This window comes from Salminus brasiliensis, chromosome 16 (genome assembly GCF_030463535.1).
Source record: "Salminus brasiliensis chromosome 16, fSalBra1.hap2, whole genome shotgun sequence".
Taxonomy (NCBI): Eukaryota; Metazoa; Chordata; class Actinopteri; order Characiformes; family Bryconidae; genus Salminus; species Salminus brasiliensis.
Genome location: NC_132893.1, coordinates 9,385,378 through 9,606,264, shown reverse-complemented (window position 1 = coordinate 9,606,264; position 220,887 = coordinate 9,385,378). Strand labels below are relative to the sequence as shown.

The 220,887-nt window shown below is 38.8% G+C and overlaps 12 protein-coding genes across 20 annotated transcripts; 8 read left to right on the top strand and 4 right to left on the bottom strand.

Moving 5' to 3' along the window:
- Positions 1–5,992: 5,992 nt before the first annotated feature.
- Positions 5,993–7,626, top strand: cldn5b (claudin 5b). The gene has a single exon (XM_072658299.1). It carries the CDS (start codon positions 6,203–6,205, stop codon positions 6,845–6,847), a length of 645 nt encoding a protein of 214 aa, XP_072514400.1. The 5' UTR covers positions 5,993–6,202; the 3' UTR covers positions 6,848–7,626.
- acads (acyl-CoA dehydrogenase short chain) lies at positions 7,466–14,445 on the bottom strand. Its single transcript, XM_072658298.1, has 10 exons — positions 14,397–14,445; positions 13,376–13,539; positions 13,094–13,243; positions 11,986–12,097; positions 11,018–11,169; positions 10,513–10,683; positions 10,147–10,284; positions 9,578–9,673; positions 9,365–9,421; positions 7,466–9,276 (listed from the first exon to the last, which is right to left on the bottom strand). Exons 1-10 carry the CDS (start codon positions 14,422–14,424, stop codon positions 9,124–9,126), a joined length of 1,221 nt encoding a protein of 406 aa, XP_072514399.1. The 5' UTR covers positions 14,425–14,445; the 3' UTR covers positions 7,466–9,123.
- Positions 14,446–15,020: 575 nt separating this feature from the next.
- Positions 15,021–16,590, bottom strand: crybb1 (crystallin, beta B1). Its single transcript, XM_072658238.1, has 5 exons — positions 16,468–16,590; positions 16,096–16,214; positions 15,762–15,894; positions 15,445–15,587; positions 15,021–15,198 (listed from the first exon to the last, which is right to left on the bottom strand). Exons 1-5 carry the CDS (start codon positions 16,588–16,590, stop codon positions 15,021–15,023), a joined length of 696 nt encoding a protein of 231 aa, XP_072514339.1.
- A 2,831-nt stretch (positions 16,591–19,421) lies between these two features.
- Positions 19,422–22,241, top strand: cryba4 (crystallin, beta A4). Its single transcript, XM_072658239.1, has 6 exons — positions 19,422–19,425; positions 19,909–19,952; positions 20,148–20,266; positions 21,418–21,559; positions 21,783–21,925; positions 22,094–22,241. The coding sequence occupies exons 2-6, from the start codon at positions 19,914–19,916 to the stop codon at positions 22,239–22,241; spliced, it is 591 nt and encodes a 196-aa protein (XP_072514340.1). The 5' UTR covers positions 19,422–19,425; positions 19,909–19,913.
- Positions 22,242–23,594: 1,353 nt separating this feature from the next.
- Positions 23,595–68,412, top strand: grk3 (G protein-coupled receptor kinase 3). 2 transcript variants are annotated; one of them, XM_072658692.1, is made up of 21 exons: positions 23,595–26,100; positions 36,303–36,379; positions 46,506–46,579; positions 46,832–46,933; positions 47,345–47,419; positions 48,769–48,830; positions 48,913–48,964; positions 49,103–49,194; positions 49,310–49,409; positions 49,991–50,069; positions 50,451–50,581; positions 52,216–52,310; positions 54,327–54,434; positions 54,927–54,993; positions 56,071–56,171; positions 56,432–56,498; positions 56,614–56,709; positions 57,228–57,390; positions 61,288–61,424; positions 63,733–63,846; positions 64,591–68,412. In XM_072658692.1, the coding sequence occupies exons 1-21, from the start codon at positions 25,988–25,990 to the stop codon at positions 64,750–64,752; spliced, it is 2,067 nt and encodes a 688-aa protein (XP_072514793.1). In that variant the 5' UTR covers positions 23,595–25,987; the 3' UTR covers positions 64,753–68,412. The 2 variants fall into 2 exon arrangements, with proteins under 2 accessions (XP_072514793.1, XP_072514794.1); XM_072658693.1 differs by lacking the exons at positions 23,595–26,100; positions 36,303–36,379 and adding an exon at positions 40,405–40,408 and having other exon boundaries at positions 46,505–46,579.
- On the top strand, positions 66,574–123,552 carry LOC140537243 (unconventional myosin-XVIIIb-like). Its single transcript, XM_072659569.1, has 44 exons — positions 66,574–66,578; positions 66,720–66,861; positions 70,333–70,440; positions 76,885–77,028; positions 77,660–78,085; positions 79,078–79,138; positions 79,447–79,559; positions 79,657–79,824; positions 80,194–80,401; positions 83,480–83,622; positions 83,995–84,095; positions 85,351–85,414; positions 85,800–85,944; positions 86,082–86,252; positions 86,336–86,426; positions 87,564–87,756; positions 87,878–87,958; positions 88,080–88,200; positions 89,079–89,226; positions 89,686–89,869; positions 94,145–94,295; positions 94,974–95,083; positions 95,253–95,318; positions 95,422–95,550; positions 96,518–96,661; positions 96,963–97,052; positions 97,359–97,478; positions 103,465–103,570; positions 104,119–104,243; positions 104,664–104,818; positions 104,981–105,104; positions 106,314–106,514; positions 108,544–108,654; positions 109,198–109,302; positions 112,138–112,299; positions 113,187–113,300; positions 113,379–113,495; positions 113,933–114,016; positions 114,264–114,401; positions 115,912–116,097; positions 117,891–118,024; positions 119,277–119,318; positions 121,878–122,030; positions 122,176–123,552. Exons 1-44 carry the CDS (start codon positions 66,574–66,576, stop codon positions 123,068–123,070), a joined length of 6,579 nt encoding a protein of 2,192 aa, XP_072515670.1. The 3' UTR covers positions 123,071–123,552.
- A 6-nt stretch (positions 123,553–123,558) lies between these two features.
- On the bottom strand, positions 123,559–133,400 carry npm2b (nucleophosmin/nucleoplasmin, 2b). 3 transcript variants are annotated; one of them, XM_072659275.1, is made up of 11 exons: positions 132,984–133,400; positions 128,285–129,114; positions 127,417–127,480; positions 125,540–125,606; positions 125,379–125,461; positions 125,179–125,298; positions 125,008–125,101; positions 124,807–124,931; positions 124,693–124,724; positions 124,566–124,602; positions 123,559–124,302 (listed from the first exon to the last, which is right to left on the bottom strand). In XM_072659275.1, exons 4-11 carry the CDS (start codon positions 125,574–125,576, stop codon positions 124,261–124,263), a joined length of 570 nt encoding a protein of 189 aa, XP_072515376.1. In that variant the 5' UTR covers positions 125,577–125,606; positions 127,417–127,480; positions 128,285–129,114; positions 132,984–133,400; the 3' UTR covers positions 123,559–124,260. The 3 variants fall into 3 exon arrangements, with proteins under 3 accessions (XP_072515376.1, XP_072515375.1, XP_072515377.1); XM_072659274.1 differs by having other exon boundaries at positions 127,417–129,114; XM_072659276.1 differs by lacking the exon at positions 128,285–129,114.
- Positions 132,857–165,111, top strand: sez6l (seizure related 6 homolog (mouse)-like). Of its 3 annotated transcripts, XM_072659271.1 has the most exons (17): positions 132,858–133,152; positions 148,428–148,880; positions 151,828–151,967; positions 155,096–155,291; positions 155,649–155,834; positions 156,192–156,363; positions 156,474–156,643; positions 156,852–157,046; positions 158,330–158,468; positions 159,028–159,224; positions 160,128–160,322; positions 162,426–162,617; positions 162,760–162,954; positions 163,048–163,083; positions 163,319–163,433; positions 163,673–163,778; positions 164,340–165,111. In XM_072659271.1, exons 1-17 carry the CDS (start codon positions 133,080–133,082, stop codon positions 164,367–164,369), a joined length of 2,790 nt encoding a protein of 929 aa, XP_072515372.1. In that variant the 5' UTR covers positions 132,858–133,079; the 3' UTR covers positions 164,370–165,111. The 3 variants fall into 3 exon arrangements, with proteins under 3 accessions (XP_072515373.1, XP_072515372.1, XP_072515374.1); XM_072659272.1 differs by lacking the exon at positions 163,048–163,083 and having other exon boundaries at positions 132,857–133,152; XM_072659273.1 differs by lacking the exon at positions 148,428–148,880.
- A 188-nt stretch (positions 165,112–165,299) lies between these two features.
- Positions 165,300–171,155, top strand: tpst2 (tyrosylprotein sulfotransferase 2). Of its 2 annotated transcripts, XM_072658542.1 has the most exons (6): positions 165,300–165,458; positions 166,522–167,071; positions 169,374–169,691; positions 170,293–170,491; positions 170,626–170,680; positions 170,789–171,155. In XM_072658542.1, exons 2-6 carry the CDS (start codon positions 166,575–166,577, stop codon positions 170,818–170,820), a joined length of 1,101 nt encoding a protein of 366 aa, XP_072514643.1. In that variant the 5' UTR covers positions 165,300–165,458; positions 166,522–166,574; the 3' UTR covers positions 170,821–171,155. The 2 variants fall into 2 exon arrangements, with proteins under 2 accessions (XP_072514643.1, XP_072514642.1); XM_072658541.1 differs by lacking the exons at positions 170,626–170,680; positions 170,789–171,155 and having other exon boundaries at positions 170,293–170,619.
- Positions 171,156–173,018: 1,863 nt separating this feature from the next.
- ubc (ubiquitin C) lies at positions 173,019–174,785 on the top strand. The gene is made up of 2 exons (XM_072659305.1): positions 173,019–173,128; positions 173,769–174,785. The coding sequence occupies exon 2, from the start codon at positions 173,776–173,778 to the stop codon at positions 174,691–174,693; it is 918 nt and encodes a 305-aa protein (XP_072515406.1). The 5' UTR covers positions 173,019–173,128; positions 173,769–173,775; the 3' UTR covers positions 174,694–174,785.
- Positions 174,786–179,365: 4,580 nt separating this feature from the next.
- scarb1 (scavenger receptor class B, member 1) lies at positions 179,366–192,709 on the top strand. Of its 3 annotated transcripts, XM_072659303.1 has the most exons (13): positions 179,366–179,709; positions 180,120–180,280; positions 183,387–183,528; positions 183,775–183,978; positions 184,173–184,268; positions 184,364–184,479; positions 184,909–185,075; positions 185,323–185,441; positions 188,449–188,522; positions 188,605–188,656; positions 188,944–189,090; positions 190,921–190,990; positions 192,530–192,618. In XM_072659303.1, exons 1-13 carry the CDS (start codon positions 179,596–179,598, stop codon positions 192,538–192,540), a joined length of 1,473 nt encoding a protein of 490 aa, XP_072515404.1. In that variant the 5' UTR covers positions 179,366–179,595; the 3' UTR covers positions 192,541–192,618. The 3 variants fall into 3 exon arrangements, with proteins under 3 accessions (XP_072515404.1, XP_072515403.1, XP_072515402.1); XM_072659302.1 differs by lacking the exon at positions 190,921–190,990 and having other exon boundaries at positions 192,530–192,709; XM_072659301.1 differs by lacking the exons at positions 190,921–190,990; positions 192,530–192,618 and adding an exon at positions 191,048–191,380.
- Positions 192,710–200,151: 7,442 nt separating this feature from the next.
- On the bottom strand, positions 200,152–207,422 carry tacr1b (tachykinin receptor 1b). The gene is made up of 5 exons (XM_072658633.1): positions 206,976–207,422; positions 204,326–204,520; positions 202,357–202,507; positions 200,670–200,866; positions 200,152–200,461 (listed from the first exon to the last, which is right to left on the bottom strand). Exons 1-5 carry the CDS (start codon positions 207,380–207,382, stop codon positions 200,173–200,175), a joined length of 1,239 nt encoding a protein of 412 aa, XP_072514734.1. The 5' UTR covers positions 207,383–207,422; the 3' UTR covers positions 200,152–200,172.
- Positions 207,423–220,887: the final 13,465 nt, after the last annotated feature.

Genomic DNA, 220,887 nt, shown 5'->3' with positions numbered 1-220,887 from the left:
GTGAGCAAGCCAACAGCGTCAGTGATGAGGAAAAACTCCCTCAAAGCTGGAGGAAGAAACCTGCTGGTCGGACTGCTAGGTGGCAGCTGGTCTGACGCAGATAGAGGGGACCATTTACTCGGAGAAGGTATAGAGACAGAGTTAGTTCTGAGAGGATTTTATAGAGAGCAGAGAATGTTGAACAGTATCAGAGAGTGCTAGCCTTTTCAACCTAGATTTATACAGGGTGGGCCATTTATATGGATACACCTAAATAAAATGGGAATGGTTGGTGATATTAACTTCCTGTTTGTGGCACATTAGTATTTGGGAGGGGGAAAACTTTTCAAGATGGGTGGTGACCATGGCAGCCATTTTCAAGTTGGCCATTTTGGATCCAACTTTAGTTTTTTTCAATGGGAAGAGGGTCATGTGACACATCAGACTTTTGAGAATTGAGAATTTCACAAGAAAAACAATGGTGTGCTTGGTTTTAACGTAACTTTATTCGTTCATGAGTTATTTACAAGCTTCTCTTTGTTTACAGCCATTGACATGTCGCAGAGGTTAACACGTGAGGAGCGGATAGAAATTGTGTTGATGTCTGGTGAATGCAGTACCTGGGTCATTGCAGCAGATTTCAATGCAAGACACCCTACGAGACCACCTATCTCCCATGCTACAGTTTGCAAACTGCTTGCCAAGTTTCGTGAAACTGGTTCAGTGTTGGATTTGCCAAAATGTGGATGCATGAAAACTGTCCCTATTGAAGAAACGTCAGTGGCTGTCCTAGCTTTATTCAGCAAGAGCCCACAGCATAGCACTCGCCGCATGTCACTGGAGTGGTTGGTGTGGTGTGGTGTGGTTGGTGTGGCGCAACAGATAACACCAGTCTGCCAGTGATCTGCCACATCATCAGGGTCACCATGTGGGAGACTAGAGTTCGGTTCCCCGTCTGGGTGACTATGCAGCGCTACACCAATAAGAGTCCTAGGGCAAGACTCCTAACACTACATTGGCCCACCTCTGTAATACGAGTAACCTTGTAAGTGAGAGTGGCATCAGTCGAACATCCCTTCGGCAGATATTAGCTACTCACAAATGGCACCCTTACAAAGTCCAGCTGCTGCAGCATCTCAACGAGGATGACTCAAATCGGCGCACTGAATTTGCAGAATGGGCAAAACCAAAATTGGAACAGGACCCTCAGTTTAACATTTTGTTCAGTGATGAGGCAAACTTTTATGTGAACGGTGAAGTTAACAAACAAAACCACTGCTATTGGTCTGACACTAACCCACATTGGATAGATCCCTCCAAGACTGTTGGAACACAAAAATTGATGGTATGATGTGGTATATGAGGTACAAAGATAGTGGGGCCATTCTTCATCAATGGAAACCTCAAGGCCACTTGATATTTAAAATTGCTACATGATGATGTTTTTCCCTCTTTATGCACTGAAGCTGGCACATTCCCTGAGTTTTTCCAGCAAGATGGTGCACCACCACATTATGGGTATCAGGTCCGAGCATTCCTAGATGAGTTTCTTCTGCGGTGTTGCTATCAGTGTGTGAAGAGTGGGAGAAGAGGGTTGCATTGACAATCCAACACAACGGGAAGCATTTTGAACACATTTTTAAGTGGTCAGAAACTTGTAAATAACTCATTAAAACCAAGCACACCATTGTTTTTCTTGTAAAATTCTAAATAAGTTTGATGTGTCACATGACCCTCTTCCCATTGAAAAACTAAAGTTGGATCCAAAATGGCCAACTTGAAAATGCCCGCCATGGTCACCACCCATCTTGGAAAGTTTTCCACCTCCCATATACTAATGTGCCATAAACAGGAAATTAATATAACCAACCATTCCCATTTTATTTAGGTGTATCCATATAAATGGCCCACCCTGTAGATTGAGACTGTGTCTGCGTCCCGAACATTATCTGGAAGGTTATTCCAGAGTTGGGGGGCTTTATAAGCAAAGGCTCTTCCCCCTGCTGAATTTTGGGAACTACTAAGAAGCCAACAGTCCTGAGATCTATTCTTTATAGGTTAGAATATGTAATATAATACACTGCTCAAAAAAATAAAGGGAACACTTAAACAACACAATATAACTCCAAGTAAATCAAACTTCTGTGAAATCAAACTGTTCACTTAGGAAGCAACACTGATTGACAATCAATTTCACTTGCTGTTGTGCAAATAGAATAGACAACAGGTGGAAATTATTGGCAATTAGCAAGACACACTCAATAAAGGAGTGGTTCTGCAGGTGGGGACCACAGACCACTTCTCAGTACCTACGCTTTCTAGATGATGTTTTGATTAATTTTGAATGTTGGTTGTGCTTTCACACTCGTGGCAGCATGAGACAGACTCTACAACCCACACAAGTGGCTCAGGTAGTGCAGCTCATCCAGGATGGCACATCAATGCAAGCCGTGGCAAGAAGGTTTGCTGTATTTGTCAGCGTCGTGTCCAGAGGCTGGAGGCGCTACCAGGAGACAGGCCAGTACACCAGGAGATGTGGAGGCCAGAGGTAGCCTTAGGTACCAAGATGAGATCCTCAGACCCCTTGTGAGACCATATGCTGGTGCGGTTGGCCCTGGGTTCCTCCTAATGCAGGAAAATGCTAGACCTCATGTGGCTGGAGTGTGTCAGCAGTTCCTGCAAGATGAAGGCATTGAAGCTATGGACTGGCCCGCCCGTTCCCCAGACTTGAATCCGATTGAGCACATCTGGGACATCATGTCTCGCTCCATCCACCAACATCACGTTGCACCACAGACTGTCCAGGAGTTGGCGGATGCTTTAGTCCAGGTCTGGAAGGAAATCCCTCAGGAGACCATCCACCACCTCATCAGGAGCATGTCCAGGCATTGTAGGGAGGTCATACAGGCACCTCCCTACAACACACAGTACTGAGCCTCATGTTGATTTGTTTTAAGGACCTTACATCAAAGTTGGATCAGCCTGTAGTGTGTTTTTCTACTTTATGTGTGACTCCTATCAGCACTTCATTGGCTCCCAGTTAAATTCCGTATCGAATACAAAATTCTTCTATTAACATATAAGGCCCTACATGGCCTCGCTCCTGAGTACCTGCAGGATCTTATAGTATATTACGAACCATCACGACTACGTAGATCTCAGGGTGCTGGCCTCTTACTCGTTCCCAAAATTCAGAAAACCTCAGCAGGGGGAAGAGCCTTTTCTTATAAAGCCCCAGCTCTGGAATAACCTTCCAGATAATGTTCGGGACTCAGACACAGTCTCAATCTTTAAATCTAAGCTGAAAACTTATATGTTTAGTTTAGCTTTTGGTAATTAATGTTTCTTAGATAAGGGCTGCAGGTCTAGGGGAATTGTAGTACACTGAGATGCTGGAGCTGTCGTCTCGCTGCTTACACGCGATCACTCAGGTTTGTTGACGGTGGAGCAGATAGATGCTGGTGTTCTCAGGGTACGCCCGTGTCCGTGTTACCTTCTGGCTCTCTCCTTTTATTTATGCTGTGATAATCACACCTGCCGGAGTCGTCAGACATACCCAGATGCTGATTCTCAACATTCTCTGCACTCCATAAAATTCCTCTTAGAACTAACTTTTCTCTTTTTACCTTCTTCGAGTAAATGGCCACCCAGCCCGACCTGCTGGAAGATTGCCCGCTGAGATCCCCTCTACCTGCATCTAACCAGCTGCCACCTACCATTGCTCACCCGCCTGCCGCTGCTGCCTGTTTGGTGGCCGTGCTAAAACCTAGATGGACTCGTGCCTGTCTGACACTATTAATATCACCACTTTATATTAATATCAACTTTCTGTTGTATCTGCTTTGGTAATTTTTATCATTAATGTTTAAATAGTCTGGCCAGAGGAGGATGGGTCCCCCTTGTGAGTCTTGGTTCCTCCCAAGGTTTCTTCCTCCAGCTCTGAGGGAGTTTTTCCTTGCCACTGTCGCCGTTGGCTTGCTCACGGGGGTCTTTGACCCTTCATGTTATTTCTTCTTTCTTCTCTGTCTCTGTCCTTTATTAAGTTTATGGAGTGGTCTGCTGGGGCAGTAGCATCTCGACGGCAGATAAGAAGAGATTGGACAAACTCATAAAGAGGGCCGGCTCTGTCCTGGGGTGCTTCTTAGACCCAGTGCAGGTGGTGGGAGACAGGAGGATGACAGCCAAGCTGGCATCCATGCTGGAGAACAGCTCCCACCCCATGCATGAGACTCTGGCAGCACTGGGCAGCTCCTTTAGCGACAGGCTGCTTCACCCCAAGTGTGTGAAGGAGCGGTATCGCAGGTCCTTCCTTCCTGCTGCCGTCAGACTGCACAACCAGCACTGCTCCCAGCGGACCACATACACACACACTTAACTACACACACATGTTCATGTTCAGGGAATACTATGTGCAATACCCCCCCCCCCCCCCATGTGCAATTAAGAGTCTTTTGCTGTAAATAATATTGTTATTGCTCTTTTAATTTTTAATTCTTATTTATATTATGTATATAGTGTAAATTATTTATCCAAATTTTTATAACTGAGTGTCTTGCTATCCCTTTCTGCTGTTACACTGGGAATTTCCCCACTGCGGGACTAATAAAGGACTATCTTATCTTATCTTAAAGCTGCTTTGTGACGACAACAGTTGTAAAAAGCGCTATACAAATAAATTTGACTTGACTTGACTTGACTTGACTTGACTCCAAATCCAGGCCTCCATTGGTTAATAAATTTGAATTCCATTGATAATTTTTGTGTGATTTTGTTGTCAGAACATTCAGCTTTGTACAGTATTCAATAAGAATATTTCATTCATTCAGATCTAGGATGTGTTATTTGAGTGTTTCCTTTATTTTTTTGAACAGGGTATATGTATATGTATATATGTATGTGCATGATATGTATAATATGTAATAAGATAATTTTTAACCGTTAGACCAGGAATAATTGAAGCATCAGCCAAGTCTAACAGTCTAAGTCTGTTTATTTCTAGTATCTTTTGGACCTAAAAGGAGAACCTAGTTTTGTCACTGTTAAGAAGAAGGAAGTTATGTGACATCCAGAGTTTTATATCCGTTACACAGTCCTCCATTTTCTTTCATCTAAGTTTATCTTCAGATTTGGCTGATATATGGAGCTGTGTGTCATCTGCATAACAGTTTGTCACAGGAGCATTGCGGTATTAAAGGATATGAGACTTTAGAATAAGCAAAGGTCTAACATTAAAACATAATGCAAGGGATGAGATGTAAACCATCAATAAGAAACAAAAAAAGTAAAACATTTTAACCAAAGAAACTCTAAATTTATTTGGATATTATACTTATTTGAATATTATTTCAACCCCTTTAACTCTTGATTAGTTTATGAAAGGGTTACAAAGAATACGTTCCACTATAGGAAACCTTTTGCTTCTGTCTTTTTTTTCTCAAGGAGAAAGAATGGCAGGAAAGACTGTTAAATTGAGTGTGCATTGTCTTCCTCACGTGCGGGGGAGGGAGTGGGGGGGTGGGGTGGGGGTCTGAAAACGGGTGGAGAAAAAATAAACAACACTCTCAGTCCACACAGTTCCATTTGTGTTCGTCCAAACTCAAGATTCAAAGTAGCTCTATTACCATGAATGTAAATAAAACAATATTGCCAAAGTATTACAATGACAACAAAAAATTGTAAATAAAGCTAATATTTTTTGTACATTTTTGTTTATTTTCAAATATATACATAAATAACGTGACATGACATAAAATTTCATGATGAATGGGCCAATAGAACTTCCATTGAAAGTTAAAAAGTTTTTTTTTCCTTTCCCTACAAATTTGCTATTTAAAAAAAAAACAACAGTATTACTGTAAATAGGGAACGGTCACATATGGTGAGGTAGGTGTGGGGAAGGGCGGAGCTCGGGTACCCCTCTCTGAAAACAAAACTTCTTATTGGCCAGCGGGAGACGCACAGCAATCTGATTGGCTCCAAATTGAGGCTCTTTGTTTGATCTTCTGTATTAAGTGCCAGGGCCCGCGTGTGTTGTCAAAATTAATGTATTTGGACGTGCACGCGAAGGGAGAACACTCTATCGATCTGCAACGGTGAAGTCGTCGCGTGATGTAGAAGGTTGTAGTTGAGGAACAGCTCGCACTTGTTTGACACTCTCAGACTTCTCACTGACCAATCGCAGAGCTGCTTATCGATTACAGGAGGCGATCCGAGCGCACGGACGATGTCGGGGTGCCTCGAGATTCTCGGGATGAGTTTGACCGTGGGTGGAACGCTGCTGGTGATGGTGGCTTGCGGTCTGCCCACCTGGAAGGTGTCCGCGCACATCGAAGGAAACATCGTGGTGGCGCAGAGCTTCTGGGACGGGCTGTGGATGTCGTGTGCGGTGCAGAGCACAGGTCAGATCCAGTGCAAGCTGCACGACTCGGTTCTGGCGCTCTCCGCGGACCTGCAGACGGCGCGCGCGCTTACCGTGATCGCGGCCGTGCTGGGCGCACTGGGCGCAGCGGTCACGGTATCCGGTGCGCGTTGCACCAACTGCGTGCGCACACCGTCAACCAAGGCGCGTGCTGTCATGTCCGGTGGCGCGCTGTGCGTGGCAGCGGGCCTCTTCGTGCTCGTGCCTGTCTGCTGGATGGCCAACAACATCATCTCGGACTTCTACAACCCGCAGGTCCCGCACTCCAACAAGCGCGAGATCGGCTCCGCGCTATACATCGGCTGGGCGGCGGCGGCGCTACTGCTAATCGCGGGAGCAGGGCTCTGCTGTTCGGGGCTGCAGGACGGCAAGGCGGCGCAAGCGGTCAAGTACCCGATCGGTAAGAGCCCCGTGCACAGCGGGGAGTACGATAAAAGGAACTACGTGTGAGAATTACGTGCGACTCTGCAATCTCTTTAGTGCAGGTCAAACCGCAGCATAAGTGTTACAGATCCATTTGAAAGAGACTAAAACAAAAAGAATTGGAAATATATACACGGGTAAACTTATAGTTTTCTTATTTTAGGGCGCACTGTCCTCATGTTAAGTTTTGTTAAGTGCAAAACTTCCTCAAATAAGTAAAAGTGAATACAACTATGACTTAACACAAGCCGTGATGTTTTATAATCAAATTCACATGACTTCTGAAATGTCCAACCTTAGATCAGAATAGTATCCCAAACAAGGAGCACCCAGTGTAAAAATGTTCCATAGGCTGATTCCTTCTGTATTTAGTTTAGCATTTGATCAAGGATGTTTTGTATATTCTACATTTTTTGATGTTCTTTTTTTCAGTGGTTTGTGATTATGAATACACAGTATTTAGGTGGCCGGCAGTTAGGGAGTTAGGTTGAGCTGGGGTTGGGGGGGGGGCTAATATGTCTTGTGTTTTTTCCTCTATACACCAGCGCACTAATTGCACACAGCCTGTACTGTGACTGTCTGGACCTGCTTTGTGAATACCACCCATTGTTTCACCACAACACTTGACTGTGTAGAGGCTGACCATTCAAAACTACTGACAATGTTTTAATAAGCTACGCATACTCATTGTACATTAGAGTTCATACATTCTCCATTGTCTTTCACATTGAAAATGTGTGTACTTTGGCTTCTTTACCTATGCATCTTTGGATAAACATTTTTGTAATAAAATACTCTAAAACAAATGTGTCTTCTTGTTACCAGCAGCATTCTATCTACGGAACTGAAAAAGAAATTGTAGAGGAAAATGCCCATACACCTCTAATGACCCTAAAGCAGAACAGTTGACTCCATTGTGCTCATATAAATAATATAACACACACACATATATATACATTGAAATGGTCATGCCTTCTATGAGGAAGCTAAAGCACCATCAACAAACTACTAATTTTAAATGATGGTTTTGACTAACTTTATACATACTTACAAACATATACTAAACATACAAACATATACTGTACATACAGTGGCATGCTAGGTTTGGGCATGCCAGTCAAAACTTCTGTCACTGAATAGAAGAAAAAAAGTCAAACGTTTTAAGCAACATTAGTGTTTTAGTTTTGTACAACTGTAGAGTAAAAAATAAAAAGGAGCATCAGGCATGTTTGGACACCCCAGGATATTTGAGCTGTCAGAGAACTTTTACCAAAATTTCAAAGGTCTGAAACTTTCTCAAGAGAACTGCTCAGAGAATAGCTAGTAAGGCACATGAAGCAGACAATGAAATATAAAATAGCCTGGCCAGAATGAGAAAAAACATGCAGAATTCCAGGATAAGAAAACCTCTCCAACTGTTAAGCGTGGGTGTGAAAGGATCATAAATTGGACCACATGGACCAGACAATTCTAGAAGCAAACATCACACCAGCTATAAAAAAAGCTGAAATCATCTAGTGTAAAGCTATCCCATAAGAGTAGAAGCTGTTAGTAAAGAAGAGAGAGATCAAATCTCTGTTTCCTATTTTTTTACAGCCTCTTCCAAGCTCAGTTCCACAACTACCAGTTGTAATTCTGACAATGTCTTTATTGTTACAAAACGTTTAACAACAGTGATATGATGGCACAATCTGAATGACACATGGAGTTTCTATATAATAACCAGCTGCCAAAAACAAAATAATAAAGTGATTTACAAAGAGAAACAAAAGACTTTTTAGATTTTTTCCATTGTACTCATGAAACCAATAAAGGTGTCAAATGTTTCTTTGGAGTAAATGTAAAAGAAGAAGTGCTCCTTAAGGAACCTTCTAATGGATGTTTCTTTGAAGGACAACTCAGTTAATGAGATATGTGAGTGTTAAAGAACCTCCCCTGTGACAGTTCTACACTAATTAAATACTTTCCATACATACAAGCTAAAAACATTTCAGTAACATTTTTTTTACAAGTGTAGTATCCTCTAAGGTAATTGTCTTTCCAGCACTGATAAAGGCAAAATGCTCAGGCACTCTGCTGTACTCTTGTGGCAAGAATAGAAATTTCAACTCAAACAGTGTCGAACAGTGGCTCCTCTTCCTGCACTTGGACAGTTGACCACACAGCCGAGGTAAATCTTCCAGGGTTAAAAAGACCTTGTGGTTTTTCACATAGGCAAGCAAAACTGCTTCTCATTTGTACATTTCAGGCACTACAACGAGAAGGTTGATGTCAGCAGTACATGTCAGCAATTCCCTCCGCATCTACTGCTGATATTCCTTCAAAACCTGATTAGCAATGACTAGTCTCTGAATTTCGCTGGTTCCCTCATAGATCTCAGTGATGCGGGCATCACGATAGTGTCTTTCAGCAGGCATGTCCGTTACATAACCCATTCCCCCCAACACCTGAATGGCCTTCATAATAAAAAAAGGATAATGATTACTTATTAATACTTTCTTTTACAATTATCTAGCCATTTGAGTGTGGAGATGAAGTTCTTACCTGGTGGGAAACAAATGTTGCTGCCTCAGATGCAGCTAGCTTGGCCATCGCAGCCTCCTGAGAGGAATAAAAGAGGAATAATGATAATGCATGCTTTACTTTTTCATATACACTCATAGTCAGCTATATAATAGGCAGTATGTACAGTATAAGATAAAAAAGAAAAGATGAAAGATATAAAGATATATAGGAAGATATAATAGAATTACTAGCCTTGGAGAAGGTTTTTTTTGCATCTCGTAACAGTGCAGCTTTCCAAGTGAGAAGACGAGCACTCTCTAGTGCCACAGCCATGTCTGCCAATTTAAACTGAAGTAGAGATTACTATTAGAATTAGGATATCATATTCATTTTATTTCAATAATTAAATGTTGTTTTGCCTTTGTTTTTTTACTTGTAGATGTCTGTACACATATATGTGCAGGCATATTTAAACTGGTTGTGACTTGTCATCCTGTACCATGAATTAATCAAAAGTAGAGTAATTTTTTGTTGTTTATTGCTCTGGAAACGTGGCCACTAAATGGCCACAATATCACAACTACTACATTTAATAGAAATGTAGTTAAAATTTCATACAATCAATTATTAAATGCACTTTAGAAGTATTTTTTAAGTCCATTACTTTCAATGATTTTTTCCTTTAATTTGTGTTTGTTCTGTTCTATATACAGATAAGGACACATGGATATTAATGTGGATATCAGACAAATATTAGAGAAAAGATGGAGAACTTTAACATCTTTAATACTTCTAAAATCACGTAAGAACTTGCAATGCACCTGTATGGCTTGCATCTTTGCAATCGGTGCTCCGAAAGCTGTCCTTTTGTGAGCATAATCAGCTGCACAGTCAAGAGCTGCTTGTGCAATACCAAGAGCCTGGGAAGCAATACCAATTCGACCACTGTCCAGAGTTTGCTGTTAAACAAACAGATTACAGATCAATTAACAGTAGGTCCAGTTACCACAACATGTACACATAAAAAGTGATGACCCTGGCATACTCACTTTTGCTATTTTATCAATTAATTGCAATGAATTTTCGAATGGCCAATCACAAAGATAGTTGATATGTGAAGAAGAGAATTGAGGATTGGGAACCCTCAATTCAGTCCAGAAAACATTGTTCGTAAGACTCAAGCTCACCATGGCAATCTTGAAGCCCATCCCTCGCTGGCCCAATAAATTGTCTAGAGGGATGCGGCAGTCCTCCAAAATCAGATTTGCTGTGGAGGAGGCTCGAATCCCCAACTTATCTTCTTTCTTTCCCAGAGACAAGCCTGAATGAGGCATGGGCACCAGGAATGCACTAATTCCCTGGTAATAAAAAAGAAATGCATTAAAAATATTAACCGTATGAATATAATCTTTTTTGTTTTAATTTGTTTGTCTTACTTGCATGTAAGTTCCAACAGTTTTAAATTTAGTCACTTTCACTTATTCTTTGTATAACAGTGACTGCTGATCTAATATCTGCTGCCATTTTGCATATAGTTATGTTAGTCTAAGTGTAAAATGCACAGAATCTAATCTGATCTATTCATTTTTATTGAAAGAGAATCAGGATTAAAGTAAAAAAAACATAACTTACAAGCTCTTAGGATGTGCTGAAATTAAGCTAAAAATTATATTAAACAGGGGATGTATCAACCTTGTGTTTCAGACTCTTGTCTGTTGTGGCAAACACAACAGTAGCTGATGCATCCAAGCAGTTGGTGATCCATGCCTTGGTGCCATTCAGCACCCATTCATCCCCATCCTGGCATGCCATTGTGGAAGCAGCACCTGCATCACTCCCATTGCCTTTCAGCAGAAGAGAAGAACAAACAGAATAATGATCATTGAATAGTCAGAGATCTCTTGAATTTGAGGTGCTAATCTTCAATTAGTCTTTCATTCAGTTCATTATTTTAACATGTTGTATTAACTTTGTTTTTAGGCTTAAACTACACATGGTAAAATACATACATGAACACTGTCACCTAATCAGTGGCACTCCTAAAGTTTAATTTGGGCTCAGCCTAAATCCCTGGCCAACACCAGATACGCTTACAAGCACTTTTATGAGGATCACTTCTCAACACGCTCAGATTCTGGTCCACGTTGACATGACTGCATCCCATAATTTCATGCTCCATAATTTCATTTTCCCTTTCATGCTCCACATCTTCTATTCTACCACAAGTGTCAAAGGTGCACTACTGGATTCAGATCCAGTGACTGGGAAGACCACTAAAGAACACTGAGCTCAATGTCATGTTCATGGCAAACCGGTTTAAGACACCATTGTTTTGTGACATAGTGAGCATGTTGTGTGAAAATCTGAAAATCAGCATTTCTAAAAATAAAATCAGCCCATCGGGCACCAAAAATCATTGAGGTCATATTTTGATGCATTAATGCATTCTGATGGTTAATGTGAATGATCACACGATCGGCCGATTGCATAATTGTAAGAATGAATAGGTGTACAGGTGTTCCTCATTGAGTGTATATTATTCTAAATACAAACAAACAAACAGTGCTATGCATCGGAAAGTTGAAGAACAGATTTGTTTTAATGTAGCATCCTATGAAGGTGCCATGTTGAAGGTAAATGTGCTGATGTACTTGATGTACCTGGTTCACTTAAGGCAAAGCACCCTACTTTTTCCCCAGTGGTAAAGGGAGGTATCCACTGCTTTTTTTGTTCCTCAGTGCCAAACTTCAGAATCGGGCCCAGGTATAATGACTAAAACACATACAATGAATACAAATAAACAATTAGGTTATATAAAAAAATCTCTTCAAATGCCTCAAACAGGTTGTTTGGAAATGTATAAGGCAGTATGTTGTTGATTTGCTTATATTAGACTATATATTAGTCCGCATGATATCAAGAAACTGGTGCATGCTTTTGTTTTGTCACAAATTGACCACTGTAACTCGCAGTTTACTGGGCTGTCAAAAAGAGTAATCGATAATTTGCTGCTCATACAGAATGCTGGGTGTAACAGTTGCAAAGTGGTTAATTCTATGCTTTTTCTGTGTCTTATTTTCTCTAGGGGGCTAACTGCACAGATATCTTTAGAGCATTTTTAGAGTGTTATTTGTCTTTGACTGTTCCTTTCTTGCCAGTAGTGGTTACAAGATATTTGGTAAAATTGCCAGAGCTCATCTTCCACACCAATGGTCTGACCTAGAGTAGAGAATATGCTTTAGTGGTTATTGAGTGTTGCTCAATAATATTTATTTAAATATGTGTGCATTTGTCATATGTGATTAATAATACATATGTGATTAAATCAAATAATAAAATCAAATGTATTGAATCATTATTCACATGTATTTGTATGTAGTCGCAATTGCTATTTGCACATGCCTTCTATGTTTTTAGAACTCAGAATGTTTAAGCTCAGCCTAGAATGAATATTATAGATATAAACATTATATAACTACACTCAATCTTAGAGTGTTATTTTACTTTGACTGTTCTTTTCCTTTCGTGTTTATCACTAGCATGACCTTGATGCTTAGGAAAAGAAGAATGCTTTTGGACTGTAGTCTCTGTATGTTCTGTAAGTATCTGTAAGTCTTTTTTTGAGATCCTGCACAGCTAGTTTGTTTAAAATACCAAAAGTTAATACAAGAAGAATAGTGCTGAGGCAGCCCTTAATTTATATGCACCAAAAATGACTTACCGATTTAGATTACACAAGCAAAATCAGTGTTTGTGAAACTGACTTACATTATTGACACTGGCGATGACCCCAGTGGAAGCACAACCTCTGCTAAGTTCCTCAATAGCCAAGCTATAGGCAAGATAATCCATTCCAGCTCCCCCAAGGCTCTCTGGTACCTCTACGGCCATCACACCCATTGCTCCAAGTTCCTGAATCTGCAAAATTGCTTCAATCTAAATTTAGAATTTCAAAACTTTCACAACACATTAATTCATTGACAGCATTCTCAATTAAAAAAACATAATCTATTTTGAAGAAAAACTGAATGAAGGTTTTATGTTCTTTACCTGCTTGGCTGGAAATGTGTGACTTTTGTCCAGCTGTCCAGCAATTGGTACAAGTTCCTTGTCTGCATAGTCCCGACATGTCTGTCTCAGCATCTGATGAAGCTCAGGTAATTCTGCCAGCTGAGTCAAGCTGCGAGCACCACAACCCAAAGCTATGCCCAGGGCTGAAAGAAAAAAAGATTATGAAGTCATTCATTGATCATGAAGTAATTTATGGAAAGATGGAGATACATCAGAAAGTATATAAGTTACTTAATTGGAGTGTATTTCTTTATTTTAAAAAATAGTATTAAGTAAGATTTACTGGATTAATGCAATATGAAGTAAACTGATGTACTGAAGTGTGAATGTTTTCGGTAAGTTCCCAAGCAAACACTTAGTATCTATTGGGATTTTTACAGGGATTTCTTGTTATTTGACCCTGTCACTACTTTGTCACAACCTCCTAGAACTTATTTAAATAACGTTGACACAACCTTCTGATAAACTACATTTCAACATGGCAGCGTTGTAAAACATACAGAGCACTCATGATACACGCTGTGGTCACCAAAACAATATGTTGTCCCAACGTTGACCAGCTAACCATATTGGCCGAGTACTCTGGGCATACGCAGTGGTTACAGGAAAGTAGGTGAAAGGTGAAAATCAGTGGGAGAACCTTAACAAGTCCTAACGTTCAAAGTTCACTAAAACTACAACAGACGTATTATGGGGAAACACTGAAAACACTACATGTTAACTGAAGAGAGGTATTTATCCTATAATTTACAGAGTAAACTGGTGAACAGGAATCACATCTCTGCCTTTCTTGTCTTTTGGGGTTGTGCAAAAATAGCAAATTGTCACTGCGTTTAAACCAGGCGAAGGAGAACTGTGTGTTAATGTAATCGATTAATTTAGGTTACGTTATAAAACTGTGCAGTTATGCAGTGGCTTTTGGTTAGCAGTAGACTAGGCTAAATTATGATGTGATTAACAGCCAAAAATAAAATAAAAAACTAACAATTTATTTACTGACCTTTTCGAGCTTTAATAAGTGCTGTCATGTTCGAGCCTTCCTTCTTCGTTGTTCATTCAGGACCACATAGCAATCTTACTGCCATCTACTGGAGATATCAGTCTTGCACTCTGCTGCAGGCTGGTCAGTCAGTCTGTGCATAAGACAGATTTGAATTTACAATGCTGAGGTGAGTAGCAGATTCCAAAGGTTAGAGATTAGTTGTTCACATTTGTGTAAATGCTAGTGATAAATTGATTGCAACAGTGATGCAAACCTTTGCCTAATACTGAATCATGATATTGGTTGTTTTTATTCAGTTGTTCATATTTGCAGGATACAAAGTGATGCTGTCCAAAATGTGTATATTCTTCTGCGTAAATTAAGGGGGGAAATAAAAAAGTGACTGACAGAAATGTGCCCACAAGAATGAAAAAACTATAATTTAAAGAAAATAAAACACAGCTTAAAAAGTCAATTTTCCAAAACATGTTTATTATTGGCATCATAAAAAGAGAGTCAGATGTCCGGTACAATTTATATCAATCTATTCTCAGGGAGAATCAGAGGGAGGGTTTGGGAGAGGGGATAAAAAGCGCCATGAGAGGGCTAGATTTTCAGCCACAGGCCTATAAGAGAACTATTTCACTGTTTGGCAGCAGTCAGGGTGAAGCAGCCGCGCTGGTGGAACTGCATGTCCCTCACACGGCGCATGGACTGAATCTGAGGCTGGAAGGCACAAAACTCGTTGTAGTGTCTGTAATCGCCGCACTCAAACAGATACTGGTAGCCTCTGTAACCAGGGTACTGGTATCCCACCCAACTAGACAAGCAAAGAGACAGAATGTTAGTAATTACATATCAACATTTTTAGATTTGCAGTTATTGCTGTGGACTTGTGAGGAGTAAAAAACATTAAGTCATTTGGTAGTGGATTGCAAATAGAGAACCTTATTCTCATACATTTTTCATGATTTTTTTATAAAGATTTTTTGAGGTATATTCTTCTCAAAGAATGGTTCTGTCTTCTATTTTCGAATCCACGACTGATATTAGATTTGATACTCACGCTCCGCCAGGGACTCTCACGCTGCCCACTCTGTCGCAGAAACCGTGCGCCCACAGGGTAGGGACATCATCCTCCTGGATCTCCATCTTGTTGCCCTGGAAGTCAGACAGCTCGTACAGGCAAATCTTGTGCTCCATGGGGTCCTGTATTATGGGACAGAAAAAACAAAGCAAAGAGATGAATTCTTGAGATTTAGGGCTAAAATAAGAACATTTCTACATGGGTCTTGGGCCTGGAGGAAGTTTTTATAAACACTCCAACATACATCTTTTGCTACCTTAATTTTAGAGCATGGTACTACACCAGTTAACTCTTACCATGCGGATGGGCCTGAGGGACATGAGACAGTCACTGCGGTAGCTGTTTGACCAGGTATCCCAGCGAGGATACTCTCCCTTCTCCAGGATGAACATCTCCCCACGGAAGTTAGTCTGCTCGAAGGCAACAAAGCTGAAAAGAAGGAGATGCAGAAATTGGCATGGAATGCCATCAGGTGGCCAGGGTGAAGAGAGAAGACAGGAGAAATAATGACATGAGTACTCATCTAGCTAAGTAGGGATTAAGCATGTCTTCAACTAAATGAATTCTGCTATTAATATAGATATCCAAGAGTGGCTTTATAAATAGGAAGTCTAACAGTCAGTAACTTACGGGCCGCACTCCACAATGATACTGCGGACTCTGTCCATACCACGGTCACAAACGTTCATGCACTCATTCTGGACCTCCATCATCCTGCCCTGGAAGTTCTCTTGGTCAAACAGCATGATCTGGAGGAAATTCAAAGGTGTAATGAAATGATTAAGGACAGCCTGCAGCTATTTAATACACAAAAGAGCAAACCCCAAAGTATAGTTGGACTGTTTCACAATTGTTCTGGATTCAATTGTACATGAAGAGATGATATTCAACTTGCCTCACTAGTTTTACCCCGGGATACAGTAGTATATTGAAATCCTTACCACAGTGAGACAATAATTCCATCTAAAGAGGTGGCAGAAGCGTTTAAGCCGAAGCACTTACCCTGTAGTTACCCATGGCGGGATCTCCGGTCTTGGTGGCCTTGCTGGAGGCAGCAGGGGCAGGAGTGCCCTTGTCCTTGGCATCAGTGCCCTGGTTGGAAGTGGACTTGGCGGTCTGAGACATGGCGATGGGGTTCAAGAGTGTCTGTGGGAAAGAGCAAAGGTTGGGAAAGGCCATGAGACTTACTCAATGGATATACTCTAAACATCCATAGTGGGCCAAAATGTAGGAGAGGGTAGATCCATGTAAAAACCCAGTTAATGTTAATGGGGTTGGAATTAGTCATAATAGGATTTGGATGCTATATTTCAAATGGTAAATTCCATTTCCTAAATACAAAAAAGAGATCCTGAGCAGCTAAATTATTTTTAGTTTCCATGAGGTATGATTGCCCTCAAAACCAATGCACAGAGTGACTGGACCTCTAAATGGAGAATGGGAAAAGTGCCCTTTTTGCTGGATCCAGTTTGAATGCATATGCATTTGCTGGATGCTTACCTGCTTGAGTACAGCTGTGCAGTGCGGAGTTGGCTGGCTCGTGCTGCCCCATCAGTCCTGTGCCTCATCTTTTATACCCTGGCAAGGGGAGTATGGAGGGGCTTGGCATACAATAGAAACACCCCTGTCATCAGAGTTGGTTTGTGCTAAAGCCATAGGGCCATCCCATTGCCCAGAAAGCTCACCCCTGTTGCTGGTAAGCATTTTACTGTCAATTGAAAGCCCTGACAGTGGCAATTTCTCCTGCAGGGTGGTGCTGTACACCACAGGCAGCCTATGGACGAGTGGAATGCATGGGCCATAGGTCAGGTTATACTAATCCTCTTCCCTGTGAGGTCTCCCTGTTGCCTGAAGTTCGATGAGGAATTCTGGCAAAGTTTTTGATCCTAAAGGGGTTCACATCTGAAAAGGAAAATATTAAGAAGTTAATGCATTTAAGAACTATGGAGAAAATTTGAAACATTTAAAGGCAAAAAAGCAATACAGTTATTCTGTTATACTATTTAAAGCAGTTGTTATGTATATCTTATTCACAGGTTCAGAAAAATGCATGGTTTCATCTGAACTACATATACATATATATCAGTATAATAATAGCAATATTGCACTTTGTGTAGAGTTATAGAGTTGCCAGATCTTAAACACCAAGCAATAGAAAAATTGCATTGAAAAGGAAACATTACATTTCTCTCATGACGAATGGACCAATAGAAGTAAACTGAGACAGAAACAAACTGAGACAATTAATGCAACTCTTATCGCATAAATGCAGTGATTGCAACACAGTGGAAAGGCCATTCATGTTTTCATTTCCCTAGGTAGCTCAGTTGTTCCCCTCCACATACTGTAGGCAAGATCAGCATATGTTCACATGAAATGGGAAGTCTCAGATGGAAAGATTTACAAAGAGTTGAGAAGTAAAGCTGATTATAAACAATAAACAAAGTATTCACTTTTTAAACTTAAAATGCTTTACAATAAGTAAAAAAATAGTTTCTTATTACTGCTAATGCAGTAACAGCAATATTGAATATTAAATTTGAATTAAAGATGAATGGAGTTCCACAGATTAGAAGCATGCATGCAAAAGTTGACCCCGGTCAAAATTCAGTTTGCGTGAAAAGTTCAGTGAGTAGAAAATAAACTGATCTCCAAATGACATGAAGTTAAAGATAAAACATTACTTTTAAGCAAGAGGGTTTTGTTTTTATGTTGTACAATTTTAGAGTGAAAAAAAGAGGAGGGCTTCTCTGTCCTTAATAAGCTTTATAGAGCTATGGCTTGTTTATAATCATGGATAGGCCAGGGGATGCAAATGTTAAAGCTTCATAAAATGTTTTGACTCCTCAAATCTTGTCGGAGGCTATAAGAAGATAGCAAAACATTTTCAGGTTTCCTCAGTTCATAATGTAATTAAGAAAACCTTTCAAGAGAACTGTTACACTGTTAAACTGGTACTGGTAGGATTGCTATACAGACATATCCGAACCCCTGCTTGACTACAAAAGACCTGTAGACTAACGGAAGATGTATCTGACTCTGAAATGATGGTGCATTATTCTACTGTGCAGCAACACCTGCACAAATATGACCTTCATTGAGGAGACAAGACTTATTGCGTAAATGCAGTGATTGCAGCACCGTGGGAAGGTTATTTATGTTTTCATTTCCCTAGGTAGCTCAGTTGAACTGATTTCAGCTTTTTGGCATAAACAATGATAGTGACAAAGGAAGTATTTCATAAAGCGACATAGCAGTTTTGTTGTTGTTGCTTACTGTATTTTTCATGCATGTTACTGAACTAGTGAAAATTATTGTCCTAATAGCTCCATGAATAAAATATAATTGATTACTCTCATAAATTTCCATTTGCTGTCTTGGGAATTGTGCCAAATCCCTGTGGATGTGCAAACTGGAAAAGGGCAAATGCTTCTTTTAGTAGAGTTTAATTAAGATTAATAATAATTTTGTCATTCACTTGATGTTGCATGATGCTTGTGTTACATCATGGTGAGTGTACAGTGACCTCCCCTCACTCAGACATCGTTCTCACTCGTGCATTTGTGCAGATGTTCACAGAGCAACACCAAGCGTGGCCCAACCATCGTAGTGCTTGCAGGGCACCAAAGATGGCACATGGGGAACACCTCAGCTCCACCTTCTCATGCTCTGCATCCCCATGTCATTCACACGGACCTTTATGGGACGGGACAGTCACACAACATGTATGAATCCTGTGTCCTGTCTACCATGGAGACTCCAGTGTGGACATAGTGTGGTGTTTGCACTTCTGCTCTATAGATTTAACCCCGCCATTGTCAGACACACAATGCTTGGGCCCCTCCCTTGCTGCTGATCCAGAGTTTTTAGCTGGGCCTTTTGCCAGGGGAGGCTTTAAAAGGGTAGACACGCGTGCCAGGTTTCACTCTCATCAGGACGTCCCAAGGGCATCGAAGCGAGGTGAGTTCTTCTCTGCTCTCCCCTTGGCTCCCCTCCCCAGGTCCACAGCCCATCTCTTTCCCCACTTCCTTCATATGCATGCGGTGTGAAGCCAGCCCAGTGGCCTGGCAAGAATTGAATGAGGGGCAGAATCTAATGCCTTTAAGCTCACTGTGATTGGAAGTAGTCTGGATCGGACAACTTGGCTAAACTTACCAAAAAAACTTGTATTTACAAAGGTATATGATGTTTTACACACAGGCCTAATTTAGCTGGCCACACAACCAAGGGATTTAAAATGATTGAATGGTAATTGTATGTGATTGCTATTCACAGCAGGGAGTTTTATGTATAAATACAGTTGCATATAATGTTATAAAACATTTTATGTCTTTATGTATTTTTCATTGGTGTTTTTAATATCATGTCAAGTATATCTTAGCATAAGAAAAGTGATTTAGAGCTACTCTGTTTACATAAAAAATATTTGTTGTTTTGCTGCAGCCAAGATGTCTCATCATTGTACCAAGTTCTCAGGCCACTGGAAGGTATGCTTGATAATGTATCTCATGACAATATAATGTTGTTTTGTAGACTCAGAAATAGGCCACATTAAGGTTATTCCTTGAGGTGTTGAGATTATTGTACATGTTATTGTGATGTAGTGGTAAATACTTTATGATACTCACTTTAGTTAATACAAGACAAAAAGAACATCAAGGTGACCAACCTCTGTCTTCCAGATCATCGTGTACGATGAGGAGTGCTTCCAGGGTCGCCATCATGAGTTCACCTCCGAGTGTTGCAATGTTATGGAGTTCGGTTTTGAGAGTGTTCGCTCACTGAGGGTAGAGAGTGGAGCGTAAGTGAATACCACTGTGTCATGCCAGCATGAGCATTTTTTTTATTTTATTTTTGAGTTCAGCCAGTGGTTATTTAGTAGAATATCTGTGCCTTCACAGTGATTGTCTAACCTCTTAAACTGTAGCTTAATTATTCAGTAACGATAAAAGTACCACGTAAGTAAGACATTTTGGAAATTCAGGTCTCAGAAACCTGAGGGCCACACCTCTGCAGAGAACAATGATTTCCCTCCTCTAACATACCACATTTAACGCATGAAGATTAAGTTATTAAGATGACAAGTTAGTTAAATGTTAGAATGCTAAACTCTGCAGTTTTGTGATCTTTTACTGGACTGTGAAACCCCTGATGTGGCTACCTTTTTTATATGTAGTGCTTTCTCTGCTCCAGCACACTTTCAGCAGGGAAAATCACTGTGTTGTGGTGTATTTCTAAAGGATGAGGAGGGAATAATCTGTGGTGTAGTCGCAGTTCTCCATGTCGTAGACTTGGGTTCAGTTCTTTGCTCAAGCAGGCATGTTTTACTATACATGTTAGAATTGGCAAGACTTTTAATACTGAATTTGCTTACTTCCGTAATTTGATTAAATTGTAAGTCATGCCTGCCAAATGTCATAAAGGTAAATTAGGAATTAAAATGTAGGCCTTATGTCAGGACCTTGTGGTTTTAAGCAGTATTATGCAAGAACTGATTTTTTTGCCCCTGAGCTCCCCCTGAAGTCAGATATTTATGCTGGTATCCACTCCGAAAGAACCATCAAATTTGGTAATATTACAGTAATATTACAAGACTTTACTCATATGACAAATATGACTTCAGCAGTGCACAGTTCTGGCAAATATCGTTCTGCGGTTAGCAGTGCGCCAAGCCTAGAAGGCCAAGATGCTTATCTCTCTCGATATGCTTTGAATGTAAATGCTACACAGTGCTGCTTTAAAAGGTTACGGTTAAACATTTGGGGTGTAAAGCACAAATCTTGGCCCATGTACCCAAAACAAAAATGAGTTAAATATATCCAGATGTGTATATGTATAATGTGTGGTGGCAGTTTTAGCACAAGTGTATTACAAACATTATCCAGTTTCATAATACTGATGGCTTTTCCTCTGGCCGATGCTTCTCTGTCTAACAATGGTCCTGTTCCATAGGTGGGTGGGCTATGAGCATCCCTCTTTTCAGGGCCAGCAGTTTGTGCTGGAGCGTGGAGAGTACCCTCAGTGTGATGCCTTTGGAGGAAGCAATGCCTACCACATTGAGAGAATGACCTCCTTTAGGCCTATCTCATGCGCTGTAAGTTTTCAAAGTTTGATATGCTTTCAAATTTGCAAGCTACATAAAACAAATGTGTGTGAAATTCCAAACTGCTTACTCTTTTGATCCTCTTTTTAAATCTTCTTGTTCTAAAGGGCCCATAAACGTAAATAGGCATTATTTTTTAATTAAAAACTGTAATAACCTGTTGCAAGGTAGTGTTTATTAGGCTCAACACAAGAATACATTTCTAACACCACAGAACCACAGGGAGTGCAGGATGACCATCTATGAGAGGGAGAACTACCTGGGTCGTAAGGGAGAACTCAGCGATGACTACCCCTCACTGCAGGGCATGGGATGGTGTAACAACGAAGTGGGCTCCATGCGCCTTCACTCTGGAGCGTAAGAATTAATTCCAATGACTTTATCTTCTATACATTTTTTATCTTTCTCTACACCTCACTTGCAACCACTAAACTGCTTTCTTATAAAGAGTGTTAGGGGTGATTTAAATATTCATAAGATATTTATTTATTTATTTTTGCATCTTTTATATTTATATGTCCACAGGTTTGTCTGTTACCAGTACCCTGGCTACCGTGGCTGGCAGTACATCATGGAGTGTGACCGCCATGGTGGGGAGTACAAACACTTCAGGGAGTTTGGCTCTCACTGTCAGACTCCTCAGATCCAGTCCATCCGCCGTATCCAGCAGTAACTCAGCTCTTCCACTTACCCCTCTCATCCTCCTATTGCCCAGTGCTAAATAAACTGTCTTTCTTTAACTTCACTGACCTCTTGGTATCTGTTAACTTCTGTTGCTCTATCTATAATTGCTCTAAACCTGAATTTACACAGCTATGTTTTATCTACATAATAGATAAAAGATATAATATTACATTTTATAAATAAATAAAACACGTCTAGAGTACAGAAAATATCCACATATATAGTCTATAGTCTATCAGCATGTAATGTTCTTTAGACCTGCAGACTCTACTAAGTGATTTTTTAAATCTTGATGTATACAAATTTGATGTAGACAAATTTTTGCAAATACAAAATTGTTTTATTTCTTATCCAAAATCAGTAAACCTAAACGTGTCACCTGAAATTTTTAGTAATATGTTAAACAAAAAGATGGGGGGGGGGGGTCCCAACATACCCTGAATATAATGCACCACCACTACTATATCTTTTAATAGGATTTAATTATTCAGGCGTCTGGGTTTCCCATCATCACCACTGTGTGTAAGTTTGTTTTCAGAAAGAGAATATTTTTGCTCACACTAACGGTTCAATTATAGTTATAATTAGAAAATCGAAATTCCACTCCTTTAAAGTTGACTTGCGTTCACTGTCCAACAGAGGGAGCCACGTAGGCAAACTGCATCACTGCGGTTTAAAAAGCACATGCCTTAGAGGGGTTTACAGAAATAATACGTAAAAGCGCCATACAACGTGTTCATAAAGAAAAAGTTGATTCACAATTGATTCAGGGCTTAGGTCTATATGGGACGTCACCTAAAACATAACACTGGAGCAGGTTGCAAAGCACAAACATCATAATACAATATATATATTTAAATATATATTGTGTGAATTTCCCCACTGCGGGACTAATAAAGGACTATCTTATCTTATCTTATATATATATATATATATATATATGCAAAGAGTGCATAATTAAATAAATTGTATACTGTGGTGTGACGTGTTCAGAATTTTCTGGCAAAAGTATGCTCTATGCTATACAAGTATAAGTATAATATGCAGTTTAATAAGTATGTATACAGGCATGACAACGTATCATTGCAAAATCATTGCGAGATAGATAAGGACTGTCAAGTAGTTTGTTGTGTGTAGTATTGTATCATTATTCACATGTAAGAGTGGGATTAGCGCGTCAGATTAATGCCATTCATTTCAATAAAAAATATTGCGTTTGTTTTTTTTTATATAATGAGGGTTTCTCAGACTAATATGGCGCTGTTAGACTTCCACTCTCCACCCGACGGTGCTCCAGTGCCGTGTTTTGTAGAGCGTTAGCGCGGAGAGGAAGTGCAGCTCCCCGCACAGCGACCTGTCTGCAGGCAGCAGTCTGGAGTCCACTTCACAGCGAGCGGAGTCGAGAGGCTGGCGAGGTCCTTCAGAGATGACATATTAAGGGTTTTAGATATTTGCTGAGGAGGAGGAGACCAGATATTAAGGGCCAGCTTGTTCGTCCTGGAGACTTGATTACAATCGGACTAATTTGGAGGGATTTTTGTAAACTATGTCTGACGACTGTGAGCAGTTTGGAGACTGTTTCACCACCCGAACGCGGATGCGTTGAGCTAACGACAGAGTTGGGGGTTTCGTCAAGATGAGAAGCAAGAATACCGAGGACTTATTTTACTGTTGATGAACGTACAGTGAAGACTGGATGTCTCGCAACACAAGCGGTTACGTCGACACGGCTTTTAACCTAATGCTTTAAGGGGTCAACAACGAAGGCTTAAGTGTTTAGTTTAGTTAGTTAGCCACCAGCTAAGTGGCGGGTGTCGTTTTCCGATAGCCAGCTTAGCGCGTTAGCCACGAAAATGAAGTTCCGCAAGAGTTAGCTAGCTTTTAGATTTAGAGAACTCAGAAGTTAGCTTGGCTACTGCAGTCCTCGTTTTTATAACAACACCAGTTTTACGTGTGTAATTGAACAGTTCAGTGTCGACCTACAACATGTGGGACCACTTTTAACACACGTTTCTCAGGACTTCAACAGAAACATGCATAGCATGCTAACTGGCTAATTTCCTTTTTAGGCGCCCCCTCCTCCCCTCCCCCTCATCAGGTAGTCATATTGAAATAACATAAAACGATAGCGATAGTTGGCACGATTTACCATTCAGTAAAAGGGCATTATATAGCTATATATATATATATATATATATATATATATATATATATATATATATATATAGGAGAGAGAATATATGTGTGTGTGTATATATAGAGATAGATAGATAGACATACATATATTTTTATATATATATATATATATATATATATACACACACACACACACGGGTATATAGCTATAATACTTAAGAGTGGTGTGATCTAGCAGATGCATGAGGAGGGCTTAGGACTGTAGCTAGGTTTAGCCACAGCTGTGTAGTTTTTTTCTTTTTTTTTTTTTTACTGTTTCTTCGACAGGCGTTGAGCTTTATATTTAGCGTATACACAATCAGACAGTTTGCACGATATTGTAATCGTTAGTTTTCCTTCAGGGGATCGACTGTTCGTCGGTGGACAGTCAGTCGGTCGTAACAACACCCTTTTTTGCTAAGAAAATGGAGAAGCTCTGGCTTGACAAAGCTGCTGGATCGATCAATTTGTAAAAGTTGCAGGTTAAAAGATTAACTTACTATCTCTAAATGCATTAGAGTAGAGGTCGTTAAACCAGCTTTGTTTTGCCAGCTTTGCGAAGCAGGATATATTTAGCTAGGTGGCTTGTTAACCTGATCGCGTCACATCGACTTAATAGCCATTATTTGTCTTTCCAGAGATGTCTGAGCCCACATAAAACCAACATTTTCTTCGTGTTGGGTTGGGGAACAATTTTATGGGAAAGCGAAAAACAATAGCTAGTTCACGAGTTTGTCCGAACGGTCAAATCTGACGCCTTCTGTCTTCGAATTAATTGGAAATTTCCTCAAAATATCAGCGCCAGTCGCCTTTTTTCATATGTATATATATATATATGTTGTCAGTTCTCACAGTAAGCTGGTTTGCTCTTAATTGGTCATTTTAACGCAGATTTAAGCTTGTATTTCAGTATAGCTACAAATCTGCATTTAGTCTACATCTATTCTGGTCTATAGTAACCTACGTTGTTTTTGTGCAGATTCTGTTCTGTAAGAGGCGGGCGTTGGAAGTGACTCCAGTTTATATCGGAGTTGTACAGGCTAGCCACATTAGCTCGTTAGCTAACAGTATTTTTATGTGTGAATATACGTTCGTTCCCTCAGCTCGGTTTTGACAGTCATAACCAGCAGGTGGGTTCTCGCCAAAAAAAAAAAAAAACACCTCACGAAAAGGGGGTGGGGGGCTAAGGAAAATACTAATCAATATTGCTCCCATCATATCCAGCTGCGATTGTTTTGGAATAGTTGCCCTGGTTCATCCTACGATTTGTTTTTTTTACCTCTTAAAAGAAAAAAAAAAAAAAAAAACGAGAACCTGCCGACGCCGTTCCCCGTTTTCTCTCCTCGAGTCTTGTTTGATCTGTCACAATGGCTGTTTTTTGAGATTGGAAAGCGGATACGAAAGGAAACGACAGGTTCGACTGGATGCTCTCTCTGGACTCCCGCATTGCCGCTTCCTCAGAGCTCTTTTGCTGTTGATTCCGACGCCGTATCATATCTGATCCCCCTCATACCTCCTCGCGTCTGGTTCTGTATTGATTCGGTCGACCCGGGGTTGAAGATGGCGGACCTAGAAGCAGTTCTCGCCGATGTCAGCTATTTGATGGCGATGGAGAAGAGTAAATCTACTCCAGCGGCCCGGGCGAGTAAGAAAATCATCCTTCCCGAACCCAGGTAACCAAGATGAAGCAAACCTCTACCCACCATTAACACTTTCGCATCTTCTCTTCTGTTACAGCTTTACAGTGCCTGTTAGTTAGCATTGTATGGCAGCATGGTTTTGTATTGGTCATGGTCATGACTTTTAAGTAAGAATGCAAAATTGCATTTTTTTCAAGCACAAAGCACAATGAATCGATCATTGAACCCCTTTCTCTTACCTCGGTACATTTTCATTGCTGCCTGAACATACTAAAGCTCAAACCGAAGCAGAGGCCTAATGCACGTTATGTCAGTGAATGGCGACAAGAACCTCTGTCCATCCTTGTTGATCATTGTGCACAGTTATATCTAACATTTGTCACAAATATCTTAAAGAGAGATTATAAGAGCCGTGTTTATTGTAAACGGTGACGTTTTCCATCAATTAAACACCTGTAGATCTTTCTTCAGATTAAGATCTTGTGCAGACCAATTGACAAATTTGCTTTTGCAGTAACAAGGTACCCCAAAGGTTCTCACCTCAATACTGTGTAGTGGTTCACAGATAAATGTATGTTGTCCCATAGTGGCAGAACACAGCTTTATACTTTAAAGTAACATTCATTTTTTGCTCTTCATTTTCATTTTAAATTATTCTAGGCAAACAGTGATTCATTTCTCCTTACTTGCAAGCCTCAAGCATTGGGAGTGAATGTGAGACCAGTGTTTGGTTAGAACGCTGCTGTGCACTTTGAAAGGAAGTGGTTAAAACATCACATTCACTGCATGCTAGGCATGGCAGTCTGTCTCATCAATGATGGAGAATGCATTATGGTACAAGACAGTAGTGATATCATTTGGTTCTGAGGAAGTATGATGTAAAACAATATAATGAACCGAAGTGTTATATAACATTGCTTAATTCAGTTGATTAAATAAGCTGCTTTAGTTTTAATTTTACCTTCAAGTTTTTTCAGTTCTTTGCATTGTATACCAAATGAAACTTACTGTACATGCTAATAAGAACATTCTATGGTTATGTCTATTGGCAATGGGTAGTCAGAATAAGCTGTGGTACATCAGTCAAGTCAGTGACTGCAGTTAGGCCATTATGGGCTTTATAGTTTAGAGGTTCCAGCATTGAAATGAGCTTCAATTAAAATAACATTTTAACCCAGTAGTGTTTTAAACACTACTTAGAATAATGGTTGATGATACAGTTGCTCAGCAAGAACTGCTGTTACAGATTTGTTTTTGTGTTTTCAGTGTTTAAGTGTAAGCATGCAGATGTTTATGTACAGCATACATGCTGTATCATTGCTGTTATAAGAAGCTTGTCATACATTTTAAGATTGAAGAATCCATTCTTTATTACTCAATTCTGTCAGTTAACGTTATATTCTAATTTGTGTTCAACTTGTTGCTTTCAGCCTTAAGAATCAGTAGGGGTCTTTGCTTTTGGCTTATATGCGTTTCTTTGGCCAGCAGCATGAACTAGCCTCAAGAGCATAATTAAGAATAGGAATGTTAATTAAGCTACTATCTGTCGGTCATTGGTTATACCACAGACAGGGTCTGATACATAACAGTGTATACTTATATACTAGTGCTAGCAAGGCCTGTCCTACCTCCACTGCAGTCTAGATTTTGGGACACACCTGTGGATTTCCTCTTTACTGTACAAAGCCACATCCCCATGTACTGTTCCTCCTCTAGCACATCCAGTGAGAGTATTGGACATTAATAAACAAAATCAATACCCGCCCATTTTTTTTCACATAGTATTAAGTAACTTTTGTAATACAGTAAATGTGTACTTATGTAATTGCACATGGAGTTGGTCAAAAAGGTAAATATTGACAATGTCCACATGTCCTTTCCCACCTTTAGCTTAAAACAATTTAAAGCTATTTTACTTTCTCTTATAAGTCAACAGCAACATAAAACCTGCTACCGTCTTTAAATACACAAAATATATATAATAGAGCAGGTGATCCATTTTCACATACCGAACAGGTAAAATTTGACTGAGGCAGCTGAAATGAAACAAAACAATACTAACTAATACTTTACGAACTAATAAACAGTAAAACAATAATAATGCTGGTATAATTTAATACATTTCTGACAAAGCACTGTATACCTGTATCTTATTCTTGCAGACTAATGTCTGAGAGTGCCATGGATTTTGTTGCTCAACATGGCCAAGTACTGCCTGTGAAAAAGGGGCATTTAAATGACATGCAAAACAACTCACCACAAACCCGTTGTGTTGTGAGGCATGTAGAAGAAGGCAATTCTCATAGCAAGGCTACAAAAAATGCAAATGCAAATGCAACAAAGTGGTGCACCTGTCTGAAATGAGAGGTGACGCGACAGATATAATTTACTAGTAAATAAACTGGGAAAGACAACCCCTGAAATAACATTTAAAGATGTAATGCCAAACTTTACTTTTTTCAATTTAGCAACTATTATACTGCTTCGTATTGTCTCAGCATGCACAACAGGCAGCGTCTTGCAAACTTTTTTCCCTGTCAGACTAGTTGAAACAAGTGCACATAAATGAATACATGGATGTGCAGATAGCCAATGGGAACCAAATAGTTGTAGCAAGAATAATGTGTAATAGATGTCAGGTCTTCCATGTACATCTGTGAGTGATGATTTTGAGGCAGAAGACTACCTTTACACAGAATCCAAGAAACAAATGCTCATCTGGGGAGGAAATACACAGCAACATACTCTGGGCATTGCCATATTAACCTATGTGAGGTTGACCTAGATAAAAGTTTAGTTCTCCACCTGATTAAATTTTGTAAATTAAAAAAAAAAATGTTTGAAGTAGTTGGTTGTCATTTCTGAATAATATTTAAAAAATAATAGTGTGCTTGCTAGCTAGCTCCCTAGAGCAGACTTTAAGTCCAACATTGCTGAGTGGATCACATCTGGCATCTGGAAACCTAAGTTTGGGAAAAAATGTATTTTTGATTGGAAATAGCTACAGTTTAAAAAATGTAAATGCTCTCCTTCACTGCTTAACTCTGACATTCAGAAAGTGGCAGCAGGTGTTTTAGAGCTGGGCAAAAAACTGAGATTTGATCCTATTTTATATAATGTTTTTTTGTTATATGATGTATGTGATGTTTGTCATTATTTCATTAGTTTTTCAAAAACCTAAATAATTGATTTTTTTTTTTATGGCGCAGATGTCCGAAGCGATCCAGGCATGTTTGGATGTCTATTTTAAGCACGATCCAGTTCGTATGCTGCGTTTTTACTGCCACACCACTGTGTTCTAACAGTGCCCTCTGGTGTCCTAGACCCCATAAATGGCCATTATTCACATTCTACAGCAGGGAGGAAAGTTCTCAGAAGAAAACAAAACAATTTATATGTCTGCAGTGTAGAACTCTTTTACAGTGGAACATGAAAATGATCTTGTGTTCTAATGTTTTCCACAGTGGGCATGTAAAATTGGAGCATGCATCCGTATGTCTTTATGTCCATATGAGTTTTTTTTGTTTGTTTGTGCCTTGAAAGTTATGTGGGGAGGTAAAGTGCTGTACTGTGCACCTTTCTAATTGTGATTTGGACCAGGTTTGAGCATGCCACCTCACACGTCTCTAGGTTTTTGATCCTTAGAAAATATTGATACTTGAAAATGACATTGCTTAACCTGTTTGGTGGCAGCATTACTGTATTTGTCTTCTGTCTACATAGTTGTACATTCATCTTGAGAAGACATTTTTGCCAAGTTAAAAACTAGGAAAGGTTTGTGGCTGGAAATGCCATTTAAGTCTGTAGCGGCTTGTAATCAATTGATTTTTTTTTTTTATGATTGTATTCTGTGGCCATTATACTGTGTGGAGGAAAATAGTCAAAAAAGGACTAATTGTGAAAAGTTATATGGCTCTCTGCCAACATATATAGTCCACATAAGTCAGATTTCTTGTCTGTGAGGTGTGTAGGCCACATTTTATTTGTGCCTCTAAAAGTCCAGTCAGAATGTAGTCTTAGTTTTTTGTTTGTTTTTTTTGTTTTTTGTTTTAACCATTTTTAGATTGTGTGTTTAATGTAACCTTGAATACATTAAGTTTAGTATGACCATGCACTTTCCTCTTGCTTCTGAGCCCTCCACAGCACAGGGTCATCAGTTCCACAGCCCCTTGTGTTCTTTCAACAAAACATTACTACTACACACACACACACACACACACACACACACACACACACACACACACTGTGCGGCAAAGAAGTATTTAGTCCCAGAAATCACATTGTAGGATTTTTAAAGAATTTATTTGTAAATAATGGTGGAAAATAAGTGAACAGAAGTATTTTGTAACATAACCTTTGTTGGCAATGACAGAGGTCAAACGTTTCCTGTGAGTCTTCACCAGGTTTGCACGCACTGTAGCTGGTATTTTGGCCCTTTCCTCCATGCAGATCTCCTCTAGAGCAGTGATATTTTGGGGCTGTCGCTGGGCAACACGGACTTTCAACTCCCTCCGCAAATTTTCTATGGGGTTGAGGTCTGGAGACTGGCTAGGCCACGCCAGGACCTTAAAATGCTTTTTACAGAGCCACTCCTTTGTTGCCCGAGCGGTGTGTTTGGGATCATTGTAATGCTGGAAGACCCAGCCACGTTCCGTCTTCAATGCTCTCATTAATGGAAGGAGGTTTTGGCTTAAAATCTCACAATGCATGGCCTCGTTCATTCTTCCCTTAACACGGATCAGTCGTTCTGTCCCCTTTGCAGAAAAACAGCCCCAATGCATGATGCTTCCACCCCCATTCTTAACAGTAGGTGTGGTGTTCTTTGGATGCAACTCAGCATTCTTCTTCCTCCAAACATGACGAGTTGACCTTTTACCAAAAAGTTTTGTTTTATTTTGGTTTCACCTGACCACATGATATTGTCCCAATCCTCTTCTGGATCATCCATATGCTCTCTGGCAAACTTTAGACGGGCTGGACATATACTGGCTTAAGCAGGGGGACATGCCTGGCACTGCAGGATTTGAGTCCCTCTCGGCGTAGTATGTCACTGATGGTAGCCTTTGTTACTTTGGTCCCAGCTCTCTGCAGGTCATTCATCAGGTCCCTCCGTGTAGTTCTGGGATTTTTTGTTCACCGTTCATGATCATTTTGACCCCGCGGGCTGAGATCTTCCGTGGGGCCCCAGATCGAGAGAGATTATCAGTGGTCTTCCATTTTCTTACAATTGCTCCCACAGTTGATTTCTTCACACCAACCTGCTTGTCTATTGTAGATTCACTCTTCCCAGCCTGGTGCAGGTCTACAATTTTCTTCCTGGTGTCCTTTGACAGCTCTTTGATCTTGGCCATGGTTAGGTTTGGAGTTTGACTGTTTGAGGCTGTGGACAGGTGTCTTTTATACAGAAAATGAGGTCAAACAGGTGCCATTAATACAGGTAACAAGTGGAGGACAGGCGAGCTTCTTAAAGAAGAAGTTACAGGTCTGTGAGAGCCAGATAACTTGCTTGTTTGTGGGTGACCAAATACTTATTTTCCACTATAATTTACAAAACAATTATTTAAAAAATCCTACAATGTGATTTCATAGTTGAAGTGTACCTATGATTAAAATTACAGACCTCTCTTATCATTGTAAGTAGGAGAACTTGCACAATCAGTGACTGACTAAATACCTTTTGCCCCACTGCGTAGGATACATGAAGAGCCATGTACTGTGTGTTTGTGAGATACGTTATTTGATTTCTGGACTACTTTGTCATTTTGTTAGGAAAAAGTTAACTTTTGCTGAAACAGCACTCATTGAGAACACAATGTACTAAAAAAACAGCATTACTCAAAAAGATTGTTAAATGTGTTGCACTTTATTTTTTTCAAATAGTCAATTAATCTAACAATTAGTGTTAAAGGGTTTACAGTTAAACATAAATTTTCAAAAACGAGATTAAATAATTAAAAAAAAAGAAATAATCATGGTATTTGAAAATGACATTGCTTAACCGGTTTGGTGGCAGCATTACTGTTCCGTCTACATAGTTGTACATGAGATTTTAGCATTGGCAAACGCATTTCTGACAAGAAACCTTAAAGTTTCTTGTCAAAAGGAAATTTGTATTTGGTGCACTTTTTTTATTATTGAATTTATTGTTTCTTAAAAGCTGAGAAAGGTTTGTGGCTGGAAATGTCATTTAAGTCTAGTGGCTTTTAATCAGTTGATTTTATTTTTATGATTGTATTCTTTGGCCATTATACTGTGTGGAATATATATATCCTTTCTTTAATGTGTTTTGTTCTTGATTGTTTTTTGATAAATAGTTGGTCATTGATGCCAAGAACATTTCATTTAAGTTCAAGGGCCTTCTTGCGATTTGTGCATTTCAGTCAGTAATTTTCTGATAGAAATTTTGCAGTGCATCTCTTAAGTTAAATAAAGTGTTTGGAGACAGTCTTTTAAGAAATTAAACTGTTGAGAAAAGGGGTGGGCAATAACAAAAGGAATGTTGTTATCTCTAAGCAGAGTGTATGCAGAGTTGTAGAGCTAGCGCAGCTCTGCTACATTCTCATCGGGTGAAGACTAAACCCGCTGGCAGAGAGGTGAGATTTTAACGGCAGGATTGGAAGTGTTTGAGGGGCTTGGAGTAGTTGCTGGTATTGTTTGAGAGTGAAATGAGTAGAAGAGACTGGTGATTGTTAGTCATGTGGGAATAAGGGAAGGAAGGCAAAGGAGGAGCATTGAAAGTGCGTGGAAAGAAATGAATTGTGGGAGGACAGTTGCAAAGTAGAAAGGATTTAATGAGGCGGACCTGAGGCAAAAGGGATACAGGTTTGCTGTCCAAAGGAAAATGCATTCCACATATAAACACTTTGACTTATGCTGATTTGTGTGAAGTCATGTCTGCGACTGAGCCAGAACTCTCTAGAGAAGACAAGTGTTTTTCTTTGTATTAATTGTATTCAAGTTATGAATGTATCTGCATTGAAACATACTTTTGTCCAAGCTAAGCTACATGCCTATATGCCTGCCGTAATAATTACGTTATCGACTTGTCGTGCGATAAATGGACGTGTCCACGATAAGTTTAGCAGACGCCGATAACAGCCAATTGGTTTTCGCGTGAGTTTGTTTACATTAGAAAAAAACGCAGATTTCTGCAAGGCGCGCGGTGCAGCTCTCTCGCCGGCTCCCTATCTAAGGCGAAGACATGTCTGGGCCAGACAGCGACATCTATCGGTTAGGAAACGCGTGCGTTGCACACAGAGGAGGCAGACGCAGGTGGAGGCGTGTTAGCTGGCGAACATATTCGAGGCTAGTAGGATCCAGAAAGAAAGTTTGGAGAAGTAATTCAAGATGGACTTGGTTTCAAAGCCACATTGCACTGCTCCAGTGTGGGAACACTTGGGCTTTAAGCCAAATGAGCGCGGAGAGCCCATCAGCTTTAACGAGGCAGTATGTCGTCTTTGTCTAAATACCGTGGCAACAAAAGGTGGTAATACAACTAACCAAAGAGCCCATTTAAAGCACAACCATCCAGTTCAATTTACCGAGCTGGAAACAAAGAACCCGGTTGGAGAGGGGGCGTCCAAGCAGGTGACCATCACGGATGCCTTTGCTCGACAGTGTAAATATATAAGTGATAGCGTAAAATGGCGCACGTTTACAAATAGTGTAACTCACTATATAGCCAAAGAGATGCTGCCGTTAAATATGGTGGAAAAAACAGCATTCAAAAACATGCTGAAAACGTTTGACAGGCAGTACGAATTGCCAAAGAAAACATACAACTCTCAAACTGCCATTCCAGCTTTATATAATGAAGTGAAAGACAGCATTCTGAAGGAGATAAAAGACATCGCATTTTACTCTGCATATTACAATATTATCATTTATCGCGATAATTTAGGAGACGATTAATCGTCCAGAAAATTTTGTTATCGTGACGGGCCTACATGCCTATATTGTATACATCCAGTTATGATAAAATTCTGCACTTCTTGCTAGAAGTACTTAATGAAACCAATCAAAATATGCAGTAATGAAACATTTGTGATGAAGTAAATGTTACTCTAAATGTCAATCAGCTTTGATTAAAAAAAAAAAAAAAAACGTGGGCTGCTCGAGAAGGATGCAAGCAATGTTTGGTAAAGCTGTTTGACATCCTGATGAACATAAAGAGTAAAGTATGATTAGAGCTTGTCTGACTGGAAGTGTAGCAAGTAATTTAAGCTCTCCTTTAACCACACAGCAAACCATATATTAAAAAAACAAAAAAAACAATGTTGTACTGGGACTATTGTGCACTAGTTTTTTTAGACATTAGTTTTTTTTAGACATAGATGCAGAATTTGCTGACCATGCAGTACAATGAGACAATACAACATAACTGGAAAAAGTAAATAATACAATAAAAATAGTAACTAAATTAAAATAGACTAAGGAAAAGTAAAGCAGTTACTGCTAATGGCTAAACCAAGGCTAAAAACAGATGTTTCAGTGCTGCACAAGAGCAGCTGAGAAAGGTAAAGCTTCTTTAATGATTGAAAACGAGCCACAAGTGGTACTCGGTACTCATTGCTGCTGCATTTCATAAATTTATTTTAATATATATTTTAATTTAAGTTATTCTTTCTGTCAATGTAGCCCTTAACTACTCATCTGTTGTGGAAACCTCATGATGGTGATTAATATATTTATATATTTTTTATGTGCAGCACTACTTATATACAGTCCATACTCTATGTCTATTCTACTTATACTATGTTGTTTTTTGAAATCGAAGCCTGTAGGATGCAACCAGATAAAGAATTTGAACAGTGCCATTTGCTCATAATGGCCTCTCTGTTTATAAGATGCATTTTGGTGCCCTATCTTGCCTTATCTTTTATTTTGGAGGCAGGAGTCTTGTCAGAGCATGGTATATCCACATTTTAGACATCTGACTTTGAGGAACCTTTACAATATAGCTAAATAGTATTATAAATTTTTCATAGTTGTGGTTGATACTGAATACTTAAACATTTCATAATGAAATAGTTGTGGTTGTGGTTGCCTACCTCAAGAAAAGAAAGCATTAATCTGCCAAATTACTTTCACATTAAAAATGTAACAGATAGCACATAGAAAACTGGAAATTCCACTTGTAATTAGTCCAGCTTCCCTTCATATTTATAGAAGGAATGTCTGCTTCTTTTCATAAATTGTTAAGCCTTGTATTTAGAATGTCTTGAGCTCACTTGGGCTAAGGAGGCAGCCCCTCCTTTTTACCTGCATCCTCCGTTTACCTAATTCTTAGTAGGTATGTGGCTGGGTGATAATGAACCCTTGGAGGGGGTGCTAATTGATTCATTCTACTAAACTTGGTGCTCATTAACACCCTGTCCCAGGGCAGATCAGTAGTGCCCTCCACTGGGAGGAAATCTGAAAAACACACTAAAGGCTGATCCAACTTTGATGTAATGTCCTTAAAACGATAACGTCAAAATGAGGCTCAGTAATGTGTGTGGCCTCCACGTGCCGGTTTCTAACCATTTGTTCAGGCACATGCACATTTGTGGCCTGTTGGAGGTCATTTTGCAGGGCTCTGGCAGTGCTCCTCCTTGCATAAAGGCAGAGGAAGCGGTCCTGCTGCTGGGTTGTTGCCCTCCTACGGCCTTCTCCACGTCTCCTGGTGTACTGACAGACACAGCAAACCTTCTTGCCACAGCTCGCATTGATGTCCCATCCTGGATGAGCTGCACTACCTGAGCCACTTGTGTGGGTTGTAGAGTCCGTCTCATGCTACCACGAGTGTGAAAGCACCACCAACATTCAAAAGTAATCAAAACATCAGTCAGAAAGCATAGGTACTGAGAAGTGGTCTGTGGTCCCCACCTGCAGAACCATTAATGTATTGAGTGTGTCTTGCTAATTGCCAATAATTTCCACCTGTTGTCTATTCCATTTGCACAAAAGCATGTGAAATTGATCATCAATCAGTGTTGCTGAGTGGACAGTTTGATTTCACAAGTTTGATTTACTTGGAGTTATATTGTGTTGTTTAAGTGTTTATTATTTTGAGCAGTGTGTGTGTGTATATATTTAAAATATTTGAAACATTTATAAATATTTGTCCCTTTCTGTATCTGGAGGCAGGAATTTGACGGTCAAGTATCTGATTCTGATTGCTCTGTGACATAATTTTGAAACAAATCTCTTTTTTTGCAACACCTTTTGAACAACTTCTGTTTTCCTTTTACCAGTATTCGGAGTGTAATGCAGAAGTATCTGGAAGAGAGAGATGAGCTCACTTTTGACAAAATCTTCAACCAGAGAATTGGTAAGTTTGAATGAATTTTGTATTTCTGTTTGTAATAGTTTAACTATTATTCCGCTATCAGGATCTCAACTATCAGGATCTCAAAATCAGGATCAGGCAGACACAAAAATGCACCCAAGACTAATTTAAAACTAATACATATCGGATTGCTTAAACCCCTTCAGGAGGTTGTCTGAGATGCATTTGAGCAACATGTTCAATAGCAGTGTAAACAAGACTCTTTTAACAACCGAAACCACTCCCAGTACCTCATGTACTGTAACACCTGTAATGGCTGCACAGTGAGCGAACTTCTGTATTCCATTTTACACATTTGATGCATTTGACTACCAACTGTAAATACATGTGGTCTTATCTGGATACAAATATGAATTCTAGATACTAGTCACATGAATGGACCAGGTGTAAACAGGCTCATAGTGATAAAAAAAAACAAATTAGTTGGGATTGAACCAGATAAATAATTTGTGGGGGAAAAAACCCACAATCATGTGCAATGTAAAGCTGAGTCATCAAAGTACACTACTTATGAAATGTATATAAATGTATCCATCACCAAAAGAGCCTTTTACTCAGACATTCTTTGGTCTTTGACAGCTTTCTCATTGCAATTCTCTATTTAGTCACCTAAACTGTGAAAAACCTTGGCATAGTGTCTGTGGAATATTTCCAGTCAAGATGCATTTATATTGTTTTATAGTTGTATGGAGATTGCAACTAAAGCACTACACTTCCTCTTCCACAAATTAGTTTGAAAGAAAGAAAAAAGTAATTGAGGAAAGCTGTAACACTAAATGTATCATGGGAACCCTCCAGCCCTGCAGGCTTTGATTAACTGTACTTATTTCTAGGTCTGAAGTCCCCAATGAGATTCAGCTTCAGTGAACTGCTCTCTTCCTTACACACATTCGTCCATAGTTTTGACAATTATGTGTCCCATTGTGTTATTTAAAATACTTAAAACATTTTTTTGTCCCTTCAACATACAATTTCTAGTAGTAGGATGAAGGGTCCCACCCCATTTAGTATTTAACATATCATTTTGTGATTGAAAACTACTTGCATTGACCGTATTGGGCCCTCCTGCTCAAAATGTCTGTTATTGTGAATAGTTACGTGAGTATAAGATAACCTTATCTCCAAACTTTTGCAGGAAGAAAGGGCTCAAACTCTCCAAACAAGAAATGAAAGACTGGCTGCTATAAAAAAAAAAATTAAAAAAAAGATTTACAAGCTGTGATGCTACGTACTGACCATGTGACATGCTTTTCCTTTAATCTTGATTTAAAAGTTCTCTTGTTTAAAATAAAAGAAATGTAGAAATGCATCATCAAATCAAAACATTTTTTACTCCCTTTTCATTATTAACAGCTATTTTGTGCTGCAGTTAATACAGACAGCTTACTACAGAGACATAAAATGACTGAAAGGTCTACTTTAAAGAGGTGACTTACCTTTAGCATCTTCCTGTATTAAGGGAGGGAACTGCTTTCATACCATGTCTAGCAGTGTTTTCTCCCCTCTCATGTAGCAACCAGGGTTGATCACAGCTAGTGCCTGTTGAGTATGGATTGCACTGTAGTTATGTTATAAAACCTAGTTTTTCTGAAGATTGACTTTCACATTGTATATGAAATAAGCAATAAATTTTGCGTTTAACATTTTATTAGTTCAGTGCTTATTTCTTAGTCGATGCTAATTCAAATGTTAACTGAGTCATCTATGCACAGAGGCAAGAAGCAGGAGAGCATACTTTTAGCTTCAGTGTTTCATGCACCTCAATTTGAATAACAAATTGTGAGATTTGCCTGTGACGAATGAAAACCAATAAATATGCTGTACTTGTTTTCAATTTTATGTGAAGGCTTTGGACTTTTAGATCCATTTTAAACAAACCTTTGCAAAACATGCCAATGTGGCGAATATAAAACTAATCCATCCAAATTCTAGACCACAAAATCTTTAAAAGTAGTACAGAAATAAAAAAAAATGGTGCACTCACACTTTCAGTAATCATTACAAATATGCTGAACTGTTGATACAGAGGGATGAAGAAGAAAGGGTGGGGTTGTATATGGGTTTGTTTAACAAATGACAAATAACATTCTTACAAATCTTACAAATAATTAAATAATTAAATTCAAGAAGGTAAACTGTTTATGTTCATTACATCTAAAGTTATGCATCTCCTTTTTTTGTTTACTTTTGACCGGTATGACATTTGGTGCATTAAAATAACTAGTTCAGATCGCACATTCATAATTATGGCAAAGACTGCTGACTTGACAGGTGTCCAGAAGACTATTATTGACATCCTCCGCAGGGATGGAATGCTTGCTGTTTGCGTGCTGTATCAAAACATATTTATGGAAGAGCAAAATGTGGTAGGAAAATGTGCACAAGCAACAGGGGTGACTGTAGCCTTGAGAGGATTGTCAAGAAAAGTAAATTCAAGAACTTGGACTAAGGCTGGTGTCGGTCCTTCAAGAACCATCTTCAGGAAATGGGCTACAACTGCTGCATTCCTAATATCAAGCCACTGAACCAGGGACGAAGACAAAGTGTCTTACCTGGGCTAAAGTGTGTGTGCGTGCGTGTATAAATCTGGCACAAGCTACAGTGGTCAGCAGGTGTCTGCTCCAAAAATCAGCATGCCATGTTTGACTGCTATGGATAGGGCCCATGCAATAAGGCAACTTCAAGCTGCTGTTCTGCAAAACCAAGTTGTGGCGTTGTCTGGAGTGAGCCCTAGTACCATCTCTTAATTGAAGACCAAGTTCCATATAACAGGGAATGAGTGGGCGTCCCAGGCAGACAACACCGCAAGAAGATGGTTTCTTCAACCAGTCAGCACTGCTGACTTCTACAGAATTGCAGTCAAGGTTTGCAGGATGATATAGTGACTGCTCTCTGCCCAGACAATCCGGAACAGACTGAATGCAGCCAATCTCCAGTCTCATCGGAATGCCATGGAGGCCTTCCATGACTGCCCTTCAGACATGTTTGCGTTGGTGTCTGCAATGTGTGTGTGCACTGAAACCAGAACATGGGGAAGAACGTTATGTTGAGCGATATGTCCAGAATTAAGACCACTAGCTATGTGGTGACGCTAGATGATGCTCAGGAATATTTTTTCCTTTTGTGGACTTTTGATAGTTTTGTGGAGAGACAATAATTATTTCAGTTTATTATTATTTCATTTGATTTGATTTATCACTGCCTTGTCATTAACAATGGTATACATATGTCTAAAATAAAAAATGATACAAGAACACTATTATGCAAGTGTGATTTTTATATATCCACAGTGGGGGGAAAAAAGTATTTAGTCAGTCACCAATTGTGCAAGTTCTCCCACTTAAAAAGATTAGAGAGGCCTGTAATTGACCTCATAGGTAGACCTCAACTATCAAAAATCACATTTGTCTGATTTTTAAAGAATTTATTTGCAGATAATGGTGGAAAATAAGTATTTGGTCAATAACAAAAGTTCTTCTCAATACTTTGTTATATAACCTTTGTTGGCAATGACAGAGGTCAAACGTTTTCTGTAAGTCTTCACAAGGTTGGCACACACCGTTGCTGGTATGTTGGCCCATTCCTCCATGCAGATCTCCTCTAGAGCAGTGATGTTTTGGGGCTGTCGGCGGGCAACATGGACTTTCAGCTCTATGGGGTTTTCTATGGGGTTGAGATCTGGAGACTGGCTAGGCCACTCCAGGACCTTGAAATGCTTCTTACGAAGCCACTCCTTTGTTGATTGAGGGAGATTAGCAGTGGTCTTGTAGGTCTCCCATTTTCTGATTATTGCTCCCACAGTAGATTTCTTCACATCAAGCTGCTTGCCTATTGCAGATTCACTCTTCCCAGCCTGGTGCAGATCTACAATTTTGTTTCTGGTGTCCTTCGACAGCTCTTTGGTCTTCACCATAGTGGAGTTTGGAGTGTGACTGTTTGAGGTTGTGGGCAGGTGTCTGTTAACAAGTTCAAACAGGTGCCATAAGTGGAGGACAGAGAAGCCAGAGAATTTTTTTTTTCAGTATATTTACATTTGATGTTAACCTTTTTAAATGTTTTAAAAATTGTTGTTTTACTGGGCTGGCTAGCTGTAATATTTAGATGCAGCAGTGTGTATCTCTTTCAGTCTCTCACTTTTTCTGTTACTTTTTATCCTCCTAACCCACCTTAACCTCCCTGCTTACTCATGATGTCAGAACGTAGTTGCAAAATAGCCATAGCCAACAACTATGCTTACATTAAACTTTAGTTTAGAATATAATATAGGAAACTGTATGGCAGTTCCCTACTATAATGCATATTTTTAAGCTAATGTTTATATATTTATAGATTTGTTAATTTTTCATTCTGTTCTGTTAAATACATTTGTTTTGATAAATGCACATTTGCTTTTATAAAATGCTTACTTGGGCAGCAGTAAGGGTTTTGGTGATGCATAACACTGCTGTAAAGGTGAATTAGTGAAAAGGGACACTTGGATCAGCCTTGTAATCATTCTCTGACCCCTGACTAAGGAAATACTCTTACTCCAGTAAACATCACTTATTGGTCACATTCAGACAACAGACTAAGGCAGCTAACTCCACCTGTACAGAGAGATCAGCAGTAAGACGAGGAGTCACTTGGAGGAGCAGCCGTACTCCATAACTCCTCACTTGCTTGCTCTTCCTCTCACTTTTCCTGTTCCTCATCTACTCTCTGTGCTCCAGCCACCCCTCCTCCTCCTCCTCCTCCTCCTGTCTCACTCACATATCTTTCTCCTTCCATCTGGAAGTTCTGGAATGGATGTTGGAGAGTTTTGTGTTGCTTGGCAACGGTGGTTGCCATGGGAACCCAGAAGAAATCCCTTGCTGCCCGGGAAAATGAAATTAATTAAAACACTAATTAAAAAAAAGGCTGAAAAAGATCCAAAATCTAACAAACATAGCTATGATGCTGGTCTCATAATTACATGTAGCATTCCTTTCACTTAAAGAAGGCATTATGTGTGTATTTTATGTTGACCATTAATGATTTGGGCTGCACTCCAAGGATGCATTTTACTACTGTTTGGCCTGAGTTTGTGCTAGTGTGTTTGCAATTACATACATCTGTTTGTGCAATTACATACATGCATATGCCTGTATATGCTGGTTAATTGACAGTTATTTGATTGACCAAACACTCTTAATTGGGCTAGGATTGGGAGGCTCAATTTGACCAGTCAGTGCCTGCTCTTGCTCTCATGTGTCTCTCACTCACTCGTGCACACACACGTGTGCAGACCCTGTCCAACCCCCTTTTGTCCTTTATTGTGCCTTCATGTAGACTAGAGGCAGTTATATAAACATCATTGGGAGCAAACACCCTCGCTTGCAGCTTTGAAGCACTGTTCTTTGCTTCCCCTAGCAGCCTGAATCTCTGGGCGGGACTTAGAAGAGCCAGTCAGGCTAGTAGACAAGACCCAGGCTTGATATTTTAAAGGGGAAGCAGGGGGTTGGAGAATCATGTTCAAGTGACACCATTTGGACCTGATCCTTGTAAACATTTAGAATGACCCTTATGAGAAGGAGCAGCAACAAACTTTTCATTGCACAATCCACGTCTCCTACCAGTCAGTCCTGTACTTTTGTCCGTTTGTCCCCACTGCTCACTTGTGGTTTTGCGGTCACACTGTATTTTGCTCAGTTTATGTCTAGTTATGGGACCTATGTCTCCCACCACTTTGCATTTACAAATGTGTGAATACAGTTGAAACTTTTCATTTCCAGTCTGGATGCCCTTTGGGTTTGAGATTTGTTCTTTGGTCATCCTGTGAACAGCTACTGATTCTGCAGAGCTTGGTTGCCACTCAGCAATGTAGCATGTGCCTGTTTCACAACACCTATTAGACTGATTCATCGCATGAGCAACAGCACACTGCAACAGTAACTCTGGTGCTGAGCATTTGTTACATTTTCTGATATGTCTGGACAAGAGAATGGGCACTGGAGTTCTAAAAATCATAAGATGCTCACCATTTAAAGTCTCTTCTCTCCTGTGTCTCGAACTTTGTATAGTCTCTCTCTTGTGCGCGCTCTCTTTCGCTTACACACACATGCATACTCTCAGTATCAATCTCCTTGAGCTGGCTGTAACTGTGAAACCATGCAAGGGGAAGTGTGTGTGTGTGTGTGTGTGTGTGTGTGTGTGTGTGTGTGTGTGTGTGTGTGTGTGTGTGTGTGTGTGTGTGTGTGTGTGTGTCGGAGTAAAGCGGAGAGGGAGGGATTGTGTGGGCAGGAGTGATGAAAATCAGGACTAAAATAAACTGACACCGTTTGCTGAGACTGCCTTATGTGTGCACACTCATGTTTTGAGTTGTGTCCTCCCTTCTGTGTTACTGTGTCCTTTCATGAAACAGTCGCCTATGTCATGTTAAACAATGATATCTTAACCTTATACCTCATGTGTAGACACTCAACTTTTTTCTGTGTAGTAAACATTTTCCTCTCTTAAAGGCAGCAGGCTATAGGGTAATTTAGTTGCTCGTTATGCGCATGTTCTCATTGACTGCGTAGGTGGTGCTTTCTTAGGTTTATAGGGTTGTGCGTTCTCACTTGCATTCTTGCATTGATTGCATGTAGTGCAGATGGTAAAACTGAGATGTAATATTCTTGTAATATATAGTGAACCCACAGTGTGTCGATGAAATAACTGTGTCACATGTCGGCAGGAAGCACTGTAAACATGCAGGTGGATTTTACACGTTCATTTAATTCACTTGGTGTAAGTTTTAGGGAAGAAAAGCTAATAAATTCACAACTGGTGCATCCCTTGTAACCGGGATCATAGTTTGCCTTGTATTTCCTGATTAATGAAACACTTCAGTTAAACAAGTATGTTGTGGTTTTAGTTTTGGAGATACAAGTCTTTTACCTAGCAATGTCAGTGTGTAATATGTACATTATATGGCTCATTCAAAAATTCTTTGAAAACCGAGGCTACAAAAAAGGAGTTAGCCCACCCTGTTTAGTAATAGCCTGTCCAGTTCTAGACAGACTTTTCATTAGAATTTGTAATGTTACTGTGAGAATTTGATTGCATTCAACCACAACAGCATTTCTGAGGTTGGATACTAATGCTTAGTTCCATTACTTTAAATGTCTAGTGCAATAAAAAGGTATAACATGATTCATCTTCATTGACTTGAAGATGCAAAGTTGGAAGACTCTTTCACATCGTTGAACCCGAACCATCTAATCAAGAGAAGGATGGATAATTTGGAACATTCTGAGGAGGATTAAGGTTAATCCTTTTAAGGCAGTGATGTAAGCTTTTTTTTTTCTTCTTTTTTTTTATTCCTTAATGAAACTCACATGACTCTATTATACACAGAACTGTTTCTGAAGTGAAAGAAATTACTGAATTTGTCAAAGCATTATTAGCAGTATTAGTAATTAGTAGCATTTTTTCAGTTTTATTTTAGTTTTGGGATTCCCTTCTTAATGATGCCTCCTGATTTATCATCAGGTGTGTCATGGTGAGTTTCGTTTTGGTTATGCTTGGCATTGCTTGAACAATATTTATTGGATGACATGAACATTTTATTAGACCTCTAAGAACGTGTTCCTGAAGTCACAAGCCCAATTATGCATTTTTTTTTTATTATTATTATATATTTTTTTTTTTACACCCACCACCCTCAAATAATCTGCCTACAATATGATGGTTACTGTAAACATGTCAGCTCTATGTAGAGTAGTGGCCCGGAAGTGGAAAAACTTCAGCAAGGATAGACTTCAGCCTGAGAGGAGATGCGTTCAAGAGAGATAACAAAGAAGGGAAAGAGCGGAGCAGGGAAGATATGGTTTAACATAGAGAACGTGCAACAGATACTTTCAATACGTCTTTAAATTTATTGTGACTTAGTAATTGTATTCACTCAATATTAAGTGCAGATGTAATTGTTTAACGCATGTTTCATAATGAAAGTGCTGTCTTTTGTTTAATTAAATTTTCTTGACAATTACTTAAATCCACACAATGTTAAATGTTGACAGATATATAATTGAAAAAAGTTGCATAGTTTTTAGTCATCAGAATTGCATGTATGTGATTTAAGGCTTTAATAGAACACCAAATGAGAATCTGCATTGTAAGACAATTGTGACAAATTGGGTATTTTTTTGTGTGTATGGGTAGCTGTGTTGTCAATGTTTGAACACAAGCTGTTGAGGCACCTTTCATTTCTTTCTTGAGAGAACTAGTAGGAAAATGGGCTTTTTAACCAAGTAATACCAATGTATGGAGAAAAGAAAAAAAAACATAGGCTACTAGAGAAGTTATCCAACTCATTGTTAGCCTTAAACTAAATACAACAGAAGGACCAGGCCAGTGACTGAGAACACCCCCTCTTCAGGTACTAGTGTATATGCAAGTTGTTATCCATGGGTATTACAACACAAATGGTGACTGTGGTTGTCTTGTCTTTACATCCATGTCTGTAAATGATATTTAGATGAGGAAGAAAGCATGGATTGGTCATTAAATAGTAAGGGGTAAATGTGGGTTTTGACTGCTCTGTAGGATTTTTTGTGTGCGTGTGTGCATGTGTTTATCTCCTGTGAGATTATTCCACAGTGATCCAATTAGTGCTGGAGTTACCCACCTATTTTAACAGCGGAAATCAGCTTGTGCTAATACCACAGGTATCATACTTTGCAACAGGGCAGGGAAGCACTCCTCCGCTTTTAATTTCTGGTACAGTGGACCTGTCATGCTTGCTACTAATCCCAGCCACAGTCACATCGAAGCCCTCTTCCTCCTTTTAACTAACAAGATTGCTGAGACCCATAAGTTATATCCGTATGCACTATACATACTGTGATATCCTTGGATGACCACTTGACATATTGTGATCTGTGCTTTTTAAGAATTGCGCTGCTTTTAGAATTTCTGCATATGAAAGGCCAATTCGGCAGTCATATTTGCAGCAGTATTCTAGCTGTTGTATTTCCCTTTTCTGTACCATCCTGCCAAGTGAGGCCCATTATTGTTGCTATGGGAACAATGAGGCTCATCTTTGCTGGCTGTTTTGATCCTTCTTTCTCTCCCAACCCCTGTCCTCTCGTAAGCAAAAGCAGCACGTCACTTTTAAGAGCTTGTGACTTCTGCAAATGTTACACTCGAGCAAACAGTTGGCAGTTGGTCTGGAGTGCCGTTAAAGCGCTGTGGTCAGGACTGTAAGGAAGAGAATGGGCCAGCCTTTAGCAGGAACTGGTGAAGTGAAAGGTTAAGCCAGCTGCCTGATGAGGGATTTGCTGAAATAGATGAGTGGTGTCTCTCTTCTGAATAAGGGTGTAATCCTCTCAACAGTGTCTAATCTGTGGCTGTGTAGATTTTGGTGCCATTATTGTTGTCCTCCTTCGTTAATTTACAGTGCTTATCAGTTGTCCTCTGTCCATACCCTCATACTGAATATGGGTGGAGTACAGAAAGGGAAAATCTCATGCCATTATGTAACTTTAAATAAAACACTTGGAATTTTTACAGACCTGAGTGATTGAACTTATAGTAATCAAAAAACAGACTGGGGAAACTCCTAAAAAGACTAAAGATAATGTAGTCTCCGGAACACCAGGTAACTGTTGTCTGACGTTCCCTGAGTGGTCAACACCGGTAGTGTGTTTTTTGTTTTTTTTTGTTTTTTTTGCGGGGGGTGGGGGGTCACAGCGGTTGGGGCTGTGTAGTCGCAATGTTCAATGTAGCAATGTTCATAATAATCAACTGCAATGTGTTTTTTTTTTTTTTGTTGGTGTGGGTTTTTGTACTTTTTTTTTTTCCTTCCTTTTTTGTGGTTAGTCTGCATAGAATTCCATGTGTGTTTTGCTGTTTGGTTGGACTTTACATTGGCTACTTCCTCTGTCCTCACCAATGTGAGCATATTTGTGTTTGCTTTGGCATAACTGACGTCATTGGTTTATTGGTAGTTGATAACTAAATACTGTTATTCATTAAAGGTAAAGACCAGTATGACCTTTTATGTTTAGGGGAGTGTTATGCAATTTCATATTGTCTATAGCTGTTCAAAGCTGAAATGTTTGTCATTGTCTTTTGTCAATTCATTTATATATATATTTTTTATTATTAGGCTTTCTTCTATTCAAGGATTTCTGTATGAACGAGATTGATGAGGCAGTCCCACAGCTGAAGTTTTATGAAGAGGTAAGAAAAGCTTTGAATTTCTTACTTCAGATGCAAGTGCAGAGTCTCGCTTTCTTAGGAGTCTGATATCCTTTGCCCATTTAACCATTCACCCAGCTACTGTATTCTGCTCACCACACTATCATTGTTTTGAAAAGAACACAGCCCGATAGGTGGTGTTTTATCCACCACTAGGAAGTTGTCAAGTATGTATCAGATTAAAGAGCATGTGATTGTATTTCAGATTACTGCAATCTCATTTTGTCTTCTCAGATTAAAGAGTACGAGAAACTGGATTCAGAGGAAGAGAGGCTAAGTCGCAGCCGGCAGATTTACGATGGCTACATTATGAAGGAGCTCCTATCGTGTTCTCATGTGAGAATACATCACATTCCATTAAAAATAAATCAGTACTCATGCTGATGCATGTAATTTTGTTTTTCTGGTGCTGTGTTGCTTTAAGCCAATGAACCTTTCTTGCCCACTTAATCAGCCCAGGCACCATTTAAATTTAGTCTTTTTTCTAGACCTCCAGGCATGCGCTCAATTATTGACCCTACTTGGCATCCACTCTTCCTCAAAGGAAATAAAATGAAAGAATACTGAATGCACCAACACAATGGCACAAGGACCCTTCAAGTCACACAGATTATATTACTGTATCACATATTTGGATCATAAAACAGTAGTTCAGTGAAAGAAGGCATGGTGAATAAATGGTAGGTGCCTTGTGTTTACTCTAAATGCTTCTTGCTCTAGGTTTGACAGTGTTTGTATGTCTTGCAGCCTTTCTCTAAGAAAGCAGTGGACCATGTCCAGTCGCACCTTGCCAAGAAACAGGTGCCTCCATCCCTCTTTCAGGTAAGAGACTTTCTATTCTGTGCATGTAGGATCCGACATTCTAAACAGATTAGATTACAAAGTTATGTAAATAGTTTTGTACTGTATATTGTTAAACCCCCTAAGGGTATTTTCTCTTAAATTATCTTAAAATATCATTTTAAAATTATCTTAAAAATATAAATATTTAATCTCTGCTGTCACTACAGTGGGACCCCACAGTACCTAGAGCCCTCCGACCCTAAAGTCAGATTTTAGACATTCGTAATGTTTCCTGTGAAAGCCCAGATGGAAGTTGCACACTATGAGATTTAAGAGGTTCAGTGGAAAGGGTGGGCTCTACATATTCAGCAAATGTTTAAACAGTTTTTTATGTATTATCTGTATTGTCACAAAGATATTAATAGAAACACAGCACATTTTACTCCAGAGGGTTAAAATACTACCATCCAGAATGACCGACCTACCTGACCATATAGCTCCCTTCCTTTAAAACTCAAGCAGTCAAATAACTTGGTGTGAGCTCATTAGCCTCCTCCTCATTCATGAATGAGCCATTCAGAGCTCATTTAGAACCAAGAAAAGGCACATAGTTCACTATGGCTGGTAAAACTGGGCATTTCCATGTTAATTTCCTTTCTAACCTGGTGTAATTTAAGAGTAACTTAATATCTTCCCAAATTAATATAAAAGAATGAAATATCTATCTGTTTTCTGCCATTATTGTTCATATTAACAAACAAACTCTTGGCTGCTGTACTGTGTGCTGTTCGTAGTTTGCTGCATCACATTTACAGCAAAGCTCCATGCTTAATGGTGCCACACGGCACTGTGCTACAGCAAACCTAAGGATTGGAAGTGCATTAAAAATGTCTGGATTGCCCCCGATCTCAAGTCACTGGATCAGCCCGGGACACCCCTACTATTGTATATGCATACAGTTGTGGTTAGAAGTTTACATACTCATTATTGACACGAATGTCATGGAAATGTTGGACTTTCAGGAATTTCTTTTGACTATTATAATGTTTATTTGCTGCTAAATTAACAAATAATACATAAAGCTGTATTGTGAAGTGTGCGTAAAAGTGACATTTTTGTTTTTTAGTCAAGGTTTCATTTACATAGACAAAGCCAGCTTTGTCTTCCTTTGATATGTTTGCCAGGACATAATAGAGAAATACCGCTCACTAGTCATGTTAATTATGACATTGGGCATTCCATCCTTAATCATTAAATTTTAAAGTGCTTTTGCACAGAATGCAGGGGTACTAACCTGGTATAATCAGGATTGTGGCTTGCTTCATAAGCCAATATCCAAGGCATAATACATGGATTGCTCATATGATGTGTTCGTTTTCTCTCCTTAGCCATACATTGTGGAAATTTGTGACAGTCTGCGGGGGAAGATCTTTCAGAAGTTTATAGAAAGGTATGGCTTTTGTGATACCTAGATTTCCTGTTACCTTATCGTGAGTTTGTCTAACATTCCAACCTGTTTCTCTTCCATACAGTGATAAGTTCACTCGTTTCTGCCAGTGGAAGAATGTCGAATTAAATATTCATGTAAGTGTAGTCTTATGTGTCAGTTCAGTAAGTTTATACAGGTTAATTAATGAATGCATTTATGTCTGGACCTAACACCACAGTTTGAACCAAGTTTTATCTGTATTTCGTATTAACAGACCCTTTGTATTCTTTTAGTTAACCATGAATGATTTCAGCGTTCATCGAATCATTGGTAGAGGGGGGTTTGGGGAAGTGTATGGCTGCAGGAAAGCAGACACAGGGAAAATGTGAGTACGCGAAATGAACCTTGAATGAGGAAAAACTTTTTAAAGACGTGGAAAAAGCTTAAAGAAAATGGATTATAGATTTTTATACTTGGGTGCACTGCTTTATGTCTGTCAGGTATGCCATGAAGTGTTTGGATAAGAAGCGGATTAAGATGAAGCAGGGTGAGACCCTGGCACTCAATGAGAGAATCATGCTGTCATTGGTCAGCACAGGGGTAAGTGACGTGTTTACAGATATGATCTCCTGGAGTACGACTACACGCCTTACTTTTAAGATTCTCCCTCTTGTGTTGGAGTGTACAGCTTACATTTTACATGTTTGCTCTTTAGTATTAGGCTGCTTGTTTGGAGCAGTATAACATAGTGGAGCATATTGGGATACTCAACATGGAGGTTAATAACCACTTGATTTTCTTTGCTTTTTGGGCTGAACAATATAAAAATAATGCGTTGTGATATTTATTACTATAACCATGGATAGGGTACAAAAGGTACATTCAGCAATATACCTCCCATTATAGTGAGTGTATATTTAGTGATCACTTGAGATGACTTGCATTATTTATTACAGTTGAAGTTTTTGAGTGTGTCAAGACTCAGGGGTTGCTCATTTGCATTATGTGATGTGTGCTATAACATGGACCTCCCAGCAATGCTTGGTTCTAACACAGCAATTGTATTACTAAAGCTAAATTTAAAAATCTCAGTTATGACCATCATGAACCTTTTGGTTATGAAAGCTTGAATCTTGTCTTTTCTGTCACTTTTTTGTCTCTCTTGCTCTTTCTTTCTCCAGGACTGTCCATTTATTGTGTGTATGACCTATGCCTTCCACACCCCTGATAAGCTGTGTTTCATCCTGGATTTGATGAATGGTAAGAACTGACCCATCTTCCTCTCTGCTCCTTGTCTCATGTCCAGAACTGCTCTGCTCCTTAGATCCCGCTAACCAGGACTCTTCTTTCCAATAGGATTACAATAATAAAAGCACAAATGTTGGGCCTTCATGCAGGCTTGTCCAGAGGCGGTGCTTAGTTTTTGCATTTACTCCTGTTTTAATTCTAATTCCCTGTTTTGTGGTGTATAGACTGTGCTTAGTCAAGTAGGATTCATCATAAAGATGCCTGCCATTGCATTTCTTTAATATTTGCACAGGCATCTTCTCTATCTACCGGTCTGTTAGTGAATACAGCGCAAATTTAGTGTTGCTTCCAGAAAGGTTAAAACTATGCTGAAAATATCAACTGGTGTTTTAGGTGGAGACCTTCACTACCATCTCTCCCAGCATGGAGTCTTTAGTGAGAAGGAAATGCGCTTCTATGCAGCAGAGATTATCCTGGGCTTGGAGCACATGCATAATCGATTTGTTGTCTACAGAGACCTCAAGGTAATGGCAACCTTTTCTAGAGCTTTCAGTTGTCTTTGTGTGCTTGCCCTAATATTGCTTGTGCTGAATAATTCTTCTACCAGGTATGTAGTATCGCATGGTATGTGAGTTGTATTTTTTTGCTTAAAAGCAAGACTCTTTTGGTGTACTGTATTGTATATACTGAAATGTTGGGCGACATTCTTTCTGTATCGCGTGGTTTATTGTCATAGAAGACAATTTCAGAAGACCTTATTTTGGTGCACTGTTGTCCAGCTCTTTGTTTTGATGGTCGACAATGTGGGTGTTTAAACACAAAGTATGAGTGTTGCATACACAAATCATAGAATTTCTGGTAAGCAAAGTAAGTAAGTAAGAGCATGTCAGTTGAGGCTTAATTAAGACAAATAAACATAGTTCAGCACAGTTTAGCAATGATTTTTAGTATATTGTCATCATTGGTTTGGCTTCAAAACTGTATAATTCTCTACAAATCAACAATTGCAGAAATCACAAAAATGTTACCATCATAGGCCATTCTGCTTCTACCTGGTGTTTGGGTTTTGTTTTGTGTGTTTTATTTTTTGTGATTTTGATTAAGGCTAGGGCTGAGACACAACACTTCAATCAACTAGGTTTTGTATAAACATAGTAAATATAGATTTACAATAGAGGACTAAACTCTGTTTAAAAGTTTGTTTGTTTCTTTTAAATAAAAACCCTTGATAAATCATCCTCACTATGACTTTTAATGTGTTTTAACCATCACGAGGCAGAGGCCTTGTATTTGTTGTGTTATCTGTGTGATCAGAGATGCTAAAGGACTTTTCGGTATTCCCTAAAGAATTTGCATTCCCTCATACAGTTCAGTTCTTTCCATGAACACATCATCTCGTAGATTCTCCCAGTTTAGGATTGTTCACATAAAAGCTGCTACTATGAATGAACTTCATATAAGACGAAGAACATAAGTGTGTGTATAAAGAAACAAAATATGTATTATATATATTATTTGATAACCTAAAGCAAGTGGTGTAATTGTAAATTAATGTTTCATTAATTAATAATGTGATGTATTGCTTTCCACAAAAGTGTAACTGCTCTAGGGTGTTGCTAAAATGGACACAATTTAGCATTCAAGAGTAAATTGAGAACATTTTTGTTAAAAGCACATGCAAAATATTCAAGTAATATAACTAGTTCGGCACCCGCAGATGTTGGTGTAGCTTAACTATAAGTGGAACAAATGACACAAAATGCTTAATGCATCATATTGCAACATTTGAGATTCTGATCTAATTTCCCTGAAAGCCATATTCCTCATGGCAATGCATCAACCATAAAAACCACACCCCTTCAAATTAGTGTTACATTAGGTAGATGCACAAAGACATTTTAGAAAATGGGGAAGTTCAAAATCTAAACAATGCTTAAAAAATAACTGCATTGCAAACAGAACCATACATCAGGTATGCCACCATTATGCAGCTTTAGTTATCAGTGAGAAGCCTGTGCTCTGTGGCCTGCGTGTTTAAGGATGCTCAGAATTGTCTTGTGTTGGGGTTACTCTAGAGGCAGAGCTTTTCTGTTTTTCTTCAGTCTGTGTTCTGGTCTCCTATATCATCTTATCTCTTTTTTTCCCTTTTCCTCCTCAGCCTGCCAACATCCTCTTAGATGAGCATGGCCATGTCCGCATCTCTGACTTGGGTTTGGCATGCGATTTCTCCAAGAAGAAACCCCACGCCAGTGTGTAAGTGCTCTAAAATGACTATTTAGTGATTGTTGAAAACATGCATATAAATTGTTTAGACACATTATACACTATTAATGGAAGGGTTGCTCAGTTGATTAATTTAGCCAGTCATAGTTAATTTTTTTTTGTTTTTGATTATGGAATTTACAAAAGATAAAATGCATTAAAATGCCCACATTTCCTTTTCAATAGACAGTGTGTGGTAATTTCAAATGTATTTATTTTAAACAGATTTACAGACTGTATCTAAAGGACAAGGTTTAATTTTGGGTCCAGTTTTATTTTTATTTATAAAAATCAAGCTGCAAAGTGGATGTCAGACATCAGACTTCAGCTGTTTAATGTATGTGGTGGGGAAAGGTGTATAGTAAAGGTGTATGATATTGACAAAATTATATCTCAATATTTTCTGGGATTCTGCTGATCACGATAATCAGACTGTACTTTTCATCCTTCTAAATGTGTTTGTAAAAGTCTTGTATTGTTCTAGTTTGATTATTTCCTTAAAACTGAAGTTTTTTGGTTAAAAATACAAAAAAACAGTGCAAGTGTTACTGACATTACAGTACACTTTTTCCTCTTAAAATTGTTATTTAATACGAATGTACTATATTTATATTACATTATATTTATATTTCATGTTATTTATTGTCTTTTTCAAGGTTTTGTCATTTTTACTCTATGTATGTTTAAACTTCAACAAATTCAAGATCTAATTCACTTAAACTGCAAATTATGTGACTGCACTGTTTCCTATAGATATGCAGGTAGGTATGCAGGGGTCACACTTTCTGGCGGCAGCGCATTTACACTTCCACAAGAAACAGTGCAGTCACATAATCTGATAATGGCTGTCTGTCAGAATATGTGCCTGCACACAAGTAGAAATCTCAGAAACTATCCACTGAGGTGACAGAATTCGACGGTCGCCAATTACGGTCCAACAAGTCCTTGACTGGTTTCAGTTTTTAATAATCTTCATATTCAGCACAGTGGTTACTTCGCAGATTGTGAAATAAGTTTGTTGTCGAGTTGTCTTCAATTGCAACCGATTTTCAGCGTGGTTTGCAGAAGGCAGTCTTTTGAGAAAGCAAAACCACCTCCAAGCTTGTGAGGACGAGCCAGGTCTAGCAACTAAATCTAACGGTGCAAACTGGCAGGGTGTTGGTGCTTGTGTTTTTGTCTCCTAGTGCAGTTTTATTTCTTTAATTTTTAACCTCCGTATTCTACGGGCAGAACACTAGCTTTTTTTGCGGTGAACTTGTAGGCTATGCTAGAGTGCTGCGTGTACTCCGTGCACATGCGCAGTAGTCTGTCCTGTCAGGCTAACAGACACAGTGAATATGTGAACTCTTAAGGCGTGTTTTTGAGTGGTTTCCGCAAAGTGAATGACATACTTGATTATGTCTGCTCGCACATCGTTAAAACAACAATTAAGATATTATTGTAAATGATGCATATAAAATAATATTATTAATAATATTATTAATTGAATATTATTCAATGAAATAAATTGTGGGAGTTCCAGTGGATTTGTGCAAGGTGCTGAGAATTTTTTTGCTGAGAGGTTTTACTGCTGTCACAATCCACCATTTAGCTGTAATACCCTGCAGGAGAAACTAAAGCTAAGTTCATTGGTGCCACTCAGTGATTTTAAACTTTTAATTTCTAACCTCCATTCTGCTGGTAACTGTTTTACTGTAATTGTACTTTTTTTCTTTTCATAATTCCTTCATTTTGTTTACTTATGTTCTCATTTTTATTTTAGTTGCATTTACTATAACATTTTTAAATCTTAATTTGATTATTTTATTACTTACCTTAATTTTGGTTTGTATTTGCACTTGTTATTTAATGTGGTCCAAGTTATTTAATTATTTGGCATCAGCTCATGATGGTTCAAGGTGTATTGTTTAGAACAAAACAAAGTTGACTTGTGCATCAGGTGTTTGCTGACATCATCTGCCCCAGGGGAATGTGTGGTGTAAGCGATAACTGTTGCTGCTTTTGTAGGGGTACTCATGGCTACATGGCACCGGAGGTTCTGCAGAAAGGGACAGCATACGACAGCAGTGCAGACTGGTTCTCTCTGGGCTGTATGCTTTTTAAACTTCTGCGAGGGTAAGTGCCTCACTAGCAACCCAGTCATCAATACTTTAGTATGATTTGGGTCATGGGTCTCTGTCTCTGTCTCTCGGAGTCGCCTGTTTGATGTTGAGAGTAAAGTTTAAATGTCAGGGGTCTCTACACAGGAGGTCCTCTCATAGACATCACAGAGGAAAGTGAGAGTGGATGGAGGAGGGGTGGAGGCTGTTGAAACCAGCCAAAGCAGTGGTTGCTAGGCTGGGAGGCAGGGGAGTGAGAGTTGCATGCAGTGGGGGAGGAGGCTGACGTGTGTCTTCATTGAGGGAGAGTGTGCGTGCGTGTTTAAGCACTTCAAAGCAGTGTGAGACTGCACAGGTCTGAACTGAAAGGTGTGTGTGTGTGTGTGTGTGTGTGTGTGTGTGTGTGTGAGAGAGAAACCGGGCAATAAGCTGCTGTTCATTGCTGTATCTAGTGGTCTTTAACTGCCAACAATCAGCTGTGTGTTCAACATGGCTCCTCTCGTTTCAGGCACAGTCCATTCCGGCAGCACAAGACCAAAGATAAACATGAGATTGACCGCATGACACTTACTATGGTAAGCCAATTTTTTATTTTTTTTATCCTCAGACTCCCATTCATCCATCCAATTTACGTCAATGAGCCTAAACATTAAGACCAATATGCTGATGGTCATCTGTGTATCACCAAAACTGCTCATTCTACAGGTCCCCATAGCTGCCTGGTACCAAGGCTGCTTCTTCTGTGTCTTAATGTTTTGGCTCATTTCTTTGTATCTGCCTACAAGCATGCAGTGGATTAAAGATTAAAAACACCAAGCTTGGAGCCTTCTTTGGAAAAAAAGTTAGCATATTCTTATTGCAAAGTATGCTTATGTCTTTTATAAACAGCAAAAAGAGAAACTGCCAGTGGATTTCCATCCTTGATTTACATTTGCAGTTTGATTGTAACAGTCCCTGTTAGTTGAGCTGTACTGAACTGCACTGGACCCAATTTGTACATACCCTACTCTTAATTGGGCAAGACAACAAGTTCAAGACAAGCGCAGGGAGAAATGTAATAATCCCACTTGGAAAAAATTGCACAGGTTGATTGAAGATGTCCGATTCCTGGTTAACTAAAAAAAATTTTTCTAATTTTAAGGTGTACATACCATAAGTGACCATGTTGTTCACTAACGTTTTGTTAACCTTCAGCAGTTAATCACTGTTTTTGGTTGAAATGTTGGGATGGAATTTCTACAACAAGGATTGTCCCACTAGTGTTAGTCTTACCAAGCTGAAGTATATTACTTCTGAAATACAATCAAATCATATCAAGTTCATCAAATTATCAAATTCTAGACAATCAAGGTTTCCATTTATGAACAAGGATTTGTGATTAGTTAAAATGTAGATGATGCTTTGTAAAAGTTAGTTCAATTGTAATTTATTGTAATTTATTTTTAAATAGTGTAATTTTACTGACTTTAGTATCACTTGCTTTAACTTGCTTGTTAACTACTTTTTGCTTAATAACTACTGTAACAAGTTGTGTCTGGAATAAAACATCAATTTTGATTTTCATTGTGATTTACATAACTATAATACTGACTTCTAATGAATAGCATAATTAGCCCTAGGGTAACTCATCTGATGCTTTTCTCTCCTTTCAGAACGTGGAGTTGCCAGATTCCTTCTCCCCAGAACTTAAGTCTCTGTTAGAAGGACTGTTGCAAAGAGATGTGACAAAGAGGTTGGGTTGCCAGGGTCGTGGGTAAGTGTGATTTCACTGCTTAGAAGATATTTATCAAACAAATATTTTAGCCAAGGGAGGTATGTTTTGCCTTACTTACTTTAAAGCCTTGTATTTTATGGTATACATATCGTTCACTGAAGCACTGACATCTGGTGGTTAGAGGTGGCCATGACTGTTTTTGTTCGTGTTTATAATTGGTTTGGTTATTGTTGATGTTGTTGTTGTTGTTCCTTTCATTGCACTTATTATTCTTTCTACTTACTCAATGCACCCTGTAGGGCTCCAGAGGTGAAAGAACATCTGTTCTTCAAAGGAATCGACTGGCAGCAGGTTTATCTCCAGAAAGTAAGACCAGATATCTGCAGTAGATATTTAGTTGTATGCCTCTGCAAGCATTACATAATCTATTTTGTCCTTGTTTACATTTTCCTGAGCTGACTGTCTTGTTTCTTGGTTGTAGTACTCTCCGCCACTGATCCCTCCCCGGGGAGAAGTCAACGCTGCTGATGCCTTTGACATTGGATCTTTTGATGAGGAGGACACCAAAGGAATAAAGGTTTAAAAAAAACAAAAAAAAAACAACATGTAAAAGTACTTTAAATGACCCTCTCAGTTGCACTGTTCATTAATGGCTACCTGTTTGCTCAAAACTAGATCTTACTGCTACAGTTCAGTAACTCTTCAAGCATGTGGCCCACCTGGTATACCTTGTAGTGTCCACAAGGTTCTTGGCTCAGGAAGAGGACCTCGAAATGTCAACTTGTGTTCTATGCTTTTCTCCAGCCAAATGAAAGTCCCTAGTGTAATAAAAGTGACGTGTCACCCTTTGCAAGAGGTTATAGGTGATGCATGTATGACCAGATGTGTGCTCTTATATCTCTGACTGTCTAGATATCTCAGCAACTCAATTGTTTGTTTTTTTCCCCATATGCTTTTTGTAGCTTTTATATGTTGCTACAAATGAGGTGTTAAAACAGTACACAATCACTTTTGTTTTTTTCTCTATCACTCCCCCACACTCTTTATTTCTCACTCTCTAGCGCCTTCACCTTTGTGTGCCTTTGTTTGTTTCAGCTGCTGGACAGTGATCAGGAGCTATACAAGAACTTTCCCCTGGTGATCTCTGAGCGCTGGCAGCAAGAAGTGGCTGAGACTGTGTACGAGGCAGTCAACAGCGATACAGATAAGAATGAGGCACGCAAGCGGGCCAAGAACAAGCAGCAAGGCCACGAGGAAGGTGAGGTCCTCATGCTGCCACTAATGCTTGCTGGCCTGCAGACACAGTCCTTCAAATGAGAAGTATTTAGCAACAGCCAAATTAGTCAAGTCAAATCTATTTGTATAGCGCTTTTTACAACTGTAGGTTGTCACAAAGCAGCTTTACATAATCAGTAATTAGTAAAAGACAGAGACAAAAAAAGAAATAATGTAAGAACACATGAAGGATCCAAGACCCCCCCAGTGAGCAAGCCAACGGCGACAGGGGCGGGGAAAAACTCCCTCATAGCTGGAGGAAGAAACCTTGGGAGGAACCAAGACTCACAAATAGTGACCCATCCTCCTCTGGTCAGAACTATTTAAACAGTATTGATAAAAGTTTCCAAACCATCTATATAACATAGTTAAGAGTCCATTTAGGTTTTAACATGTTCATTAGACAGGTAGCAGTGGTAGGAGGGTGTGCCGCTGGTCTGGCATGGGTGGTGGTGGGTGGGGGGCCTGCTGGTCGGACTGGTAGGTGGCAGCTGGTCTGACACAGGTAGAGTGGACCTCCAGCGGGCAGTCTTCCAGCAGTCTGATAGTTTATTTCTAATGTCTTTTGGACCTGAAAGGAGAACCTTGGTTTTGTCACTGTTAAGAAGAAGGAAGTTATGTGACATCCAGAGTTTTATATTCTTTACACAGTCCTCCATTTTCTTTAATCTAAATTTATCGTCATGTTTGGCTGATTATATATAAATGATTTCAGTACCTCTGAGTATTAAATAAAAAATGTGACACTTAATTCCAAATACCCACATACTCATTCTCCTTAGTGTCAATGAGTCCGAAAACGTGCTTGTTCCAAAATTTAGACAGGTGATTGGCTGTAAAGCTTCATAATATTAAAGGTCTATCAAACAAAATGAAGTAGAGAGAGAGAGAGAGATCCTCAAGCATCAGTCAAGCACTAGAGCAATGGGTCCTTTCTGGAAATAAAAAAAATAAGTGGGAGCTTAAGGCCCTCCTTTTAGAGCTGCTACACTTGCTCAAGAAAGTCAACTATATTGACTCTAAAATGGTCATTGTAAGTTTTGTATTGTGGTGTTTGCCCCGGCATGTACTGCAAATACTGCAAAAATAATGTGCCTTTTGTTGGTTACTGCTGTAAAGATATTGTTTGCCATAAATTGGACCAACTGAAAAAATAGTCGACAGATTAATGAATTATAAAAAAAAAAACTCATTAGCATTTGTCACAGTTGAGTTTATAAAGATGAATATGTGTTCATACCTCGCTTTAAAAATGAACTAAGAGCCTGGGTTTTGAGCCCAGAATCTGCAAATGAGCATTTTTCCAGTGGTCCACAACAGTTCTTATGTGAACACAAGGACTTCCTCAATTTATTATTCTGCATGCAGATGTACAAAAGTTTGGGCCTCCCAGTGCATAATGCATATTTTGCTGTTTTGGATCCCCTTTGGCAAGGATCACAGCTTGTAAACACTGTTTGTAGCAGCTAAGAGCCTTTTTAGTTGTCCTTTGCACCAAAGGGATTCTAGTTTTGTGAGGTTCTTGGGTCTTCTTCCTGTACTGCTCTTTAGAGGTCTGTCCATGATGTTTAAATCAGGGACCTGTGCGAGTTATGACAAAATCTTCAGCTAGCACATTTTTAGGATCATTATCCTACTGTAGAAGACATTCTCAATTTATGTTTAGCTTTTATACAGATGATGTAATGTTTGCTTTCAGAATTTACATTTAATGGAATCCATTCTTACTAGCTGTGGGCTGATTTTTACTTTAGCTTAGTTCACACAAATGGCTACAGATCTAGATTGCTTAGAATGATGTTTCTCATGACACATACTTTTGAATGTACAGTGGGGGGCAAAAGCATTTAGTCAATCACCAATTGTGCAAGTTCTCCCACTTAAAAAGATGAGAGGCCTGTAATTGACATCATAGGTAGACCTCAACTATGAGACACAAAATGAGGGGGAAAAAAAATCAGAAAATGACATTGTCTGATTTTTAAAGAATTTATTTGCAAATAATGGTGGAAAATAAGTATTTGATCAATAACAAAAGTTCATCTCAATACTTTGTTATATATCCTTTGTTGGCAATGACAGAGGTCAAACGTTTTCTGTAAGTCTTCACAAGGTTGGCTGACACCGTTGCTGGTATGTTGGATCATTCCTCCATGCAGATCTCCTCTAGAGCAGTGATGTTTTGGGGCTGTCGGCGGGCAACACCCTTGCTGATGGAAGGAGGTTTGCACTCAAAATCTCACAATACCTGGCCCCATTCATTCTTTCATGTACACGGACCAGTCGTCCTAGTCCCTTTGCAGAGAAACAGCCCCAAAGCATGATGTTGCCACCCCCATGCTTCACAATTGGTATGGTGTTCTTTGGATGCAACTCAGCATTCACTGTCCTCCAAACACAACGAGTTGTGTTTGTACCAAACAGTTCTACTTTGGTTTCATCTGACCATAAGACATTCTCCCAATACTCTTCCGGAACATCCAAATGCTCTCTAGCAAACTTCAGACGCGCCTGGATATGTACTGGCTTAAGCAGGGGAACACGTTTGGCACTGCAAGATCTGAGTCCCTGGCGGCGTAGTGTGTTACTGATGGTAGCCTTTGTAACGTTGGTCCCAGCTTTCTGCAGGTCTGTCACTAGGTCCCCCTGTGTGGTTCTGCCATTTTTGCTCACCGTTCTTGTGATCATTTTGACCCCACGGGCTGAGATCTTGCGTGGAGCCCCTGATCGAGGGAGATTAGCAGTGGTCTTGTAGGTCTCTCATTTTCTGATTATTGCTCCCACAGTAGATTTCTTCACACTAAGCTGCTTGCCTATTGCAGATTTAGTCTTCCCAGCCTGGTGCAGGTCTACAACTTTGTTTCTGGTGTCCTTCGACAGCTCTTTGGTCTTCACCATAGTGGAGTTTGGAGTGTGACTGTTTGAGGTTGTGGGCAGGTGTATTTTATACTGTTAACAAGTTCAAACAGGTGCCATTAATACAGGTAATGAGTGGAGGACAGAGAAGCCTCTTAAAGAAGTTACAGGTCTGTGACAGCCAGAAATCGTGCTTGTTTGTAGGTGACCAAATACTTATTTTCCACCATTATTTGCAAATAAATTCTTTAAAAATCAGACAATGTGATTTTCAGAATTTTTTTTCTCATTTTGTCTCTCATAGTTGAGGTCTACCTATGATGTCAATTACAGGCCTCTCTCATTTTTTCAAGTGTTATTATTATATATATTATAATTATATATAATATATATATATCGTTTATATATATATATATATATATATATATATATATATATATATATATATATATATATATATATATATATATATATATATACAAATCGTCATAGGTTCATGCAAGTCAAACAGCTAAGAGCTACACTTAAGTGTCATCATCAGGCCAGTTGAGATCCCTTCACTTACCTGATCAGATCACACGTTCTTTCCACATGTGGTGTTTGTATGACTTGTGGAGTCAGTTTGCCAATGCTTTATTGTGGAGGGAAAAAAGTGCTAGCAAGAAAAATGAGGCAAATGACATTTAAATGAAAGTTTTATTCTGAAATGTATTTCAGTAATTCAAAACACTTATCACTACATTATGTGCAATTTATTATTTTAAGTTTATATTGAGTATATACACCGATCAGACAAAAAAACACTGATTGGTCAAGTGAAAAAAACATTGATTACCTTTATCTATAGGGGCATCAGTTAGGGTATAGGATATATTAGCCAGCATTTTTGTTGCAAGGTCCATGTTTCCTGTCCGCGATCAAATGACTGGCGTTTGGCGCTCCTAGTGTTAATGTCTATGTATTTTTTTTTATTTATATGTTATTATATGTTGACAAATAATTAAGCCTTTGTGTTTTTTGTTAGATTACGCATTGGGCAAAGACTGTATCATGCACGGCTACATGCTGAAGCTAGGAAACCCATTCCTGACTCAGTGGCAACGCAGATACTTCTATTTGTTTCCCAACCGTGTAGAATGGAGAGGAGAAGGCGAGTCTAGGGTAAGTCTATGAGCTTTTGTGCACTTTTCTATGTCTGTGTAGATGCATCTGTGCATCGGGGAGAGCTCATAAATCTCAGAGAATGAATGTTACCTGTCTGTCCTCACTCTGTAGGATCTTTGGATTAAAACCTTTAAAAAACATGGACTGAAGGTAAGATGGTGCTGTATCATGCCTCCTCTCCCTTGCCACTGCTCTGTATTTCTTTACTGTGCCTTGGTACAAGTAGAGAGAATGATTGAAATGTTTTGAAATAAGGCAAGGAGGCGGGGCATCACAGTGCTGTAGAGGTTAGTATAAACCAGAAGTGCTTTGGCTTGCATAGATGTTGACCACCACAATTCCTGTAGGTTTCCTTTTTTTGCTGAAGACCTGTGGAAATAGCCTTGATTTAGAATTTAGAATCTTGCGTTTTACTTGACATTGCTGTCTTCTCCAGTACACCCAGCATTTTCCCTCCGGAAGAAATGCATTTGAACCCAGTACTCAGCCCACTATTGAGAAGTAGGTAACTGTAAGTTCCTATGGGCCTGTGGGTTTCAGTTGTGATCTGTAACTAAAAAATTCAGGATTTCACCAGCTACCTGGATTTAGTTCCTCTCTTATCGGCAAGGAGAAAAGCCACTTCCTGTGTGTTTGCAGGCACGGCTCGCTGGGTAGGAGCAGAGGGTTAGATCAGCCAGATTTCAGTGATTTCATGAGAAACGTGTTGTACAGGCTTGACTACTTATCAGTTTACTTTTCATTTTGTCGGCATATAGGGAATATTGCTTGTTTTGTGTGTGCGTACACATGCATGTTTTTCAGGTCCTGTTTATAGTAGTCAATGTGTTTGAGAAGGCTTAATGATACCCAGTGTTTGTGCAAAAGTGGACGATTGAGTCCTGTCTTGGAAGATACTGGATACTCCACCTCTTCCTTTTACTTACACATGAGATGAGCTTGCAGGTGTGCTTTTACCACCGTGGATCTTATTGGATATGGTTGTTATAGAAGATATAAAGCAGCCCCCAAGAAATTTTTCATAAGAGTAACCAGATGTGGGACCACACCACAACCAAAAGCCATAACTGTATTTCAAGAATTATATTATGCTGTTGTATATAAACTCTCAATATGAAAGTTGAGGAATTGCATAATATACTTTATTTTGCTATTTACAGTTAATCGTACTAATTATCTGATGTGCATAGATTAACGCTGTACATTTACTGTATCGTATCTGTATATTGTTGCTGTCCAATAAAAAACATCTCCAAAATGGTGACTTTACAGGAGAAGGCACAAATGTGTTTAACTTTGAATGGAAGTTAAAGTAAAATAGTTTATTCAAGGTGATTTAGAGCATTTCTATTGTTCATTTCCTCCAGAATTATCTACGCAGTGTACATAGCCGCTACAGGGTTCAAACGATGGAGAAAACTAAGAACAGACAAAAATTAAGATGCGTGTTTGTAATGGACAGCAGCATGTTAGGTGATATGCTTATTAGGTGATTCATTGTTCTTCACGTAGGCTAGTTATCCTATTCCTTTGTAAGGAATAAAATATCTGCCTCATACATGGTGTAATCTCCAATATGTGCTGTGCATCTGACTTTATCCATCATATTCTTCAACCTGACGCACTTCAAATTATTGGTACATGTCTGTATGTTAGCGAGATTATTTGCCCATTTTGAAATGTTTGGTCCCTTGGTCTGCGTAAGTTTTCATCTTTCGCAGACTGCCTTTGTTGCGTAATTCCATACTTCACTTTGTGCGTTTACTTTTTCCAACGAGACAGCAAACTAGAGTCCTCTAACTCCCTGGTTTTTCCTTCAGAGAAAGAAAGCAGAGGCACACACTGCCCCCCTGTGGAACATTGACACCACTTGTGGAAATGCTGATCTTGTTTAAAACAGTCATGGCAGGGGTAGGGGCCGGACGGTGAATGCTGTCGGCTGCCTGCATTTGTTATTTTGACTGCGCTCCTGACAGTAATGCAACATTGCATATACAGTTTTAGTGGGTCTAATGTGATGGTTGATTTTCAACTAGAAGGAAGCTGGAACAACTGGAAGCTCTGAGTTTGGTACATGCAGTGTGGGGGGGGATAAACAAACTCTTGTAGCTTCAAGTCCAAAGAAAAAGCACATGACTATGTAATATGACAATCACACAATATTTTGTAAAAAGATGCTGAACATCAGGAAATTGTTAAGGAGAGCGGAATATTGCTATAGTAAACTACTCTAAAATGTGTAAGTGATTTAAAATAGATGTGTGAAGGTGAAGCTTGCTTAAGTTCAGGTCTTTATTCCCCATAGCAAAATCTGTTGACAATGGAGCAGATAGTGACTGTGGAGGAGACGCAGATCAAGGACAAGAAATGCATTCTGCTGAGGATCAAGGGAGGAAAACAGTTTGTCCTGCAGTGTGAGGTAGGTTTGCTTCCTCCTGCGTGTTGCATCATAGGCCTGTTTTCTACTGCAGGGCCGAACAGTCCTAAGCACAGACGGTAACTGTTCAGTAGCCTTTTCTATACAGATACGGCTTGTCTGAGCCTGGTTTTGTCAGCACGGTTAGCTTTTAGCAGCATTATAAGTGCCCGGATCTCTCAGCGGAAACTAGCATTCCCATTTTTTTAAAAACTGTAAATTATTTGCTTAACTGCATGCCAAAGTCATTACACTCTTGTAACAACTCATTTAGTTAGTTTCAAACAGACTTACTACATCTATAAAATGGACACCTTGGCATTGTTTGAGAAGAGTGTGATTTATGCCTGCAGATTACACAATGCTAACGGATGAATTATGGCTTCGGTTAGATAACATTAGGTAGCTATTTGAGCCTTGTAATTGTAGTGCAAGACTAGAACGAAACTGTCACAGAATTATTACGGGATGCCGTGAACTTCCTGGACCTGATTTAGCAACATAGCGAATGGAAAAAGAACCCTTAACCAGTCTAACAGGTCTGGCACAAACAGCAAAGTGCAACCATTTGGCCCTGCTGTGGAAAAAAGGCCATAGTGTCCTCACCTTTCTCTTTCCTCTCATGTTGCCATGTTCATGATGCTTTCAGTGTTATCAGGAGCAATTATCTTATTAAAAAATAAATAAATACATAAATGACTAGCATTTTATTGAGTTGTTGCTTGTCCTCCTTTGCTTGCCTCTCAGAGCGACCCCGAATTTGTACAGTGGAAGAAGGAGCTCAACGAGGCATTCACTGAGGCCCAGAAGCTACTGCGTCGTGCTCCCAAAGTCATCGGCAAAGGCCGAGCTGGTGTGGTGGAACTTTCCAAACCACCACTTACACACCGTAACAGTAATGGCCTGTGAACCACCCACACCTCCACCATTCTCCACTGCTTACCCCCCTACCCCTTGAACACAAATTTTCTCTCTCGCTTTTTCTTTCTCTCTCTCATGGGCACACATGGACTTTGGTGTCTGCTCCTACAATCACATATGTCCTGTGTCTACCCCCCCCCCACCTCACCCGCAGTGCCCATTTAAACATCTAAACCTCTGGAGCGTTCTGCTGGACCACTCCCCTATCGTTAGTTCTTTCCTTTTCTTTTCTCACCCCCTCCTTCCCTCAAACACATGGACATACTTGCAACTTGACACGCTGGGGTGACTGGCACTCCAAAACATCAAAGGACCAGTGATGATGTCAGTGCTGATCTAGCATATGTTGATTAGTATGAACACTCAAATGGAGCAGACTGAGACTTTCTGCCTTTTTCACAGACTTTGTCTCTTCTTCCCCCTAGACCCCCATCTCCCCCTTTGCACCTGTGAAGCTCCTCCTCCTCAACCATGGTTGTTCTCCCTGTCACATGAGACCCCCATACCCACCGCCCCCACCCCACTTCTTTCCCCAGGCAGGACCTGGCATTAGCTGTCCTGCAGCCAGGCACCCATGTACATATACCTGAAGTGTAATGCTATGGGGAGCTGATTCCTGTGTCTAAGCCATTATTCCTTCTGCTGTGAATGTGTGGGCAGGACTTGGCGTATTTGGAATGTCATGACGTTTTCTGTGTTAAGATGCAGATAGTGAGTCCCTATATGTATGATAGTGGGCAGCATGTTGTGTGGCAGTATTGTTACCTCGACAGTGGAAGCTGGCTGGAACATCTTTTCGTCTTCAGAACTTATCCAGAGTTCAATGAAATTAGAGCCGCGCGAAATATGGCGATCTGGTCAAATGAAAGTATGTTGTTTATTTTGTCCTGTCCTGGCCTTTTTATTGTTTTTGGGTTTGTTTTTATTTCATTAATGGACAAGGGGCTATCTTATTGATTGGCTCATTAGTTAAAGATACACTGTCTGACCTGTTCTGTCAATATTGCTGACTCACAGCATGATTAAATAGAGCCAGTCTTAGAGGTTTTGTTTTTTACAAATGTACCACAATAATGTATACAATTAGTGTACTTAATATGCCTCGTGTCTCTAATGGTTGAGACTGGTTGAGAGGAGCATTCAGTGTTGCACTCTTTGATATATGATTCGGGGAGTGTAATTCTGGTACTTCACCCAAGAGACCAAATTGTGCGTGTGTGTGTGTATGTGTGTGTATGTGTGTGTATGTGTGTGTTTCCCATACAAGTGTCAGCAGGAAACATTCATTTTACACCCCATCCCCCCCTTTTAAGAAAGATATCGCTGCTTGGATATGATGAATGAGATGGCCACGCCCCTTCCCATACTGCCCAAACCTTTTCCAAACCCTACACGTCTTTTACTGAAGTGCTAAAAGTGCCAACAGGAAGAAAAAAAAAAAACTTAAGACACCTGAGGATTCTTCACACCAAGCCTGCTCAACTCTGGGCTACACCACAGATATCAGAATGGAACTAAATATAGTGGCTCGAGGGCTGGATCATGAGGTGAGAGCAACCCCGGCTCCATTTCTGAACCCACAAGGACCAACACAAAGACCTTAAAGAGAGGTTCTGATGGACAAAAGCTTGGCGATTTAGTCCAGAAACCACTTGAATAAGTGAGTCCTAGTCTAACTGTACATAAGAAGCAACCCTTTCTCTGTGCATTTACAGTATACTCTTCTTGAAAATGTTTGCATATATGGGGAATTATGTCTGCCTGTCTGTGTTTCCGTCCCTTTGTCTTGGCTTAGAGGATAGGGAGGGTATGGGGTGGGTTTGGTTTGGTTTGACCGCTTTCAGTCAGTCAGTGTGCATACCTCAGGATGACCCATACATCAGAGTGGAAGGCCAGCAAAAAGGATTGGCTTATCTTATAATGAGGTGCACTGAGTTATCTGTGTCTCCCCACAGAAATCTCTGTGACATACCCTGCATGTGTCAAATCAGTGTTGCCATCATCCATCCGCAGGCAGACAGACTGTTAATCAAAGACAGAAGTGTTTGTGTTAGTGTCCTGCACCTAGTGAGGAAATTCACACAGGCGTTTAAGAAGGTGAGCTACTTATGTAGAGAAATGAATTTAAACCATTTGTTGTAATGTTTGATTTCAGTATAGTTTTAATTTTTATATTGTTTTGAATGTGACAGAATGCAGATTTCTATAGATTACTTATTTTTAAACCTTTTTTTTTGTTAGTTTTTGTTTTGTTTTAACTGGCAGAAAAAAGCACATCAAAAGGCATAAAAGGCAGTTTTTAAAAGCAATTTTAGTTTTCTAGTTTTTTTTTTTTCTTTTCTTCTTCTTTGTATATTTCAGGTTTTTCCATGCAGTAATTTTGTAAAAAATGGTTCTCGTCCATGCGTTTCTAAAAGTATGATTGATTTGCATGTGACCCTCATCGCTGAAAAATTTTGCAGGGTTTGGAATTTATCTTTTTTGTAGCCTTTAAGTGTCAGGGAGGTGCCATCCTTGAGGTTGATGTTTTACAGCCTAACAGGGGTCTTATTTTGAAACCAAAATAGTTTGGGTGTTTGAATTATCTCTGCACTTTTTCACCAACAGACTTCCCTAGCTGACAGTGTGCCAAACAGCTGTAGTAGAAGATCGTCCTGAACCAATGAAACTGCTACTGCACAACCCTTACTGACCACAGTCTACCCTTGCCATTCCTGCATCTTAAGGCCAAAATTGGTACGTTTATTTAGTGAACAAGGGTATCTTGAGGAAGGGTACAAAATTGTGACCAAATTTAGGTGAGAGAGAGTCTCCGCAGTTGCTTACAGACTAAAAAGTGACTAGCCTTTCAGCATCCAGCAGTCACTGGTACCTATATAGAAATTTGTGTTAAGCGGTTCTCAAAAACAGTGGCACCTCCACCATCCCAAATATTCACATTTTATTCAGGGCTTTTATATTATATTTTAATAGTAGGTTGTCATTCACCATGTTGATGTTTGCTTCTTTTAAATACTTTTGTCTGTCCATACAGGTGAATTTGTTAACAGAGATTTCAAAATAATTACAATAAGAGGACAGTAAATAGGAAAAAAACGAATACAATTTAAGTAAATATGTATATGAAATGACAAATGAGTTGTGTTTATTTAAAAGACACAATGTAGAAACAAACGAAACAAGACTTGGGATGGGATTGGGTTCAATGTGAGTAAAATATTTGTGGTGAAGAATCAGCTCAGATCTTGCACATAAGTTTAGATAGTGTACCTACGAGTTAGATTATTTTTGTCTGTTTAATACAAGATTCTCTTGTTCTTTTCATATTTATTGTCTGGTTGGGGAGATAGCCCCTCTGTGCGAAGAATCCATGTATTTGGGTTTTGCTAGAGCACGGAGCTGTAGAAGATTCCGGTTTACAGTCACCAGAACGTTTTTGTTTGTTTTTTTGTTTGTTTGTTTTTTGTGCCGCAAACAAAACGCAAATACTACTGTTTGGGGGTATTACAGCTAAGATTATTATTATTATTATTATTATTATTATTGATGAAGATAATGAATGAATATTTTTCCTTTCCAGAAAAGCTAGGAATATGTGTTGGACTGCTCATTAAAACAGTTCAGAAATAAAAGCCCCTCTTTCGTGTTGCCTTGTGTCTTGTCATCATGCTTTTAGTGCTGGGTTTCCTCAGTTCACAATGTAATTTAAGACATGGCTTTTAACAGAAGCGATGGAGATCAAGTTTGAAGTCTGGAAAAGAACTACTCATAGGATTACTAGAACCCATCAGGATGGTTAATGGACTGTGTGTTACTGCACTTTTCATCAGAAGAAATCCTTTTCTTATATGAGCATCAGGAGTCAAATAAACATCTGAACGAGTCTGATTAACATGTTACTTAAATTTTGGGATTATCAAATTTCTAAACCCACTGTTGGTGCTATATTGTCAATGTTGAACTGTAATTCTTCAGAAAGTTATGACAAGGTTATCTGACTCCTGTGAAAGAGAATGACCCCAAGACCCTTTGGAAATGTAACCTCGTTTTAATATTGATTTATGTTAAATGTGAAATCCCATGGAATTCTGCGGAAGTACCAATAGGTAGTTGTGATTCCATGTGGCAGTGTTCTATAATAATGAGGGTGTGACATCCTTTTTGAGACGAAATAAACAGAACCACTTTTTGACAAGTTGTGGCAACATTGTAAGAAAAAAAGACATTACAATGTTGTGTGCATGTTTGGTTGTAAGCTTTATGATTTGCATTAATAGTCCCTAAACAATGTCACAGAAACTGTTTAGTTTTGAAAATATATTCCTAGTATCAATACTGACTCAAGCACCATATTCTCATATTATATAATTATGTTTAAACAAAGCTTTGTGAAAAGAGGAAAGAATTACAACATTGAACTACTATATTTGCACTTTAAGCCACTCCTAAAGGACATGTTTTACACAAACTGAGATACAGAACAGTCACTTAACGTGAAAGAAGCATGTGGGCAGAGGCAGTAGAGTAGTACTAGACACAAGTAGTGTATTTTACACAAATGTTCAGCATTATGCAGTTTTCGCAAGCGTCCTTCCCGTTCCACCAAAGGTTAATAGTGCAGTTAGCAGCGGAGCAGCAAAAGAGATGCTATGTTCCCTAATCCAGTCAGTGGAGCATCATAATGGTTTTGGAGCTGCTACTTTAAGGTGAAAATGCTACGTACTGTTGGTTTACTCAAGAGTCATGACTGCACACAGCAGCTACAGACCCAAAGCAGTGCAAGAATTTAGTGAAAGTAATAGTGTCTCCTCACAGTCTAAAGTCCTGCTCTCTCCATATACTTTACATTTGGAGAAGCGATGGCACTGCTGAGTCATGAAAAAATTCTCTCTCACTCACACCCTTAAACACAACCCCTCCCCTGTCTTCTAAGGGGTCTGCTGGGTGTGAAGCTCCACCTCTAGCCTGCTCCTCACAGCTGAGGGTGTCTGTCACCTAAACATGTATGAAGCTCAGAGAACCTGAGGTTCAGTTGTGTTATAGTGGGTGCTCTGGGTTTGTGGTACCAGTGGATTAAGGTTCATTTAGAATCTTCACATTCTGCACAAACAGAAGCTTCTTAAATTGATTCATACATGTGAAGGACTCTGCTCTCTATTGTCCAGTTTTAATTGATATGGAATAAAAAAAATTGTGAACCGTGTATATATAGTTTTTTTTTTTTTTTTTTTTTTTTTTTATAATGAATTTTCTTTTCCCCTTTTGCCTCGCTCTTTCTTCTTCCCCCAAAGCGTTTTCCAAACAGGGTAGTATACCCCACCATTCCTGCTGGATATTTATAGCGAGGTCTTGTGTTAGCTCAGCTGCCTTGCTTATCTCTCTCTCTCTCTGTGTGTGTGTGTGTGTGTGTGTGTGTGTGTGTGTGTGTGTGTGTGTGTGTGTGTGTGTGTGTGTGTGTGTGTGTGTGTGTGTGTGTGTGTGTGTGTGTGTGTGTGTGCGTGTGTGTGTGCGCGTGTGTGTGCGCGCGCCCCCACTGATGTCTGGCTGTGCCACTCTATTTCAGACTAGCTGTGGCTCTCTGTGAGTGACAGTGAGACTGTGCTTCTTGTGCTTGGAGATTTATTTACTAATCAAAGACTTCAAATAAATTTACCAATCAAAGGAAGCCATCACAAGGTAGGTGTCCCAATCTTTAATTTCAAGTCAAATTTGACTCTCATATTTGTTTCTGCTTTACGGTTGAAAGGCTTTTACAGCGACCTTTCAGATTTATTTATAGTAGAGGTGGGCCCAGGCTAATACCAGAGTTGTTTTAATTGTGGCTGACCTGTAGCTTGTTTTGCACAATGATATGGTTTGAGCTTGATGTTGGGATCTGTTGTCTTGGCTCTTAAAATCAACACTAAATATTGCCTTTGTGGCAGCCAGACAGATTATTTGCAGGCTGTAGGTAGAACAGTTTGGAAGCTCTACAGCTTTACAGTTATACCAGGTCTCAAAGCTGGTTAAAGATGAAATCTGAGAGCAGAACGACTCAGATTCCAGCTCTTTGTTTTGTTGTCCTCTTTAATGTCACTGGTGACCGTATGGTTCTAGGAAATGTTCTGGCTAAGACATACTTCTCAACACTGTAGCGAGATAGCAGTACACAGAAGTTGTTTGCACAATCCAATGTGAATAGAATCCAATGTGATAAAAGTAATTAAATAAGATGAAAGGGAGCAATACATTTCAGTGCATTATCTTGCTATTACAGACATGATTACTCAAACACGCTGACCGAAGCTATTGAGAAGACACAGCAGAAAAATACAAAAAAACTAAATATTTCTTAGTAAAGTAGTAATGGCAGCTGTCAGTGCAGTTTGTAAGTCTGATTCAGACATCAGGTCAAGAGTACACTACTTTATATTACAGTTCATGGTTTGTCAGTGACACTAATTTCTAAAATAAAACTCAAGACCTCCCTGTAACTGTTTACTTAAGAAGCTGCTTAAACCCCATAGCAATTATGCTGTCACCAGGTAGTTATGTCTGTCATGTTTAGTACTCTTAAACTTATTGTTTGTGCCCCATAACTGGGATTAGTTATATAAGGCTGACTCTGTCATACGTTGGCAATGTTTAGGTACTGATACTGGTAATGTTTAATATATCAGTTTGATAATATCGGATGAAAAAATAATATGGTTATCTTACTGTCTGACTGATTATTAATCATCACCTGTACTTAATTTATTTAACTCAAATACCAGGAATTCTTAAATTATATAAATAATTTTGTAGTTTCCCAGAATTCTGAGATTTTGTTTGTTTCATTACATTTTTCTGCAGTCATAATCAAATGTGAACTTGGAAGCTCTTGACTTCCAAAATGTGTTTAGACAAATTTGGATTTTCTTTTTGTGTTTAATAAAGCTATTTGAGTTTGATATTGCTAAACACAGAAGGATATTTTAGTGTTATAAACACTAACAGTGAATGTCATGGACTTGCATTGCATCATTTCGCGTTTCAAATAAATGAATCTCTAACCAAACAACTAATGCAAAACCTTTTAGCAGTGAGGACTCTAAGCCATCTAAGCATTAGCACTTACATCAGGAAATTGCAGGGGTAACCAAGACCAAGGGGTAAACAACAAGCACAGTGTTAGAGCATTAGACCACTGAGCGCCCATTACACTCTCAGCACCCAATACGACTAGTGAATTATAATTTTTCCCTCCCACGCAGCTGGAGTTGCTTGAATGCTTTAAGGTGAATTCCCTGATGCCATGAATGTGGTGCTAGCTCCGCATTTATATATATATATATATATATATATATATATATATATATATATATATTTTTTTTTTTTTTTTTGGTTCTATGATTGTTATATGCTCAGATTTACTATATTCAGCCTGTGTAAGAAATATGTAATTGTCACATTAGCCGTTTCTATACAATAGAGGTGGTGAACTGAAGGCGCCAGGAGTTAAGAGAATTCCCTGTTTGAGCAGAAAAGTCACCAATCTGTTCTAGACTACCCATCTAGGACTGGAGTTCCCCACTACCATGTTTACAGATTGGCATATGAGCCTGAAACCACTAAATTCTCCAACTCTCGCACCACTCCTTGCTGTGCTTTAATAAACTCACATCTAGCCAATATTATTGACGACTCTTATTGGCTAGAATGTGCAAAGAATACTGTTCATTATTTCAACCAATACTGTTCATTATTTCAACGCAACTATTGCGCATACTTTTTTGTTGTACTTATGTTACACATTGGACAGAGTTACAACACAGCCTCAAAACAGCACAGGTATATATTTTAAGGTGGTGGATCACCTGAAAGGCAAGACATGCACAAGAAGTGTTATTAGGAAGTGTTATTAAAAACATGAAAAAACAGAATGTCATGCTGAATGTCACTTTTGTTAGCCAAGAACGGAAAGCTGAGGCTGCAGTGGACACGGGCTCAGCTGGACAGTTGAAGACTGGAGAAATGTAGCCTGGTCCTGGTTTTATACATGAACAGAAATCAGCATGAATCAATGGATCCAACCTGCCTTGGTGCTGTAATGGTGCTTTCTGGGTCCAATTTGAGCTTATAAGACCAATCAATCATTGCAAACGCTTAAATAAAATAAAAGCTTTACACAATCAGTAATTAGTAAAATTACTATAAAAAAAAGGTCAGGCTGGATCAGTAGGTGACCATTTACTTGGAGTAGGTAAAGAGTTAGTGCTGACTGGATTTATAGAGAGCAGAGAATGTTGAGAAGTATCTGGTCTGTCTATAACAGCCTAATTAAAAGGAGAGAGCCAGACGGTAACGCAGACACGGGAGTACCCTAAAACGCTAGCGTAGTGATCGCGCGCAAGCAGTGAGACGACAGCTCCAGCACCTGTATACTACAATTTCCAACATTAACATTAATTACTAAAAGCTAGTACTACACAGATGACTACTAAACAGATGAGTTTTCAGCCTCGATTTAAAGATTGAGACTTTGTCTAAGTTCCAAACATTACTGGAAGGTTATTCCAAAGTTGGGGGGCTTTATAAGAAAAGGCTCTTTCCCCTGCTGAGGTTTTCTGAATTTTGGAAACTACTAAGAAGCCAACACCCTGAGATCTAAGTATTGTTAATGGTTCATAAAATGTAATAAGATCTCGCAGGAGCAAGAACGAGCGTTAATAGAATAATTTTGTAGTCAGTACGGAATTTAACTGAGAGCCAGTGCAGTGCAGATAGAACTGAATTCATATGGAGAATTTTTCTAGTTTTAGTAAGGACCCTGGCTGCAGCAACTATTTGAAGTTATTTGAGGGTCCTGCTGGCACAACTTGACAATAATGCATTACAGTAATCTAGCCTTGAGGTATTAAAAACGGGTACTAAAAGGATAATTATTGTTCCTGACCATATCATGACCACAGTCCTTCTTATAGCTACTTCCACCATGACGATGGAAGTACCATTTCACAAAGCAAAAAAATGGTTTCATGGACATGACAATAAGTTCAGTGTTCTTTTGTCATCAGAACTGAATTCAAATTAACTCCTTAGGGATGTGGTAGAATGATAGATTTGCAGAGTGCTCCTGAAAAAATAATCAGGATAATATTCACAAATAAAGTGTTCTGTGAGAGTATATAACAGGCACAACCTTATCTTTATAAATGTTGAGCTCCCTCTTGGAGAACATTAGACAATTGTTCATGTTGTATATGCTGGTGCACATAAAAAACACAATCAACAGAACACAGATTGACCATATACAGAATCTTACTGTTATGTGATTTCTACAATTTTGTAAACTAAAAAAGAAATGAAACACATAATATATACAAAATAAATGCAATTATTTATAATAATTGAACTCTTAGTTGACCAAAGTTGACAACACTATGATTTGGCAACTAGTCAAGGGAATTTATTAATTGTTTCAATTCTTCTAACTTTACAGGCTTAAAATAAAAATTATTTTAAAATAATACACGGAGTGGGCTTATTAGTAACACCGGGGTACCAGGTACACATCTTATCTTTTTTTGTTTGTCACACAAATCTTGCTTGCTTGTGTGACTAATATTTCATTTTATTAGTGAAATATTCATGAACAACAGGTTCACTTAGATTTAGTTGGGCGTATTAGGGGATTTCCAATGTAACACAATGCAGATGAACAGTTGTGCCCATCAGTTAGAGAAACTCGCTGGAGAATATAATATATGTATTATAATAATGCAAATTAATATGCCTAAATATTAACAATTCATAAATATGGCAATCCATTAATTTGGCTTATTTTTATTAGATTTAAATATTAATTTAATGTACACCCCCATTCCTTCTGTCTGTCTCATTTTTTCTCCACTGGTAGGTCCACAGTGTCACTGTTTCTATTTCGCTGCACCTCTTCCTCGCTGCACCAAACCAACACATCCTGCTGAACTGTGTGCCCCACACTTCTTCCACCCTGTCCACCATGGCGCTGTCCTCACGCCTAAAGCTCTGGGAGCAGAAGGAAAGTGTTGGGCTGCTGCATGTTGCCTTAAGATTCTGCATGACCAGTAACGCTAACCATGTCTGCAGTTAATGCCTAATCTGTGTGACAGATGAACACATTTTTAAATGTCAGAAAGCAGAAACTTTTCCAGCAATCTTTGCAAATATTGCAAGTTGTAACCAACAACATTGTGGAGCAAAACAGCCATGTACACTATGTGTACATTTCTGTTTTAAACAATAAAATAATGAAGTGGGTTACTGTGTAAAGTATTTCTGTAATTGGTCTACAGTAAAACTGTCTTTATATGATGGATGCAGTTCATCAGAGCTCCACAACTACAATTTCCTTTAGCATTACATATCACATATGAAATTGCCCTGTTAGTTAAATCATTATAATTGAAGTCTGTTCTGCAATTCTGCATAAGTAGTATGAGTATGTATATCAAGTTTAAAACCAATTACATTTGCTTTATTATTTTTATCTTTACTAAGCTACAGAGAATTACACAAATTTAACAAAAACAAATTTTATTTTTGTATATTTATAAATTATATTCTATGAGAAAATTGCAATTAAGTGAAATACTGTCTGGGGGGGCATTAACAAAAGCAAAATGCTCAAAAATAGTTAATTTTCAATTTCATTTTCACTGGACATTTAAGACAGTGTCATATGCATCATTAAACTTTGACACTGGCAGGCCATCTACAGTAAATACTTTTCTCATTGCAGCATACAACATATCTTGTACTTGTTTCTAAATGAATCACTGCTAGTTGTGTTTGTTCATATGGAGTAATTAAAATTTATTGGCATGTTTTGGTCAAATAACAAGTTTTGCTGATTTGTGTGATAAATAAATAAAAATAATCACATTCTCTATATAGACACATCTACGCATTGTAAAACACAATGACTTCATTTTTCAATGGAACATATTGGGGAAAAATATAACATTAAAAGTGGTATGTACAAAGGTTATGGTTTTATTTTTGGTGGGTTTTCCCCTAAAATTCCAAACTCATCTAGAAATGTACAAATGAGCTTTAGCAAATGTTTAATGAGATACACTAACTATTTAAACCATTTATTTATGAAGTGTGTTCATGCCTGTAAAAATTCAACATAACATGAGAATAAATACTAGGATAGAAAGAGATACAGAACACTGTATATAATACACTAAAATACAGCGGAATTTCTTGGATTTGTTCCATTCCACCAGCAGCTCACCAATTCACTTGTGAAGGACAAATAGAAACACTAGATATTGTATAGTAATTTCAAATAATGGCATCCTCAAGGAGAAACCAGAAATGGTATAGCATACACACATGTAAAATCAGGCATTAATACATCTTATATCTAACTGTAGCAGTCAGGTAAGTTTGTGTGTAAATACATGTTTGCATGAACTATAAATTATTCAAGCCTATTAACACCAATTAATAATTTTTGTCAGGTTTTAAAAAATGCCTTATATAATAGTCCCATGTTGCTACAATTAGTCTCAATGAATAGATACTTATTTTTGGGGTACATGAGGTCAGAATGTCTTACACTGACCATTTTTTTTATTTTTGTACCTCTATATCCACTTTAGTAGTTTTAATAGCAGGGCCACATTGGTTGGCCAGTCTGACCACACTGGTCCACCAGTATGACCAGCTTGACCAGCTTTGCCGACTACCTAAACAGTTTGACCAGCTTGGTCTGATTGGTCATGCTGAAGGACCACGTAGTCCATCAAACTGAAATGAAAACATACACTATGCTAGTCAAGACCGGGTTAACCAGCAGGTTTACCAGTATATGGGGTGTTTTCAACCATGTTGACCATCAAAGATCACCTTAGACCATCTGAAAAAAGCTGCTCCAGAACTGGATTGTTTAGCAGAGATCTGATTTGATTTAATACAACACCAAGGATACCCAGTGGTGTGTAAAATGTTTATCAGCCTTGCAAATACCCAAAACACATAATTGTTCTCAGAAGCATTTGTAATATTTCAGCTTCAACATGTCAGGCTATGAAATAACAAATCTAAATGTTGTTTGAATGTTAAATTGTATGAGTTGCCTTTGACTGGAGCTCCTTTATTGTGCAGATAAAGGAGGAGAAGAAGCCAGCACCTGCCACTCAGCCACCCCCTCCTCTCTCTGTTGTACCTGGAGGATTCCTCAAGCAGCTGGTGAGAGAGACAGAGAAGGAGACACGTCAGAAAGAACCAGAGCTCAAGGAGGAGAAGGCGGTGAGAAGCTGCAATGAGAGATTTAATGCAGTTTTCATATAGATTCTTTGGGATATGTTCATTTTATGAAGACAATAGGACATACCCTTAGTTAGTTCGTTTGTACAGGCAAGGATCCAAACGAGTCAAACATGTTGCTCCCAGCATTAAAAACAAGAAGTAGGATATGGATATAAAATCATGTATCAGAATTACAGTAATTAAGGTGAAGAATCATTTTTTGTCAAATTTGATTCACCATACACTTTTGGAACCATAACGCAATTAATAACAGTGAGGTGAGTTTGTATAATGTACTTTGAATCAAAAAATATTATACAAGTGCTGTATACATGTGTAGTAACCCCCAATATGACACCTTTGATGGGTAGGACAAATTGTTAGAACAACTGCTATGGTTCAGTAGTCAGCATCTTGTCTGTATTAAAAGATGACTTCAGAAGAATGTGCTACACTGTGAGATACTGGCATGGATGTGCACAAGACTGAAGATCAAAGTTTAATATTGCAATTTTACTAAAGGTTATATACTCTCTATTTATTAGACTTTTAGAAAACTAATACAAAAACAAATGAATGCCTCTCTCTGTAAATGGAACTGCATGTGACCCACCTTGAATGATCCCCACAGCCCAGTAAACTGAGTGAAAACTTGGTGCAACAGTTCCTGCTCCCAGACCAGACACCGCCCATCCTGGAGGCAGAGATGGCCCTTCGAGCCGAGCAGTTGGTCAACGGGGAACGTGACCGCCATGCAGTAATGACCGAGAGAAAAACCTCCTCCCCAAGGAAAATGCTCACTCTTGACTCAAAAGAACAGAAAGGTGACTCCAACACCAGTCTGGAGGTCAACAGCCAGAAACAGGAGCTGCTCTCAAGCGGCTCAAACTTGACAAAGTCCCCAGAGGCGCCATCAGAGCAAGAGCAGTCAAAAGTGCAGTTAAAGACACAACAAGAGGTGAAAGCAGTTAAGGAAGAGGAACTTCGACAAGTAAGGCAAGAACCAGAAGGTCAGCTCACTGATAAGTCTGGAGCAGAGGAACCAAAGAAGCCTGTGGTAAGTTGTGTTGAGATTATATTAGTGCAGTGAGTTTTGAGGCCCAGTGCAAATCTTTTAATGGGCCCTGGAGTAACTGGATCCCTGGAGGCAGTACACCCATAGATTCTGTGATTGAGATCTGTGATTATTGTAAATCTTTGCAATAATCCAGTGGTTTCAAACTATGGTGGAGATCCTATTTGAATATTTTTGTTTTAATGCACCAACAAAGCTGATCCCACAAGCCTTATTAACAAGCTTTCTGGAGTTGAAGTGTCAAATCAGTGAAAACACATTAATATGCAGATGAAACTACATGATCAAGATTGGGATCCATTGAAATAAACAGATCTTTTCCATGCCTAATGACTGGGAGTCTGTGGGACTGGAAAATCCATGGGATTTGCTTTTTTGAATGGTATGGCATTTAAAAAAAACGAATTAAGGCATACAGGAATATTTACGAATGGTTGAGGTTATATTGTAAGTATATTTCTGTATGCCTTTTTAAGCCATATCATTTAGCATTTACATTTACAGCATTTAGCAGAAACTCTTATACAATAAAACCGCTGTTCACTCAAAAATATCCCTAGCTTGTTTCAGTTGGCTAGACTCCTAGATACCCCAAGTTTAGATACTGCCTAAAACAAGTCTATATGAATACTTAGATACGCAATGCTACACATATACATTGCCTCAATGTCACTCTTGAAAGAGATGGATCTTTAGTCAGGGTTTAAAGACAGCAAGCGACAGAGCAGCCCCCATAACAGTCTTGAAAGAAGCTGAGGGCTGATGTCTCACAGTGGTGATTTCCCTTTTCAAACACACCGACTAAATATGGAAATGAACTCCATTAGAAGTTAGAAACTAAACTTCTAGTGGTCACTAAACTATGTAAGACAGTAGCCATCAGGATTAAAATGGACAAATCCATGATATAATCTCGTTCTTTCTCTCTTCCTTTCTTCCTCTCTCTCTTTCTCTTGCTCTCTCTTACTCTGCAGAGAGATGTATGGTATGAAGCTGGTACCGTTTGGTACAGTCATAAAAATGGCTTCACCCTCGGTAAGTCCACGACATACAAATATCCAAACACACTCTCTGTCAGCAGAACTTTCTTAATTTCTTGGTGCTCTTTTAGTTACAATGTTTAGCATTTTCATGCAGAAAGACTCTATATTTTCATGCAGAAAGACATATTGCAGAAAGTTATTAGTGAGCATTGGCACTTTGAGAAAATTAGAGGAAAATATTTTGACCTCTACAAAAAGCCACAGGGCAGCCAAGAAGCCAACGAAGTTAAATTGAACAGCATATTCCAGAAAAAATAAGGCCTAAAATAAAAGCTACATTCCTAACATAATACCTCTCAGCCACTCAGCTGAAGCCAGATGAAGGCACCCCCGAGCTCCCTGATGGAATGGTGAGAGTTCGACTCCAAACGGATGGTTCTGTCCACAATGTCTCACAATATGAGATTGAAAAGGTAATCTTTAACAAAGAACAATAAACATTAATACATTAAACCTACATTGATGTTTTCAGTCTGTAAACTCGAATAATTGCTGGCTTGCTGTTTCCAGTTAAACCCATCAGAATTGGATCTATGTGAGGACTTAAGCAAGCTAGTGAGTGTGAATGAGTCAAGCATCCTGCACATCCTAACATCCCGAGCCAAAGCCCATATGCCCTTCACACACGCTGGGCCCAATCTGCTCGCTCTCTGGCCTCCTTTAGCAACATCTAACAAGGTATGACCTGGAACCTTCCCACCAGATGAGGGGCTTAGTTTCAATAAGTGGATGTTTTTACTTAAGGAATACTTCTCCAGCAACATATTATTTTTGTTAATTGTTTTTAATCTTTTTAATGGAATTAACACCTATGCATATAACAACTTGTATTATACAGTTTTAAATGAAAAGAACAAATGTTTGTCAACTATTCAATTGAAACGTTTTATAGATTTGCTTTTAATTTACTTGTGTCAAAGATGTTCTAAGTAACTACTGGAACCTTTGGCTTCTAGACTTCACAACGCAGGAACAGTTTAACTTCCAAGAAGCTACACTGATCTTTTTCAGTTTTTTATTCTCTCTGTCTTCCTCTCCTATAATTAGGCTCTGCGCACCCGTCGCTGGGGCACCTGGGAAGCGCCTGCCCCACTGCAGGTCCAGGTGCGAAGGGTCTATTTGTCTATGGTGGGCCAGAGGAAGGACCAGAGTGTGGTGGCTCTGGGCCGCAGTGGCACGGGGAAGACCACTTCCTGTCAGGCTTTTGCCCAAGAACTCCTCAAACAAGCAGGAACAGCAGGGAACAGCCTCACCTGTAAGTTCATTCTTCCAATTCCTGTCTCTGCTGCACATATCTCTAAAGTGAACTTATTTAAAGAGAACAAAGAATTGGACACCACAAAGAAAGGCCTTTCATAGCTGAGCCAGCCTGCAGAACATAGACAGTTTAGAAGTATTGGAAGTTGGAATAGGGTAATTATTTGTGATAATTATGAATTTGTGATGCAGAAGAATGTATTATATTCTATTCCTTATGATACATTAGGAATATTTGGCAAACAATTAATTTAGGTAAATGGCAAGTATTCACCTCAGTTTGTGATGATGCTTAATTTAAAACAATTTCTTCACAAGATCATTTTACAGCTTTAAACTATATAATACATTAAGTAATGTAGTGCCAGGTTCATAACAAGCAAATGGTTTGTGAAAAATATATATACACTGCTCAAAAAAATGGAACACTTAAACAATACAATATAACTCCAAGTAAATCAAACTTCTGTGAAATCAAACTGTCCACTTAGGAAGCAACACTGATTGACAATCAATTTCACATGCTGTTGTGCAAATGGAATAGACAACAGGTGGAAATTATTGGCAATTAGCAAGACACACTCAATAAAGGAGTGGTTCTGCAGGTGGGGACCACAGACCACTTCTCAGTACCTATGCTTTCTAGCTGATGTTTTGATCACTTTTGAATGTTGATGGTGTTTTCACACTCGTGGTAGCATGAGACGAACTCTACAACCCACACAAGTGGCTCAGGTAGTGCAGCTCATCCAGGATGGCACATCAATGCGAGCTGTAGCAAGAAGGTTTGCTGTGTCTGTCAGCATAGTGTCCAGAGGCTGGAGTCGCTACCAGGAGACAGGCCAGTACACCAGGAGACGTGGAGGAGGCCATAGGAGGGCAACAACCCAGCAGCAGGACCGCTACCTCCGCCTTTGTGCAAGGAGGAACAGGAGGAGCACTGCCAGAGCCCTGCAAAATGACCTCCAGCAGGCCACAAATGTGCATGTGTCTGCACAAACGGTTAGAAACCGACTCCATGAGGATGGTATGAGGGCCCAACACCGTGCAGGACGCTTGGCATTTGCCAGAGAACACCAGGATTGGCAAATTCGCCACTGGCCCTGTGCTTTTCACAGATGAATGCAGGTTCATACTGAGCACATGTGACAGACGTGACAGATTCTGGAGATGCCGTGGAGAGCGATCTGCTGCTTGCAACATCCTTAAGCATGACCGGTTTAGCAGTGGGTCAGTAATGGTGTGGGGTGGCAATTTTTTGGAGAGCCACACAGCTCTCCATGTGCTTGCCAGAGGTAGCCTGACTGCCATTAGGTACCGAGATGAGATCCTTAGATCCCTTGTGAGACCATATGCTGGTGCGGTTGGCCCTGGATTCCTCCTAATGCAGGACAATGCTAGACCTCATGTGGCTGGGGTGTGTCAGCAGTTCCTGCAAGATGAAGGCATTGAAGCTATGGACTGGCCCGCCCATTCCCCAGACCTGAATCCAATTGAGCACATCTGGGACATCATGTCTCGCTCCATCCACCAACGTCACGTTGCATCACAGACTGTCCAGGAGTTGGCGGATGCTTTAGTCCAGGTCTGGAAGGAGATCCCTCAGGAGACCATCCGCCACCTCATCAGGAGCATGCCCAGGCATTGTAGGGAGGTCATACAGGCACGTGGAGGCCACACACAATACTAAGCCTCATTTTGACTTGTTTTAAGGACATTACATAAAAGTTGGATCAGCCTGTAGCGTGTTTTTCCACTTTCATTTTGTGTGACTCCAAGCCTCCATTGGTTAATAAATTTGATTTCCATTGCTGATTTTGATATATATATATATATATTTCAAATTTATATACATAATATGAAAATCTAATATATATTATAATATACAGTGAGACACTGGGTGGGGTGGTGATATATATATATAGTGAGGTTTTGTGACATATATGTTTGGGAAATTCCTGTTTGCTTAAATTAAGCATTAAAGCAACAAGCATAATTGTAAAAGTGTGAAAGTGTTTCTCATTTATAACCTGGAATGTGTTCATGTGACAAAATAAACATTTTTCCTTTTTTATTTCTGTAAAATAAATAAATAAATTGCTCAGTCTAAAAAGAAATGACACATTAGCAAGAGATGGGTTTAGAACAGTGAGTCAACCAGGCACTACAATAAATTCGATAAAAATGTGTGAAGCTAGCTTGCTAGTTCATTAGATCATTCACAAACTACTTAACCTACACTGCTGATAACACAGACAACACTAATAAGATTTCTGTTAAGGTATAGCAAAAACCACTGAAGAGTGCAGATGTTTGTAAAGGAAAATGGAAAAGAGGTTTCACGACTGTCGCAAAAGCCTGTGGAATGGTTTGACTGTGTAATGCACACTCTACAGACGGCCTACAGACCCTACAGTATACATACTGTTATAATGTAGTCATTACAGCAACAACCTCTTTCTTTCACAGTGTGACATGTTTTGCACCACTGAATAGAACAAACCCCCAGCACAGTTGTCACCATGTGCACTGTGTGTATGTGTATGTATTCATGCCTATGTATTTAGTCAACTATGTTTAATTATATAACACTTTTAACCACAAAGCAGCTTTACAGAGATCAGGATTTAAGCCCCTAGTGACCAAAGCAGGGGGAAACTCCCTTAGATCAGGAGGAATAAACCTAGAGAGGATCCAAGACTCAGAGGAACATATTCTCTTCTAGTTGACACCAGAAAGCAAAACTTAAGAAAATTAAGAAAAAAGAAGCTAATAAAAATAGTTTATAGTTATAGTTATAGTTTATAGTTATAATACATAGTTGAATATTAGACAGATTAACCACTGAAAACCAGAGATTAGTTTAGTTGATCAGGAGAGAAAGAGGATTAGATATGTGATTTAAGTGTTATTATATAGAAAGAACTAAAATTAGCTAAAATCCAAAAAGTCAAATTTTTATAAATGTTACATTTTTTATAAATGTAATTGTTACTGTTATTGCCTTTGCTTCTGCTAACATGCACTGTGTGTGTGTGTGTGTGTGTGTGTGTGTGTGTGTGTGTGTGTGTTTCAGTGGAGCGATTACAGGCAGTATTCACTGTGTTGCGCTCTTTCGGTTGTGTGAGCTCTCCCCACAGTGAGGCCTCTACTAGATTTGCCATGGTGCTTTCTCTGGACTTCAACCACAAAGGCCTTGCAGCTGCAGGACACCTTCAGGTACCTACTTGTTTAGGGCTGAAAGGTATCGGGGGGAAAAGCCACAGACAATATAAAACGATTTTAAAAATCTACTCGGATAAACTATCCTCAAATGATGTGCATTATGTGCAAACACACACGATGTGTTTTGTTAGAGTAGTCTGTTTCATATTTCGTTCTCCTGAAAGGTAAATACTAAAAAGGGATTTTACAGAATTTTTTAGAAGAATACATTTCTTACTTTTCTCACTAATTTTTTAACATTTCTCTCTCTCTCTCTCTCTCTCTCTCTCTCTCTCTCTCTCTCTGCCTCTCCCTCTCCATCTCCATCTCCATCTCTCAACCCCCTTCACCCCATCCTCTGTTTGGTGATGTTTTTCTATCCGGAAGACCATGTTACTGGAAAGATGGCGGGTGTGTCGCAGGCCGGTGGGAGAGAGCAATTTCTTGGTTTTTTCCCAGATGCTTGCAGGCCTGAATACGGAGATGAGGTCAGAGGACGCTCTTGACATCTAAGAGCTGGTTTACTGAACATGCACTGAGTCTAACCAGTATCAGTCTAACTGATACTTCCACAAATGATATTTTGTGTTAAGTGCCTTTTTTGCTATTTGGGTTAATAACAAAAGATTGGTATATTTTTCAGAACTATTTTGTGGAACATTAGAAGTGAACCATGCCTACAGTATGCTTCTCTTTCTTGTGCAATTGTGAAACAAGAGCTGCAGCCAAATTTCTAATTCTAATAGAAGAATAGCCAGACACACAAACAACCAGCCTCAGACTATTGAAAATGGAGCAGGGTTCACATTGGTTTTCAAGAACTGATTTTTTTAAGATTAATAAAATATGTAGGGAGCAATTTGAAACATTTCATTAAAATGTGTGGCATTTTTCATTTCTCAATAGTTTCTCAATTTCTGTTTTTGGCCTAACATATACAGTTGTATTCAAAAGTCTGGGTACACTGCCCAAATTACACATATAATTTTAACAGTTTATGTTTGAGGACCTTAAAAACAGAATATATTTTGGCATGTGCAAAAGTTTGGACACCCTACAACATCAGTACTTAGTGACAACCCCTTTTACAGATCGTTCAGTTCAAGTCTTTAAAAAATATTAATTAAATTATTTAAAAAATATATATTTATTTTCAGATGCCAAAGCAGCTGCTTAGAGGAGAATATGTTTGTTGAGTGTTGGCACAAGGTTTAAAGAAAATTTGTTACACTCTGGAGCATCAGCTTTCATCATCTGAAAATACCTAATGACTCAACCTGCTTAACCAGTCTTAAAGAGCCAGTTAAGGACTAGCGAGTTGCTTTTATATGTTGAGTGAACTTTTTAATTCTGTTTCTTTGTAAGTTTAAACAAGTAATAGTGCCAGTCCTATAATAAAATATTACCTATATCTATGTTTGCATAGTTCTCCATTTCAAGCATATTATGTTTATGTATTTTCTGTTTAGAGGTTTTCTTGTCTCCATATGTTCCCATGCAAGCCTGAGACCCATTTTTCAAATGTCTAAGAGTAAACACTCATTATTTGTCCAATATCATTCCCTCCTGTTTTTGAGTGTTTATTTGGGGGTTGGATGTCCTTAAGGTCGAGCGACTTGGCAGACTGCCTGCACTTCTGAAAACCTCAAACTGAAACAAAAGCTCTAGTAAATTTGAAGGATAGAGACATTACTGATGTCATTTCCTTTTTTGTAATGTGTGGGTTTGTTCTGTCCATTCTAGGACGGAGTTACAGTTGCACCAGCTGCCTGAGAGCAACATGTTTGGCATCACTTGCCCTGTAAAGGTAAGACAGAAGAGGAAGGGATCTTTTTTTGATAAATATAGACTCAGTGTCTTATCTCACAGTAATGCTCTGCCCATTTACAAAACTTACCAGTGGTGTAACTGCCGGCAGTATGTGTGTGGAAATCACACTGGGCTCATAATACTGTTAATTCAGTAAACATTTTTACTGAATCTCATTTGGGATGAGATTGGCTGGTTAGGGCCTCATTTTTTGTTCATTTATTTATACATTTTTCATTGTGGCCCCATAATTTCCTGGTTATTACAATCCTATTTAGAAAACAATCTGAAGTAATTTGCAGTTGAGTTTGTGATAAAAAAGGTTTACATACTAACTAGGTTTATCTAAAGTTCTGAGTTGATTTTTATGTACCTGTCCACAGGTGGACGAGAAGCAGAGGGCTACTGTGGATTTTGGAAGACTTTTGGTGGCCATGAATACTCTTGAGTTTTCAGCTGATGAGCAGCGGGCCATTTGGCATGTTCTAGCTGGAATATACCACCTAGGCGTAGCTGGGGTGTGCAAAGGTGGGTCTTTGTGTTATTCAACTGTTTCAAAAACTGATTGGATTAAATGTTTAGGAAGAACATGTTTGCTAAAGCCAAAACCTTTAAAAGCTGACTCATCGTTCCTTCTGTCCTCTTTTTTTTTTCTACTGTTCCAGTGGGACGAAAGCAGTTTATGAATTTTGACAGTGCACAGGATGCCAGTAGAGTTCTGGGCTGTGAGGGAGAGGAGCTTCACACTTCCGTGTTTAAACATCACCTGCGGCAGTTGTTGCAAAAAGCCACAGGTGGTGCCAGAGAGCGTCACATGACTGATGAACAAGAAGAAGGTCAGAGTCATTGAATATAATAATCACGTAATGTTTATTATTCATGACTTTATGACTGTGTAATCTGTAAACATGTGTTTTAGGCCCTAAACTGAGTGCAGCTCAGTGTGTAGATGGCATGGCTTCTGGTCTTTATGAAGAACTGTTCACTGCCATTGTATCTCTCATTAACAGGTACAAGCACAGAACGCACACACACACACACATATGCAGGCACATAAATGGATACCCTTATCACACACACATGCTTTTCAGTCATGCACCGCATCACACTAAAATGTAAAGCTTTTCACAAATTTGTAACCACTTTTGATAACATTAAAGTGAATATTCAGTGAAAATTCAAATTTACATGGTTTTCCTTTTACCCCAGATCTACCCCAGTCTGTCTGTCAAGACATGCTTGACATTTGCAGTTTACTTCAGACATGCTCCTATTACTTGGCTACCAGATTAGATAAAAGTAAGAACTATTCTGCACTGCAAAAAATTATATATCTTAGCAAGTAAAACCCTCTTCAATCTAGTCTTAATGTCTGATCTTTCTTATTTTTAGATTGTTAAATATTGTAAAATATTATAGGATTATTTAACGAATGTCTAACTTATGTTTATGTATTTTAAATAATTTGTAAGTAATTTACTAAAAATATCTTAATCCAGTGGCAGTTAATGTTGCTTGTCTATCTTGACAATAGCTGAAATATCTATTATTTCTTGAATTAAGCTAAATTAGCTGCCAATAGAATGAGAACTTTTCTATAAATAAAATCTCCTATTAGTTAATTGATCTTATAATATTTTACATTCTTAAGATATCATTTGTTGCAGTATGAAGCACACTACCATCAGTGGTTTGTTCCACTAGCCTAAGCTGAACACTACTTTACTGAGTTGAAACCACATTTTTATACAGATTTCAGTCAAACATTTCCTTTTTAAAATCTCTTTTTGACTTTCCATTAGAGCCAGTGCTCCATATAGTTTACACAGGCATGCACTGAGTACTGAGCAGCACGCCTAATACAAGACTAACATAGTTGCAAGTTATTGAAGCTTACACTCCACCAGTTAGCACTGTAAACCTTCACACACTTGCTTGGTAACGTTATATAGGGAAACCTAGTAAAGAATGAAATCTGTCATGACTTAATTGGGGAGAAAATAAGTGCTGTTATGTAACATTAGCTAACTGATTGCACTAACAATTAAATAATTTAACCTAAAATAAGTTAATCAGCAATATTAAGTTAAATCATATGGTTTATAGCTTGTCTTGAGGACTGTCCTTTGCCTGATTTGTCTCCACAGAGCTCTGCGTTCTCAGCAGCTGACACTGGGCTCAGTAATCATTGTGGATACTCCAGGTCAGCGCAACCCCAGACACATTGGAGAGGACCGAGCAGCCGGCTTCTCCGAACTCTGTCACAACTACCTGCAGGAGCGACTGCTGGAGCACTGCTACACACACACCTTCACCAAGTCTCTAAACAGATACACACAGGTATAGGAGGTATAGGAAGGGCACTGCAATATGTGTGTGTGTGTGTGTGTATGTATGGCTGTATTTTCCTCCATACTCAAATACAGTATGGAAATGTAATACTTCTGCTGTTTGTATGTAGGAGCGTGTGTCTGTAGATTTTGAGACTCCCGAGAGCAGCCCCAGAGACGTGGTGAGCGCTATAGACCACCCTGGACTTCAGGTAACCCTGTAGCTTTCTCAGCATCATATTCTATTTAAATCGAATTCTAAGTTAAAAGAGAAGAGAGAGTATGGTATATGTATATGTGTGTATATGTGTGTGTCTGTATGTGTGGGTTTAGGTGCGGGGGCCAGAAGGTGACTCTCGTGGACTATTGTGGGTTTTAGATGAAGAAATGTCAACTCCTGGTTTTACTGAAAATGCTGTTCTAGAGAGGATATGCCAGTATTTCAGTGATACAGGTACTTAAGAAAATACTTAATTCAAATACTTACAAGGATGTCCACTATCACAATTTTACTTCCCTGGTGATTTTTTGTTTGTTTGATTGTTCATTTTGTCTCGTTAATGTTTTATGTGCAGTACTGTAAAGGCAATGTAGGCACCTAAGCACATATTTACTGTTTTTACTGTAAATTGGAACAGATGCAGGTAAACATAAATAAACAGTAAAAAGTAATAGAAAATTCAAATTTTGAACAAAGCAGTTGAAATCTTGTGAGCAAAGCTTGATTACAGATTTCTCTTGGATGCCTCACCTGATTTAATATTATTGAGCTGATTTACCAAACCAGATATAGGGCTCCAAAATGACTTTAAATAAAATCTTTTGACATTGACTATAATATATATTGTCGCTGTCCAATGAAAAATTATGTATCTCCAAAATGGTGATTTTACAATAGACAGCAACAATGTTTTTTAATGAATTTTGAATTGACTTTGATGTAAAATAAAAGTTAATTTCAAATAATTTAGAGCATTCCTATTGGTCCATTCATCCAGAATTATTCACCCACTGTACAGAGCAGCTACAGGGTTCAAATGATAGCAGGTGAAAAAAAACAAACAAACAAACAAACAAATAAAGAAAGAAAAGAAAACAAAAACCAAAACAAACAAAACAAATATATATATATATATATATATATATATATATATATATATATGATAGAAATTTCATATAATAATATACATTTACAAATCATAAAAAACAGGACGTGTAGTGATTGGAACAATATGGAGTGTGACAGGATGGAAAATATAGAAACAGCAATTTTCTTCAGAAAACATAATGTCTAACTTTTCTAAATTAACTTTTTTTTCTTTTTTTCTTTAGTGCGCCAGTGTGAGCAGCCTCTACAGTGTGAGATTGCTCATGTAATGGGCTCAGATCCAGTCCGCTATGACATGTCTGGCTGGTTTGGTCTGGTCCAAAACAACCCTTCTGCCCTCAATGCCATCTCTATACTACAGCATTCATCTGTGTATGAGCTTTCACACAACACTGTCCTATCACAAACTGTCTGTCTGTCTTTCTGACTGTTTGCCATTTTCAGTTTTCAAAGGATTGGATGTTAGTTTTTATTTTAACTTTATTCTCAGTGCTGCAAAGCTTTTACATTTTTAGAATGATCTGCGATTCTGTTAATTTACTCTATATATTTCCTTACAGTGTCACTCTTGGTATTTGAAATCTGTGAAGTCGAACAGTACTTATTCTTTTTAGAATTATTGTAAACATGGATCTGCCACAAAACAGGTTTTATATAATAGAAAATGTTTAAATTTCTGAACTTTTAAATGTAAATGAATGAATTTGTGTAATGATTAAAGCACAACATTGCACAGCAGTCATTACACACACTTTAAATAGATTTATATGAATGAATATATCACTGAATCAATCACGTATAATTATAATGTACTTTTTCTCTCCCTCTCAGTGGTGTGGTAAAGGCTTTGTTTGCTCCACTGGCATCAGTTCCCCCTCTATGTCGTGGTCTGGGAGGTGTTGAGGGGGGCTCTCAGCGCTCTCTTGAGCGGAGTGGGACGGTGCGGAAAACAATGAGTGGAGGAATGGCCGCTCTCAGGAGACACTCACTTTGCATCGCTATTAAACTGCAGGCGGTGAGGAGACAGACTATCTCTAACCCAGCTTTATCCACCATACAGTTCTGTTGGCACCGGATGTCTTATCTGCTTAGCCCATCACTAAAGCAGCAGCAAAAATGGCCATCTGTCGCATAACAATTTTATGAGATACATTATTCTGTCTATCTTTCCTCTCTGTTCTTTCTCACTCTGCTTCATCTTGTCTTCTCTCTCTCTCACTTTCTCTCTCTCTCTCGCTAATTTGATTAAATTCAATTCAATTGTGTGCCCTCACATTGAAGGTTTTTTCAAGAATTTATTTGTAAATGCTCAGTATTTTGTGACATAACATTTGTTGGCAATGACAGAGGTCAAACGTTTCCTGTAAGTCTTCACCAGGTTTGCACACACTGTATCTGGTATTTTGGCCCATTCCTCCATGCAGATCTCCTCTAGAGCAGTGATGTTTTGGGGCTGTCGCTGGACAACACAGACTCCCTTCACAAATTTTCTATGGGGTTGAGGTCTGGAGACTGGCTAGGCTACTCCAGGACCTTGAAATGCTTTTTACAGAGCCACTCCTTCGTTGCCCAAGGGGTGTGTTTGGGATCACTGTCATGCTGGAAGACCCAGCCACATTCCATCTTCAATGCTCTCACTGATGAAAGGAGGTTTCTTAAAATCTCACGATACATGGCCCTGTTCATTCTTCCCTTAACAAGGATCAGTCGTCCTGTCCCCTTTGCAGAAAAACAGCCCCATTCCACCCCCATGCTTCACAGTAGGTATGGTGTAATTGGCATGCAACTCAGCATTCTTCTTCCTCCAAACATGACAAGTTGAGTTTTTAACCGAAACGTTCTATTTTGGTTTCATTTGACCACATGATATTCTCCCAATCCTCTTCTGGATCATCCATATGCTCTCTGGCAAACTTCAGACAGGCTGGACATGTACTGGCTTAAGCAGGGGGACACACCTGGCACTGCAGAATTTGAGTCCCTCTGGGCCTTTGTTACTTTGGTCCCAGCTCTGTGCAGGTCCCTTCGTTTAGTTCTGGGATTTTTGTTTACCATTCTTATGATCATTTTGAGCCCACGGGATGAGATCTTGCGTGGTGCCCCAGATCGAGGGAGATTATCAATGGTCTTGTATGTCTTGCATTTTCTTACAATTGCTCCCACAGTTGATTTGTTGACCCAGTTGACCCAGCCTGGTGCAGTTCTACAATTTTCTTCCTGGTGTCCTTCGACAGCTCTTTGATCTTGGCCATGGTTAAGTTAGGAGTCTGACGGTTTTAAACTGTGGACAGGTGTCTTTTATACAGATAACAAGGTTAAACAGGTACCATTAATACAGGTAACAAGTGGAGGACAGGCGATCTTCTTACAGGTCTGTGAGAGACAGAAATCTTGTTTGTTTGTGAGTGACAAAATACTTAATTTCCACCATAATTTACCAAAAAATTCTTTAAACATTCTACAATGTGATTACCTGGATTTATTTTCATTTTTTCTCTCATGGTTAAAGTGTACCTATGATGAAAATTACAGACATCTCTCATCTTTAGTAGGAGAACTTCAATGGCTGACTAAATACTTTTTTGCCCCACTGTGTGTGTATATACAGTCATGCCCGAAAGTATTCATACCCCTGGCAAAGTTTGACTTAAATTTACTTTTATTTAACCAGAAGTTATATTTTTGCCTTGAAACGACACAGGCATCTCCCAGGAGATAACACGATGATGTACAAGAGGCATCATTGTGGGAAAAAGTATTTCTCAGCTTTTATACACATTTGAACAAAAAGTGGCATGTCCAAAATTATTCATACCCTTTGAAAACTGTCACAGTATATGGGAAAATCCAAAGTTCTATACCATTCCAAATAGTCCAAGCTGTTTTAAAGCATCCTAATTACCCTGATTCATTGGGAACAGCTGTTTTAATCAACTCAACAGGAGAAAAACAGCAGCTCTCTGCAGTTGGTTTGTGGACAGTCATGGCTAAGACAAAGGAGCTCACTAAGGACCTGCGGCTGTGCATTGTGGCCGCTCACAAGTCAGGAAAGGGCTATAAAGCCATATCAAAATGTTTTCAAGTTCCAGTGGCTGCAGTGCAAAGTATTATTAAAAAATACAAGAAGTTCCGCACTGTGGAAAATCTCAGAAGATGTGGTCGGAAGCCAAAAGTGACACCTGTGCTGGCCAGGAGAATAGTGAGAGAGGTGAAGAAAAATCCAAGGATCACCACCAAGGCCATCCTGGTGAATCTGGACTCTGCTGGTGGCGACATCTCAAGGCAGACAGTTCAACGGACACTGCACACTGCTGGGTTCCACGGACGCAGGCCAAGGAGGACACCACTTCTCCAGAAAAGGCACACAAAAGCCCGCTTGACCTTTGCAAATGCTCATCTGGACAAAGAAGAAGACTTCTGGTGTTCTGTTTTATGGTCAGATGAAACAAAAATTGAATTGTTTGGCCACAATGATGTGTGCACCATTTGGCGTAAAAAAGGAGAAGCCTTCAACCCTAAGAACACCATCCCCACTGTCAAACATGGTGGTGGGAACCTAATGTTTTGGGGGTGTTTTTCAGCCAATGGACCAGGGAACTTGATCGCAGTAAATGGCACCATGAAAAAAGAGCAATATATCAAGATTCTCAACAACAACATCAGGCAGTCTGCAGAGAAACTTGGCCTTGGGAACCGGTGGACATTTCAGCACGACAACGACCCAAAACACACAGCCAAAGTGGTGAAGAAATGGTTAGCAGACAAAAACATTAATGTTTTGCAGTGGCCCAGCCAGAGTCCTGACTTGAATCCAATCGAGAATCTGTGGAGGGAGCTAAAGATCAGGGTGATGGCAAGGAGACCCTCGAACCTCAAAGAGTTGGAGCTCATCACTAAAGATGAATGGGCAAAAATACCAGTGGAGACATGCAAAAAGCTGGTCAGCAATTACAGGAAGCGTTTGATTGCTGTAATAGCCAATAAAGGCTTTTCTATTAATTATTGAGAAGGGTATGAATAATTTTGGACATGCCACTTTTTGTTCAAATGTGTATAAAAGCTGAGAAATATTTTTTCCCACAATGATGCCTCTTGTACATCATCGTGTTATCTCCTGGGAGATGCCTGTGTCATTTCAAGACAAAAATATAACTTCTGGTTAAATAAAAGTAAATTTAAGTCAAACTTTGACAGGGGTATGAATACTTTCGGGCATGACTGTATATATATATATATATATATATATATATATACTGCTTGTTTTCAATGGAAACACACTTAAGATTATAAAATAAAGCAAATAAACAGGGCATGCAGACATTGTCAGAGTAAGAAATATTGATTTTAATGAAAATGATGACTCTGTATTTCAAATTTTGCCTTCATCAAAGAAGCCACCTTTTGCAGCAATTACAGCCTGGCAGACTAGGCATTCTAGCTGTCAACGTTTCGAGGTAATGTAACAGCTCAATAGGGTTCAGATCCGGAGACTGTGATGGCCACTCTATTACAGTCAGAACTCCTTATTTCTTAAATATTGCAGACACAATTTGGAGGTGTGTTTGGGATCATTATCCTGTTGTAGGATGAAATTGGCCCCAATCAAGCGCTGTCCATCACGCTGCCTTCACCATGCTTGACAGATGGCATTAAGCATTGGTCATGCATCTTTTCATTGGTCCTGCGCCTCAAACTTGGACTCATCTGTCCAATGTCTTTTCTCTTTGGCCCATCGCAGTCTTTTCTTTTTATTGGCCAGTGTGAGGTATGGCTTTTTCTTGGCAATTCTGCCATGAAGTCCAGCCTCCTGAAGTCGCCTCTGGACCGTTGATGCTCACACTAGTGTTTGACGGGTTCCATTTAGTGCAGCTGTCAGTTGACAGCCTGTGAGGCGTCTTTCTCTCAAACTGCACACTCAAAGATATTTATCTTCTTGCACAGTTGTGCATCGGGGCCTCCCCCTCCTTTTTCTGTCCTTGTTAGAGCCAGTTTGTGAAAATTTCTGATAATAGGACTAAATGCAAAATAAGGCTTTAATACAAACTTTTTATTCTTTAAAAATCATCTGGTACACTTGAATTAATTGTGAAATGGACAATATTGTTTGTGAATTGCATGAAAATGTTAAAGAAGGAAATTTGCAAGTGATCCTAAACCTGAGCGGTACTATATATATATATATATATATATATATATATATATATATATGTATATATATATATATATGTATATATATATCCTTCTCTCCCCTCTTTCTTTCTCTCTCTTTATCTCCTTCCCACCCCTCCAGGATGCCCTGGTGAATCTGATTCGTCGTGCTCAGCCCATGTTCCTCCAGTGTGTCAGTGCTAAGACAGATGGCGGTGGCTTTGATGTTCCGGCACTGCGTGTCCAGCTGCACTCTACCCACCTGCTATCTGCTCTACAGCTGTACCGCACAGGTCTCACAAACAAATACACACACACACTAGACTGCAGTGTCAAGGCATATTCCATATATACAGTCACCTCCAAATGTATTGGAACAGCAAAGCCAATTCATTAGTTTTAACACTATACACTGGAAACATTTGGCTTTGAGATTGTGAATATGTGTCTTCTTTGATCAGTGAATTGTGATGGGCTTTGATAACTCTTTTTCTTGGCAGTGCCTTTTGTTCAATGCTTGATTGAAACAATTTTAATGAATACATATTTCTGACATTGATATGTAATGTTCAATCATACATCAAACAGCCATTATATTAACACTAGACAACTGGGTCAGAGCATCTCCAAAACATCATGTCATGGGCACCTTATGGCTCATTAATGTCATTCACCTCACAATTTACAGGATCTGCTGCTAACATATTGGTGGCAGACACCACAGATCTTGTGGAGTCCATGCCACGAAGGTCAGATCTGTTGTGGCACACAAAGGGGACCTATTCAAAATTAGTATTAATGTTATGGTTAATTTGTGTATTGCTCAACATAAAAATTAAATATGTTTCTGCCTCCTATGTGACATATGTTTTAGTGATTAAATGAAAGATTTAACCACATTTCATGGCATGTCAAACTACATTACCCATAACTCGTAATCACAAAATTTGTGGCTACTGTGTCTTTCTTAGGCTACCCAGAGCATATGTCCCTGAGTGATTTCCGCTGCCGCTACCAGGCCCTGTCTCCTCCTGTGATGAAGCGCTACGGCTCTGTTTTCATCACACCGGATGAGAGAAAGGTTTGAAAGTCCTTTTATTCATCCTTTTTTTCTAAAAGTGATGTTATTCAAGTTGCTTTTTGTCAACTTGTGTTCAGTAACAGGTTATTGATTTGCCCTTATTGATTTGAAAGTTAGCAGCACAAAAGAACACTACATTCAGTGTGTCTCTGATTATCTTTGCTTTCAGGCAGTGGAAGAATTATTGATTGAACTAGATCTGGACAAGAAGAGCATTGTTTTGGGTGCAAGCAGGGTGAGAGTGTACATTAACACAAAAATGCCTAGAAGTGGTGGGGGTGGTCATTCCTTGATGTGTGTGCTTACGTTTGTTTGTGTGTGTGTGTGTGTGTGTGTAGGTGTTTATGAAATGTGGTGTGTTGAAGTATCTGGATGTGCAGAGGGATGGATTGGTCAGTTGTTGGCTGGTGCAGATGCAGGCTGCGTGTTTGGGGCATCTGGCCCGTCAGAGGTATCGCCGCATGAAGGTGAGGCCATTCCCACAAATACTTAAGCAGTGCATGCAAAGTTAAAGAGTTGAGTAGGTTAAGGGTTATTGTGAAGCAGCCTGGCTTAATTAATACTCCAGTCATTATTCAACTTAATCTATATCTGTCACATCTGTAGCATATTATGCATTTTTAAAAACAATTATTTCCCTATACTTAAAAAAGAACAGAAAAGCTGGTGACACATCTTTATTGGAAGCTCATGGAAATGTACCTTTTTTATTTTATATATTTTTTTGTTGCTCTTTAAAGGTGCCTTAGAAAGTTAAACTGTATTTATCTTGTCATTGTTGAATATTGAGAGTTCAGTAAATAGAAGAACATTGTTCAGCCAGAGTAGGGAAAAGGGCTGGTACAGGTTAGGCTAGGCCATACTACTGGGGGCTGTCACAGTAAAGTAAAACAGCCTGTAAAAGCCAGGCTTTTTGTAAGATTTGTCTCACAAGCCCACCCTAAAAAGCAAAACAGCATTTCTAATTCCCAAGGCAAAATGACAGAGCTTGTAAAACAGCATCTGGCCATTTTTTGCCAAAAAATGTCACACTTGCTATTTATACATCAAATCACAACTTTAATACCTTTAAAATTAAAACAAAACTGGTGACTGGTAAATTTGAGTGTTTATTAGCACTTTAATTCTAGCAACTCTATTTGTCAATTACAGAAGCAAACATTAGACACCAAACATGTAGGCTTTTTATACACAGTATTCATTTTACAGTATTTCTATTTTGTCCATATCATGCAGCCCTAATTAAGATAAATGCTGTAAATACAATGTTAGCCCTAATCTTATCTTATGCCAGGTCTGTTAGCCCACTATGCTAATACTCTGGGTTTTCAAAATGTAAAAACGCTTTTATTATGCATAGCTTTCTGAATGTTAATAGAGGATAGTTCTTGCTGTAAGTATCCTGAATAGCTTTTGTGACTGTTCTGAGATCAGGTGCAACAAATGGCTGTGAGCTGCATTCAGAGAAATCTGCGCGCTCTCGCTGCAGTGGCGAGCTGGAGCTGGTGGAAACTGCTGTGCAAAGTGCGTCCTCTACTGGACGTCAACAAGGATGCCCCCAGGATCCGAGCCAAGGAGGTGCTCAACTGTTTCCATATATTTTATTTATTTATTAAACCCTCAAGAATATTTAAAGGTTTTGGTAGGCATGTGAAATAACATAACCCCCATAATATTGACATAATACCATAAAGTATAAAAAAATACTATTTAATGAATTCAATTTAATTTTAAATAATTAAATATATGAACAGCAACAGCCTTTTAATAACATTCAATAAGAACGTTATTAAAAAAGAGACATTTCATAATTTTGGTCCTAAATTGCTCATTAAAAGTGTGATAAGTCACATAAAACTGTGTGTTAATGTGTTTGCAGGATGAAATCACTGCCCTCAGGAGACGTCTGGAGAAGTCTGAAAAAGAACGAAATGAACTGAGACAGACTGCAGACAACTTGGAGACTAAGGTGTGTGTGTACCTGTGCCTGTATGTACATTTGCATGTGGTTGTTGCAATGACTATGTGAAATGACAAATCTCTATCTGATATCTGACCCCCCCTCCCTGTGTTGAACTCTGTCTCTGACATGACTGATTAAATCCACTTAAATGAATCTCATAAAAAAGCCGCATTAACATAAGCTCAGATAAACTCATGAAGCTGTAATCCTGCTTATATCAGTGACACTGATAAATAAATGGCCCTCATGTTAAGACAGTGATGAATTACAGTAATGGTGAGGCTAATGCACTGTGTCCGTATGTATGTGCAGGTAACGGCTGTGGTGTCGGAGCTGAGTGATGAGCGATTTCGTGGCGAGGCCATGAGCCAAGCTTTAGACACAGAGAGAACAGAGCGACTTCGTTTAACCAAGGACAATAAGGAGCTACAGGTGCCCTACTCTAAACACTTCTTCACTTAACATATACTCTGTCTTTTATCAGCAACTTCAGGCCTTTTAAAAATGTTCACCCAAAAATGCTTGGCTGTAAGAAAGGAAAGCTAGCCAGGACCGTTTAGTTTTGCTTTCATTTGCATACTCTTTTCTGTCGCCAGAAACATTCCTTTAAAGTAGACCTATTTTACCATCTTTTCCCAATTTATTATAGTTCCATGATTTCTATAGAAGACAATCTGACAACTATAAACCCTGAAATTGTGTTAAATAATGTGTTTTCATACTGCAGTGGGTTTGCAATATTAGCATTAAGCTTGTGCCAGCAGTAGGGAATTTTGGATGGTGACATCTTCAGTTGGCAAAGCGAAGTCAAAACTAGCAAACAGAACCGAACCAAATATAAACCAGTGGTTTAAGCTTGGTGCAAAGCTAAAAACACAGGCAACAGACTGTTTTACTTTACCTAGACAAGATACTCCCCAGTTATTATAGTCGGTCACATTCAACTAACAAACTGGCTATTAGTGCTTCCGTCATGCCTGATCAGGCGTAGCAGTGAAAAACTAGGCAACACTTGCAGGGAATGGACGATGCAAGACTTTAAGTCAAAGGCAGGGTAACAAGATGTGGTATACAAACAAAATGGGATAAATCAAGGCAGCAGCAAAGTAAGGGACAAAACTAACAAACAATACAAACCTGACAACTCCGACTGGACTGCAACAAAACAAACCTGGGACTTGAAAGAGACTGGAGCTTGGGGGGGGGGCATAGGGGCAGAAAGAGAACTTAAAGCCACAAGCAACGTTTGGGTGCAAAATAGGGCAGGGATAATAACGATAACAAAACCACAAACAGGGCTTGGGTGTACAAAAACAGGTAGATAGCCAAAAAAACTAAAACAAAAATACAACACGAAGCAACGCTTCAGATACAGACAGGGAGAAAAAACTTCAAACAGCGATAAATAACAAAACCAAAGAGGCAGGGAAACAGGGGCAAACACAAGACTATGACAAACAGGGAAGTAAGGGCAAGGCACTAACAAAACACAGAACAAAAAACTATGCAGGCAGGTTTACCGAAGACCAAACGAAGCACAAGCAACATGGCACTGAAGGAATATCCTTAAACTGGCTATGGAAACCTCTGGACCCAGAAAGATTCAGCCAATTCACAATAGAGATTCCATGACTGCACAGAGCTTTTGTAGCCACAGTCCCAGGTGTTGTGCATGAGGTTACTGAGGGGAAAGCAGCTCTCCGGAATCCTGGCTCAAATGTATTTGTATAGCACTTTTTACAATTGTTGTTGTCACAAAGCAGCTTTATGCAATCAGTAATTTGTAAAAGACAGAAAAAAAAGAAAAATTAATAACAAAAATCTAAGACCCCCAGTGAGCAAGCCAACAGCAACATTGGCAAGGAAAACTCCCTCAGAGCTGGAGGAAGAAACCTTGGGAGGAACCAAGACTCACAAGGGGGACCCATCCTCCTCTGGTCAGAACTATTTATAAATTATTGATAAAAGTTACCAAACCATCTATACTGTTGTACTGCTCAGGTGTGCAATATTTTATATATCATAATACATCATAATATAATAATCATTGTGTTGTATTACTTCATATAGTCATGGCAGTGATGGCAAGAGTAATGAGAGTAATATAGTTAATATTGGGAATATTAATAGTGGCACATGGTTAAGAGTCCATTTAGGTTTTAACATGGTCATTAGGCAGGTAGCAAGGGTGTGCCTCTGGTCTGGCATGTGTGGTGGTGAGGGGGAGGGCCTGCTGGTCGGACTGGTAGGTGGCAGCTGGTCTGACACAGGTAGAGGGGACCTCAGCAGGCAGTCTTCCAACAGGTCGGGCTGGGTGACCATTTACTCAGAGAAGGTAAAGAGACACAGTTAGTTCTGAATGGATTTGTAGAGAGCAGAGAATGTTGAGCAGTATCAGAGTGTGTCTGACGACTCCGGCAGGTCTGACTATAACAGCCTAATTAAAAGGAGAAAGCCAGAAGGTAACACAGACACGGGGGCACAGGAAGAAGGACGTTATGTGACATCCAGAGTTTTATATTCTTTACGCAGTCCTCCATTTTCTTTCATCTAAATTTATCGTCAGGTTTGGCTGATTTGGCTGATGATATTGCCATGCCGGATCAGGCGTGGCAGTGAGAACACAGAGCACTTGCAGGGTTGGACGATGAAAGACTTTAATGATCAACACAAGTAATCACAGAAACGCGAACAGCCTAATCCGAGGTACAGCAATCTAAGGGTCATAAAGTGAAAATAAACAGAACTGGGAGGGCTCTGAACAGTAAAACAGGGAATACATTAACTGGGCAAACATGAAGGGGGTGAAGGGGCGGTGACAGGGGTACAATAAAAAGCAAAACTTATGAACATAAACTAAAAGCAGGGCCAAACAAAACAAAACCTTGAACTGAGAACTATGAAGCAAAGCTTCGGATCAAAACAAAACAGAACCTTGAACCGAGAACTACGAAGCAAAGCTTCGGATCAAAACAAAACAGAACCTTGAACCAAGAAGTACAAAGCAAAGCTTTGGATCAAAACAGAGAACGCTAGAAACAGTGACAACAAAACAGGACCTAAGTGACAGGGCAAAAAATAAATATAAAGCCCCAGTCCAAGGTGTTCGTTGTTAGTTTACTGAGGGAAGTCAGCTGCAAAGTGCATGCACAGATGGCTTCCTTATATGGGCATGGGGGCGGAGTCTGGGGATCGCCCCGGGGGAGAGCCAGATGATGCGGGCCTGATATATATAAAGCTGTGTGTCATCTGTAAAACAATGAAAATTAACGTCATGTCTGCTTATAACTGAGCCCAGTGGTAACATGTATAATGTAAATAATAGCGGTTCTAGAATAGATCCTTGCGAAAATCTTACTTTTGTGTAATTTGAAGAAAAATCTTTTATCTTTACAAACTGATAGCGTTCAGTTAGATGATTTGAACCATAAGATGATTTGAACCACAATAGGGCTGTTCCTGTGATTCCAACCATTTTCTCTAATCTAATAGAATAGTATGATCTATTGTATCAAAGGCTGCATTGAGGTCGAGTATGGCTAATAAAGATACGTAGCCCTGATCAGAGGCAAGAAGATCGTTTGTAATCTTTACTATGCCATGCTATGATTAGGTCTGAATCCAGATTGGAATTTCTCGTACATGTCATTTTTATTCAGGTATAAGCAAGAGTTGTTGGGCCACAGCTTCTTCTAGTATATTGGATATGTGTCTGTAATTAGACAATACACTAGGATCAAGATTTGGTTTCTTGATTAAAGGTTTTATGACCTAAGGGATGAATTTACTATTGTTAAAAGAGGTCTGATTATAATTGGGAGTATTTCTGAAAGGATAAATCTATAATAAAAGTGTATACTAGCTTTTCTGCAACCTGTAGAGATAAGGAATTTCTTAGGTTGGCAATGTTCCTAAAATGCATAAAGGCTGTTCTACTAATTTTAGCTATATGTTGCTCAAATGGATAGATCTGCATCTAATAGGACGCCAAGACTTTTAGCTGCTAGACCAGGAATAATGGAAGAATCAGCCAAGTCTAGCATTAAGTCTGGTTCTAGTTCTAGTGTCTTTTGGACCTAAAAGGAGAACCTCGGTTTTGTTACTGTTAAGAAGAAGGAAGTTATGTGACATCCAGAGTTTTATATCCTTTACACAGTTTCTTTAATCTAAATTTATCGTCAGGTTTGGCTGATATATTGTCATGCCATGTCTGATTATAATTGGAAGTATTTCTTTTAGTATTATTGAGGGACTTTGGTCAAGTGTACAGGTTGTACATTTTGCTAAGGAAACAATTTTTTTTTGTTCTGGCTGTGATCTGAGAAGAGAAGTGGGTAGAAGGCTTCCAGTTTTTGTTCTACAAGTTACGTTCTAAAGCAGTGACACCAGGTGATGGCCATGTTTTATTTATTAAGCAGGGTTGAACTTGTTGTCTAATGTTTTCTATTTTATTTTTAAAATAGTCCATAAAAACATTACTGGTTGGAATCTGGGGTTGAGTATCTGCCTGGCTTTTAGTAAATTTAGAAATCTCTCTAAAAAGTACTCTGAAATTGTTTTTGTATTTCTCGATCAGCGAGGCCAAATACGCTGAGCGTAAATCTTCTGTGAAATCAAACTGTCCACTTAGGAAGCAACACTGATTGAGAATCAATTTCACATGCTGTTGTGCAAATGGAATAGACAACAGGTGGAAATTATTGGCAATTAGCAAGACACACTCAATAAAGGAGTGGTTCTGCAGGTGGGGACCACAGACCACTTCTCAGTACCTATGCTTTCTGGCTGATGTTTTGATCACTTTTGAATGTTGGTGGTGCTTTCACACTCGTGGTAGCATGAGACGGACTCTACAACCCACACAAGTGGCTCAGGTAGTGCAGCTCATCCAGCATGGCACATCAATGCGAGCTGTGGCAAAAAGGTTTGCTGTGTCTTTCAGCATAGCTTCCAGAGGCTGAAGGCACTACCAGGAGCTGTCTCCTGGTAGTGCCTTCAGCCTCTGGACGCCAGTACACCAGGAGACGTGGAGGAGGCCATAGGAGGGCAACAACCCAGCAGCAGGACCGCTACCTCCGCCTTTGTGCAAGGAGGAACAGGAGGAGCACTGCCAGAGCCCTGCAAAATGACCTCCAGCAGGCCACAAATGTGCATGTGTCTGCACAAACGGTTAGAAACGGACTCCATGAGGATGGTATGAGGGCCCGACATCCACAGATGGGGGTTGTGCTCACAGCCCAACACCGTGCAGGACGCTTGGCATTTGCCAGAGAACACCAGGATTGGCAAATTCGCCACTGGCGCCCTGTGCTCTTCACAGATGAAGGCAGGTTCACACTAAGCACATGTGACAGACGTGACAGATTCTGGAGACACCGTGGAGAGCGATCTGCTACCTGCAACATCCTTCAGCATGACCGGTTTGGCAGTGGGTCAGTAATGGTGTGGGGTGGCATTTCTTTGGAGGGCCACACAGCCCTCCATGTGCTCGCTGCTGGAGTGTGTCAGCAGTTCCTGCAAGATAAAGGCATTGAATTTATGGACTGGCTCGTCCGTTCCCCAGACCTGAATCCGATTGAACACATCTGGGACATCATGTCTCACTCCATCCACCAACGTCACATTGCACCACAGACTGTCCAGGAGTTGGCGGGTGCTTTAGTCCAGGTCTGGGAGGAGATCCCTCAAGAGACCATCCGCCACCTCATCAGGAGCATGCCCAGGCGTTGTAGGGAGGTCATACATGCACATGGAGGCCACACACAATACTGAGCCTCATTTTGACTTGTTTTAAGGACATTACATCAAAGTTGGATCAGTCTGTAGTGTGTTTTTTTACTTTAATTTTGTGTGACTCTAAATCCAGGTCTCCATTGGTTAATAAATTTGATTTCCATTGATGATTTTTGTGTGATTTTGTTGTCAGCACATTCAACATTGTACAGAACAAAGTATTCAATGAGAATATTCATTCAGATCTAGGATGTATTATGTGAGTGTTCCCTTTATTTTTTTGAGCAGTGTATAGCCTTGAGCTTTTCTATCTGATGAAGCTCTAGACCGTGTAGTGATTTGTGCTGGTCTGTGCAGGAATCACCAGTTTCAGCTCTTAGTTTTGACTAAACACTAGTGAATCTAAAGTAAAATAATGGCACTTTCAGAAAGATAGTGGGTGGAGTTACTCAGATTGGAACGCTCTAATTCTAATGTTTAACCTCCTGTTTCCTGACCTAGGCATCTCACAAAAAAGCACAGAAAAAGAGTTATTTTTACATAATTTGTGCCCTTTAAAGGAAAAAATGTTGAGGTGTTGTTTATTTCTTTTACAGCACAATGAAAGCAAGTGAGATTTACATAAAATTGCATATGTACTTACACAGAGAGCAACTTCATCATGTGCTTGTGGTGTGTGTTATAGGCCCGATTGGATCAGAGTAAGGTCACTCTGGAGGCTTTAGAGAAACAGCTTGAGGAGGAGAAACAGAGAGCCAAGAGTAAAGAGGCTTTGGGTGGTGTGGCCACAGGTAACAGTACATTAAAATATTTCTGACTCAACAGATTTTACGTTTTGATCACTTATTACTGATTAGCTTTATCTTGTGACAAACATTCGTCATTCATCTATGCTAGAAAATTTAAGGAACAGTAAAAATGATGATAAAACATTTGGATGCACAATAACTGTATGTGTGTGTAAAGTAGGCTAATTAAATTGGCAATACACTACTTTAAAGTCTAAATGATCAAATAATTTTCCAAAAAAATCTAATTCCAATTCTAAATTTGAGTGTTTGACACAAAGTTGTCTAAGCCCTTATACTCTGCTTATGCTCTTGTAGTTGCCTTTATTTAAAACTTGATCTGTATGTATTTTTCTTGTGCATGCAGTGCATGAATAAATCACTGTGGCAGAAAACATGTATCTGTTCATATTGAGTAGGATAAATCAAATGCTATGCAGCACTTGGTTTTACACCTCTTGATACTCTTTATATTAAACCTATGTTGAAACAAAATAATTTATCTAAGAGGTATGGAAATGTCAAATGTTCAAATGCCAACATGTGTTCAGAGTGTGAGCTGCAGCTGCAATTGGAGTGTGCACTGACAGAGGTGGAGTTTCTGCGAAGGCGTCTGCGTCAGACCGAGGAGAGGCTGGAGGCTGAGAAAGAGGCGAGAGAACTTTTAGACATCAAGGTACAAAAGAGCACACTATGTTTTTATTTGGTCCACACACCTACACCAAAAAATACTTCAACACATGCCTGTGAATTATCTGTCAATAGTTTTAAAAAGCAACTAAAATATTTTTTTTTCATTCTGGCTTTTATTTATTTGTTTGTTTGTTTATTTGTTTGCTTATTTGGTTATTTATTCTATTTTCAATTTATGTATCTTATGTTTCTATGTATGTATTTCTATATGTATTTCTTACTTAATACTACTGTTTTAAATTAAACAGTTTTACTTTTCTACTTTTATCTGCTTTTTCCTATTTTATTGACATGATCATGTTGTTAATTTTATTTATCACAGGTTAGTTTTGTTTTGGAGGTTTTTTTTCCCATTTTTATCTGCTGCTACCTCTGGGTGGCGCCTCTTCCCCCCTTTCTGCAGGTCCTGGAGCTACAGTCCCAGATGGAACAGTCCAAGCGCTCGGTAACTGAGCTGAAACGCCACTGCAGGCGCGTGACCTCTGACCTGCAGGATGCCCGTGTTCTGATTGACAGTCTGCAAGCCCGAGCTCATGAGCTGGACAGGAAGCAGAGGAGGTCTGTTCTTTCTCCTTAACTAAAATGTCACATTAGCATAGAGTTGATAACCATTTATTATGGTACTCTGGCACGTCTCTAATATACCTTCAACCCTTTTCTCCTGTGTGTGTGTTTGGTGTGTGTCTGTGAATATTTGTATGTGTGTGTGTATGTATATAGATTTGACAGTGAGCTGACCCGTGCTCTTGAAGAAGCAGAAAGAGAGAGGGAGCAGAAGGACAAGGCCATCCAGGAGAGCACAGCTCTGGGGGGCGAGATCTTCTCTCTGCGCCGTACCCTGAAGGTAACAGCTCAGGGTCACTCCTCAGCCATATGGCATAACGCCTGTGCACTTGGTGTGTCCTTTGTTGGCAAGTTGTGTCCATAAGCTACATATTATATTCAACATTCAAGATTTAAAGTAATATTATGTAATAAGAATAGTCTTACTATCATTGCTACTCTCTGTCATGGCTTGCCTTGCTGCTAACTGCACTATGTAACTGTTGGTGAAATAGGCAAGAAAATGCTTGCGAGATCTGTGTAATGCTGCATAAGTCATATTTCTGTTAAGTCTACATGCTTCTTTCACTTTCAGTGACAGATCTGTATCTATCAGCTTGTTTCGAATGTGTGTATAGAGTGTGTCCTTTAGATAACTAAAGCTCAAAGCACAAATTCCATAAAAAGTCAATTTAAAGATCAAAATCAACAATTCTAGTGTTCCACACATTTTAAAGGAGACATTAAGTGTGGCTCCTTGTTCCCTATACGACAGTGAAGAGTATATGATCAAATAACATGTTAATTCAGTGGTGTAGCCAATAAAAGCCACAGTGATGAGCTCAACAGTGGCTGCAGTGCAGTATGGAAGAGAGAGATGTTTGACTTTTTAAGGTTGTTCATGCTGAGAGCAGGATTTAGCAATATGATCATGATTATATGCCTGCCAGACCAGTCATTACACAGCAAAGTTTTAATGCGCTAATGTAATTTAATGTTAAGGGTGGTTCATATTTACATGTTACAACACCTCTCCACTATATTTGAGGCTCATAACGGAGATTCAAATAGCATTACTCTTTTTGTTGGATGTTACATTTACATTTATATCGGAAGCCTGTATCTGAATGTTATTGGAGACTGTTAGATTACCTATAATCCCTTACTCAAGCATACAAGTGAGAACAGAAAAGGGTGCAGGTGGCCATAGAAGAACTGATGTAAATGACATTGCATCATTATTTTACAGTAGTGTCCATCAAAAAACTTTTGTAAATGAAATGTCAGCGGTGAAGTATGAAGGCTTTGAGCTGAAAATTCTGGTAACCTGTAGAGTCTAGAATAGAATAGACAGATAGTAGAGACATTTTGCAAGAAAGAATTAGTTAGTTTTAAACTCATACATATATACACATATGTAGACAGTAGAGCATATACAGGCAATATACAGGCTATTGCGATGGTTATAAAAATTCACTTTTTAAGTATTTGTAATTGTGTGTGTGTGTAGGAGAGTCAGGCAGAGGTGACCCACCTGCAGCAGCAGAAGGAGGAGTTGTGTACTCAAATTCGTGACTTGAGTGTTCCTTTGAACCTCAGCTCTGACTCTGTCTCTGAGCTGAAGAAACAACTTCGTGAACTCGACAGCAAAGAGAAGGAGCTCAACCAGGAGATCATCAGAATGACCGCCAAAATCCAACAGCAAGAGCAGGTACCACTGCTGACCCAGCAAAGAACCTCAGCAAAGATACAAAAACCGTGAAGGTGCTCTGTAAACCCTTAGAAGGCTGGTACCATAACTTGCAAGTATAAACGTAGGCACATCGCCTAATAAATGCTTTGTTTTATTTGGATTGGATATGGGTAATTTTTTATTTATTATTTGACTTGAAAAAGTTTTGAAATAGCTCGTAGCTATAAATTAGTCCATAGTCCACATCTATAGATTACTTACTAATGCTTATGAGTTCAAACAGACTACTTTCAGCTGACAAACTGAAAGTAGTCTTGGGTCTTGTTTATTTGGTCTGCTGACTTAGGAAATCCTATTTATATATATATAAGACAATATCTTGACAGAGATTCTGAGATCATGTGCTATCTGTAATTTCATGACACAAACACAAAGGTTGCCCACCTTGTTACAGATAAATTTGATATGCTTTATGAGATATTTGATAAAAAACAGTATTGCTTCTTACACACCTGTTGTAACTGTTGGTAAACAGCTGTTTTGCACAGTTCATGGTCTATAAACAGCACACATAAACAGTACTTAGGGAAAGATGACAGAAGCCTGCATGGTCAGCAGTTATTGGACAGTGTTGTAATGCATTTGGTGGAGCTTTTGGGCAAAGGAAGAAATGTTACGATACACAGTTACTTACTGGCAAGGAATCTTTTGGCAGACAAAACCACCATTAATAAAAACAATTAGACAATGTGCCCACCAAGTTGCTCAGGGTTGGAAAAGTAACAAAAAATTTAAAAACAAAATGTATGCATCCTCAACACAATGCATCAGACACTTTCTACTGACAATAGAGCAAAGAAACTGTCTAACACTGTTTTCCATCACAGCAACACTAAAGTTAGTGGGACCACACTTAAGCTATTGTTCTGGGCTATCGGTCAAATCATAAAAGTGAGAATAAATGACCAATGCAGAATAAAGTGTGAAGAATGCAGATTGGGAAACAGTCTTTAGTTTTTGAGGTTTGTGGTATATTGTGATGCCATTATTCCAGTTGGCGTGGTTGTTGTGGTGCAGCGGATAGTACCACTACCTGCCAGTGAGTTGCTACACCGGTCTGTGTGACAATGCTGTGCTACAGCAATAAGAGTACTAACAATACACTGGCCCAGTGATATACAATAAGAGCCATCTAGCCATCATTATGGCATCTAGCAATCAGTAACAACTTTCTTGTATAAACCCTCAGCTGTCTTTTGACTGCCAAACCAAATCGTGCTATAAGTAGGTAAAACCAACATTCTAGTAGGTAGTCACATAGAATCAAATGAGCTCAGCGCTTCTAGTGTAGGGCTTCTAGAGCTTCTACAGCAATAAGTGAATATTGTGTATATCTGTCAAAAGTGAGGAATCTGAACTTTAAATCAATGCAACTTTTGTTTGTAAGTATAATTTGTTAAACAGTTATTGTTGGGGTTTTTTTTGCCAAAAGAAAAGAAATATAAAAGAAACATTGCACACATGTATGCCTTGCTTTTCTTACGTTCCCATTTTAAGCTGGCAATACAGAATGTAAATCAAATTTCAAAATATATCATTATGGAAAAAATATGTAAACATAAAGTGTATGATTATTATTTATATATATAGTTTAGTGAAAGGATAGACTCTAGACCTTCTAAAGATGAACCTCACCAGAGCAGTGAGCAGAGTTTTTTCTTCCACAGAAAGAGAGAGAATTTTTTTTCCCAAATCTCCTTTCACAATGAAAAACAGCTACTTAAGTTAATAAGACACCACAGTTTTGCCGACAAACTCTACAGCACCCAGCAGTGTGAGTCTGATAACAAATCCAAAAACAGCAACAATAAGTAGAGCTTTATGCTGTACTTTGACACATAATGATGTTACTAAGCTAAAAGGTTTTGGACATGGGTGTAAGCCGGCAGCCATGATGAGCTGCCTGCTTGGGGTTTATGAGGTCGTTCTCTGCGGCAGACTTAAACAGAATGACTCAGTGCCCTTCCTCTCTTTCTATTCCCTGAAGATGCATCTGCGGTTCGAGATGGAGATGGAGAGAATGAAACAAATCCATCAGAAAGAGCTTGAGGACAAGGACGAGGAGCTGGAGGATGTGCAGAAGTCTTCACAGAGACGGGTGAGCAGCAAGGGAGAAGGAGATGGGATGAGAGGTATAAGGGGAGAAAAATGCCTGCTAAAAAAGGTCACCTGCAAAACACAGTATATGTTGTGTTTTGAACACTGGAATGCTGGTTGGTAGCAAAGGAGGCAAAACAGCATGTGCTGTGTTTTGAGAGGTGGTATGGTGGTCAACTAGCACCAGACCAGCATAAACTAGCGTTTGTTGAATTTTGATCTCTGGTATGTTGGTCAACCAGCATCACACAAGTACCAAACTAGCATTAACCATTGTTTATTTAATTTTAAACTTGAATACTTATCAACCAGCACCAGATCAGCATTGACCAGCGTTTGCTGTTTTGAACACTGGTTTGATGTTCACCCAACACCAAACTAACCCAACCTAGCATAAATCAGCATTAAATTAATTATATTATAATTATAATAATATAATTATAATTAATTCTTTTTTTTTCAGCAGAGAGGTTTGATGTGTGTGTGTAGACAAAAATATCCATGTCCTGACAAGGTATAAAAACAAATACATGTGTGTGTCCAGCTTAGGCAGTTGGAGATGCAGCTGGAACAAGAGTATGAGGAAAAGCAGATGGTGGTACATGAGAAGCATGACTTGGAAGGATTGATTGCCACTCTGTGTGAACAGGTAACACAAGCCAAATACACACAGAGGGGTGATTCTCAGATTTCTCAGCACTGTGCAAGTACAGTCTCTGGGGGGCCACATTCACAATCTCTTTAAAATATTATTTTATAATAAATGCAAATTTACATGCAAATTCTGTCTCAACAAATTTGTTTTAGTCATTTAGTTATGATCGCTATGCCTAGGAGTCAGAAGTCACTCAAATGTTTTTTTTTCCTGGCTCCACAAGCGGTGACACTGCATAGACACACTGATTTTGCCTCCTACATTAGTTGTGCATGCCATAGTTTTTAACAACCAACTAAGGGTCACTTACTTTCAACTGCTGTATAGCCAAACATAGTTGTGGAGTTGTGGCCACCATTGTGCTTATCAGTGTGTATGTTAACCTGTCATTACTCTGCACGTTCCCATAACTAATTTGTATAGATTGCAGCTGAATAGACTGTTTCTGCACCATTCACAATGCAGTGTCCTCACTATTCTTTTTACTCTGTTATGTTCCTCCAGCAGCCGACAGTCCATTACTCCCCTGCCATTTTATTGGCCCGCATTTTATCATTACCATGCAATCCAAAGCATTCTGGAAACATTATCTGCGGACTTGCTCTCTCTCGTCTATGATTGAAATAAAGTGTACTGGCCCCAGGGGGCAGAATAATAAAAGCTTACACAATGGCAGTATGCCTGTAAGTCATAGAATATTTAACTATGGATTCATACTGGTTGTCACTGCATATTTTAAATCTCCTCTTTTTTGCTGAATAAAAAGCAAAAAATGGTACATTTACTTCTCCACTGGTGCTCCAGAATGTACCTGCTAATGATGAGAGCAGCATCTAATCAAGCACAACAGGATTTATTGCCTTCATGTCTTTTTAAAGGCTATTAAAATGGAAAGTGACATCACTGTCTATGGTTGGACTTTTTTGGCTGGCCTACTTGAAGGTGAAGTGTGTCATTGTGATGCACAGCTATATATCTGCATCTCAAGAACAAATGTTTTTTGTAAGACAAGTAGACAGACAGTCTTTGACGAAGCATGTAATACAAAACAAAACCAATCTGCAACCAAAAACCAGTACCTGACATATCAATCCATTCCTGAAGGCATAAAAACTCGCCAGGCATTAATGATTTGTCATGTTCAGCACAGGCAGAGCAGTGTTTATAATACCTAATGCCTTTGTATCTGTTACTATTAGCTGATGCCAGAGGCTGCATCTTCAGAAGCCCCAGAGAGGATAATGTTTCTGTAGCACCGATGAGACTTCAAAGATGGAATAAAGTGACATCATAAATCTCTGATACTACACCAGAGTGATAAGTAGACCCTGTTAGCTTAGGCTTGGGCCATTTGAAGACATCTTTAGTACCTTTAACCCTTGTGTAGTCCCAACATTCTGTATACTCCCCTTGTCCTAAGGGTCAAAAATTTGACAAATTTGCAAAAAACAATTACGAGAATACCAGTGATTGTAGGACACATGCCCAGTATTAATATAAAGGTTCATGCAGGTTAAACAGTCAAATGCATTGCCGTGCAGTGAGGCATGAAAGAAACTGCAGTAATGCATCGCAGTGGGGAGCAGGATAGTGGAGAGCCATGTTGAGTAACCCCAGGCAGAACAGTAGGAACAGGGCATCTCAATACATGAAAGAGAAGGAAAATATGAAAAATTAAAAACAAAGGAGTTATGAGTATTATGGCAGTTTAGTTTACACAGCAGGAAAGCTAGGACCAGAAGGTATAACCTATATGCAGGCACCAGCACCCAACCATGAATAGACTCGCACCAGCAGTGGGGCAGCTCAGGACATGGGAGAAAGAGAAGTAAGGTGACAATGAAGAAGGGGTTCAGGAATATAAATAGTCTGTTGTGGGGGCTGTAAAGGAAGTAGTTAGAAAGACAATAATAATGATCAGAAACATGTTTGTAGAGTAATACAGAAATATGTATGGAGACTACAAATGCAAGACAAACCTAATGCAAGTTAACCTAAAGATACGTTTTCAGTTTAGATTTGAACACTGTGAATGTTTCTTGGGTCCTGAATAGGAACAGGAAATGTATTTCAGAGTGTATGTGACAAGTTGTGGAGTTTAAATTGTTCCTCAAGATACTGTGGGGCCAAACCAGACCTATAAGTCAAAATGATTTTTTTAATAAATGCGAAATGTATAATAATATAATAATAATAATACTTCTGTGATTGGTCTCTTCAACTTAACAAAACTTGACCAGCATCAGTCAGTGAATCATCATAGGTGAGGTTACAGGAACATCCCTGGGCTTTTTTTGAAGAACCATTGGGCTTTTTGACTTATGGGCCTTAAGTAGGAACACACTCCTGGCTTCTTGGTCCCTAAAATGTACAAAGCACAATACAGAAGCCTACGTAAAAACAGCATTCAAAGTCTAACATTTTTCACACTGACAAAGCAAAAGAAGAATAGATGTTCAGTATCCCAACCTGATTTGAGCAAGTAAAAGAAGCAACCATAGCACAGAAATCTTGGGAAAACGTTTGATATGACCCAGGTTCAAAAAAGGGACTCCATCGATCTTGAGATGAGTGGACTTAACTTGTATATGAAAAATGATCTGTGCCTGTATTAATTATTAAGATGATTCCATATTTTAGAGATCAACAAAGTTTTTCAATAATGAAATTCAGTCAACACATTTATTGCCAAAAGTAACTAAAGAGAAAGACAAAATTTATGTTTATTTATGTGAAAATGAATTAAGCAAATTCAGTACAATACTGTACCTCAGACATTTGAATTTGTCTGTAAACTCTCCTTCTGCCTCTCTTTCTTGCATGCCTCAGGTGGGCCACAGAGACTTTGACGTGGAGAAGCGTCTCAGACGGGACCTGAAGCGAACCCATGCTCTGCTTAGCGATGCACAGCTGCTGCTGTCCACTATTGACCAACCTGGACAGGGCCAGGCCCTGGGCACCAAGGAGCAGATGGAGAAACTGCACTGCCAGGTAGCATTCAGTTATTCTCCGCACCACTATTAGCATCAGAAAGCTAGCAATTTTTTCTGTTGCATTGTTTTCTGTTGCATTACAGTCAGACAGCACTGGTTTGCAGAGCCTTCAGACAGCCATAGTAAAAAAAACTGTGTGTGTTTTCACATTCATGGCTGGGGAAGATAAGTGCCCTGTCGGCATCTCAGTCAGCATATTAGAGAATTTCAGTAGTTTACAAATCTTTCTGTCGGTTGGTTAGTGCTAGTCAGATACAAACAGTTCTGCACTTCTGCCCCAGAAAATGGCCCATTTGATATATATCTACATTGACAAAAGTATAGGGACACCTGCTCATTCAGGGTTCATTTTTAAAATCAAGGGTATTAAAAAGAGCTTATTCTTTGTTTGTTGCAGTTAACTCTACTGTCCAGGAAAGCGTTTTAATATAAATGGTTCAAAATCACTTTATAAAATCTTATTCAATCTCATTTAATTTTAAGGATGTTGTTGCTTCCTGTGAAATGATCCTTTCTTGACCATGTGTTGTTTGTTAATCCTTACCATGACATTGACCTTTGCAATACTGCAAATGAGATTTTTAACTAATTGCTGTGAGCATCCTGACCAGTGTAGTTTAAGATGATTCTGTGGTTTTCTGATTAAAGTAAATGGCTCAATCTTCAAATCTGTCACATTATGGATTGACCAATGTGTTTTTCACTGTTGCAATACCTGGCAATACAACTATTCTGTCCATATCATGCAGCCTTGTATTGGCATATTGTGAAATTTAATTATTTGAAAGCTTGTGATGTTTTAGTGACTTGAGGTTTATGGATCACAGTTACTTACCACAGAGCCCATGAACCAGAGTGTGTGTGTGTGTGTGTGTGCGCGCGCAGTTGGAGGAGAGTGAGGCACGACGTCTGGAAGCCGAAAGTATTCAAAAGACTTTAGCTATGGAGCTGGAGAATGCTCAGATGGAGTTGGAAACCATCTGCAAACATAAGAGCCTGGTAGGAACTTCTACCGAGTCAACATACATTGATGTCCATGTCAGTGTCATCAACTTATAGCTTGCTCCCATCTCTCAGGTGGATGAGCAGTTTGCTCAGTTGCAGTATGAGAAGACTGATCTGCTGAAGAGGCTGGAGGAAGACCAGGAGGACCTCAATGAAATCATGCAGAAACACAAAGCCCTTATTGCTCAGGTTTTTATGTTTTCCTTTTTTCAAACATAATGCTTCTCATTACAAAACATTGTTCCAATTGCCTTCTGGCTTGTGCATGTGATCTTTAAAAAACTACAGGTGCAATATTAGCCAATGTGAGAAAGACCTTTAGTTGCTTAGAAGTTACCTTGGGTTCCTTTGTGACCTTGCAGACACGCCTGACTTTTGGCGTGATCTTTGTTGGTCAACCATTCCTGGAGACAGTGATTATGGTATTGAATTTCTCCATGTGTACACAATTTGTCTTGGTGGAATCTTTAGGGGACTCTTAATAGATATTTGAAAAAGATATATAAATAAGCTGAATTTACAATGCACACAAATCTGGGGGTTGTTTACTGCTCTGTGACTGTGTGTGTATCTGTATGTAAGTATTCTAATAGAAATCCAACAGATTATGTGGGTTGAATTTCCAGTCTTCCAGTGACATCACTCAAATTCGGGAGCTACAGGCAGAGCTGGAAGAAGTAAAGAAAGAACGACACAATCTACAGGAACAGGTGAGGCCAGGGAACCCAGTTTAGAAATACAGAAAGTATGGAACACAGTAGGGAGAGACAATATCATTATACAGTGCTATTGTTATTGTGATAGAACACATCAACTCACAAACCACTGAATTACTGAGCTTATAGTTCAACTCCAGTGTTGCTCTATAAACATCATTAGACCAACAAAAATAAAATAATTGTAGAAAATCCAGATTTTATTTCTTTATTCCTATCTCTCCTTGCTCTCCTCCCTCAGCTCCAGACAAGTTCAGCAAGGGTGCAGTTCCTGGAGTCTTCTACAGTGGCACGCAGCATTGTGAGCAAGCAAGAGGCACGTGTGTGTGACCTGGAAAATAAGCTTGAATTCCAGAGAGGACAGGTCAAGAGGTTCGAGGTCAGTGTGGACACAGAAATCTCAAACTGCCCCTTTCCCTGGATATATTTAGACCATATGTGAAAAACACTGTTTTACCCGTTCATTTGTTTATTTAATATGAACCTTCACTTACTGGTCATTATATCAGGTACCCACCAAGGAGCACTTTGCAGGTACAGTCACATCAAAACAATACCTCTTGGAATTCCAGTTTTATGTATCAGGACATAATTAAAAAACACCTGGTCCTTAGCCAGTCTTAAAATGAGGTAAATACAACCTCAGATGAACAGCAGCACTTAACACATTCCACCTTTAATGTACAAAAACTAGGGCAAAATGCAAAGGCAGACAGACACACAGAAGAAACACACAGAAGAACATGCTAACCATGACTATAGGCAACAAAAGCTATTTTAGCTATTTTCTATTTTACCCGGCAAGCCACCATTCCATTTGTGAGCACCTTGAATCTACTAGTTAGAGACTCTCATTTTGCAAACATTGCTTTTGTGTCTGGGTAGCTACACAAAAAGTGTAATCAATTACAAATGACTAATGATTTCTTTTCTCAAACTAGAATAAGAATCTGCCTACTGTTATTCCATCTCTTACTTTGAAACAAAACAAAGAGAAAAAAACTAAAGTACACTTCAGTACTTTATTTAGAAGCAAATTGTTAATAACAGTGTGTCACTTTTCCTATGTTTACTCTGAACAAGACACAGCAAGTTATGCATGATTAAAGTTATGAATAGTTTATGCTGTTTGAAAACACAAAAAACAGTCAATGAAAACAGTTTAAAACAGCTTTCTTGAAATAAAATCTTTATAAATGGAATGCTTTGTTAGACTGACCTTAGTTTGGGACTTTTTCTTCCTCAGCACAAACATCTTTATCTATGAGGTTCATATTAGTATGATTAGTTGCTTCCACAATTTGTGGAGTTTTGGTGTGCTTTATGGTATACCTATTGGTTATAAAATGGATTAAAGTCAGGGCATTGACTTGGCCATTCCAAAACATAATAACATGTTATTCTTTTTCAACCATTCTTTGGTAGAACAACTTGTGTGTTTAGGGTCATTGTCTTGTTGCATGACCCACGTTCTCTTAAGATGCAGCTCATGGACACATGGATTGGCGCTTTCATTTAGAATATGCTGGTATTATTCAAAATTCATTGTTCCATTAATAATGGCAACCCATCTTGGCCTAGATACAGCAAATCTTGGAATCTTTAGGGGACTCTTGATAGGCATATACAAATAGATAGATATTATAGATATGTACAGATTTGTATAAAAAAAACTACTACTGACTGTAGTGTAGATTAGTGCTGACCCAGCATGGTTAGCATGCAGTGCACAGTTCTCCTTTGCTGTTCTCAGGTTTTATGGTTTGATCTCTTGTGCTGTGTTAGTAGAACCAGTCTAGAACTTGGATAACACTCATCTAGTCTTACGTCATGTACTTTGCAGATCTTTTGTTGTTGTTGTTGCACCTGCTGTGTCTGTGTGTGTGTAGGTGTTAGTACTACGTCTGAGGGATAGTGTGGTAAGGCTAGGTGAGGAGCTGGAGCAGGCGGCGCAGGCTGAGGGCAGGGAGAGAGAGAACTCCCGCTACTACCAGCAGAGACTGGCCGACATGAAGCTGGAGTTGGAGGACATGAGCCTCAGAGAGCAGGAGGGCAGTCGCCGACGTATGGAGCTGGTATGTAACACATACATATTAGGGAAGTCAAAATAGCAGAATGTTGACTTTGGTACTGATGCAAAACAGCCTAATACTCATTAACGAAAACAATTCTATGCCAACAAATAAAAAAATAATGAGCCTGCTCTAACAATCTTTCTTAAGAATAAATTTATTCCTATACAGAGTTTTTACAAATATTCTGACGTCCACCAATGTTTTGTATTTGTTACATTTGTTTAAAGCAAACACAAAATGTTTAGGAGCAGTGCGTCATGTGTTACTGAATAAGTCATTTAAATTTGTTTAAAGCAAACACAAAATCTTTAGGAGCAGTTACTGAATAACACCTGTGTGAAGAGTGTGTTTTAGGCATGTTAACATAAGTGTCTTTGCCATGCACAACTTCTGCCTATTAAAATAAAGAATTTAAAATATTACAGGGTTAGAATATTTAATTTTCTACCACATTGCAGTATTGAAAACCATTCAATACATTGTGCAACACTAACATATACACAAACTCACACACTAGGTATTCTGCGATGCCTGATTTGCTATAGAGCACTTCACTTTAGATAAGTAGAACAGCAATATATAGCAAAGGGCATGAAAAGTTAAATTGGAAATAGCTGCCTCCTGGAAATAGAGGCTAGTATTAAATTGATCCAGAATGGGATTGGGAAGAGAGCATTTGTAGTTTTGTCCAAGTGCTTATCTGTTATGCACTTAGTTTGTATTAAACATTAAAGATCTATGCTAAATACAATGTGCCATGTTTTATTTTTATTTTAGTGTATTTTTGGAAAAAATTAAAAGTGGATTTACCTGTCAGGCATAAATGTCGTTTAGACAAATGTATGCATATTCTTGCATGCTCAAGAAGAGTGCACATTACTGCAAGCCAAATACTGAAAGCTTTGAGAAAGTGTAAAAATTCATAATTTAACAAGAGGAAGAAGGTGCTTAGGCACTTGCCTGTGTGTATTATAATTTGACCTCTGTGCCGAGGGTGGAAAAGGATTCAATATTATGAATATTAGCTACAGGACTATTGATGCTTACTGCATACATTAACAGCAGGAAGCATTTCTTCATTTTCATTTATACACACATGTGCACATGTACACACACACAAACACACACATTCTGAAGCACTCCAGGTTATTGGTCGTGAAAGGGAGGGGACACTGGAGATGCTGTTGTCATGGAGATGAGATGAGAGGAGTGGAATGGGATTTGTTGTATCAATAACCTTGAAGAGACAATAGGAATTAATCATAGGCAGACAGTGTCTGGCCAGTACAGCAGGGCCAGACCTGGAGACTGAACAAAGAAAATGGCAGGATGAATTATTAAATCAATCCTAGCCTGCTCTCTTCTACTGTAATTACAGTGATCAAATAATGCCACAAGTAAGGCTTATTTAATAGATGAGTTTTAATAGATGAGATGAGAGGCTATTTATATGTTAAACTGCAGTGCAAGAATAAATTTAATATGATTAAATGATGATAGAACTGAAAATGTATGTAGCTTAGATAATGAAAAGAATGACACAATGACAATGTCCTTGTGTAGAGCAATAGAAATAGAAAGACATATTAATTCCATGTTTTTCACCTCAATGCAGAACAAACTTCCTAAAAACAGACGTGTTGAATTATCATTCGACATTTCTTTCTTTAAAAATTTCTTTAATTTATATTAATTAAGATTATATCTTTCTTTGCTTGCTCCTGGTCTCAATTCAGATTGACATTCGGAATGTTGTTGCTTTCGGGGATTTAATCTGGTCTGAATTTGCCCAGGAAATGCAAGTGGAGGAGCTAAGTGCGATGCGTCAGACACTACAAGCTGATCTGGAAACATCAATCCGACGAATTGCTGATCTACAGGCTGCTCTGGAAGAGGTGGAGTCAAGTGATGAAAGTGATACTGAAAGGTATGGTCTTTCTGAAGAGTTTGGAGTTCTTTTAACCCCATATGAATAAATGGGGTAATTTATTGAACTGAATGGTATACTACGTTTGTTTTTCTCACTTAACCTCACAGGCAGCCATTAGTTGGAAAATTACAGGTTCTTGTTCCTTTGCAGTTCTTACTTAGTTGACCTAAGTTGCCACAGCTGTCACAGCAAATCCACCATCATCCTTTTAGCATTAACAAGAATTGACACAGTCTAAAGCATGGTATAACTCTTATGGGCTCCTGTGAAAAAAGAATGCCCTCCAATGTGATTAGCTTGTTTATCGGCTAATAAAGCATTGGTGAAAAATTGCATAAGTGGCAATATAAGTGGTCCAATAACAGTGTAAAGGGATCTACTGTCTACAGAATATTGGTCTTTTTATACAGTGACATAGTGACTAGTGGTTAAAATTTATGTTAATCTGAGTCGTTAAGTGAGTAGAAGATCTTCAGACAACAAAGTTAAAGAGTGTTGTTATTTTTGTTTTTAGATTTTACAGTAAAAGTAGAAATGACAGATAATGTAAATGACTATTTCTGTGCAATACATGTAAATGCCAATGGCAAATCAGGAAAAGCAAAATCCCTGAGTGAATGCAAAAGACCTTCAGGAATATTTAGCAGACGTTGAAGGGATGGCGCATTGTTCAACTGTGCAGCAACACCTGCACAAATATGGAAAAGTCATCAAAAAACTTTCCTTCATCCTCTCTACAAAATTCAGCATCGTTTTTTAGCCTGATGCATTGTGGAAACAAGTCCTGTTTCAGTTAAAGTAAAGGTTTCTGGTCTCAATGTATGTTTGGAGAAAATAAATCATGAAAAAAAACACTCCAATTATTAGGCATGAGGTTGGATCATTCATGCTTTGTATTGTAGCCAGTGGCATGAGGAACATTTCACTGGTAGAACAAAGAATAAAAATTGGTAGTTAAGTGAGTGGTCTCAGTGGCTTTTTAGATTCCCTCTTTTGGTCAGTATAAAGCTACTTAATCCTTGTTTTGTTTTAAGGGTCAAAAATAATCCAATAACGTATTGTAAAAGTATTGCATGTAGCACCTTTAGAAGCAATGTCCACAAACATTTGGAAAGGGAGAGAGTAGATTGTCATTTTTTATATCTTTCTGTTCACTCTGCTTATCCTCAGGCTTAACTGCCTTTTATAGTCTTCACTATAATTATTTATCTGGTCTTGCTCAGTGTCTCTTCAACTTTTTGTTACACAGTGTACAAACCGCAGTGGAGTCCTTCTCTAGAAAGAGAGATGTGTAAGTACTTTTGCCCTTGCCCTCCCTTCTGCCTTCCTTGCAACCTGTTCTGTGTTGTGTGTGCGCCACCTCCTCCCACCCCATGGTCTGCATGTGGATATGATGGCATGAATGTGGGCTCAGTGATACAGCCGCTTGTTGCGTAACATGGATTAACTTCATCTGATAGTCTGTGGCATTCAGCTGAAGCTATACTATATCCGACAGTAGCATAGTAGCCTCGTGTCTCCACTGATATCAGTGTGCGATGTTCCTTACTTATAAAACTCTCTTAAAGAAGACTTAATGAGAAAAAACTTTTACTGTCACTTGACATAATGACAGAACACAAAGTCTACTTGGGCAGCTCTCAGTGTAACTACCTTGGCTTCAGTTTTTCCAGAGCACTGGAGTCTTAAGATGAAGAAATTACCTGGCTTTTTCCTCCAAAATGTGCAGGAAAGAATAGTAAAAACAAAACACAAACAAAACATCTTGTTCACATACTTTCTAAAGAGCAATAAACAGAAAAAAATAATTAGTGTGAGCAGTAAATACAGCCCAAAAACACGAGTACATATTTTTGTGAACAGTTTGTGAGTTTTCTGGATTTCTTCTTGGATTACTCCTATTTTGAAATCTGGTCTTTATAAGAATAAGCAGAACAATATATAAACTTTGTACAGTTATATACTAATTAAACAAATTAAACTATGACTGTTCTTATATTCTGTAACTAGTGGAACCTCATTTAGTGGCAATAACCTCTACCAAACACACTCAGCAGCTATTGATCTGTCCTGCTCAGTATATAGGAGGTATCTTGACTCCTCTACATAAAATCTAATTCATGCATATTTTTTGGATGGCTCGTTTCAGTTTAGGTCAGGGTATTGACTTGGCCCTCCTAAATATATGAAACATTCTTTTGTATTAGCCACACTGTTGATGATTTACTGCTCTGTTTTGGATCAGTAATGTCACTCCGCTGAGTTTCAGATTACAGACAGATGCTTTGACATTTTGTTACATAATTTTCTGAAATTACATTTATCACTTATTCAGTGCTTATAAGCTGTCCAGGTTCTGTGGCAGTTCTGTGGCAGTTCTGTAACAGCACCACACCGTTACACTCCCGGTACTGCTTCACAGTTGGCACAAGGCAGGGAGTGTGTTTTTTTTTATTTAGCGATAGAAATAGTTGTGTTTAATGTTCCCAGCTCTAGTTTCATGTTGTATGTTGTGCTGAGTTTGTGACACAGCCTTTTTGTTTGCTGTAAGAGCAATGTGAGGGAGATTAGTCCCACGGAACTAAGTTCATGTATTCATTCACACATATTTCCTGGAAAAAAAAACATTTCCAGATTAAAACATTTCCGACATTCATTTAATAATAACATGTTCATTTGGATAAATGTATGTAGGCTGTTTTGTTTATTATTTTAAATTAGATGATGAGGTCAAATGTATGAGCAATGTATACAGAAAATGATTTCATCCAGATTATTTTAGATGGGTTCACAAATGTTTTTCTCAACTTTAAATAACACTGATTACAATTAATGTGAGACAGTGTCATCATAATTGTTTTTGGAAAGGTTGGACCCTGCTTGGTTAGGTTTAAATAGTTCATGTGTGCAATTTCATGCACATACTGAAGACATGTTTATGTCATTACATGTAGTATAAATAAGGGCCATAAAATGTGTGTTTGTGAGCATTGTTCACCAGAAGAGCTTGCTAATTAAACACACATGATACAGAGGCCATGTACTGCCAGAGACCCAGACATCACCTGTCTTGTTAAATACGAGAAGATTTTCTCTGTATGCGAGTTCCTGCAAGTTCACCAGCTGTGATATGCTTTTTCTCCTGAATAATGCATGTGCATTAGCCAGGACTCTGGTGCCATTTCTCCTCTGCATCATTTAGTAGTAGCAGCTCAGAGAAGGAAACCACCCTGTGTGTGAGACAGCATCACTTCACCTTAGGCCTTACGGATGTACAAAGTGCAATTACCAGAGCGCTGTGGAATAACCGTACTGGCACAGCATTTCCATATCACAAAAATTGAGCAATGTTGTAATGTTCCTGTCCACGTAACTGTGAGTGGCGTGGATTTGGTACCAGACATGTGGATTTACACAGGCCTTGGCGCTGCACTGTAAGCATCAGTCTGACACCTTTAAACCTGTACACAGGTCCTGAAACAACGGGTCATGCTGGGAAAGTTCTGATAATGACAGCACTCTAGAGATAGGGAGTCTGGGCTAATGAGATCATGGTTGACTAAGCATGGATGCCCAGCTGAGTATCAATGAGGTTATCAGAGGAAATATCAGCAGTCATGCATGGTGCCCATGCCAGGTTTTTGCCACATCTCTCTTTGCATGAGGGGGAGTTTAATTTGGCAGAGTGCATGCTGATAGGCCTGTGGCCCATTGGGGCTTGTATTGATACTGGCATGTGTTGAGATTTGACAGCTGTTATACACCACTTGATGCATTGGCATATCCAAAATGAGGCATGTTCGAGGAACTGCAGTATGGCTGTTTGAATGACACTGTGTTTTTATGACAGGGACAGTGTATCCAGCGTAGGATCCAGTGTTGGCACAGAAGATTTAGGCGAGGGCATTCGGCGCGGTCGTCGTGGTGGCAGAGGTTCTCCGTATGGTGGAAGCAGTACTGGCCGCCAGTCAGTCACTGACACAATGAGCACATACAGCTTCAGGTACTTTAATGTAATGTAGCCCCTAATTATAATCACCTCAAATAGCCAGGACAAAACACCCACAACATCTTAAGCTGTGTTACCATAGAAATATGCTGATTTTTGAACAAACCAGATTGTCATTTATGTGCCTCCATTGTGCCAGGTCTTGTTCTCAGGACTTTGAGGAGGATGTACCCGAGAGCTCTGGAGGAATAGGAAGGGCATCATCTTCTACAGCATTGTCCGAGCTTCTGGAGGGCCTACGGAAGAAGCGGGCTGAGGCCGGTTGGGACAGATGTTCTGAGGTAGCTGAGGGCAGCACAGTGTCTTTACCCATTTACCAGACTACAGGGGCCTCCACCTTGCGGCGCCGAGCTTCGGCCCTTTCCCTAGGGCCTGATGAGGGACCGGAAGAACCATTACGGCCAAGAATCCTCAAACCAGCTAGCCCGCTTCTGCCTCATGCCTCCAGTCTACGATCTTTGTCTGAGTCCATGCCAACTGCCCCCACAGTCACCACCACTTTGGGGAAGATGAACCGCTTCAGCTCCTGTGACTCTATCTCCTCCACAGGTTCCCCTCGTCATCTCTCCAACCTCTCAATCCCTGAGGAAGGAGACGAGGAACCTTCCATAAAAGCATCCTATCAGCCTGTTCGACGCCGACTGCTCGGGGGTCTAGTGGCTGAAGGTGGGGAAGCGAAGCTTGGGACGGAGCCCCTTGTGTTTCAGAATCGCCGGCTTCTTTGTAATCCAGACACAGAAAAAGATACAGGGGATACCAACTCTGACATCGTTCCTGCCATTCGCAGAGCACAGTCTACCAGTAGCTTAGCAGGGAGCAGTTCCAGGGGAGGCCAGCGGCGTGCCCTCAGTGTGCACTTTGGAGAGCTACCCCCCTCCCGAGCATCGCGTAGGGACTCTGACTCAGACTCGTCAAGCTCTGGAGGTTCTCAGCAGAGACGTGGGCCTCAGGGAGAAAGATTGGAGGCTGAAGGCAGTGAGGGAGATGTTAATTCAGTGATGAGAAAGTACCTAAGAAAAGCAGAGGTTGACTGAACATGTGGAATTAGATGAGGCTTTCCCCTCCCACAGTAGAGAAATCCAGGCAAGAGTGTAGGAAGCTGTGAAAATCTAATCTCTTAAAGTTCAAGTGATCATCTTAACCCTTTAAAGCCAAATACTGAGAGTTTGAGGCCACTGAAACAGTGTGACAAGTGTTGTATGTAAACACTGTATAGCTACATAAATTAGATCCCTTGCAGATTTGTGCACTGCATTTCTTAGAAACCGGAGAATAGTAGGTCATATGCAAAGCATTTTAATTAAATGATCTGTCAAGCCTCAGTATTAGAGTTGTGCCAATTTCACATTCAGGATTTAAAAGGTTAACATGCACATTTTATTATACCACAAGATATTTGCCAACACTGCTGTGTTTTTATACACAAGATCATAGATTAAGACAAATAATGGTCCCAAACACGAATGCACAGACCAATGCTGCGGATTCATTTTAAACACCATTTGTACACATGAATAAAAAGTTTTAAATGGAAGATGCTTCTAGAGTGTTTTATTAGTAAAGACACTAAATGAACACATCATGGCATGTTACCCATGAAACACAAATACATTGACAACTGTGAAGTCTGTTATTTTTTCCATTAATGAAGTTCGAGTGACAATGGATACTGAAAGGACCTGTCTGCTAGAATCTTTGGTCTTTGATGCAGACCTTTCTAAATGGCAGCACAGAGCACATAGATTAATTCTAAAGCAGGACATGATTACTGTAGCATGACATTGGTCATACTACATAAGAGGCATCAGATTGCTGTAGTGACCCTGAGCCAAAGCTTACCGTTTTAGACCATGCCTCATTATTGGTCAAATTAGTATTAGGGATTTTGCAGGTATGTATATAGATAAGCCATATTTGGCTCTAAATGTGCCTTCACTGTTGCAGTTACATTTTACTTGTTTCACCCGCCACACTTGTACTCCAGGCAGTGATCATTTGTCTGTAGGCAACCACATGTTATGCTTGTATTCAACTAGCTAAGTTGAAACAATCTGTAGTGATTCAAGTTAGTTTAATAAATTCCTTGGTGTCTGAAAGTGAAAACATCTCCAGCCATTTTACTCAATAAAAGCCTGGATACAGCTACAATTCTGGACCACACACATGAAGACATAACAGGCAGCTCTGGATCAGGTCCTTCCAATAACACTGTAGTGAACTCCACTCATACTTTTGCAGCCAGTGGCTTTCTTCCCCTTCCTTTTCCCTGGGGAAAGAAAACATAATGCAGAGTGATTCTTGATAATTTATTGAATCCACACAAGGATGTGCAAATCGCTCATTGCAATTAGTAGGTAGTACAATCATCTTTGGCAAAAACACTAGATCTTTTAAAAACAATCTGTTAAACACTTCAGATGTCTGTTCAATACCACGGGTGAAGATAGTCTCACTCAATTTTGCTAAAACACTTCATGCAAACCACTCCCTACCCACTGAGTGGTACAGAAAATGTAAATATAGTCTTACCTTTTTAGGGGGGTTATTCTCACCCTCTGATGCTTCACTGTGTTCATAAAGGGATCAAATGGATTATAGTGCCCATATTAAAGGGATATGACCTAGTTAAAAGTATGAAAGGAGACTGAAAGCTTACCCCTCATCATCCCTCTTTTCTGGCTTCTTTCTCTAGAAGAAATATCAATATTCAGAGCACTGCAATAACTTCAGTGTAATGTAGGCCAAGTACAATTTGTTAGTTCGGTCTTACTTTGCCAGCACCATTTTTTTTCACTTTCTTTACAGGTGACTCTTCAATATCTTCCTCCTCTTCCTCCTCCTCCACCTCTTCATCCATCTCTTCATCCAGTAGCTCTTCATCAGAATAGTCTTCCACTGGAAAGGTGGAAAGGATGCATGTCACATTTCTGAAATTCTGAACTACAAGCAACACTGAAGCAAACCTACTTACGGGCTACATGCTCTGCTCCAACGAACACTGGGCCTGAACCATATTTCAGGCGGAAAGTCACTGGGGGGTGCAAATCTAAACCAGACAAGTTAACCTGCCAAATATTGATAAAACGGTCAATTCAAACCCATTAAAAACAGAAGTCACCAGGCAAGGCAGAATTTTACTTACAGTAGGCATCGACCTAGCATGTAAAGTCACAATTGGCACAGCTTTGGCACCATCACCCCCCTCACCAGTCACCAACTCTACAATGTTGAACTCATCTTTAGCAGTGTGGCCCAAACACATCTGAGAAATGAAGAAAACAGGAGCAGTTAGCCATTTGAACTCATGTAATATTGTAATGACTATATGAGGACTAGGCTTACTGTTCTTAAGGCAAGCTGGTGTTGATGGTTTGTATCATCCGTCTTAAATGTCTCTTCTTTGTTTGACTCATTAAGTTCACAGCCTAAAAGAGAGGTCAGCTAGATAAGGTCATTAAACTTGCCAGACAAATGGAATCATGTCCTTCTTGTAGTAAACCTACCCCAGAGAGTGGAGAGAGGTTTTTCTGTTTTGTTCATGTTTCTTGAGAGCAACTATCCAGGCTGACCCTAAAAATATCAAACAGTATTGTGTCAAGTCACATTAAGCTATCAGGTTCAACTACATATATGTTTACCATCTCACCAGACAAAGAACCTTCTGTTCTGTTCTCCAGACAACCACAAGACAACAAAAGAGAAGGCCTGCCTAGTGCTCGAAGTTTAAAGAGGATGTCAAATGCGAAGCAGGTGAGAGTAATTAAGACAGGAATTCTTGGAGTAGCCTCGGGTTAATTATGGCAGTGCCCCGCCTATACCAAGAGACACGTTTATTTTAAGGTCAGAGTTTCATAATTAAGCGATCTTCTAATTGTACATAGAAGAATTAAGCTCTGAAAACCCACTCAACTCGGTTTGACATACTGTACCGTTCAGTATCTAATGTAGGGTGAATTAGTCTAATCATTGGGGTTGCTTCCTGTTTGAAGAGTGCAGCTCCACCCTTAACTTACTTTTGAAGTCATGTGATGTTCATTGCATTCCATCACAGCATGTGTAAACCTGCAGTTTTTTACTTGTGCGAGATGAACTGCGACTCGCCTTTGGTGGCAATCGAGAGCAGCTGGTTGCAGTTAAGGGAGGAGGTTTTGCATGAAATTGAATATGATGAACAGCCGTGAATCATCTTTATGCTCAACAAAACATTCTTGTTCACTGTTGCAGGTTCAGACCAGCGTTTGTTTTTCAAATCCACAGTGGTGACTATTAGGTGACCACAACTGTAAACACATTATTATTATTTCAAATGTTTTTTTGTATCATGTATTTGCTTGAATATTGGTGGGAAAGGTTCTAACAACAGCTTTAATATTAAAACGTATTCAACAGAGTGTACCTGGCACAAAGCTTTTTGTATACCCTGCGGTTTTTATTTAATTTATTATATAGGCCAATTACACTGGAAAAGTACATCAAAATAAGTAAAGTCCTCACTATTCTTCAGCATTTAACGCACCATTTTTTGTATGCATATTTAATTGGCTGATGTCATCCGTGTTTTGATATTATGAGACACATAATCTTATATATATTATAAAGAATGGCCGTTTGACAAACATTATCTATTTTGTAAAGAGCTCTGAGATTTACTATATTACTATGAGTATAACATTAACACAGTATTATACTTTGTCTTTGTAACCAGTTGTTCAGTTGAACCCGTGCATTATAGTACTCTTACATAGTACTCTTTTTGTGCTTGAGACACATACACAAACAGTCACCCAAAGCATAAATGTAATAGAGGGAAAGAGGGTTTTACATTTTAAAATAAAGTGAAACAACAGTCATATGTGTCAGCGAGAGCAACTGCAGCGATTGGCGCCGAAGCCTTCAGCTGCCTCGCACTCGCGAGATTATAACGGCGTATGTCACCGTGACGCGCCGATGTCGCAGACGCAAATCGGACAAAAAACCCCAAAAACTAACCGCCGTGCAACGTACCAAGCCAGGCAGCGATCGGTCTGCGCAACTTCAGGTTAAATTGAACAAGCCTATTGACTTTTATTTATTTGAGGATGATCTACACCGAATAGAGTTTGAGAGTTTGTCCCAGCTGCATAATAAAATGATAACTATTTTTTTGTGTAATATGCAGTATAGAGTAAAAGATGGTGGATAATGATGCAAGTGCGACAGGAGGACTTGCAGTGATGTATGTTGACATAGTGCTTAATTTCTTCCTGTTATATATATATATATATATATATATATATATATATATATATATACATATTTTTTATCACATCTGAAAAATCTTCCTCTCCACATGTTGATCAGACAAGTGTAAACAAATCAATTTACACTGTTTGCTCCTTACCTGAGAATCACAACATTGATGCATCTTGCATGAAAAGCTGCTGAAATGGCATAATTGTTTCAGTCTGTAAAGAGAAAATAAACTTTTAAAGACACACAATAAAACATGTCATACCATTTTGCACTCTGAAACAGTACCTTACCCATAGTGATCTACCTAATTATGAGAAAAGCTTAGATAAAATGTTAGCTAAGTTACACAGCTGGTAGGCTATAGGCCAAAGGCAGTAACGTTATTACATAGATAACATTAATATCTACTTACAAATGACTTAATATTCAGCTGTAATCTGACAGATATCATTAAACGACTACAAATACCAGTGAGCCTCCAGTGTTATCAATTGACACTAATAATTAACCTGGCTGGGTTGTTTCTAATACATAATTGGCTGGGTTGTTTCTGTGACTGTGAACAATCCAACAGGCTCAACCCTGCATTTGGGTAGATAAAAGAGGCCAACTGTTTTTAAAGTATGTTGTTCATCTAAAATGGGTGTAGTGAACAACAAAACATATAATTATATACTTAACTTCACAATGACTAAAACACAGAAATAAGCACAGCCTTTTAATCATATTGAATGCATTGAAGCATACAGCAAATACAAATTAGACCCAGTTGTAATACTTTAAACCAACCCATAGTGCCCTACGTAGTGGAGGAACTATTTTTCATGCACTCCTTGATACGTTCTTTGCACAGATATTCATAGCTCATTATATTACTGAATAATCTAAGGCTCACGTGTATGATTATTTATAAGCTTCGTTAATTCCTTATTCAACTTTATAAGTGCTCATGGGCTTTTGGGTAAGTCGTTTGATGAGCATCTACACAATTTCAGTTCTCACAATGGACCAATTACATTGGCAACAGCTCGACGGAATAACATCTGTAAAGGACTATTAGCTCCAGTTATTGCTGTGGGAAACAAAAATGAGGTCAAAGAGAGGCAAGGGTGTTGAACTAAAAGGAAAAAGAAAAGCTTTAGCCTTACACTTTTACAGGCTTAATGGTACATCAACACTCCTTTGGAACCTTTACATGATTGAGTTAGAAATTAAAGCTGCTAAAGCTATTTTTCTTTTTTTCATAGTTTATGCTGTTCAGAATTACTTTTACATGATAACATAACATAATATAACAGTTGTTATGTAAAAATGTTATGTAAACCCCTGCCGTCAAAATAAAAAACATCAGGGCAAGAATCATTCGCTTGTCCAAAGCACATTGTTCCAGAAATCCTGTTTTTTTTTCTAGGTAACTGATGCACTGATGATTTTTTGACAAAATGTCCATTTGGGATTTTAGTTCCTGTAGTATAATAATAATAATAATAATAATAGTAATAATAACAGTGTTACGTTCATATAACACTATTATCTTTGATCATTGTGTTACTATCAGGAGTGCACCATAGCTTTTTAACTCTTTTTAACTTATCAGCTCCATGTTTACTGGCCCTATTTTATTCTGTTTATTTTTGCAGGAATATAGTAAGAGTGAGCTGTGGTGAAATACATTTCTGCACATATTTTAGACAGTCGTGTGATGTATAATTAATGTGGCTCTGTGGCTCTGGCACAGATCACTCAGCTGCTGGATTAGGGAGAGCAGAGAACACAAGCTGGGTGTGCGACCGCATCTCCCTTGGGTCCCGCCGCTTGGTCCCTCTCTGTCATCAAAGACTACGAGCTGCAGGATGAAAAGATGGAGAAGAAGGAGATATAGTAAGGTGGTTGGTGTTTTCAGGGGCCTCAGAGTACCAGCATGGTATAAAGAGAAATATGATGTGATTTCATCCACTGTCATGTAGATTATTTGAAACGCTGAGTTGGAGTGGGTTGTATTAAGCTGTAGTTACATTTTCCAGTGTGTGAAGCTTCTTTTATGGAAATAGTCTAAATAGACCCTGTGAGGTTATGTGTTGTTTTGTAGTTGGCGACAAGCTCATTTTACATTGTGTAGAAGTTCATTCAACTTCCTAAAGCTTTCTTACATTCCTCATTTTTCTTTCATTTACGTTTTTAAAAATCATATTTTTAATGAATCCTGATTTTAGTGACGTTGTCACTCTTATATTATTGATTAAATAATATTGAGTATTAGCTTTTAATAATCAGTTCTTTTGACATTTGCATATATCAGCAATGGGAAATTCTACTCCTGGAGGGCAGGATTTTTGCAGTCTGGTGACTGACCTGCTCAAACACACCTGATTAAACCCAACCTTCTGATTGCCAGGGGTAGTAGTGGTGAATAGATAAGAGAAATTAGTAAACTTGGCTCTCAGTTGACCAGCCCTGGCTTGGATTCTGCAAGTCTCTGAAACTGTGCTGTCTTAGTTGGTGTTTTGATGATGGTGGTTTAAAGTGCTGTCTAACATGCCGTTATGCCCCTTGCAGCATAACAGAACTGTCAACCCCCCTATCTCTAGAGACCTTTAGGCCTGTACCTTTTTAATGGGGTATGTTACATCCCCCATGCGTTCACCCACTTGTCAGGATTATGGTGAAGGGTGACTCATCAAGATTACTTTTCTTGCTGGCTTGACTTAACACAATCTAATCACATAAGCATTGGGCCCACAAACACTGTGGAATGCCGAGTCCTCCCACGTTTTCACTTCATTTGGGCTTTAATGACATTTTCTTGATGGACCCCAGCACATTACCTTTGTCCATACTTCCATGTAGATTGTCCATGTAAATTGTCTTTGTGTCATTTTTGATCCTAAGGACAAGGGGAGTTTACTGAATGTTCAAATTACACAAAGGATTATTTGGGTACCATTTATAAACTATTAAATGATGGTACATCCTCAGATGTCCATGTAATATAGGGAGTGGTAATTAACATGAAAAAAATTACTATAGTGTGTGCTCTGTGGGCTCCCGGCTTCCCATGCGTTACTTGCAGTCGCATGTAGTCGCATGTGGGCCCTATGCTTCTTTCCCTCCCTAAACATGCAAACCGGATTTGTAAAACAAGTTAGCCTAATTTGTACTTGTGTCTAAATTAGCCAAGGCTGTCAGGATAGAGACCTGTGATGTGTACAACCCAAACGCACAAGACAGACCTATAGTGTGTTCTCTGTGAAATGTTGCAATACTGCTGCATTAATGACAGTTTCTTGTCACTGAGGTTTATTTGTTCAAGGTGACATTAGCTGTGCAAACCGTATACTATATGTAGTATATATACTATACTAATATATATCGGTTCAGCCAGAATATACTATATCTATATTCAAAGTGCTTTCTTTATTTGACTTGCCATGTAAATGATAAGACGAATAATTAATGGCAGAGCAAAAAAATATGGTCTTTAGGCTTTTATACACACAATCTGATTTATTCTTGGCATTGGGTGGATTAGGCAACCTCATCTTTATCAGAGAGGGTGATACAGTTGCATAGATCTGTTACTGAGAGTAATTAGCTATACAGAAAAAACTATTTTGCTTTATTGTGCACAGAAGTAAAAAGCAGCTGCTAGCCCTCTCCAGTTACTTATGAAACATGTCTTACAGAACACTTGTTTGTGTGTTTTGTGGCTTCATTAAATATGCATGGAACAATGATCAAATGTGAGATTACCTCAATGCCATTGCACCAACTTGCTTTGCTGTGAAATCCTACATTTCTAGTATTACAGGAAAATATAAAGTAAAATTGTGATTTATACATTTGCCATGATGTTTTACTGATACGCTGAGAGAAAAGCACTTTGCTGTCTTTCTGCTACATGTTTACCTCAACAGAGAGCATGAACCGTGCAAAACCAGGTTATGAGGATTTGTGAGGCTAAAAATTGATTCTATGGCTTTTATTTCCAAACCAGTGTTCTCATCCTCAGAGAATATCATTTGGCAGGAAGGTTTTTACTCAGAATAGCAGTGGTAAACTACCATTGCAAGCTTTACATTTTTATGTATTTCCCTTGAAATGACACAACAACATAATATACATAATATGTTTTTTAGTTTTATTTAAAAAAGACAACAAGAAAAGAGAAATTGGTAGTGTACCAATAATCTGTCCGCAGAAGAAAAGACCACAGTAAACATGCAATATAGGAAATTATGAAATCAGAAAAATTCCAAAAGATACAAAAATAAAACATCTACAAATGTCTATATACAAGTTCAAGAATGTAAGAATGTAGTGTAGGAATATTTAAGGACGTAAACGGAATCAAAGAGTTTTTATAAAGAAAGGATAGTGACCTCAAGGATTCAGATTCCAGCACGTTCAGAGAAAATTGATTGGTGAATAGCAACAATTCCATTGGATATGTATTCATTTGTATTGATTATGTATTGATTATAGCTTCATATTTTTATCACAACACATATTTGTAACCACATCCGTTGTTGAATTTCAGCACCATGGACAGCTGACCCTTCCCAACATCCGGAAAATCCTGATTGTTCTTTTTGCCCCATCTTTTAGAGAAAGTCTGACTGAACTGCTTATAATGATGGGTCATAATCTGCGTCTGAGATTCTCTTTGACACATAAACGGTAACTGCAGCACTAAGCAGAATTCAGCTAACAAGTCAATGACAACAAGACTTACTGAAAGCCACCTTTTCACATGAAGAAAAACCAATGTCTGAGCACAGATGATGTCTCAAAAGCCTAGGCTTCTTTGTAAGCTGCCTGGCCACTGTTTTCCATACAGTGACTTCTCACTCAGTGAAACGCTCAGTGGGGCATAGTTCCCTGGTGTGGTGCCAGTTCAGGCCATGGCCGCATTCTCTCACGGCTCGGCCTCTCTCTGCTCTGCACTTGCCATGCATAACAAGAGCTACTTCACAGATAGAGAGAGAGCAAGCAAAGCAAAAGCATATGCAAGTGTTGTGACTAGACTTCCCTTGACTGGTCTAAATTTTCTGACTTTCATGTTGCAGATTTGATCACTGCGCTGCATTTAATGACACTAAAGCAAGCTATTGGAATTGTCCAGAATAAATCATTACAATTTAAACAACATAAATGTTATACATACATTTTTTAAGTGTATTCAGGAATTGATTCTCTCTGTATCAGTGAAAGATTACACTTAATCTTTTAAAGATTACACAAAATAAAAGTACTCTTTGAGCAATGCCTTGGAAGAACCATATTTGATTCCATGAAAAGAGATCAGTGTGAGTGTGAAGAACCTTTACACTGGTACACCTTACAACAAGTTAAGGTTAATTCAACTTTTTAAGGCTATTGAAATTCACACATAGTTCTTTATGGAACAAATAGTGGTTCTCCTATGGTATTATAGCAGTCATTATCATATCTAATGGAATGCAGCTAAAGGAATACAACAGAGGGCATCAGCAACTTTGGTGTTTGGGGGGTGGGGAGTGGTGTGTGTGTGTGTGTGTGTGTGTGTGTGTGTGTGTGTGTGTGTGTGTTTGGGGAGGGGGGGCAGCAGACTGTGAGACACTGCGGAGTTCAGACGAGGAGAGAGAAGGAGAGAGAGAGGTAGAGAATGACTAGCTAGAGGCAGAGCGGATACAGAACAACACAAAGCAGTGGGAAACGTGAGGCTCCCTGGCTAACCTTTTCATACGTAGCCTCTTCGGAGCTCTGAAGATCACTTCGGTTTGTCGTGTGGAGAGGATCTGCTTCAGCCCCTCGGACTATCTTTTCTTTACCATGCGGGCGTCACGCTCAGCTCTCGGATCGGTCTTCTGGATGGGGATTCTGTGGAGAGTCGTCTCGACCCAAGGTAACGTTCACCTTCTTGTTCACATGATGTCTGAGGATATGCTTTCAGCTCGGATTCATCTTCTCGTAGCTGTTGTGGCGCACGCATTTGCGTTTCACTTTGGAAACTTAGCGATCCCTGTAGAATCGTTCTGCGACGAAAAGCTCTGGGAGCAGCTCCTGGAGAAGCTTTTCCGTGGGAGTCTTCAAGGCTCCGAGTGTGCTTCGTGAATGGTAGCACACCAGCGTGCGCTTAAGCCTCGTGTGCAGTGTGGCTCCTCTGAAACGTTCAGAAGAGGCGTTTGAGAGCAGAGCTTCATCGCCGCTGTTGAAACGCGGGCAGTGAAGAAGCCCCCGTTGCTTTGGTTTGTGCTGCAGAATAAAGAAAACACTGCAGAAACCCTGGCTGCATCCAAGTGGACGTGTGCATCAAAGTGAAGGCATATAGGTTGATTCAGTTTTCTAAGGATCTATATTGATATATTGATGTTGATTCATCAGCTTAAGATCTTTGGCTACCTTTAACATGGCTGATGGATCGTACGTAGTGTCTGTGCTAGTGAATATATTAGTGTTTTTGTGTCTCAGTCTCTATGCACATCACTACATCACTGCTACAGTTTTTAGGCTAAATTGTTTACTTGTGCATCTCCCAGACATCACAACACACATTTATTGTAGCAGACGTTACTTCTGCATTATATAGTTAAATAACCCCAACCATACAAATACCAAAAGCCTTTTCTTCATTTCCAAGCCTGGACCAAGTCGTTAATTTTACAGTAGAAGGAATTGCATGGGAAGCAGTAGTTGAATCAGGGAAGTGGTATTTCAGCAAAAAAAAATTACTGGACCTGCAGTGGTTGACTGACCTTATCATCTGCTCCAGGCTATAAAGACAGACTAGTATATGCAGTCCAAGTGATGAATATGTTAATAATCGCAGTGGAGTGATTGTTTGGGCTTGTATAGAACAACTGGGGGAAAACAAGCAAAAACATAGAATCTAACTATGCAGGCAGTGTGATTCCTCATGGGATGCTGATTGGCTCTGTCCATTAATTAAGAATTCTAATTATCCAGGCATTGCATGTCTGGTATGATCTGCAGGCAGAGATGCTTGTCTCTTTCCATCATTCTGTTGAGTGAACATTGCAGCACACCTGTTGGCTGTGTGAGGATTTTTGTTCTGTAATAACATGCATAACATGGAACAGACCCACTTTGTCTCTCTTTTTTTTGTTGTTGTTGTTCTTTGAAGCATCAATATGAGTAATACCTCCGGGTGCACACATGTGACTGCACTAAAGAAAGTTGAATTTATGTTTGTGCTTAACTGTCACAGTGGTTTTGGGAGGGTCGGTCTCCACTCTTGTGACAGACTGTCTGTTTTGCACTCTGCAGAAATCGCTCAGCTAGAATTTGTCCTTCTCCTCTCATCACATCACTTCTCTGCAGCTTTTCAGAGTGCCCCTTGTTTCTGATCCACTGTGCTAAATCAGAAGAGAAGGGGCGAGAGTATTCTGCAAGGAAATGTCTGGAGAGGAAATGTAAGGACTGTCTGAAGAACAAGCCGAGAGCATGTTTCAAATGGAATCGAGTCAAGCAGGTCACCACTCCAGGTTTTAAGAGATTAAGCACAAACATTGCATTAGTTGCAAAGATTGGGGGTTGCAAATGGAAAGTAAGAGTGAATGTGAGTGAACAGGCCTTTTCCTTCTGTATTAACCCTTGTGTTGTCATAAGGGTAAAAAAATGACTGACCACAGTGCTTAACAGCAGCCACCCCTGCAGCCCCAAGTAAAGCATTGCCTTTCTTTGTACTTCCATTAAAGCTGTACACCACCAGTAGTGACTGTAGTCTTACACTGAGTATTTAATTATCAAATTCCTTCTTCCTAATTCCATATCAAAACAGACACCAGAGCACTCCCAGTAAGTCAGTAAACATAAACAGAGTAACTTGAGTGGACTAGGTGGCATGATACAATTCTGGACAGAAATAAACGACTCATGCAGGAGCTCCCACTTCCTTCAAGATGAAAATCCGGAGTATCTCACAAATCATTTGCTAGCAAGCTGCTAGCCCCTCGCGGTGGCCTGCATTTGTTGAGAGATTTTTGGAAAGTGCTTTCTGTTGTATTGCCTACAAAAACACACAGCTTGTGTTTGATGCTCTGGGGTTTCTTATGCTCTGTCCTTTCAACCCATCTCATGATTGCTGGAATGATTCCCTTAGTCATTATGAATGTATAAGAATTCCTGGTATTGGAATATCGTATGCATGTTATTGAGAAGCCTGGTGAAAGCAGAAAATAGATTTATAATGATTAAAATTAAGATGTAAAATCAAAACATATAATTAAGCAATATTGTGCTTACACAACCAATTATACAGGACAAAATAACTACAACTACTAATACTAGTTTACTACTAGTTTTTTGGGTGAACACTTGACCCACTCTCCTGGGCCTTAACGCCTTCTCCAGCACACAAATTTATTCATTTGTGAACTCTAGTTGTCTAGGTGTCACAGTTCTCATACTACACAGTATTCTGCTGTTATGTAAGGTATTATTGGTTGCTCAGGCAGGAACTCTAAACAGATGATCTTATGATGATGCTTTGAAATGGTGTGTTGACAAGCTTCATGTCCCGATGCGTTGTTTTGCCAGTTGCCAGTTAAATTTAGCATGTGTGGCTAATACCCTGAGATGTCACAGTACTCTACTGATTGTCTAACTTATTGCTTTCAGAATTGCTGTATCAGTGCTCACAAATGAGTTTTTACAAGCAGAACAGAATGTTGGCATAAAACATATTGAGCCTAATAAAAATATTTTGTTAATTTAAAAAAGGTTTGTCAATATCTCATTTAGAATGATACTGTTGTACCTAATCTATCTATGTATCACACATGCATACAAAATATTACAATTGGTAAGACACTCCAAACCTAAATAATACTCCCCAATTTTCTTCACATGTGGTGTAATAGCTCAATGTAATGCTTTGATGTTAACAAAATACACTACATTTTCTTGGGTTAAATAGAACATTTGCCAGCATTCTGTAAAGCTTGTCCAGCTCAGCAACAAAAGAGCACATGTGTGGGCGAACCACAGATTGGCCAATCAAAAGTCACAAAGATGCTCCATGAACAGAAGTTCTTGCCAATACACAGTCCTAGACTTGAGATTGAGAGAAAAAAATAATCAAAAATGGGGGAAATTTCTGTTGCTGTACCTAATACAACATGCTAAATCATGACAGGGCTTTTAAGGCAGTATGGAACATGGAAGATAACAGATAAATAGCAAAATAACGATATTAGCCTGCACTGCAAAATAATTCAGTGCAGGCTATCAAATGTGAAGTGCAGAGATATGTCATGAAGGTTGGTTCTTATACAACAGTGTCAATTGAGGCAGATGGAATAGATTGGTGAAAAGCGTGCACCATCTGTCAGGCACATGACACCTCCATTTTGATGCTTCATTTTATGTGCTTAATATTTCAGTTTCTTTTTGCTTCAAAGCAGAGCCTGACAGTTTGCATGTCTTGAAATGTCCCAATGTGTCACCTTTATTTGAGAATCCCATTGAAGTGACTGCTGCTTGCTCTACTATCAATTTGAATGAAGTAGTCAAAGCATTACAGCTTTCTTTTGGATTTAGGGGGTGAAGGGTTTGTTGTCATGGCTGTAACATTAAATGTCCTGTACACCTTTTTATTTTAAGTGTCTAAGGGGTATTGGCCTCAGACAGGGGTATAAGAAAATGTTGATATATCAAGTATTGCAATATAATGTTTTACAACACAGTACTCATTCTTAAAAACTCCTTACATTTTTAATTAATAGTATACATGTAAAAATTGGTGTCAGACAGAGGGTTAATGTTGTGCATCCTAAAAAGCAGTGTTCTTGCCAATACACAGCCCCGATCTCAGAGGCTGTATAGCTCTTATGATTGCTCCACTCTTATCCTGTTTTTAGTTCATCAACTTAATTCTAGCAAAATTGTCCTACTGGATATCTTCACAGATCTGAACCTTATTGGTCTAAGATGCTTACAGGAAACAAAAAGCCATTTAGCTTTGGCACCTAAATACACTTATGTTTTACATTTTAGATATATTTAAATGTTCAGGGTATGCAACAACAAGAAACAGACTTTGTAGAACATATAATATGTTCTATATTAGTTTTTATAATAATATAAAAAAACTAATATAATAAGAAAGCAATGAGGGATCCATACACTGAAGGATGAATCCGTGTGTCTGGCTGTGCCTGGATCCAAGCTCTGCTGGGAATTTGAACGAATGTTTGGCAGAGTGTTGAGGCTTCTTGGCCCGGCCACCCAGGGCAGGCTTTAGTGCGCTGCTGTGGGCAGCGGTCATTGGAACACTGCTCACACACGCCAGCCTATTCCATATCCATGCAAGGAGGTAAGCACAGGGGACAAGATGGAGGGGTGAGGGGAGAGGAAAAGAAAGCTCTGCCTCTTTAATGGGCCTGCTGTCACATTCTGGCATGGTTATGAAAGCACCGTATGATTATGGCATCTTTGAGAAAATAAGATTTTCTTGTGCTGAAGACATTGAAGTATTTCTCACAGTGTCTGAAATAGCAGCAGAAATACTCTGGAACAATACAGTAGGGATACGTGGTATTTTACTTCAGAGCTGTAAAATCATAAATTAATCAATAAGTAAATGTTTTAGAGGCTGCATTAATTGTGAATGGTGAGTACATTTGAGATGGGTTGTCATGGTGATACGAATATCAACATAGGGAATCCTCCCAGAGAGAAACAGTGTAGTGAGACAGAGCTGTGAGATTCACCTATCACAGCACTGATCTTTTTGATCCTCTTCTTCTTCTGCTGCAAGTTAAATGATTCTAGGCGAGGAGAGAATGGCGAGCATGTTGCCTTTTGATCTGATGCCAGATCAAAATCTGATGAGACGTTTAGAGTGTTACTAACTGATTCACAACCAGTATTGTTTGTCGTCTTTGGGGACAACACAGTCACAAAAACAACTTCCGGGAAGAGAAGCGAGGGTCAGCTTGTTGTGCGAAAAGGAGATGCAATGCAGAGGGAGAGAGTGAGAGAAATGGAGAGATGCACAGCTGCCTGAGCAGACGGCTCACACCTGTGAGACTATAGTGTGGAGGCTGAGTGAGCAGCAGACAGCAGAGGCCATCTGCTTAACCACCACCAGTGCCAGTGCCACCCTGCAGAGCACCCTGCAGTCAGGCACCCAAGTGCCCTGAGTTTTGCCACAAAAGCATACACTGTTTTTTGTTTATGGCAATCAGTAGACAATGTTGCCTTTATTCTATCGTATTTGATCAGTCAAAACATGTCTGATTGTTGGCTTCTTCCAGAAGAGCTCATATATTTCATGGATGGTAAAAATGATCAGTGATGGATACCTCCAGTCATCCACTCTATAGGTTGAAATATAAAGCAAATATAAATGCAAAAGGGGCTCGTATTTTTCACTGTACAGTGTACACTGTACAGTGAAATGTGTCCTCTGCATTTTACCCATCTGGTAGTTAACACACTCACACACGTGTTAGGGGCAGTGAGTACACACACACCCAGAGCGGTGGGCAGCCAACTCCAGCGCCCGGGGAGCAGAGAGGTTAAAGGGCCTTGCTCAAGGGCCCAACAGTGGCAGCTTGCTGAGCCCGGGAATCGAACCCACAACCCTGTTATCAATAGCCCGGCGCTCTAACCGCTGAGCCACCACTGCCCCATGTGATTTATATGTGATTTCACTTCAGGCAGAGGCTTACATGTCCAAAGATTGCCATGTTTTGCCAGTTAAAGCATAAACTTGTTTTTTCCTAGTTTTAGAGTTGATGTTTTTGCTGAACCCCCAATTACTGCACTCCATTGATTGGGCTTTAGAGGCCGCACAAGCTGTTGGAAGCCAACGCCATCTGTCTCTTTGGACAAAGATTGACAGTTTGTTTTTTGCACACCCATATGCCCTTAAACAGCTGCAATCACAAAGTGGCTCAACTCTACATACCCTTAGAAAACACCTTACAGATTAGTTGTGCTAGTAATATTATTGACAGTGTTGGTTTTATCCCCGCTCACAATGACACATGAGAAGCATTGACTCATGATGCATTGATGATGACAACACTATTGTTGGGACCACTTCAGCTAAAGATGATTTGTGATGAGGCCAGTGTTGTTTGAATCGATAACTGCTCCATTTTAGGGTGCATACTCCAGCTGACCCGGCGGGGACATGTAGCCAGTGTCCTACAGCATTGACCCAGCACCCGTGCCTGTGTGCCGTGCTCTCATTAGCTATCTCTGGAAATCATTTAACATACTCATCTCTCACTCTCTTTATGTCTCTGTCCCCTGGTGTGACTGTTTTCTGACAATAATAACCATCATTGTCATTGTGCTTTGAGAGCCCTCCCCACATTTTAATTTAATGATGTAGATGCAGAAATTAGCATTCCTTGGCAAAACAGGATGTAATCTCTGTTATAGAAATGTTTAAATCAGAAAAAAATCCATTAGTGAAATGGCAAGGTGTGGAATTTGCAGATGTGACTTGAATTAAAAGACTACATTGCTACATTTCCACTATAAAACTGGCTCTTGGTGAACTAAAAAGATATTACTAGCAATATTTTGGCTAGTACACTTTTAGAGTAAGGCATGTAAAGAGTGTAAAGTTTAGTGTGCAAAACTTGCAAAAGAGTGAAGTGCAACATAATGCTGTGCAATTTGAGTGGGTGCTTATATTAGTATTTTTTTCTATTACAAATAATTGAGTGAAGTAGGTATGCGACACAGTAGACTATAGTTTAGTTTATGTTGTCATTGTAGTTAATGCAGATGGCCTCATAGAACATGTCTGCTGTTTCTGGATTTACACTTCTACTGAGCATGAGTTCAGCATTTGTATTCAAAATGCCATTGGTATCTTCAGTCACACAGTCTCACATCTGACACACAGACACACAGATACACTCCCCACTCCTGTGGTGGGATCATTGGCACCTTTAATGAGTCAGCACACAGTCAAAGTGCTAAACTGTGATAATGGAATGCTCTGACAAAAAGTGGAAAAAAATAAACTAGCAATTCCCATGAGAGAAAGAGACAGAGAGAGAGAGAGAGAGAGAGCGAGAGAGAGAGAGAGAGAGAGAGAGAGTAAAGTACAGCTTGTTTATTAAACCAGTCAAACAAAGCTGCTCATTCAATGTTGTACTTTTGTTGGCTTTTGCACATTAAACACGTGCCTGTTCTATCACGATGTAAATAGGCAGCTGTTTGTTAAAGACAAAAGAAGCATCTCTCAATGACAAAACAAGTCTGTTACAGCAATACAATGTGAGTATTATTTTCACTCAATGCATCCCTGATGATCTTGTCATACTCTTTTCAGACAGCGCTGGGAATCGATCCATGGTGGACAAAAGGGACCAAGACAGTAATAGTCAGGGACTTGAATACACTTGACAGGATCTCAGAGTCCATGCTGATCCAGATTAGTTGGTTTCTTCCTCTTGTCAGCCTCATGTAGGGAGGAGACTTTTGGGTAACAAGAGCTGACCTATTCTTGGCTGGCCTTTTAGAACGTTGGCAAAAAATTGTTCCTAATGAGAAACTGTAGTATATAATTATTTATCCCAATATCTGTGTTTAGAGTGTGATATTAAAGTAACATTATGTAACATTTTTTAAAATAACATTTTAAAAAAACAGATTCAAAATCATTTTCCTGATCCTTTGACTGTAATAGAGAGGATAGTGTCTTTATCACTCTGGGTTCAGCAAACCAAAAAGCTGTTATTATAGTGTTTAAGAGTCAGTTAAGTTTCATTGTCAGTAGTTTAATGACTACTGTTAATGTAACGTCTATTGTGTTGTAGAAAGAGACTCACAGTGCATTTCAGCAATGTTCACTGGAAATGCTGAGTGAATTGTAATCATACCCTAGATTTAGTCCTGACCCTTAGCATTGTTAGCATTGGTAATCTAAATATTCTACCTCAAAACTCAGTAATATCAGACCATTATCTAATCTCTTATGAGCTACATCTTAGGTAAAATGTTAATTTGTCCCCCCACCACTGTCTAAAGCGAGCAATAACCCTAATGACCGCTATACAGTTTACTGAAAACCTCCCAGACCTATCGTCCTTACACTCCATCAGACCAAACAGAGCTAGATAAATTAATAAATGGTCTAGAAAATACCCTTCAAGGCAAAAAAGGTTGGCACCATGGTACAGTGATCAAACTCGTACCTTAAAACAAACAGTGCGGAAACTAGAGCGTAAATGGCGGACGACCAAACTAGAGGTGTTCCACTCTGCCTGAAGGACAGCCTTAGTCAAAATAGAAAGGCACTCATTAAAGCCCGCTCAGCATATTTGGCCTCACTGATCGAGAAAAACAAAAACAGTCCCAGAGTACTTTATAGTGAGATCTCTAAACTTACTAAAACACAGGCAGATACTTAACCCCAGATTCGAACTTCTTTAACCAGTAATGTTTTATGGACTGTTTTAATAATAAAATAGAAAACATAAGAAAACAAATCCAACCCTCTTTATTAAATAAAACATGGCCGTCACTTGGTGTCGCTGCTTTAGAACATAACCTAGTTGTAGAACAAAGGCTGGAAGCCTTCTACCCACTTCCACAGTGTCACGCCCGCGTCGCCGCACCCGTCCCGGGGGCGGTCTCGTGCCACGGCCCACAGTCGTTCATGAGGATTTTCAAGTTCGCAGTCACGGTCAAGTCATGTTTCAGGACTTTTATGTTGACATAGACTTTTACGTTGACACTTATTGTTCGCATCCTGTTTCGCGTTTGTGTTAGCGTCATGTGTCCGTTTATTGTTCAGTGCCACCTGTGGCTGGTATATTTAAGGAGGGCTAGCGCCAGCAGCCAGTGCTGAGAATTTAACTCAGTGTTGGATCTTGTGTGTCTTAGTGCAGACTGAATCTGTTGGGCTCATCAACGGGCTCAGGGAGTAGAGGCTAACCTCATTAGCCTAGGGAATCCTGTGTATCTGCCGAACCGTGCTGACTCTGTTACCTAAGGACGGGTTGTACTATAGGGATCTGTAGGGGCATCCAACATCCAACATCCTGAGCTCTATACTACTAAATACAAAAGCTAGATACCACAATACTCAACACTACACTTCGCCCAAGTACTCTTGGAAGAGATGGGTCTTCAGCATTTGAAGACAGCAAGCAACACTGCCGTTTGGACACCCACTTCGGTGCCAAGACAGAAAAAAGTCTGGATGCTTGTCTTCCGTTGATCTTAAAGGATGGTGGATCAAGCTGAGCCATACTTAAACCGCGAAGGGCTTTTCGTACAGATTGGCTTTTGACCATTGCCATCAAGTACTGGAAGCTGGTCCATTTTTGGCTTTGTAGGCCAGAGTCATGGCTTTGAATCTGATGAGGGCAGCTACAGGAAGCCAGTGAGGAGAAGGCTGTGGAGGAGTGACATGGTTGAACTTAGGAACATTGAAGATAACCCACGCTCCTGCGTTCTGGATCAATTGCAGGGGCCTGGTGGTGCGCAAAGGAAAACCAGCCAGAAAGGAGTTTGGCAGATTTTGCTGCGTGGAGCTTCTCTGTATCTGCAATGAGAGCCGTTTCTGTAGAGTGTGCCAGTTTGAAGCCAGACTGGTTAGGGTCCTGTAGAGATATTAAACATCAGTGTAAGATATCAAACATCTCTTGGCTGATCAACTGCAATCAGAACCGTCACTGAAACTAAAAAAAAGCATGTTGACTAAGGTGATAAGACAATATTGCAGGATTTTACACTAACAAAACATACAGCTTTACGCTTGAATGTTCCATAGTGCAGTTAGTAGTGTGTAAAGACCGGAATAGCAATGATGGAGACACTATTGTCACTATTACAGTCAATGGAACAGAAACAAGAAAAGCTGCATAAAGTTGCTTGAAACGATTAGATTGAGGGGCTAATTCAGGGGAAATTTCTCAATAGGTTGAATGGGATTTAGGCCATGGCCTAAAAATGCTTGTCCAACCTTATAGCAGTTGCTATGAAAAGCCTTATTTGTGGGTGGATTATGTTTTGTCTTTCTGCTTTGATTTGAACAAGGAAAGTCTGCAAGCTGTATTCTTCAGTAGTTCAGTAATGAACTTGGTTTGTGTTGGGAAGGCATGGTGAACTCAGCAGACTTTTCCTGTTTCTGCATTTGAAATTCATGTCATTCTTATGGCTTTGTGGTTCACACAGCATGAGCTGATTCCAGGATTAGATTTTTTTGCATCTTCTCAGCTACTGTGGTGTTTTTTTGCTTTACCTCTTCCTATGTTTCCAGTGTTGGCCACTTACAGAAAATGCGATTGTACTGTTTTCGTCTCTGCTGAAGAGAAAATTGTCTGAGTCATAATCTGACAGTAAGCGCGGGAGCGGGGGAAGCAGAAATGGAGAGAAACAAAATCGGGGCAAACTAGATAAAAGGAAAGAGTGAGAGCCAGAGAGAGAGAGAGAGGGGATTGGGAAGAGGGGTAAGCAAAAGTGTGTGCGAAAAAAGAGGTTTAACTTGATGACAGGCAGAGGATTAATTTCTCAATCAGCACTTTGCCTCACACAGCACTGGGTTGCGTCTGAGCAGGAACTGTAAGACTCTGCCCTGGGTAATTGCTGTGCAGTTTGGGGCTTTTTTTGCCACTGAACGTCGCAGGCTTTTATTATCTTCTGGATTCGGATGAACGCCTGGCCTGTCTGCCGTTCCTGCGGCTGACTCAGACACACAGAATGGGCAATGCTTGACACGAGCAATTTCCAAATGTGCAGAATAGGTCATTTGTTATTCAAAGTGGAGGAGGATATTACCCGTAGTGACTTCCACAATTCCCCTTATTGAGGTTTTTTGTCAAGAGAGTCAGAGCCCAGGATAAATCTCCTTGACACTAAGGCTGGATCATGGCTATACATGGATTTTACAGACAATTTACATCAGTTGTCATTCGCCAAGGCTTGATACAGATAGCACTCATTCCCTCATCCCAACCACCCCCATCCTCCTCTCTCTTTATGTCTCTCTTTCTTTCTCTCTCTCACTCTCAAATCAAATCAAATCAAAAATCAAATCAAATCAAATTTTATTTGTCACATACATAGTCATACACAGTATAACTTGCAGTGAAATGCTTTTTTGACAGTCTCTCTCTCTCTCCCCTCTGGGATAATAAAAGGTGTGAATAATGATTCAAATCCTAAGTAACCACCAACTCCCCCTGTGCGAGAGGCACTGGAATTTCAAGTCAGATGGTGTTGGCTTTGTCTGACCCACTTGCTAAGAATAAGCAGCAACCAGTGTAAAACAGTGATCTAGACAGTTGGGGAGCTCAGGGAAATGGATCAGAAGAAAAATAGCTGTGGATTTCACTAGTCAAGAGATGAAGCACATGACAGAAATCAAATATTGCATGCAGAGGAAAAAGTACTGCATTTAAACCCAACATGTACTATTTTCTGTTAATGGTTTATGTTTATTTGCCAAACTGTAAAAATTAGAATTTTATCTTTAATTTAAGCACTTTATCCTTACATGATCGGTTATTTTGAAGGAAGCAGGCCAACAGTTCAGATCAGCAGTAAATTAGTGGTTGTATGATATAGATTAGAGTCTTGAAAAATAAAATACACTATGCGTTGTTAAAAGACTATCCTAAAGGTTTGTTTTTTGGTTTGTTGTTTCTGTTTGTTCATTTGTTTGTTTTCTTTGTTATCAGTTATAATTTATTCACCCCCAAAACCTTACAGCTAGTGTTACTTTGCATTTGCATGATTTAATTAGCTTTAATTTATTTACCAAATTTGTGTTATTTGTGAAACCTTTTAATAAATTGAATTAGATAACTAGTCTATTTCAAAGTCCACACTTGTGGTTTAGATTCCCAGTAATATCCAATTGTGGGGAACAGAAGTTAACATTTTGAAAAGAGAAAAGGATGTATAGTTCAGTACGTTTGGTAAAGCTATTTTATATAGCTATATTATTTAAAAAACACACTATGATAAATTGCAATCAAACAAAAATAAATACATAACACATGTAATATGTTAGTTTAATCATCCAATCATCAATAAGTTATCATTAGAACTTGTTATTAAGAATGACTGGTTCACAAATTGGACAAATTGCAGCTAGGAACATGTGATTTCAAAGTAGATCATTCTTTTAGCCACAGTGCCTATAAAAAGTACTTACCCATTGGATTTTCCTCTTTTATTGCTTTTATAAATTACATCATGGTCAATATAATTTGGCTTTTTTTTTTTTTTTTTTACAAGAAATCTTTAATGTCAAAGTGAAAACAGATGTCACTTAAATAAAATTATGTAACATAAAATAAGCATTGCATAAATACTCCCCCTTTATGCAGTGAGTGAAGAGAGCCAAGCTATTTGTCTCACAGTTTGTAAAATGTAGATCAAATAATATGCTGATATGACTGTGTATTGAAGAAATGAAAAAAAAAAGAATGAAAAAAGAATGTGTTAGTGTGAAATAACAACACAGCTGTGATGAAGCAGACATGGAGGCCTTTTTTTTCTTCTTCGCTGTTTTCTTTTTTTTATTGTGTATTTTTGACTTATACACTTGTGTATATATATTTCACAGAACCAACCACATAGAACATACACCATTTTAGACTAGTCCATCTTGACTTCTTCCAAGCCTTGATAACCTTTGAGGTATGCTTGGGATCATTGTCCTGTTGTAAGGTCCAATGACGCCCAAGCATCAGCTTATTCAAAGAATGTGTCTTTTCCTATGATTTCCTGACAGTTGATTGAATCCATCCATGCACACGCTGTAGGTTTCCAGTGCCAGAGAAAGCAAATCAGTTCCAGATCATCAACAAGCCACCATCATGCATCATCGTGGCCAGGCCAGGGTTTTCTTTTTATCTCAGCACTGCTGTGACGTGGTGGTGGCATGTTAGCGTGTGTCACGCTGGTATAAGCCGATCAACACAGAGCAGTGCTGCTTAAGTTTTTTAAACACCTCAGCATCTATATATATTCACAGACCCAACCACATAGAACATATGCCATTTTAGACTAGTCCAGGTTCAACTTGTGTCTGGCTGCTGGAAGTTTTCCCCAAACAGCACTCTATCACATCTTAGACTAATTGCTTTTTTTCCCCAGTGTAATTTAATTGATGAGCCTCTTTTTTTCATCTTGAGGTATGCCAGCTATCAATCTTAAAAGGCCACTGAGGCACAGAAGTGCTATTACGCCACATTTAGTTAATTATGGACATGCTAATGTGCTAATGTAGTTTAAATTATATTTTTTCTCAAGTCTTTTTCTTGGGAATGCACAATATGTTTTAAATCAACAAATATGAGTAGTTCTTTTTATATAATTACACTGTTTAAATAATTTCCTTTTTGCAAAACTTTACTTATAGATGTATCTGACCACATTGGCATTGGTACAATCCTTGCATTCCACTCTATCCTATAGAGAATAATGACTGATTCATTCACATCTTAACATCCAAAAATGTTTTGGGTTTTTTTTTCTTTTCACTTTTTTCTGTAGGAGTTTAGATTGTGGGTTGATGTGCAGGAAGCCAAGAATGGAATATTAGCATGCGTGGGAACCTGTGTGTCTGTGCATTTCTCTCACACTCTGTCACTCCTCCGACACGCTTCATTTGTGCTTCATTCTGTCCTCCTCCTCAGCGAGAGAGGAAGAGGGAGCAGTATAACTAGCGTGGCTGGACTGACTCGGACAGAACTAAAATAGTTTTGTAAGAGCTCAGATGCCCCCTGGACTTCCCAACCCTTGCAAAACTCCAGTAGCCAGTAACTTTGGCTATCTATTATGCCTGAGCCATAAGCACATTGCATTTCCTTTTGCAGTTCATTTACACATAAGATTATTATTATATAATTTTCATGCGACTATGACATTAATAAGACATTATCTGTCAACAAGGAAGTAGTCTATAATATGATCTGATGGCTATAATATGACCTTTTTTTTAAAAAACATTTTACAACTGCTGGTCGGACTGGTAGGTGGCAGCTGGTCTGACGCAGGTAGAGGGGACCCCAGCGGGCAGTCTTCCAGCAGGTCGGTCTGGGTGACCATTTATTCGGAGAAGGTAAAGAGACAGAGTTAGTTCTGAATGGATTTATAGAGAGCAGAGAATTTTGAGCAGTATCAGAATGTGTCTGATGACTCAGGCAGGTCTAACTGTAAAAGCCTAATTAAAGAAGAGAGACGGAAGGTAACACAGACACGGGAACACCCTGACGCTAGCGTCACAAACCTGTGGATCGCGTGCAAGCAGCGAGACAACAGCTCCAGCATCTCAGTATACTACAACTCCCTGTGTCCATGAACCCCTGGACGTACAACCTTTATCTAAGGGGTAGATAAAGGTACCAAAGTACCAAACATTATCTGGAAGGTTATGAGAGTTGGGGGGCTTCATAAGAAAATACCTCTGCTGAGGTTTTCTGACTTTTGTGAACTACTAAGAAGCCAGCACCTAAATACTAAGTACTCTAAATACTAAGTATTCATGATGGTTCATAATATGTAATAAGATCTCACAGTTACTTAGGAGCGAGAGCCATGTAGGGCTTTTTATGTTAATAGTCAAATTGATAAGATATGATATGAAACTGATATGGTCACATTTTCTAGTTTTAGTAAGGACCCTGGCTGCAGCATTTTGAACTAGTTAAAGTTTATTGAGGTTCCTGCTGGAACAATCTTATAATAATTATGATATTAATAATATTGTTGTTGTTGCTTTATTTATTTATCTATTTCTAAAGTCAAGATAGGGTCTAAAAGACAGAAAACCCCAATTTAAACTTCTGGCCAGAAAAAAAAACTCTTTTTAACAGCAAATGACCTGCAGGAAGGTTTAGCTTGCACTAGTGGTGGTGCACAATTCTATTGTGCAGCATTTCTAACTCAAACATGATCTTCATGGAAGTGCCATCATAATGAAACCTTAACTGCAACCTTATCACAGAAGCTATGCAAATCATCTAGAAAGTATGCAAATCATCTAGAAAGGTCAGTGACATTTTGGAAATGAGTACTGTCGACAACTTTTGCAGAGCCTTTGCTACATAGAACCATGTACTAAAAGTTTTTACCTTTAACCAGCCATTTAACTATTTAAGGATCCAAGTGAAATTAATAGTAGCATCTGGCCACCTTTAGCCCTAATACATTATTTATGTCTCTCTGTAGATGAGTTTGGTCCAACTTCACCAGTCCCTTCACATCCAGTGGTTCAGGGAGAAGCTCCCAGAGAAAGCCATGGAAGCGCCACCTCCATGGGAGAGGACTTCCTGGAATCTGTCTTGGCTCATAAAGACCAATTGCTAGCTCAGAAGGGTGTAGAGCTCCCCACTGCGCTGCCTGCTGAGCTGCTGCCAGTGCTGAGGAAGGGCCTGGACAGTGGGCCTGGTGCTGGAGCTCTGTCCCCTGAGCAGCATCAGCTCCTGAGGAAAATGCTGCCTGCTCACAGTGAGGCTCAACACCCCACTCAACCTCCTGCAGTTGAGCTTCTCACAGAGGCACCTGAAGCTCCCCCGGTGCTCAAAACAACAACACAAGCTGCCAGTGACAATGAGCCTTCCACCACCACCTTACTTGCAACGAATCTGGATAAAGACACTGAGCCAGATGCCCTCCCCTCAGGTGAACCCAAACATACAGTTCCTATTTTTCCCCATCTTAGTGTTAAATCATTTTAACTGGTAGTGAGATATGTGATGTTCACTCCAGCATTTAATAATAATCTTTTTAATGCTTTTTGGAAGCCCAGCCCAGCCCAGGGCTTTTTTTTAACATACAGTGAGTCCAAGAAGTATTTGATCCCTTGCTGATTTTCTTTGTTTGCCCACTAATAAAGACACTATCCTTCTGCACTTTTAATGGTAGATATATTCTAACATGGAGAGACAGAATATCAAGACAAAAATCCAGAATATAATTTTAAAGAATATATTTTAATTAATTTGTATTTCAATGAGGAAAATAAGTATTTGATCCCTCTTGCCAAACACACTCAATACTTAGTGGCAAAGCCTTTGTTTGCAAGCACAGCGGTGAGACGTTTGTTGTAGTTAACTACAAGTTTAGCACACACACCAGGGGGAATTTTGGCCCACTCTTCTTTGCAGATCCTCTCTAAATCATGAAGGTTGGTGGGCTGTCGCTTGGCAACTCTGACCTTCAGCTCCCTCCATAGATTTTCGATCGGATTGAGGTCTGGCGACTGGCTGGGCCACTCCATGACCTTAATGTGATTTTTCTTGAGCCAATCCTTTGTTGCCTTTGCTGTATGTTTAGGGTCGTTATCATGTTGGAAGACCCAACCACGGCCCATTTTCAGATCCCTGGCAGAGGGGAGGAGGTTGTCCCTCAGGATTGTGCGGTACATGGATCCATCCATCTTCCCAGTGATGCGGTGAAGTAGCCCTGTACCCTTGGCAGAGAAACACCCCCAAAACATTATGCTTCCACCTCCATGCTTGACGGTGGGCACAGTGTTCTTGGGGTCATAGGCAGCATTTTTCTTCCTCCACACATGGCGGGTGGAGTTGAGGCCAAAAAGTTCAATTTTGGTCTCGTCTGACCACAAAACCTTCTCCCAATAACTTGGTTCATCTTTCAAATGATCATTGGCATACTTGAGGCGCGCCTCCACATGTGCTCTCTTCAGCAGGGGTACCTTTCGGGCACTGCAGGATGTGAATCCATTGTTGCGCAAAGTGTTGCCAATTGTTTCCTTGCAAACTGTGGTCCCAGCTGCCTTCAGGTCATTTGCTAACTCCTGCCGAGTGGTTGCAGGACGATTTCTGACTGTTCTCAGCATCATTGCCACCCCACGAGGCGAAATCTTCTTTGGAGCACCGGGCCGAGGTCTGTTGATTGTCATGTTATACTCTTTAAACTTTCTGATAATTGCACCAATAGTTGTTACTTTCACATCCAACACCTTACTAATCTTTTTGTAGCCCATTCCAGCTTTGTGAAGGTCAACAATTCTGACTCTGAGGTCCTGTGACAGCTCTTTGGTTTTACCCATGTTGGAGACTTGAAATCTGTGTGATCTGTCTGATTCTGTGGACAGGTGTTTTTCACACAAGTGATTAGTGAGAACAGGTGGCTTCAGGTCAGGTAACAAGTTGATTGGGAGTGTCTAACTGGTCTGTAAAAGCCAGAACTGCTAATGAATACTAAGGGATCAAATACTTATTTCACTCCATGAAATACAAATCAATTAATATATATTCCTTAGATTTATTTTCTGGATTTTCTTTTTAATATTCTGTCTCTCCATGTAAGAATACATCTACCATTAAAAGTATAGAATGATCATGTCTTTATTAGTGGGCCAACGAAGAAAATCAGCAAGGGATCAAATACTTCTTGGACTCACTGTATGTCCTAACTGCTTGGAAAGGCATAATACCTATGTTACACAAATAACCACACAGCAGAGGCAGAGAAGAGGAAAGTGTTGGAACACCTTGATTACTAATCAGATGTTCATACAAACTATGCAAATGTTGTGTTTGTGTATGCACAAAATACACAAAGCTGCTTTACTCTGCTCTTTGTAATCTAATGTCTTGCAAATCAAATTTTATGGTTTTAAAAATATTTATTGTATAAGGGCATTTCTTAAAAAGAACACATTCTTTTAAAGAAATAAATATTTCTGAGGAGAAAACCTATATGTCACCAGTTAATGCTCCATGACATTTATTACATCCTAGGGATTACCAAAAATACATGCAAAGTATATGCATAATTTTAATAGGGTTCTCTTTATCTAATTTATGTAAAGATCTGCTTGACTTTGATAGTCAAATGTATACAAATATAAAGCAAATTGCAAATGGTTCACAAACCTTGTTGCACCACTGTAATAGTATTATTGTAAAATACTATTAAATCACATTTATTTTTGGCATAGACTGGGAAACCAACATCAAATCTTACGGTGAGGTGTGTCATATACTTGATGCCTCAGAATGATTAAAAGATTAATGACAAGAAAACATTTATTGATATGTAGTTTATAGATGTAAGTATGTAGATTGTTTTGTTTGTTTAAAACATACAGCATTTGTGTGAGGACAGCATATCTACGAGAGGCCTTGGGAACAGCCTTCTTGACCTGCATCTATTCATTTAGACTCCTAATTGAGTTCAGCAGCGAATTATAGGAACATCTGAATGCATGAATAAGTGGACTATGATAAACTTGAACAACTCTGCAGGAGAATTACCAGGACCTTAACAAATAAAAAAATCTGTGTTTGATACAGACATCTACTTTACTGGGTTATGTGGTAAACATAATACAGATCTCCTACCTCTTGAAAAGTGTGCTGAATGTTGTACTTGGTTCGTGGTAATGGTAATTGATTTGCATGATCTTTGCAGTTTGAATTAGACCTCAATATTTTTTTGACTAATGTTTTATATATCTCTGTACATGAATACATACATACATACATACATGTTCTCACCGCTCAATAGCTTCTAATGATATATTTTTATTAATACAGTCCACTAGGGTTTCTTAAATAAATAATTGCTTTAATGTAAAATTTTCTCCTTCTTTTCTCAGCTGTGTCAAACTGCATGATCAATTTCTCTGACCCAGAGGGCTACATCGATTCATCAGATGATCCACCCCTTCCAGATGGAGCTTTCCTGCAGTGCACATACACAGTGATGGTGTACACAGGCTATGGAGTAGAACTGCAGGCATGTGTAAAAACCTCTCCCATTTTCAGCTGTTAAAGAACACCATTAATGTTCTGTAACAGAATGTTCTGAATGTTTCTTTATCATCAAGACTCTTGTGCCAGGTTACTTAAGAAGAACACCAATCAATCATTACAATAAAACCCTTGCTAGGTGATGTGACACTAATTATCTGTTTCCAATATCATCTATCAAGAGGTGAACATATTAGGCAGCAAGTGAACAGTCAGTTCTTAAAGTTGATGTGTTGGCTGTGGTGGCGAGACGACTGGGTGGTCAGTATTTACCAAAGGTGCTCTAAGGAAGAACAACTGAGGATTCAACTGAATACAAGCACAAATCCTTGGCAATAAAAGTTGTGATAGAGTTTGTAATTTGTTTTGCCCTTTCCAAGTTATTAGGAAATTTTGACATTGCTTGCTCGATGGTCCTTTGGTTGGCAGCAACAAAAAAAACCCAGGTTGTAGTTACCGCCAACCAGATCCAAAGAGATTCTATAGCTTTTCATGCAGAGGGTGCTGGTCAGATGCTTATCTATTTTGTGTCTGTTGTGTGCACACCACAAGTGTCAGACAGTACTATTTCATGCTTCTTGAGATCCACCTTTTGCATTCCCTAACCCCTAATGACAATTATATAAGCTGCTTGAGTTGCTCAGTTGGCTCTGTTCTTCTTCATGTCACAGACTGGATGGGGCAGAGTCAAGTGACTACAGTATTGTACAGTAGTATGTTTTTAAGGGGACAGTATGTGAATACACACACTTTGTATTAACAGAATGTACAGACAAGATTATGTCATTTAAGAGTTCTGAATAAATTATAATTAATTATAATTATATTCAATAAATTAATTAATTGCTTTAATTAAATGTACATCCCTTGTTGTGGGTGTCCAAGGTTTATTGGTGTAGCTGGGGAGCAAAGACTAGCCCATCTGGTCTGATTCCATGGGAAAGCTAAAACAACTTTGAAAAAGTAAATGCTGACTATGTCATGTGGAGTCCATACCTTGACTGGTCTAAGGCTGTTATGGCTGATCAGTGTATATGGATCCTTTTGCATATAGTAACTAAGTAAGCATGATTCTATGATCCTTATACAATTTATTTCCCCCCTATAGACAGTAGAATTTTAATATCCAATAATGCAGATCCCCATCACGTAACCCACTGGGCATTTGTGGTGTTTAACTTTGGTTTTTAAATTTTAATATCAATTTACAATATGCAGCACTACTTCGGAAGCCAGCCACAGTGTTTTCAGTGAATTGCAGAACAGGCTGCCTGTTATAGTCTTTAAATGATCTTTGCGCAATTTCCCACATGGCTTCTTGGCCACAGGTGGTTGGACTTGTGCAACATACTCAAGTGGGTTAAATGTGACCTCTTGTGGCCATTGTTTGGACTGCACGCTGCTGCAGTGGATGTCCTTACTGGTGATGTGCATTCAGCAGTACAGCACAGTGTTCCCAGAGAGCTACTACCACACAAACAGATGTTATTGATAGGTATCCACATGGCGCCTGCCAACCTGCCATAATCCTGTGTCTGCACCCGCTCTCCCTGCTTTAGTCCCTCGCACCACAACATAATCTCCAATTACCTCGCTAATCCCCAGCCCTGATGTGAGGAATAGGGTGTGTATAAGTCTATTTGTCTGCCTAGCACTCTCTTGCTTGTTGGATTTTCAATACTGGAATGTGCACATAACTGATCACTAGGAAAAAACACCCTGCTTTTTCTGATTATTGATTACTTAATATTTAGTATAAATGGATTTTGCAACTAGTAATAATACCTACATTATAAAAATGGTTCATACATTCAACCTAAAAAAGGTCACTTCATGTGGTAACAAGCAATTGACTGGGAACAAAGGGGGTATGGCTACAGAGAAGGCACAGGTGGGACTACTTATGAACAAGTCAGCAAAAGGGGAAGCCAGAAAAGTACACAGCTAACAAACCAGGGAACAGACAGGAGATAAAACAGGGACACAGACAGGAAACAGAACTGGGTGGCCAGACAAGAGACAAAAGCGGAGACTGGACAAAGAACTGGATGCAAGACTGGACCGGGGAGATGACAGCAGATTGAACATTGGGCATGGACAAGAGGCTGAACATTCAGAAACAATAACTGGACAAGAGGCTGAACATGCAGAAAGAATGACTGGACAAAAGAGGCAGCGGGCACCGCTGGCACTGGAGCAGAGGCGACAGGCGTCACTGGCCCAGGAGACGCAGAGGCAGCAGGCACTGCTTGCCTTGGAGTAGGAGCAGATGCTACTGCTGAGACGGGAGCTGGCGGCCTGAGCGCAGACACTGGAGCTGGGATGGACTTCAAGTTCGAGGGGAACATGCAGGAGACCGTTCATATTGTGCCATGAACGAGGATACTCATGCCATGCATCCCTGTTAGCCTTGCCTCTCTTGCCATATCATGCGCCATGCCTGCCCCCAAATTTTCCCCACTTCTTGATGGGAAATCCTCTGATGAGAGGAGAGACCCAGGGACCTCCAGTTTTTAACAGCCTGGTGTAACGGAAGTTCTTTTTCACCTCCCACACATAGCACAAGCAGTGGGTGGGTCCAGAAGGGGGGGGGGGGGGGGGCACATTACAGCACCCCGGGCCTAGGGATTACATGCAACATCCATTTTAAGGTCTGGTCTTCTGTCACAGTGGGTGAAGCTTGGAGGCAGACGTATTTATTAAAGATAAAACTAAACAGAATATAAAGATATACAAACTGGAGAACAAACCAAACACTAAAACTAATGGAAACAAACAAACATTCCATAAACCGCCATATACATACATACATACATAAGAACATGCACAAAACCACAAAAGGCAAAGCGCAAACAAAGGGGTACTTATACAAGGACTAACAAGGGGGTGAGGAGGCACAAGTGGGACTACTAATTAATAGGCGGGGCCAGGACAGACAGAAACAAACAGAGCCATATGCTTGTGAGCACATGGTGAGGCCAAACACTTTCATTGGTTTAACAGTTTACAGTTACATTACATTACAGTTACAATATCTAGCCCAGCGGCCTGTCACACAGATCTTTTGTCTTATTGGTCCCTGTTCAGTAAATTAAATTCTTTTTTTTACTGAAGGTAAAAAGTGTTAACCTGTCAGAAGGCGAGCAGCTGTCAATCAGAGGGGTGGACGAGGGTGGGGCTTTGCTGGTGCTCGCCAATCAGACGCTACTGGTGGAGGGACAGGTGATCCGCAGCCCGACCAATACCATTTCTGTATTTTACCGCTCATCACCTGAAGGGGGCATGGGCATCTTCCAGCTTCATTACCAGTGTGAGTTCACACTACACAACACTACAGAAGATCCAAAGAGTTGTTAAGCTTCACAACATTTAATTGCATTATTTCCCAGTTGGTTAAATTGCTGAACTATCTGTGTGATTTGCCATGTCTATATGCTGTGCAGCATTCTCAGATTAACTTGTGTGTCTAATTTCAAACGACCATTGAAGTCCTTTCTCTCACTGTTTGTTTTAATTTGAATTTTTTTTCTCTTCCTTTTTTATGTTGATTGCATCAGTGAAGGTGTTATGTAATCACATAGTTTATAGATTATTAATATGAATGATGACTTATTAATATCCTCCCTGCCTCCATACAAAAAACAATATTTATACCTCTCCTGGCCAGTGTTCCGGCTGAGCTGTGCCCTGCCCAGACGACCTCATTTTGGGGAGGTATCAGTGCTGAATCTGCACCCAGGAGGCACTGCACATTTCTCCTGCCACATGGGCTACCACCTGCAGGGCACAGCCACACTCACGTGCCTCAACGCCTCCCTGCCGGTGTGGAGCCAGCGGGAGCCCAGCTGCAGAGGTGAGAGAATAAGGAGGAGACAGTCAAAATGTTGTAATGTCATTAGGATAATGTTATATTTCAAAATAATTTGAGATTTTGTTAAAGAATTTGTAGAACTTATATTTGTTGATGCATTTAGTTTTTTTACCATGTTTCACAACACGTCCAGTTAAACAATGCTCTGTTAGTCTGCCCACATCATCAGGAATCAAACTCAACACAATAGTGCATAAGCATAGACAGCAACAGTACTCGGGAGCTTCTGAAACCCTTGATTTGCCACCTTACTTGCAAATGTGTGCTCTTTTTTCTTGTTCATTGGTTTATTAAAAATAAAAAAAATTTGATTGCAACTGTAAATATCTCTGTATGCAGCTCTGTGCGGCGGTACCATGAAGAATGCCACCGTGGGCAGAGTGTTGTCACCTTCACCTCACCCAGGGCCAAACAGCACACTAGACCGCAGTTGCTTCTGGTCCCTGGAGGCCCCTAGTGGTCAGAGATTACACCTCCATCTAGAGAGGATGGTCCTGGGACCAACAGACAGGTCAGTGCAAGTATTTATGTCTTTGTATTTACTTATCTCACAGAGAAGAGCACTGCTAGTCTGCTAGGTGTTGATCTAAAAATAGATTTTTTCTTCATTTTTTACCACAGACTTGTTTTGTGGAGTGGTCTAGATGCTGGTTCTGTGGTACTCTTTGACTCTGGCCAGCGTGGTCCAATCCCATTTGAAGGAGTCATAAGTGAAGGGCCAGCAGTCAGAGTCCAGTTTATAACAGACCAACCAAACCACCACAACACTGGCTTTAACATCCGCTATGAGGGTAGGTCTTAAGATTTGTCCGTAGTAACTAGTTATATTATGTGTATATATATATATATATATATATGTGTAAATCATTTAGCCTGTAATTTAAATGGTAAATCTTGTTTGTCTTTCTATCTGTTTTTTTATTCACATACTGGTAAGTAGGCATGTACTCACACAAATATCATAAAATACTGACTCTGTTGTGAATTCTCCACATGTAGCCTTTGAGAAAGGCCACTGCTATGAGCCTTACATCCAGAACGGCAACTTCAGCACCACTGACCCAACCTATGGCGTTGGAGCTGTAGTGCAATTCTCCTGTGACCCTGGGCACTCCCTAGAGCAGGGCCCGCCCGTCATTGAATGCATCAACACACGAGACCCCTACTGGAATGACACAGAGCCTTTGTGTAAAGGTATATGCTGTGCAGAAAGTCTGTGGCTTCTTGAGTATAAATATATTAAATTCAAGCAATAGACATGCCACTTATTCCCACAAGACTAATTACTAAGCTTGTGCTCTGCATGTTGGTTTTTGCAGCTCATTTCCAAATATTTGTACTTATCACATTATTCTAGCAGATCAGATTTGCTTTCTTCATGCATTATTTTTAAAAATATTAGTTTTATATATTTTTTACACAGTTGTCTATGTAGTCATAGTAGCATTTAAGTATGAATCAGCTGTTTATATGATATTTAGATTAGTTTAGAGAGATTAGTACAAGAGTTTGATTAGTATGCAAAGAGAGATGTTGCGCATTGTTAGAGGTTAAGCATTGAACCTCATTTTAAAGAGGGATTTTACTTAAATTTGTAATTGAGCATTATTGAACCACCATTGCAAATTAGATTGTTTGCAATAAACCAATCAAGAAAAAAATGTCATTAGCTTACCACTAATATAACAAGTGCTTTCTCCACATTCAAAATGCATTTCTGCAGTTTTAGAAGTGCAAAAGATGTGATATTTCTCATGGGCAATGGCCTCCAGTTCACTAATATTAATCTTCAAATCCCATAATACTGCAGTCTCAGAATTATTCAACCCCTGAATAGAATCCTTTATGAGAACACATTTGCAAACCAGGTGGCCAATCAAGGGCTTCATTAGTTGCAGCCGGTGTGTTTGAGAATACATGGACTGGTAAAGGATTTCTTGATTGTGACATTTGACTGCATGTTGGAAATATGAGTTGTCCAAAAACATTCAGAGAAGAGATCATTGCCCTACACAAACAAGGAAAAGTACTGAACACTGCCACAGAAAGTTGGAAGCATAGTTCACAAGTTCAAAGTCAAAGGAACACTGGCTTCACTAGCTTGGATAGGGAAGAAAAAGCAAGTTATCACTGGATACCTTGATCTTAAGCATACCTCAGATGCCACCAGGGCTTGGTTTTAGAAGTTTTGGAAGATTGGAGTGGTCAACAGTCACCTGACCTCAGAAAATCTTTGGTGGGATTTAAAAGGTGGTTGCAGCACACAAACCCAAGAATTTGTGAACTTGAGGCCATTGCACATGATCAAGGGGCTAGGATTTCCCCCAGAATGCTTGCCAGATGGTGGTGTCTAGCTAAAATGTTATGTTCTGCACTGGCTAATATAAAGGGAAATAATTACAATAGCAGCCTAGACAAATCCAGTAGGCAAACTGATCAAGTCTTTTTTTTATAAGTAAGAAAACTTTTGTCTGCAGCTCTGTGTGGAGGAGACCTGTCTGGACCCAGTGGTGTCATCTTATCCCCAAACTGGCCAGAGTGGTATGGTGAGGGTGAGGACTGCAGCTGGAGGATTCATGTTGGTGAGGACAAGCGTGTCCTTCTGGATGTGCAGCTGTGGGTTTCCACTCTTCACTTTTGAGTTTGTAATGGCTCTATCACATTTAGAGAGCTTCTAAGGCTATGAACATTGTACCTTGTTGGTATAACTAGCAATAAATCTAAAACTAAAATCAGTCATTCATTTAGATTTTTAAACAGAATATAATACAAGACAAAGGCTACCTAAATTGAAGAGTTTAAATTGTTTTAAAGTTAGGCCACACCAGCCATTAAAAACAACCAAAACAAAACACAAACCCACAACCCACACAAGTTATTAAGAAGGCCAAGGCTCTGGAAGCACAGCAAGCCACAGTGAGTGCCATTATCTCCAATTAAGTCCAAAGGTAACAAAAGAAATTCTAAAACACCTAGAAGGTCTCAAAATAACAAGAAACAAACCCCTCAAAGCTACACTGAGAATGTCAATAAAAAGAACTAACCATGGAATTGTTTACTAGTATGTGTTCTGGCTCATTGGGATACAGTGGCAGGACCTTAAATGAGAAATTCATGCTTGCAAGTCCAACAGTGTAAATGACTTAAATGAATTATCATGCTTTCTTTCTCTTAGTCTGAACCTTAGTGATAGTGACATGCTGACCATCCTGGATGGGGATGAGGTTACCACGCGCATTCTGGGTCAGTATGTGGGAGGCACCAGTCCATTCAAGCTGTCCTCCACCACTCCTGATCTGACCATAACTTTCCATTCTGACCCAGCCGGCTTGGTTTTTGGGAAGGGAGAGGGCTTCATCATCAATTACATGGGTAAGGAAGCAATGCTTAACTATGTCTTACCATAGAGACTCATTCTAGAGACTCATTGTTGTTGAGTATTGTTGTGAGTGTGCTTGGGGCAGTGGTGGCTCAGAGCGCCGGGCTATCGATAACAGGGGCTTCGATTCCCGGGCTTGGCAAGCTGCCACTGTTGGGCCCTTGAGCTAGGCCCTTTACCCTCTCTGATCCCCGGGCACTGGAGTTGGCTACCCACCGCTCTGGGTGTGTCAAACTGGCCATGCCAATTAAAAGCACATTTATTGAAAATTATCTAACTAAAGGCTTTACTTCAGTTATCAGATTTAAATCAGATCCATAGAGGTTTCTGCAGGGAAAGTCACCACTTGTTTAACCTACTCTTCTTCTAACTCTAACTGTCCCCTTCTCGTTTCCTTTGGCCTCTCATTCTTCCTTCTTCTTATCTCTTCCTGTCTTTACACTCTCACTTCTGCCCTCATTCTCTCACATTCAGTTTTGTCCTACTCTCAAAGGACATACTCAAAAACATATCCAGTTATTCACACACCCTGTAGACTTTCTTAATCTTGAGCTGCAGGTTCCTCACTTAGTAGTAGCTGTGTATGTGTACACTTCTTTTACTGGAAAGTAACATATTCAGCCGATATTCATATTTATATTTATTGTATCATATATATCATATTTATTTATTAATATTTAATTTACATCATTTTTATCATCAGATTGACTTCATGAGTTTGACCTGCATTATGTCATCATTATTGGTATTGATTTATTTTCTAATTTTGGACATATTTCTTTTAGTCTATCTTGAAATTTTGACAAATATTAAAGGTTGGCTGATTTTCCAAATGGTGCAATTTAGCAATACAACCAATGGTAGAGAAACTGAATTTTCTTTTTTCTTTTTATCAGAAGTGTCTCGTAATGACTCTTGTCCAGACCTCCCTGAGATCCAGAATGGTTGGAAGACCACCTCACATGCAGCACTTGTACGTGGAGCACGGATCACTTACCAATGTGACCCCGGCTATGATTTGGTGGGAAGAGAGACCCTGACCTGTCAGTTGGACTTGAGCTGGAGCACTCAGCCACCCTTTTGTGAGAAGAGTGAGTCTAAAAGCTGTGTCACGTTCAGATATAGGTGATATTAGTTTGTCATAATTCATAAAGTGACTTCTTAGTTGTTTCTTGGTCAGTTTGGTACATTGTGAAAATGCAGCAACATACTAGTTCAGCAACCTGTGGACCACATAAGACCACACTATTAAATGACTGAGGAATACTATTCAACATATCAGTTAAGTTATTATCCAAAATATAGGCACTGATTTAGCAGATTGCCTTAAATAAAATAATAATATGCAGAGGGGTTTAGCACAAGGTGCAAATTGTTATTCCTGTCAAAAACAAAAAGGCCAGGCTACAGCTTGATAAAAAGATACATGACTAGTCCTCAGATAACCTTAATGGTACACATTTCTTTAAATACCTCTACAACTATACATTATTGACAAAATCATGATGCTTCTTGAAAGTGCAGTAAATGAGCTAGAGCAAAAACAGTTTAGTGTAATGAAAACTCGACTGTGCTCATAAAGGTTTCATCACTCATTTAGAGTCTATTTATGTTTATCATTTCACGTATTTCATATCAAGATATGTAAGATATCCAAGATATAATGTACAGATAAAATGTACCCACATTCTAGTGCTGCTTTCACCACATTGCAGTCAAATAGAAGCCATTTTGTAGTATACTACTGTGCATTTTATAAGAACTAACAGAGAAACAGGTGTCAGTTATGTGATGTTTTCAACAAGCAGAAGAGCTAATTAATGCAGCTGTTTTCATGTACTCATTTTTTAATACGTTTGTTCATATACAGTTGCAGTCAAAAGCTTTTAACCCCCATTGCAAATTAGGCTTATTAGCAAACTTTACAAAATTTTAGACTATTTAAATAGCCCAACACACCTAATAATATAACAAAAATGTGCTTTTTTCAAATTCAACACAAAATGATATTGGTAATGACTACTGCAGTTCCAGAATTATTTAACCCCTTCATGACAGGCATCTTTAGTACTTCGTGCAGAACACTTTTTCTTTTATGACCTGCTGCAAACATGTGCATAACCAGACATCAGCTTTTGGCAGTATTCCTAAGGGCTTGCAGTGCCAGAGGAAGCAAAGCAGCCCCAGAGCATCACCGAGCAACTGCCATTCTTCACTGTAGGCAGTTTGTCTTTTTCAGTAGGCAAACAGGTCACACCCACACTCGGCACTGGAGCTCCCTGCTGTCTTCTCTGTACACTAATGACTGTTTGGCCACTTTCAGCTCTACCACCATTGCCATGTTTGCAGACAGTGCTGTCGTGGTGGGACTGATTTCTGGGAGGGCCTACCTGATGGAGATTAACCCCTTAAAAACCCTATGGCCCACCAGCCCTCCTCCTTAATGTCAGCAAGAAGCTGATAGTGGACTGCAGAGTTCCCATCTCCCATCTTATTCCCATCAGCTTCTCTACCACCTCAGATGTCTAAGGCACTTTAGACTGCCCTCCAAGGTGCTGCAGAACTTCTAGACCTGCACCATCAAATGCATCTTTACGGGAAACATTACAGGCTGGTTTGAGAATAGGATCAAGTAGGACAGATGGATTCCCCAGAGTATAGTGCATTGAGCTGAGCTCAGAATGAACTTCCTGACCTGCAGAACATCTATAACAAGCAGTTCTGCACCAAGGCCAGGAAGATCGTCTAGGTCCTCATCCATCCCAACGATGGAATCTTCTCTCTGTTCTTGCAAACACAGATAAGGAGGAGTTTTGTCCTGCAAACAATTCAGGGCCCAGAGAGAGCACAATTGACATTACTCCAGTTCAGTGCTTGTCTGCACTGGCAACCGAGTGTGTTGGTTGCATGGTGAATTTGCATCAGTGGCAGTTCTGAAAATGAAACAATGGCTGGCTGCGCGCAACCCATAGGATGCAGAACTTGCAATGGGGTTGAATAATTTCGATTGCAACAGTAGTGTATGTGACAGCTGATTGTACACTTAGGCCATTTGCTTATTCAGTGTGTCTCAGTCAATCTCCTAAAGTGTCTGATTTATTGAGTAAAAGCCTTTTTTCAGTTCATCATATTTGCACTTGAAAAAGATGAGGAAGGTTGCATTAGTCATGTCCTACATATGTGTTTCCTGGCAGTTATGTACTGTACAGACCCAGGCCATGTTGAGCACTCTGTACGAACACTGTCAGACCCCAAACTTCTGGTGGGGACCACCATTCAGTACAGCTGCAACCCAGGCTTCTTACTGCAGGGTGGTGCCACTTTAACATGCTACGGTCGAGAGCCTGGAACTCCAGTCTGGACATCCCGGCTGCCACACTGTGTCTGTGAGTCATGAGTTTCTACTTCTCACAATTTTCTTCTAACTTTTCTATTTGTATCTCTATTGTTATCTCTGTTGCAAAGATCTCATCTTCTTCTCCACTTAATCTCTTGCTTTTCTTGCTCACACTTTCTCATTTCACCCAGCGGAAGAGTCAGTGTCTTGTGAGAATCCTGGTCTTCCAGATAATGGCTATCAGATCCTGTCTAAGAGGCTGTACCTGCCTGGGGAATCTCTGACATTCATGTGCTATCAGGGCTATGAACTTATTGGAGAGATCGCTATCAAATGCATATTAGGGAATCCTTCATTTTGGAGTGGACCATTACCCTTGTGTAGAGGTAAAGCTAATAACATTCAACATTGGAGCATATAAACAGTCTTTTCTTACTATAGCATTGAATTCTCTTCTTTCTCATTACTGTTTTTGGTAGCCAATCATGAATGCTCTGGCAACCATGCTTTAGAAGGTCAGTCTCATTATTGTCATTTTTCTGTTTTTGTGTTTAATTAGTAATATATTGTTGGAGGTGTTCTTCCTAAGAGCATTTCTCATGCAAATAGAATATATGACCACCAAATGTCTTTTTTTAATCAAGAGCTATAGAGCATTACCACTAATACCAGTTCTCTAACCAAGAAGAAATTTCCTTCCTTCTGGCATGACTGTACTTCTTTATTTACTAATGTGTTCTGTCACTGTAGTTGCAGAGGCTACAGCAGAGTCATCTTTGGATGGTGGAAGCATGGCCCTGGCCATTTTCATATTAGTTCTGCTACTGTCTGTCTTGCTTGGAGGAGCCTATATATATCTCACAAGGTCGGCATATGTCTTTTGAAGCTTAATTTGGGTTCAATGTCAAAGTCTTTAAGACTAGGGTCAGCTTCATTTGCTTATTCGGTTTTTATATATTTCATAAAGCAACATGAGAAATGAGACCAATACATTTTACTATGTGGTTTGAAAGCTATTTGAAAACTTGTTTGCTTCTGCTCCTTGAATGTGTATGCTCTTTCTGGAGGGTTGTTATGACTGTTATTCATATTCTCCTAAACCAGATGTCGATATCACTCCAACCTGCGCCTGCCTCTTATGTACCCTCACCCATACAGCCAGATCACTGTGGAGACTGAGTTTGACAACCCTCTTTATGAGACAGGAGGGGTGAGTAGAATGCAGAATTACATTTCACTGCCAGATACAATCTGATCTTACATGAGTCCCATCTAGGCCCCATGTCCAGCGTACAACCCAGATGGGGCCCATGTTTAACCCCCCCTAGTCCCATCACTGACCCTGGTGGGACCGTAGTGGGCATCCATATGTTGGGCTAACATGGAACACACTGACATAACTTTCTTTTTCCCAGTTGAGGCCCCACATGGACATGTTAACAGGGGGTAAATATGTGGACCAATGTTCACAGTTAGTTACTGTAAGTAAAATGAAAACTACATATGTGTTGACATTATTTTCACATGGTAAAGTATAATGGAACCACATCTGGTCACAGTGGGAACACATGTTAGTGTAAATTGTAAATGGAATCAGGCCTTGTGTACTGCAATGTGGCTTAATAACTTTCTTACATTTTTTAAAAATAGTAGTTTTAGATTAAGAACTTATGGCTAAAATGCTGCCTGTGTACACAGCTTATGAAGAACTCAAGCAGAGTCTGTAAGTAATTTTTTTTTTTTTTGCTTTATTTTGGTTGTGTGTTTTCAGGACACGAGAGAGTACGAAGTATCGATATGAAGCAAGCTGTTCCCGTGGATGAATTCTCAGAAGCAGCCCCCATTACTCCAGCCCTGAGAGGAAGTGATGTAAATAGCTCCTGACAATTCCACTGCTGCCCCACCTCCCCAACCTCCCAAATCTGCAGCCTAATCAGGGTCCAGAGGAAGAGAGAGAGAGCAATAGGGAAGGGAGGTGGTAAGAGGAAGGCTGTGTAGCAGGGGTTGGAGAGGAGGTGAATCATTGAACAAGTGACTGTGGTTTTACCATGTGATTTGAACATTATGCACTTAAGGCAGGAGGTTCTTGTTTAACAAAATGTGTGTGTGTATGTGTGTGTGTGGAATAAAGGAGACTGTGTATGTCTTCAAGAAAGGCAAAGGGAAAGCTGTGAAAATGCACATTGTGAGCAAATGTCAGTAACATGACATCTAACACTGGAGTAATCACTGTTCAGTTACGCACCCAGAGGTGTGTGTATGTGTGTGTCTGCCTGTCTGTGCCCTGACTTCCTGCCTGCTATCATTTATAAGGCTTTGTACTCAAACTGGTTTGTAGTGCAGGTTTTAAGGTAGTATTTTTCCCATGCAAGTGACGTCATACAACAGCAGAAACACAGATGATGTATTTATTTTGTTGTATATGTGAAAAGGGTTTTTCTGCTGATTAAATGTACATTTGCTTTTGGAATTAAAGAGAAAGATTTACCCAAATAGAGGTCTCCAAACCATGAAAATAAAAATGACAGTCTTTCATAAACAAACTTGTCTTTTGTCTTAATGAAAGATGATTTTAGCTTAGTTTTACTTCTCATCAGGATGTCAGGCTGAAAACGAAAGACTTATCCCTGTTCTGCGAACATGTAAAACGGCTGCCTGCTGAAACACAAATGAAATGTGGTTCTCTTCCAACCCACACCTACCCGCCCACTTCCTGCTGCTTGCATTTTATCTGAGCTGGTCTTTATCTCTTGGAAAAAAAAACAAAAACATTTTTCTGCACATCCGCACTCTTGCACTTTTTAAAAATATGGCTGAGGAACATGGATTGCTATGAAGACAAAGCATGTGGTTGCAGATGTTGGTGCACACTGGCAGCTTTTTATCTTGAGTAAGTTTCTAATTCCTTTGCATCTTCAAATAATGTGTATGTAATAGTGTGGATGTAAATAGGTTCTTTAGCTTAGTGATGTCAAACTAACAGCACCCATCCATTTTATCTTTGTTATATCGAATGGCAGATTCAGCTATTTCAGGAAGTCTTTCACCCGATAAGTAAAACTCAAAACTGCATCAACATCCTTTTTTAAAGGAACAGAAAGTCAGGCTAGTTACACGTTCATTGCCTGATATCAGTCAGGTAAAGACACGCAGCATTGTAAGGTTCTATGTGTTTAAATGATTGAAATGGATAGTTTGTTCTCAGACTTTTTTTGTACTCCACTCTTCAGTTTTAGTCTTTCCTCTCCTTGTGTACAGTAACAAGTAGCATTTACCTCCCAATATAACGTTATAAACTTCTTGTGAAACTTCAAGTGTTATTATATCTTAAAGAGAGACATACGCAGAGGTGTTTAGTTAACCAAGACCAAGTGATCTTAACACTAGTCACTTAAAATGATCAGTGCGGAAGTAGTTCACAGTCTTACACGCACCATGTTTCATTGCTTTTATATAGTGGCCCTTGTCCTACACTAACTATATTAGACCTCATTCACTAATATCTTCTTTAGAATTTCAATTTGCTCTTGAGCAATAAACAAAATAAGTCTTTTAAAAATAAGTAATGTGGTAGTTTTAAACAGCAGAATTGTTCACATCTCTGCTTTTATAATGATTACTGTTCTCATAAATTAAACATGTACGAAAATGTATAAGAAAAACATGGTTAATGTCAGAATGTTTGTCAAAACTGTGGTGAATAATGTTAGTACAGTCCAACTCTATATTCTGTAGCATATTTAGGTGTTTAAGATTTCCAGAATGCTAAACTTAATTCCATAAAAAACTGTGAAAGCTGTATGATATAGTTATAATAAACTTAATATCCAGAATGTTTGATGATCTTAAAGAAAAGAACAATCTTTGGCAAATAGTGATACCACAAGAAGTGTTATGCTAATCAAGACATTTTTAAGATTGTAAAAATAATTTCAAATATGTGCACTGTACAGGCTCTCAGTTTCTATGGACCTTGATGAGCACGTCTACATAAGCAAGCGATGCAATGCGGTTGTCAGTTCGGCGGGGAACAACACTGCTGCTCTGTGTGTTTGGAGTGTACACTGCTGCAAGGGCCCTGTACCATGCGCTCTTGTGTCAGAGCAAACTGGTCCACAACCACAGGGTGTCCATCCTGGTTAAAGGCAGCAATCAGACTCAGTACCATTACAACCAAGATTCACCCATGGTGTTTGTGGGAGGGGTACCCCGCTCAGGGACCACTCTTATGCGGGCCATGCTGGATGCCCACCCTCTTATCCGCTGTGGGGAGGAGACTAGGGTCATCCCCAGGCTGCTGGGACTGCGCCAGGGTTGGAAGAGGCAGGGCGAGGAGCGCCAGAGCCTGGAGGACGAGGATGTCACTCAGGAGATGCTAGATGCTGCCACCACGGCCTTCCTACTGGAGATCATCGCTCGTCATGGGGAGCCAGCACAAGTACTCTGCAACAAAGATCCATTCACCCTCAAGAGTTCCATCTACCTCTCTAATATCTTTCCCAAGTAAGAGTTTCAGCAGAAAAGGTTGATGTATCTTGAAGGGCCCTAAAAATCAAAGTAGTTTCCACAGTGCTACTTGGCATGTCTTGTACACTGACTTGAAAAAGGTTTATCTTGGAAAATTCATGGAAATCCACAAAACCTCTGAACAAAGTGGTTCTGACACTAGAAACAATGTATCTCTTGTAATTGTGCCACAAAACTTGTGTGCTTTTCCTTTATTGAAATTAATTATACTTACAAAAGCATTTTAAATTAACTCAGCAGAGATCCAATGTACCATAATGCAATGTGGTGGTGTCTTACTACTGACAAAGGAGTTGTTGCGTTGTGTCAGGCATCCCTATAGGAAATTCTGCTTCCTCTGCAGACATCTTTTCAAAGTGCTATGTTTATAGCATGTATTTTTTAAAATCAATAACCTAGCTATCATTCAACAGTTGATGTGTGAATAGTTTATAGGGAAGTGTACCATTTTGAACGCAGCTATAGGATTTACATCAAGATTTCATAAAAGTTCCTACCAGTGACACATAAGAACCGGAAACCCATTTTTAAATAAAAATGTTACGTCTGTAAATCCTCATACAAATACAAATATCTTTAAAAAATGGAAATACAATATATGGAAATACAAAAGTAGTTGTTAAAAAACGACTTAAGTTCTGAGTTCCCTAAAGAACAGCTGTGGAACATCTCTTACATGTATTAGCAAAAAAAACTTGTTTGTTTGATGTACTTTTTGTAAAATTTCAGGAACAAATCAGGATTGGTAAATTAATATAAATGATTGGTAAATTAATATTACTGAATAAAGTAAAAGTGAGTGAAAAGCCAGTCCCTATTCACAGATATTCTCAAGTACATCTAAAAGTATTAATTAAAAAATCTACAAATTCGTAAAGAATATTACATAAGTTCACATAACTCGGTAAATGTAATGAGTAAATAACCACCTATGCATACAGCTGCAGCTGCAGGCAGCATGTGGTTAACCTAGAAGCTGCACTAAATGGCTAAAAGGATACAAACAGCTTTAGCTTCACACCATAGGCTTTACATCACTTCAGGTGACACTTTGCAGCGTACATAGAAGTCTTAAGCTGTGTTCACACTATCAAGTGCTTCAACTACAGATGTAAAATATGCATCAGATGTAAAAAGTCTTTTTTGTTATAATTTTGATCGGTATGACTTCAGAAAATCAGAAATCCAGTCTCTCAAATTATTAGAATATTTCATAATATCAAACAGAATGATATACAATACAGAAATGTAAAACTTCAAAATAGTATGTTTATTTACACTAAGCTTCTGTTTGAGGCTCCTTTACCACAAATTACTACATCTAAGCGGCATGGCTATAAATTATGTATACAATCCAAGACTGTCAGGCAGAGGTGTAGTATTTGTAATCTACCATAAACATTCTAGATATTAATCAGGCACACTGCTAGGGATTTTTGGCCCCATAAAAAGGTATTAGACCGGGCCCACAACTCTGCCAATGATTGTGGTTGCGTGTGCTGAACACTGTATTTATACTTGAATAGTAATGTACTCAAACATGTTCCATTGTAAATGCAGCTCCACACTGTAGAGTTTAAGCTGTTTTGTTTTCTTGTGAGAATATTCCTCACTCCTCCTCACTGCAATGGGCTGTGTGTAATATCCATTTACAGTGCCTTGATAATTACAGAAGGCACTCTAACACAGTGATAAAAATAAAGTCATTAGAGCTGGATTAGGCTTAAAATAACTGATACCGGTCAAATAAAATATGCCTGGTTTGAGACATATCTAGCTTAATGTTTATTGGAGCAATGTGACACACATCCATGATGTGCAGTTGCAACCATGGAAACCTAATCCTTGAAGCTCCTGACAAACATTTCCAGAAGTTGTTTGAAAATATCTAATAAATGTTGCATGAGAATTTTTTAATGCTATGTGCTACAGTTCTGTGAGCTTCTGTGACCCACTTTACAGTATACCAGGACAGCTCTAACAGGGTTGACAATCTGATCCACAAGTTATGTCTAAGTGTGCCCAGTCTTGGAATAGCTGAACAGCATAGCCTTGTGCCTTGCCCAAGGACACAACCAGGAAAGCCAGATCAGTACAAGGATTTGATCCACCACCCTAATGGTTGTGAGCTTACTTCTCTTACCACTGGGTTACTGTGACCATGTGCATCATCAGTGTACTGCAGTTAAAACATATATATAGGCTTAGTAAGCTTAGTGAGTGCCTTACCACTATCTACCATAACATTAGCTACTATTTCCTGTCATTTTGCTTTCAGCTCAAAGTTCATTCTCATGCTGCGAGATGGCCGGGCTTCAGTGCACTCCATGATCTCCAGGCGGGTGACGATTGCCGGCTTTGACCTCTCTAGCTACAGGGACTGCCTTGCCAAGTGGAATCATGCAATAGAGTCAATGCTGTTTCAGTGCACGCTTGTAGGGCCTAAACGCTGCTTAACTGTTCGCTATGAAAACCTAGTACTTCAGCCACGAACCATGATGATGAAAGTGCTGCAGTTCTTGGATGTGCCATGGCACGAGGGGGTGCTTCACCATGAGTTAGCCATTGGACAACCTGGAGGTGTTTCCCTGTCTCGGTCAGTTTCAGCCTCTTAAAAATTGTGAATTCAGTTTAATGAATGTATATGCCTTGTGAAGTTTATTTCTTTGCAGTGGGACTTTCTCCTAGACTTGCATTGATTTTTTTTTTTTTTACTGATTTTAAAAGGTATTTTTCTTTAAGATTGAAGACATATGATTTATTATTATTGTTGTTGTTGTTGTTGTTATTATTATTATTGTTGTGCATTGTTTTATTTAAAAAGTCAACTGAAAACGCAAAATTACACCAGCACATTGAACATAAAAAAGTCAATCATGTTGAAAATGAAACCATGAATTCTGTTTTTTTCTCCATTTCTTCATATTTCAGCCATTAAGGTATAAATAAAGTCATTCAGGCCTGAGTTCTTATATGTAATGTTGATAATAGCACAACAGTGACAAAAACCTTGTGTAACCTCATAGAACATTGTCCTGGATATACAGCAGCATTGTAATAACAACCCATACTGCTGTGAACTACTCTGTCTCTAGTGGTTTGACTAAAATGGAGTATTTCACATCAAACAACTCTGAATTACTTTATTTACATTTTAAATAAATGTCCCTATTGACTGTTTTTACTTCACTTTACAGAATAGAGCGCTCCACTGATCAGGTAATCAAACCTGTCAACCTGGAGGCGCTAACTCGTTGGGTAGGACACATTCCACGGGATGTCCTGGAAGACATGAAGAACATTGCTCCAATGCTTAGTAGGCTGGGTTACGACCCTAGTGCCAACCCCCCAGATTACGGTCAACCAGATCCTCAAGTGATCAATAATACAGAGAGGGTATGGTGTGAACTCTGTTCAGGGTTTCAATGTAACTCACATTTTAGCACCACTGTTTGGCCATTTTCATATAGAACACATGGCTTAAACAAATGTATTTTACATTACATGTATTTTGACTAATTTAATTCCAGGTCCTAAGGGGAGATTTCAAACCTCCAGCAAGTTTGAAAAGGCTGTCACAAGAGAGTAAGTTTTAATTATGCGACATCCTCTGACTTCTTTTTACTTTTCAATTACGTTACATATTTAAAGTTACCGCATGTTTCATTTCTGCTGACATTTATTCTTCTACAGAGATGTTGAAAGCATCAAGCACAAGAGGCTGAAAGAAGCTGAGTTACAGATGCTTCTAAATTTAACTTACATTTAAACTTCTTGTGTGTGTGGCCTTTTAAAGTGTGTTGAGGCCTTGTAGAACAATGACTGTGTTAGGGTATGGAAGTGTAAAACTTTGGACTTGTTAACACCTAAGGATGTAAAGAGGCAAGAAATATTGTTGAAAAACATAATAGGTTGAATCATAATCATTGAATCATCTGACCTGCAGCTAAGGTGGCTTGGTAGAACATAATGCACCATCATCAACTTATGAATTACTAACAGTAAATATGTACAGTACAGGCCAAAAGTTTGGACACACCTTCTCATTCAATGCGTTTTCTGTATTTTCATTACTATTTACATTGTAGATTCTCACTGAAGGGATCAAAACTATGAATGAACACATGTGGAGTTATGTACTTAACAAAAAAGGTGAAATAACTGAAAACATGTTGACCATGAAGGCCTGATTTGCGCAGTCTCCTCTTAACAGTTGTTCTAGAGATGGGTCTGCTGCTAGAACTCTGTGTGGCATTCAACTGGTCTGTTATCTGAGCTGCTGTTAACTTGCGATTTCTGAGGCTGGTGACTCTTGACTCTCTAGACTCTATGAACTTGTCCTGAGAAGCAGAGGTGACTCTAGGTCTTCCTTCCTTGGGTCGGTCCTCGTGTGTGCCAGTTTCGCTGTAGCGCTTGATGGTTTTTGTGACTCCACTTGGGGACACATTTAAAGTTTTTGCAATTTTCCAGACTGAGTGACCTTCATTTCTTAAAGTAATAATGGCCACTCATTTTTCTTTAGTTAGCTGATTGGTTCTTGCCATAATATGAATTTTAACAGTTGTCCAATAGGGCTGTCGGTTGTGTAGTAACCTGACTTCTGCACAACACAACTGATGGTCCCAACCCCACTGATAAAGCAAGAAATTCCACTAATTAACCCTGATAAGGCACACTTGAAAACCATTTCAGGTGACTACTTCTTAAAGCTCATTGAGAGAATGCCAAGAGTGTGCAAAGCAGTAATCAGAGCAAAGGGTGGCTATTTTGAAGAAACTAGAATATAAAACATGTTTTCAGTTATTTCACCTTTTTTGTTAAGTACATAACTCCACATGTGTTCATTCATAGTTTAGATGCCTTCAGTGATAATCTACAATGTAAATAGTCATGAAAATACAGAAAATGCATTGAATGAGAAGGTGTGTCCAAACTTTTGGCCTGTATATAAAATGTAACAAAAAGAACTGAATCTGAATTGGGCTACACAAAGTTGACTGACAAACTTTATTTGAAGTGTTTAAAGCAAATTATTCCTTACTTATATTTTACACAAAATATGATATGTTAATATTGTGCTAATGATGTTGCAATATGTGAATTTTATGTATATTATCTATGTAATATTTCTGTTGTTTTATTCCTCTTTGTGATAAAATAACAGCAAATTGCAATTTAATGTTTTAATAAAGTACACCTGAGACCAGTACCAGTAGCAACATTATCTTGGGAACTTTACTTTGGAATGATTTTCAAAAGATTTTTCAAACTCTAGTGAGCTTTTCCTAGTATGTTTGCGCATGAGAATATTTGAGTTTAGTTTATGAACAGAACTGTCACAAGTTGCTACTTAACAACTGCTGATGTTTGCAGCTGTGATGAAGTGCATTTAGTGTTTGTAAAAAGATTTAAAATGTAAAAGATGAATCAGCTTTCAAACCATGCCCTTATGTATGGGACAAACTAGATGTGATAAATATATAAATGTGAAAATATCAGCAGGATTTTAGGTGTATGTTGACCAATAGGCTACTGCACCACTGGACAAGAACAATGCTGACCGTGTAGCAAAATATGCATATATAATATGCCAAAAATGAATATAATCTAGTCTCTCCACAACACGAATAAGGCATCTATTCGCCCATTTTAAAAAGGCAGCGTTGAAGTGCTGTATGACAGGGTTTGCAGATTACGGCACACTGTCGAATCACTCCGCGTCAGGCTTTCTTGACTTCTGCACGAGCCAGCTATTCAAAATCTTTTTTTTAGGTGGTGTTAAATAACCTTCAGATATTAACACAATGCAAACATCGCACCTTTTATTAATGAAACGATGAATGTACACTGCCTGAATGTACACTGTTAAAGTGCGCAACCTATAGCTAGTTCCCTGGGTGTAACAGTGGAAGGACACAACACCGTTACTATAAATACTTCGGCTTTTTGTTTTGCATCATTCAGTCGCTTCCTGAGGACGAGTAGGAAAGATTCTCTATTCATTCAAATTTTAAAATAAAGGAACATTTGTTTGTAAGTATACGTTACAACTGTCTCATATAGCCGTCATTTTATTCTGTCTGTTGATATTTGTTATGTTTGGGCGTATTAAATGAATAAGCTGGTTAGGGGTAGGTTAGTTCTTGCCTGGTTGACGTGTAACGTAAATAGGCCCGAGACGTTAATGTTACGTACATTTTGACAAAGTTAATTTAGCCTATTTGTGAGCTTTGTTTAAAAGGTCGTCAGACTTTTTGTCGACTTTTGGATGCCAGTCGGAGCTGTTAGCAATCAAGGCAGCTGACACAGTAGATAGTGCTAGCTATTAGAACATCTGTAGCAGATAGCTAGGTAATGCAAAGTGAGGAATGCGAATCATTTCGTCTTTATAGCTAACTATAATGCATGTTGTATCCGGTCAGAAAACGATCTGACTGCTTGCTACTTAGGATGTCATTATTTAGTCTAAACCGTAACCTCATCAAGCCGATTTGTGTCGTCCACTCTTGTACGGACATTCAGCCACACCTTGTGGCGTCATGTAGGACATGTTTGTTTTCCTTTTGGCTTTTGCTAACGTGAAGTGTGAATAATTAAACTTAAACTGTTGGAGGTCTCTGATAACTTGCTAATGTTTCATGTATCTTTTTTTTGTTTTGTTTTTGTTTTTAAGCGTAAAGATGCAGATCTTTGTGAAGACGCTGACTGGTAAGACTATCACCCTGGAGGTGGAGCCCAGTGACACAATTGAAAATGTCAAGGCCAAGATTCAGGACAAAGAAGGCATTCCACCTGACCAACAGCGTCTGATCTTCGCGGGCAAGCAGCTAGAAGATGGTCGCACCCTCTCTGACTACAACATCCAAAAAGAGTCTACCCTTCATCTTGTCCTGCGTCTGAGGGGTGGTATGCAGATCTTTGTGAAGACCCTAACAGGCAAGACCATCACCCTGGAGGTGGAGCCCAGTGACACCATTGAAAACGTCAAGGCCAAGATTCAGGACAAAGAAGGCATTCCACCTGACCAACAGCGTCTGATCTTTGCGGGCAAGCAGCTAGAAGATGGTCGCACCCTCTCTGACTACAACATCCAGAAGGAGTCTACCCTTCATCTTGTCCTGCGTCTGAGGGGTGGTATGCAGATCTTTGTGAAGACCCTAACAGGCAAGACCATCACCCTGGAAGTGGAGCCCAGTGACACCATTGAAAATGTCAAGGCCAAGATTCAGGACAAGGAAGGCATTCCACCTGACCAACAGCGTCTGATCTTTGCTGGCAAGCAGCTGGAGGATGGTCGCACCCTCTCTGACTACAATATCCAGAAGGAGTCCACCCTACATCTTGTCCTACGTCTGAGAGGAGGTATGCAGATCTTTGTGAAAACGCTGACTGGTAAGACAATCACCCTGGAGGTTGAGCCCAGTGACACCATTGAAAATGTCAAGGCCAAGATTCAGGACAAAGAAGGCATTCCACCTGACCAACAGCGTCTGATCTTCGCGGGCAAGCAGCTAGAAGATGGTCGCACCCTCTCTGACTACAACATCCAGAAGGAGTCCACCCTGCATCTTGTCCTGCGTCTCCGTGGGGGCAACTGATCTGTTTAACTTGAGCTTGTAAAGATGCCTGAATACCAATTTCATGTTGCTGTACCTCTAAACATTCAATAAAGTTAAAGCATTCTTCAAAATGTCTGGCTTTTGCAGGTCATTTAATACCACTAACAGCAAAAAGTGTGTTTAAGGTTAGTTGAGTATAGCTTGAATGGATTTTACATTTCCGTTTAAAGTGGGCCTGGGTTTATTTTATTTTTTTCCCCTGGTCACTTACTGGCCTGCACTGAGTGCTGTGGCTGACTAATTCTTTAGATTTGAATGTGTTGTACTAATATTAGCCACTAGATGTCCACAATGTTCTAGTAGCGCATTACTGCTATGGGCTCAAGGTTTCAGTGCTTTTGTCTGGACAAAGGTGTACCTTTCTGTTTATAAATGTGCAGGTGTACCCCTTGCCTTCACAATACAAATATGAACTGCATGAGTCTTTCTGCTCTGACTTAAATACAGCTTCAAGTGTTTTTGCTCAATACATGGCAATGAAATGCAATTGGCATCTAACAGCAGTGCAAAACAAAGCAAAATGTGTGCTAAATATGAATGTATACATCTATAATGAATTGGGTCACCAAACCTAGGTACAAAGGTTTATAAAAGTAGAGTGCAGACTATAGCATATTGTTATATTAAGGTGTTCCCAGTGTACAGTATTTTCCCATTAGGTTGTCTAAGTACAAATACAGTCAGTGTATGCAGTGGTGTTTAGGTCATTGCCTCCTCCACATTGTCATATAACCAAACTGCATCCTTGGAGCCTAACTAGTACCTTCATTGGTGCAGTGTCTCTGCACATTTTAACCAAAATGTAGTTAACTAGCATACATGGCATTCATTATTAATCTAGAACATCTTGTACATTTTTTATATCATGAATATAAATAACCACAATTTAAGAAAGCCTTGCAACATTTTACAAAATATTTTTTTCATGAGGGCATGCAGACTGGATGATTTAGCAATCATCACTGGAGGTTCTTAGTCTTTGACAATGAATAAGCACTTTAAGGGAAGTGTAACAAAAGCAAACTACTGATGACTATGGGTTGAGAGACTTTAATAAAGGCCAAAGGCAGTGCATAATAGTGGTTCTTACACACAAATTTTGAACACCCACTATGCTCACTCATATCAATGAGGCGCCATATTCAAAGACGTCACTTTGAATGAACTGAGCCAACAGTGGTCCGAATGAAGATTTTATTGAGGCTCCATTCAGTAAACTTCAGTTTGAAATGAAATGTAACCAAACATGCACATTTATGTATTCATTACCAACTAGCCTTTAGTATTTTAACACGTTGATCAGTGGTTTCTCCAGCGTGTTGCTGGGTGTGCTATCACATGTTCTCAGAATGAGAGGAAAGCTGTTCAGTCCTGTAATGTACCAAATCCATAGACAATCCATTAGGACTCACCAATTATAGACATATTTTGTGGTGTATCACGTGTATCAAGTCAAAGACTGTTCTTCAGGGTCTGAAATTCATGAGTATGTTCCCTTGTTCTATCTGCAAGGTTGCCAGCCCTAGATTCGTCTTGGATTTTGTATCTTGATCACATGAAAATCTACCAGAAATGTCAGTCTTACATGTCTTAATTTGCATTCACCCAGCTTGACTTTTCATGCTTTGATGACACAGTAATCAAAGTAGGCATCCTACTCTGTGCTTCTCACGCCTTCTAATCAAATCAAAAAGAATAGAGTTTAAGTAAGGGTAGACGTTTTACTTAAGTTTTGTACATACATGCATTTCTATCTATGTGTTAACTTAAATGACAGAAACTTAAAGTAACCAAATAAAATGGCAAGCAAGTCCAGCTCAAGAGTATAATGCAAGATATGTGAAGAAGTATCAAACAATCTAACAAACTAAAATGTCCTCTTGCCACAGTTGAAGTACATACATTTACTATCAGAAGGAGACTACACAAGCCTGATGTTCATGGGAGGTATTCAATACATTTACAGCATTTCGCAAGTGCTCTAATCCAGGGCAATCTACAAGGTTAGTCATATTACAGAGGTGAGCCAATCTGGTGTTGAGTCTTGCCCAAGGACATCTACACTCTTATTGGTGTAGTGCAACATAGTCACCCAGACTGAGAATCAAACCCCAGCATGATGTGGTAGCAGGGTTATCCATTGCACCACACCAACCACTAACCACTGAATTCAAGGAGGAGACCCTTGATGTCAAACATCAGGGCAAGGGATTCTGGAACAATGTGCTTTTGACAGATAAATCCAAAGTTAAATTACTTGGGCACAGTAACAAAAGACAAACCAACCACAGCATTTGAGCCCAAGAACTCCATACTAACTGTGAAGCATGGAGGTGGATGTCATGTGAGATCATATAAAGCTGAAACATCACACAGTTGAAAGAATGCATAGAGGAGTGGGAAGCACTTTCTCCAAGTCTACGCCAGAGACTAGTAGACAGTTATAGGAAATTCTAAAGGTCTAATTTTAGATTACTTCAACAAGGGGAAAATGCCAGCTATTAGGGCATAGAGTGTCCTCACAGGAAAATTATGTTTTGAGTAATTACATTTTACAAATTTTAAAATACATTTTTGTTAAGTTATATTATCTGAATTTTTCAATATTGTATAAATCAAATGTCTATATGTTCAAATATGTCAAATAAAAAGGTGTCCTAACTTTTTCACACAACTGTAGCTATACTTATCTCAGAGCAGTAGTAAAATTGGAAAGTAACTATTTTACTTTGTAGGTTTCTGCCCTTTCAGAGTTTGCCTTGTCATAAAACATATTCTCTGTACCTCAAGGTCAAGTTCAGATAAAACGTATCCAACGTTGCCTTGTTGCTGAAGTACAGCTGTTGAAAGTATGTTGAGAGACTTTTTCAGAAAGAACTGCAGACTGGTTATTTAAATACTGTCTGTGAAAAATGCATTATTTTACATATTATACATATACTTTAACACTATTAAAGTCTAAATAACATCTTATTAGGTACCATTGTTTCATTATTACATTATTCATGTATAACTTCAATCATTATTATTATAAGATCAAAATTCTTTTTGCACTTACACGATATGGACTAAAGTATCAGGCCACCTGCTCTTTCATTCTTAAAATCAAGGGCATTAAAAAGAGTTTATTCTGCTTTTGACTGTTGCAGACATGTTCATTCTTCTATGTACACAGCTGTATTAACAATAAATCAAAGATCCACTTGGGAATTAGTCTTGTGCTCTAATTGAGAGGTTGACCAACTTTTGGATCCAGCCATAACCCTGGTCTGCATAAAGCAATTCTAAATTAATCTTTAAAAGATAAACAAAATCATTTAGATTGGTTTGGTGTGAGATAAATGTGGCAGTCAGTGTTTGTTTCAGATATACTAGTAAATGTGTGCATTAGAAAGCTTTTAAACAGATCAGTTTCAAATAATTGGACAGTGACCCTTTTTTTTTAGCATTTTAGCATTGGTACTTTTATAATATAAAATGAAACGACAAGGGTTACAATATGCAAAATCAGCTTTGAGTGTGCAGTAAAGTAGGCCTCTAGTTCTAAACTGGGTAAACCATATATAGAGTCATATTCTTTATGTGCATATCAGTGAGGGGGCCAAAACTAATTGAACAGTTGGTTGCTTTTTTTTGGCCCTCTGTGCATTGCTGCATATGTTGAAAATGTCAAAAACTTTGGCTGTGCAATATATATAGTTTGTAAATTATCACAATAATGGACATTGTAGTGGTGATGGTGCCAAATCTTGGGATATTCTCACACAAACCAGATGAGTTTCTGTGGGTGTTCTGATCAATCTAAATTACTAATCTTGGTCAAAATCTTGGTGAAAATAATTAAAGTCTGTTTTTTAACTCTGTCACATTAATACAATAGAATGTATATCATATCAAGTATTATATAAAGTATTATGACCACCTACTTAATAGTGGAAATAACCACCCTAACATCGGATGACACTTGCAAAACATTGTGGCATGGATTATATTAGGTGATGGAAGTGTTCATTGTAGAGGTTAACTGGTCCACAGTGGTACATTGATTGCTCACCACTACCACTCGCCAGAGTCGTCTTTCTCCTCTGTCATCAATGGCCCATGGGGCACCACTGTTGTTGGAAGGCACTTAATGTGCGAGTCCAAGTCCATTGTAGATACACCTTTACTACAACCAAAATGTACTACAGTGGCTCTAGAACATCCTAACTTAGCGGTTTCTGAGATGCTACGACCTCAGATGCATCACCTGGTACCCTTATTATTCCCTTTTAAATACAAATCAAACTGCATTCTTTGCCCATGATGATCATTTTGCACTCTGCTACAAATGACTACATGCAGCAAACCCTGGCATCCCGGGCCGAGTTCATTCGAAGCCAGGAGTCGTTTGTTTTAGAGTAAAATGTTTTAGAGCTGTTGCAGTGAAGGTGTACCGATAATGGACTTCTCAGACACTGGTATTCAAACGCAAATGAGAATAGGATTGAACAATTTATTGCTTGATTGGTTGATTGATTAATTGGTTTTCCCTTTGTACCGCGTCTAGTTTGCAGTAGATGTACATCGAGTTTGTAAGGTCATGTAACTACAATTCCCAGAAATCCCTTGTTTGGAGGCGGGGCCACGTCATAATAAACATGCCTCCTAACCTACAATGGCTTGTGTTGCCTTTAAAAAGGACTAAAACTGACGAATAGAGCTCGTTATGATAGATATTAGATACTGCATACTTCTATTGTCTTATACGATCATATCTTAAAGAAGCCGAACATAGTTTAGTTTGCTGGAGTTCATGACTGCTTCGACTAATTTGGCTGCAACTGCAACACTTTGAACTTGTAGTCTTTCATTCAGCGTGTGTTTGTGTCTCAGTCAGCTATGGCCACATCTAAAATAGCGATAGGACTTCTAGTCGGAGGGATTTTAGCGCTTGTTTTCGGGACTGCTCTCGTGTTCGTGGGTCCGATTATTATCGACGATCAAATAGTAAAGGTGAGTTGAATCGATTTCGAAATGTTGAGACGGTGGTACAGGGCGTCTAGATTTCTTCATGCCTTGCATGAAGAATGCAGCCTAAGTTGTGTAAAATGTGACGTGAATTTTTATTAAAATAAATGTTTTCTTCACAGTGGTGGTGATCCAGGGATTGCAATGTCTACAATGAAAATTTAATTTGCTACCCAAAACCATATGTGAAACCTATATGTTAAGGCAGGAATAGTTTATAAGCGTCTTTGTTTTTTTTACCTGGGCTAAATGTCAGTTACCTTGATAACATCACAGTCTCTTAAGTTGAATGTAAAAGCGGCCTTTATTTTATATATATATATATATATGTGTGTGTGTGTGTGTGTGTGTGTGTGTGTGTGTGTGTCTTTCACTCACTGTTGTGATTCCTGCAGAATATAGAAATCAATCCCAAAAATGATCTCTCCTATACCATGTGGAAGGACATCCCTGTACCATTCTTCATGTCTATTTATTTCTTTGATGTCCTCAACCCTGATGAGATACTGGAAGGAGAGAAGCCCATGGTTGAACAAAGAGGTCCATATGTGTACAGGTGTGTTTTTTTTTTTTTATTGTTTATAATTATATATTTTTTCAAGTCTACTGTGTGTTCTGATATGCTCGTTTATCAGGCACCCCAAGATTTGCTATTGACTCACTATTTATCTTTTTTAATAAGTATAAATAATGTATACTGCCAAATAACATTGTCTTGCTTGACACACACTGCATTTGTGAATATACAAGCATGCACCTATTAAGGTTTCTAGATGTAACAGAGGAACAGTTTAGTATGTAGTGTTCATAACAAATATCATTTTTTGTATTTTTTTTTATTTTTTTTTTATTCATGCAATGTTTTAGTCCATTAGTTTGACATTTCAGTTTTCTAAAGTGCCACCAAAGTTTGTGAAGACCAATGTTTATTTTTGGTATCAGGTATCAGCTTGCTTATAAATCTAAAGATAATTCTAGGTCAGTGACATTGCATTTTTTTTTCTTTAGCATAACTGATTTCGAATTGGACGTAACCTGTGTCACTAGTAATGAACCAATGATTACGTAGTAAAAAGAAGTTGGTTTTAGCAGAGTTTAGCAAGGTTTAAAAACCTGAGAACTGTTTCATTACTGACGTTAGCTCTTTGTCCCTTTTTCTTAGCAGCTGTGGCTTATTTGCGTTGTTCCTGACTTAAGCCTTTATCTAAATCTCTTAATTTGTGAAGAATGATTTCCAACTAAAGGGGTAAAATGCACCAGACTGACAGTTATAAGTGCTGTTTTAGAAAGAAATATGAAATGGACACAAAATAAGTTTCATCATTAACCATGTTTATTACAAGATTTGTTTTTTGTTGAACAACAAATATCTGAAATGCTGAGTTTGACTCAAAAGCTTTCGGTTGAGAGATATGACTTCAACATAGTCTTGCCCTGAGGTAATGGAATATCATTGGACATTTTGTAAAGGGCAGACAAGCATACCGATGAGCATAGTGTAGAAAAAATGTTCCAGACTTCTGTCTATATATTTATTTGTATGTTTGTGGGTTTTCTGTTTGTTTGTTTGTTCTGAATAGCATCTTTTACAATAATATACAATAACAAATATTATTTCGAGAATTTAGTTTATCTAGATGCTTCTTTTATTCAGCTCCTTTTAAGTTACCATTTTACACAAGACTTATCTTAATGGAGAATGCCATTCACCCTTTAGTCAACATTTTAATTATCACATTGCCCTGAACACATGCCTCATTGGACAAACATGGCTTGTTGGAAAATGCAAGATGTGGCGGTGGTTGCAATGCAGTGCAGATGTCATTGCAGGTAAAGGTACGTTACATTAGAGCAGCTAAAACATCCCCATTTATCCATCTCCATTAAAAAGCTGCCATTTACTTTAACGCATAGGTGACTTTACTTTAGATTATGGCGTGGCCTTTTCTGGCCCCACAGTGGAAATGTGACACTTCGCTTGAGATGTTGAGAAAGCAAGTATTATTAGATACAAGACCACACTAAGCTACAAAGGCTTAAAAACACATTTACCAAGAAGGTAGATTTTAATGAATAGTTAGATCAAAATGGTTTTGTAGATCTAACCCATATTACAGTATACTGTGTACAAAGGCACCATTCCCTTTTTCAGCTGTATCTATAAAATTATGCCAATCAAGAAAAAGATTCCACTCCAATGTGGTCACATGTGGTCACTTGGAACATGTAGACAATTTCAGGGATGTGCAGAGCTTTTTTTTTTTTTTTTGTTCAGCTCCATGTGGTTTCCTGTTTTGCATAACAAACATGTGACCTACATATGAGGAAGCCCCGTTTTGCCTCTCATGATACTCGGATCATGTGTGCAGCTCCCGGAGTCTAGGGGAGTTGCAAACACGTGCCCCCCTGTGACTTTATCTCATGAATTTCTAAAAACAATATATTTATGCTGAATTGGTATTTAAAGCACTCCCATCTGCTGAGGTTGAGTAAATGAAAAAAATCTATATGATGTTGAACTTTGGACATCTTAGAAGAAGTGTCTGTAGTCTTTCAGCATTCCTCTTAATGAAACCGGCACCCCATGCATTATCTCACTTTCCCTGTACGTTTGAACTTTGAACAGCTCCTTAGAAGATGCCTTGTCTTTAAACATCTTTCAACATGTTGAGGAAACAAGGACAGCATTCATTTATTCACTTTCCTTTTAATTGTACTTTTGGACTGTTCAGACTTTTCTGATATAGTACTGTGCAAATGTTCTATGCACATTATCTAAATACAAAATACATATAAACACTATCTATTAGTGTAATAAACAAGCAAATAAATGAAGCAAATAAACATAAATTCAGAAAGAAAGTATTAGCTGATATATTATAAACTTCTTTGAGGATCACCAGTCCATCACCAGCACAGTTGATTTAACATGATGAAGTATTGTTTATTCAAAGCAGATGTTGGGTTATCAGATAATACTTGTCTGCACAGAGGTTAAACAATGTTTAAATGGACACAGTGAATACTTAATGTATTCATGTTAAATGTATTTATTTATTTATGATTATAACATATATTCTAATTATATATTATAAACAATAAACACTTTCTGCTAAGGAGAAGCTTTTCAATAAAAAAAATCACAGGTGGATAAAACCTCTGTACAGCCCTGTACATATGTGCACACAAATTTTTTAAAAACATTAACCAGACACACATTCTTTTTATTTCCTCTGTTTCTGCAATCCTTTTCATTTATCTACAGAGATACGCTGATCAGCCATAGCTTGTTCCATTGTATCAGCACTACTTACCATATAAAATCACTTTGTAGTTCTATAATTACAGACTGTAGTTCAACTGTGTAGCATCCTAATAAAGACCATTAAAGAACAGGGTGAAAGGAGGCTAAAAAGTATGCAGAGAAACAGATTACTACAGTCTGTAATTATATAACTACTAAGTGGTCCTATATAGTAAGTGAAGCTAATTAGAAAGACAATAAAAGTAGAAACAAGTAGGTGGTATTGATGGTTTAGCTGATCAGGACACAATTACAAAATGTGGGACTTTAAATATCTCTGTTTTATAATTAGCAATATGCAATGCTGGACATTTTTCTTTGAAATCACCATTTCTTTCTTTTTATTGTTTGCTTTTAGTGAGAAGCGATGGAAGGACAATATCACATTCCATGCCAACAAAACAGTATCTTATCGAGAATATCGGCAGTATTTCTTTGAGGAGGATATGTCTGTAGGCAATGAGTCAGATGTGGTTACCATTCCAAATATGCTTGTGCTGGTAAGATATTTAAATAGACTTTTGTAGTTTAAGTTTTCAAATCTGCTTAGACTAGATTACATATGAGTTATTAGTTTAAGGAATTCTTCATTCCTTTGGGGGTTGTGAATGAGTAAAACAAATAAATGGGCTAGTAAACACAGCTTACATCTAGAAACAAATTTTTTTTTTACATTGGTATGCCCTCCAACACCACCCACTCCAAACCCTTTATTTACCCTATTGTTTTTTTTTTATTGTTCGTAGGGTGCATCAGTGATGATGGAGAACATGCCCTTTCCAGTGCGTGTAATGATGAGTGCTACCTTCAAAACCTTTAAAGAGGGCCCTTTCCTGACTAAAACAGTAGGTGAGCTCATGTGGGGCTATGACAGCAAGTTGGTGGACTTTCTCAACAAGTACTTCCCTGGCATGCTTCCGATCAGTGGGAAATTTGGACTCTTTGCTGAGGTTTGTAATGTTTTTGTAGGGTATGCAGTTAGTAGTGTAAGCCATCACCATCAATTCCTGGTGTAACAGCTTAGCAATTGGGTTTGTTACAGTGACAAGTGTGTTGTGTAACAGTTAAAGTGTGTTGTGTAACAGTTAAAGCCCATGTACTTCATCCTTTTATATATCTCGTTTTTATCTTTGTCCAATTATAGTTCAACAACTCCAACACTGGATTGTTCACAGTCTTCACTGGCCAGGGTGACATTAGGAAAGTTCACCAAGTGGATTCTTGGAATGGCTTAAAGGAGGTGAGTTCTGAATGTTACCGACATATCAATCCTGTAACAGCTCGCAATGTTTACTATCCTAAAAAGGGTTAAACATGCTGTTTTTAATGCACCAGGTGGACTACTGGAATTCCAAGCCGTGCAATATGATCAATGGGACAGCAGGTCAGATGTGGCCTCCGTTTATGACCACAGAATCCACACTGCCATTTTATAGCCCAGACGCCTGCAGGTACTTTCTGTAGACAGGTGACATCCTCCTGGTTATATCGCTTCAGCAGGTCGTTTTGTCTCAATCATGTCCAGTTATGTGATGTGTTTGTGTTTGGTCTTTCAGTGATGGCCTTTTGAAACTTTTATTTGTTCATCTGGTTCGTTCGTGTACCTGGTCATGTTAAGCATGATTCCTAATGCCAGATCAAAGCTCAAAATCTTATAAATGTCGTAAGTTTTAAATAGATATTAACAACAAATATAATGTTTCACGACCCTCTTCTTCTAAAGCATTGGTCAGATAACTATAGGTTATATAAAAATAAATCACTTTTATATATTGTTAATATTATATGGAGTCCTGTTTAGGAAGTCTTTTTATTTATTAATTTACTGCTAAAACATTGGTTGCTCAGCCAACGCACTAAAGTCGGTAATGTTTTTTCAGGTCAATGGAACTGGTGTATAGTAGGCCAGGGACAATGAGAGGAATCCCTGTGTACCGTTTTGTGGCTCCAAAGACTCTCTTTGCCAATGGCTCGGATTACCCTCCAAATGAAGGCTTCTGCCCATGCAGACAGTCAGGCCTTCTCAATGTTAGCACCTGCAGGCACAGTGAGTTTGCTTAAACTGAAGCACATTTCATGCACAAATCTTGTGCTTGTCTTTGTTCTTAACTGAACTATCCCAAATGGTGGAATGTAGTAAAAGAAATCGATCTTCCAGAATGTGTGCTGGGGCAATATTGCAAAATTATGTGTGTATGTATGTGTATGTATGTGTATGTATGTATGTGTATGTATGTGTGTGTATATAAATAAATAAATAATAATAATATTACACATTTTGTTCTTTCACATAGAATCTCCTGTGTTCATCTCCCATCCTCACTTTTATAATGCTGATCCTGCCCTGTTGGACACAGTCAATGGGCTTAGCCCTAATGAGGAGGACCATGGGCTCTTCATTGACATACACCCAGTAAGAAGAAGCAAATTTTGTTTTGTTTTTTAATAGAATGTAAATCATGAGGAAACTGAACTGATTTACAATTCATACATCATAACAAAAACAGCATATTTCATGCTAATGGATAAAGGTTAAAATATCACCATGCAAAAATAATTTATTACTGTTTCTGTTACAGAAATCTATACAAATGTCACAGATGTGGACCTTTTGAAAGTAATTTGGTTCTTATAAGATTAGAGTTTTGAAACTTTAGCAACGTTTCCATTTTAGTTCAAATTTGTTTCTTTAAAAAATACAAAAACAAGAAAATTCATAATGGGTGCTATAAATATCTAAGTACAATTTAGAATTCACTTTTCACTAGTCACTTTATAAATCAAAAGTCTGAATGCTAAAGACCTGGGTGGTGTGTATGGATTGGTCTTGCCATATTTTGTTTCTAAGAAAACACTCAGTAAAATGACTTGAATACATGAATTTTCTCATTACCATTTAGACGATAGATTAGATGGGGCCTTATCAATAAGGTTATTTACAATGAAGTGATGACTTATAAGATTTTAACTCATAACTGTGTTATCTTTATAATTGGCTATAAAAGTAGGCCTAAATTGGTAGATTTTTTTTTTCACCAAATTGCTCACTATGTAGACTTGCTGCATAACTGAGAAATTATGGTCATAATGTACTTTGTGTAAAATCTTCCATGCCTTTAACTATGTTTCTTATTGTTTTATTGACATACATCAGGCTCTAGAGGCTGAGTAGTGTCACTAATCTGTATTTGTGTCCATGGTTTAGACTTTACAGTTCAAAAGATAATGTTAATGTTTTACTGAGAACTGCCTGTAGTAAACAGTAAGGACATCTGATAAGCTAATTGGGAATTGCAGTCATCGTGACATTCTATTGTGTTTATATGCCCCTCCAAAATCTGGAGGTCTATTATAAACAAACAGCTCTGGGGATTGCACTTTTTTCATTAGGCAATATTATAAACTTTGATCTTAGGTTGTGATTCTAGTCTGTTGAATCAGCTAAAATGTTTTCATAGCTGTTGGCTCTTAACATGGCCAATAAATGACTAAAGGTTCTATGATTAGAGTCGTTAGCTGTACTCTGCTTTTTGCTATCTGTAAAGGAAGTAGAGTTGCAGATTGTGGTTAAAATAGTATAAGGTTGGATTTGAATATAACTTGTGATAATTTGTTTTGTAGTAACTGACACACAGTAGACAACTTAATCTGTAATGCATGTCAGAGAGCATTTTGCCTCACAGATATTACGATAAGATAGGGTTTGCTTTATGAGTTCTGATTAGAAGAAAGGGCCAAACTGGATCTTGGTGAATTGCACAATAATGAGTCAGATGTTTGCCTTTGTTCATGTTCTTTATGCGCATTGTCTGGAAAGAAAATATCTAAACAAAGATGTTCCCCACTTGTTACTGTACATGCATGGGATAATTGTAGTCAGTCAGTATGCAATCTCTTTAAGTTATGCAGTGAAAATCTGAAGTCACTGTGGTCACGCATCCTTATCAGGATACTAACATCTGGATCAAATTCAGTGTGGCACTGCACAATCCTTGCCTTGGGGACCAGAAACAAATATTTAAAGGGGAATTCCACCAGTTTTTCGGCATAGGAAATTTTATATATGTGTGTGTGTGTGTGTGTGTGTGTGTGTGTGTGTGTGTGTGTGTGTGTGTGTGTGTGTGTGTGCAAAAGTAAAGCTAACGTGAAGGAAAAACACAGTAAAGAAAGTTAAAGAATACAGTACAAAGTAGAGTTGCATGTGCATTGCGCAAGAACAAAAGTAAACCGTATTTGAACAACAGCAGCAGCGCACATGTAGTGGGCTCATATTAATGGGTGCATGTAAGAGTTCAGCCAGTTCAGAGTGGAAGGGGGGAGGAGGTGTTCACAAGCCTAATGGCTTGTGGATAGAAACTGTTCGTCAGTCTCGCTGTCCTGGACTTCACACTCCTGTAGCGTCGGCCCGATGGTAGGAGCATAAAGAGGTTGTGTTGAGGGTGTGTACTGTCCCTGATAATGCTGTCGGCCCTCCTGTTGACCCTAGTCCCGTAGATGTCCTGCAGTAAGGGGAAGGCTGCTCTGGAAATGGACTGTGAGCAGAGATGCACATTTACAACTTTTGGTGATCCTTCTACCTTAAAGGTCCACTTTATAAATGTGCAAATGTCCATTGGGCATAGTGGCCTTAGACTCCTGGGCAGATACTTCAGACCACTGCGTTCTATTGGAAGTGATTTTTCTATATACTATATTACACTAAACTACAATGGGTATTACACTGCCATTGTAAGTGTTTCTAATTAAGTGTCCAATAAGTGTATTGTCATGCTGTTATTCTAAAAGGGGTAAATGGGATATGTGAACATAGCCATTGCACATATTGCCTTGGTTTCTTCTGGAGTTTAGGTACATATGGACAACAGTCCATTTATCACTTGTACCTTTACCTGACACACTAAAAAAAAATTAATTAAAGAAATTTAAATTGCAAACAAACATTTTAAATAGCAAGAAAACCCAAATATAACAAGTGGTTTCTCCAAATTAAACACCAAATGCCATTTTAAATGACTACTGCAATCTTAGAATTAATCTGAACCCTTTCAGAGTAATTTCTCTGCATTCCTGAGGAATTGGCGCATTCCTGTAGTTGACTAAAATTCTTGCAGCCCTGAACATCAACAAGCCACCCTTCTGCTTTACTGTAGGCAGTGTGTTCTTTTTAACTTATGCTTTGCTGTTCTTCCTCTAGACATACCACTGATCCATAGGCCTGAAAAGTACCAGTTTTGTTTCATCACTTCAATGAAGCAAATCCCGTAACTTCTATGGTTTACTTGTATGGTTTTAAACATACTGGACTTTTTTGTGCTTTGGGTCTGTAGAGGTATACAGTGTCTACCACATGTGTACGTTACTGTACTGCATATTGTCTTTCAAGAAGCTGGTTCTTGACATGTAGTTTTCATGCTTAACAGGCAACTGGAGTACCTATGAACGTCTCTATCAAGCTACAACTTAACCTGCTAATGAAACGTGTATCAGGAATAACGTAAGTTTATCTATGTTAAACTGCCCTTGTGTATGTACTCAATGTACCTTAAGATCTAACCCTGTGATTTGTCTATTTTCAGAGAAACTGGCAAAATAGCTGAAGTGGTGATGCCAATGATTTGGTTTGGAGAGGTATGTATTTTTTCTCATAATTGAAATAACAGTAATAAACCTGCAACTTTTTGAATGCTATGCTAGTCATTAGAAGTTGCCAAGATCACTGACTAACAGAACAGCTGAAATGAGCAGTTTCTAAACTTTAATTCTGTTTCAAAACTCTTGGTAGATTACATTGTCTTATTAGGGTAAAGCTAAGATCAACCCTTTAACCTTTGTTCCAAATCATTAAGATAGAGAATCCATTCCATTTTACAAATATCTGTAGAAAGCCACCAATTAATCTTTCCTTTCTTTTCCAGAGTGGCTACATTGATGGTCCTGTACTCACTACATTCCGTACAAACCTGGTGATTTTGCCCATTGTAATGGAGTACATGCAGTACATCTTTATTGGGTTTGGACTGGGATTCATCATTGGGGCAGCAGTGTTGCTGTGGAGGGAAAAGGTAAGTCACTTGGCGTTTTTTATTACACATTATAATTGACTGTGCTGCTGGGGGGGGGTGTGGGGGGGGGGGGGGGGGGGGCAGACCTGGCAAATCAGTTGGCTGAAAACATTGACCAATATTAAGATGCCCTTGGCCTTAGTTGTAGCAGAGCAAATCTCACTGACAAAGTCCTGATGATTAATAACTTGTTCAATGTTGTAACAAACAGACTTGCTAAGCTCAGTCTACTCGTAAATCCAGGCTGGCCAAAAAAACAATTATGTATGCATTTATTTATTTGTTTATTTATTTTAGACTTAGACTACATTTTTAATGCCATCAAGGATTTACCATATAGTACATTATAACACAAAATAACTACATAGTTTCTGCTGTTAAAAGAAAATGTAACAGTTGGGAATTAGTACTCCTATTCAGAGGTGGGTAGATTAGCCAAAAACTGAACTTAAGTAACAGTACTGTTACTATAATTACTCAAGTAGAAGTAAAAACACTAATTTACAATATTACTTAATTGTAAGTAAGAAAGTACCTACTAAAAAGAGGACTTAAGTAGCCAGAAATCAGATATCAGCAATATCGTCAAAATCAGTGGTTCTCCCACAGAGAGATAATTGTTAATTACTACAGTACATGTGTTTGATCAAAAAAGTCATGTAAGATGCTTTTGATTGGTGAACAGAGCTATCTAGGATGAATAAAGCGTGCAAATGAATGTAACAAAGAATGCAAACATACAAATATACTCAAGTATAAAGAGTAAAAAGTACTCTTTTAAAAGTATAAATTTTTAAACCCAAGTGAATTTAAAAGTAATATAGTTACTACCCACCTCTGCTATTAGGCACTTTATAGTAACTGACAAGCCCCCCCCCCCACTGTGGGACTAAAAAAGGATTATCATATCTTATCTCAATCAATAAAGCACTATTTAACCAGAGTGTTTTAGAAACCATTTAAAAGTTGATGCTACACATTTCAAATTAAAGTAATTTATTGCTTTGATGAGTGTTTACGTTTTTGATATCAGTTGGGCCCTTTTATATTTTCATGTCATAATGTCACATGGTTGTATTTAAAGGTAAGGTTTAAATTTTTTTTTTTTTTTGGTGTTTTACCCTAGAATGCAGCACTTGCATGAACTATATAGTTGTTAACTAATCACCTTTTCACATCACTTTCACCTCTCTGACTATCTTTATTGTTACACAACTGCAGGTTCATATTTTTAAATTCATTCTAAAGCAGAGAAACATTTACATACTATGTTTTACAGAGGAGTGCACATGGAGTCATAGGAGGAAAAGGGGTCAGCATTTTTTATAATACTATATTTTTAAGACCGCAATTAAAACAATGCTTTAAATCAGATATTTGTTGAACTAAAATAAATATAAATAAATAAATAAATGTTTTGTTCCATATTGATTTTCACAAGATTTTTCAGTGAGTATTCTCAGTGATCATAAATAAAGTAAACAATTTTTTAATATCACTTCTATGCAAGTTAAAAGTTGAATCAGAACTGCGGCAAAAGATGAACTGCCGCATGATCATAAACAACCTGCATGCGTCTGTTCATCTAAATCACCACTGTCTACACACCTTGCATGCCTCAGCTCACGCTTCCTGCATTAAAATACAATGATTCTTGTAACAATTTCTGATCGCTCACAATTTAACAAAGAGCACGACTAAATCACCTTCACCTTCTACCCTAATAAACGTTACATGTTTGTAAAATTGTCTGATGGCAATCAGTCAGAGAACCGTTTAAAGGCATGTCTACCCACCGGAATTGTAAATAAGGTCTGATTATTGTTTTAGGAAAGCATAAAAGACACAAAACACGACTCAAGTGAGAAGCAGACCGAAAAATATAGCGTGAATGATACAGGTGGGTTTCTTTTGGCTGAAATTTCTTTTGCCTCCTCTTTACACTCTTTTGTTCTAGCTGCTGGTGACAGGCCTCAGACTGCACAAGGAAACTGTGAACACACGTAGTATTTTGAAGTCATCCTTAACGCCACTGCAACTTCACTTTCATCTCATTCTTTGTCTCATCATCAATGCTAACTGAGTTGCTCACATGCTCACACGTACTTAGCTCAAAAATTTCCTAATTCAAGGGGGGAGGAACCTCTCTGCAGTATATAGTGTCAATCTCAGGGGCAGGACCACAGACTGCTGGACATATAGCCAAGGTCACTCATCTTTTAATATCTCCTCTGTGATGTCTCTAGTTCAGGAGTGGCTTGATATTAGAAATGCTGCAAATGAGGCTGTGAGGGGAAACACCAGTTCAGAGTGCTGTATCAGTGATGTTTGATGTCACTTAGCTACAACCTAAATGACTGAAACTCCTAACATCATCCTTCAACTGTAAATATTAGTTACAAGGATGGTAAAAATGGCCTTTGCATTTTTTTCTCCAATTTGTTTTAAAATGTTTAAAAGTGGATGTTTTTGCTAGCTTGTTTGTGATTTTAACTCTGGCTAGGAGTTTTAAATGTATGTTGGGTCTTCATTAATATATATTAACAAATACTAGAAAAAAATATTACACAAAATAAAATACAGTGTATCACAGAAGTGAGTACACCCCTCACATTTCTGCAAATATTTAAGTATATCTTTTCATGGGACAACACCGACAAAATGGCACTTTGACACAATGAAAAGTAGTCTGTGTGCAGCTTATATAACAGTGTAAATTTATTCTTCCCTCAAAATAACTCAATATACAGCCATTAATGTCTAAACCACCAGCAACGAAAGTGAGTCCCAGTGAGGGCCATTCTCAACAAATGGCAAAAACATGGAACATTTGGTGAACCTTTCCAGGAGGGGCCGGCTGACCAAAATTATCCCAAAGCACAGTGACTACTTATCCAAAGGTCACAAAAGATCCCACAACATCATACCAACAGTAAAATATGGTGGTGATAGTGTGATGGTTTGGGGCTGTTTTGCTAAAATTCCTCCACAGAACTTTAAAAGACTCATTGCCAATTTATTGATTGCAGTTGTTGTTGCTACAGGCCCACCAGTTATTAGGTTTAGGGGGCATTCACTTTTTCACACAGGGCCATGTGGGTTTGGATTTTTATTTTCTATTAATAATAAAAACCTTCATTTAAATACTACATTTTGTGTTTACTTGTGTTATCTTTGTAATATTTAAATTTGTTTGATCAGAAACATTTAAATGTGACAAACGGGCAAACACTTTTTCACACCACTGTTCCGGTTATTTATAAACGTCTGTTGATTTTTCTTTTTTTTTTTTTTGGGTTGATTTCTTCGGTTTTAAAGGGGTTTTGAAAAGCACATTTTGGTGGTTGTTGTTTTTGTTGTTATCATTGTGTTTCTTTTTTTTTTCTTCTTCTTTTTTTCTCCTGGACATAGTTTAAACTTTTCTTCTCCACGTTTATAGATAAACATTAGGAAGACTGGGCAGCCCTGCACAGATGTGGACACAAGCACTTTTGACAATGAAAGAACTCCATTGCTACTCAACTCCAAAGATTAGAGTTCTCCAAAGATCATCTGCTCTCACAGTACTGTATCACCCTCTCCCTGATCTTTCACCATGAAAGACCCTTAAAAACTGGTGGTGGACCTTTTTTTTTTTTTTTTTTTTTTTTTTTTTTTTTTTTTTTTTTTGTGTAAAGGTTCCCTTTTCCACTTATCACTGACTTGCTGATGAAAATAAAAGCATTTACCTACAGGCCTAAAGCATTTCATATTGCATTGTGAGGTTATCACTTACAGACCTATGTGGTTTTTGATACTGTATGACCGTTTTCTATAAACATGCACTAAAGTATGTTGCACAACTGAAAACAGTAGTAGCTGTTTTTGAGTTTTATCTGTGCTTTTGTATTTAACAAAGCATGTTTTGAGACGTGTGTAATGATGAAGGCTTTGAGTTTAATGCTGATTTAAAGTAAAAGGAAGATTTTTGTCAAACTTTTACTTTAAGTCGAAGCATTGTTGTATCACCCAGCACCTGATGCAGTCCAAGCCTGTGCTTGCTCAGTGTTTTAAAGATTCTATACTTTTTTTTTTTTTTGCAGGGGTTGTTGTGAGATGCATACTGGGTCTGAATCACTGTGTAAGATGATTGGCATAAATAATATTTTCCAAAATTTTAAATAATAAGATACCCAAAGTTGTGTTTCTTTCTCTTTTTTTAACCACTACCTTATTTTCTTATACATACTGCACTTTTTAATAGATTAGCTCAACATTTAAACAGTGTGCATCTACAGACAACTGTACATAACACTGCTAATATCCATATTGTTTACATCAAAGATAACATAACATGGAAATCTTTTCTTGGAACTGAAATGATTGTTTCTGTGAATACTTTGTGTAAGAAAATAAAACTACACACACTTTTGCCCAAATCAAAAGTATGAATTCTCAGTAAGAGACAAGTGGCCATGTGAACTGTCAACTATGACTGAACTGAATATAAAGTGAACTGAACAGGTACTTGAATGTAAAGAATATAAAATGTACATAAACATATATATTGTTGATTTGTCATTTAATTTCACCATTCTTCTTATAGGGTTTATGCCTAAATATTGATTGACATTGATTACAAGACCATTGTGAAAGTTAAGGCTTATAGTATCATAAGTTATCTTGATGATTTAATTAGTTTTTGATAACAGGCAGCCTTGTTTTAACTTGCATCAAAACATTGTGAGAGACTGAACAGTGCTGATGATTGAAGTTACCACTAGGTGGTATTCTAACATTAATTCAAAGCGGGGCTTTGTAGGGCTCTAACTAGAGAAACCTAGGGGTGAAAATGTGATGAAAACAATAATGCCTACTACCATTTTTTTTTTTTTTTCCAAAAAGGTTGTTCACCGGCTGTGTGTAGAGAATATGCTGAATATAATCTCCACATACGTGTTTTAAATTTGTCTTAAATTCTATCTTAACATTAAATTGTATACTAGTTGACCGTTTGAATAGGTTTGGTTAGTGCCAGACACTGTTTGAATTTCTGAAATTTCACCACATACGTTTGGCTGACATTATGGGACTTGCAGAGTATTGATTTGCATGATAAATCTGGGCTGCACTGAGGAATTTAATATAAATAAATATATAAATAACATGTATACTGGCCAAGATAATTAGCATTGTTTATAAGTGGCTTTTGTCCAGGACTTTATGTACAAGACAAAGTTTCAGCATTTGCTATTAGCCCACTTTTACCCCACATACTTTTAACAATAAGGTTGCTTTTGATGTTCTTCCCCTTTTAGTGATCTTGGGTATAAGGCAAAGAACAAACCTACCCCCATCTTCATTTCAAAGTAGAGTGTAGAATGAAAATGTCAGTCATGCATACTGTTGCTCCAGACAGGTAAGACACTGAGACTGAAAAGCTATTCAACCACCAGCCTCAGTCCTGCCCCGATCAATTTGTGACATCCACATGGAAGTGTGACCTTTTCAAGAGAGCTAGCGTATTTCAATCACAGGCCCTAGGGAGACATACATCTCTCCTGCTTTGACCCAAACCGCTTGTGTCAGAGCCACCAGGATGTCTTGGCTATAACTTGTGGATTCATCCCTATTGAGACAGGAAGAAGGATGTCTCCACATTTGCCACCTTGTCCCTACTGTTGCCTGCTATTTTGCTGAATATGTAATCAGTCAAATCCATAAGTGTGATCCTGCATTTTTAGCTCACTTACACAATTGATCATAATCATAATGCACTGAGATGCTGCTGAATGCCACCACCATGCAGCAACCACCTGTCAAGACTAAATCAAGGAAAACATGTTTGGCCCATCTAATCAACGCCTCACTGGAAGAATAACAATGTGTAGTAGTTGTCTGTCCTGAACAGCCACAAGGTATAATAAATAGACTGCTGTACATTTATGCACTGCATGTTTGATCGATCATGCTTGGTGTCTTTGGCTATTCTCTATTTTCTTCCTTCCACCATGAAGCCCGACATGCCTTTCATGCCTCACGTGTAAGAATGGGACTTGACATGACTTAGATAGGCTATGAGTGTAGGTGAATAGGTCTTTGTTACTGACTGATTTGGCATGGTCATTGCATGATGTAATGGCAGGAGTTAAATTATTGAGACTAAAGGTGACGTGAAGGCCAAAGGGACAAAAGCATCAAACAGGGACTTAATTGCAGTTGTTCCCTGAAGAGCTTTGAAGTCACATAGCTAGGCGTGCAGCAGACTAGAGTAAATGGGTATGCCAATGTGAATACTTAACCCTTTGAACCTTCAGGGTACGAAGGGACCACACTTCACTTAATAGTGTGGTGCAAGGTTGTTTAGCAAGGTTGTCTTAGCTATGCCACATGGCTTAACTAAGATAGGGAAAAGACTCATGACTCGATTATATCCACTACATGCCTCTGCTGTTTCCAGACAGGGATATACAGTCCGTTTAATCCTAAAAAGAAACATGAACTGTGTCATTTCAGCTTCTTCTATATACCCTGCAACACAATTTGAGCTAGATTTTACCAGAGAAGATTCTGTAATGCTCAATAACAATAACAACACTGCAAATAGAAATGTTTATTAGCAGGTTTTGTTATTACATTACCTTGAGATCAAGCCCTGTGTTCAGCCAATTACTTGATAATAATTATAAATAATTATTCACTCTGCAGTTGCAGCTTGAAATAACTACAGATATTGTAGATTAATAAGAACAATAACAATAATGATAAGTTGACACAGTGCTTTATTGAAAATAGCATTTCCAGGCCAAGCACTGCATGCACAGATTAGAGCTCATACTCCCTACTATGAAGTAAAATGTATTTTTCTTATTGTCTAAAAACAACTAAAATCTTGTAGGTATTTGGCCATAGACACAATCTAAATGTAAAAGATGTCACTAATAAAAAATGGAGTAGATAATGTCACAGATTTAAATATTTTTCTGTGCTTTAGGTCTGTGGAGCAAAGTAAAATGTTGCCAGAAAACATGTGAATCTTATTATTTCTCAGTAAACTTGCTTGGCATGTTTCTTTTCTTGGAAGAATTAGGTAAATCTTTATTTCACCAAAAGGCATTGTCTGACACATCTTCTTATTAAAACATTAATAATTAAATCATTGTAAACACATTTATGCTTTACGAAATCACAGGTTCAAAATGTGCATTTCTCATTAATATAGCCTTTCTTACTTATAAAAGAGCTTATCATCCACACCCATCCTTCCAAATCTTCATTTATGCTGGTATGTTTACATGATTGCCTATAGCTGGTGGCTTCTCTGTGTCACAGAAAAAATGCTTTATTTGACAGAACACATGTACATACACAATCCATATATACAACCAGCACCATAGCCAGTTGCAAGTTGAAGTTCAATTCAATTTGTTGGTTTCCTGGTATGAATCCAACTTTTAAGCACAGACAAGGTGTATTTCCGGTCAGGTCAGAACTTTGAAAAGGCCATTTCAAAAGGTTAATGTTTGCTTGATTTATTATTTCCACAACCACCTTTGATGTGTGTTTGAGATCATTGTTCTACTGGAACACCCAGTTATGTCGAAGTTTCAACCATCTAGCTGGCCATCTGATGGTTTAATATGCTGAGGAATTCTATGGTAGTACAAACACTGGTGTTCCAGCAGCTTCTAGTTCATGATCTTCTAATTCTTTGGGACACTTAGGCCATCTTGAATGCATTTTGAATGCCTCTTTTGAGGTCCACACAGATGATATTTAGGTTGGGGGACTGTAAGGGGCATGGCAAAACCTTCCGCTTGACCCTTTTAAGGTATCTCACTGTGGATTTAGATGTGTATTTAAAATGATTCTGCTGTAGAAGCCATCCTTTTTTCATGTTCATGTCCGAAGCATGATCAATCCACCCCCCATGCTAAACAGCTGGAGAGGTGTTCTTTTCATGAAATTCTGCACCCTTCTCTTTAAAAATACTCATTGTGGTCTAAAGGTTCTATTTTTGAAGTCCACAGGACTTGTTTCCAAAATGCATCATGGTTGTTTATATGTTCCTATGAAAGTTCTGTTGCTGACTTTTGTGGTGAGAACACAAGGTTTTCCTTTTGACAAATGCATTCTTAGGAGGCCACATTTCATAAAGCAATCTCTAGAAGGCATCTAAAATATTTCTATCATTATGCAGAAGGCATGCTGATTAAATCTGGCAGAACTGATTATTTTGCTGAAGTACTGGGCCTTTTACATTTTTTAAAATATGTATATAGGTACTGAAGACAAAAATACACTCACCAAAACTTCAAAAACTTCAAATGGAATCTGAAGATTTAGGCAAGATTAATGTTTTGGATATTTTGTCCTTACAACACAAATTCTTACAAAGAACCTACACATCCGGTACAAAGAAACTTAAAGTATTAGTTACAACCCTTTATACAAATTATAACTTTAACCTACATAATGCTTCCGTTTATTGTTCTATTGGTTTTTTTCTCTTATCCTGAAATTCTATACTGTTTATGTGTACATCAGAGCTTCACACCTTGACATCAGCATGTGAGATAACAAAATTATCTTGTACTCTTTTAACCAGTAACTAAATTCTTGCAATCAATACTCAAGTAACATCCAGACCTTTGTTGTATGTGTTGCACATGAGCCAGTGGTAATTTCCCAAATGAGGGCTTCCCAAATGATGAATACCAATGGATAGGTTTAAGTACTTTGAACTAAAGAAAATCTACAAGCCTTGAAATGCTTGTAGGCCTGCACACAAACATTATGGAACAATATGGGAAAAAACACTACAATACAATTATGTATATTATGCAGAATTGCCTTTACAGTTCACTGTTCTATTTTAATGTATAGTAATTTTTGTTTCTGCCACTGGGAGAGAAAATAACAATTCCTGTCCTGACTTAGTCTTTGCTTCAAGCGTTTATTTGCAACTTTACTTAACAATGTGAAATGATAAAAATGATGTTCCAATTATAAACAGGTTCCCAAAGCCAGATATATTCACAATTTACAACCACAATTTTCTGCCCATGCTAGTAATTAAGTGGATAATTTATGTTTTATTTTATGGAAAAAACTAATGCAAACTTCCAAAAGATTACTTTGACATTAGCACAATAAGTAATCATGTCTCTCAGATAAATGCAGAATCAAATTTCTTATTTAGCACAACATAAATGCAAACATTAAAACACTTTTCTGACATCTGAGTAAAATACAATTTGAGAGCTGGACTTAAATACTGGTCTTTAATTGCTATACTGGCAAAACGTCTAGCAGCCTCATTCTTTGACTAAAAACACAGTTTAATGCACACTATATATAAAATAAAACAATTTACATAACATTATTCATTAATAGTGAGTAATTTAAAAACTAGTGTAAGATATATATATATATATATATATATATATATATATATATAAAAGCATTACATTTTGACAAAAGAATGCTTAATATGACAATTTTGAGAGGACACAACATACATTAAAAAACAGACAAACTGAGCTCAATTTTAGAACAGTGCAGATCTTGCAAGTGAGACATAATTGCATACTATTTAGTGTAACACAGATCTGCCTGATATGTTATTTTTAATGAATTGGTAAAATAAGTATCCATCAGCATTTACACAACTGAGCATGCGTCCAACAAGAGAACTGAAAGCTATATAATGGATGTTCTGGTGGTGGTGCAGCTGGTGAGCAGTTCAACGAGTGTGGTGTTCAGATGTTGCTTCTTTGTCCTGCTATGGACATCAAAGACATACTCACATCTGCCCAACAAAGGAGGTGGGTCTGTAATTTGTGCCCTCACAGCTGTGGGGGGCAGACAAGCAAGCACACATGCCAGCCCACTACAAACAAACACTGGTATTAGACATATTCGTACAGCTCTGGATAAAAACTGACAAAGCAGAGAAGGTGCTTGAAAGGAACGGGGCAGAGAGCAGACACAGAGAAGGCTGTCTCATACACAGTTATTACACTCTAGTGTGACCACTTGAACAAGAATACATGCATTGTTTCTATGTGTATCTAAACATGGAAGCAGATAGAGAACCTTTTCTATGAGATTCTATTCTTGTAATCAGCGCCTTTATTGTGGTTGTACAATCTACGGCTGGACATCTCATTACTGTGCTGTCTCAATGTAAAATGAACCACTCACTCTTAATACCACCCCCCTATGAAATATCAGCTAATCTGTTATTAGTGTGCAATATTGCCATTAGTGAACATCGATGCTACAGTATGCAGTGTTGCTACAGCAGAAAACAATGGCTCTCATTAATTGCACAAAGGCGTGTCATTTTGTAACACCCAAATGAGAAAAGATAAAGCCTACCATCATTAGCAGCAGCACATCCATTCATCCAGCATGTTTGTAAATCTTCCAAACAACTGATTTTTTTATCAGTTGTTTGGAACATTTACAAACATGCTGGATGACATTTTAAATTAAGCCTCAATAAATGTTTCTTTGACACACTTCAAGTTGCATCGCATGAACAGCACATGGAAATGTAGAGTAAAGTGGCATCTAAAGTAGGTAGTAAGTAGTAAGTAGTAAGTTTTTGTCTTTGTACTAGACCCAGAGGATCTGTCATTTAGTCAAATTCTATCCAAAACATTGTCACTTCTACACTGGTAATCTGGAACAACAGGTGCAAAACATTCCAAGTGATTATTGCAATTTCTCTCCACAACAACTAGCAGTACCCTTGATTGCAGTTGCCAAGGACACAGCTGAGATGAAGGATCCTAAACAGCTTTAACACCAGATTTTGGAATGCAAAAGAATATCATGTGATGATGGTTGGATACATCAAAGGAGAGTATCTTGTCCGCTTCTCTACATGAGTGCATTCCATGGTAGTATTTGAATCTCTAAACATTGTCTACAGAATGGCACAGATATGTTAGTTGATATGTTCCCACACAGCAGTACCAAATATTCTTAAGCTCTCATTGAAGAAGACCATATTAATCGTTTAGTCTTCCTCTGCTGAACATTCTTATAAAGGCAGTGATCTGTCATGTTAAAAAATAATGACTGCAGCCCAACCTAAGCCAGGTTGTTACTGGACAAGAAGCTGGAGGACTCAGATACAGTCTTTGATGCACTTCTGGAAGAGCCATTGGAGGTGAGGTCTACTGAGAATCGTGTTTGTGTCACCTGAGGTTCTCCCTCTTCAGGTGGCATCACTGTGGAAACAGTGGTCTCCATATGGCTAGCACGGTAGAGGCTGACCTGGGTCTGCAGATACCGAGTTGACTTGAGCTCTAGACCCTCATATGAGCCTTGAGGGGCACAAGGACACCAGAAGAATGCCCGTTGGAATCCTGCTCGGAACCTGTCAAGCATATATATATATATATATGGTATGTAGGCCTATAGTATGACATCATTATATTTTTCAAGACTTGAACACTTGTACATCTATGTCACAAGCTTTTTCAAATGGATAACCTGTTTATCTGACTATGTGAAATTATATAAAATTGTGGTAATTAGCATTTTAATGTACATGGCACAAAGCATACATTCTTTTTCGATGTTACCTGTCATTAAGGAAACAGTAGATGATGGGGTTGTACATGGTGGAGCTCATGGCCAGCCACATTATACCCAGATACACTTGCTGTATGAAGCGCTCCTCAAACAGGTGGGGGGAGAACTGGTGCACCAGGAAGTAGACATGAAAAGGCAGCCAGCAGACAGCGAAGGTGCACACCACAACAATCATCATTTTCACTATCTGGGGAAGGGACAACAGCAACAGAGAGGGATGTCAAGAATGCAAGATGCTCAGCTGATTTACTTTTCTTAATCTTTTATTAATGCTTAAGAATCTCCCAGCAGTAACATGCAAATTAATAACAAGTTGCAGCACACCAAATTATGTTATAAATGATCTAATTATGCATTTGGCCATAATTGTTGCATGTGCCTTTTATAAGTTGAACACACCAAGAATACTGCATCAAAACACAATAAGCATTTTTTTCTGCTTTAATTTATGCTAATTGCCTCTTCCTGAACACATTCAAGAAGAGCAGCTCAACAGCTGCTTTTAAATATGCTCATGTAAGTTGTTACATAACTATAGACAACATTCTGTAGACTGAAGTATGGATAATTTGATTTCTGAATTACATGATTATAAACATAATACCCTTTGTTACACTTGTGACATGCACTTCCAGTAGACTGTAAGAGTGGAATGTCACAAAGGGCTGGGGGCTGATTACTATTCTTTAAATAAGTAAACAATCATCAATCTACTAATACACAACTAAACCAGGACATTGTACAATGAGTGTGTGCTTTTGAAGGTTGCAGGATTTAATCAGATTCATACTTTTTTCTTACAATATCTGGTCTAGCATTTTCGGAGGACATTTCGCTGCCCACAGGCCCATATAAGGACTTCAGGCTCATTTGTGTGACTGGGACTGGGAGCATTTAAGGAGCCTCCCTGCAGCTAGTCACGGCCGTGCATTTTAATCTCCACATGTTTGTGGCGTGATCCTGTTACCTGGTATCTTGTCTTGTTCAAGTTGTCTTAAAGTCTGGTTCTCGAGGCTGTTCCGTTACGTCACATCCAGTTCATACTCCCTGGCGGCTCAAGCTCATGAGGCAGTTTCACGGCATACTCAGGTTGGGCTTGCCCTGTTATCTCGTTCAGGCAGCTGGTTCACCAGCTACCCCTTTGTTTACGTATAGTGTTGCTCTAGTTCTAAGTTCTAGTTTCCCCTTTAGTATCGCCCAAGCACGGCTTGTGGCTGTTTAAGTTCTCCCTGTTATTTCCCAAGCTAGGCTTGTGTTTTTCGTTTGTCCCCTTTCCACGTTCTGATCTCGGTAGTTCACGGATTTATCCCCTGTCGCTCCCTGCTCCTCCATTTGGTTTGTCATGTTCTGTTTGAGTTTTAGTTTTGCCCCGTAGATTGCTGATCCTTGGTTTCACTGCACCTTATTTTGTATCCCTGTTGTGTTTTAATACATCTTTCTTAGTTCCATCTCTGTTAGTGTTCTTCCCATATTTGTCTGGCCACACATGCCATGACAGTATGTACGTAGGCTCATATAATTAAAAGTTTTTAAAATAGAAGCTTAAATTTCTGGGTTGGGGAGCTTATTATCAGCCTACAAATTTGATGTTGTCCCCAAAATAAAAGGTGTATCTTATGCAACACGCCAAATATAAAGTGAGTCTGTCTCAGTGTTTGATGAGATGAAGCCTGAGACCTTCCGCTTTGCAGTAAGCTGTTCTCTGTAACGATCCGAAGAGTCCCCAGGTATCTCACTGGCCCACAGTGTGCATCCCACCACCAGATAGGCACAGCCCATGACGAGCAATGGCAGGAAATAGATAAGCACAACCACACAGACATAGTACCTGAATGAAAAACATGACAGAATCACAAACAGTTGTGAGAGAGGGTAAAAGCATGATGATAAAGATAAAAAAGGCAGAAGAAAATGCCAATGCATGACAAAAGGTGTATTTTTGTCTATGTAAAGGTTGTGAAAGGCACTATAAGTGGAAATTATTCTTATTATTATTACTATTGTTATTATAATTAAGGAAGCTAAAGAAAAAATAAAATTGAGAACCACAAATTTCTAAACTGTGTAATTACAATGCTAATTTCAGAGCATAATGCTAACTTGAGTACGCAAATCATTTGGCACATAGAAGCTAATCTCTGTTGCTCTCACTGTCTTCTCTAAGCAAATCATTGAGTATGAGATCTGAAAACACCCTAATCCATAAACTATGTTCTTATAGTTTGTATAAATGCTGTTGGGACTTCGTCCTCACCACAGCATATAGCATGGCAATGGGACTGAAACTCAGTTTTATCTATGCTGGCTTAAAACAGGGTAAGACAATATTCATGTTTTCATGCTCAGTAGCAAATACTGAGGCAGTGATACTAAGTTTTTTTTCTTAGATACACAGACACAGAATAGGGAGAGAGGGAAAAAAAAAAATTCTCTCATGGCGGCGCCAAATTAAGTATGCTGCTTTATGCATTAAAAGTTCAAATGTTTTTGTGCATTCAGCTACTTTAAGTTACAACAGACATACAACATATGTCTGACAGACATACCACTTGTCTAGTCCCTGTAGATGAGAATGTGGAGCAGATAAACATAAACTACTGGCACCATGCCTAATGTCAGGCATAGGCTGAGGGGTATGAAGCATCTCAACATTAAACTATGGGGCAGTGGAACTGTGATTTCTGTGTTCCTTTTTTGGGATAAGGTCGGGTGATGATCATCCAACATTTTCACCTCACTCTTATAGCTGAATGTGACTAAATCCTAACAGAAATTCTCCAAAATGTAGTAGAAAGCCTTTCCAGGACAGTAGAGACAGTTACTCAAACAAAATCAGGATAAACTCTTTTTAATACCCTTGATTTAATACCCTTGAAAGAAATAATGAATGAGCAAGTGCTTGAACATAAAAATAGACAGACTATATGCACAAAAGTATTGGGACACCTGCTTAGACTGGCTATTTTCTGTCCATACAGAACAGATCAATTGTAGTTTAGAAGAAATACAGTAGGAAACAGCTCACAGAACACACCCTGCTCTTCCTGAAAGTCAGTGTAAATGAGTGTAGCATGATGGCCTGCGTAATGTAAGTTAATGCAAGGCGAGGACACGTTACTGCTAGACTGGCAGGTTAAGCCCGAGAGAAGATTGATTGTGTTGAGTCGGAAATGGCTCAGCTGGTTATGAAAATAACCTCTCTCTCCACAGACACCTGACACCTACGCTGCAATTGCAGATACTCAACGGAGGCAAGGAAATGCAGTAATAGAGGGCATCTGTGGAGATCATCTGGTTTAAAGGCAAAAGTAAATAAATGGTGCCATGTTAGTGCAAAGAACATACGTGTTACTTTATCCAATAGAAATCTTACTTTACCAAATAGAAATAAAACCCACTCAACTGTAGTTTTTAATATTGTGTTAATATTTTGTACTATATAGTTTGCATGTTTATGTTTTCCTGCAGGTTAAAAGTGATTTTTTTTGCATGACTCTGAAATCAGTGTTCCTATTTTGCAGCTATGAGGATTCTTCTTATTCTTCTTATTAAACTGCTGGGTAATCTTTGCTGCTTATTAAGGATAAATAAACCCAAAAGACAACATTAACAAAAATTGATGTAAGTATTGACAATGTGTGCCTACATCTTTTTGAAATCCCAGACACTGTATTCGGGCCAGTCGATGAAGCAGACAATGCGTCCTGGGAGCTGTGCAGTGCTGGAGTAGTAGTACTGTGGGAAAGCCAAAAGAAGAGCCAGCACCCAGATCACCCCCACCACCATCTTAGTTTCTGTGGACGACAGTCGCTGCTGCAAGGGGTGAATGATGGCCATGTACCTACAGTACAAAGACCACACACAGAAAGGGACAGGTGGTTTAAATGAGGTCGTGCCACAAATTGCCACAACTAAGAGTTCACTGCTGAGTTCATTTTATAGAGGATTATGCTGGAATTGCATACCAGTTGCATACTGCACATTGTGATACGTAATACAATCCTGTGAATTAAGGAATCTCAGGAAGTTATGCTCTCTACATTTCCATTGTGGAATGGTTCATTCATTTACTAAATTCTTTATCTGAAATCCATAACACGTTCTCTTCTACTTGTTTCTGTAAATACCTTTTCTGGCCCTGAAATCACAATATTATGTTACTGCCCAGCCTTGTCCACCACAGTCACAGGGGGTGCTTCTGATTGTGAGCATTCCTGGTTGTTCCAAGATTTCCAATCAGTTTCTCAAATCCTAATTCCACTCCAGTGCTTTCCAAACATGAGGATTCAGACTCTTGTAATTTCATGTGCATGTATCCAGTAGGATCAACAGGCACCATATGTTCAAATCTATTCACAACAGTGACTGTCTGGAAAAGTCTGCAGCACTGCGCTGGACAACACCGTAATCTCAGTGCTTCAATGTGTAAAGCACATTATCATTAATTCAATCTGTAGGAGATTTTGTTACTCACTAATTTATTGACAACCCAGTAATGTTAATGCCGGTAGTCCATACTGGATCACTAGATTTAAAGCAGCACAGATGGTCCTATACTTTTAGAACTAATGTGATTTTTTATCTACACATCTATTGTATCACAAGTGCTGTCAATTCTGAATAATGTAACACATGCATGTGTAATGTAAATTTAAAACATTTTCCCTGGATATAAGATTTGCTACAGTGTCTTAATTAAACCTTACTTGACACACATTGTACACGTAGTACAGCAGTTGGTTTGTGAAATTAATAAAAATTTTCTGTTTAAATAAAAATTGCTTTTTAGAGTGTTTCTGAACCTGAAGTGTTTACAGCCCAGTGAACAATCAGTATTAAATCGACATGTACACTGATAAATCTCACCTTGAATTTACATGATTAAAATGTGATGAGATTGCCCACAAATGAATATGTTACATTAACACAACTACTTTATTTTAGTTCGGTAGTTTTGATGAGATTTATGTTGCTACATTTGCTACATCATGTAGGTTGAATAGCCATAATGCTGGACACCTAAAATTTATTTGGTGTAGGTTTCCTAAATGAAGCTGTGACGTTGTGTGACATGTCCAGTCTTACATAAAGGTGGAGCAATCTTCAAACAGGAATGCTTAGACACACACAGGACCACCCAGCACTTAGACACAGTTAATGTCAGAGTATACATTTCTTATTAATAAAACACTGCCAGTTTTTATCAAAACATATGTTTATGCTGTTTATGCTTATGTTTGTTAAAACATATTATATTATATGGTTAGCTTTAAGTGGGACAGTTCTAAAAGTACTGCAGTCTGGCAGAAAGTGAGGAGGTGTAGGAATTGTGTACAGATATTTACAGTGTTTTAGTCTTCTAACAGATTATTAATTTCTTTCTAATAAGTTGTTACTGTCACCAATGTTACTGTGTCCAATACAGCAACAAAAAAAGGAAACATTTTCTTGGCTTTCAATGGAAGACAATATAAAAAGATGTCATTAAGTCTTAAAGTATTCCAAGTTTTATTTCTATTGGTCATTACAAACTTTTGACACAATGTAAAAAACAACTCTCAGATTCACAACAAGTCAAAAGACATAGTACAAAATGGAGATTCACGTTTTTGCATAACAGTGATGAAGCCTACCAAAGCATGTACCATGAATGTAACATGTAACAGTCCTACATACATATAATTGGAGATTTTGTAACAGTAATAACATTGTAGGTGGTAAAATTATTGAACATGGGATTTCACATTTAGTCTTAGGTGTTTCTGATCTGAGACGATTTTGTATTACATGAACTACTGTGTGAATTAATGTAAATTGGGTCTTTCAACTTTGACCTTTCAGTGTCCCACATTCCTAATAGACAGATCAGGAAATGCAAACTGTTAAAACAGCTTGGCTCTAATAGTACGGATATGTCTACATTTTTGTTGAGAGTTATATCTGCATTTTCTCTTCTGGTTTGATTACAGGATTTCAGAGTGTTGCACTGATTTAATCCTTGCGTATTCTTTACATTCTGTATACACCCTTTGGTGCTACACAGCAGGAAAAGTAATTAATTTCAGGCTGTAAAAACACCCTTTGTAGTGTTTCTCTGCTGTTAAACATGGTGGGTCCTTTCTGACCCTTAAGACAACACAGGGGTATTAGCTTCATCCTGCAATATATTCTAGAAATCTGAAAAGCAAAAAAATGCTCCAAATAGGATAATTCAACCTACAATCAAAGTGCATTTTTCCGTCTATATCTCAACACTGACTCAATGATCAAATGTTTGCTGGGTAAAGTTCACTCACCTGTCCAGAGCTATTGCTGTCATTGAATAAATGCTTGCGAACACAGCTGCGATTGGGAAGAAGTTGTGAAAGCGACAGTAAACCAGACCGAAATACCACTCGTTATGAACGGCGTAAACGAAGTTAATGACGGTGTTGAACGCGGACATTGACGCCTCGGCGAATGCGAGGTTCACCAGAAAGTAGTTGGTCACGGTTCTCATCCTTTTGTGAGCCAAAATGATCCAAATGACGACGATGTTTCCAATCACGGACACTACGACTATACAACTGTACGCCATCGCCCAGAGGACGATTTGCCACACCGGCTGGACAAACTGATTCGTGAAGTAAATTGTGTCGTTGGGAAAAGAGCTGTTGGTCCAGTTGCTGTTTAGATCTTCCATGCTGTTGTAAAGAGGATCCATAGTTTTAGGTGTTTCTAGATGACTGTTAGAGGGAGAATGTAAAAGACCCATTAACAGGTGTTCAGGGTTATTTTAAGGTGTCCATCTCCGCTGCTGCAATGTCTTCTGTCAGACTGAAGATTCGTTCCTAGACGATTCAGCGCACAATTCCATAACCGTTGTGTTAGCGGTCACTATTTGGCCGCGCGCGCCAAAGCAGTTAACCACAAACCAGTGGTGTTTTTTTCCCCACCTGTATTCGGCTCCTGCGCTGGGATTGGCTTATAGAAGCTCGGCTGCTGTGCTAGGATTGGCTAACATGAAGGACAGGAGGCGAGCTCTGACGACTTGCCAATCTTATGGAACGAGGGCGGGAAGCGTCGGAATAGGGGTGATGGGAAAGATAAGGCAGAGCTAAAACTTATGGAAAATCTTAACTTCCATTTCATTAGTTTTGATGATCAGTTAACGTTTAAGTTCAAATCAAGCAAATGTTTATTTGTCACATGCACAGTCATTTTATCCACATGCACAGATTATCCAGTGTTTTGTTGTGTTTGTGAACCCTTTAGAAGTTTCTATATTTCTCTATAAATCTGACCTTAAACATCATCATATTGCATAAGAAGTTATACAAGTATTTTTATTGAGGAAAATGATCCAGTATTACATATCTAGGAATTGCAAAAGTATATGACTAAACATTTCTTGTAACTGTTGCCATGCACCTGTCATGCCTGCCACTGTTCAGTTATGTCTGCCTCTGTTTTGTGTTGCCATGTACTCCCAAGCACATGGCTCTGTTTGTGTCTTGTCTGTCCTGGCCCCGCCTGTCGATTAGTGTCCTCTTTGTAAACACGCCCCTTGTTACTCCCAGGTGTTTCTTGTTATCCTTCCTATAAGTACCCGTTTGTTTTGGCCTTCCTTTGTCTGGTCTTGTGCATGTTCATGTATATTTTATGGTTTGTTGACTTGGCCTGTTTGTGTGATTCTTGTATTGTTTTGTTTGGTAATCTTAGTGCTCGGTGAGTTTATTTGTTTTTCTTCTGTTTTATTTTCCTTTATTAATAAATATCCTGCATGTACATCAGCTTCCATCTCCAAGCTTGACAAACTGTGACAGCACCCTGCTATGCATGCTGTTGTTCAGTGTTCTCCTGATGGCAGACTCTTAACAATTAACATTAGCCGATTAGAGAAAGGCCTTTAGTTGGGTTCCTTTGTGACCTCACGCCTGGCTTTTGGCGTTATCTTTGTTGGTTGGCCACTCCTGGGAAGGGTAATAATGGTCTTGAATTTTTTCACCATTTGTGCACATCTTGGTGTTGTAGCCTTTTTCAACCCCTGAGCATCAACAAATCTTCTGAGGTCCCCAGAATTCATCTTTGTTCGTGCCATTATACACATCCACAAACATGTATTGTCAAGATCAGTCATTGATCAATGTTCTTTAAATAAAGCAGGGTGCCCACTCACACCTGATTTCCATCCCATTAATTAAAAAAATAACAATAATTTCACCTATAAATTATCTGCCAATCCTAAGGGTTCACATACTTCGAAAACTCTAACAAATATGTAATATTTGATCACATTCCATGATAAATGATCAGTTCAAATATGTTTGTCTCATAATTCCACACAGAAGTACTTAAAATGACCTACTATGAGCATGGATGTTAGATTTCTAATGAAGATCTATAATTAATGTCTAATGATGTGAGGGTAATGATCATCCTCATCTCAGTAACACTCTTGTTGCTGAATGTAATCAAATCCTTGTGAATGTAAAGAAAACTTTCCCTGGATAGTAGAGACAGTTACTCCAACAAAAGCAGGATAAACTGGAGGTGATACACATAGGGTTGCCATATTATCCCATATTCAGCTATATTTAATTGAGAGTAAAATACAGAAATACAAGTGTTTATTTAAAATAGACTTTTTATTTAAAAAATTTTGTTGCGTGAATGGCCACGTTCAAACATCCCATGAAATGGTGCCAGCATGCCAGTCATGGATTTTAATGATTACAAAATTACTGTTTCAAAGAAGTTCTACCTTTGGGTGATTTTTATCTGTTAGGAATTCTATTTTACAATATGACAAAATTATCTGAATGAAATGGGCTGTATGCAACCACCAGATTCATTCAAATGAACATAAACAATGTATATGTTCTTTGCCCCATAGGTCTGAGAGTAATTTCAGTCCTGTGTATGTCCTGTACATATTGCAGTTTTGACAATGAAGTTGACTTTACCTTTGATCAAGGAAGATAAGGTTACCTAACATAGCATTTTGAATTATAAACCAGTCCAAATTATCCACTGTACTAGAAAAAATGCTTTTTAGGTGCTTTGATTTGGCTGTGGTTATGACGTATTCTGTTTAACTTAACAAATTGAGATGTTGTAGTGTGTGGTTTTGATTAAAATGAATGTCTAATGCAACAAGACTTAGCTGTTTAGCTGTTTGTTTTGTCCTTTTTTGTCTCTCTGTCCACTTCTCTCTAGTGGCCCTAAGTGTCCAGCCAAATGAGAATGATTAGAATCGACAACAGGGGAATGGAGATTCAATTTCACATGTCACCTGCTCCTCCTTAGATTGGAAAACAATCCTGTATGAAGGAGAATGGAGGACAGGGATCAGCCCATATCATCTAAACTTGTGAGATGCTAAATTGATAATGACTATACTTTAAAGCCAAAGTGGCTCTTCCCACTTAGACTCTGCAGAGCTATTTTATTGGAGAACACAGAAATTGTGACTGAGGACTAAATTAATATGAAAGAATATTGGTGAGGTAAATGAATTTGAGAGAAGGTGGATTGAAGAGAAGTGCTGTTCCCACAGCAGGGAGACATGAACAGAATTACAAAAACGAGACTTTCTTTTTTCTGTGCATGTGGAGAAGTAATTTTCATGAAAGATGTTTACAATTATCAACTAGCAGACAGGAAAGTGAATCAAGGTCTATATGTATGGTTTCATGGGAATACATTAGCAAATACATACAAACATGGACTAATATGGTTGTATTTAACTCTATTCTCTTTAAATAACAGGAAGCAATTCTTTCTGTAATTATTATTTTTTTAAATATTAAAAGGAAATATAGAAAGATCTAAAACATTTTTCATGTGTATCTCATTACTATCATAGTTATCCTCATCCTTAGCACAATAATCAATATTATTCAAATCAGGATGACTAATGATTCATTATACACAACATATATATATAAGAATAATATATATAATATAAAGTATATAATGTATAAGTCACATTTATTTGTACTTATTGTACTTATTTATTTTGTATTTATTACAAATATTTTCCCAAATTCTTTCTAAAATTTGTTCTTGAGAAATGTCCTAACAATAATTATATGCCAGATTCATGATGTGTTTTTAAATCACAAAATTGTTAACAACAATGCTCTCAGTATGATGGATTCCATTGTTCTCAGAAATTGAACATTCCCAAACAACAAACACCTGTTTTAAGTGACCAGTTCCCAAAGTCCTGGGAGCCCTTTGTAGCTTCTATTTCTATCATCATCATTCATTTTAGTTAGTATGAGAAATTATGGTAATTCCTAACCTGTCATCCAGTTGGTTCTTCTGGGTATAGGTGTTCCACAAAGGTTTAGGCCATTTTCCAAGTGTAAGCCTGTTGCTTCACTAAATGTTTTAAGTCAAAGCCCCTCAAAGTCCTTCCCTACATAGGCCCCCTGATTTGTCAGTTCTATTATTCCCCGAGATGTGGTATTTTAATGGGACTATTATTTGACCAGGTTTTGATATTTGATATATGATATTTAAGTTTTTATTGGGTACTATTTTTGGCTTGCAAGCCCTTGAATGTACCTCTCTGTCATAAATGGAAAAAAACTAAGGTTCCCTAAACTAAACTCTAAGGTGCACAAGGAGTTTTGCACATGACCATCCTGGGGCTGCTTCCTTTCAACCCAGTCCTTGAGTTCTGACCCATCCTGGATGAACAGCACAGGTTCTGTAGTTTTTTACTTCCATATAAAAGATAACAAACTGTCTTTTTTCCCACCATACCCCAATTTGAAATACTGCTAGGTGCACCTGGGTGGGTTTCTCTTTTTTATAAGATTACAACACACATTGCTGAGCAAATGATGCAGAATAATGAATCAATGTAGATCAGATTGAAACATGAAGCTAATGACTAAAAAAGACAACATATGCAGCAGGATACCCGGGGGCAGAACTAACAACTGCATGCAAACTAGAGCTCACCAGTGTGATTCATATATAAATGTGTTTCTATGTGATGGATTAAGACAAAAGAAATACATTTACAGACCAAACCTGCATGTCATTACAAATAGGGTGTCTACCTGTCAGCTGTCAGTTAGCATGCCACAATTTGTTCTGTTTGTTTAAAGATGTACCTTTATATTGGAATGGTGTGTAAAGAAGCCCAGCCAATGCAGAAAAATGGAAGTTGTTTAATAAAAAAAATGTATTGTCAGTCTTTGTGCTCATTGTCTGCAGATGTCTCTGCAAGAGTGTAAAATATGAATTCATTACTGCTTGTTCAAACGTGCATGTCTTTCATCAGCCTTTTCATACCTAAATGTGACAGGCATTACAAAGAATGGTCTGCATGAGTAATACAATATTAATGAGAAAAGTATTTCAGAACTAAATGCATGAACACCAAATAAACCAATCATGTCGAGTTTTCTTTGCTTTTGTCTTAACCCAGTTTACAAAACATCCTGGAGCCACAATGAAAAAGCCACAATGGACCTTATTCACCAATATCTCTAAGAATTACATTTGTTCTTGAGAAACATCCTAATTAAAAGTCATTAAAATGTCAGATTCATGATGATTTTAAATTGGAGCTAATGAAAGATGGATCCCATAGCCCACTGTCCTCATAACTGAACAAATCCAAAATAACACATTGGTAAATGTCAGAAGTATCATGAAAACTGTGTAAGTGGATTTTATTTTTAAGAATGTGAATCCCTAATTGATGCACTGTAGTTGAGAAGTCAAACTTCATGGGAAATGGTGAGGTAAGAGCACTCTGTTCTGTGGCACCACGTTCTTTGTAAAATACCTTTTTGTGACAGGTCCTCTTTAACCAGCAGGGGAGACCTGTATCCTGATATTAAAGGACCCTGAGCACTAAAACTTATTTTAGACAAAGAAAGGTAAGGTGAGACAGACAGAGCCACAAATAGAGAGCACAGTTCCAAATTTTCAAGAGAGCTATATACTTTATTCTTAATGAGATAGATTGATGAAAAAAAAGATAGTCGTCTTAAATTATAGGTAGTCGTCTTTTTTATTTTAAGATGATTATATGTAATTTCACTCTAGTACAGGATTTGTTTACTTTGCCTACACCTGTTGTAGTATCATCCAGGTATTTCCAGTATAATGATCTTTCATTTCCCAGTGTAAACACACTACATAAAAATATCTGTGCCTGCTACAACACAGAAATACTCTATTTGCATGACTTGCAGTCATGACTGGTTGGGGCCATCATGTTTCATCTATGTATGTGCATGTTTTCCATCTTATTGCATAGACTCACTGAAAAGTTTATCTCAGAACATGATGCGAGCAGCTGCAGGGAAGTGGTAATGATAAGCATTTATACACCATCCGATGCCATACACCATTAGGTAACGATATAAATCAATAACTAATAAGCATCATATTAAAGAAAGGTTTCTGATAACAGTTCCAGCTAAAGCAAACATGAATCACATGTCTTTGACATACAATAAGCTTCTAGACTTAATTTGCAAAACAGACAGACACACTGCACTGGAATTTGCAGAAAAGGGAGCAAATATATGTCCATCTGTTTCTTCGAGCAAAACAAACAACCACATCTGATGAGGTTGGACTTTGACCAGCATCAGTTCATTCAATTATTCCAGAACAGATATCAAATACACGTCAGTCAGTTTATTCAGGCAAATCAAACAAACACAACAATGTGGTGTGCTGGGATTTTACTCATTTCTTCTCTCATGTGAGTTGGTAGCTCACATCAGGCCAGCATCACTTTATTCAATTATTCCAAATCCAGACATCACAGTTGAACTAAGAATGTCTGCACTAGCAGACCACTGAAACTGAAGACACACAAGAAGACTTCATGCAAGAATGCTAATATGACTAACAACTAACAAAAGCTGGCAGGGATTAGCATAATCACAGAATGCTAATTAGCTCCTGTTGTCTTTCATTACCCTGCAGTAGACAATGTTGAGACCTGCTGGCCATATTACTAATGTTTAATATTTTAAAGCCTCTTCAATAAGTAGAAATAAATGTCTTATGTGTAACAGTAAAATGTCCACAGATTAATTCAAAGAACTGTGACTTGGAAGAAATGTAAACTGAAGTTATTATGCATCTCACTCACTCATGAATTGGTTAACATATTAATATGAATGAACCTAGAGAGATGCTTAGAAAATAGAAAATCAATTAGTAAGGTGTTCAATTATTTACTGCATGCCCCTTTCAGCGTAAGCTAAGGTTATGGATAGTACATGGTTGGCTCTGACTCTCAACTGGGGTCCCAGGGAAGACCTGGAGGACTTGGGGCTATGGTTTATACACCGACCCACATCAGAGTTAGGGTTAGGTAAGAGCTAGGGTTAGCGTTAGGTTTAGAACTAGAGTTAGAGTTATGGCTTGGGCTAAGGCTAGGATCAGGACTATGTTCAGGGTTAGGTTTAGGACAAGTGTTAAGGCACTCATGTTCCAGCCAACACCAACGCCACAACACCTCCAGGACGCCCACAATTCTAATAATGCTACCCTATTGTTACACACTTGAACAAGACCCTGAGGACCTGACTGACCAGCCAAACTGTGACATCCCACACTAAAGCACTTGGACTAGACCTCTCCAATTCCAGGCCACTGGCAGATCTTCAAACCTAGTCGCAGGTATGAAAAAAATTAAAGTCTTTTTCTCACGAAAGCAGATAAAATACTGCATCTTCAAAATCGTGTTGCTGCCTTGTTGCACGGAATACACTTTAAATAAATATAAATAAATATGTGCTGTAATCATTAATTACAACTGCAACCAGTAATTAATGTTCTCTCTCTCTATCATGCAGCCCATAAACAGGTGCTCTTGTTATTCAACATCTGCAGACAAAGAGAGAAATGAAAGGAAATTAGGTGTTTAATGCTGCAAGACAGATAAATGATTCCATATTCTTTGGAAGCCAGTATTGTGTAGATTCCTTTCATGTTTTCTTACCTCCACAAGATACAGCAAGCACTAACTTTTATAGCAAGTTGTGCTACAGTAGCTCCTCTGTGGGATCGGACCAGATGGGCTAGCTTTTACTCTTGCCCTTGCATCAATGAGCCTTGGGCTTCACAAAATGTTGTCCTTCACTGGACCACTTTTATCCTGCTTTCAACACATCAACTTAAAGATCTAGCCTGGATCTAAATTGGTTAAATATTACATTGTAATATAATTGTATATTGCATTAGCTTGACACTAACTATTAGAAAGGGTGGCCAGCATAAATGAGGATTATGATAAAAACAATAAGTTTTTATTTTGTTTACTGAACACATTTTTTATGGTGTGAACCTGAACTGAGAGCCTAACTCTAATAGTCACGGTACACCACGGGTGTCTACTGAGTCGAAGTCTTCACCTTTTCCTGTATGTGAATTTGACGTCACTGAAATTATCCTCAGCTTTATGCCTCGTCAGAGCGTCCTCTGAGTTCTAGCACTGGCAGTGGTTTGCCTCTAATCCCTGATTATGTCTCAAGTGAAGCCTTCTCCTCCTCTTAGTCATATCATTACACTCTCTTGGTTGGGGAGATTTATTTACAACTCCTCTTTTGCGCTGGGGACACATCAGGCTTAAAGCAGTTTTTAATTTATTATAATCCTTCAATGCCAGTGTTCCAGTAGATCAGCCCTGATTCTTGAATCTAATTACTATGCAAACTAGAAAATAATTTCTCAAGCCATAGCAATCATGCAAGGACATGATTATGAAAACAAAAATGTATTTTTGATTTGTTATTTGATGAGTTAACATTTACTTCTACTTTTGCAAGACTGAATAACAGTGTGTTCTTAAAAATCCATCCGTCTACCTCTAAATCCATCAGCGCCATTTATGTACACCTTGTTTTTAGTGTCATTAATAGTAATTATTAGTATTATTAGTAATTATGGTCTGATTGACAGATCTGTTAATATTTGTTAATTGTTAATTGTCATTGTTAATATTAGGTGTAGTTATGGTGGTGAAAAATCTGAAATCCATACCTGGTGTACAGTTTGTCGTTTCATACATGATCTCCCAGCTTGAAGATGTGTTTGCAGTGCCATCATGTGGGGAACTGTGCAAAATGTGAAATCCACATGATGCAGTACATTCATTAGTTTTCATCACTGTCCCATCCATCCATCCATCTTCTTATCCACTTGTCCCGTTCATGGTGCCAGAGGGTCTGGAGCTTACCCTGAACTATTCAGGAACCAATCTGTAGTGAATTGATAACTACATATAGGTTTTGTTTCAGTTATTTGTGCAAATTATATGTGCTAAGAACGTTTGCTATAAAAGTTTCCTCATTGATTTCAGATACAGTCAGATGCTTTTTTTTAACTGTATCTCTGCTCACCCCCTCAATGGATTTGAAATGAAGCAACAAATATGTAACTGAAGACTTAGTAGACTTTATAGACTTTCAGCTGGTTTACCAAAATATTGCATTAACAGTTTGGAAACTATACTCATTTTTAACACTGTCCCTTAAACTGCATATGCTCAAAGTAATTGGACAATTGACTGGAGTTTATTGTTAGGTGTGGCCATGTACCCTAATTTTCTTAATGATAAAAAGAGAGAAAAGTTTATTTTCAATTATTTAATGTATTTTTATTCATTCAGGCCATTAGACTTGAAAAAACACAAAACATATCTGAGAAATAGCAGAAACAATTTGATAATTTGATACTGGCACAATTGGTAAAAAAGGGAGGAATGCACTGGCAAGATCAGCATCGCTAAAAAAAACCTAGAAGACCAAGAAAAATAACTAAAGTCAAGAACACTTGTTATCATTTTTGTAAAGTTTGAATTATATGTGACCAAACTATTGTGAATAGAGGTGATGAGAATCATTTGGAAATCTATCTGAAAACAAAGACAAAGGCAATTACAAGTAACTCCACCACTGTGAGCACAATCAATATGACAGTGTAGTGTGCATGTCATTCGATATGCCCACTATGGACTCTTAGTTTGTCACGTTTCCAGGCATATTCTTTCAGTCACTCATATCCTGGCTTCGGGCACTTGATCATTCACCCAATGCGAAGGCAGAAAAAGAGATTGATGGGAATTGGTGGTTAGCTGGTTTACAGTAGTGCACGGATCTTCTGCTTTGCTGTGGTACTGATAGATGCTTGTTGCATTGCTTGTCTATCCAATCTCAGACCTCCTCCACCAGTGAGTTAAATGCTTCTTGGTTTTCCATAAGGTAAGATTTTCTTTGCACAATTTTTTGGTGTGAAAACAATTTTTAGATTATATGACCCAAACGAATACTGTCATTTCGTTGTAAATATTTAATATTCAAGTGTTGTAGTGAGAACTGGGTTTTAACTAAATGTTAATTAGTAAACAGTTTGTAAACCACAAGGTATTTTAAACTTTTAGCAAATTTCTTTAATATTGTTCATTTCTTTTAGTAAGTAGTATCACATTCTACAGTGGAGATGGTTTTCACACTATAGTATGTCTGCATATGAGAACATTTTTGTTTGTTTGTTTGTTTTTACCCAACTGGTCAGATCCAGTTATAATATAGCCCATATGGTTATAATGTAGCCCAGATGGAGAATCGTATTCCTTATTTCATGGTGTTCATGCCACATATATGTTACATAGGCTTAATTTAATTGGAAAAAAAAGCTTGCATCTACTTTTTTATGCTGGGCCTTTCGACACCAGGTTGTTTTTTAACCTCAAGTTCTAGTAGAGCGCTAGATCTGACAGTGTCTATCTTTTCCTGAAATGTCACCAGAAGGCCAATTAGTGTGTAATAGTGTGTGCAACAGTTGCGTCTCTGAAATTTGTATTTACATAGTTGCTCCAGATTCAATATGTAAAGCCTTTGGTGTTATAAATTAGTCCCATTTATGACGTGTATTTATGTTTTTTACTTTAAACTTCTTGCTAGGATAAAAAAAAAAACATTGCAAATGTGGGTTATTAAGTCTGAATAGAGTAAAGCTGCTGTAATACTCAATGTAGAAAGAATGTCTGTCTATTCCAATTTGCAATTGGAAAACATGAGCACAACACCAACTTTGCAACAATTTACAACAGTGAGAGACAGACAGAGAAAGAGAAAGTGTGAGACAAGGCACATTCTCTAGTATTTTCCCTTCTCTGAGTCATACTAAATTTTCCAGGCTAATCAATGAGACTGTCAGTCCTGATTATTTGCTTGCCAAAGAGCTGCTCTCCATCCAGCATGAAGGACAATGATCTGACAATACACATTACACACATGGGATATTGTCTCATAGAAGTGTGTTCTTTGCTACAATACATTAGCAAATTTAATATGTAAAAAATATCCGCTCTTTATATTTCATTCATTCTATCTTAAGCATTTCCAAAGCACACAACAAAGCTTAAGAAATGTGCATGCCCGTTGAAAGGGAATTCTCAGATTACTTGTTTTAATAGGCCTGATTCCCAGATGTTTCTTTACTATATTGTTGGTATATATGACACAGTATTTATACATTTAGAATAGATTTTTGCATTCTGTGAATGAACTGTACCAATCAATTATGCTGGCAGTAAAACAACCAGTGACATAATAGAAAGAACAATGTGGTGTACAACAGTGAGAGCGCTTGGTTAATTAGATCTGCATTGGGTTTTCCTCTCTAGACTGATATGTGACCATTGATCAGCTGTGGCAACAGGCCCACGTGCCAATCTAGGCAGCCCCTTGTTAGATGTTCACATGGCAATAATTGTCCAATCATTTGTCTGTGACTAGTGGCCGGTTTGCTATAGTCAAATTAAACCAAAGCCTAAACCAAATGTGATTTCTGGATGAAACAACACTGGCATCATCCATGACCAAAAATAACATTTCTGCATGTCTTTATTTTAAAAGCAAATAAACACTGGAGAGTTAAAAGAGTTTATATTCTGTTGTACAATAGTGTTTCTCAATCTACTACATCTTAGTTAAACACTATATTTGGACTACAATCATTTCACTTAACTGACAAGGACAAATTTATGCATGGGCATTTTTATTTACCATTTGTTTAAAGAGTCAAGGATGGATTGGAATTAATGCCTGTTTTGCGATTCTCTCTCTCTAATTCTTTCTTGACAGAATGGACCATGACCATCACACCAGCAGAAAAAGTGGCCACAGCCGACACTATGAAGATGATGATGGTATGCTGTTCTGTTGTTGTGTATGTTTACATGTAATTTTAGGCTAAAGCAGTTTGCCAAAATGTTTATCTTTTTCTATTTAGGAAAGCTGCAGAACTTTTGCAGCCTCTCTGTAAGAACTGAAAAGCATTTCTTTTATAAAAAGACTTAATTAACATAATTAAGTTGTGTAAGATGTTGTTTAAGATGTAAGATGTGTCTCAGAGGAATTACCCTCCCAGTGTTGGTAGCTTTGTTTGATAAAGGAAGACTTATCTTGAAGGTTTGGGAAACTGGATTGGGAAATGAGTTCATTAGGGAAAAATGGGTAAAAACAGACTAAATCAATAATGTGACATAGATAGAGATTGATCTGCATTATTTTAAATGAAGTCATTTGCTTGGATTTGTTTGATTATGTGAATATGAGAAACACTGATCTGCAGCTGTGATTGCACAAAATGCTCATAGTAAATTGTAAAAAAAAAAAAAAAGTAAGTCAGAGGGTTCATTTGTGTAATGCAGCCTTCAGGAGCAGAAGTGGCACCTCAACTGTGGAAATGAAATCTCTATTCAGCTTAGCAGATTCCCAAATCCTTGCCAAGGTTATATGATATTTGAATAGTGTGGATACATGAATGGATACATGACAGGAATTGTTAGAAACCTCCTGTCCTGATTAGAATTATTGAAATAGAAACGTACAATGCTGGTATGCCTTTGCTTGGATTGGTTGGGGTTGGTTAGGGACAGGGTGTTTACACAGGAAGGCCATGATCGATTGAGTGTCGACTGACCACTGCACTACCCCCAAATAAATCAATCTGGTGCCACTCTAATTGTAAGCAAAGATTTACAGACATGTGTTATTTACCTGGCAGAGTAAGCTGCACAACGTTGACAGGTACAACTGATTCCTAAAAAAAAGAATGTCATAAGAAGAGAACATCCACCAAGTACATTACACTGGCATACACCCCCTCCCCTCCCCACTACATCAAAGAATCACTCGCATTGCAGGTGGTAAACTCAGTTAATCCCAGATTTATTAGTTTTAGGCAACACCATAGCTGTTATTTTTACCCTGATAAGGGGTGTATGAAACATCTTTTAAAATCTGGAATGTATTCAAAGACTCAATTCTAAACACAGTTAAATGAAGGGGTCCTAAAGGGGTACATTTATGGACTTTGTATAGAACAGTGACTTCTATTCCCATCCTTGTTCTCTTTCCTGTCACAGAGAACCAGTCTGTTTACATTGGTGTTCCAGTGCCAAGGGGGTACAGGCGAAAGCGTCGACGTCACAGGCACACATCACGACATGACCACAACCATGGTCGTGAGAGACACTACGATCGCCATGAGCACCACACACAAGACGAACAGTATGATCCAGATGATGGTGGGCATGACTCAAATGAGCAGCTCTCAGACATCAACTCCACCAGTGAGTGAACAGAATACCACACTACATTTATATTGCATAATATTGTGGTAGCGGTATGCACTGAAATGTTTTTAAAACACTAGTGAAAAGACTGGCCAGATCAAACTGCAATGATTCATCCAGAAAGTCCAGAAAAACTAATTTGTCATGTATGACAATTGGTCAGGAATTCACAAAATGCTGTATCACTGCCATTTTAATAACAATTAACAAACTGTGCAGCCCTGGTACCACAAGAGGGATTCTATAAGCAATGGCTGAAAAAATTATTTCAAAATGAGAACTCACTCCTTCTAGAAAGCAGGCTACATTCCTATATAGTTTATCTTTCAGTGCACTCTAGGTAGAACCATTGAGGGATTTTAAAGCATTTACCAGTCGATAAACCCTTTTTGATGCTATTGTTTAACCCATATTCCAGAAGGAATGTGGAATATTGCTATCAATGTGTATTGGTATTGGGCCAATATTGACAGAAAATGCTGGATCAGATCAAATCAAGTCTAAAATAGCAAACTTTAATGTTGCGTGATGTTGTTATGTTGTTAGCTTTGTATTTTGTACTGTGAGGTAGTACAGTGTTTAAGATGTTTGAA

What these genes read in the sequence shown, in the direction of transcription:
- crybb1 (XM_072658238.1), bottom strand. Translation starts at nt 16,590, where the DNA reads ATGTCTCAGACCGCCAAGTCCACTTCCAACCAGGGCACTGATGCCAAG. An exon ending in CCGCCATGGGTAACTACAGG is followed by an intron (nt 16,215 to 16,467) that starts GTAAGTGCTTCG and finishes AATTTCCTCCAG; the next exon opens with ATCATGCTGTTTGACCAAGA. An exon ending in GTGAGAGTCCCTGGCGGAGC is followed by an intron (nt 15,199 to 15,444) that starts GTGAGTATCAAA and finishes TTGCTTGTCTAG; the next exon opens with TTGGGTGGGATACCAGTACC.
- tacr1b (XM_072658633.1), bottom strand. Translation starts at nt 207,382, where the DNA reads ATGGATCCTCTTTACAACAGCATGGAAGATCTAAACAGCAACTGGACC. An exon ending in GTCTGGGATTTCAAAAAGAT is followed by an intron (nt 202,508 to 204,325) that starts GTAGGCACACAT and finishes TTTTTCATTCAG; the next exon opens with GTACTATGTCTGTGTGGTTG. An exon ending in AGCTTACTGCAAAGCGGAAG is followed by an intron (nt 200,867 to 202,356) that starts GTCTCAGGCTTC and finishes TCCCTTCCCCAG; the next exon opens with ATAGTGAAAATGATGATTGT.
- cryba4 (XM_072658239.1), top strand. Translation starts at nt 19,914, where the DNA reads ATGTCTCATCATTGTACCAAGTTCTCAGGCCACTGGAAG. An exon ending in CTGAGGGTAGAGAGTGGAGC is followed by an intron (nt 20,267 to 21,417) that starts GTAAGTGAATAC and finishes CCTGTTCCATAG; the next exon opens with GTGGGTGGGCTATGAGCATC. An exon ending in TTAGGCCTATCTCATGCGCT is followed by an intron (nt 21,560 to 21,782) that starts GTAAGTTTTCAA and finishes CTAACACCACAG; the next exon opens with AACCACAGGGAGTGCAGGAT.
- LOC140537243 (XM_072659569.1), top strand. An exon ending in TCGCTATTAAACTGCAGGCG is followed by an intron (nt 89,870 to 94,144) that starts GTGAGGAGACAG and finishes CCACCCCTCCAG; the next exon opens with GATGCCCTGGTGAATCTGAT. An exon ending in TTGCCACTCTGTGTGAACAG is followed by an intron (nt 109,303 to 112,137) that starts GTAACACAAGCC and finishes TGCATGCCTCAG; the next exon opens with GTGGGCCACAGAGACTTTGA.
- tpst2 (XM_072658541.1), top strand. Translation starts at nt 166,575, where the DNA reads ATGCGGTTGTCAGTTCGGCGGGGAACAACACTGCTGCTCTGTGTGTTT. An exon ending in CTCTCTAATATCTTTCCCAA is followed by an intron (nt 167,072 to 169,373) that starts GTAAGAGTTTCA and finishes TTTTGCTTTCAG; the next exon opens with CTCAAAGTTCATTCTCATGC. An exon ending in GGAGGTGTTTCCCTGTCTCG is followed by an intron (nt 169,692 to 170,292) that starts GTCAGTTTCAGC and finishes TTCACTTTACAG; the next exon opens with AATAGAGCGCTCCACTGATC.
- scarb1 (XM_072659301.1), top strand. Translation starts at nt 179,596, where the DNA reads ATGGCCACATCTAAAATAGCGATAGGACTTCTAGTCGGAGGGATTTTA. An exon ending in TCGACGATCAAATAGTAAAG is followed by an intron (nt 179,710 to 180,119) that starts GTGAGTTGAATC and finishes TGATTCCTGCAG; the next exon opens with AATATAGAAATCAATCCCAA. An exon ending in AAACGTGTATCAGGAATAAC is followed by an intron (nt 188,523 to 188,604) that starts GTAAGTTTATCT and finishes GTCTATTTTCAG; the next exon opens with AGAAACTGGCAAAATAGCTG.
- npm2b (XM_072659274.1), bottom strand. Translation starts at nt 125,576, where the DNA reads ATGAACAAAACAGAAAAACCTCTCTCCACTCTCTGGG. An exon ending in ACCAGCTTGCCTTAAGAACA is followed by an intron (nt 125,299 to 125,378) that starts GTAAGCCTAGTC and finishes TTCATTTCTCAG; the next exon opens with ATGTGTTTGGGCCACACTGC. An exon ending in GAAAAGAGGGATGATGAGGG is followed by an intron (nt 124,603 to 124,692) that starts GTAAGCTTTCAG and finishes TTATGAACACAG; the next exon opens with TGAAGCATCAGAGGGTGAGA.
- cldn5b (XM_072658299.1), top strand. Translation starts at nt 6,203, where the DNA reads ATGTCGGGGTGCCTCGAGATTCTCGGGATGAGTTTGACCGTGGGTGGA.
- acads (XM_072658298.1), bottom strand. Translation starts at nt 14,424, where the DNA reads ATGACAGCACTTATTAAAGCTCGAAAAG. An exon ending in ACTTATTAAAGCTCGAAAAG is followed by an intron (nt 13,540 to 14,396) that starts GTCAGTAAATAA and finishes TTTTTCTTTCAG; the next exon opens with CCCTGGGCATAGCTTTGGGT. An exon ending in CAAAGATGCAAGCCATACAG is followed by an intron (nt 9,674 to 10,146) that starts GTGCATTGCAAG and finishes TCTCTACTTCAG; the next exon opens with TTTAAATTGGCAGACATGGC.
- grk3 (XM_072658692.1), top strand. Translation starts at nt 25,988, where the DNA reads ATGGCGGACCTAGAAGCAGTTCTCGCCGATGTCAGCTATTTGATGGCG. An exon ending in ATCATCCTTCCCGAACCCAG is followed by an intron (nt 26,101 to 36,302) that starts GTAACCAAGATG and finishes TCCTTTTACCAG; the next exon opens with TATTCGGAGTGTAATGCAGA. An exon ending in ACCGCATGACACTTACTATG is followed by an intron (nt 54,994 to 56,070) that starts GTAAGCCAATTT and finishes CTCTCCTTTCAG; the next exon opens with AACGTGGAGTTGCCAGATTC.
- ubc (XM_072659305.1), top strand. Translation starts at nt 173,776, where the DNA reads ATGCAGATCTTTGTGAAGACGCTGACTGGTAAGACTATCACCCTGGAG.
- sez6l (XM_072659271.1), top strand. Translation starts at nt 133,080, where the DNA reads ATGCGGGCGTCACGCTCAGCTCTCGGATCGGTCTTCTGGATGGGGATT. An exon ending in ACCATTACCCTTGTGTAGAG is followed by an intron (nt 162,955 to 163,047) that starts GTAAAGCTAATA and finishes TGTTTTTGGTAG; the next exon opens with CCAATCATGAATGCTCTGGC. An exon ending in CTCTTTATGAGACAGGAGGG is followed by an intron (nt 163,779 to 164,339) that starts GTGAGTAGAATG and finishes GTGTGTTTTCAG; the next exon opens with GACACGAGAGAGTACGAAGT.